We start from the raw sequence: 288,358 nt of genomic DNA, 5'->3' as shown, positions 1-288,358 counted from the left end.
TGGCTTAAGAGACCCTGTTTCCACATTAAAGAAAAAAGTTAAAAAATAGGTCTGGGAGTGTAGCCCGTGGGAGTGTATCCTGGAGGTAGAAGGGCTTCCAGGAACCCCAGTACCACCAAAAAAAAAATTCTGAAAACGAGAATAGATTTTTATCTAAATGATGCAATGTGGAATGGAGGTTCGGTTTTCATTTGGTTAAGTCTGTTAAGGCCATAAAACATTAGGTAATATGAAAAGCTTCCCTGTTCTATTTATATGTACTTTAGAAGGAATTCCAGGTGTTACTGTAAATCCTCAGTGCATTGTGTTTGCAGTACTAATTTAATACCAATATACTCTATCTAGATAAAGTTTCACATTGTTAAGCTATTACTTGTTCTTTTGGAAACTGAACTCTTTTTCCTCTGAGGCTTTGGGTTTGACATTATGTTTGAACTTTGATGTAGTAGTTGACATGTGCCAGGGTGACGATGGATTGAAATCCATCCCCACAACTAAGCACCATAGTGAATGGCGTTGCTTATACAGCCTTACAAAGCCAAACGCTGGGCAAGTCAGTCCCGTCTCTCGTTTCCATTCAACAAGAGCGCCAGATTCATTTAGCTAAACCGATTCCAAAGAGTAGGACTGCATCAACCCCAATTTATTTCAGAATGCTGCTTTTTATTTCTGCATCTGTTTTGAAGGTAAAATCACGAATCTTGAGATTAGAAAGACAAATATATGAAGGAGCCAAAAGTGTAAGTCAAGCATTTGGGAAGTGAAGACTGAAAGCTAACTTGCATTAAATTCACAAAATTTTTATTACTCCTTCTGTAGATACTTTTTTTAAAAAAAGTAAATTTGGATCCGAATAACTACATTTGGAACACTTTTCTGTTATCAGTCAATATTTTTAGGTTGTTAGAACCTGTTCTTGAGCCTAAAAGTGGGCTTGATTCTACGGTAAATCTTTTGCAACTGTCTCGATACACAGAAACCTTTTAAAAATAGACACTTCTGAAAGCTTTTGTTCACCTGGTCACACACTGATGCTTACGTGTTCCAGTATCTAATATGGCCACAGTAGTGTTGATAACCAACATTATGTTATGGAATTGATTTGCATTGGACGCAAACTGTAAATAAAAGGAAATAAGTGGCTGAAAGAGCAAAAATAAAATAAAATAGGGCTGTAAACGTAGTTCAGTGGGAGAAACCATATTGGTTTCAATCCCCATATCCCACCCTCCCAAAAAAGGTCCTATTCATTAAGTCACAACCTAGCTCTCCTTTAGAGGAAATGCCTTCTGTGTCTTCAGCCTCCAATATGGAGCAACAGAGCTGCAGACATATTTAGGGGAACCACTACAACATGAAAATGCAGGGCCCCTGGTTTTAAAAGTAGGAAAAAGAGCTGGGCGTGATGGCACACACCTGCAATCCCAGTACTTGGGAGGCTGAGACAGGAGGATCACAGGTTCATGGCCAGCCTCAGCAACTTAGTGAGACCTTGTTTCAAAATAAAGAATGAAAATAGGGCTGAGGGTATAGCTCAGAGGTAGAATGCCCCTGGGTTCAATCTCCAGTACCACAAAGCAAGTAAATAAAAATAAATAAATAAATAAATGTAAGAAAAAGTTATTAAAATAGTAAAATATGAAACCTTTTGCTTTCTTCCACAGCATCTCTCTTGATTTGTTAGTGTTATTTGCTATTCACTGTCATTCCAAATGAAAATAATTTGTTTTACTTTATAAAAAATTTTTATGTGAATCATATTGAAAATGGGATCCATTCACACAGTGCTTGGTGCCCTCCCCCTCCTCCTCTTTTTCCCCTCCCAACAATGAGAGTCCAGGTTGACCATGCTACATTCACAGTTATACACATATTCAAATGTAGCTCCTCAGTTAATCAACCTCAGCCTTCTTCCTCTCCTACCCTTCCTTTCTAGCTTTGCTGAGGTTTGCTCTTCATTATCTGGAGTCTCTCTGGTATCCCTAATACTTCCTAGTTTGGGCATATTAGAGAAAACATACGTCTCTTCTCTTTCTGTGTTTGGCTGATCTCACTTAACATAATGTTCTCCAGGTCTTTCCATCTTCTTGTGAATGACATGGTTTTGTTCTTCTTTATAGCTGAGTAGAATTCCATTGTATGTATTTCCCATAATTTTGCAATCCATTCATCTGTTGATGGAGACCTGGGTTGGTTCCATATTTTGGCTATTACATTTTGTGCTGCTATGAACATGGATATGCATATGTTACTGTAGTTCTCTGATTTCAACCCCTTAGGAAACATACCCAGGAATGGTATAGCCAGATCATATGGTGGATCCATTCTCAGTTTTCTAAGGAATCTCCACACTGATCTCCATAGCGGCTGAACTAGTTTGCACTCCCACCAACAGTGTAAAAGAGTTCCTCTTTCCCAACATCCTCGCCAGCATTTGTTGTTATTTGATTTCTTTATGCTTGCCACTCTGATTGGAGTTAGATGGAATTTCAGTGTAGTTTTGATTTGCATCTCCCTGATGGTTAATGATGTTGAAAATTTTTTATTTATCTATTGGCCATTTGTATCTCTTCTTTTGTGAAGTGTCTATTCAGTTCAGTTGCCCATTTCTTGAATTGGTTATTTGTTTTGCTAGTGTAGAGTCTTTTGAGCTCTTTGTATATTCTGGATATTAGCCCTCTATCAGAGTGGTGGTTGGTAAACATCTTCTCCCATTCTGTAGGCTTTCTCTTTAGGTTCTTGATGGTTTCCTTTGATGAGAAGAAACTTTCTAGTTTGATGCCATCACACTTGTTAATTCTTGCTTTAATTTCCTATGCTTTGGAGGTCTTGTTGAGAAAGTTATTGCCTGTGCCAATATGTTGGAGTGTTGAGCCTATTCCCTCCTCTAATAACTTCACAGTCTCTGGTCTAATTTCCAAATCTTTGATCCATCTCGAGTTGATTCCTGTGCACGGTGAGAGGTAAAGATTTAGTTCCATCTTTCTAATAGCCAGTTCTCTCAGCACCATTTGTTGAAAAGGCTGTCTTTTCGCCAGAGTGTGAGTTTGGCCAAAAATGAATTTTTAATTATGAGCACAAGTTTTTCTGTTCATCTTTACATGGTGCAATTCCAGTTTTAAATGTGAATCTAAGCCAAGTACAGTGGCACATGCTATAATCCAGTACTTGGGAGACTGAGCCAGTAGGATCACAGGTTGGTGGCCAGCCTCAGCATTTAGTGAGACCCTGTTTCAAAATAAGAATAAAACAGGGAAAGGCGTATAGCTTGGAAGTAGAATACTGCTAGATTCCATCCCCAGTACTACAAAATAAATGTGAATTTAGGCATTTAATTCACATGTAGACTCACCAAAGAGATAAAATTAGTAATGTGTACCTTATATATCCACTTGTGTTTTCTTCTTACCTGAAAAGTGGCAATAGTACACAAAACTAACCTAGCTGTTTTCACTTTATTTACTTACTTACTTATTATTGGTGGTACTAGGGATTGAGCCCAGAAGCATTTTATCCCTGAGATATGCCTCCAGACCTTTTTTTTTTTTTTTTTGAAAAAGTTCTTGTGAGGATGCTGAGAATCTCACTAAGTAGCTGAGGCTGGCTTTGAACATGTGCAATCCACCTGTCTCAGCCTCTCAAGTGCTGGGATTATAAGCTTGCGCCACCACGCCCGGCTAGTTCATTTCTTAATATGTGCACATCTTACCCACACTCACTGTTGACTAAAAATAGAGCAAAAAGCCAAGGAATTCGGGACTTTCTGTCCTGTCTTTCCCATTTCCCCACATTCTCATGTTCAGTTAAGAGGTTGGTTGTACAGGGGAACAACAAGAGTAAGCAAAGAAATGATAATACTTCCTGGCCATTCCTGTATTTTAGAACTCAAGTCATTGCTTGTGGTTTGAAGTTGTGGTATGAACTTGAAAGCATGGCCCCCAGAGTCCGTCAGCGCCCCACCAGCGCCCCCTCAGTCTCACATGTAACACACAGTGGGCGCAGGAGACACTACTCAAAATATGACACCTTGGCCTTTGAGAAAACGGCAAAGTCAGGAAGGGTTCTCTGACCTTCATCCTCACCCTTCCCTGAAAATCTTCATGTGACGGATGCAGGGAGAAAGAACAGATGTCACACAGGGATGCCACCAAGAATCCGAGCAAATGAGCCGGTGAAGTTGCTCCCAGTTTATAACCTTCAGGTCGCACCTTTTGTCCTTCAGTCACATGTCTGCTCAAGTATCCATCAATTATCCATGAAAAGACAGTTTTCTTTGGGTCTTTGGGGCTTCGTTTGTTTTGGTTTTGGTTTTGGGTTTGGTGGTACTGGGGATGGAACCCAGAGGCTTTCTACCTCCAGGGCTATACTCCCAAACCTATTTTATATTTTATTTGGAAACAGGGTCTCACTAAGTTGCTGAGAGCCTCACTCAGTACCTGAGGCTGGCTTTGAACCTGTCCAATCCTCCTGTCTCAACCTCCCAAGTGCTGGGATTACAAGCGTGCGCCACCACGCCCAGCTGGGGCTTAGGTTTTGAAAACACTCATGCCACATAAAACTTTGTTAAATAAACTTGTATGCTTTTCTCTTGTTAATCTATCTTTTGTTATAGGAGGTCTTGACCATGGATCTTATGACAAGCAAGGAAAAGATGCTACTTACTTTTTCTTTCCTACAACTGAGACTCTGTGAAATTAGATGTAAACTTTCAGATAATTGATAAGTTGTGGATACTTTGTCCAGTGGAGGTGCAAATGAAAAGATCTATCCAAACAGTTTCATTTGTCCTGAAGACATTAACTAAATTTCAGTTAAGTCAGCATTTTTTCTTTCTCTGACTATCTGTATGGTATCACATATTCTTCTTTGAAATGACTTTACCAAGCTGGCCATTTCCTCATTAATGAGCTTCATAACCGTTCACTGTATTTTTGTATTTTGTATTTTGTATTTTTTTTGGTACTGGAGATGAAACCCAGAGGCATTCTACCTCCAAGCTACACCCTCAGCCCTGTTTTTATTCTTTATTTTGAAACAGGGTCTCACTGAGTTGCAAAGGACCTCACTAAGTAGCTAAGGCTGTCCAAAACCCACAATCCTCCTGTCTCAGCCTCCCAAGTGCTGGGATTACAAGAGTGAGGCACCACGCCTGGCTCTGCTCACTATAAATATATATGAGAGACATCTTTTAACCTTTTGAAAATTGTACTAAACCCTTCACCCCGCTTTTTTATTTCTTTAAGACCCTTTCATAGACCACTGCATCATTTAAATCCAACCAGAGACAGACCACGGGATGCTGGGCGAGGGCGATGGCGGTGAGTGGAGAGTGTCTGGAGGTCGCCCCCTTTTTCCTGGAGGATAGGCCGTCTTCCCACAGTCATCTCGCAGCAACCCTTTGAAGCTGGAATCTCAGAATCCCACAGGGCTGGGCCCAAGCCTGAGCTCTTCAGCCTCCCTCGCGGGGCCGGCCTCACTGGCCAGCAGAATTATAAATAGGTCGCTTACTCCAGTTTTCTATTTTTACCTCCTTTCTCAAGAGCAAGAGGATGTAAGGAGACATAGGAGAGGAATACACTTCAAATTGGGCAGCCTCTCACCCAAGTTCCATTCCTAAGGGGTAGTTTTCCTTTGGGCAGATTCACCTACACCCAATATAGAATGTGTGTGTGTGTGTGTGTGTGTGTGTGTGTGTGTGTGTGTGTGTGTGTCTGTCTGTCTGTCTGTCTGTCTCTCTTACACACACACACACACACACACACACACACACACACCCAGCTCAGTAGGCCCCAGCTCCAATTTCTCTTCTTTTTCCCCTTCCTCCAAAGGCTCCTCCTCTTTTTCCCCTAAATGGATTATGATATTAATGGCAAGGACCCAAAGCCAATTTGTTTTAATATGCTAATGGTGTGCCTTAATGTATTATTTTGCATACATTGCTTTGAAATGTAAACGATAAGAACTATCCCTAAGCAGCTCTCTAATCTCCTGGGGTTGAAAGACAAAGGGGGAAAATGACTTGAAAACTCATCTGCAGGCTCTCTTCCACAGCAGAGAACCCTGTTCCATGCCCTAGAGCTGTCGTCCAGTTCTACTAAACAGTGTGGCGCCCTGGAGTCCTCTTCCTCTTCACACTAAACTGCACGTGTTACTTTCATAGCCCGTGGCCTTGCACTGTCCCACCTGGGGACAGGTGTGATCACCCAGGATGAAAACACAGTTGCCTTATTTCAGTACTCCTTTCTACAACTGGGATCCACAAAGAGAAGGGATCAAGGAGAATTATCAATTAAAAAAGAAAGAGAGATAGAGAAGCCAGGTATAGTGGCTCACGCTTGATATCCCAGCATTTGGGAGGCTGAGACAGGAGAATCGCGGTTTGCGGCCAGCCTCAGCTACTAGTGAGGCCCTTTGCAACTCAGTGAGACCCTGCTTCAAAAAAAAAAAAAAATAGGCCGGGCATGGTGGCGCATGCTTGTAATCCCCGCTCTTGGGAGGCAGAGACAGGAGGATCGCGCAGAGACCCTGTTTCCTAAAATAAAAATATAAAAGCTAGGTCTTGGAGTGTAGCCCAGAGGTAGAAGGGCTTCCAGGAACCCCAGTACCACCAAAAATAAATAAATAAATAAATAAATAAATAAATATAAAAAAATAGGACTGAGGGTATGGCTCAGAGGTAGAATGTCCCTAGGTTCTATCCACAATATCAAAAAAAAAAAAAAAAAGAAAGAAAGCTTTAACTATTAAACCATACATCTAAGCCAGAAGCGGTGGTACAAACTTGTAATCCCAGTATTTGGGAGGCTGAGATAGGAGGATTATAGGTTCAAGGCCAGCCTCAGCAACTTAGGCCCTCAGCAACTTAGTAAGACTCTGTTTTAAAATAAAAAATTAACTAGGGCTGGGGAAATGCTCAGAGGTAGAAGCCCCCAGGTTCAATCCCCAGTACCACAAAAAAAAAAGAAAAAGCCCCTACATGTACATCTACAAAGTTTATTGGAACTCCTAACTCCTAGCACAGGGTCATTTCTGCCCCAGCGCTTCTGATCATAACCTTGAACTCACTGCCTGGCCCAGACTTGCAGAAGACACTGTGGTCCTGACGTTCCTTCATCCTGTGCCTTCTGAGAAGTCTGGCTCTGGGTTAAAACCCTACGTGTGATTTTTCATTCCTGACCGCAGGCCATTACTTCTCGCCTTTCTTGCTTGTATTCTTGAGAATAGCTGCAGAATGTGCTGGGAATCCAGCGCCCTGCGGTAAGAGGGGAGTTGGCTAGAACAGCTCTGTTCCAGAACCTGCTAGAACAGGATCCCTTGCACACTTTAGCCCTGTATGTACATGGCCCCAGGGAGTGCACTGCAAGGCACCTTCCAGTGTCCCTCGTCTAAGCACAAGCTGTGTACCTGAGAAGAGACTCCATCCACCCGGAGCTTCAGGGGACTAATCCTTGGCCTCTGCTGCCTCTCTGTCAGTTAGAGTCTCTTCATCAGCCGAGTATGTTGGGGCGCGCTGATAGGGATTAAAGTACTGAAACAGGAGGTTCACAGGTTCGAGGCCAGCCTCAGCAATTTAGCAACTTAGCGAGACCCTGTTGCAAAACAGAATCATAAAAAGGGCCGGGAATGTGGCTCAGAGGTAGAATGCCCCCCTGGATTCAATTCACTGCTCCACAAAATAAAACTCTCTGCACACGAGCGTGTTCTCTCCCACTGAATAAAAGTTGCTGGCCCAGAAAGCCTGCTTTGCAGGCATTCTGAGGCTTTGCCAATCTCCGTGGAAAGCTGCCCTGTCCATACAAGGCTTGGGGCCCAGCCCACGTTGCCCACCTCTGAAGGGAGTGGCGGTCATGCGGGCTCTTCTGCATGTCATCCTCTGGTACCTCTGTGAGCTCCTTAAGGAGAACAGGGGCCGGCAAACCTTGCAGACACTTCACTCTAACTCCCTACCCAGGCCACAGGTCTACGGGGATGCCCGTGAACCTCCGCCCACGGCCCAGTATACCAGTGCCAATGGGACAGGGACGCCTTGGCATCTTCCGCACACCTCTGGCTAAGTACAGAGGTAGGGCTTTCTTGTCTCAGTGGGCAATTCCAATACCGGAAAGCTCAGCCCAGCCCTGCTCGCTCTCTCTTCTTCTCCAGCTCACCTGGGCTCCTGACACCTTCTTTTGCAGTTTTATGTCCTTTAGACCAGGATTTATCATTAAAGTCAAAGGATTTTTCCCTGACAGTAATAGGTAACACTTTTCAGCATTTCCTGCCTGCCAAATATGATGCTATGTACTTTTTTTTTTTTTTTTTTTTTTTTTTGCGGGTCTGGGGATGGAACCAAGGGCATTCGACCTCTGAGCTACATCCCCAGCATTATTTTTTAAATTATTCTTTATTTTGAAACAGGGTCTCACTGAGTTGCAGAGAGCCTCACAAAGTAGTTGAGGCTGTCCGCGAACCATGATCCTCCAATCTCAGCCTCTCAGATGCTGGGATTACAAGCGTGTGCCATCACGCCTGGTTGGTGCTATATACTTTTTAAAAATATGTATTTATTTATTTATTTATTTACTTATTTTTGTGGTACTGGTGAGTGAACTCAGGAGCATTCTACCTCCGAGCTACATCCAAGCCCTGTTTTCTATTCTTTGTTTTGAAATAGGGTCTTAATAAGTTTCAGAGGGCCTCACTAGGTAGCTGAGGCTGTCTGCAAACCGGGATCCTCCTTTATCAGCCTCCCAAGTACTGGGATTATAAGCATGTGCCACGTGTCAAGCTACTTTGTATTTGTTTTTGTTTTGTTTTGTTGTTTTTAATTAGCAGAGTGTGGTGGCGCATGCCTGTATATCAGTACGGTTAGAGGTTTGGTATCGCCTGAATCCTAAGTGTCTGATGAAATAAACTCCTTAAAATTTAATGTCTAAACATCTCTTTTAACAACATCGTATACATCATCTTGAATAATAACCACAAAAGTGCCTTTCTTATTGACCATTATGTATCAGGCACACTCCTGGTTGGATCAGGAATTATTGGACAATTAGATCTGAGATTGGAGAGTGACTACTGCCAGTGTGTGTGTGTGTGTGTGTGTGTGTGTGTGTGTGTGTGTGTGTGTTTTACTGGGGATTGAACCCAGGGGCATTCTACCTCTGAGTTATACTTGTAATCCCAGTACTTATTTTGCTTTATATTTTGAAACAAGGTCTCACTAAGTTGTAGAGGGCCTCTTTAAGTTGCTGAGGCTAGTTGAGAACCTGCCATTCTCCTGTCTCCGCCTCTTGAGTGTTGGGATTACAAGTATGCACCACAACACCTGGCTGGAGAGTAACTGCATTAAGATTTCCCCACTTGTTGATGAGGATGGCACACTCCTATAATGCCAACACTCGTAAGACTGAGACAGAAGGATCACATGTTCAAGACCAGCCATAGCAACTTAGCAAGGCCTTCTTTCTAAATAGAAAGATAAAAATGGCTGGGGAGTGTAGCTTGGAGGAAGAATGCCACAGGGTTCAATCCCCAATAACAAAAACAACAAAAAGATCTCTACTTGCCAACCCAGCTACTCTTAGTTCCACTCATCAGTGGGACCCCATCGGCTTTGGAGCCAGTGAGGAGGGAGAGTGAAGGTCTGGAGTAGGGGACCAGAGAAGACAGTGAGTGTACGTCCTCTTCAGGCCCTGACGCTGTCCTCTCCACCAGCCGGCTGTTCTCTGCTCCCATCCTAAGATCAGGGCACACGCATCTTAAAGACCCTATCTGTCAAAGTATATAAAGCCTTTGCAGAATATTGTGAGAATTTACACAGATCTGATTATGCCCACAGTGAATCGAATTATAGTCAATTCTTCCAACAAGATTTACTGAATTTACTGCCAGCAGCCATGGCTGGTCATGGGGGAAGAACAGACTTCTGTCTCTGTCTTCAGCCTTTCCCCCTCCCACACTGAAACTTCTACATCTTCAAGGGACAGAGCCTGAACTTGCGCCTGTCATCCAGCCAGTGATCTGCATCAAGGCCTCATGAGCTCGGTGCTTCCCTCCTGCCGAGTGGTAAACAGCCCTTCAGCACCTCAGCAGCTTTGCCTGCTCCCCGGGCAGCTCCTGCCCACTGGGGAGTAATAATTGAACCAAAAATCGGAGCTGAGAGGAAAGTGATTTTTCCTCCCTGAGACCTGGGCGTGGGCCGGGTGTGAATTGACCAGTGATTGGGCGCAGCCCAGGGAGGTTCTGCCTCTGTCATTATGCAACTCAAATTTAATCAAGATCTAAAGTGAAAGCCATTTCCCCTTAGAGTCTCAGCTTTCTCGTTGGCCTTTGATTTCTAAATCTCTCTTTAATGTGCCAGGAGACGGAGAGCTGTCGTGAGTCCTGTCAGTCCTCCTCACTTCCTCCACCTTACCAATGCTCTACCTCACCTGGCCCTGCGGGCTGGGGTCGTGGACCGCCAGCTCCCTTTTAGAGGAAGTGAGGAGGGAGCTCCAGTGGCACTGAGGCTGGCTGGGACCTGAGAGGACCCCAGGGAGCTCCGCCCTCATGCCCTGGGCAAGGCTGCCTACCCAGAACATCTGTATGCCTGGCAAGCCAGATGTGCCAGAGAGTGAACGCCCCAGAAGCAGCACTCAGCCTCCCATGGCAGGGAATAAATGTGCCCTGCTCTGCCCTCAACGGACTCCACAGCAGGTCCCACGCCATCTCCCAAAGCTGCCCAGCAGCACAGGGCTCCGTGCCCACAGTGGCACCTGGATTGTTAATATCCCTTGATTGGCTTCCTTCCCTCCCTGTCTCTCTTCCCACTCTCGGTGGGTGTTTCCTGGGATCCCCTCCCAAAGACCATGCACTTACATTGGAGTGCCGGGGTCTGTGTCACGGGACCCCAACCCAACCTCTGGGCTACACTCCCAGACCTATTTTATATATATTTTTGGAAACAGGGTCTCTTAAGCCAGCGCGGCTGGCTTCGAACCAGCGCAATCCTCCTGTCTCTGCCTCCCAAGCACAGGGATTACAAGCGTGCGCCACCACGCCCGGCCCAACACAGACATTTTGACTTTGAATGTCCTAACCTCTGGCCTTGCGGTGGCGCAATATCAACAGCAATTGTTGGGCTCCCCTGAAGTGTGGGGAGCCATTAAGAATTTCCCTTTTAAGAATACTTCTGACTGTCCTTTGCCCAGAGCCAATAAGGTTTGGGGTCATGGAAAGTTCTAGGTCTGAGAGAAGCCCAGGTGGAATTGATTGGTGTGACCGTTATGTGCACAGGTGGTGACGTCACGAGGGTTGATTGACCTGGAGCTGTATAAATAGGACGAGAGTGATAAACCCAAGATCGGTCAGTAGAGATATCGACCCAGGAGTGTACTGGTGATCCTTCCATGACAGAATTAAATATTCTATGAATAAAATTCTTAGAATTGAATTATTTTCATCCTCACTCCTCTCTTCAGAACCCATACTTTTGCCGGGCATGGTGGTGCATGCTTGTAATCCCAGCACTTGGGAGGCTGAGACCGGAGGATCGCGGTTCGCTGACAGCCTCAGCTACTTAGTGAAGCCCTCTGCAACTCAGTGAGACCCTGTTTCAAAAAAATAAAAAAATAAAAAGAATAAAAAAAAAAAAAGAACCCGTACTTTTGCCGGCTGGCTCCGGCACTGGAGCACCCCAAAATGGCACAGATGGGGTTTAAAGAAAAACCTGCCCTCACTAGGAGGCCAGATCTAGTCCTGGGCTGGGGCAAGGTTGCAGAGCACGGGTACCCTTTCCCCTGCCCTGCTGAGGGGCTGGAGAAGCCCAGGAGCCCTGCAGGACACTGGGAGGGATTGCTTACTAGGGTCAGAGATCTGACATCTGAAATGCTAAAGGAGCTACCGGGGCCAGTGCACTTCAATAAAGGGGCTGGGGAAACCATTAGCCTTCCAGTGGCAGGCACTTCCATATCGGGCTGGAAAGGACAGGTCCAGGCCGTACTCCCAGCATTTCTATTCTGTCATTCCACTCACAAGAAGGCGATGGGAAGGGATAGCTCTGGAAGCCAGGACACATGGCGGGAGACACTGGACACTCTGTAGGAAAAACCTGCCTTCGTAGTGCATTTATTCAATGCTTTAAAAAATACTTGTGTTTCAGTGTATACTCCAAGCTGCTGAATGACCTTAGGCAAGCCACTTAATTACTCTGGGTAGTTCATTGATTTTTTTTTTTTTTTTGAGGTGCTGGGATTGAACCCAGGGTCTTGAACATGCTAGGCAAGTACTCTGCCACTGAGCTACGCTCCCAGGCCTTATCAGACATTTTTAGAGCCAATGACAGGCAGTGTTAGGTGTACAGATAGAGATGTGAATGACAGTCCCTGCTCTCTAGAGGTTCCAGGTCTAGTGGCCAGACCCAGACTGGATCCATACTAGAAGAGAGGTCCACTCCAGGTGAAAAGGGAGGCCTCTGATCCAGGCTTAGAAAGTCAGGGAATGGTTCCTGGAGAGCTGCCACCTGGGAGGCGTCTTGAAGTCGCAGTTAGCGAAGGAAACAGCGAGGGCAGCAAGGGGACGGGACACAAACAGACAGGGGAGAGGAGAAAGCACGGGGAGACGGCCCTGCGGCAGTTCCTATGTGGGGGGACTCAGAGCACCTCACTGTGCCACAGTGGACCTCATCTTCTCTCTTTACCCGTCTTCTTCAACAATGGTATAAAGTTAAATATGAAAATGAATGTGAAGGCATTAAAAAGTAAATAAGTTCCTTAATTCTTTGGGAAAGATTCCAAGGAGTATAACCAGGTCATATAGTAGTTCTGTTCCTAGTCTTTTTGTTTGCTTTTTGTTTTTGTTTGTTTGTTTTGTGGCACTGGGGATTGAACCCAGGGGCATTCTACATCTAAGCAATAGCCCTAGTCCTATTTTAGAATTATTTGGAAACAGGGTCTTACTAGGTTGATGAGAGTCTTATTACCTGCTGGACTGTCCTCAAACCTGAGATTTTCCTGCCTCGGCCTCCCAAGTACTGGGATTACGGGCATGCACCACCATGCTTGGCTCTGTTCCTAGTCTTTTGAGGAACCTCCATACTGATCCATAGTGGTTGTGCCACTTCACCATCCTTCAGCAGTGTGTAAGGGTTCCTATTTTCCCACATCCTCACCAGCATTTATTATTGTTTTTATTCTTGGTGGCTGATATTCTACCTGGAGTTAGAACCTCACTGTAATTTTGATTTTCATTTTCCTGATTGTTGATGATGTTGAACATTTTTTTCATATATCTTTTGGTCATTTATATTTTTTCTTTTGAGAAATGTCTATGCAGTTCAGTTGTCCATTTTTTAGTCTGGGTTATTTTTTTTTTTTTTTGGTGTTAAGTTTTTGAGTTCTTTGTGTATCCTAGGTATTAGTCCTCTACCAGAGAAGAAGCTAGAAAATATTTTCTCCTACTCTGTTAGACTCTCTCTTCTGACTCCTGATTGTTTATTTTCCGCACAGAAGCTTTTTACTTTGATGTCATCCCATTTATTACTTTTTGGCTTTGTTTTTTTAAGCTTTGAAAATCTTATTGAAGAAGTCTGTAACAATGCATATATGTTGGAGAGTTGATTCTTTTTTTTTTTTTTTTTAGTAATTCCAAAGTTTCTGGGGTTTTTTTTGTTTGTTTGTTTGTTTGTTTGTTTTCTTTGTGGTACTAAGGATTGAACCAGGAGTATTCTACCTGGCTAAATTACTGAGACTGGCCTCAAACCTGTGGTCCTCCTGTCTCAGCCTCCTAAGTACTGTAATTATAGGCATGCGCCATCACACTCGGCTAAAGTTTCAGTTCTTTAGAAACATGAAAGATTGAAGAATGAGCATGACAAAATGTGCCCAACCGCTGTCATTGGTAAAGAAGACGGTAGCAGGGTCACGTTTCCTTGTCCTCCATTGTGTCTGAGGCAGTCAGCGTGGTTGGAGGGATCATATCAGACTGAGCAGCAGTTCACATAATCTGTGTAATGGGACAGGATTGCAAGGCAGCTGACGCAACACTTTTACAATGATTTAGTCCACGTTTTGCGGCACTCTCCTGCATTCCAGGGCCTCTCCCAGGTGCTGAGAACACAACAGTGAACAGGAAAGACAAGTCTGGGAGGGTTTGATGAGGACACAAGCCATGTCCAATGTCACATTTTACCCTCACAACAGCCATGGAAATAGACCAGCCTGAGATTTCACTTCTGGACTCATTGCTTAGGGAACTGAGGCCCAGAGAAACAAGGGCTTGCCCGGAGTCATAGCTAGACCATGGCCGTGCAGGGCCCATGCTAAGTTCCCAACCCAACTCCCATTGTCTTTCCACGGAGACAAATGCAATGCCAACCCCTGGGCTGACCAGGGTTAGAGAAAAGGAAGTCAGCTGCATGTCCAAATCAGAGCTGGTCTTCCTGCATGACAGCAATAGCCCCCAGCAGCAGAGGTAGAAAGATTAGAAAACTGGGTTTGGAAGTCTTTGGCCCTAAATCCAAGAGGAACTTCATTTTCCACATTCAAACCCTTCTACTGCTTTCAGTTCCTCTAGTGAAGCTTGACTCGGGTCCATCAGACACGAATTACTTCACTCCAAATGGAAACTATGCATCCTTGGGTTCCCTTGGTCATCTGGCTCCCTCCATGACGCTCATCCATTTCCTCCATGCCTGCAGACACTGCAGGGAGGCCACTGCTGCTCTGAATATTACTTATTGAAAGCCAGGTGTGCCGGGCGTGGTGGCACACGCTTGTAATCCCCGCGCTTGGGAGGCAGAGACAGGAAGATCGCGCAGATTCCAAGCCAGCCGTGCTGGCTTAAGAGACCCTGTTCCCAATTTTTTTTTTTAAGTGTAAAATAGGTCTGGGAGTGTAGCCTGGAGTTAGAAGGGCTCCCAGGAACCCCAGTACCACCAAAAAGAAAAAAAGAAAGCCAGCTGTGATGGTGCATACCTATACTCCCAGTACTTGGGAGGCTGAGACAAGAGGGTCACAAGTTCAAAGCCAGCCACAGCAACGCAGTAAGGCACACATCAACTTAGCAAGACTGACCCTATTTCCAAATAAAATGTAAAATAAGATTAGGGGTGTAGCTTGGAGGTAGAATGCCCCTGGGTTCAATCCCCAGCATGAAAGAGTGAAAGAGAGGAGAGAGAGAGAGAGAGAAAGAAAGAGAGAGAGAGAGAGAGAGAGAGAGAGAGAAGGAAGAAATTAATAGGAAGGAGAGAGAAAGGAAATAAATCTGCCCTCACATGTGTGTGGCTTTATGATGGGGGAGAAAGGCGGCCAGAGGCTCTGATGAAATTCAAACAGCTGTGGGAAGTGGCTTTCACTGGACGTGCTGAATGGAAGTCAATAATCCAGCATGTGACCAGGCAGAGCCAGATGTTGGGGCCGCAGTGGGGGCGTGTGGGGGAGCAGGATGACAGGAGATTAGCAGCCTCTTGTTCAGGGGTGGGAAGCACAAGTTTCCAGGTACATTGGGAAGAACCCAGGCCAAGGTAAGAGGCGTGGGTGTCCACTCTCCAGATAACAACGGCCCTGAGTTAGAAGCTCAGTGTCCTGCTCATTCATTCACCCAGGGGCCAGTCATGTACTCAGCTGCAGTAAGGGATCAGAGGCCGCAGTCAGTGCTAGGAAACAGGCCATGAGACACGGTGTTTAAAACCCAGAAATTTACAGTGTAGGAGGAGACAGACAGAGTAGAACAGAACATGGTGTGTCTCACTCAAGGCCGTGTAGTGTACGGTGAGACACACACAGGCAGCTCCAGGATGTCTGCAAAGACTTTATGGTAAGAGACCGAGAGCCGGGACGTGGTGGCGCACACTTGTGATCCCAGCATTCGGGAGGCTGAGACCCGAGGATTGTGGTTCACGGACAGCCTCAGCTACTTAGTGAATCCCTCTGCAACTTAGTGAGACCCTGTTTCAAAATAAAGAATAAAAAAATAGGGGAGGGGGTGCAGCTTGAAGGTCGAATGCCCCTGGGTTCCATCCCAAGACCTTAAAAAAAAAGAGGCTTAGTCTTGACAGATGAATAGGGTTTGCTAAGCAAAGAGAGAGAAGAGGCATCCTGTCAATTAACACAACTAACGGTGATACAGGCCGGTCATAGTGGCTGCACCTGTGGTCCCTCCTACTCAGGAGGCTGAGGCAGGGGAAGCACCACCATATTTCTGCTTCCCAAGACCTCGTTGACAATGATATGGAGGTGGAATTGGAAGCAGGAGTCCAGTTACGAGGAAATCTTAGTGGTCCAGGGATAATGAATTATGATGAAATCAGTAACATTAGCAGTAAAGAAGACCTCAACACCAGAAGATAAAGTGGGTCGGGAGAAGGTAAAGAGATTGTGCACACCTGTAATCTCAGTACTTGGGAGCCCAGGACAGGAGGATTGCAGATTTGAGGCCAACCTCAGCAACTTAGCAAGACCCTGTTTCCAAATAAAAAAATAAAATAACAAAGGGCTGGGGTGGTGTGTAGCTGGGTTCAATCTCTAGCACCAAAAAAAAAAAAAAAAAAAAAAGGAGAGGACTAGATATAGAGACAATGTCAAAAGGTGTGGACTGACGGAGGCAGAATGGGATGATGCAGCCACAAACCCAGGAACGCCACGGTCCCAGAGCCCCAGAATCCAGGAAGAGGTGAGAAGGGATTCTTCCCTGGAGCCTTCAGAGAGAGCGTGCCCCTCCCCACAATGGGAGACTTCCAGCCTCCACAACTGGGAAAGAATGAATTTCTGTTGTTTTAAGCCACCTGGTTTGTGGCACTTTGTTATGGTAACCCTGGAAACACAATAGGGAAATACAAATACAGACATTTAATTGCTTGTGCTTTAAGTACTAACTAATGGAAAAAGCAGCGAGCTGTCGGTGGCCTCGGCGAGCCACGCTGGGTGACTGGCTCAGTTCCACAGGAAGCTGCTGGAGATCAGGTCGTCCAGGCATATTCCCAGGGTCCTGACAGGTACACGTGAATACGGAGGAGTAGCCAAATCAGCGGCCCCAGCGTGGAGCTGGCACATCAGCAGGTCCGCTTCATCCCGTTGGCCACAGCTGGGCACGACGTCAGCCCAGGTTCAAGGGTGGTAGAGCTGAGCCAGCTTCCCCAGTGAGGGACTGAAAAAGACACCTGACAGCCGGGCGTGGTGGCACACGCTTGTAATCCTCGCGCTTGGGAGGCTGAGACAGGAGGATCGCACAGGTTCAAAGCCAGCCATGCTGGCTTAAGAGACCCTGTTATATATATTTGGAAATATATATATTTCCAAATATATGTTTCAAAGTGCTGGTATTATAGGCGTGAGCTGCCATTCCTGGCTTATGTCCATGGTGTAGGGTTTTTCTGTTTGTTTTTTCTGATACTGAGGATGAAATCCAAGGGCTTTCTACCTCTGAGGCTGGCCATGAACCTGCAATCTTCCTGTCTCAGGCTCTCAAGTACTGAGATTACAAGTGTATGCCACCCCACCTGGCTATATTGTGTGTGTGTGTGTGTGTGTGTGTGTGTGTGTGTGTGTTTTGCCTTTATATTCATGTTTTAAGATGTAAAATTTTCAGGATAAGAGACAAGACATAAATCAAATAAGATGCAAATACTAAAACCAAGGAAGTAAAATTTTATTTTCTTTTTCCCCTGTCATGTATACTTTTTTTTTTTTTTTTTTGGTAGTACTGGGAACAGAACCTTTCTACCTCCGGGCTACACTCCCAGACCTCTTTTTTTATATTTTATTTGGAAACAGGGTCTCTTAAGCCAGCGCTGCTGGCTTCAAACCTGCAGGATCCTCCTGTCTCCGCCTCCCAAGTGCGGAGATTACAAGCGTGTGCCACCATGCCCGGCCCCCCTCATGTATACTTGATAAGTACTTTACCACTGAGCTACACTCTCAACCATTAAGTGCAAATTCTGTCATACATATTTTTAATTGGAAATAACAGTATGAACTCAGAATATAAATTTTACTAAGAAATGAGTATTTTTCAGCTGGGTGTGGTAATGAGCACCAGTAATCCTAGTACTTGGAGGCTGAGACAGGAAGATCACAGGTTCCCAGCCAGCGTCAGCAACTTAGTTTCAAAATAAAAGTAAAATTAGGCTGGAGGTGTAGCTCAAGGTAGAATGTCCCTGGGTTCAATTCCCAGGGGAGGGGGAAGAAGAGAAAGGGAGAGGGAGAGAGAGGAAGAAGGAAAAGAAATGGAATGTTTTCCAGTCATAGTCCTAAAAACAAAAAGAAACAGGTATTTCTGTTCACATTACTAAGCATGCCATTCTTCACGTCATGTCCCCTAATATTCATGGTTATTTGGAGAAATGGTTAATTCCAAGCTGGAGCTGGAAATAAGAAAAGCTTGGGTCTTCTCGTCTTTCCTGAAATCATGCTCTTGAAGACACTGGAGGTAATTTCAAAAGTACTCAACAGCCAAGAGAGCCAAAAATAAAAATAAAAAGTACCCAACAGTCAATTTGCCTAGATTCCTACAAGCCAAAGCTGGGAAAATATGAGCACCAAATACAGTAATGACAGCCATGGATTATAACATGTCAAAAGCATAAACTAAAATTTATAATAATTTTTAAAACTCAAATTTTTTGCTTTGGGAGGTTGCTAGAATATCACCTCATTTTTCCCCAAAAAAATGATAAATAGAAAAAAAAATCAATGGAGCACATATGCCTTTGTTTCTGATACATTCACTTCCCTGCATTCCTAACTTCCACCGTACAGGTACATGGATGGGTTTCCCCAGAGAGTAAAAAGCCCCTTTGCCCTGAGAGGCCAACCTTTGTTATGTAAGAAAGTACCCAGAAAAGTGGGGCAGCTCAAACAGTGTGTGTGATGTAAATCAGTACTCGAGATCTAATTACTGACTTTCAGTACAGTGAGCATTCAACAATACCACAAGAATACACTTAGGCAAATTCAGGAGGTGAGACATTCTGTAGATATAAAAGACCTAGTTTCTTCCACAAATTCCTTAAAAAAAAAAAGAAGAGTATTATAAATTGCAAGAGATTTAAAAGATATACCAGCCAAGGGCGATGTGTAAACTTTGAATCTTGACTTAAACATAAGAACTGTATTTAAAATAATCAGCAAGAAGGAACATAGATTGTATATTCATGTAGCTATAATAATATGAAGAAATTAATATTCATTTACCTGAGTCTGATTGTGATAATGTGGTATATTACTTTAAAAATCCTTATCTATCAGAAGTTTTATAAATCGATGAAGATAATATGACAAAATATTAACAGTTGTGAAGTTGAGGTGATGGGTATGGGAGACTCCTTGTACTATTCTGCCTATCTTCCTATTTAAAACTTTACAAAAGCTGAGAAAGGAAAAGAAGGGGAGGAGGAAGAAGGGAGGTGGCCCGCCACACAACCTGGGTTTCAATCCTGGCTCTACCGCTTTCTAGCTAAGTAAATGCAAGTTACTAAACCTCTTCATGCCGCAGTTGCTTCTGAAAATTCGTCTAATAGCTGTGCCTAATTCATAAGTGATAAGTTGGGTCCCTCCCCCACGTGATCTCACAGCGGAACAGGAAGCAGAACCCCGGAAGCCAGAAGCGGAGATATCGCGAGACTCCAGGTGCCTCGAGACTCCAAACATCATTATGCTACAGATGCCTATAAAACAGTGGTGCCTCCGATCCGCCACGTGACTCAGCCGGCCGATCAGGACTATGCGCAACTCTCCAGACACGTGGCCCGTCGGTCCCTTCACCCACAGCCCGCTGACTCTCCAGAGGGGCCGGGTCTGAATAAAACAGCAGTCTCTGATAACCCGGTTGGTGTTTTTACCGCCCTCCTAGCCCCCCCCCCCAACTCTATTTTCAACCTAACAATAAGATTGGAATAGTGAGTTATTGAAGAAATGTCAGGAACAGTACTCAGTAAACATTAGCCCTTATTGCTCCACCAGGTGTGAATTCCAATTTATAGCAGGCAGGGAGTGCTGAGCCCGGGACCAAGTGCCTATGGCCGGGAGTGAGGTTAGGTAAGGACCCGTGAATCTCCCTGAAAGCCTGCAGTGGGAGAGAGCAGTTCTCAGGGGAAGGCTGGTCCCAGGAGGAGAGCACTGGACGGCTAGTTTGTTTGGAGAGGGCTTGCAACTTCTTGAGTGTGTTTCATGACCAGAAAAGAGATGGCATTACACCACCAAGAGTGATCCGGACACACGACATTGGGGGTTAATGGAATCCACAAGGTTCAGCAAATGCCAGTCCAGGAGGCCACCGAGGAGAGCAGTGGAAGTGTGGTTGCTGCTGATGCATTCGCTCCTCCTACCTCAAGGGCCCTGAGGCTCTAGAACAAGAAGCATCAGGGGTAGTGCAGACCCACTAATTAATACCCATTAATGGGGCCACAGTGACTGGAGAAGCAAATGTGCATACTGAGGCTGGTCAAGCATCTAATGGCTTTCATTCTAGAAGATGAGTGGTGTGCAATTTCCAAAGAGCTCAAAGGGCCGAAGTTCAACCTCCCCACCTCAGCGTAAACCTCTGAAACCAAAGTAAGCGTTAACGCTCCACCCTGGAAAGGAGGTTTCTGTGCTAATTCCTGTCCAGCAGCCTCGAGACACTTAGCCAAAGTGAGGAAGAACAGTGTTTGCAGAATTACTTTAGAGTGATCTGGGCTCCTCTCCCTCCTCTAAGGCTGCGGCAGGGTACAAATCCCTATGAGTTCAACCCTCTTGAGGCCCGGATGGAGTGTTGGGTTTGCTAGTTTGAGGGAGAAACCTTGCCCACCCTCTCACCAATGGGACCATCTTCTCTAAGTCTAGATTTGAATATTTCTTGGGTGCAGACCAGTGTTGGCACTCATTCCCAGGAGTTTGGGAATGAGAAGGGAAAGTAGCCTGATGCAATGGAAAGAAGTTTTTTTTTGGGGGGGTTGTTTTGTTTTTTATTTTGTTTTGGTGGCACTGGGGGTGGAACCCAGAGGCCTTCTACCTCCGGGCTATACTCCCAGAACTATTTTATATTTTATTTAGAAACAGGGTCTCACTGCCGGGGTCTAGCCCTAGCAAGAGTTGAGGTTCGTGTGTTGGTGAGAGGAGAGTCGAGGTCGAATGAGAGAACATGTTGTCACATTAGACCAGGTTTAAGCTTGCAAAGCATAGCCATGAAAGCAGGAACTCCAAGGACAAGAAAATTTTTTTACAGACTTCAGGTCAGGGTGCCAGACATTTAAATAATCATATAAAGCATGCTTTGTCTCATCACAAGGCCAACTTGAACTTAATCTTCTACATTGGCCCAAACTAAGATTAGTTTGAACTTAATCTTTGGCCCCAAACTTTATCCTTGGGAAAAAAATCTTTGCTGCCTGAGTCTCTCACAAGCCGCTGCCCATCAGTTTTAGTTATAATGCTTATTTATAAAATTCCAATTATACATATTGATCCAAATAATCCTAAAATAATTTTTTGAAGAAGGAAATGCTAAACATACATCATGGGGGATCTACGCCTTTGCGGGTCCCCTGATCGAGCTTTCTCAAGATCTGCATGAGATGCTGTAGCACCTCACTAAGTTGCTGAGAGCCTCACTAAGTAGCTGAGGCCAGCTTCTAACCTGTGCCATCCTGTCTCAGCCTCCCAAGCGTGGGGATTACAAGCCTGTGCCACCACGCCCAGTGTATGGAAAGAAGTTTGAAATTGCAGTTGGAAGAACTGGTTTCAACTTCCAGGTCTGCCACCTGTTTGTTTTATGCTGGACAAATCAGTTAACTTGTCTGAGCCTTTGTTACCTTATTTATAAAATGAGAATAACAACAACAATAAATAATAATAACAATAAAAAAATAATAATAATGTCTTGACTACTTAGGGCTGTTGTGAGATCATGTTGAAATAATGGGAGAAGAGTGCAACCTTTTCCTGAATCCAATTTTATGCAGAACCCCAATAGCTAAAAAAAGTTAAAATGGCATTTTATATGAGTAAATACATTTTATATTAAGAGTTCTAATATTAAAACCTCAAAGTCAGCCGGGAGTGGTGGCGCACACTTGTAATCCAGCATTTGGGAGGCTGAGACCTGGAGGATCACGGTTCGCAGACAGCCTCAGCTACTTAGTGAGGCCCTCTGCAACTCAGTGAGACCCGGTTTCAAAATAAAGAATAAAAAATAGGGTAGGGGGTGTAGTTCGGAGGTCAAATGCCCCTGGGTTCCATCCCCAGACCCACCCCCCAAAAAAAACAAAGTCAATAATTTAAGAAGTTGCTTTGATAAACACACACAAAAATAATTGAGATGTCAAATGGTAGTTGCAATCTCAAGTACCCTATTTATTTATTAACTTTATTTTCGTTACCAGGGCAAAAATCCTGAGTCTACAAATAAATAGTTGTAAATCATAGCATGGTTATAAACCTTGAAATCTTAGAATCCTCTTTTTTATTTATTAGTTTTTTGTGTGTGGTACTGGGGGTGAAATCCAGGGGCTTTTCTACCTTTGGGCTATGCTCCCAGACCTATTTTTTACTTTATTTGGAAACAGGGTCTCACTAAGTTGCTGAGAGCCTCACTAAGTAGCTGAGGCTGGCTTCAAACCTGTGCGAGCCTCCTGTCTCGGCCTCCCACGTGCTGGGATTACAAGCATGAGCCACCATACCCAGCTTAGGATCCTCGTTAACTACCTTAATTCCAGAAGTGTCAGAATAGTATGGATTTTCCCTCTCACATAGGATCAATAACAACTTCCAATAATGAATCAAATTCTTTCTTTTAAGACACAGTATGCTCCATCGGCAGTAAGTCCCAGTTATCTAGAAGACAACAGTTGCCCAGTGCATCAGGTATTAACTTGTCATGATACAGCTAACAGTTATGTCATGAGAAAATGTGCTCCCAATAGCTACACCTCAATCCTTACAGGTACTTACAGGTGAGAATGTTACAAAGCCATCTATGTAGAGCACCTAGTGCCAAACCACAAGAACTGCTAATTATATCTAAGTGTAACATATACAAATACTTCCGAATACAAAAGCCTCCCAAAAGTGATCACAGATGCCGGGAGTGGGGGAAGGAGAAACGTGTAAGGAAATATCTAAGAGGACTAAGTCACTATCTAAAAAATAGCAGGCACCCAGCTGCTGTAGTGTGGAGGTCGAGTGGCCCCCAAAGGCCCATGTGCCCTGAGCTAGGCTGTTTGGACCTTGGATCTCCAAAAATATGAGCTATATAAACCTTAACTTTGTATTAAGATTAATTGCCTTGGGTATTTGTTTAGTGACACAAAGTTGACTAATAACACTAGTCAGTACTAGCCATGACTGTTTTTCTTCCAAGAATTATCCTGCAGGCCCAGAACAGAATAACAGCTTAACAGACCCCCAGAGCTATGCGAAATCACAGATGTTTGTTTTAAGCCATGAAGTTTGGGAACAATCCGTTATGCCGTAAAATGGAATGGACTTCACTCTTGCCTCCCTAGCACCCATTTTCCACTTATGCTTACAGCACCCACTCTTCCTTCATGTGATTGTGGGAAAGCAGGGTCCACCCCAATCCCAGACGTAAGTATGTGAGCCAGGCCCAGCCAGTCAGAGCCCTGTGACTACAGTTGACGTCATCAGTGGGCTAAATCAACTCGCATTCCCATCCCCTTCTCCTTAATGCACTTCATTGGGAAACTCTGCAGGAGCACAGTGTTTTCCCCAGCCTTACTTTCAGGTAGAAGCGACTTTGTGCTCCAGTATGGCCAAAAGATTATAAACAGAAGTCTGCCACATACCTCTGGGAAAGCTGTTATTTTATCTATTTATTTATTGTGTGTGTGTGTGTGTGTGTGTGTGTGTGTGTGTGTGTATGTGTGTGTGTGTGTGTTTTCTCACAAAGAAACAATTGGGCCTCACTTTCTCTTCTTACTGTTTTGAGCCTAGCTGTGATTTTTGGAGCTGCAGCAGTTATTTTGTAACCATGAAGCAAAAGCTAAGAATATTTTTTCTTTCTCTTTTTTTTTTCAGTACTAGGGATAGAACCCAGGGACAGTCTGTCTCTGAGCTCTACCTCCAGTTCTATTTTTTGTTCTTTTTTTTTTTTTTTTTGGTGTGTGTGTGTGTGTGTGTGTGTGTGTGTGGTACTAGGGGGTGGAACCCAGGGACTTCCAACCTCCTGGCTACACCCGCAGGCCTATTTTTTAATATAATTTATTTGGAAACAGGGTCTCACTAAGTTGCTAAGAGCCTCACTAAGTAGCTGAGGCTGGCTTCAAACCTGTGTGATCCTCCTGTCTCAGCCTCCCAAGTGCTGGGATTACAAGCATGTGCCACCACACTGGGCTTGTTCTTTATTTTGAAACAGGGTCTCACTGAGTTGCAAAGGGCCTCATTAAATAGCTGAGGCTGTCTGTGAACCACGATCCTCCTGTCTCAGCCTCTCAAATGCTGGGATTACAAATGTGTGCCACCACACTCGGCCCAAGAACATTTTTAGAATGTTCTTCTGCTTCTAAACTACTAAATCATAAACAGCAACTATCCACTTCCAGTCTACCTGTTATATAAGAAAAATAAATCTCTAGGGTTGTTTTGTGTTTGTTTGTTTGTTTGTTTGTTTGTTTGTTTGTTTGTTTTTGGTGGTTCCTGGAAACCCTTCTACCTCTGGGCTACACTCCCAGACCTATTTTATACTTTTTTTTTGGAAACAGGGTCTCCTAAGCCAGCGCGGCTGGCTTCAAACCTACGCGATCCTGTCTCTGCCTCCCAAGCGCGAGGATTACAAGTGTGTGCCACCACACCAGGCGCTAAATGTCTATTTTTAAAGCACCTTTTATAATTCTGTTGGTATACAAGTTGTCTATTATAGTTGAAAGCATTTTTTCTGTGTGGTACTGGAGATTGAGCCCAGGGGCATTCTACCTCCAAGCTACACCGCCAGCCCTATTACATTTGTGTTTTGAAACATGTTCTCACTAGGTTGATGAAAGTCTCACTACTTGCTAAGGCTGTCCTCAAACCTGCAGTCCTCTTGTCTCAGCCTCCCAAGTACTGGGATTACAAGCATGTTCCAGTTGAAAGCATTTCTAATACAGCATTAATTAATCTTAATTAATCTATCCATAATAATTATTAAAGGCATAAAAACATGAAGGAAATAGAAATCACTACAGATTACAAAATTTATTATTTTAATACTTTGTAACTATGGGTATTTTTAAATGCTTTTTGAATGTGCTTTACTTGGTAATAGGGGAGGAGGAGTGAAGATTAAAACACTTTGATAGCAACAGAGCAAACTCCCAAGACTCTAAAGATGAAGGTGGCTGTGGTTTGAGTAAGTTCCCTTTGCTCAGAGACCAGGTGTCAAAGGCTCGGTCCCCGGTACAGTGTATTCTTTTGGGAGGTGGTGAACCCTTTAGGAGGCAGGCCTAGCAGGAGATTTTTAAGTCATTGGGGGCATACCCTCAAAGGAGAGAGTGGGACCCTGGCCTCTTCTTCTCTCCTTTGTTCCCCAATCATAAGGTGATTCTGCCACAGAATTCTGCCATCATGTGCTGCCTTATCACAGACCCAAGGCCAACAGATCACGGGCTAAAACCTCCAAAACTGTGGGCTAAAATAAAACCTTCTAAGTTGATTATCTCAGGTATTTTGTTACAGTAACAGAAATCTGGTTAGCACAGAAGCAGGCTCATTCACTGTCAGAAGCCAGACCCTGGCATGACTTTATCGCTCAATTCCTCATCTGTAAAGTAGAGGTAGTATTTCTTCCTATGGATGGTGTTAGAATTAAATAAGAGCATATTTAACGTACCTGGTGCTAAATGTTCTTTTTTCTTTTTCTACTTTTATTTATCCTAGGAGTTTGGATATAAGTGGCTAGAGACTAGTACATACAGGGAAGGAAGAGAGATTGGGGGCGAGGGCGGGGAGTCGCCTGAGCTCCTGCCCCACCTCCCAGTGCCTAAGTGTTCTTCCTCCTGTGTGGCCTCTGTCCTCTTTGTGTGAGGACACCCCAGCCCAGGCCGCTTCCTATTCCTCTTTGTAAAGGGTGATCCCCACGCCAGGGCCACCTCCTCCCTCCCTGCTCCTCTCTAGTATCAGATGCTTCTGTCGGTGACCTTTGGTCTCCTTCAACTTCCCAAGCATGTGTATCTTTTACCGGATTCAGAAAGGAACTCCATTTCCCTGGTGTCTCGGCAGCATTTCCCTGGCCTTCTGCTGCTCTGTGTGTTCCTGTCCTCTTCTGTTCTCTCCTCTCTCCACTCTAGAGGTGATTCAGCATTCGCAGGCATGTTCTTCAGGGTCATATCTTGGATGCTGACATATGTGAACGGCAAGTGAGGTTTCCAGTCTGAAGTTGCTGGTTTTTTGTTGTTGTTGTTGTTGTTGTTTTTTGTTTGTTTGTTTGTTTGTTTTGGTGGTACTGGGGTTCCTGGAAGCCCTTCTACCTCTGGGCTACACTCCCAGACCTATTTTTACATTTTTATTTGGAAACAGGGTCTCCTAAGCCAGCACGCATGGCTGGCTTCGAACCTGCGCGATCCTCCTGTCTCTGCCTCCCAAGCGCGAGGATTACAAGCGTGCGCCACCACGCCCGGCAGAAGTTCCTGCTTTGAAGTCTTCTAGTAGGTCACCAGGAATTGGTGGAGACCGTGATGGAGCCCGAGAGCTGTTCTGCTAAAAGGGAAGAGCTACTGTTCCCCTGTGGGTCTCAGAAAAACCCTGAGGAATCTCCTCTGAGATGCCTGTCCATGCCTGTGTGGAGACCTCTACAAGAAGGCTAGAGAATGTAGAGTTAGGCTGTTGCTGCCGCTGCTGTTTTGAGATGGGTTATCACTATTTTGACCGGGCTGGTCTTGAGCTCTTAGGCTCAAGTGATCCTCATGCCTCAGCCTCCAGTGATCCTCATGCCTCAACCTCCCAGGTTGCTAAACCATAGGTGCACACCACCACATCCAGCTGGAGAATGTGCTTCTTAGCCCACAGAGCGACCACGGCACTCCACGTACACACAACCGCATCCACACACTCGCCCTCCCAGCAATTGTCCTTTCCTCACACGCGTACTTGTTCTGTTCCTCACTCATGTATACTTCAGTGCTGAGCCCACAGACCATAGAAACACACCAGTGATAACAATTTACCATGGGCCTACAACGTGTGAAGAAAAACATAGGGAAAAGTATAATTTTTAAAAATTCTCAAGCAAAGTTTCTAGGTCTCTTTTGTCACCGCTCCCTTCACGGTGCTCTCTCTGCCTAGAGAGTAGCTCTGCCGAGGTAGGCCATCTGTCCTTTCCACCCTCCAGGTTCCACCCAGAGTCACTTTGACTTCTCGGGAGAGGAGGCCAGCTGGGGTCTGAGATACCACGCAGGAAGGATGTTGAGTGGGAGACAAGCTATTGCCCAGACTGACCTGCTGAAAGAGCTCAGCCCAGAAGGCCTTGGAAATTGGGGATCAGAGAAAGAGTCACTTGCTTGTTTTAGGGATAGAACCCAGAGGCACTCTACCTCCGAGCTAAACCTAGAGCCCTTTTAAAAAAATTTTTTTTGGAAACATGGTCTTAACTAAATTGCTGAAGGTCTTACTAAATTGCTGAGATTGGCCCCAAACCTGCAATCCTCCTGTCTCGGCCTCCCAAGTACTGGGGTTGCAGGCGTGCGCCACCATGCCCAGCTTGAGTCACTTGCTAAGTAGACATCTTGGATTCCATGATCTGTGGAGACTAAAAGTCCAGGTCTGTGGTTTTCATGGTTTCATGGGTCTGCAGCTAGGTACTGCCAGCTGAGCACCAGGGTCTAGATCAACATAACTTATAGCTATGCATCTTGTGAGCAAATTCTTATCTTTACATGTTATAATAACCTCAGCGGAAATTCTATGCTGACACACTGGCAAATCCCTCTCCTCTTCCCCATTTCTACTGGCCTGTCCGCTAAGACTCGGCAGTTGTCTTCAGTTCACCCCAGTACTAAGCACTCCCCACCTTCTGCCCATCCTCCCTCTCACTGGTTAAAAAGACTAAAGGAATCAATACGTACACAAATGCTGCTAAGAATGTCCAAGTGTTTTGCAGATGTTAAAACACACACCCAGACTTGTGCAAAGCTTTTCTACAAGGAGTGTCAGAAAGTCAGTGAGTTCTCAAGTGTCTGCCTTTCCTGCCAGAGGGGACCGAAGAGCTCTCTGGGGAGGACCTACCTCACCTGCCAACACTTACTCCAGGTTCCACATGTCAGCCATTCAGATAAGGTGCTCTTCATTGACTTGACCTGGATGAGCATGTCCCTGGAAGCCCAGCTTTAAATGGAGCACAGAGATTTCTGCCTCCTCCATAAAGAATTAACTTCTCTGACAATTGCCTTAATGCCAAAAATAAAAGTAACTATCTTCGGACCCTGGGCAAGAGTCAGTGCAGGACCATTGCAAGAAGAATTAGACCTTTTACTAGACCTTTTTTTTTTTTTTTTTTTTTTTTTTTGGTTCTGAGTGCATTCTACCTCTGAGTTATACTCCCTGCCCTATTTACTTTTTATTTTGAAACAGGGTCTCACTAAGTTGCAGAGGGCCTCACTAAGTTGCTGAGGCTGGTCACAAACCTGTGACCCTCCTGTCTTGTCCTCCCAAGTACTGGAATTACAAGTGTGTGCCACCATGCCCACTTGTCTCAATTTTTTGATGTCTGATTGTTGATAACCTTTAAGCCTCATCTATCCAAACAAGCCCAAAGGATGGCTACATGATTCCTTCCTTGGCATCAGCAGTATACTGCTGTAACTCGGTGGTAGACTATTTGCCTAATATTGTGGTTTGGACCTTGAATGTCCTGCAGAAAAGCTCATGTGTTGGCAATGCAGCAATGTTCAGAGGTGAAATAATTAAACCATGCAGGCTCTAACTTCACTGATGAGTAAATCTGTGTGATGGGGTATTTGTTTGAATGGATTTACTGGGCGACAAAAGTATGCAGGTCGGGTATGGCTAGAGGAAGTAGGTCACTGGGGGTGTGGTCTTGGACTATACCTGTCCCTGGTCTATCTGTCTGTCTGTTTCTCTCTTTCTCTCAGCTTCCCCACTGCTACGAGCTGAGCAGCTTTCCTCCCCCACCCTGCCGCCATTACGGTTCTGCCTTGGAAGAAGCTGACCAGGGACTGAGCCCCTGAAACTATGAGCCAAAATAAACTGTTCCTCCTCTATGTTGTTCTTCTCAGGCATTTTGATCACAATGATGCAAAACTAACTAATACACCTAGCACATCACAGGTCCTGAGTTTGATCAACCACCACCAACAACAATAACAACAACAAAAAACACATGGCTTATGTGCAAGAACCCTCCCTCACCCTGGCTGGCTCCAGCCATACCAAAAACCAAAGTCATTCACTCTTCCCTTTGCTCAAGCCATTCCAGACAGCTTTGGTGCCTGCTCTCTTCTCCCCAGGAAGTCTTGTTGTGTATACAAGAAATGTTCTTATACCCTCTGAGTGCATCAGTCTTGACAGCCAACCCAACTTTGGATGGGACTGGATCTGCCCCATGGGGCAACCACAAAACAACAGTGATCCCTGAAGGAAAAGAAACAGATGAGTGAGACTGATGATTGCACTGACATGCTGCCTGGAGAGAGTTTTCAGGCCACGGTGCATGAGGGGAAACCCAAATAGGGCTTAGCAGCCGCACAAAATAAAGAACTCGGAGATCAGAGCTTAGAGATGCGGAGACAGTGAGAAATAGTAAGGAAAACACCCCAGAAACAGGTACAGCACTGAGACCAAGCTCCAGAAATCTACAGCGGAGTTCCTTCAAGCCCTTGGCTAAATACCAGCCTGAATATGATTCAGAGGTGCTGAGAGCCCATGAAGCTGAGTCCGGGCAAGAACAATTCCCAAGGAAGAGCTACCACCTGCCTGGGAGCTGGAAAGCCAGCAATACTGGGAGATGACACAGGGTGGTGTATCACTTAACTTATTTTCAGACAAACTGGAGAGACTTCGGAAAGGCCACATTTTAAACGTGAGGCTAAATAAGTTCTGGAATAGAAGCTACTCTGGAACCACAACAAAACAAGCCTTCAAAGGATGAAACTAATGTAAAGATAACCTAACTACCACCAGTAAAAAAAAAAAAAAGCCCAACAATTTTTAACAATTTGAGTATAGTAAAATTCAGCAAGTCAGCTGGGCATGGTGGCTCCCACTTGTAATCCCAGCGCTTGGGAGGCTGAGACAGAAGGATCTGGGTTCCTAGTCAGCCTCAGCTACTTAGTGAGGCCCTCTGCAACTTAATGAGACCCTGTTTCGAAATAAAGAATAAAAAAAAATTGGGCTGGGGATATAACTCAGTAGGAGAATGCCCCTGGGTTCAATCCCTAGCACCAGAAGGAGAAGGAGAAGGAGGAGGAGGAGGAGGAGGAGGAGGAGGAGGAGGAGGAGGAGGAGGTCAGCAAGCTGTAAAAATCTAGCATTCAACAATATAAAATTAACAATGCCCCGCAATCAAGATTAACAAGGCATGACAAAAAGCAAAGCCATATGACTGAGCTGGAAGATAAAAAATAGACCCCCAGATGACTAAAATGGTGAATTTAGCAGACACAAATATTATAATAGCTATTATAAACATGTTCATTATGCCGAATTAGGCCAAGAATAACATGACAGTGAGAGAAATGGGTGGACATGGTGGTGCACACCTGTAATCCCAGTACTTGGGAAGCTGAGACAGGAATATCCAGGCCAGCCTCAGCAATTTAGGGAGATCCGCAGCAATTTTGTGAGACCTGGTTTCCAAATAAAACAGGCTCGGAATGTAGCTTGGAGGTAGAATGTACCTAGGTGCAACCTCCAGTACAGGAGGAGGAGGAGGACGAGGACGAGGAGGAGGAGGAAGGGGTGAGGAAGGGAGGGAAATTGAAAATATTAGAAACATTTAAGCAGAGCATGATGTGCACACCTATAATCCCAGTGACTCAGGAGGCTGAAGCAGGAGGATAGCAAGTTCAAGTCTAGCCTTGGAACTTAGTGAGACTTAGTCTTAAAATAGAAAAAAGGGCTAGTAATATAGCTCAAAGGAAGAGTGCCTCTGGGTTTAATCCTCAGTACAAAAAAAAATTATTCAAATGAACTTCTAGGGATGAAAATGTAACAGCTAAAGTGACAAGTACATTGGATTAGACACTAAAAAAGAAAAAATCAATACAGAAATTACACAAAATGAAGCAAAGAGAAAAAACTGAAAAACTATATTCCTTCTTTTTTTTTTTTTAGGGTCTGGGAATGGAACCCAGGGGCATTTGACCTCCGAGCTACACCCCCTGCCCTATTTTTTTATTCTTTATTTTGAAACTGGGTCTCACTGAGATGCAGAGGGCCTCAGTAAGTAGCTGAGGCTGTCCACGAACCGCGATCCTCCAGGTCTCAGCCTCCCAAATGCTGGGATTACAAGCGTGCGCCACCACACCCAACTACTATATTCCTTCTTAGTGACCTGTAAAAGAATATCAAATCTTACTTTATGTGTAAAGTATTAGACAATATAGCACACAGGATATACATATGATTGAAGTCCCAAAAGTATAGGGGAGAAAGAAAGAAGAAAATAATAGCTGATCATATTCCAAATTTGACTAAAACTATAACCCTAATGATCCAAGAAGCTCAGAAAACCCTAAGCATGCTAAATGTTACACACACACACACACACACACACACACACACACCCCAACATAAATAATAATCAAATTCTGAAAACTGGGGCTGGGGTGTGGCCCAATGGTGAGACCCTGGGTTTGAGCCCCAGCACTGCAACAAAAAAAATGCTGAAAACTAATAATAAAGAGAAAATCTGAAAAGCAACAAGAGGTAAAAAGATGCTTTCTCTATAGAAGAACTAAATAACATGGATAAGAATAACAGCAAGCTGGGTGTGGTGGTGCATGCTTGTAATCCCAGTACTTGGGAGGCTGAGAAAGGAGGATGGCAGTTCACAGAGACCCTCTGCAACTTAGTAAAACCCTGTTTCAAAATAAGTAATAAAACACAGGGCTAGTGGTATAGCTCAAAGGTAGAATGCCCCTGGGTTCAATCCCTAGTACTAAAAAAAAAAAAAAAAAATAGCAAATTCATCGTCAAAAATTATGCAAGAAGCCAGACGTGGTGGTGCACATTTGTTTTTGTTTTGTTTTGTTTTGTTAATTTATTATTTTTTATTGGTGCACTGTATTCATACATCATAATGGGATAAAATACTTGTGTCTGTCGACATACGTGCATACATCGCCCAGTTAGCCCGTACCCCACACCATTCCCTCCCCCTCCCTCCTTCCCATGCTTGGCTTAGTGGTTGACGTCTAATATTATAGCAATTTATCCAAAATTAACAATGATAATCTCACATAACAGATTCATTTGTCTGATCTCAAACTTTTAATCACTTAGAGATAACATTTCAATATTTCTTTTTGCTTGCTTTCTTACCAGAGGATTTTTTCTTTTTTTTTTTTAAGGTGAAACTATCATACATTTTTTTCCAGAAAAAATCTATCCTAACATGAAATAAGAACTCTAAATACCCAAAACAATCTCGAAAAAGAACAAAGCTAGAAGATGTACATTTTCTGATTTCAAACCTTATAAAGCTACATTAATTGAAACAGTGTAATACTGCTATAAAGGCAGATATATAAACCAGTGGAGTAAAATAAAAAGCCTAGAAATAAATTCTTCCATATATGGTCAAGTTATTTTTGACAAGGTTTCCAAGAACATTTGGTGAAGGAAATAATGATCCTTTCACTAAATGTTGTTTAAAAATAATAATTACATGAAAAAGAATAAAGTTGAACCCTTACCTAACACCATATACAAATATTAACTCAAAATAGATAAAAGACCTAAGTGTAAATCTTAAGACTATAAACTTTTAGAAGAAAACCTGGGCCATAACACTTCAGAACATTGAAATTGGCAGTGATTTCTTGGATATGATTTCAAAGGCACAGGCAACAACAGAATAAACAAACAAACTTCCTAAAAAATAAAAAAAATATTGTACATCCAAAGACAATGTAAATGGAGTTAAAAGTTACTGATAGAATGGGGTAAAATATTTCCAAATGCTGTATCTTAAGGTATATTAATACTCCAAATAGAAATCCTAAAATTTAGCAACAATAAAAGCAAACAATACAATTTAGAAATAGGTAAAAGACTAAAATAAATAATGAATCTCCAAAGATTTTAACCAATAAACACATGAATATATTCTTTTTTCCTTAGTTGTTTGCTGGATAGGAAATCTTGTTTCTCTGGTTCTGGTGTGTATTACCTATTTCTTCTTTGTAGTTAATCTCTTTGAGTATTTTCTCTAGCACTGGCTTTGAAGACATAAATTCCTTGAGTTTCTGTTTGTCGTGGAAGCTTCTTATTTCCCCATCTAATTTGATAGATAGTTGTGCGGGGTAGGAAATTTTTGGCTGGAAGTTGTTTTTTTCAGAGTTTGGAATATGTTACTTCAAGCCCTTCTGGCTTTCATGACTTGGTTTGGGAAGTCTGGAGTGATTTTAATTGTTTTGCCTCTGAATGTCACTTGGCCTTTTGTTTTTGTTGCCTTTAAGATTCTCTGCTTGGCTTCCACATTGGTCATTTTGACAATTATGTGGCGTGGGGAACCTCTTCTCTAAGGTTCTATATGTTTCCTGGACCTGTGTATCAAACTCTTGCTCTATGTTTGAAAATTTTTCTGCTATTATTTCTTTGAAGATATTATTGATCCCTTTGGTTTCACCTTCTTTTCCCTCCTCTATTCCGATTATTCTTAGATTAGCTCTCTTAAAATGGGCCCATATTTCTTCAATGTCAGATTCCTGCTGTCTGATTCTTTTTCTAAGTTATAAATTATGTGTTCATTTTTGGAGTGATCCTCTTCTAGGATCCTCTTCTATTCTCCGTGTGGTCTACTTGATTGTTTATACTTTGAATTGAGGCCTTTACCTCAATGATTGCATCCTTTATGTCTTTTAGACTCTCTCTAAATTCTTTTCAAAGGTTCTGTATTATTTCTACAGTTATATTCCTGATTTGATCTTCTGGAGATCTCTGAATTTCTGTGTTATCAGGTTCTGATAATATGGGGTTGTGGGCATTCATTGCTCTATTGTTGTTCCTCTTTCCCATGATTTCAGAAGTTTGTGCCTTCCCTGGATCACTATGACTTCACTTAGGGTGCTTTGTATCCCAAGTCTGTTGTAATCTCAGCCGCCACTACTCCTTTACTGGGTTGTATCACAAAGTCTCAGACCCAGGAAGTTAATCAAGGCTGCGCAAGACCGTGAGGGGTGCCGGAATGGGCGTTTTCCCGCAGGGAGCTGCGACTAGGGTGTGGTATCTCTGCCACCACTACTCCTTCACTGGGTTGGACTGTAAAATATCAGACCCAGGGAGATTATCAAAGTCCCTGGGCGTGCAGTACAGGGATTTCTCCTTTCAGGGCCGCAATTTCACTCACGGTTATTGTGTGTGTTGATCAGGAGCTGTCGAGGGCATGGTGAACTCACTGTCACTTCGTGGCGCCGCTGCCACGCCCTCGGCCGTGAGGCTGTCACTGCTGGCAATATGGAGCCGCTGTCACGCCCTCGGCTGTGACACTGGCGTATTTCTTTTCTGGTTTTGAGCTCTGTTCTGAGTCCCTGGAAGGCGTGATGAGCTTGACCACTGAGAGTTTTAGACGTTCTTTGCGCTGAAAGAACTGCTGAATTACACCCGAATGATCCACAGCTGCTCACTTCAGCTCCTTGTTTACCATTCCTCTCTGGATCCTGGTGCTGTGAGAGAAGATGGCGCTGGCGCAGCTCTGCTGCTGCATTGCAGGCTTGATTTCTGGTCTCTGATTGTTCTTCTAGTCTTTTTTTTCTCTGTCCCTTGTGTTTACATTTTTTATTTCTCTGCTGATGGTGTTTTCTGGCTATGAAAAGTGCTGATTTTGTGGCAATAGAGATCAAGTTTCAGCAGGGCTCATAAACGCTGCTTTTCTCAGTCGCCATCTTCCCGGAAGTCCATCGGTGGTACACATTTGTAATCCTAGCATTTGGGAGGCTGAAACCACCAGAGGACTGTGGTTTGCGGCTAGCCTCTGCTACTTAGTTGGGCCCTCCGCAACTTAGTGAGATCCTGTGTCAAAATAAAGAGTAAAAAAATAGAGCAGGAGGTGTAGCTCTAAAGTAGAATGTCCCTGGGTTCCATCCCCAGACCCACAAAAGAGAGAGAGAGAGAGAGAGAGAGAGAGAGAGAGAGAGAGAGAGAGAGAAACCATGCAAGATCTACATGCAAGATATTACATCATTCTTTAAATTAGAAGTTATGTTTATAAGGCAATGCCTAAGTGATATTTTTATAAGGCAATGCCTAAGTAATAGCATATGTGTACATATTATCTCATATACTTTTAAGTTTATATCAAAACATAAGAGTAACAAATCCTGGCAATATATGTGTGTATGTGTGTGTGTATATAACAAAAATGTTGGCATACAGATGTTAAAGAATATAATCACAGCCGGGCGTGGTGGCGCACGCTTGTAATCTCCGTGCTTGGGAGGCAGAGACAGGAGGATTGCACAAGTTCTAAGCTAGCCGCGCTGGCTTAAGAGACCCTGTTTCCAAATAAAAAAGTATAAAATAGGTCTGGAAGTGTAGCCTGGAAGTAGAAGGGCTTCCAGAAACCCCAGTACCACCAAAAAAAAAAAAAAAATGAATATAATCACATTATTATCATCCTTATCATTGTAACCAATTATATTGCCTAAGACCCAGTAAATTATTCATAGTAAATAGCCAAAAAATGAAAGGCACAACCACAGATCTATTTTGTTTGGGTTTTTTTTGTTGTTGTTGTTGTTTTTTTCAGGGCTGGGGATGGAACCCAGGGGCATTTGACCTCCAAGCTACACCCCCGCCCTATTTTTTTTTTTTAATTCTTTATTTTGAAACCGGGTCTCACTGAATTGCAGAGGGCCTCACTATGTAGCTGAGGTTGTCTGCGAACCGCGATCCTCCAGGTCTCAGCCTCCCACATGCTAGGATTACAAGCGTGCACCACTACGCCCAGCTTGGTTTTGTTTTTTAACAACACTCAGATAGAGAAAGACAATGTGTAACATTTCAAAAATTATCTTTAGACATAAGCATTATTTCTGATGATTAATTTTTCCTGCTTCCTTTTAAGGTTATTTCTTTCCAGGTTACATCATCATTAAAGTACTGAAAGAAGTAAAACAGAAAACCTGTCAAGAATTCTACACCAGCCGGGCAAAGTGGCGCACGCTTGTAATTCCTGAAGTTGGGAGGCTGAGACAAGAGAATTGCGCAGGTTCGAAACCAGCCTCAACTACTTAGTGAGGCTCTCACAACTTAGTGAGACCCTGTTTCCAAATAAAGTATAAAATAGGTCTGGGAGCATAGCCCGGAGGTAGAAAAGCCCCTGGGTTCCACCCCAGAACCACAAAAAGAAAAAAAAACAGAGAATTCTACACCCAATGAAAATGTTGCTAAGATGAAGGTGAAATAAGGGCTCTTTCAAACAAACAGAAGTTAAGCAAGCTCGTTTGGGGAAGAATATTAAAGAAAATATGTTCGGCAGAGGAGAAACTGTGTTAAAGAAAATCTGGATCTACATAAAGAACACTGTACAGAGTAAACATGTGGTGGAGCACAAAGACTGGAGGGGAGCCAGGAGGACTGCGGGTTCAAAGCCAGCCTCGAGAACTTAGCAAGCCCCTGCTTCCAAATAAAAAATTAAAAATATACAGGACTGAGAGTGTAGCTTGGAGGTAGAATGCCTCTGGGTTCCATCCCCAGAACCACACACACCAAAAAAAAAAAAAAAAAAAAAAAAAGGGAAGGGAGGGGAGAAACTGAACTAAACTTTTCTGTTATTATACTATATATAAAATTCTATCTATTATGAAAAAGCAAACTACAATAATTTAAGAACAGGTAGGGTGGGCTGGGGTTTAGCTCAGTGGTAGAGTGCTTAACCTAGCATACATGAAAATGAATAGGCAAGCCAGAGATGGTAAGAAAGTGTGAAAAACAAATATCACCTGAAGAACTTATATCCTAAACATATAGGAAATATATGCTCTCAATAATGTAAAGCAGCCAGGTGTGGTGGCTCATGCCTGTAATTCCAGCACTTGGGAGGCTGAGATACAAGGATCGCAAGTTCAAGGACAGACTCAGCAAGTAGTGAGACTCTCATCAGCCTAGTGAGACCCTGTTTTTAAATAAAAATAAAATGGAAGCCAGGTGTGGTGGCACACGCTTGTAATCCCAGCAGTTGGGAGGCTGAGACAGGAGGATGGCAGTTCGCGGACATCCTCAGCTACTAGTAAGTGAGGCCCTGTGTCAAAATAAAGAATAAAAATAGGGCTGGGAGTTGTAGCTCAGAGGTAGAATGCTCCTGGGTTCCATCCTCAGTACCAAAAAGAAAAAGGAAAGAAAGAAAGAAAGAGAGAGAAAGAAAGAAAAAGAGAAAAGAGAAAAGAGAAAAGGAAAGAAAAGAAAAGAAAAAGAAAATGGGTCTGGGGTGTAGCTCAGAGATAGAATCCCCATTTGGGGATTCAATCCCCATTACCACATTGACAACAACAACAACAATAATAATGTAAAGCCAATAAAATGATAAAAGCAAATGAAGCCAGGCAAGGTGGCACACACTTGTAATTCCAGTACTTGGGAGGCTGAGACGGGAGGATTGCAGTTCAAAGCAAGCTTCAACAATGTAGGGAGGCTCTCAGAAACATAATGAGACCCTATTTCCAAATAAAGAATAAAACTGGGGCTGTGGGCATAGCTTGGAGGTAGAATGCCTCTGGGTTCAATCCCCAGTACCAAAAACAAAACAAGACAAAACTTAAATGAAATCGAGACACAGTGGCACACACCTGTGGTCCCAGTACTTGGGAGGCAGAGACAAGAGGACCACAGGCTCAACAGCACATAGCAGCTGTTGCAAAATAAAAAATAAAACGGGCTGAGAGTGTAGCTCAGTATCCCTGGGTTCAATCCCCAGCACCACCAAGAAAAAACAGAAAAAATATTTGGACCAATATTGCACTGAAAAGGGGCATACAAGGCCGGGCGTGGTGGCGCACGCTTGTAATCCCTGCGCTTGGGAGGCGGAGACAGGAGGATCGCGCAGGTTCGAAGCCAGCCGCGCTGGCGTAAGAGACCCTGTTTCAAAAATATAAAATAGGTCTGGGAGTGTAGCCTGGAGGTAGAAGGGCTTCCAGGAACCCCAGTACCACCAAAAAAATGGGGGGAATACAAATTATAAACATGAGCACATTAAAAGATACACAACATAACTAGTTGTTATAGCAATGAAAGGTTTAAATATAATAAGATGTCACGGGACACGTACTAGAATAACTGAAGTTAAAAGGATTGGCAATGCCAAGTGTTGGTGAGCACAGAGAGAACTGAAGTGTTCATACACTACTGGAGGACCACGGCTCCAACCACTTCAGGAAAACAGGGTGAGGTGTCATGAAATTGAAAGTGTATCTTCAGATAGAGCCCAGCAATTCCATTTCTAAGTATGTATCCAGGAAAATGAAGCTATGTGCTCACACAGGCTTGATCAAATATTCATAACAGCTTAATTTAAATAGCCCAAACTAGGAAAGAGTCCAAACCTCTAAGGACAATAGGAAGTGTAAGCAAATTGTTACACAACCAGGCAGCACAGTATTAGCCATAAACAGGAGTAAATTAATGGTGCTTCCAACAATATAGATGATCTGGACAACACTAAGCTAAGTAAAAGAAGTCAAGCACAGAACACAAACACATCATCTGTAGTGTCAGAAAGAGCCCAGGTGTGGGAGCTGGGGTGGGGAAAGGAAGGCGGAGGTGGGCGCGGCCTGAGGTGACTTTTTTTTTTTTTTTCTGGATTAGGAGTACAGGTAACTTTGGAGGGGAAGAAAGTGGTCCATGATCTTGATCGTTACGGTGGTGTATAAATGTGTTAGAACTCACCTAAAAATCCACTTAAGTGGATATATGTAAACTGTACTTCAATAAAGTTTGATTGGGAAGAGAGAGAGAGAGAGAGAGAGAGAGAGAGAGAGAGAGAGAGAGAGAGAGAGAGAGAGAGAGAGAAGGCATGGGCCAGGCTGGTGGTCCCTGCCTATAAACCCAGTGCTTGGAAGGCTGAAACAAAAGACAATCGCGGGTTCAAGGCCAGCCTTAGCAACTTACACCCTCAGCAACTTAGCAAGACCTTGTTTCAAACAAAAAATAAAAGGTGCTGGGGGTGTAGCGGCGAAGTAGAACGCCCCTCAGTTCAATCCCCAGCACCAACACACAAACACGTGTGCACATATGCACACACTTGGGAGTGCTTGGTACGGCTTTCCACTGGTCTTATACTCGTACACACGGCATCTACGTCTTTGAATCTCTCCATTTTATCATCGGGGTCCACGGCCGCCACTGAGAGGGACCTCAGGGTAACACCTTCAGCCCTGATTGAGTTGGCGCAGGCGGAGGTAGAGCCAGCTGGGTCACGGGAGCAGCTGGAGAACAGACAGCCGGCATGGACCTCTACCCCGGGGACCCCAGGCCAGTCGGCCCTGAGGGGCCCTGAGGGGCTCCTGCGGGTCCCAAGGCTGCAGACCCCGACGCCTCCTCGAGGGCACGCGAGCGGGATGGACGCAGAGATCATGAACTGTGCGCCCACTCGTGAGGACCCACCCTTGGGTCCCAGAGGCACCAGCCTCGCGGGGCTCCTGGGTCGACCTGGCTGGGGGAGGGAGCGATGTCCCTGTCCCCCGCGGGCCACTGGGCCCAGGAGCAGGCAGGATCCTGGCCGGCCGCAGCACCCTAAGGCTCCAGGTGAAGCCTCCGCTGTAGGGGAACTGGGGAGACTAGCGCCCACCCACCAGACCTGTCCCGCAGGTCTGCGCTGGAGCAGCCTCCTCTGCTGCTGTGGAGTTCTCCTGCCGCTGCGATCTGGAGACGCTGCCCCTCAGCCAAGCCTCCCTTCAGCGCCCCCTCCCTGCTCCCCGCCCACCACGGCCCACCGAGGACCGATGGCAACCCAGAGATTGTCCCCTCCAAATGTCACCCACCCCCAGATCTCCTGCAGGCTCTGGTCTCTGAGGGCCAGACTCTTCCCCAGCCCATCCGCACCCAACAGTCCTGCCTCGGTGCCGCTGGACTGATCAGAGGGAAAGGGTAGAGGCCTGGCCTGCTTCTGAGCAAAGCAGAGGAAGAAGAATCCGGGGAGTAACCGTCCAACCCGAGTGAGGGGCCGTGGTGGGAAGGGTGGAAGCTGTCCTGGGAGAGCATCCCCCCACGCCTTGGCCCAGAAACAACCTCCCTCCCCAAATCTTACACACATCCCTCCACTCCCAGCCCTCCACGCCCCATCTGCGCCTTCCCAGGTCGAGTGGGCCACCTCTCCCCCTCTGACATCTTCTAATTAACATCTAGGATTGCAACCAATTGCTTCTATGTAACTTAATTAAAAGATTCTTTTCTGGAAAGATTATTGATGTGCAATCAGCTTACCAGCAGCTTAATCTTTAACAATCAGCAACTAAAAGCAAGCGATTTAGCATGCCCTGGATGGTGACAGGCCACATCCATGGGGTGTCTGCAGGGCCTGGAGGGCAAGGTGAGCCCTCCTGAGGTGGGAGCCACAGAGTGAACCTCTACCCTCCAGCCTTGAAGATTGTCCCAGGCATCAGTCTCAGGGAGAGTCGCAGGCTGTGGTTAGCTTTGGCTCCATTCTGGGACAGATCTTAGGGACTGTGTGGGTTGGGGGTGGCAGTTGCTCACACTGTTCCTGCTCTTTGGTCCTCAGTTCCAGGGGCTCTGAGGGTCCCGGACAGGCCTTGCAAGTCCAAGAGGGCCACCCTTTCAACATCTGCCTCTCCATCATGTGGACAAACATCAGAGGAGATGCTCCATCATGTGCTCCCTCCAGCTCTGCCCAGGCTGTGGCTGGAGCCACCAAGCTTGGTCTGGGAATCCATGTGCATAAGAAGTTAAATCTGGTGTGGTAGCGTATGCCTGTAATCCCAATACTTGGGAAGCTGAGACAGGAGGATCACAGGTTCACCACCAGCCTCAGCAACTTTAGCGAGGCCCTCAGAAACTTAACGAGACCCTGTATAAAAATAAAGGAAAATAGGGCTAGGTGTGTAGCTCAGAGGTAGAATGCCCCTGGATTCAATCCCCAGCACCACAAGGAGAGAGAGAGAGAGAGAAGAGAGAAGAGAGAGGAGATAAGAGAGAAGAGAGAGAAGAGAGAAGAGAGAGGAGATAAGAGAGAAGAGAGAGAAGAGAGAGGAGAGAAGAGAGAAAGAGAAGAGAGAAGAGAGAAGAGAGAGAGAAGAAAGAGAGAAGACTAGATATGTCAGAATGAAATACCCCAAAATTTCTAGAAGCCAAAGGGCAGGAATTACTTAGATTCAGAGAACCTCTGAGTCTTAGATGCTTGTCTGCAAAATGAGATGAGTTATGGAATTATGCTAAGGATTAAATGAGACAACTTGCATAAAAAAAAAAAGAGTCTGTCCCCCCTTCTCACTTTCCACATGCATTTCCTCGTCCTGGACTCCCACAGTGTGATACATCTTGAAACCCCACAGGCTTTTTTTCCTCTCTGAGCATCTGCATCTGTAAACCAGTGTTAATAACACTTACCTCATAGGTTCTTGTGGGGGGTGAAACGATTCAAGGTATGTATAATCTGTTTGCTGAATTCCAATGACTTGGTAGGACTCAAGCAGGAAACAATTTTATCCTTTATCACACCTTCTTCTTTGTCCCCAATGTGTACGGTCATTTTTGTGGTTCTAGATAAAATCTCAGGAAGCTTCTGGATATTTTTCTGGTTGTTTTCAGGTAATGAATGGCCCTGGTCATGTTCATGAATGGTAAGAAAACATTTTTAATATTTACATTAACATATCAGATTATATTATAATAAAACATTATTATGAATATACTGTAGTATAATATTTATATTAATGTAATGAAATCTTTTTTTACTACTACAGTCCTCATTTCTAGAACCAGTCATGTGGTCCTAGCTGATAATTTTATCTCCAGTCTCTAGTATTCAATCCATAATTTCTTTTCCTTTAACAAAAAATATAATTACAGAAAGATAGCTATATTACACATTTTACTTATATATCATTAGCCTTGGCATTTAAATTTTCTCCTAAAACTGCAGAATCCAGAGAGTTGTGGTGCCAGAATGCAAAAAAATTCCCTAAGCAGATCACTAGGAGTAACAATGGAAAGAACCATTCCCATTCAACTCCTTGATATTTACACTATGACTCCTTAATGATAGAATACTCCTGTGAATGCCCATCTTTTTGGTTTGGCAGCCAAATAATATCCTGCTCATGATAGGCAGCTCAAGTCACATGGTAACTTGATGATCCAGCGTCAACCATTCACTCTCTATTACGGCCCCCAAAAGGCCAGAAGCAATATCTCAAAAGGAAAGTTGGTAGCCAGGCGTGGTGGCTCACACTTGTAATCCCAGTACTTGGGAAGCCGAGACAGGAGGGTCGCAGGTTTATAGCCAGCCTCAACTACTTAGTAATACAGAATAAAAAATAGGGCTGAGGGTGTAGCTCAGAGGTAGAATGCCCCTAGGTTCAATTTCCAGTCCTGAAAAGAAGAAGAAGAAGGAGAAGGGGAAGGGGAAGGAGAAGGGGAAAAAGAGAAAAAAGAAAGAAAGTAGTTATCTGAAGAGAATGTCACAGTTTGATTCAAAATCTCAAAGGTTTGCTTTGTGATTCATCTTTAGAGGCTGCCAAAGATTCAGTACTGTGTGGCTCCAATACGATGCCAGACACTTGAAGCGCCATTGGAACTGACAGTTTGGATGGTCCCAGGGGCAGATAAGTTTGCACAACAGCACATACCTATTACAGAGAGTTCTCTTGTTCTCCTTTTCAGAGCTATTCAGAGCTATCAGATATTTGAGTTATCTAATACGTTAAAGCAACATGCCCAAATAAAGTATATATGTTACTTTCAAAATGCAAAGAGCCAGCTGGACATGGTGGTGCATGCTTGTAATCCCAGCATTCAGGAGGCTGAGACCGGAGGATCGCGGTTCATGGACAGCCTCAGCTATTTAGTGAGGCCCTCTGCAACTCAGTGAGACCCTGTTTCAAAATAAACAATAAAAAATAGGGCTGGGGTGTACCTTGGAGGTCGAATGCCACAGGGTTCCATTCCCAGACCCGCAAAATAAATAAATAAATAAATAAAAGCAAAGCGCTCACTGAGCACGGTACCTCTTTCTTATTAGTAGAGAGCCAGAGGTAGCCACTTGTCTTTCAACTTAGAAGTGATATTTTAAAGTGCCTCAGACCACTGGGCCCCAAGACATTTTACCATGTTGGCAAACTCTTGAGTTTCTATTGGACTTATTTCCCACCATCTTGGAAAATGGGGCTTTTTCCCACCAAAGCATCTTGGGTTCCTGCTTCTTCCGATTTACCTGTACAATAGCATGATCTCATCCCTGTAGTAGAGTCCTTAAAAGGAGAATAAAAGTATATTTCTGGCCCTACCAGTTGAGAGTGGTTGTGTTTAATGATCTTTCCTAATGGGTTTAAAGAATAAATGTAAGCCAGCATGCTGACACATGCCTGCAATCCCAGCACTTGGGAGGCTGAGGCAGGAGAATCACAGGTTCAAGGACAGCCTTGGCAACTTAGTGAGGCTTTCTGCAACTTAGTGAGACCTTGTTTACAAATAAAATAATAAACTAGCGCTTGGAGTTTAGCTCAAAGGCAGAATGCTCCTGGATTCCATACTTAACACCACAAAAATAAAATAAAATAGAGAATAAATGTAGCCAGGTATGGTGGTTCCTTCCTATAACCCTAGTCCTTGGGAGGCTGAGACAAAAAAATTGCAGGTTCAAGACAAGCCTCAGCAACATATTAAGACCCTAAACAATTTAGTAAGACCCTGTTTCAAAATAGAAATTAAGGCTAGGGTTGTAGCTCAGAGGCAGAGTGCCCCAGAGTTCAAATGCCAGTACAAGAAGAAGAAGGAAGAGAAGGAGGAGGAGGAGGAGGAGGAGGAGGAGGAGGAGGAGGAGGAGGAGGAGGAGGAGGACTATGATGAGGGGGGAGGAGAGGAGCAAGGGGGGAGGAAGAAGGGGAGGAGGAGAATGAAGAGGAGGAGGAAGAGGAGGCATTTTCGAGGTCAATAGCTACACACCAGATGCCATAGGATGGTTTTGCTTTGGAGGCTGGGAGTCCAAGCACACAGCACCAGCATCTGCTCAGTTGTGGTGTGGACCTTAAACAAGAAGGGCAAGTGAGTATGTGCAGAAGAGGTGAAACAGGAGAGGCAGCTTCAAAGCCATCTCATGAGAAACGCATGAATCCTTAACCTCTTAAGATCCCACCTCCCAATACTGCTATACTGGCAAATCAAATTACAATGTCAGTTTTGTTGTTCTTTTGTCTTGTTTTGTTTTTGGTGCTAGGAATTGAGCACAGGGGCATTCTACCTCTGAGCTACACCCCTAGCCCTGTTTTATTTTTATTGGAAATAGGGTCTTGCTGAGTTGCCAAGAACCTGGATAAGTTGTTAAGACGGCTTCAAACCTGAGATCCTCTGGTCTCAGCCGCCTAAGTACTAGGATTACAGGCATATACCATCACTCCTAGACACAACATGAGTTTTGAAGGGAATAAATCATATTCAAGCCAAAGCTGTAATTTCTGGTGGCACTGGAGGACTAAGGGTCTGAATAGAAAAGCTGGAGGATCTGAGAAAGTGGGGGAGGTCACCAAGTACTGTGGACTACTTAATGAAGTGAGATTACAATGCACCGATAAAATATTTATAAAAATATTTAGGTGCTATCTTTAACAAGGCAAGGAAATCTTTAACAAGATTAATATGTTTTCACATGCTTAGCTTTAAGGTTGGTGGAAGCCAGAACTCTAGCAAGCTTAGTATACATTCCAAGAAAATTTATTTAGTAGTCACAATAATGCGAGGTCAGATATAGAGGCTGATAGTAAAAGGTTATTAAAAGGAACTAAAGACGGCCCAAGACAACTTGGCTCTTGATCTGCAACATTCCATCTCTCCACAATCGTGATATTTTTGTCAGCCAAGAGCAAATAATCCACAGACTCTTGACCGTAGCTAGGGCTTCATGGAGACCTTCAGTTCACACAGTCAATATATATTACCTATATAAAGAGTCTGGCATGGTCCTTGACACAGGGTAGATTCACTAACAGAAGGGATGGTATATTACCAATCACCCAGCATGTGGGTCAGTCCAACTTTCAAAAATGGACAACTAGTTTCAAAGGTTGGGATTTTCTTCCTCTGACTGAAAGAGAGTTTATGCTTTCATGAATGGTTTCAAAGGCAGTCACCTGGTCCTCTGTATGCCCATTCTGCATGTCTATTTCAAATACATTAACAGCCATCTGGGTTCAGAAGCTGCTCTTTCCTTGCCCACTCCAGACCCACACTCAGTGACAAATCACAAGCCCAAGGTCCTCAGGAACCAGTGTAGCTGCTCACACTGCTGGAAGAGAGAAAGGAGCTTCCCCTGTTCTACAGCCCATCTCAGCCACAGCAGGTGGAGCAGGAATGTGCAGGTATGTGCCGGGCTGTATGCAGCCAGCATACCCTGGCCAGGCCATCTGCCTTGATTAGTCGGTCTCTGTGCTGAACTGGCTTATATGCAATTATACGATGATATTTTAAAAATCGCCCTTTCTTGTAGGGGTGAAGATAATGAAATGCACAGACAGACAGAAACACAAGTGGCACATATGCATGCACAATTACATCTTTACACATAGGTGCACATGCGGCTATCTTACCTAAGTTTAAAAACAAAAGTTCATGTAACTAACATGAACTAATACTGGCTTACATGGAAAACAGACACCAGTGTGGGGAATGACAGCATGGGAGGGGAGCACGTGCTCCGGGTCTTTGCCTCGGCCTCTTCACCTTGAGGTCTCCATTTTATTGGTTGTCAGATATCAAAATTGGCACTGGAATTAATTAAAGAGGACCCAGGCACAGGGTCAACCTAAAAAAGTCCCCAAATGCAGGAATACAACACAGTCCCCACTGCCAGAGTGCAAGGGTGCACATACTGAGAAAGCTTCAGTAAAGACACTAGGGCAGTGACTGACACATTTTTCCCATAAAGGATAAGGTGATTATTTAGGTTTTGTGGGTCATGTGATCTCTTCACCACGACTCAACTCTGAAGCCAGGCGTGGTGGCGCACACTTGTAATCCCAGCATTTGGGAAGCTGAGACGGGAAGATCCAGGTTTTCGAACAGCCTCAGCTACTTAGTGAAGCTCTTTGCAACTCAGTGAAACCCTGTTACTAAATAAAGAATAAAAAATAGGACTGGGGGTGTAGCTTGGAGGTTGAATGCCCCTGGATTCCATCCCCAGTACTGCATTAAAAAAAAAAAAACCTCAACTCTGCTGTGGTAGCTCAAAAGGAGCCATAGGCAATAATAAGCAAATAAGCACATTTATGTTTTAATAAAACTTTATTTACAAGAAAAGGTGGCCCACGGAACTTAATTTGCAGATGCCTGTAGCAGGGTATAAAGAACCCAGAAGCCATCAAGGCTGGCTCCACAGGTGTGCAGGGTTCAAACTGACAGGGCTCCAGTCCGCTTCCCCTGTTGTTTGTGACATGGTGTCCGTTTTGCTCTGTGCTCTGGCATTTTGGTGTTCTGAACAAGCGACATCACTGCCTCCGTTTTTTGCCCCTTCTGTGTGTCTCTCTTTCTGAATGTTTCCCATTCTTCCTCCTTTTGTCCCCTTGTACTCACAGGGTTGGGTGAAACTCTCTCATATATCTTAGTTAACACCCTGTCCTCTTTCTAGTCCATTCATCTGTTTCTGGGGTAAGACGTGATGTGCAGGAGTGGGAAGAACACTCGTCTGAGTGGCTCACCGGGCAGGAATGCCCCCCGCCTGCTATGTGACTTTGGGCAAATTACCTCCCCTCTCTGTGCCACCCTTTCCTCATCTATCAAGTGAGGGAGGTGGCTAGCTGGCCTTTCAACTCCACTTTAGCTGTAAGCTTGGGATTTTAGGAAGCTGCAGCCTCAACTCCGCAACTGTCTGGGGCCAATAATAAGGATGTCACTCACAGACCTTAAAGAAACTGCCAGGCGGCCAACAGATACCAGCCCCACGATCTGTAGTTAGCGCCCTTCCTAAGGCCTTCAAGGCTGAGAGGAGCGAGAGGAGCAGTGAGCCTCAGAGAACCTGAGATCTCAACACACTAAGCAGGGAAGAGGGAAGGAGATAAATGACTCCAGGAACCCTATGCTCCAGGGAAATTGATTTACACGTCTAGGCTGCACGTTCTTGTATAGCTGCAAAAATACACCCAAATACTGGCTTACTTGGAAACAGAACCCTAGGGAGCTTCTGGCAGAAGGTGGGACACGTTCCCTTCTCCATCAGACTCCCTTATGTGGGGCTCTTCTGTTCGCATAAAGGACCAAACAAATATGTGAGTAGGAGGTAGGAGGAATTGAGGTCCTGAGGAGTTAAAAAAAATGAGTTAGCAAATGCCAGCCTGTGTCACTGAAAGAGGTCTCCTCTGTAAGCAGGGATGAGGTTGGGAGGCAGGAGAACCAGGAGGATGCTGAGGCAGGGGCTGGTGGGGGCTGGCAACTCAGAGGAGTTTGCATAGCATCGTTCCCACTCCGTGGCTCACTCCCCAGCTCACAGCCAGTGGCCCTCACCCTCCTGCCTGGACAGTCTCAAGGGTGGAGAGAATAGAGGCCCACACCCTGGCTCCGAGGAGAGAACGCACTTTTATTGTCTGGCTCTGCTAAAGCTGTCTTACTTGTAGTCTAAATAATTTACTCACCCGTCTCTCAAGGAGCATTAGCAGAAAAACAAAACCCATCCCAGCCCTGGCGCTCCGGTTTCCACCACACCGAGGGCCGGCCAGAAGGCGGGGAGGCCGCCCTGAGCTGCAGACGTGGCCAGCCTTCAAAGGTTCACTGGGATTGGCGACCTTCTGGAAAAGGCCCAGTCTGTTTTTGTACAGCCCTTGGGCTGAGACTGTTTTTTTGCATCTTCGAAGGTTTTAAAAACCAAATAAAACAAAACAACAAAAACAAAGAAGAATATGCCACAGAGACTTATGTGGTCTGCAATATTTACTGCTGGGTCCTTTGCAGAAAACCTCTTAATACATCCTCCAGCCTCCATTCCCCAGGCTGGAAGGGGTCAATAGCAGCCGCTGACCTAGCTCTTTGACTACTGTACCAAGCAACCTCACTCTTCACAGTGAGAAGCTGGAGTCATTGTGCAGCCTGTTAACAAAAACAAAATAAAAATACACTGTGGGGGGTGGAGCAGGTGGTTCTCAGTCTTAGTTTTACTGTATGAGGAGGTAGGCAGAGAGGAAGGAACGAAGGCTCAGCCAAGACCATCATCTGCTTTGTCTTCTTGGGGATCATTATTCAGCATTATCCAGGTTAGTCTCTGATGACACCCCACTCCTAAAAGCCCTGGCATCCTGCCATCCCTAAGGCTGTACCCCCGAGCCTTCTAGGGTTCCAACCTGCTTGCACTGACTCTCAATTCTGCACAGAGGCTCCAGCCTGCCACCCCAGCAGAGGCCTTTGAAGGGACAAGGCTCTGACACCCCACCCGGAGCGTGCCCTGGAACTGGAGCCACTGAGAGAGTTACAGCCTAAAGACCCCAAAAGAGAAGGGTCACAGCAGCCTCTCAGCATGCCCAGCTGTGACTGGGCCAAGTGACCTCTGGGATGCCATGAGGCCTGCTTGGAATTTGTGGGTTAAGGGCAGAGTGGAGACCAACTATTTCCAAACCCCGGGTTATTTCAGATAGAACAGTGACCCTGGCCAAAGCCCCTGAACTAGCATCTCCTGAGAAAAATGTTGCGGCTGTCCAGCCAGTACCTTGCAGGGTCCAGCACTTGGGCTAAAATTAACATGGAAGGCCCAGGGTGGAATCCCAACACCCATACTAGTAGGAGGCTGGAGTCCTAGAAATTTGAGGTCCAGGCAGTGAGACCTTGAGCAGATCACTTCGTCACCCCAGGACTCGGTTTCCTTGGGTATTTGTTTGTTGTTGTTGCAGTGCTGGGGATTTAGCTCAGGGCCATGCACATGCTAGGTAAGTGTTCTACCACTGAGCTCTATCTCCAGTCCCTTTTCCCTTTTCTGAGGCAGGATCTCCCTATGTGGCCCAGGCTAGGCTCAAAGTTGTGATCCTTTTCCTTCAGCTTCCCAAGTAGCTGGGCTATCAGATATGTGCCGCCATGCCCAGCTTCCTCTTTTTCTTTTTTTTTTTTTTTCATGTTTGTGGATGGGGGATTAAATCCAGGGGAATTCTACCTCCAAGCTACACCCCTGGCCCTTTTTTTTTTTAGCAGGGTCTCGTTAGGTGGCTGAAAGTCTCACTAAGTTGCTGAAGCTGGTCAAATCTCTGATCCTCCTCTCAGCCTCCCAAGAACTGGGATTACAGATGTGCATCGCCATTCCTGGCTTTTCCTCTTCTTTTAAAACAAGTGAACAAATGAAAACCTCAGATGCTTGGATGGGGTGATTTAAAGGAGCTGTCCACACCCAATGAGCAGCTCAAACCATGCCGTGTTCCTGTAGATGCTTTGCTGGACAATTCTTTGGTCCTTTGCTTTCCTTCCCTAAATCAATCTGGTCTCATTCCAGAGACCGCTGACCTGGCTTATGAGAGAGTGTTTCCTTCAACATGTTGGCAGTGTGCTGGGGACTCAGGACTACTGTGAAGGATGGATGGGCAGATGCTGGCCGTGACCTTTCGTCTTTGTGCCCAGTGGCCAGGCAGTGGCTGAAGAGCTTTGGAGTCTCATCCCTGAACTCCATTGTGTCCACAGCAGGTGGCTCAGAAGCCATGATACCATGCTCTTTAAACTATATAAATTGTCTGTTGTTGATTTCTCATTTTGATTGGATATTCCTCAAGGGCAGAAATTGTGCTTTGGCCGCCTTTTTTGTCTCCAGGAGTGCAGAGACCTCTAGATATTTGGTAGGATATCCATCCACATCTGCTGGGCAGCTTAACTGAAACGCCCCTGAAAAGACTGACGCTGCATTTAGCATGGGACACACGTCCACGTAAGTGAATCCCCATGTTTGCTGCCATTCTTCAGTCCGAGGCTCAGCCAAGCCTGTCTTGTCCAAGCCGTGACCCCAAGAGAGCTATCGTGTGACCTGGAGAGCAAGAGACAGAGGAAGGTTGGAGAAGGCTACATGGATCCATTCTCGCCAAGGACTCCCCAGGGTACACAGCTCACAAAGAGGTCACTGCTGTGGATCCCTTCCTCTTAAAGCAGCCCAGGCTGGGAAAGTGGCCTGGTGGCCCATACACACATAAACCAGGCAAGCCTCGCCAGTGTTCACTCCCAAATCATAAGCACAGTGATCAACCTTATAGGCTCCATACTCAACCCTATACCGTGGTGATAAATGGCACAACTTCCGTGGTGGGTCTCACTCTCTTTTAGTCAGAAATATACTTGCCTTGCCTACAGATAAGATGCTCTACTTTGTGGCCGCCCAATCTTTCTCTTGCTGTATCTCCTTTTACTCTCTGCTCTATGGCAATTGTTGCTTTCTTCTAAACTCTGGAGCCAGGCTTCTAGTGTTTTTGTTTGTTTGTTTGTTTGTTTGTTTGTTTGTTTGCCTGTTGGCTGTACATGGTGGTGGGGAGGAAAAGCTGAAGCCGTGCCTAGGCTTGCCCTGCGGTATCAACCGTCTGCACAAATGCTGAGGACAAAGCGATGCAACTAATTAACCATGACACACGTGGAGCTGCCGACAACTTAGATAAAATTTTAATTACCCCTTGTTTCATGGGGCAGGCAGCAAACCATGAACATAATAATCCTCTTGGGTGCTGCCACTGCAGATGGAGCCATCTGACTAGAGGAAGGTAGGCATGAACTGTAGCAGTTAATAATCATCGGAGTGGAACGGGATGGTGGGGGGCCGGGGGCTGGATTGTGGCAGAGGTGTAGGCAGAGTGACTACTGTACTGGGAATTCAGGCACTTAACTATATCTAATTCAGGCACCTGAATCATCTAGATAATTTCCCTCTTTCTCCACTTTGTCGTTGTTGTTGAGGATTCTTTAGTTTTTGTAGTACTAGGGATTTGAATCCAGGGCCTTGCACGTGGTAGGCAAGTGCTCTACCACTGCACAACATCCCCAGCCCTTTTTATTTTATCATGAGACAGAGTCTTGCTAAGTTTCCTGGGCTGACTTCAAACTTGTGATCTTCCTGCCTCAGCCTCCCAAGCCTCTGAAGTTACAGGTGTGTGTCACTACGCCTGGCTCTCACCTTTGGGTGTGTGTGGTACTGGGGATTGAGCCCAGGGGCATTCCACCTCTGAGCTATACCCCCAGCCCTATTTTATTTATTTTGAGGGGTTGTCTCACTAAGTTGCAGAGGGCCTCCCTAAGTTGCTGAGGCTGGCTGCGAAACTTCGATTTCCCTGTCTCAGCCTCCCAAGTACTGGGATTATAAACATCCAGCCACCACACCCAGCTTCACTTTGTTTTTATAGTCTTGAAATTTTCTGGAGGCAAAGAAAAAACTCTAGTCAAAGAAGAAAAGATCAACGTATATGGAACATCAAGAATTTTCCCAGAAAGACACACTGGATTTCAGATCCAGAGCCCTAACTCCAGTCTGAGTCAGGACTTAGCTGGGAGGCCTGTCTGGGGGTGTATTCTCATGGCTCACAGATCTCACCTTGGAACAATGCCATCCTGAATCCCCAGGGCTCCGGTACCCTTTTTACTGACCCAGGTGAAGTGGGAAGAAGAGGAGTAGAATGAAGTATCCACCGGGATACCTTGGTGGTTTTGACTTTGTGTCCACTGCTGCAGCTCCATCCTGAAAGGTCTGGAAGCACCTTACACTCCTCCCCCGGCAGGCAGGGCTCCATCTGACACCACCACTTCTGCAGGACGATGGAGGCTGTGGGAGACAGGAGGCGAGAGCAGCTTGAAGCTCTCTGCTAGCACAGGGTACAGCCCAGAGGGCTCTGCAAAGAGGTGCATGCTTCCACACGCCCCTGCCTCTGAGATCCGCATTTCTCTTGTCTTCTCCTACTCTGGGCTTCCCAGGCCGTGCTCGGGCTGAGGGCCCGGAATATACCCTACCATCTTTGATTCCCATGGACGCCTGCATCTCACCAAAGACATTGAGGGAGGCCAGACACAGGCTACATGGCCTGAGCAGCCAGCAGCACAGAGGCACAATTCTTAGCTCTTGAACAGTGTGAGCCATGTACAGGGCTCCACAGACCTGGAGCGCACACGCTGGCCGGTATGTGAGCACAGGGGCATGGTTCTACAGATGCCACGTTAGCATGAGAACAGGAGTGTGGACTGGGCGGTGGGAGGCTAGAGGACTAAGTCCGATGTCTGCACAGAACTAGAGCCTTCCTTATCCATGACACGGGAGGGTCACATCTGCCCTCTCAGCCCCAGAGGGTGCCCCATCATTTGAGACTCTGATCACGAGAGCCCTGAGATGAGTATGAAATTGGATCCCTGGCAGATGGCTTGGCCTGAACAGACCTCCTTATCTCTCTGGTAAGGGCCTCCCCTCCCCGGGCCTTGGCCTCTCACTCACCGTCCACGCAGGAGGGCTTTGCCCGCGTAGTGCCGGCCACCTGGCCAGAGAGGCAGGAGCACTTGACAGTCTGGGAGCGCTCCTCGATGCGGTTCCGGTTGCAGCAGCGGTGAGCAGCGATCACCTCGCAGGTGCCCTGCTTTACCAGGACTGGTGAGGCGAGCCACACAAGATCAGGCACCCAGCCCCCACCAGGTCCCCAGCCCCGCTCCCCTCCTCCCCACCCTGCGGCTCCTCCAGCCCCTCCTCCCTGCTTGAGGGAAGGGTATACTTCTGGGGCAATGGTATAGTTCGTGCCTAGCAAGCCAGCACAAGCCCTGGTTCCATCCCAACAACCCTGGGAGGCGCAAGCAATGAGATCTCCCTGTTCCTTCTCAGTGAGGCCACACTCATCACCCTTTGTCCCAGTGTGGCCCGCAGGCAGAAGAAAGCTGGAGTCCCACACCGGCCCCCACCTCTCTACCTTCTCAGGGTGAGGGCAAGGGCCCTGGGGCTTACAATGCGTGGGGAGGATCATCCGCTTACACAGGCTTTAGCCATCCCAGAAGGAAAACCCCAGAATTAGGCCAGAAGGCTAGACATAAGCCCCCGTGCAAGGGCCTCTCTCTACACAGAACGCCTCTGGCCTGCAAGGGATGGACAGCCATGGGTCTGCCCAGGCCTTCTTGGACCAGAATAGAAGAAGAGGGCAGTTGCCTGGGTGATGAAGAGAGAAGGAGATAGAACCCTGCAAGCTATGGGTTTTACTCTGTCTTGGTGATCTGTCTGCTATGTGGAATGGAGTGGGGACTTGTCTAGCACTCTGTGGGTATCCTGAAAACCCTCTTTCCCAGTCCCGGCCATCTCTTCAAACCTGTGGCAGTAGGAGGCTGAAAGGAAGCTGAGGCCAGGCGGGTCCACAGCCAGGCCAGGCACAGAGCCAGCAGCCAGCCGCCCGGGCTCCAGGTCCGCAGGGCCCTCTCACTCATCCTGTGAAGAGAAGCGCATGCCCTGCTGGGCTCGGGCAGGAGCTCCCCGCACCCAGCCCCAGCCGCTCCTCCATACCATGCCCTCCAGGACACAGGGTGGCTAGGATGGACACTGCCTCCCCAGGCAGCTTGGAGCCCAAAGGCACTGTAGGAAGTGATTGTGATCGGTGCTCCCGGAGGACCTGGGAGCAGGAAGGGGGAGCCGGTGGAGGAAAGGAGCCCCTAAGACCTAAAGGGGGGGGGGTCTTAGAGGATGACTAAGGAGCTGTGACGTGGAAGCAGTGATAATGCCAGCTCCCACTTTTTGAGCTCCTGACCCAAGTACTTCACGTGCATGCTCTTAAATCCTTCAGGGCGATTCTGTGAGGTAGGATTGTTATCACCCGTTTTACAAATGAGCAAATCTAAGCTCAAAAAGTCTAAACACAACCCAAACAACCATCAATAACAGACTGGCTGAACCCACTGAAGACAATCTGTACAAATGCAGCCCCTTCCAGCAGCTGTGGAAACACAATGGACTCCAGACAGAGAAATCCCAGTAGAGCGATGGAGGGGTCTAGGGGAGGGAAGTGGGAAGGAGAGTTGAGGAAGGAGACACTTCAACTGACTCCACGTACATGCACGAAATTATCAATGCCAACCTCAGTATGATGTGTGGGGAAGAGGAGGAGTCGCGTGGGATGGGGGACAGCTCACCAGGTGTGGTATGCATATATGTCCAGAGCACTCCAAACTTCATTATGATGTGTGATTATAATAAAAATAAAAATATATTTTTTATTTTTATTAAAAGTATATTTTAAAAATGAAGAAATGGTGAGCCGGGCATTGTGGTGCACACATGTAATTCCCGCATTCAGGAGGCTAAGACCAAAGGATTGTGCTTCACGGACAGCCTCAGCTACTTTGCAACTCAGTGAGACTCTGTTTTTTTTTGTTTGTTTGTTTTGTTTTGTTTTTTGATTTTTGTTTTTGCGGGTCTGGGGATGGAACCCAGAGGCATGTGACCTCCAAGCTACACCCCCTGCCCAATTTTTCATTCTTTATTTTGAAACAGGGTCTCACTGAGTTGCAGAGGGCTTCATTAAGTAGCTGAGGCTGTCCATGAGCCGCAATCCTCCCATCTCAGCCTCCCAAATGCTGGAATTACAAGCGTGCACCACCACGCCTGGCAAGACTCTGTTTTTAAAATAAAAAAAGACTAAAAAATAGGGCTGGGGGTGTAATTCGGAGGTACATTGCCCCTGAGTTTCATCCCCAGTACTGCAAAAAAACAAAAAAGAAGAAATGCTTCACATAATGATCTATACAATGATCTCTAATCATAATCTACTATTAAAGAATAAAGGCAGGATGATGTGTATAAAATGAATAAAAAAGGAGGAATTATCTATGTTGCTTAAATGTACATAAACTAGCTCTGGAAAGTATACACAAAACTAACAATATCATTTGCCATTAAGAAAAGTAACTGGGCCTTACAGGGGCACACACTTGCAATCTCAGCACTTGGGAGGCTGAGACAGAAGGACTGCAAATTAGAGGCCAGCCTCAGCAATTTAGGGAAATTCTGTTTCAAAATAAAAGGATAGAGTTGGGTGTGGTGGTACACACCTATAATCCTAGTATTTGGGAGGCTGAGATAGGAAGATCACAGGTTCGAGGCCAGCCTAAGCTACTTAGTGAGGCCTTCTACAATCTAATGAGACCCTGTTTCAAAATTAAAGAATAAAACAAAGGGCTGAGGATGTACCTCAAAGGTAGAATGCTCCTAGGTTCAATCAATCCCCAGTTCTGCAAAAAAAAAAAAAAAAGAGGATAATACATTTTTAAAAAATAATGAACAGGGCAGAAAGAAAGAAGAGAAAGAAGAAAAAGAAGAGGAGGAGGAAACTGGGCCAGATACAGTGGTGCATTCTTGGGAGGCCAAGGGAGGTGAATCTCATTTGAGGCCAGCCTGGGCAATTTAGTGAGACCCTGTTTCAAAATAAAAAATGAAAAGGGCTGGAAAGCCAGGCGTGGTGGCATATGCTTATACTCCCAGTACCTGAGAGGCTGAGACAGAAGGATCACAGGTTCAAGGACAGCCTCAGCAACTAGTGAAACCTATTTTTGTTCAAAAACAAAAAACAAAAAGGGCTGGGGTGTAATAGCTCAGAGGTAGAAGGCTCCTGGGTTCAATCCCCAGTAGCACAAAAAGGTGGGGGCTGGGGCTATAGCTCAGTAATAGAGAGCCCCTGAGTTCAATTCCCAGGGGCGCAAAAGAAAGAAAAAAAAAGTAAAAATGCTCATTGGCTGGGAAATGGAGGTAGAAGGGAGACTTATTTTTTTCCCCAATTCTGTTTTACTTTTTGAGTTTCCAACCATGAGAAAAAAGAAGTCAGTTAATTTAAACAAAATTTAAAGAGAAAGAGAAAGAAGTGATGCAGGGGCTAACAAAAGTCAGATGATGTGTCCGAGGCCAGGCAGCACCTGGGCGGCAGGGGCCAGAGCCCAGCAGCCTGCCCCATGCCCACTGCCCCCTCTTACTTCTGCTCTTTTTCCTTCTCCTCCTCATTCCTTGATGGTACCAGCTTCTGAATCTAGCCAAGAGGGTGGGCTAGAAACAAAGCATCCCAGAGGAAGCAGGGCACAAAACAGCTGGAGCAAGGGCAGCCCCAGGAGGCACAGGGCCTCGGGCTCAGGGTCTGGCCTCCGCCGCTCTGCCAGCTCCCTCAGTGCCCGGCGCCAGGCTGCTGCCCCGGACAGGAGGCACCATCTCTCCCCTCCCCACCTCCTGTCTCCAGCGCATCCCTCACCTTTTGGAGGCTCTGTGGCTTTGGTTCGTTCATGTGCTGGCCTCAGACTCACTCCACCTGTAGGAAGGATTTGGAGGTACTGTGAAAGACGGCCCCTGTGGAGTCAAGAAAAGCTTGAAAGGGAAGGGAGTGGGCCGGGCACTGAGGCAGGGTCCACTGAAGCTGTTCCAGGGAGGACAGAGCCTCCCTGTGCCCTGGGAATGTGCAGGACCCTGGCAGAGTCTGAGGACATGGGAAGGAGTAAGACCAGGACGAGTAGCTGGGAAGATTCTCTGTTCCTAGAGTGAAGCAGAGGTAGGAGGAGTCTTTAGAATCAGCGCTGCTATCTTTCTGGTCTTGGGACAGAGATTCCCGCTGGGAGAGACCCCTGGGGAAGGTTCTGAGGCCCCAGTCCTCTGCCTCCACCTCCAGCCTCCCTGCCGTGCTGGCTTCCTGGACTCACATGGGCTTGGCTCAGTTCTGCAACTGTCACCAGCACTTCCACTCCACAGGTAGAAGGGGGCCTGCGCCTCAGAGGCCATCAACAGCTTCTCCATCCTTCCTCGGGCCTCTTCCCTCAGCCTCCAAAGGGAGGTGGACTGACACATGGAGGGTGGTGAGGCCCAGGGCAGGACAGAGAACCTGCATCCTAGCACCCAGCAAGGATGGGGCCTAGAGGGGGAAGTGAGGGTGGAGGGGTGAGGTAGTGCTGATGCCCTGGGGATGGGTGAGCCTCACAGCACACAGCCTCCACCCATCTAGGGGTACTTCTTTTCTAAGCAGATCTCTCCTCTCCTAGCAACTCCCCATCAGTAAACCTCACCTTATTTATTATTATTATTATTATTATTATTATTATTATTATTATTTTATTATTGGAGGTTGAATCCATAAGGGCATTCTACCTCGGAGCTACACCTCCAACCCAATTTTATTTTTTTATTTCAAACAGAAATAAAAAGTCTAAGTTGCTGAGGGCCTCGCTGAGCTGCTGAGGCTGGCCTTGAACCTGTAATCCTCCTGTCTCTGTATCTCGAGTACTAGGAGCACAGGCATGTGCCACTGTGGCCAGCTGTAAACCTCACTTTGATTTTACAACAGTAGCTCTACCTTCTCCCAACCAGCCTGTTTCTCTCCCAGCTGCCACACCCACCAAGCCCACTCACCCCTCTCTCCTTTGAACCCCAGAGCCCAAAACCGCACGGGGGAGGGGATCCAAGCCCACAATCTCTGGCATTGTTTCCTCCCTCAAAGGGCAAAGGAGAAAGAGGCTTCTGGGATTTGATTTTGGCTGCCACGTTCTGCCTCAGTTTCCCAGCCTGTCGCCCTCAGTTCCCAACCCAAGCTCTGGTGAGGCTGCGGAACCTCCTGCGTGCCAGCCAGGGGTTCAGGATGAGAAGCTTCAGCCTCTCCCACTCTTCTCTCCCCTTCAGGCGCCCCGTCAGTCCTCCGGATTCTGAGCCTCCGCACCTGGGACCTACCTGCCCGCAGCGGCGCCCACTGGTCCAACCTGCTGGCCTGAGGTCCTCCCTGCCTCTGAGCTCAGGACTCGGCCGGCTCCTGGCGGGCGTGGCCAGCGTGGATGCTGTCTAGTCCGGAGCTCTGTCCCAGTGCGTCGCCAAGTTGCTGGGCTTCCAGACGCGGGGCCCTGGCCAAGCACGGAGGGAGGGGCTCTGGGCACCAGGCACTCTCCGCTCGGCCTCGCCAGCAGCGGGCTCAGACAGGTCCTCCGCAAGGACGACGGACAGCAGGAGCGCGCCGCCTCAGCGCCCGCCGGGGTCCGCCCCAGCTCCTCCAGCTCCCGGCGAGCGCCACCGCCTCTTTCGGGACAAAACAGGGCGCTCGGCGGGGCTGGCGGGCACAGCCAGTAGGCAGCGGCCCCTGGTGGCTCGCGGCAAGAGAAGAGCGCCCCTCGGGCCCCCGCAGGTTCGCTCTGGATGGACAGACGCAGATGCGGCCTAGGACGACAGAAGGAGGTCCTTCAAAACCCTGCAGGTCAAGCCGGGCGTGGTGGCGCACGCTTGTAATCCCAGCACTTGGGAGGCTGAGACAGGAGGATCGCACAGGTTCGAAGCCAGCCTCAGCTACTTAGTGGGGCTTTCAGCAACTTAGTGAGACCCTGTTTCCTTGGGTTCCATCCTCAGGACCAAAAACAAAAAACAAAAAAAACAAAAACAAAAACAAAAAACCCTGCAGGTCAGTGGGGCATGGAGGTGCACGCCTTTATCCCTAGAAACTGAGACAGGAGGATCGAGGATCACAAGATCAAGGCCAGCCTCAGAAACTTAGCGAGACTCTTTCAAAATAAAAGAGCTGGGCCGGGATATAGCTCAGAGGTAGTATGCCGATGTTTTCAATCCCCGGCACCCCTCACCAAACACACACAGACAGAAAAAACACAAACAAAAACCCTGCAGATCTTCTGGCCCCTATTCTCCCTCCTCAGGGAAGGAGGCAGCTGCTAGATGGTGGTGGGAAGGGAGGGCTAAACGGGAGCTAGGAGTGAGGAGTCATTGCCCAGACCTGCCGGGGTTTTGAATTTTGAAGATTCTAGAACTGAATTGTCCAATTCAGTAGCCACTGGCTGCACAATATTTACACTTAAATGTGAACTCAATTAATAAAACAAAATCCAGTTCTTCAGTAGCACTCAGGTGCTATTTAAAGTGCCCAGTAGCCACAGGGAACTAGGGAGGATTTTATTGGACAGCGCAGATATAGATAGAACGTTCCCATGGATGCACAAAGTTCTCTCCACAGTGCTCTCCTAGACTGGTATTTGGAGGAATAGTAAATCTTCCTACCCCAGGGATGGTGCCCTCGGTGCCAGGCGGGAGGCAGCAGGAGGCTGGTGAGTGGTCCCTGTGGATCATGGGTATGAATAGGTATGAATCCCAACTTGGAAACCCAACTCTGAGACCCTGTTTCTTCATTAAAAAATTATAACTTGAGCCAGGTGTGGTGGCGCACACTTGTAATGCCAGGTCTTGGGAGGCTGAGACAGGAGGATCACACAGGTTGGAAGCCAGCCTCAGCTACTTAGTGAGGCTCTCAGCAACTTAGTGAGACCATTTCCAAATAAAGTATAAAACAGGTCTGGGAGTATAGCCCGGAGGTAGAAAAGCCCCTGAGTTCCACCCCCAGTACCACCAAAAAAAAATTTGTACGTAAAAAATATAACTTCATTTGTATAATTCCTTATGTGGTTACATTTAGGTATGAAAGTATTAAACAAATGAGGGGCAGAGGTGTCTTGTGAACTGTCACTTCACAGGGGAACACACCTCTTAGTGTAAAAGGTCACTGAGGCTGGGGTAATGTGGGGGGAAGAGGCAAGGGGAATGGAGTGGTAAGGAAAGGGTCCCAGAGACTCTGAATAGTAAAATCAGCCAGTTGTGGACCAAGAGGCTCCTCGTGGGGCCTGGGATAAGGGACCTGGCTTGAGCTGTCCACTTCTCCCCCTGGCTCCAGCCTTGTGCTCTCCAGCCTGAGCTAGCCACTCCCCAGAGTTTTGTCATCTCTGAGGTGAGAAAAGCATCACATAAGTCTGCGTCTTCCTAACCTGTGAGGGCCCTCCCTCTGCCACTGGGGGGTGGCTAGAGGTGATGACCTCCTCTCCAGGGCTGGGACAGCCTGAGGATGAGTCATGATGGTACCCGGAAGAGCCAAGGGGCCCAGGAAGATGACAGCCCTAGGGCGGGGCTGGGCAGGGTGGAAGGGGCTGTTCTGGTGTCCAAGGAAACTGACGACTTCCCTGATGATCCTCTGGGGCCAGACCCAGGGAGGATCTGGATCCTGGGTGGGTCTGTGACCCACTTTTGAAGCCACACCATGGGTGCTGTGAAGAACATGGCACAGGGATCCAGGTGACGCTGAGAAGTGGTAAGTAAACAGTCCCAGAAACACTGAATAATAAAAATAGCCAGGAGTCATATTTCTTCCGCCTTTGGCTTGCCACTGATGTTAAGCCATTTATCAAATGGCTGGCTCCAGTGTTTCTCCAACAGGAGGGAAACACCTATAGCAGCAGCGGTTCTTGCCCCGTCTGCCTTTGCTGCTGGGCACATCTTTGGGTCTGGTTTTCCCCCTCTTTTGCCTCCGTTTTTCTGGCTCCTTCTGCCCAATGCTCAGGCTTGTTTACATCAAATCTACCCGCCTGAATGATCATTGTGAGCTTATTATTTGGAAGCTGCCAGGAAAGCCACTCCTTCTGGGGGGCAGTATAGCCTGAGGACCAGAGTGGGGAGTAATCAGAAAGCACGCAGTGGACAGAGTCCAAGATGGAGCCCTCACCATGAACTGGATGCCAGTAGTCCCTGAATGGCTACCCCCATGTGCCCTGACCACTTTTGAACTGTGTTTGAGGGGGAATCCTTCTGGAGACCTAGTGATTAACCTCCCTTAACTTTATTTTGGGACAGAACTCTGTCAAATCAGTGACTCCTTTCCCAGAGGGGAGAAGGCAGAACACCGGGTCCAGTCCCAGGCTTCCAGCAAGTGGGATTTTCCTCCGCTTATGGAAGAGCTCAGTCTGGCTCTGTCTCCCCCTGGCGGCATCTGAAGAACTCACTCAGCATCCCGGGACAGCTCCTTCCTAACCCTTTCTTCCTGATCAGAAAAATCAACTTGGTTCTTAAGTCAGAGCTGCATTTGGGTGTCAGGGGGAACTAATATGGGTCTCAATGGCTATGTGACCTCTTGAGGCAAGTCATATAAAATGATAGGGGTATCCAGTCGCACTTCATCTGTAAAATGGGCATGCGTACCCCAACTTGTCGCCGGGCATGGTTGGTGCACCTGTAATCCCAGTACTTGGGAGGCTGAGACAGGAAGATGGAAGGTTTAAGACCAGTTTCAGCAATTTAGAGAGACCCTGTTTAATAATAATAATAATAATAATAATAATAATAATAATAATGCTGGGAGTATAAAATGGGGCCCAGAGGTAGAATGCCCTGTGTTCAATCCCCAGTACCACAATGAATGAATGAATGAATGAATGAATCCCGCCTTGAAGGGTTGCTGTGCAATTAAGTGACCTAAGGTATAGCATGTGCCGTGTAAATGGCCTAATGTTCCGTAAGTCCTCAGTAAATAGTAGTTACTTATTATCTTTACTAACTGATCGGGGAGGTCTAAGTGCGGAGAGGGAGGAAAGTTCCGAGAAAGTGGGAGATGCGCGGCGACCGCTCTCTCGGATGGGGCCCAGCACTGTCCCACGCCCCCTGATCCCGAGGGTGGCTGCGCCCCGCCGGCCCCACCGCCCGCGCCCGGCTCCCCTCTCCCGCTCCCGCCGCGGCAGCCCGCCCGGGGGTCTTCACGCCCAGCGCCCCCGAGCGGCCGCTTCGCCGTCAGCAGCCCCGACCCCGCGCGGAGAGCGCCTCCGCCCACGTCACAAAGGTGGAGTTCCAGCTGAAGTCTAGCCCGGCCGGGCTCAAATACATGCTTTTCTTCTCTCCGCCGCGTTTCCACAACAGACCCTTCTTCCCCCGAGAAACCCGGGCCGGGAGAAGCCGGAAAGCGCGGGGACGAGGCCGGCACGGGCGGGGGGAGCCGCGGCCCCGAGCGAGCTCCGCCCACCGGGCCTGGGGGCGGGGCCTGGCGGGAGGGGCGGGGCCTGGCGGGGGCGGGGCCGCGCCGAGGGCGGGGCGGGGAGCAGCATGCTCAACCGGGTGCGCTCGGCGGTGGCGCACCTGGTGAGCTCCGGGGGCGCTCCGCCGCCGCGCCCCAAATCCCCGGACCTGCCCGACGACACCTCCGCCCCTCCCGCGGCAGCCGCGGAAGCGCCCAAGAGCCCTCCGGCCCGGCCCGGGAGCGCGAGCGGGAGCGGGGCGTCCGCGAAGCCCGGAGAGGCTCGAGCGAGCTTCTCCAGACCGACCTTTCTGCAGCTGAGCCCCGGGGGGCTGCGCCGCGCCGACGACCACGCGGGACGGGCTGTGCAGAGCCCCCCGGACCGGGGCCGCCGCTTGCCCTGGAACACGGGCTATGCCGAGTGAGCGCCCCCCGGGGCACCCAAACCAGAATGGGACTCCCACCCCTCCCCAGCCCCGCATCCCTGCCCTGGGATGCGTCCCCGCGTCGCGCTCGGAGCCAGGAACCCCCTTTTCCTAGGACCTTTGCCATCCTCCGGGCTTTGGGCCGCACCCCCTCCCGGCCCTCTCAGTCGGGTGCAGCCTCAGTCTCCTTCTTCGGGACCTTGCAGTTTGTTGACCACCCTCACCCTCGTCGCCAAAGGGCGACGAGATTCTCCCCCAGAGCCCGGGAAGGTGTGGGGCCCCGCCAAGGATGAGTTGGACCGGTCTGGGTCGCGCCCCGGCAGTTTAAAGGCTAAGGGACGGGAGGTGTTTGAAGAAGGAACGGGGTGCCTCCTAACAGGGAGAAAGAGGTTGGAGACTCACTCACCAGCCTCCCGGCCCCAGCGCCCCAGTTCCCTGTCTCTCTTACCATTCCCCTCCCCCTCCACACCCAGAAATAGCCCGCGACACCAGAAGGCGGCCGGCTTCCCGGGGCGGGGGCGGGGGCCGCCCAAGGCAGTGACAGGGTATCCTTTGGGCGCCCCTCTGACCAGGGACTCACGCTGGCCGGCGAGGAAATAGACCCTCCTCCAGCTCAGGCGGCCAGAGCGCTCCCAGGCTGCGTGTATTTTTAATGCATCTGCCAGGAAAGCCAATCTCTGAGGGAGATGGGGACACCGAGGTCACTGAGGGAGGTGGCTGTGCCTCCTTTAGCTTCTCCTGTGGGAGGAGTCTGTGGTTATGTGGCTCCTGCCCAGTCCAGGTGGGCCTAGTCTCCTACTCTGTTTCAATTCCTCTTTCCACATCTGAGCTGGAGCACTTCCTCCCTGCCAAAGGGGCAGCGACTTTTGCAGGATGGTTTTAGAGTGGGGGCGGGCGGGTGTGGGGTACTGGGGACAAAGTGCTGGGAGAGGTGACTGAGGTTGGAGGTGGGCTATAGCATGTTGGCTAGCAGGAAAGTCCCACTTCTACCCCTACCGGCCCCTCCCCCAGCAGCACCCCTGGGGCTGGGGAAGCCTGCTCTGCCAAGGATGGGGGAACTGAGGCAGGCAGGTGTTGCTGCCCATGAGGGCCTACCACCCAGACAATGTTTCTTGCTGGCCCTCCTTTCTCTCTGGCCTGAATCCCAGGTTGGCTGTGACCTTTCTCAGCTTGACCGGCAGGCAGGGGAGAGTGTGTGTGTGTGTTTGTGTGTGTGTGTGTGTAAGGTGGGGGTTATTCCAGGACCTGGTCTGGTGTCCAGCCTGATGTGCTCACTCTGGCTTGACAGGGTCATCAATGCCGGCAAGAGCCGGCACAATGAGGACCAGGCCTGCTGTGAGGTGGTGTATGTGGAAGGCCGGAGAAGTGGTCCAGGGGCCCTTAGGGAGCTTAGCCATGGCCAGGTAAGCCCTCGCCCCCTTTCCTCTACTCCAGAGACACTGTGACACCGGGCCCTCGGGTTCCAGGCCTCTGGTTTTATATTGGAGACCTAACAGCGGCCTCCTCATTCCTGCCCTTTCTGCCTGTGCCATAGAACTCTCACCCGGCATTGGTACTCATCAGATTCTACCATGTCATATGAATGTGAACTTATGTATGATTTGACCAGAGGTGCTGATTGCTAATTTTTGCATCTTTTATCCTCTGATTTTGGCTTTTTTGAGGCATGCCTTTCTCTTGACACAGTGCAGCTTAGGTGAATAAGTGAATGGATCTAATTTGCCTGTAATACTGAGCTCAGATCTCCCTTCTCTGATGCTTATATGGAGGCCTATAGCCTTGTTCTTCTCCCTGAACACACACACACACACACACACACACACACACACACACACAGTCACTTATCTTCAACTTTTCATCCACCAGGGACTCTGCTTCCACTACTGGGGCCTGTTTGATGGGCATGCCGGGGGTGGAGCTGCCGAAATGGCCTCTCGGCTCCTGCACCGCCATATTCGGGAGCAGCTAAAGGACCTAGTAGAAATACTCCAGGGCCCCTCGCCACCTCCCCTTTGCCTCCCATCCACCCCGGAGAGCCCGGGTTCCTGCGATCCCGCTCACTTGGTCAGTCCTCAGTCCTGCTGGTCTTCACAGAAGGAAGTGACCCATGATGGCCTGGTAGTAGGGGCCATTGAGAATGCCTTCCAGCTCATGGTGAGTGACCTGGGCCAAGGCTTGCGAAGCAACCTGCTCAACACTGTGTGGGAGTCAGGTGGACTGAGGGAGTGACCCTGAGACTGAGCAGAGCTTGGTTCTGAGGGGAGGGGGAAGGAACAGTTACCCTCCTCTCCTCCAATGTGGTCTGGCTGGAGCAGGTGATTTCTGCAGATGGGAATGGGGAGGGTGACTGCCTGAAAGCTTGCCTGCCTGCCTGCCTGCCTTCCTTCTTTCCTTCTTTTTCTTTTTTTGCAGTACTGGGGATGGAACCTATGCCCCAACCCTATTTTTTATTCTTTATTTTGAAACAGGGTCTCACTCACTGAGTTGCAAAGGGCCTCACTAAGTAGTAGCAGAAGCTGTCCTCGAACTGCCATCCTCCTGTCTCAGCCTCCCAAGTGCTGGGATTACAAGCTCTGAAAGCTTTTCTTTTATCCCCTTTGACCCTGGCTCACTTGGCAGGATGAGCAGATGGCTCGGGAGCGGCACGGCCACCACGTGGAAGGGGGCTGCTGTGCGCTGGTTGTTGTCTACCTGCTAGGCAAGGTGTATGTGGCCAATGCAGGTGATAGCAGGTATGGAGGCGGCGGTTTTGAAAGTGGCTACAAGTGGCCACACACAAGGATGGGGGGTGTGGAGGAGAGAGGTGGTGGGGGCTAAAAATCAAAGACTGGAAGAGGTTGGTGAGGGGGATCACAGATATAAGATCTAAAATATCTACTAGGAGATGAAAGCGGGAGCCCTGAATGAGGACTCCTAAGGGTTATTATGGGAAGGGGCTAATCTCTCTGGAACCCTCCATGAAGGGGGCTGAGGTGAGCCAGGCGTTTTCTGCTTCTGGCAGGGCCATCATTGTCCGGAATGGTGAAATCATTCCAATGTCCCGGGAGTTTACCCCGGAGACAGAGCGCCAGCGTCTTCAGCTGCTAGTAAGTAGAAACCAAACTCCCCATCCCTGTTCTTCATTGGTTATTGTGCCTGTCTGAACTCTCTGTCCCTGAGAATTCAACCCCCCCCCCCCAACCACCACCACCACTGCACACAGAAAGCTCGCAATGGAGAGTTCCCTGGGAAGGCAACTGTAGTACCACAGGGCTGAGCTGGGGAGATGCTGGGGCAGGAAGGAGCCTGGGCTGGCCTGGTGTGGGCCCTGTGGCCTCCGCCTAGGAAGAAGTAGACTCAGAGGTGGGGGAAGGGAACAGTAACTACCTGAAGGGCTTAAACACATAGGCTCTGGAGCTGGGTGGCCTAGGATTGAACCTGCTTTGGGTTCTTTGCTAATTGTGTGACACTGACAATTTACTTAACCTGTCTGTGCATCGACAGTTCCGGCCTGGTGGGTTGTTGTGAGGAATAAATGAGTTAATTTATGTGAATGTTAGAAATAATGTGTGGCACATGAGCTGTATTTAAAGGTGTACTCTAGTCTCCATCATGTGTAAATGGTACCAGGTTATGCTGTGAGCATAATGCCCCCTGGCCCTTTGTCTGGCCATTCCCAACCCAGGGCTTCCTGAAACCAGAGCTGCTGGGCAGTGAATTCACTCACCTCGAGTTCCCCCGCAGAGTTCAGCCCAAGGAGCTGGGGCAGAGGATGCTGTACCGGGACCAGAACATGACGGGCTGGTAACACTTCCCTCATGGCAATGCAGCCAGTCCCTCATGGGCAGGAGTTGGGGGATGTGGCCCTTCTTAGGGGTTTGTGTGAGGGTGTGCTCCTCCTAGGGGAGAGGGGCTTTGATCCTGGGTGATGCCCCCTCTACTCCCCCTTTCCCAGGGCCTACAAAAAGATCGAGCTGGAAGATCTCAGGTTTCCTCTGGTCTGTGGGGAGGGCAAAAAGGTAAATTCCATGGTAGAGGTGGGAAAGGGCAGGAGGACCCACCATAACATGTCTAGGGGGGAGGAAGTTCTACCTGAGGGGAGGCAGGGGAGGGCTATATGGCTTCAGAGAGTCTGGAAGAGAAGGAAATAACAGCTCCCTCCTCATTTCCCTCAGGCCCGGGTGATGGCCACCATTGGGGTGACCCGGGGCTTGGGAGACCACAACCTCAAGGTCTGCAGTTCTACCTTGCCCATCAAGCCCTTCCTCTCCTGCTTCCCTGAGGTGAGCTGTATGGGTGGGGGGTTACTAACCCTCCATGCTCTGCATGTCACAGTGGCTTCCACCCAGGGTCCCTTTATCTCCAAGCTTCCTGACCAGCAAACCCACCCCATGTCTCAGTCCTCTCTGCCCTCCTTCCCCACTAGGTACGAGTATATGACCTGACACAGTATGAGCACTGCCCAGATGATGTGCTCGTCCTGGGAACAGATGGTCTGTGGGATGTCACCAGTGACCGCGAGGTAGCTGCCACTGTGGACAGGGTGCTATCAGCCTATGAGCCCAATGACCCCAGCAGGTAGGGGTTACGTAGTGTGGTGAGGGGATGGCACTGTTGAGGGAAGGGCAAAGGGAGTGATGTCAGGGGACCCACACGGGGGCCTGAGTGTCTCTTCCCATACACATGAATGTGCCATGTTCTCCTGGCAGGTATACAGCTCTGGCCCAAGCTCTGGTACTGGGGGCCCGGGGCACCCCCCGGGACCGTGGCTGGCGTCTCCCCAACAACAAGCTGGGTTCCGGGGATGACATCTCAGTCTTCGTCATCCCCCTGGGAGGGCCAGGCAGTTACTCCTGAGGGGCTCAGCTCCGTCCCGCCCACTACCACGCAGCTTCTCCAGCTTACCCCTTTCCCAGCCCCAATTCCAAGTTTGCCTCCTTGATCCTTCTCAGTGACAATTTGACTGGCAAAGGGGTGTCTATTAGACCCAGAATTATAGTAATTGGCAAATAAACCTGATGAATAAAGATGTGTGTCTTTATTTGCTTTGATTAGAAACCAAAAGGTAAGGAAAGGCTCTGTGGGGTGTTGGAAAGGCCACCAGGAATGTCCTAAAGATGTGCTCTCCTCCCAGGTCCCTCTTTTGCCATCCCCTCTTCCCATTCCACAGTCGCCGTGAATGTTCTCATCCACATCCATGGCTTCATCAGCTGCTAATGTCTTCCAAGTTGGTTAATCCAGCCAGACCTTTCCTGAACTTTAGACCACACATCCCAACCATCTCCCAAACATCTCCTAGAAAGCCCACTGGCTCTTTAGCTCATCACACCTCAAACTGAACTCACGATTTCCTCCATAAACATGTTCCTTCTTCTGTTTCATCTTCTCAATGGACACCGGCTCAGCTGCTTACATTTGGAATCTTGGAGCTGGTAACCCCTGGCCTTTATTTCTTCCTCTTCAGTCAATCACTGAGTACCATCATGGGCTACATAATGACAATAAGCTGTCATGTGATGGTATACTTCCTATAGTCAGTTTGTATAGAGACACTCTGCACAACAAAACTGCCTAATGATGTATTTGTCATTAATTCTGTCATTAAGTGATGCATGACTGTATCATCATTATATGTTTTAAAAAATATATTAGTCCAGACCCCTGGAGAAACCGGGCCCAGTAAGATGCTGGGTTCTGGGCGGGGGTCGTGCGCGGGGCACACCAGCTGGGGCCCGGGTCGTGGGACTCTGGGCCCCGGGCCGAACTGTGAGTAGCACGCCAGACCCCTGGAGAAACCGGGCCCAGAACAGAAAAAGATAAAGAAAAATATCGGAGAGGAGGTAAGAAAGCCGTTATGGATGCCAGGACACTGGAGATGCAGACAAAACTTATCTAAATGCACTGGAACTTATGGAAAAATTCGCCGTGAAAGAGGACTGCTATTTCTCTATATTGTTAAGAATCTCAGACATCACCTGCAAGGAGAGAGTTTAGCGGAGACCAAGGAGAAATGCAGTGTTGAAAGAGTTCTCCGCGATGGTGGTGGAGACTTGTATTCAGGAGAAGCAGAAACCGGATCTTACCAACTTTATTTTTTTTGAGAAATTACACCAAATGTCGAATGCTACCATCACGCATGCTTAGGAACACTGGACAACATTCAGAGTGGAAAAAGAGCCTGGGAAGGATTTGAAACGGTGGAGGCAGTGGCAATGCCAGTGGCCAATACTCAGGGGAGGCAGAGATCTGATACATTACACCTGGAACCTTTGAAATAATAACCACAGAGACAGTGATCGGAACCTGCTGAGGGGTTAGGCGGGCGCCGTGGCCAGTGGCCGACATCAGAGCTTGCTGTGAGGCAAGGCCACTACTGAGGGCTCCGTGGCCGGGATTGGAACCTGCCGAGGGGTTAGACTGATGCTGGGGCCAGCAAGGCCGGCATTGGAGCCTGCCATGAGGCAAGGCTTGTGCTGGGGCATCCAAGGTTGGATCCGGAACCTGCTGAGGGGTTAGGCCGGTGCTGGGGCCAGCGAGGCCGGCATCGGAGCCTGCCGTGAGGCAAGGCCAGTACTGGGGCCTCCGAGGCCAGGATAATAGCCTGCCGAGGGGTTAGGCCAGTGCTGGGGCCAGTGAGGCCGGCATCGGAGCCTGCCATGAGGCAAGGCCAGTGCTGGGGCCTCCAAGGATGGGACCGGAGCCTGCTGAGGTGTTAGGCCGGTGCTGGGGCCAGCGAGGCCAGCATCAGAGCCTGCCATGAGACAAGGCCGGTATTGGGGCTTCCGAGGTCAGGATAAGAGCCTGCCGAGGGGTTAGGCCGGTGCTGGGGCCAGCGAGGCCGGCATCGGAGCCTGCCATGAGGTATGACCAGTGCTGGGGCCTCCAAGGCTGGGATCGGAGCCTGCCGAGGGGTTAGGCCGGTGTTGGTGCCAGCGAGGCCGGCATCTGAGCCTGCCGTAAGGGAAGGCCGGTGCTGGGGCCTCCGAGGCCGACATCAGCCTGCCTTGAGGCAAGGCCGGTACTGGGGCCTCCGAGGCCAGGATAAGAGCCTGCCGAGTGGTTAGGCCGGTGCTGGGGCCAGCGAGGCCGGCATCAGAGCCTGCCGTGAGGCGAGGCCAGCATCGGAGCCTGCCGTGAGACATGGCCAGTGCTGGGGCCTCCTAACCCGGGAACGGAACCTGCCGAGGGGTTAGGCCAGTGCTGGGGCCAACGAGGTCGGCATTGGAGCCTGCCGTGAGGCTAGGCTGGAGCTGGGGCCTCCGAGGCCAGGATTGGAATCCTGCCAAGGGGTTAGGCCGGTGCAGGGGCCAATGGCCAGCATCGGAGCCTGGCGTGAGGCAAGTTCACTCCTGCGGCCTCCAAGGTCGGGACCAAAGTCAGCTTAGGGGTTTGACCGGTTCAGGGGCCAGCGAGACCAGAACTGGGTCCTCCCATGAGGCAAGGCCGCTGCGTGAGCCAGCGAGGTCTGGATCAGTCCACTGAGTAGCCAGGCCACTACTGGGACCATCAAGAGTGGGATTGGTACTTGCAACGCAGCATGCACAGAGAAATATCGCAGAAAATATAAATCAGACGCTTCTCTTAATCAGCAATAACTAGGAGGAAAAGGGCAACAGGAAGAGGTTGAGCTATAGAAAGGGCCCTATAGTGAAGCAACTAATGTGACCAATCAGAGGGTATGTAATACTGGAGGATGGAGCCTCTTTAAAACGCAGGAGGTACATAAACAAATGTATCAAAGTAAATCACCAAAGAAGTGTGGGATGGAGGGAGGGGGAGGGAATGGGATGGGGGCTGGAGGAGGGCTAATTGGATGATGTGTGCTTGTATATCCTCTCATGTCTTGTACTCCAATGTGATTGATATATGACTACAATGCACCAATTTAAAAAATAAATTAATAAAAAAATAAAAAATTAAAAAAATTAAAAAATCATGTTAAAATAAAATAAATAAATAAATAAATAAATGAGGTTTAAATAAAAGGTTAAAAAATATATATATTAGTCCAGGTGCACGGTCAGCCTTGGTGACTTAGTGATATCCTGCTTTAAAATAAAAGTAGGGATGGGGGTGTAGTTCTGAGGTAGACTGCCCCTGGGTTCAATCTCTAGTAACACACACACACACACACACACACACACACACACACGTGTGTGTGTGTGTATATTATATGTACATGTATATACTTGATTAATTATCTCTTCCCACCCCATTATCACCACCTTAGTTCTTTATTTTTAAGGCTTCCCAATTTCAGTGGTTCCTTATTGTATCTAGGACAAAAGTGACATTGAGTTCCTGGGCATGATCTTTAAGGACCTTCATGATCTGGCTACTGTCTACTTCTACTTCTTCCCTCCTCTTCCTCCTCCTCCACCTCCTCTTCTTCTTCTCAGTACTGGAGATGAAACCCAGGGGCATTCTACCTCTGAGCTACACCCTCAGCCCTACTTTTTATTCTTTATTTTGAATCAGGGTCTCACTGAGTTGCAAAGGGCCTCACTAAGTAGCTGAGGCTGTCTGTGACCCGTGATCCTCCTGTCTCAGCCTCCCACATTCTAGGGTTACAAGTGTGCGCTACCACGCCTGGCTTACTGTTTTCTTCTTTAGCCTCATCTTCTGTCACCACCACCAACCCCACCCTCTGGGGGTTCCCAGAACTTTGTAGCAGTTCCGACTACACTTCACCTTGAGCACCTACAGTCCATGCATATCCCTTGCTGTGATCACCTCCAGGGTTATAACTGAGGAATTCATAGGGTGTGGCAGTTAAAAGCAGGGTCTCTAGCCAGGCATGGTGGTGCATGCCTGTGATCCCAGTCCTTGGGAGGCTGAGACAGGAGGATCACAGGCTCCAGGACAAGCCACAACAAGTAGTGAGACTCTAATCAACTTAATGCCCAGTGTCAGAATAAAAATAAAACAGGGCTAGGAGTGTAGTTCAGAGGTAGAATGTCTCTCAGTTCCATACACACACACAAAAGGAGCTCTAGAGTTCATGGGTTTGAGTTCTGCTGCAGGACCCAACACCACCTCTGTAGCCTCTCTGAGAAAACAGTACTACCTCCTAAAGTTGTGTAAGGACCAGAGAATTTAGTGTACCTAGGACCTGGTCCTTGCAATAAGGATTCAATAAATGTTAGGTATCTTTAAAATTCCTACATCCTTTCTTTAAGTTATTTGAAGGCAGAAATCAATCTTCAGCACATAGTTCTCACTTTACACTCAAATGTTTGAGTGAATCAAGATGCCAGAGGACCTCAGTTTCCATTTATCATATGAGTTTGTTGTACTTCAGATCGCTAAAGGCTGCATGGCTTCTAGCACTCACTCGTTCAGTAAATATTAGTTGAACGCCTGTTGTTGTGCTAGAGTGGAGAGGGCAATCGGAGGAGCTCAGGAGGCGGCAGGAAGACAGCGCGGGTGTTGGAGTCACACAGGCCCAGCCATGAATTCTTGCTATCACAAATCGCAAGCCTGTACTACTAAGCCGCTTTTCTGAAATTCAGTTTCCTTAAGGTCTGTGGTATTTAAAAGGTTGAGCTCTAAAACTGTTGGTAGACTCCCTCCTTCCTCCAGCTCTTAGCTGCTGTGCAGGGAAGGGGGTTTACACACAGGTAAATGCCCTATGCGACACCTCAATCCTTATGGGAGGACAATAAAATAGGAGTGGGAACTGGATTCCCAGGTGGGGATCCGGGAGCATTTCCAGGAGTGCTCTTGGAGTAGGTGGAATTGGACTCATGAAAATTCCAGGCGGCGGCAGGAAGGGAATTGTGAGGCGCGGGTCAGCACGTCCTGGAGGACCTGCCTGAGGCTAGGGGCGATGCGGGGCTGCACTCGCTCGCAGAGGGTCCTAGGGGCACAGAGCGGGCGTCTCGAGGTCTCCAGGGCGGGCTCGGCGAGGGCTCCGGCTCGGCCACCGGAGGGCAGCAGCGGCCCTTCCCGACGCCGCCCGACGCCTCTCAACTTTCCGGACGCCTGTCCGCCCGAGGGCTGGAAGGTGGGCGGAGGCCGAGTCCGGGGTCCCGCTCGCCCGGCTCATCGCCCACTCCTCCGCGGTTCAGGCGGCTCCCGACGACTCTTCCTTCGGCCCCCGGCCCCGGCCTGCAGCGGAGACAACCCGCGGCCCCCGGCCGGGGCAGGGGCGGGGCGCGCTGAGCCCGGGCTGGGGCTGGGCTGGGGCTGGGGGCGGGGGCGCTGAGCCGGGGCTGGGGCTGGGGGCGGGGGCGCTGAGCCGGGGCTGGGGCTGGGGGCGGGGCTGGGGACGGGGCTGGGGGCGGGGGACCGGGGCTCGCTGAGCCGGGGCTGGGAGCGGGCGGGGCGGGGCCGGGGGCGGGGGCGCTGAGCTGGGGCGGGGCGGGGCGGGGGCCGGGGGCGGGCCGGGTCGCGCGGGTCCGAGCCGGGGCCGCCCTCTCCCCGGGCCCGCCCTCCCGCGCGGCGCTGGAGGAGGGCGGGGCGGCCCGGGTCAGTCTCTGCCTCCGGCAGCGGCCGCGCAGCTGGAGGCGGGCGGCGGAGCGGAAGGTACCGGGGCCGGGCGGGGGGCGGCGGGCGTCCCGGGGACTGGTCCCGGAGAGCGCCTCCCCGCTCCCCCGCCACGGGGGGCTTGGCCCGGGCGCCGGCCGCTGTCCCCGCCGCGGACGGGCCGGGGGTCCGGGGCCCTCCCCGGGCTGCCGCGGGGACCGGGGGCTCTTCCGGGGAGGGGTCTCTGCTCCTGGGGTCCTGACCCGGAGCCTTCCCTTCCCTCCCGGCTCCCGGGACGTCCCCGGGGGGCCAGGGGGCCTTGGGTCCCGGGACTGGCGGGAGCGTCCGGCCCGAGTCCGGCGGGGTGGGACTTCTCCCCGCTCCGGCGGTGGAATGGCGCGAGTAGGGGCGGGGTGTGACCCTCGGGGACTGCCGCTGCTCGGCGGGGTCTGGACCCCGCCCTAGACAGTTCTTGGAGCCTGCCTGGGGAGGGGATTGGGGAGGCGGGGAAGGTTCCAGTTCCTGTGCGTGCCCAGGAGTGAGAGTGTGCGAAAGAATCCCCTCCTTCACACTTCCCGGCCAGGCCAAAGATTGCCTACCTGGGGGGATGGGGCTGGGGGACCCCAGGCGGAGTTCGCTCACGTTGGGCTTTAAAGTTGAGGAAGGGCTGTTTCCCGAGGATTGAGTCCTTTCCCTAGCTTTCTAGCTCACAGGGGAAGTGAACCGGAGTGCAGGGCCCTGCCGCCCATCATCTGGGAAATCAGAATGGTTGAGGTCAGGGCTAGTGTGTCCACAGTGTCTTGTCTCCCGGGAGGCGCCAGAAGTTCCAGGCTCCACTCCAGGCCCGGAGTGGGGTTTGATTGCCCCTCTTAAGGTCAGTGGGGCAGTTCCTCTGGGGCCGCCTCTCACAGGGAGTTGTTGTCCATGTCGTCTTGGCGCTGGGCCTCGTGGCCTGGCCTGGCTTGGCTGCTCTTCTGGCCGGACCAGAGGCTGGAGGGAAAGCCCTCTAACCGAGCCGGGGGCTGCAGGTCACTTGATGCGTGCGGGTCCTGGAGTTCTAACCTTTCCCTCCCACCGCCTGGTTCCAGCTGCTTTGGGGGCACAGCCATGGTGTTCCTGAGTGGCAGTCCAGTAGTGACTGCCCTCCATCAACACAGGCCACCCCAGATGGGGGCTGTGTCAGCCTCTCTCCATACAGCTGGACGACTTGAGCTAATGGGAGTAGGTGGGGGTGTTGGAAGAAGCCTAGTGTTAGTAGCCTGGGTAAGCTTCTCAAGGAGTCTCTTTTGGAGGGGGTCTGCTGGTTAGGTTAGAGCCATCTTGCCTGTCTTGGGGGTGTCAGGGAGAGCCCCTCTACGACTGGGAGAGTGTGGCAGTGTACTCTCGACTTCTGTAAATTCCCTGTGACTCATGTCCTCGTCCCACACATCCAGTTTTGTGAATGTGTGTATGGGGAGGGGAGGAAAGGGCCACCCAGCATCCCACTGTGGAAAAGCAGCAGCCTGGGGCTGAGGTTGGCTTTCATAAAGGCAGACGACCAAGGCTTTGGCGTAGAGAGGCAGTGGTATGCTGGGAGTAGAGTTGAGCTCAGCTAGACAGGATGTGGGACTGAGAGAAAAAGCGAGGTTTGAGGCAGAGATCAGGTTACCTACCAGCCCCTTCTTAAGAGTGCTCACTGCCTAGTTGGTGCTGGGACTGGCCCTCATTTGTCTTTGCTTTTGGGGCTCCTCCCAGCCCAGGCTCCAGCCCCCTCCCCCTTCCCTGCAGCCTTGACTTCATCTCAGCTCCAGAGCCCGCCCTCTCTTCCTCCTGGGCTGCAGGCCTGGGAACCTGGGCAGGCTGGAGGTCAGCTCCCCTCCCCAGGAGGAAGTGAGGGACGCCGGGAAGGTGTGAGGAGCTGCAGGTGCAAGGAGCTGCTTGTCATGTGTTGGGGTGGGGGGCACTAGCAAACCCTGAGGCGCTGACTCCGAGCCCTGAGTCACAGGGAGGGGTGGGCAGGGCCTGGGTGAGCTGGACTGAGGGGGAAGGGGCCGTTCCAGAGAGGGTGGAGGTGATTCCCTAGTGGATTATTCTGTCGTTCTGCTGCAGTGTACATGTGGCTCCCCACAGTGTGGTCATTGTCCCCTGCTGGGGGCTGAGTAACCCAGTGTTGCTTCCAGGCCAGGAGGGAAGGGGGGAGGAAGGCAGGCTGCCCGAATGTGAGCTGTGGGCACTGCTTGGACTGAGCCTCCTTTGTGTGACTCGGGGCTTTGGGGACCCAGTGGGGTGGGCCAGGGAAGCCGGTTGGCTGCCGCCACTGCCCAGTGTCTGGGTTTCCCTGCTTCTGCTCTTCTTCTCGCCTCTGGGGCGGCATGTAGAAGGGGCACAGAGTTGTGCAGCCCCGCTTTGAGCACTGGCTGCCATTCATGTCAGTCTGAATACTGTGTCTGAGCTTCAAGGAGCCTCAGTTTCCTGACTGATCAAAATGGGAAGGGCAGTGCTCCCCTAACAGAGGACTGAGGGAGGTGATTTTTAACTTAATTTTTGTCAAAAACGGCCAGCGTATAGCTGGGCGTGGTGGCGCAGGCTTGTAAATCTAGCATTCAGGAGGCTGAGACAGGAGGATCACAGTTGGCAGACAGCCTCAGCTACTTAATGAGGTCCCTTGCAACTCAGTGAGACCCTATTTCAAAATAAAAAATAGGGCTGGGGTTACAGGTCGGAGGTGGAATGCCTCTGGGTTCCATCCCTGGTACCACACACACAAAATGGCCAATATAGTGTGGGCACCTAGGGGCTCTATGAATATTCCTTCCCTTACCTACCCATTTCCCAGTAGCTGGTTCTGCTAGTCTGTGATCTTGAGAGAGACTCCTTGTTTGTGACTAGGCAGGCATGACTCCAGCTAAGGGACACACCGATTGTGCCATACCAAAATCTTGGTAACACATGAAGTCCAACTTGAGACTCCCAAGTGTAAAGCAGATAAAAAGCTGGCTTTTCTTGGAGGCATCCCCTCAGCACCTTGCTAGGCAGCTTGGGTCCCTCCAGTTGAGTGGATGAAACTGAAGCTCATGTTTTCTGGCTCCTGGTGGGTTCTCCTTTCCCCTCCACCTGTTGCGTTCTAGCCCTGTCCCTGACCCTGTTTCTTGTAGGGTTGGTTCTTGGCAAGAACATGCCTGAGCAAGCCCCTTTTCCCCCCTCCCTTCCTTTTCTGAATGCCTTGATTTGCTGGGAGGTTTGGGGGGGCAGAGAAGTATTTTTGTACTTACTAGCTTTTACCCAAATCCTCACAGCCTCTCTGTTTGCCAGCCCCAGCCATGGCTGCAATCCGAAAGAAGCTGGTGATTGTAGGGGATGGTGCCTGTGGGAAGACCTGCCTCCTCATCGTCTTCAGCAAGGATCAGTTTCCAGAGGTCTACGTGCCAACTGTCTTTGAGAACTACATCGCAGACATTGAGGTGGACGGAAAGCAGGTGAAGGCCAAGAGCCCCTTCGTACTCCGCCTGGGACCCCTGCTCCTGCTCACAGGGACCTAGTATGTCCTTACCACCCACGTACATCATTGCTTCTTTTCCCCTGCTGGAACCAGTAAAAGTTGGGAAGTGAAACCGTGGTCTTAGAAAACCTGGATATAACTGGGAATGATGGTACACATCTGTAATCCCAGCTGCCCAGATCCTCGGCTAAGGCAGGAGGACTGTAAATTTGAGGCCAGCCCATTTCAAAACAAAAAGGGCTGGGATGTGGCTTAGTGGTAGAACACTTGCCTAGCACGCTTGAGACCCTGGATTCAGTCCCCAGTACCGAAAGGGAAACCTGGATATACCTTCGGATTCTGCCACATGCTAGCTTTATAATCTGGGTCAAGTCCCTTTGCTTCTAGCTTAAATTCCCCCCACTACAAAATGGGGATGATGTCAAGACCTCCCCCAAAGGGATGCTGTGACAATGAAATAAAATGGTGACAGTGCCTGAAATGGCAACTTGGATACACAGACCAAATACAACTTAAATTTAAAAACAACTACCAAAAAAAAAAATCCCTTTGTTGTATGACAGCGATTAATAAAATGCCTGGCTCACAGCAGGTGCTCAGTAGACGTTCAGTAAGCCTACAGGAGCAGTGATTTCAGACGCAGGGCAGGGCAGGGCAGGGCAGGGGCCGGCCACTCACAGGCTGTGTGTGTCAGGTGGAGCTGGCTCTGTGGGACACAGCAGGGCAGGAAGACTATGATCGTCTGCGGCCTCTCTCCTACCCGGACACGGACGTCATCCTCATGTGCTTCTCCATTGACAGCCCCGACAGCCTGGGTGAGGGCTCTGAGGGGAGGGCTGGAGACCCCCAGAGGCAGCCATCTTCAGAGGTTGACAGGGTGTGGGGTTGGGGACAGGGAGCTCAGGCCCTGCTGGTCTCCTTTGCTATGGCAACTCTGGCCCTTGGGAGGGCGGGGATGGATGTACTGTAGGGTGGCATGATGAGCTGTGATGGGGAGACAAGGGCCCCTTCCCCCGAGTGGAGGCTCTGATACCTGTTGGGATATGTCTGTGTAGAAAACATTCCGGAGAAGTGGACCCCAGAGGTGAAGCACTTCTGCCCCAACGTGCCCATCATCCTTGTGGGGAATAAGAAGGACCTGAGGCAAGATGAGCATACCAGGAGAGAGCTGGCCAAGATGAAGCAGGTGGGTGGGGCTGCCTGGCTGCAAGGTCTGGGGGAGGAGGCTGGACAGCGGCCGGAAGGGAGTACTCTCCAGCTGATTGCCCCGTGTTCGAGGAGACCGTGAAGTCCACGTTCTACTCTCCCACGTGTCCTGGCAGAGCCTCAGCATCAAGAGTGAAATGACTTTGGACAGGTCACTTGGCCTTTTATTTTCTCCATTTTATTGCCCTGTCTTGGGGGCCAGTAAGATGAAATCCTTGTCCTCAGAGACATAGCTTATGGTTTTTTAAATTTTTTTGGTGGTACTGGGGGTAGTACCCAGAGGCTTTCTACTCTGTGCTATGCTCCCAGACCTATTTTATATTTTATTTGGAAACAGGGTCTCATTAAGTTGCTGATAGCCTAAGTAGCTGAGGCTGGCTTTGAACCTGTGCGATTCTCCTGTCTTAGCCTTCCAAGTGCAGGGATTACAAGCGTGCGCCACCATGCCCAGCTTAGTCTTTTTATTTTTGAAACGGTCGCACTGAGTTGCGAAGGGCCTCACTAAGCAGCTGAAGCTGTCCGCGAACCATGACCCTCCTGCTCAGCCTCCCAAATGCGAATGCTGGGATTACAAACATTACATGCGCCACCATGCCCGGCATTACAGCTTATGTTCTGATTGGAGTACATAGACTGCACTGGCAGCTCACCTCCGAAGGGCAGTGGCTGGGAGAAAGCTGGCTTGTTCAGGGCCTTACTAAGTGGCCGTCTGGCCAGAGGACTGGTTTATTAGAGGAAACTGCCAGGATGGAATAGAGGCCGTCTTGGGAGAATAACTACGGCAAAGTTTTAAACTGGAGATGGAGGTAAGGTCTGTGTTTTAGAAAAAAGTATTTGGTAGAGGATGGATTGGAGGAAAGCGAGGAAGGGGGGTGTGAGTTAGGAGGTGGTAGACGCATATTCAGGCCAGAGAAACAGGTACCACTGGGTATAGGGCGGGATGGGAGAGGAGGGGGTAGCCTGGAGAGAGTTCTGAATGTAAACATGAGTCCGAGATCCCTGCCCAGGATAGCTGGGGTCTGGATACTTTGTGGAATTGGGGGTGGAGGTATTTGTTCTAGTTGCTGTACTTATGGGTGCTGGGAAGAGGTGCACCTAGCCACCAGCCTTTGACTTATCTTCTGTCTCCTCAGGAGCCTGTTCGGTCTGAGGAAGGCCGGGATATGGCGAACCGGATCAGTGCCTTTGGCTACCTTGAATGCTCAGCCAAGACCAAGGAAGGAGTGCGGGAGGTCTTTGAGATGGCCACTCGGGCTGGCCTCCAGGTCCGCAAGAATAAGCGCCGGAGGGGCTGTCCCATTCTCTGAGTTTCCCCCAAGGCCTCCCATCTGTCCCCCCTTCACAGGGGTGTGTGACCCCCCCCCCCAGCCCGCCCTCTTAGGACTCTGTTCTGAAGGCTCCCTCTTTAAGTTTCCTCCTGCCCAGGACTGCATCAAGTTCCCCCAGCCTCTGTCCTCTGGGAACCAGGTCTGTGCGCTGCCCTTCTGGAGCAGAGCCCCTCCTCCTGCTGCCTTGGTCCAAGGTTTGGGGCCCTTACTCCCTTGGCCTTCCCCAGAGGACGGTCACACACCAGCACTTTATACACTTCTGGCTCACAGGAGCACGTCTCGGTTAGAGACTGGAGTTTCTCCTTTGGGCAGGGGCCTTGACTCTGACTGCGCTTGGCGGGGGGCACAAATAAAAGGCCACAGGTTCCAGCATGTGTGTGGCAGCTTTCTGTCTGACTTTCCTGGTCCCTATCTTGGCTACAAGCCTGGAGGCCCATCGCTCTCTTCATTTGCAAGTTGCCTGTCAGACTGGCCCCCTGTCTGCAAAGGCAGGACCATGGTGGCAGGGTGGAGTCTCGCAGCGGAGCTGAGGATGAGGTCATGCCTGGCTCTGAGCCCAGGAGGCGGAAGAGGGGAGTGGTCTGTAGCAGGGGCTAAACTTAGAAACTTGTGGGTGGCTTCCTTGCCCACTGAGTTTCCTCCCCTGGACTTGGGGGCTGTGACCCTGGGTGGGGTGTGACAGCATCACCGTCTCCTGCAAGGTCAGCTTGGGGGCACGGGAAGCTGGGGCCAGGCTGAAGAGACATGAGCAAGAGGCCTTTGCATAGATCAAGAGTTTGTTTTCAGAGCCCCCCTCCCACCTTCCCCTATTAGCAGCTTGATGGGAAGGGGTGGAATGGCTTGGGATGTAAACTCCCTCCCCCAGCCATCCTGTCCCTTGGAGGGGCAGCTCCACTGGGTTCTGGTTGAGAGTGGGGGCCGCGTCGGGTTAAGGCTTGGCTGGTGCAGAAGGCAGGCAACTGCATCCTCAGAGCTCATTCCTCCACTCTGGCTCCACCTGCAGGGACAGGCCCCCTTCACCCTCCCGCTCCTGGGGGAGGCAGTTGTGACCTTGGGACCCTAGAAAGAAAGGAATTGTGCTCTGTGGTCTTATACCTCCTCCACCGCCACCCCCTGCTTGGCCCTGTCATACCTGAGGTAGAAGGACTGAGCTTGCTCAGATCTTGGAGTAGGTTCTGTCCCTGCAGGTCCAGTTTGGCAGGAAAGGGGCATCCGGTGTAACCCCCCTTTTCTTTACAGAATTCCAGGAATCTGGGGGGTACAGGGATGTTGGCACGCACGTCGCTGTGCGGGCCTGGCTGGGGAGTGCCAGCAGAGGCAGGAGGCCAAGCCTCGCTCCGCCACATCCCAGCTTGTCAGCTCACTTACAGATACGAAGGGGTTTGTGAAGATGAACCCATCTGAGGATTAGCTGAGCCATAAGCAGGTGCTTAATGAGAGATAACCTGCCCTAAACTGGGATCTGTGGCTACTGTGAGGGATGGTGGGATGGGACGCTTACACTTTCCAGTCAGGATCATGGCCCAGGAGAACGGGGTTGCCCACTATGATGAGCAAAGCCTTGGCCCGGGTCACAGCCACGTTGAACCTCTGGAAGGAAGAAGCAGCAGTGTCACCGGAGGGAAGGGCCTTGAGGAGGAAGTCCTGCTACCTGCCACCCCTCAGACCTTGGGGTTCTTAAGGAAACCCAGGTTAAAATCCAGGTCCAGCTGCACAAAGCTCTGGCTGCTCCGCACGGTAGAGATGAGGATGACGCTGCGCTCTTGGCCTTGGAATTCTTCCACGGAGCCCACCTAGAGGGAGAGAGGCAGGGCCCGACAGCAAGTGGGTCCAAGGGCCAGTCCAGCCCCAGGGAGCTTAGGCTGCAAGGGATGGAGCCAGTTACGGGGTGAGGCCTAGAAAGTTCCAAGCAAACAGCAGTGCAAAGAATATCGCAACTCCAAGCAGGTTGCTGAAACTTTGCTAAAGGCAGCCAGGAGGTACTCAGAAGAACACACAACCCTTGGCCCTAGCACAGACTTTCTTTTTTTGTGGTGCTGGGGATTGAACCCAGGGGCATTCTACCCCAGCTACACCCCCAATCCTATTTTTAATTCACTTTGAAACAGGGTCTCACTGAGTTACAAAGGGCCTCACTAAGTAGCTGAGGCTGTCCGCAAACTGAGATCCTCCTGTCTCAGCCCCCCAAATTACAAGCATGTGCCACCATGCCCGGCTTATTCTTTATTTCTGAAACAGAGTCTCACTAAGTTGCAGAGAGCCTAAGTAACTGAGGCTGTCCGTGAACTGTGATCCTCCTGTCTCAGCCTCCCAAGTACCAAACAAATACTGGGGTTACAAGTGTGTCACCACACCTGGCTTTTTTTTTTTCTCAGTACTGGGGATTAAATCCAGGGGCATTCTACCTTCGAGCTATACCCCCCAGCCATAGTTTTTATTCTTTACTTGGAAACAGGGTTTCACAAAGTTGAGGAGGGCCTCATGAAGCAACTGAGGCTGGCTATGAACCGCATTCCTCCCATCTCAGCCTCCCAAGTACTGGGATCTAGCTCAGACCTTCTGATCAGAACTTTCCATGGGCCGAGGCTTCTCAATCATAAAGCCACGGGCTTCAGCCCTGGCTGTACATAGGGAATCACCTGAGGGCTGTAAAAATGCCAGTGCCTTGGCTCTTCCCCAGACAGCTGTTAATGGGCTGGGTGGGGCCCTGGTCCTGGCAGTATTAGAAGCTCTCCAGGTGATTTTTATCTGCATCCAGTGTTGCATACCATGTCAGAGAAAGTGGCAGGTCACTGAGGGCAGGGGTGGAGTGACTGTCACATGATTGGTGGGGGTAGCAAAAGCTGTGGCATTTGGACTTCATCCTTAGGGCAGAAGCCTCAAACCTGCCTAATCACAAGAATGACGTGCTCGTTAAGCACACAGGCCTCCTGGGACCTGCAGGAGTGAGAGGCTGGACTGCAGCGACAGTTCAGAAGCTGGGGTCTCCGAAAGCCAGGAAGTATGGATACACAGAAGGCAGGGATTAGATGGGGGACAGTGTGTCACCTTCAAGTCCTTGATGTCATCCAGTCCGCGAAGCTCCTTGTCAAGCCTGGTGATGCAATAACGAATTTTTTCCACCTGGAGGGAAAAGAAAGGTTCCTTTCTCTCGAGCCATCACCCCAGCACAAGGGGGAGCCAGGCAGGAGGCCAGGGAGCTGGGGGCAGAGAGGAGCCTCTGCCTAGCGGCCTTGTTGTCAGGCAGCCATCGCCTGGGAGAGGCCCCACCCTTTCTGGGAACTGAGGGCCTGACCTGCTTCCTATACGGGGAAATGACACCGACACTTCGGGGACTCAGGCGGTCTTTGCCCTTCTTGGATGAAGGCGACAGGAGCAGCTTCAAGTAGAAGGTCACAGTGGCGGCCTCTTCAGGGTTGAAGAAGGATGGGCTATTCCCCTCACGCTCATCTTTGCCCATCACGCCGTGAAAGATGATAGGAAAGCCCTGGACACAGAGGACACCCCTCAGCTGGAACGCCCCCCTCCCCTTCTGGAAACCCTTCCAGGAAGTAAGCCAGGGCCAAGGTGACAAAGGGAGGGACCCGTGTTGGCCACTCGAGCCTCCTGCCCCGCACCTTCAGCAGGAGGGTAGCCTGGGTACAGAAGTGGGGGCCTGGCCCTGCCCCTCCTCACCTGCTTAGGCAGATGCCCCCAGTGGCAGAAGCGCTCTCGATCCATCACATTTGCACAGGCCTGCAGCTCATTATCATAGTAGAGCTGGTTGGGAATGTCCAGGATGGTGGGATGAGACCTGGAAGGCAGGAGGAAAAGACCAAGCCCCTGAGCTGAACGACCTTTCCACCCTGGGGTCCCCTGCTCTCCAGCCCTGGGCCAGCACAACCCTCCTGCTTCCTGCACAGCAGGACACACCCACCCTCCAGGCACTGCAAACCACAGACAGCAGAACCAAATGTAGGTGCACAAAGCACCTAGGCCAGGGGTTCCACTGACCGGCCAAATTTAAAAAAACTGAGAAGTTGGGCTGGGTGTGGTGGTGCACACTTGTAATCCCCGCTCTTGGGAGGCTGAGACAGGAGGATCGCACAGGTTCGAAGCCAGCCTCAGCTACTTAGTGAGGCTCTCAGCAACTTAGTGAGACCCTGTTTCCAAATAAAATAAAAAATAGGTCTGGGAGTATAGCCCGGAGGTAGAAAAGCCCATGGGTTCCACCCCCAGTACAAAAACAAAAACAAAACTGAGAAGTTAATATGAAAACACACCAAGCGATATGTACATGTATGTTTGTATCACCTTTAAAAATTTTTTTTGTGGTAATAGAGATTAAAGCCAGGGGTATTCTACCTCTGAGCTTCACCTCAGCCCTTTGTGTAATTTTGATACAGGGTCTTGCTAAGTTGCTGAGGCTGGCTGTGAACCTGTGATCCTCCTGTCTCAGCCTCCCAAGTACTGGAATTACAGGCACATGTCAACCTAGTCGGCTATTTGTGTCACTTTGAATCTCATAGGATATATAATCACATTGCACTAATGAATGTATAAAAACAAACTAAGAAATTAGATATCCATTCTCAGGTTTCAATATTGCTAAGGAAAGCACAAAAACAATTTATCATCATCTATCACCATTATTAGATGAGATAGTATGTTAAATCCTGATATAAAATAATACAATAACATTTACTGAACTTTTAGTGACAGCATAGTACCCATGGAAGCATTCTTGATGTCTGAACTCATTTACTGAAAGCAGCCTATAAGCCGGGTGTGGTGCTGTGTGCCTTCGGTTCTAGCTACTTGGGAGGAAGCAGGATTGCCTGAGGCCAGCCTGGGCAACAGGGTGAGACCCCATCTCTTAAAAACAAAACAGGAGCCAGGCGTGGTAGTGCCTGCTTGTAATCCAGTACTTGGGGGGCTGAGACAAGAGGATCGTAGGTTCGAGGCCAGCCTCAGCTACTTAGGCACTCTGCAACTTAGTAAGACCCTGTTTCAAAATAAAGAATAAGCTGGGCTGGGCATGCGGTGCACACTTGTAATCCCAGCGTTCGGGAGGCTGAAACTGGAGGATCGCGGTTTGTGGACAGCCTCAGCTACTTAGTGAGTCCCTCCACAACTTAGTGAGACCCTTTTTCAAAATAAAGAATAAAACTGGGCAGGAGATGTGGCTTGGAGGTCAAATGCCCCTGGATTCCATCCCCAGACCCTCAAAAAAAAAAAGAAAAAAGAAAAAAGAATAAGCCGGGTGTGGTGGTGCACACTTGTAATCCCAGTGCTTGGGAGGCTGAGACAGGAGGATCACACAGGTTCGAAGCCAGCTTCAGCTACTTAGTGAGGCTCTCAGCAACTTAGTGAGACCCTGTTTCCAAATAAAATATAAAATAGGTCTGGGAGTATGGCCCAGAGGTAGAAAAACCCCTGGGTTCCACCCCCAGTACAGAAAGAAAGAAAGAAAGAAAGAAAGAAAGAAAGAAATAGGACTAGGGTTGTAGCTAGGAGGTAGAATGCCCCTGGGTTCCAACGCCCCACCAAAAAAACAGGGCTGGGGATGTAGTTCAGTGGTAAAGTGCTTGCCTAATGTGTGAGGCTCTGGGTTCAATCCCAGCTATGCTGGGGATTGAAAAAAGAAAAAAGAAAGAAGTATAGTACTCTTTAATTTGAATAATAGATTTGTGGAAAACTATATTCTCCCCATTTTTCTCATTTTCCTTAGATTGGGTGGAAACATCACCCAAGGCCCACACCAGACACATTCTAGTGTCTGATCACCCCTAATATACTGATAAGCTGAAGAGCCCATGATGAAACCACTTGCTAAGTTGCCGGGAAAGTAGCAGTGATGGGGCTAGAGAACAACCTTCAGTTTATAGTCTTTCTGGATCCCACAGCCTCTGAGCACCAGCACTGCAGGCCGGACCCTCCACCGAGGCTGCTCAGAGAATGTGGAGGTGCGGGGAAGAAGAGAGGCAGGGTTCAGGGTACCGATAGTTGCGGAGCAGCTTGGTTATGTACTGGGAGTCATAGCCATCGGGGTCTTTCTTGTACAAGGCATTGTAGGTGAGCAGCCGCTCCAGCAGCGAGTACCCCAAGCCGTGCTTCTGCGCCAGTGGGGAACGCAGCACAGGCCCCAGCTGTCGAGGGTCTCCTGCCAGCACCAGCTGCCCTCCCGGGTCGCCAGTTTCCTTGACTTTCATCAGTCCTGGGAGGCAGGGGTATTGTAGAGAGAAACATAAGTGGCAGGACCTCCCCACCTGGGCAGGGTGGTGCACCTGCAGCCCACCCTGAGCCCCTCACCTGCTATGGCCACCAGACTCTCGGGCTCCATGCAGTGGCCAGCCTCATCGATGAAGATGTGTGAGAAGTGATCGATGGGAAACTGGGCTGACACCAACCTGGGAGGTGTCAGGCCAGGCAGGGGTCATGCTCAGGTGCCCACCTGCCAAACCTGGATGCTCACCAAGCTGGGCCTTCACCTCGCCCTCAGACACCCCTCTTCCCCAGCTTCCCAGCCCGCTGCCCCTTTCCGCTTACAATACACGCACGCACACACACACACACACACACACACACACACACACACACACACACTCCCCACCTGCTGGCAGTGATGAGGGTGGTAATTAAGACACGATATTCCTGTAGCTGCTTCTTGGCGGGGAACACATACTCCCCCTTTATGGCATCCCAGTTACAGCACGGCTGTGGGGCGTGAAGGGACAAGAAGAGTCAACTTGGCTCCACCCATTCTCGCCCTCACTCTGGCTCTGGGCCACCAAAACAACTTCGGTCACCTCCCTCACTTTTCAGATAAGGAAACTGAGGTCCAGGGAGGGGTCCTGACCCACCCAAGCTCACAGGGCAAGTATACAGGTTTCCCAGCTCCCCAGCCCCAGTCTGCTCTGAAAGCTACCCAACCACCCACCATCCTCGGCCCTCTCCCCTCCCTAGATACCTTGATGTCCTCAGGTACCAGACGGATGTCTCTGCTAGGGGCAAGAAGGCGGTAGATGGAGCTGGGAAGGTGGACCCGGAGCCGCTGACAGAGGAGGTCAGCACCCGAGTTGGACGGAGCGCAGGCCAGGATATGAGCTTGGGGTAAGAGTTTCACCACCTGAGACACAGAGAAACACAGGGTGGGAAGCAGCTTCCTGAGCCTGGTGACTCAGGCAGAGGCAGTGCAGCCTTTACCTCCTACAGCTAGGGAGGTAGTGGCATAAAAAGCAAGTTCTGATACCCAGGCCTCTGCTAGTCCAAAGGGCATGTTGCTGCTGTCTAACTGTTACAGTAAATAGACAAGACTGTGAACACTGAAATGTGAATAGTGACTCCGAGAGCCATGCAATGCCAGCCTCCACAACAATGCTCATCAGCCAGTAGCTGAGGCTGCCCTTGAACCTGCAATCCGCCTATCTTAGCCTTCCAAGTACTGAGATTACAAGCATGCACCACCATGCCCAGCTCCCATCTCCTCTTTTTTTTTTTTTTTCCAGAATTGGGAACTCAGGGGCATTCTACCTCCAAGGGCTACAGCCCTATTTTTTATTCTTTATTTTGAAGCAGGGTCTCACTGACTTGCAAAGGGCCTCACTAAGTAGCTGAGGCTGTCTGCAAACCACGATCCTCCTGTCTCAGCCTCCCAAATACTGGGATTACAAGTGTGCACCACCACACACACCCAGCTCCTACCTCCTGTTCTGATGGCTGCTCAGAAGCAGAACGTTCAGAACATTCTGATAGAAATCAGCAACCAGGGACAGCTGCTTTGTGCTGGGGAAGTTGGAGGCTAAACCCCAGGTTTACACTCAGGCCTCACCTGCTTAATGGCCTCCACTAATGTCACAGTCTTGCCGGTGCCTGGAGGCCCAAAGATGATGTAGGGGGCTGGACGAGTGGTACCCATGACAATGTGCTTCAAGGCCTGCAGCTGCTCTGGGTTTGACTCCAGATTCCGGTCGTACAGCCTGGCAGAGGGGCCGGGAACCAGAACTTCAAGTTATCCAGCCTCTCAGAGTCCTCTGAGACTCCATCCCCTACACCCACACTCCAAGCAGCCCCAAGTGCCCTGCCCACAGTCTCACGTAAGCTTCACATCTGTGGGCAGCAGCGGGACCCCACAAGAGGTAACAGGAAAAAGCATGGGAGACAGCGGGCAGCTCCTGGTCAGCTCCAAGGCCCGGTGCTGGGCCCGCAAGGGCTGGCGGTTGAAGGTGAAGTTCACCTTGAAGGTCATCCCATCCACGAATCGGTTCAGGAGGCTTGGGCAGGGAAGAGGTAGAAAAGCTCTGGTTAGGTGGGCTGGTAATAAAAAGCCAGGTCCCTCTCCCACTCCTACTACCTACTCCCTTTCTGAGACCTCTATGCCAAGTAGGAGAGGAAGCTGCTGAAGCAGTTCAAAGACCCCTGAAAAGAGCCTCCTGCCCTGTGCCTGGGGTCTCACTGATCTCTGGAAGAAATACCCCCTCCCCTCAGAGAGAAGCCTGAAGGCTACTGCAGCAGCTCAGGGTCTCCAACACCCACCTCGGAGAGAAGCTCAACTTGACACGGTCCAGTTCCACCTTGTGCACAAAGCCCTTATAGGTGACAGCGTTCTGCTGGTGTAGCTCAGAGGACAGAAGGGCAAACAGGTGGTCGCCCCGCAGCACTGAAGGGCGGCTCTCGGCCACACCGGGAACCTGTGGAGTGTGAACAGTTTCTTCCTCAGGGATGGCCATCAGTGGGCCCAATCCCAGGCTCTCCAGACTTCTGAGGGACGAGGACCTGAGGCTCCGGCCTTTTCAAAGAACTATATCATCCCCGCACGCCTTTTTTGTCTCCCACTAGACAGGGCAAAAGTCAGGGGAAGAAGAAGGAAAGAAGTATTCCTGAGCTGCTCAGATGTCCCAAGCCTGAGAATCCAGAACCTCCGGGAGGATTTTCAGAACCTGGCAGCCAGCTTCCCAGTCCGTCTAGTGGTCTTCTTGGCCGATTCAGTTCCTTCTTTGCCTTTCTAATCTCGTTCAGCACCCTTTCCCTGATCGTCCTCACTCTCTCCTTTCCCACCTGCACTTGTGGGCAGAAATCCATTTGCATGGGCAATCTGGGGATTATGTGTACACGTTCAGAATCAGAGCTAGAAAGGGCTCTCAGAATTTTCCAGTCCAGCTCTATTCTTTTGCAGAGGAAGCAAGTGTCTCACCCAAAGTCGAACAGCTGGTGGTAGTGAAGTGGGGACCAAAGCCCCATTGCCCTGCTCTGACACCTCTTTTGGGGCACAGGGCGCTCACCCCTTGCTGCACTCTCTGGGATAGGAACCACTTTGTCCTCCTCCTAGGTTTGGCCTGTTCTCAGGAATAGTGTCCAGGCAGGGCCTAGATGGGCTGGCTCCTCCAGCCCTCCCTCTCTCTTTACACCCAATCCCAGCCCCAACCTCCAGTGTGAGCAGCTTCGGGTTCTGGTCTGCGGGGTGCCAGGTCATGGGCACCGACTCCAAGTCATAGTGCCGGATGTCACGCTCCATCTGTAGCTCCTCCAGGTGCAGCAGCAGGTGGAACTTCTCCTCATAGTTCTTCCACTTCAGGGTTGTCGCTAGCTGGGCTCTGGCAGTGATATGTTGGGAGTGGGGCGGGAGGGGCCCAAACAGGACAGGTCAGGCAACCCCCATCCCAGGAGCATTCACCCTCCCCTGTCTGAAGTTCTGCAACTACGACTGCACCAGGAAGCAAGAAAACTGGAAGGGCCGAGAGGGCACTGGGGGTCAGAGGTCCGAGGAAAGGAGGACTGGCTCTTGCTTCCCCGGCTGTGTCTGCCCCGACCTCAGCCCTGACTCACACTGCACTGCAGCAATTGCGGCCAGAACATTCTCCCCTAGATCCTTCCATGACTCACACCCTCACCTCACTCAAATGCCATCCTCTGTTCAAACGTCACTTCCTCTGGGAGGCCAGGACTAAGTGCTCTCTGCAAAACAGCCTCCGCTCGTCCCCTTACCCTGCTTTAGTTTTAGTTTGGCTTTCCATGGAACTCATCACTACACAGTATTCTTTTTTTTTTTTTTTTTTTGCAGCAGGTTTGGGGATGGAACCCAGGGGCATTTGACCTCTGAGTTATACCCCCTGCCCTATTTTTTATTCTTTATTTTTGAAACAGGGTCTCACTAAGTTGCAGGGGGCCTCACTAAGTAGCTGAGGCTGTCCGTGAACTGCGATCCTCCGGTCTCAGCCTCCCGAATGCTGGGATTACTACAAGTGTGCGTCACCACGCCCGGCTCATAACTACACAGTATTCTAAGGTAAATGTGTCTTTAAAAATTCTCACAGTCCTCCTCTAGACCTGGCAGGGCCTCATTGGACTGATCCAGCTTGAAGAGCGCTGTGGAGAGCATGCTCGGAGAGAGATGGGCCTTCGAGGGCGCCTAGGCAGCCGCCCAGCAGCTACAGGGCCCTGGGAGGGAGCCAGCAAGGAAGGGCGGGTGCGGCACTTACTTGATCTCAGCAACCTCCTTTGGGACAGTGATGATACTTGTTTCCTGAAGGATGGGGAGCAACTTCCTGAGGTAGGCGGGTGGGTGGTAGGTCCCCAGTAGCAGACTTAGCTCCAGGTCATACCCCTTAGCACTGGGGAGGGGAGAAAAGCTGTCACCAACATGAAAACCCTTCACATTCAGGGACACACACAGCCCTTCTATAAGACCACTGCTTGTGGTGGGCAGCAGCCTCCGCCCAAGGACGTGGTGCTCATCAGCACATGTGGTGGCTCTCATTTTATATTTTTTTAATTATAATGCTCTCATTTTTTAGAAAGTACAAATACTGGAAAATTTAAAAAATATTGCATAAGCAATGCATGTTTTAATTAGAGAGAAAAATCTGATAAAAGATTATAAATAAATACATAACATTCTTGATTCAGCGTCAGCCAAGATATACTTTGATATACAGCTTTCCAGACCTTTATTTTAAAGTTGTATTATATGTATACATATATATATACATATATTATTATTATTATTATTATTATTATTATTATATTATTTGTTTTTTGCGGGTCTGGGGATAGAACCCAGGGGGCATTCGACCTCTGAGCTATACCCCCTGCCCTATTTTTTATTCTTTATTTTGAAACCAGGTCTCACTGAGTTGGAGAGGGCCTCACTAAGTAGCTGAGGCTGTCTGCGAACCATGATCCTCTGATCTCTGCCTCCCAAATGCTGGGATTACAAGTGTGCATCACCACACCCAGCTTATACGTACATATTGTTAACAACAACAACAACAAAAAAAGCACAATGGTCTGTGATGATCCCATTATATGATTTGCTTTTATTTTATTTTTTGCAGTGCTGGGGATTAAACCCAGGGGCATTCTACCTCTGAGCTATACCCCCAACCCTATTTTTTATTCTTTATCTTCAAATAGGGTCTCACTAATTTGCAGAGGGCCTCACTAAACAGCTGAGGTTAGTCATGAACCTGTGATCCTCCTGTCTCAGCCTCCCAAGTACTGGGATAACAAGTGTGTGCCACCACACCCGGCTTCATGGCTTGCTTCTATAACTCAGTATTTTGTGAGCAACTGGCTATGTCAAAAAGAGATGGCTAGACTGGTGCAGTGGCAGGGGCCTCTAATCCCACCTACTCAAGAGGCTTAGGCCAAGAGGATCAAAAGCTGGAGCCCAACCTAGGCAACTTAGTGAGACTATCGCAAAATAAAAAATAAGCTGGGAGCTGGGCATGGTGATGCATACTTGTAATCCCAGCATTTGGAAGGCTGAAACAGGAGGATCAAGGTTCGCGGACAGCCTCAGCTACTTAGTGAGGTCCTGTTTCAAAATAAGAAATAATAAATCAGGCTGGGGGTATAGCTCGGAGGTAGAATGCCCCTGAGTTCCATCCCCAGTACTGCAAAAATAAATAAATAAATAAATAAATAAATAAATAAATAAATAAATAATCTGGGTGCGGTGGCACATACTTGCAATCCCATTATGTGGGAGGCTGAGACAGGAGGATCTTAGGTTCAAGGCCAGCCTCAGCAACTTTATGAGACCTTATTTCAAAATAAAAAATAAAATAAAAAATAAAAAGGTCCGGGGGTAACTTGGAGGTAGCATCTCTAGTACCAAAAACAAGAGAGAGAGATAGAGAGAGGGAGTTAGTTGTCTGCACGTATGTATGAGTCCATTTACAAAAAGTACGTCTCATAGGGAAATCCAGAGACAGAGCAGATGAGTGGTTGCTAAGGGCAGTGGTTAAGAGGGTGATGGCCTTAGGGTAAAGGATCTCTTTTTTGGGGTAATGAAATGTTCTAAAACTGATCGTGAAGATAATTGCACATATCTGGTAGTACAATAAAAATCACTGAACTGTATGGTATATGAATTATCTCAGTAAAGCCATTTTAAAAAAGAAAGGGTGTTATGTTAAGGAGGCACCTCAGTGGCAGAATATGTGCTTAGCATGCGTGAGGCCTTAGATTTGACGTAGATTTGATCCCCATTACCACCCAAAAATTAGAGAGACAGACAGACATCAGTCTACAATGAGCTGGCTGATAATCCATCACACAGTGAAAATATTTAAAGTGTTGATATACTGTCCTCAGGCCTGCCACTCTCCTGCAACTTGCTTCCTAGATAGAAAAGGTCCTTGAGATTCAGAGGCGGGATAAGAGCAGTTGGAGGGAAGGCTGTGGCTCCAGCTCTGGGTTGCTCCCAAGGCCCACACTGTCATCAGACAGAGCTGAGGGAGGAGTTACCTACCGGTCAGGTCTTTCTCCTTCCTCTATCCGGCTGGTCACTACAGGGTTTCCAGTGATCTGGGTGCGCTTGTAGGGGGTTGTGGGCTTCAATTGTGCAGCCAGGGGGCTGTGGGCGACAGCAGCCAAGAAGCGGGCAATGTAGAAAGTGCCGGCTCCTTCTGAACCGGACTCCCCAGGTCCCAGCAGCTCCCAGAGTACTGTGGCTGGGAAGTAGCCCACAAAGGTGGTCTTACAGTGGACATGGAGCTCATAGCATTCACCTGGAGGAGGAAAGCTGAGTGAGTGGGGTGGTGCAGGGGCACTCCTCCAGACAGCCCCATCCCCAGGCAGGAAGCCCTCTGCACAGAGGCCCTGTCCACCAGAAACTCTTCCCATGGGAAACCCACTCACCAGGGCCCAAAAGGCAAGGCAACTCCTTGTTGTCATTGTTGAAAGCAAACTGTGGCATCCAGCAGAGTGGGAAGAGGTGAGTGAGGGTAACAGGCTTGGTTCCTCCATTCCGAAGGCTCAGGGTCAGCACCTCCTCGTGGTTCAAATCCAGGTGGATAAAGAGCTGCCCATCTCGGTCTTCATGGGGCCCCTGGACTTCCACGTCCACCCCGTGCTTCCCGTGAAGATATTCATCCCTGGGGAGAGTGGGAGTCAAGGGGAGCTGGGGTGGGAGGAGCTGGGGTGGGGGCTGAGGCTCAGCACATAGCAGGCTTAGGAAGCCGGCAAAGGGCCAGCCACCCTGAGCCTCCCCCCATCCCTTAAAGAAGGGGGCAACCCACTCTTTTCCAGGCCCCACACCCCTCCCCCACACCCTGTCCACCCTTCTCACACACACACACACCTGCCATTGAAGATCTTGGCTAGCAGCGACTCGTGTTTGTTGATATCTGACTCCACGCTCATTCTGTTCTCTTCTTGGGCTGGTACATTGACCCAGCGGTCGAGTTTGTAGAATGTGACCTGAGTCTTGGTAACACAGGCCAGATTTGCAATCTTCATTCCATACAGCATGGAGGAGAAGCCAGGGGTGCGGGTCTCCAAGCTGCCGGAAGCAGAGGAGACTGGGAAATGAGGGAAGGCAGGGCCAGTGGGACGCAGGGCGGCTGTGAGGGCAGGGCGTGGGGACTCGGGAAGGGGCTCTGAGGCTCGCAGGGGCTCAGCGACAGAAAGACTCAGGCTGGGGATGGAGGGATTTTTAGTGTCTTAAGGCAGAGCAAGGGGACTTTCCAAGGCAAAATATAATTGGTTTAAAGAGCCAGGTTGTGGATTTTCTTAGGAGAAAAGCCCAGTCGTGGGTTGTTGCTTGGGAAGACTTAAGGAAGAGAGAGAAAGGAACAGGGCTTTTTGTTTGTTTTTATTTTGTGTGTGTTTTTGGGGGGAGGGACTTTGGGACAAAAAAAATTATAAACAATCCAGCAGAAAAAGCTAAGGCCAAGGGGGAGCCAAATAGGTGAACCCAGAGGGAGTATACGGGGCCCCGCCTAGAGGTGAGGCACGAGAGGGGTTCAGAGACAGCAGAGATGTCCAGAGTGTGGGCAGGACGGCTGATCACACAGCGGTTGCCACCCGAAGTCAAAGGGTGCAGGTGGAGCCCAAGCAGGAGGGGAAAGGATCCTTCTCCAGAGATCAAAGAGCCTGGCTTTGTGCCTAGAGAGGTGAAGACAGGGAAAACTGGTCAGCAGGACGATGACCTCAAGGTACAGCGCCTGGAATTCAATTCAGTCAACTCCACAAGCACTTACGGAGGCCTGTTAGGTGCCAGACACTGTGCTATCAGGCGCTGGGGCTTCCAAGATGCAAGTGGCCCAGACCCTGCCCGGAGGAGCTCAACCCACAGTGCCTGTGTGGCAGGCGGGGCGCGGGAGCAGCCTATGGGGAGGCCCAGGCCCAGGTTGGGGGCGGGGGAAGGATACCACCCAGGCATAGGAGGGTGTGCCCAGCGAGCAGAGGGCTGGGCAGGGACAGCGCTCGGCCACTCTACTGGGTCAGCCCCGGTGACTTCACTCTCAGAGCTCCGCCTGCCTCCTCTATAAAGTGGGGCGGCAAGGCTGGCCTTAGGGGGGTTCTGTGAGGCTTACACAAGATAATGACACTTAGCCCAGTGCTTGGCACATAGGAGACCTCAGTAATGTTGAGAGGCGATTAGTGTAAGGTGTGGTTGTTCTAGAGTGAGGAGTGCAGGGAAGGGAGAGGTGGGTAAAAGCAGAAGTTGGCGGGACCAGAGCCTGCACTGGGCCCTGGATGCCAGTAGCCTTCACTCCCCCTTCCCGGGTCCCCAGGAGTCTGAGGACACTCACAGAGGTGGCATACATGATGGCCAGAGTCAAGATCTGGAAGACTGATACCCTTCCTTGATGTTTTGTAGTGAATAAACTCAAATCTTCATTCCTAAGAACTATGGTGATCCCTATTAACGTTTTCTGTTTTTGTTTGGTACTGGAGATTAAACTCAGGGGCATTTTATCTCTGAGTTACACCCCCAGCTCTATTTATTTATTTATTTATTTACTTATTTATGTTTTTTTTTTCTGCAGTACTATGGATGGAACCCAGGAGCATTCTACCTCTGAACTACACCCCCAGCCCTATTTTTCATTCTTTATTTTATTTTATTTATTTTTATTTTTATTATTATTATTTTTTTGGTGGTACTGGGGTTCCTGGAAGCCCTGCTACCTCTGGGCTACACTCCCAGACCTATTTTTACATTTTTATTTGGAAACAGGATCTCTTAAGCCAGTGCGCGCAGCTGGCTTCGAACCTGCGCAATCCTCCTGTCTCTGCCTCCCAAGCGCGGGGATTACAAGTGTGCGCCACCACGCCCGGCTAATTCTTTATTTTGAAACAGGATCTCATTAACTTGTGGAGGGCCTCACTAAGTAGCTGAGGTTGGCCATGAATCTGCAATCCTGTCTCAGCCTCCCAAATACTGGGATTACAAGCATGTGCCACCACACTCGGCTTACTTGTTTATTCTTAGTTTTGAAACAAGGTCTTGCTAAGTGGCTAAGGCTGGTCTCAAACCTGCAATCCTCCTGTCCCAGCCTCCCAAGTACAGGGATTATAGGCATGTGTCACCATGCCCACTCCTTTTAACTCTTAAGGCTAAATTGGCATGATCACTCCATAGGGTCTATGATAAGATCACATATGCTCAGGTACATTTCCCTGGTGCCTCCTGCCTATAACTCTTTTCCTCTCCTTCCCCTAAGTAAACAAGAGTGGCACCATTCAGAAAGCTTTGAATTGGCTAAGATTTGTTTTAAAACAAGATAAGTCATTTAAGAGCATAATGGAAGTGCTCAACAAATGTTAGCTACTATTATTAGTATTTGTATTAGTAGTAGCAGTAGTACTAATAGTGGCAGTAGTAGAGTAATAGTAGTAGTAATAGTAGCAATAGTTAATGACTTACTTCCAGCCCACGTCAGAGGCTACCCTGTGGTTACAGAACCACTGCGGGTGGTAGGTTTTAAGCAGGGGAGTGGCAAGATCATATTTGCTTTTCAGATCACTCTGGCATCAGGATTGAAGGATGGATTTGCTGGAGGCAAGACTGTAGGCAGGAGACCAGTTAGAGGAAGGCCATTGCAATTGTCTGGTTAAAAGACAACAAAGGCCTGGATAAGGCAGCAGTAGAGACAGAAGAAGAGGGGCTGGATCTGCTCAAAATCAGAATGTAAATTAGCAGAATTTGGTGGCTGACAGAAGGGAGAATGGAAGCTGAGAAGGGGGAGGAGTCTGGGGTACCCAAATCAATTGCTCGGCCTGGGGGGACTATCCTTGAGCTGAGAGCCAAAGGTAGGAGGAGAAGGTGGAGGGAGAACCATGACACTTGGATTTGGACGTGCTGGTGTTGAGGCCTGTGCTAAAAAGGCTGTTCTCATTCTGAGTTAGATGCTGAGAACTCAGGCTAAAGTCAAGGTGAGAGCCCAATATTAGGGAGGCTTCAGGTAGTACTTATAACTGAAAAAGTGTCCAGGATCTCCCCAGGGACTGAGCAGACTGAGGACAGTGGAGGCCAGGATAACCCAAGGAGGATGGCAAAACAGAGGAGGGAGGAGAATCCACAAAAGTCCCAGAATTGCATATCAGGATCCAGTGGTACTGAGGGGTCCAGTAATAAAAAGGACTGAAATTAGGAGGTCATCAATGACTGTGAGTCACCAAATCCCATGTGTTGGGGAACAAACTCAAATGGCTATAAAAGCTAGTTCCCACGGGTATCTTGATACCATAGCCCTCTCACACAGGTATTTGGTTTCTTTTTTTCTTTTTCTTGCAGATCTGGAGGTGGAACCCAGGGGCATTTGACCTCTGAGCTACACCCCCTGCCCTATTTTTTATTCTTTATTTTGAAACCGGGTCTCACTGAGTTGCAGAGGGCCTCACTAAGTAGCTGAGGCTGTCCGCGAACCGCGATCCTCCGGTCTCAGGCTCCCGAATGCTGGGATTACAAGCGTGCGCCACCACGCCTGGCTTGGTCTCATTTTTTGAGAGTCATTAGTCTAAGAATGACTATCCTCATAACTGTACTATAAGAAAGCAACAGGGCAGACACACTGAAAAGTGGCTGTGGGATCCCAGCTCAGTGCTAGGAGCCAAAGGGGATTTATGGGATGGAACAGATTGGGGATAGCATAGACTTTACCCCCAGGCACACATGGCCAGCAGAGGATGCAGGCCATCTTCTGGCTTTTGAGAGAAGACAAGACCAAAATTTTATGTGATCTTCTACTTTTGGAAGCTTCATAGGCAAAATGCTCCAATCCTTATATTATCCAGTCACCTAGATTTCTACAGAAAATTTTCTATGCAATACTAAAATATGATGCTAAAAAATAAACATTTTGTTCTACTATTAAAAAATAATTGGTGCTGGGCGTGGTGGCGCACACTTGTAATCCCTGTGCTTGGGAGGCTGAGACAGGAGGATCGCAAGGGTTCGAAGCCAGCCTCAGCTACTTAGTGAGGCTTTCAGCAACTTAGTGAGACCCTGTTTCCAAATAAAATATAAAAAAGGTCTGGGAGTATAGCCTGGAGGTAGAAAGCCTCTGGGTTCCACCCCCAGTGCCACCCCCCAAAAAATAATAATAATAAAAAATAATTTGTAAGGAAAAAGTTAATATAAACAAACTGAACAATTGAACACCAAAAATACTTGAAATGCAAGTGATATAGTCACAGGGTTAATTCTGATAGTAAACACATTTTCTTAAAAATTAACAAGATGAACAATTCTATAGAAAAACTGAATAGTCAATTTGAATAGCAAATCTAGATGACCAAAAGAGTATGAAAATGTCCTAAATGAGCGGGCGTGGTGGCGCACGCTTGTAATCCCTGCACTTGGGAGGCGGAGACAGGAGGATCACACAGGTTAGAAGCCACCCGTGCTGGCTTAACAGACCCAGTTTCCAATATATATATATATATATATGTCTGGGGTCTGGGAGTGTAACACAGAGGTAGAAGGGTTTCCAGGAACCCCAGTACCACACACACACACACACACACACACACACACACACACACACACGTGTCCCAAATGTAGAAAAATGCAAATTGAAATAAAAATAAGGTACCATTTTATTCCCATTAGACGGAAAAAAAAAAAGAAAAATAATTCTAACATGTATTACTTACTGTTACAGATATATGGAAAAACGAACTCTCATACATTGCTGGTAGGAAGGTGAAGTATTACAACCTTTTTGGAAAATATTACAGTATTTTCTACTACAGAAGTTACTAGAGATGAACACTGACGTATAGGTATCCTAGCCTGGCATGGTGGCACATACCTACAGTCCCAGCTACTCCTGAGGCTGAGGTAGGAGACTTGGCCAAAGAGTTTCAGGACAGCCTGGGCAACGTAGCAAGACCCCATAAATAAAGTAAAAAGAAAGTTCCACTGTATGAATGTAGAGTCAATCACAATCACAATTATTTTCACAATTGGAAGTAAAACAAATACCTGTGTTGCAATGATGACTGTCTAACTTGCAAACCTTCACAGCACAGAACGTTATACTGACATTAACATGAATGTGCCACACTCCCTCAGGTGGCTAAAATTTCAAAGGCTGGCAACACGAAACATTGACAAGGCAACTAGAACTCTCACTGCATGGTTGGCTGGGGTGCCATATAGTACCAAAAAATTTGGGGAAAAGATCTCAGTTTCTTGTAAAATTAAACATACTACAATCTATTAATTCTACTCCTGTCCAAGAGAAATGAAAATATATATTCACAAAATAATTTACTTTTACTTGATGTTCATCACAGCTTTATTCATAATAGCCTCAAACTACCCCAATGAAATGAAAGATGACTTCTCATCAGAAAGAATGGCAACCAAGGCCGGACGTGGTGGTGCACGCTTGTAATCCCAGCATTTGGGAGGCAGAGACTGGAGGATCGTGGTTCACGGACAGCCTCAGCTACTTAGCGAGGCCCTCTGCAACTCAGTGAGACCCTGTTTCAAAATAAAGAATAAAAAATTGGGCTGTGTAGCTCAGAGGGTTCCATTTCCAGTACTGGGGGGGGGGGGAAAGAAAAAAAAAAAAGAATGGCAACTAGAAGGCAAGATATTATATACCAAGAGCTGAAAGGAGAGGAATAAAACCTATCCAGAATTTTATATCCAGCAAGACTGTCTTTCAAAAAGAAAAGTGAAATAAAAACATTACTAGTATTTATCCAACTGCTATAAGGAAATAAAGATAACTCAGATGGGTGTGGTGGCTCTTGCTTGTAATCTCAGTATCTGGTAGGCTGAGAAGGGAGGATTGGAGGTTTGCAGTCAGCCTCAGCAACTTAGTGAGGCCTTGTTTCAAAATAAATAATTAAAAATAGGGCTGTGGGTGTACCTCTGAAGTAAAAGGACCCTGGATTCCATGCCCAGTTCCACAAAACAAAAAACAAACAAATAAAAAGAAAAAACCATAAGTCTAACTAAACAATATCAAAGGCCGCCAGGCATGGTGATGCAATCCTATTTGAGAGAGGCAAATCACAGGTTCAAGGCCAGGGTCAGCAACTTTGTGAGATCCTATTTCAAATAAAAAGTATGGCTGGGGTATAGTTCAGAAGTAAAATGCCCTGAGTTCAGCCCCTAGTAACATGACAAAACAACAACAACAACAACAACAACCCCAAAAGTTGAAGACCTTCATTCCTTCATTTCCTATTACTTGTTTAACTGAAATATATGTCAAATAGACTTTATAACTCGGTGTGCTGGTGCACGCCTATAATCCCAGTACCTGGGAGGAGAGTAGGCAGTGGACAGCCTCAGCAAGTAATGAGGCTCTCAGCAACCTAGCAAGATCCTGTTTCAAGACAAAACAAGTAAATAAAAAATTAGGGTAGGGCATGTAGCTTGGGGATAGAATGTCCCTGGGTTCAATTCCCAGTACCATAAAACAAAATAAAAAAACAACTCTCTGTTATTTTTCCTATACATATATAAACATTTTTTACACACACATCAAAATGGGATTACATATATTACACATGATTTTTTATTTTTATTTATTTATTTATTTATTTTTGGTGGTACTGGGCATGGAACCTAGAGGCTTTCTACCTCCTGGGCTATACTCCCAGACCTTTTTTATATTTTATTTGGAAACAGGGTCTCACTAAGTTGCTGAGAGCCTCACTAAGTAGCTGAGGCTGGTTTCGAACCCGTGCAATCCTCCTGTCTCAGCCTCCCAAGCGCAGGGATTACAAGTGTGTGCCACCACGCCCGGCTTTTATTTTTTTATTTTGAAACAGGGTCTTGTTAAGTTGCTGAGGGTCTCACTAAGTTGCTGAGGAGGCCTCGAACCTGTGACGCTCCTGTGTCAGCCTCCCAAGTACTGAAGTTACAGGTGTGCACCACCATGTGCAGCTCTGTACATCCTATTCTGCAACAGCTTTCCCACCACCAAGGGGTCTTCCCATGACAATGTAGTATGGAGCCACCTTGTTCCTTTGCATGGCTGCAAACGACAGCTCCACACCAAGGCTTGTGCTCTGCTCATTTCTCCAGTGACAATCAGACTGCCTATAATTTTTGCCTATTTCAAATGTTACAATAATCATCCTTGCACAAAAAAAAAAACCCTTTTATTTGTATGTAAGTCTAACAGGACAAATTTCTTGAAATAGAACTTCTGGGTCAAAGAGAACAAGCTTTTACAACTTTGATCAATTCAGCCAACTTGCCCTCTAAACAGGCTGTTAGGTGTGACTTTGTTTTCACTAACAAGAGCTTGAGTGTGCCCTTTTCTCAGACCCTAATATCAGAAATTTTCAATCTTTTAAATTTTTTATAAACTAATAACAAAGAATGGTATCTTGTTTAAATTTGCATTTCCCAAACCACTCATATAGTCAAGGCTATCTTTCCTTATTATTAATAATCTATATTTCCTCTACAAACTGCCCAGTCACATTTTTTGCTCATTTTTGAGAGGCCCAATGGACTGTTCTTCCTCTTTCTGGCTTCACATTACCCCCCTGGCCCAACCCCTGAATCAGTAGGATTATCATCAAACACAATCCAATCATGTCCCTCCAGTTAACAGCTCCACAAAATGAAGTCTAACCCTTTGCTACTGCATTCTCAGCTCCTCCATAGCAACAGTGAAGGAGGATGCACACATAATCACATCAGCATTATCAGCAGCAGCAGCAGAGGGCTTCTCAGCGGGCATTTATGGTATGATGTTCTAGGTACCTATGTGCATTACCTCATTTATTCCTCACAACAGCGCTCTGAGGGAACAACTATTATCATCTCAATTTAGAGTAGAAGAAACTGAGGTGCAGACCCTCATCCCACACCAGGCCTCTAGTCAATTCAGCCATTCTCAGCTATCTATACCCCTCTGCAGGCTTTCTTGGCTTTGGGGACATCCTTAGTCTGCACTGCCCTGCCATTGGCCTCTGTCCGTCACTGCATGAATGATAATGGCCAATCTTTTTAGATCCATTTCAGAAAAGGCCAAAAGCTAGAAGAATGGTATTTCAAAATGTAATATCAGATTCGGAGCCGGGATCAGTAGCGCACACCTACAAAACCAGTACTTGGGAAGCTGAGACAGGAGGATAGTGAGTTCAGTGCCAGTGTGTGGTAACTTATTGAGAAAAATCTCAGCAACTTAGCAAGACTCTCTTTCAAAATTTTAAAGAAAGCCGGGCGTGGTGGCGCACGCTTGTAATCCCCGCGCTTGGGAGGCGGAGACAGGAGGATCGCGCAGGTTCGAAGCCAGCCGCGCTGGCGTAAGAGACCCTGTTTCAAAAATATAAAATAGGTCTGGGAGCGTAGCCCGGAGGTAGAAGGGCTTCCAGGAACCCCAGTACCACAAAAAAAAAAAAAAAAAAAAAAAAAAAATTTAAAGAAAGAGAGCTGGGCATAGTGGCACATACTTGTAATCCCAGCACTTGGGAGGCTGAGACAGGAGTATCACAGATTCGCGGCCAGTTTCAGCTACTCAGTGAGGCACTCCACAACTTAGTGAGACCCTGTTTCAAAATAAAGAATAAAAAATAGGGCTGAGGATGTAGCTTGAAGGTAGAATGGCCCTGGGTTCCACCCCTAGTACTGCAAACACATACACACACACACACACACACACACACACACACACACACACACACACACATTTAAAGAAAGGTGAGACTGCCAGTGCAGCTCAGAGGTAGAACACTACTGGGTTCAAGCCTTGGTACCCCCCCCACAGACCCCAAAGAAAAGTAATGACACATTTGGAATTAAAGGGTCATCTAGTTCCATGTTTTGTTTGCACCCTCATTAGTGGGTTAAGAGCAGGACTTTTGTTTTTTTCTGGTACTGTGAGTTGAATCCAGAGGCATTCTACTTCTGAACTACATCCCCAGACCATTTCATTTATTTATATTTCTTAATTTTTATTACCTGTGTTACTAGGGATTGAACCCAGGAACATTTTACTTGTGAGCTGCATATAAATATAAAAAGCAATCCTATTTATTTTGAAACAAAGTCTTGCTAAATTGTGGAGGCTCAAAGACTGTGATCTTCCTATCTCAGCCTCCTAAGTACTGGGGTTACAGGTATGTATCAATATGCCCAGCATACCCTAACCTTTTTTTTGGGGGGGGGGCACGTGTATGGTGCTGGGGATTGAACTCGGGGGCATTCTACCTCTGAGCTATACCCCCAGCTCTATTTTATTCTTTAATTCTCTTTAAGTTGGAGAGGGCCTAAGTTGCTGAGGCTGGCTGTGAACCTGCAATCCTCCTAATCCAGCCTCCCAAATACTGGGATTACAGGCATGTGCCAACATGCTGGGCATACTACAACCTTCTTATTGTTTATTTTGAGACAGGGTCTCACTAAGTTGCCCAGGCTGCTCTTGACTTGCAATCCTCCTGCCTCAGTCTCCTGAGTCTCTGGGATTACAGGTGTGCTCCTCTGAGTTTAGCCAGACCATGATTTTATAAAATAGAATAAAAAATAGAGAAGGCAGCGAGTTTACATATTATTTTGGGGGTAAAGACTGTTTTGTAAAAATAGTGTATAGCAGCTCTAAGGTAAAACGTATTTTTTACCGTGCACAGAGGTCTAAGCACCAACCCACTCTCCATGCCAGAGGCTGGAATGATGTTTCTAAAGCTGTAATTATGTCAATCTCCTACTTTAAAACTTTCTATGTTTTCATATTTGTTAAGATTAAAAACAAAGCCTCACAATGCCTCCCTCTGGCTCACAAGGTCCAGCTGATGCAACTCCCGCCTTCCTCTGGTCTCAAGTTAGCAGGTTCTCCCCAAGCCTTTGAAGGTGCTCCGCCCTCTGCTCTGGAATGTTCTCCCCTTGCCTCTGTATCTAACTTCCTTTAATTCTCCAAGATTCTACTCAAATATCACTTTTTCCCACAAACCTCTGATTCCTAAACTAGGTCAGATCTCCAAGTTATTACACATTCTCAAAGCATACTGCATTGTTTCTTACAAGCACTTATTACAATTGTCAGCAATTAAATGATTCCTTGGTCATTTGGTTAAAGTGTATCACTAGCACCTCATAGTTTTGCTTTGCATATAAGAAGCCCTAGGCCAATATTTGTGGAATAAAAGAATGAGTCTTCTAGGCATGGTGGCTCAAGCCTGTAATCCTAGTACTTGGGAGGCTGAGGTGGTAAGATTGAAGGTTCAAGGCCAGTCTCAGCAACTTAGGAGACCCTGTTTTAAAAGAAAAAATAAAAAGGGCTGGAGATGTAGCTTGGAGGTAGAATGCTCCTGTATTCAATCCCTAGTACCCCCCCAAATTTTTTTTTTAAAAAGAAAAAAAAGAAAGGAATGAGCCCAAAGCAAGAATCATTTTATCTCACAAACCTTTCAAGACACCAACCTTAACTCCACACAATAGACTCTTAATCATCCCTGTCCTAATAATAGTTACCACTTACAAGGCCTGCACAATATACTAGGAATGCAATGCAATGCTTTGCCTATGATGGCTAATTTTGGCTTTAGGCAACCCTGAGAGAAAGGCATTATTGTATATACTCTTACAAGTGGGGAAATAGAACATTTAGACAGGTGTTCAAAATCAAATTCAACCACTAACTGGCAGTGCCAAATTTGAACTCTAGCTACTGAAACGCCATAGTTATACCTGTAGTGCTGTATTATACTTATCTTTTTCCTATTATATCCAAAGTCCCTACTAGATTACATCTTTGGTGCCAGGAACTTTGCACAAACAAACTGTAGAGTGTCAGTAAATACATTTGCCAGCTGAGCACAGTGACACAAGCCTGTAATCCCCAGTACTTCAGAGGTTGAGGCAGGAGGATTGCAACTGATGCCAGCTTGGGCAACTTAGTGAGAGCCTGTCATAAAATAACATTTTTAAAAAGGGAGTAGGGAAGCCGGGCGTGGTGGCGCAGACTTGTAATCCCCATGCTTGGGAGGCTGAGACAGGAGGATCGCACAGGTTCAAAGCCAGCCTCAGCTACTTAGTGAGGCTCTCAGCGACTTAGTGAGACCCTGTTTCCAAATAAAACATAAAATAGGGCTGGGAGTATAGCCCAGAGGTAGAAAAGCCCCTGGGTTCCACCCCCAGTACTACCAAAACAAAACAAACATGTGTGTGTGTGTGTGTGTGTGTGTGTGTGTGTGTGTGTGTAGGGGTGTAGCTCACTGGTAGAGCATCCCTGGGTTCAGTCCCCCGTACTCCCCCACACAACATGTACTAAGTAAATTAGAAAAAAAGGAAAGAATTTGAAAGCACAGCATTGAATAACACCATAAAATAGCCCTACTTGAAAACGTCCCCGCCCTCCTAGTGTAGGAATATCCCTAGAATTCCTGACAAGGTGACTTAGTATACCCCCTTGCTCATCTCTTTTTGGGCCAATTTTATTAATTCAATTGGATTCTGCAAACATTTATTGAAGGATTGAAGATAGATGTAAATAGGCAGAAAATCTGAGAATCTACTTAGGGAAGCAGCTGCACTGTAATTCTAATGAGATTTAGAGCCAAGCTTGGTGGCACACACCTGTAATCCTAGCACCTGGGAAGCTGAGGCAGGATTGGAGGTTAAAGGCCAGCCTCAAACTAGTAGGACCCTCATCAATTTAGCAAGACCCTATTTTGAAATAAAAAATAAAAAGGGCTGGGGGTGTCGCTCAAAGGTAGAATGCCTTTGGGTTCAATCCCTAGTACCGAAAAATAAGAAAGAGAGAAGGAGAGAGAGTGTAATCCAGTTATAACTAGGCTATACTCAGTTCAAAGAATAAGGTCTAAGACCCCAGAGAAGCAATGAATTCCTATTGGGAGGATGAGGGTGGATTTCACAGCATTCCAGCCTGGCTTTAAGAATGCACAGGAACGTTTTCACTAATCAGAACAGAAATTGCATCCTCTAGGTAAGGAAGAAGGGCATGTTGACAAAACCTATTTCTGCCTTCTGGAGTAACAAGGGAATATAATACTCTCCACCAAGGGAGTCTAAATATTCAAGGACAGTAAGTACCTTGCCCTCTCCCTTTTTTCTGTTTTCAAGGCAAACATTTATCAGTTTCTTTGACTGAGTCTCATGATAGGATATGAATCCACAGAGAAGTCTTTCCTGCTCCTCCTCTATGTATTAAAATTTTATCTATCCTTCAAGGCTAAGGTCAACACCACCTTAGTTGCATAAAAACCAAGTGCATACAATATGACCTTCTATAATAGAACACAGGAGGAGGCCCTGTTCTACATCTCCAGCACTAATAAATACATACAATGGCCTATCACCCAGCTCAGGCAGCTAAGTTAAGAGAATTAGCTGAATTTAAAAAATTGAGGCCAACCCGAACAGTGAGAGACCTCATCTCATAGGAAAAGAAAAGCAAAATATTAGTAAAACTTTTTTAAAATAAAAATCTCCAAATTCACTCATAATGCACAGCACACATGGTTTTCTGTATGTAATCCAACATAGCTGGTTTCTCCCAGTACTAAAACATACTGTGTATCTTTGGTCTAAAACAACAAAGACTCTTCATCAAACTATAACCAGAAGCCGGGCGTGGAGGTGCACGCTTGTAATCCCGATGCTTGGGAGCCTGAGCCAGGAGGATTGATTACAGGTTCATGGCCAGTATCAGCAATTTAGAGAGGCTCTCTACAACTTAGTGAGACCCTGTTGCACGCCTGTAATCCCAGTATTTGGGATGCTGAGAGAGATGTATTCCAGGTTTGAGGACAGCCTCAGCAATTTAGTGAGGCTCTCATCAACTTCGTGAGACCCTGTTTCAAAAATAAAAAATAAAATAGGGCTGGGGATGTAGCTCAGAGGTAGAATGTCCCTGGGTTCTATCCTAGAACCCCCCCCCCGCCCCATATACACACGAGAGAGAGAGAGAGAGAGAGAGAGAGAGAGAGAGAGACAGACAGACAGACAGACAGACAGACAGTCTACAGCCAGAGTTTCCTCTGAATATTCTCCTAGACTGGCCTTGACTTGAATGTTCTCTCACTCTCAGTCTTAGGCTGGTCTAGCTTAGTTTTAGCAATAATTCTGCTAAGTCAGTTTAGTGAGACTACCCTCACACTTAATATAAAATCACTCTTATCTGGGCATGGCGGTGCACACTTGTAATCCCAGTATTTGGGAGGCTGAGACAGGAGAATTGTAGGTTCATGGCAAGCCGCAGCAACTTAAGGAAGCTCTCTGAAACTTAGGGAGGACCCTTTTCAAAATAAAAAAAATGGACTGGGGATGTAGCTCAGAGGTATAGTGCCCCTGGGTTCAATCCCAGTTCCACATATTAAAAAAAATTATTCTTGATAGCCAATCAAGTCCCTCCCCACCTTTGATGTGTAAGTCTTTGGTCTGCCTTTACCAAGAATCTTTCCACTCTTGATTTTTTTTGTAGTAAATTCCTATACACTGACTAACTCATTTGCACTTTGGCTATAAATCCCCAGCTGTCTTGGATATACCTGGAATTGGGCTCCATCTTCCTCTCCCCCTTTGTAACTACCCTACTGTCAAAGAAGTGGTTGCCTTGCCTTCAGGGCCATGTTGTGCTTTGTAGACATCAGCAAGGTGTTAATATGATGCGATCAAAAAGGTAATCGCAGTCGGGCATGGTGGCACACGCTTGTAATCCCAGCATTCAGGTGGTGGAGACAGGAGGATCAAGGTTTGCGACAGCCTCAGCTACTTATGGAGGCCCTTTGCAACTCAGTGAGACCCTGTTCCAAAATAAAGGATAAAAAATAGGGCTAGGGATGTAGCTCGGAGGTAGAATGGCCCTTGGTTCCATCCCTAGTACGGCAAAAAAAAAAAAAAAAAAAAAAAAGTAATTGCTGCTGGGCATGGTGGCTCACCATTGTAATCCCAGCGCTTAGGAGGCTGAGGCAGGACCATCACATAGGTTCGAAGCCAGGCTCAGTAACTTAGTGAGGCTCTCAGCAACTTAGTGAGACCCTGTTTCCAAATAAAATATGCAAAAATAGATCTGGGAGTGTAGCCCTGAGGTAGAAAGGCCCTGGGTTCCATTTTTAGTACCACACACACACACACACAAAAAAAAAGGTAATTGCTCTTTCTTTGCTTTCCTCCAGCATTTTCATGACCTCTTCTCTTATTTTATCATGTAGTGTAGTATATTGTACACATATATACCATATGCACATTGCAGCTTTCCCTGTTTCCCTTGGGATTGTGTATTATTCTTTTTTTTTTTTTTTTTTTTTTTTGCAGGTCTGGGGATGGAACCCAGGGGCATTTGACCACTGAGCTACATACACCCCCTGCCTATTTTTTATTCTTTATTCTGAAACAGGGTCTCACTGAGTTGCAGAGGGCCTCACTTAGTAGCTGAGGCTGTCCGCGAACCGCGATCCTCAGGTCTCAGCCTCCGAATGCTGGGATTACAAGGGTGTGCCACCACGCCCGGCTGTGTATTAGTTTTCATCTTGGTAGTCCCTGAAGTGCCCAGCACGGCACAGGGACATGAAACAGGTCCTCATGTCTTTGCCCCTTTTTCGGATGTTGCTCAAGCCTATTCATATCCTCTCAAACGTGGCATCCATTATGAAAACATTATTTCAGATAGGATCTGGTCAACATGGAGAATCCCTACCTCCTCCCTCCCTTTCAGCCATACTTGTATTAATTCAATCTAAAACTTCCACAAAACCACGGCAGCCATATCTCACCACACTGGCCCTTTGGGTTGCTACAAGCAAAAGTCTTTTCTTAGGAGATTTGTTCTTACACACCGACCCCCACTCCCCTATGTATTTGTACAAGTCTTCATACTCATCCCCTTTAAGTTGCTTCTTGGTTTCCCGACCGGAGCAGCAGCCTGTTGATAGAGGTGTTTTGAAGCACAATTCTACGGTGTGGCCGAGGTCTCTGTGATTTCCACTTGGGTGGTAACAGGAAAAGGAGACCGAGCACCTCCAGGGCCGGTGAGCGGGCCTCCCGGAGGCCGCCCGCCCGGGTCTCCGCGGAGAAGCCACAGGTGCTAAGGAGGCTGGGTGCCTTCGGAGTTGGCGCCCGCTTTTCTTTCCAGGGCTCCCCGAGATCCTCCCTCCTACAAGGGGCCTCCGGAGCTCTCCCGAGGGTGGACCCGGGCTGCAGCCCCACGACGCGGCGCCCCTCCCCCACGGCGAGCGCCGTCGCCCCCCCCCCGGGGGGTGCTCGGCGGGCCGGGGGCGGCGGGCAGGGCGGGGGGCTGGCGGGCGTGGGCTCGCAGGGGGGGGCAGCGAGGGCCGCGCCGCCCCAGGACCCCGGAGCCCGGAGCCGCCGGGCCGGGAGGGCGGGGGTCGCGGGCGCGGGGCCGCCTCGGGCCGGGGTGGGCTGCGGGTACCTGGGCTTGAAGTCGCGGTTATAAATGGTCCGCAACTTCTCGCGATCGGTCTCCGTAGCCAGCCCCCGCACGGCGAGGAAACTCACGAAGCTCTGGCCGGCCTCCCGGAGCTGCCGGCAGCTGAACCTGCTGGGCATCGCGGCGGCGGCGGCGGCCCGGGCTGGAGGGTCCGCGGAAATGAAACTGAAAGTCGCCGCGGCCGCTGGAGTTGGCCGGAGCCCAGGGTGCGGCGGGGAGCCCGGCCTCGCCGCGATCGCAGCGCCGCTCCCGGCCGGAGCCCTCCTCCGCCCCTCCTACCTGCGGCCCCCCCTGTCCGTCCCCTCCCCCTCGCGCTGACCCCTCCCTCGGGGCCCTCCCCTTACCCCTAGCTCCCTCCCCTGGCGTCCAGCCAGTGCCCGCGCCGGAGGAGCTCGGCTCGGCTCCGCTGGCCGCGCCCACAACCCCCCACCCACTGCACGGCGAGAGCAAAGGGCGCGGGCTGGATAGGGCTGCGCGGGCCAGGCAGCTCCTCCGCACCTCCCCCAGACCCAGATCGACGGGAACCCAACCGAGATGCCCTCCGCTCGCCGGCTCGCCCTTTCAGATGTGGGGAGGAGGGCGCGAGGGAAGAAGTTTGGGAGGAAGAGCCGAGCGTCCGTGATAAAGGTGTGCAGCGTGGGAGCGAGGGACACGGGTTCCGCCAGGACCAGCAGTTATTACTTTTCTCACCACACAAGCCTCACTATGGGGAAAGGCTGGTGATCCTTGCCCCGGAGCCGTGGGTTTGGACACTTAATTGCACTCCAGTCTGTAGTGCTCTGTGTGTAGCATATAAATAAGGGTTGCCCCGTCATTATAATAAAATTACCTCCCTGGAAGCAAGATACCGTTATGTTAAGCAGTAAATGGTTAACAGCAACAGCATCAGTACCAGGGAAAGACCAGCGTGCTGCTTAAGAGGAGACTGTTTTGATAGACTAAAGGGGTTGGGTCTATCACAAAAACAAATGCCTTGAGTCTTTTGCATCTGTTTAACCTCCAGAAAGAAATAACGAATACATCCCTAAACATGGGATAGACAATAAGTTCACAATGAAATCAAATCTACTAGCTTCGGATGTATCAAAGCTTGTGTCCTGCCAGGTATCTCTTAGTAGGAGGCCACACTCCATCTAACTTAGTGTGAGGATGTCCAGAACCTGAGTCATGCTCCAGCTGGGCCAGCCCTGTACCTTCCTCCCAGGCTGAGGATCAGCAAATGCCGGGAATAACAGGCGTTATTAGTGAGAATCAGAGCTACAGAGATAGGGAAAATAAAGCAAAGGAAAATGTTATGTCACGGAAATTGATTATGCAGAGGGGAAAACTAAGAGTTACCAAAGATTTTACCTTTTCTTCTTCCTCAATTACCTGATGAGGCCCCAGAGGAATAGAGGGTGAACTCACAATTGCTCTCGCTTACCATCTCAAAGTCTGCTGGGTGTGGTGTTACATACCTGCAATCCCAGCTTCTCAAAAGGCTGAGGCAGGAGGTGGAGTTTCAGACTTTGTCTCAAAATAAAAAAGGGCTGGGGTGTTTCCATGGTAGAGCTTGCCTAAAACATGCAGGGTTCATTCCCAGGTACCACAAAACAAAAGCAAGAAACTCCCCAAACCTACCATCTACTATACCCCAAACAAATGTCTCACTCAATCCTGACTAGCAATCTAAGTCCTCATAGCCTCTCTCCTATCTGTGGTCAAAACTATCTCCTGGATGTTCTTAAAACAAACAGCTATATTATAGTTAAAAACTTGAGTGAAAATTTGATGCTATATGGCTGTTACAGTGGAACTTCCTTAAACCAGTTTTGTCTGTAAGTCTACTTCACATGGAATTATAAGTTATTTTCACACATGCAGTTTTAGCATGGTCTTCTTCTCACATGCAGCCTTTTTTTTTTTTTTTTTTTTTGGTGGTACTGGGGGCTATACTCCCAGGCCTATTTTATATTTTATTTGGAATCAGGGTCTCACTAAGTTGCCGAGAGCCTCACTAAGTAGCTGAAGCTGGCTTCGAACCTGCGTGATCCTCCTGTCTCAGCCTTCCAAACACAGGGATTACAAGTGTGGGCCGCCAAACCCGGCTCCTTGGAGCCTTCTTTAAATCTTTCTGTACCTCAAAGTGGTAAGGTTAGCTGTTAAAAGTGGCACACACCTGTAATTCCAATTATTTGGGAGGCTGAGACAGGAGGATCACAGGTTTGAAGCCAGTTAACAGTAACTTAGCAAGAACCTGTTCCAAAATAAAAAAATGGTTGGGGATGTAGCTCAGTGGGAGACTACTGGGTTCATACCCCAGTACCTTCTCCTACCCCCCCAAAGCAGAAAGCTTTGCTTATAGTGAGTCTAAACATCACAGAAGGCATTTTGAAAGTTCTTTAACCAACAGCACCATTAGAATAAATCTATAGCTTCCCAAGAAAACTATTTTGCAGTTTAGACGCTTTGTATTTTCTTAATTCACATTACTCCATAGTTATTATGGTCCTGTAATTGAGCGTTTGGATGTTCTCTAACCCTATATATTCAAACTAGATTGTACTCTATAAAGCAAATAGAAACAGATCTTAAACTGAGGGGGAAAAAAACCTGGTTGATCTACCACAGATCAAAGGAGAGACTCTGGCAGATCCAGTTGATTCTCATTTCAGGATCCTATATTTGCAAATTTATTTCCTTGCTAAAATTTATCTCAACTTCCTGGTATACTTGCAGTGTTTTTGTGGTTGTTCAGACATGTAGTGACAGAAAAAGGAAGTTTCCCAGTGTTCCTAGCTGAGTAAGGACAATGATGCTCTGCCTTCTTGTTTCAGCCCTCACAGTCTATAAGCAAGCAGTTTCCTGGGCTATTTAATACTATGCTTTTTGCTGGTGATCTGGTTGCTCAAAATCACACTCCCAAGGGTAGTACTGAAGTGTAGTCTAGTATTCCTAATCAGGGAAGGATTTAGAGAAAATTAGTTATGCTTTATTCAGACATAAGTTACAATATTCACTAAATCAGTGAGTGTTCACAGTGACTTTACACTGAATGAAAAATACACTGAATGAAAATGTACTGTGTCCATTTTTATGACAGAATGCTTTCTGATACCTGGAGTTTGAAGTGTGAGATTGGTTTCCACCCTCAGAGAGCCTGTATCTCTATTTTGTTTCTATTTACCTATTCTGTCCAAAGGAGACTCTTAAGCTAGCTCAACTTACCCTTTAGGACCATCCAGTTTTGTTTTATATTTACCAAATTTCCTTTCTTTGATTTTCCACATGATAGACGGCTGAACTAGGTGGTCATGAGCATCTGGTTCACTGGGTAGTTCTATATATTATTATAAATTGATAAACTGACATTCAGATACATGTTAGTGTTTTTTTTTTTTTTTTTTGAGGCACTGAGGATTGAACTCAGGAGTATTCTACCTACGAGCTACACCTCCTGCCCAATTTTTATTCTTTATTATGAAACAGGGTCTCACTAAGTAGCTGAGGCTAGCTGTGAACAGTGATCCTCCTGTCTTATCCTCCCAAGCTGAGATTACAAGCATATACCACCACACCTAGCTCATAAATGATTCTTTTTTTTTTTTTTAGTTTGAAGACAGTGTGCCAAGATTTGCCAAGTTCTCATGAACCTAAATGAGTCCAGCATTTGGAACTCGGTTCTAGATTATTTATTTTTGTGGTACTGGGGATTAAACCCAAGGGCATTCTACTTCTGAGCTATACCCCCAGCCCTATTTTATTTTTATTTTGAAACAGGGTCTGTCTGGGTTGATGAGTTTCACTACTTGCTGAGACTGTCCTTGACCTACGATCCTTCCTGTCTCAGCCTCCCAAGTACTGGGATTACAAGTGTGCACCACCATGCCTGGATCTGGTTCTGGATTACAAAACAGAATCAAAACTAGAACTGGGCTACCAACAGAGCAACAACCCCTGAGGCTCAAGTGAAACAAACAGCCTTTAGGAGTGTTGCTTCAAACCCAAACACACGCAGCCTCACAAACTCCTTTCATCTGCCTGAGAAGTCTGTCCTAGGATATTGTCATACCTTAGTATGGTTTTAGCAGTGTGATACATCAGACATAATTTAAACAACTATTTTACCAAGGGAGGTTAAGAAACCAGGGTATCTGCAGGACTTGGCAGGAATCTCCCACATTTATACAAGTAACCAAGGGACTTTAGCCCTGAGATTAACAATTTAGTCTTCTGGAACAAGAAAATCAGTGGGAGAGCTTAATGACAGGCTAATAGAGGTAAGTTAAAATCAAGAATGGTTTGAAACTATTTTTTTCTTTTTTTTTTTTTTAGTGGTACTGAGGGTGGAACCCAGAGGCTTTCTACCTCCGAGCTATACTCCCAGACCTATTTTATATTTTATTTGGAATCAGGGTCTCACTAAGTTGCTGAAAGCCTCACTAAGTAGCTGAAGCTGGCTTTGAACCTGTGTGATCCTCCTGTCTCAGCCTCCCAAGCGTGTGCGCCACCACGCCCCGCAACTATTTATTTTAAAGTAAAGGATACAATAACAGATAAATTTCCCCAAAAGGTGAGAACTGGAACTGACCTTGGATAGAGGGTGCAGCACAGAAACTCCCTCTGGTTCTTTGTTGGGAACCAGGATAAAAGCCTTTCCCACAGGCTATCATAGCTAAGCCAGACTTGGAGGAGAGGAAAGCAGCATTTAGAAGTATGCCAGTATGAAAGAGTATTAAGTTCAAGAACAGGGTTTCTTTCATTTCTACCTTCTATCAAGAGACTGCAACCATACTTAGGCCTTGCTTTCTGAATAATGGGTAGAGAAGATAACAAAAACAACAAAAATTTTTCCCCCAGTACTGGGGATAGAACCAGGGGCATTCTACCTCCAGGCTGCACCATCAGCCCTATTCTTTATTTTGAAACAGGGTCTCACTGAGTTGCAAAGGGTCTCACTAAGTAGCCAAGGCTGTCCAGAAACATGATCCTCCTGTCTCAGCCTCCCGAATGCTGGGATTATAAGGGTGCACCACCATACCCGGCTCAAATTTTTTCTTTTTAACATTAACAGAAATCTCAAACAAATCCTTTGAATCATTGGTAGCTTTTAAGTGAAAAGTAGTATGATCCAAAGACTTTGCTCAAACAAACAAACAAACAAACAAACAGAGTTGTTCTTTGCAAGTCTTTAAATATTTACTGCATCTATCATAACTGAAAGTAGGAACCAATATCAGAAACCCCCAACATTCTCAACAAATAAGATCAAATACAATTGAATATCTTACCTTGACAACAAAGGCTGAAGAAATGGATCAAAAATGAGAGACTCAGACAATTTTAGAACAAAACAGATATATTTCTATACTGGACTACCCGATACAGAAGATAGTGTGGTAGGGATGGATACTATGAATGACAAATAATACAAATATATTTTATTTTGGGAAAAAACCAAAAATGCTCACACAGCTTTACTTGGAAACAAATTCTTGCTTGACTGTATTATTGAGCAAAGACAAAGCTGAAGCACAAACACCCTCTTGTCTGACATGTATTTGGAGACAGGTAGGAAGACACTACTTGGTTTTTAAAAAAATTGACCTTCCTTTAAGGCCTGGTCATAGAAGTGTAAACAATGTAAATGAATCCACCATTACCAGTTGTCTTATCATATCTATGTCACCTGTGTATTCTGAGATCACACACAGACCTGCCAATATACCTGGGAAGGGTTGCTATATCACAGTTACATTTGAGTTCTTGGCAGGCAGGACTGAGAAAGAGCAATTTGGAACAAGGTTTACATCTCATTTAAAAGAAAACCACTAGTATTCCCTAGATAACAGGTTACAATAGAAAGATACTGCCTGGAAATTATCCTTTGCACTTTGGTTCACTTTTAGTTTTTGTGATTTACATAGCTGTTTGATTCATTGTACAATCCTGCCACAAAGTATTAAAGCACAAGATATCTATTATTCCTTCAACATCTGCATTTTTCAAGTTTCATACTCTAATACATCTACTGTATGTCAGCCATTCTTGAATATTAAAAAAAATAAATGAGTAAAACTCTTCTAAAAAATGCAGATGTCTATAACTACAATGTTACTAGATGAGAAAGAGACAAGGAGGGAATGAGAAAAACAAACATGCTCATGTGCAGGGAATGTGGTTCAAGTCTTTGGATTTAAAAACAAGTTCCTCCAGAGAAGCTGGCTATCATGGAATTACCAGGAATTTCCTTTGTCCCCCAAAATGGACCTGAAAAGCATAAATTCAGATTTCGAAAACTACCTGTATGAGATGCTATAAATGACAATCAAAGCAGTTGGAGGGAGAAGGATGGATGTGTCTTCCATTTAGCTACAGTCTGTAGCCCAGCCTCTTTTGCTGTGGGGCTATTGGTGGATCAGTAAAAACAAGTGAAGTACCAGAAATGCCTTGAAGCATAAAGAAGCATAAGAAGTGAAAAATAAGTACTGAACATATTATCTGTTTAAATCAGCATTGAGACTTCATGGCTAGAAAACTGTCTAAACAGTAAAATGACTCCAAGATAGATCTTTCTCTCTCCAACATTAAATGTAGCAGAATTAACAAAAGAAAAGAAAAAAAAGGATTTACAAGTAGATATAGTCGTAACAGAAAATTACAAGGCAGAGAACACAAAAAGATCAAGACAATGCTATAGTTCAACAGTATTCCATGAGGCTAGAAAATCCGTTAACTTTGAAAGCCCTAGCAAAATACCACTCTTGTTTATAAATCACTTATTTATCATATGACCACACGTTGAATCCTTTTCCTTCTACGTACTGAAGGATCCTATAGTCAGCCTTTAAGCATTCTGCATTTCTTTGCCAATCTTGTAGCTGAGTATCTTGTTCCAGTCGATTTTGGTGCGGGTAACTGGAAGCTGTCGGCGCAAGGCCTTGAATGTGGTGTCTGACATTGTTTGATAGTTTTCACTAATTGCTGTCTGCAATAGATAATTGAATGTGAATTACTTGAACAGAAATCAGTTTTGAAAAGTAACCTTGTAGTCAAAGGACATACTACAAAGGACAAATAGGATATATTATATTATTTTAGTGATCTCTTCTCCAATCTCTGAAGTGAGCCAAGAAGCTCACCTGTATTTTTGAAACTAGAGCTATGGTCCCTTCCAATTTTGAAACTTTAAGTAGAATGCCAAACTGCAATCTCTGTAATATCTCCACACTTAATAGCACTGAACAGTATATGCGTTAATGTTAAAGGACACAGAGAGGTCTAAGAAAATATTTTAACACCAAAATATTAAGGTAACATCTAGAAAAATTAGTTCCAAATGTGCTTACCTGATATTCATTTTCTGCATTCTCTATTATTTTAATAAACTCCTTGGCAGTTTGGGCTTCATTCTAATGAAGAAAGAGAGGGAAGAAAGGATTTAAAAAAATAAGTAGCCAGGCATGATGGCTCTCACCTATAATATCATCATACTTGGGAGGCTGAGACAGAAGAATTCCCAAGTTGGAGGCCAAACTCAGCAACTGAGGGTCTCCAGTTAAAAAATAAAATGGCTGGGGGTGCAGTTCATTATTGGAGTGCCCCTGGGTTCCATCCCCAGTACTAAAAAATATAAAAATAAAATCTGTAAGGAGCAAATAAAAAGATACTAAAAAGTCAATCCATATTAACTACCATTTGTATAAATAATCCCTAGTTTACCAAGTGATCCAAGGTATATTACCTCCTTTGATTCTAGATACCTAGGTTATCATGACCTTCATTTTGCAGAAGAGAAAATAGAATTCTCTTAAATGATTTGACCCAAATCATATGACTTTGAATGATAAAGATGGGATCCGAATCTGTCTTCACCAACAAAACAAAACAAAACCCCCAATATTCTTTTTCATTTTACCACAGTATGCCCCAAAGATATCTCTGTGTCTTGAAATCTTGAGGCCTTGAGAATAGTCCAATTTAAGATAAGAAGAATGCCTTCAGGCCCCAGACTCCAGGGCCTTGTGCCTGCCAAGAGAGTACTCAAGACTGCATCACTTGAGGGGCAATGAATAAAGCAGATACAAGAACCCAGCTGGCTTCTATTAAGCCAGACATAATACTATTTATGAAGACACAAATTAATATTATTCTACTAACTTGGAGGGGTGAAAAAATTATTTTTCCCAAAAATATTTCTTATGTTAGTAAGTAATGAGTTAACTGGTGTGTGTGTGTGTGTGTGTGTGTGTGTGTGTGTGTGTGTGTGTGAGAGAGAGAGAGAGAGAGAGAGTGAGAGAGAGAGAGAGAGAGAGAGAGCGCGAGAGCGAGCAAGCGAGCGAGCGCGAGTGCACATTTTCTTTTTTTCTGAGACGAGAGTCTCCTTATGTTGTCCAGGCTGGACTCAAAAATTAGGTTCTCAAGTAATCCTCCTGACTCAGCCTGGAATCAGAGATGTGAGCCACCACAGCCAGTTTGTTATATTTAATAAATATTTTAACATTTCTCAGTTTTTTAAAATTACTGTAAATATTGATAAACACAACACACATAAACAAAAGCTCTTTGGGGGAGGGTACTCAATCACCTCTAATATAAAGAAATAATGATACTATGAAAAAAAAATTTTAAGGACAAATTATGGTGGTGATGCCTGTATTCTGGAGGATGAGACAAGAGGATCACAGGCTCAAAGATAGCCTCAGCAACTTAGCGAGACTCTAAGCAACCTAGTGTGAGACTCTATTTCAAAACCAAAATTAAGGGCTGAGGTGAGCCGGGTGTGGTGACACAAACTTGTTACTTCAGCATTTGGGAGGCTGAGACAGGAGGATCTGGGTTTGCAGATAGCCTAAGCTACTTAGTGAGGCCTTTGCAACTCAGTGAGACCCCCGTTTCAAAAATAAAGAATAAAAAATAGAGCTATGGGTATAGCTCGGAGGTAGAATGCCCCTGGGTTCCATTCCCAGTACAAAAAAAAAAAAAAAAAAGGCTGATGTATAGCTCAAAGGTAGAATGCCCTTGGGTTCAACTGCCAGTGCGCGCGCGCGTGCGCGCGCACACACACACACACACACACACACACACACAAAATGTCCTTTTTTTCAAGGTATAGAACTTAGTATTTTTTTCCTTTTTATTGTAATGAGGATTGAATGCAGGAGTGCTGTACACTGACCTACACCCTAAGCCTTGCTCAGGCTGGCACTGAACTATGAATCTCCTGCCTTGGCCTCCCAAATTACTGGGATTACAGGCATGTACCACAATAAAAATGTTGTTTATTTAACATTATGAATGTAGCCCTATAGAATTTAGTTTGACAAATTTGCTATGCTCCTGGTATTTACTGATTAAAGGTATTGCTGTCCTTGAATATATCTTAAAATTGAGGAGAGAGCAAGAAAAAGTTTTTCTCAAGCCAGAATCACTTTTTTTTTTTTTTTTTTTTGGTGGTACTGGGGTTCCTGGAAGCCCTTCTACCTCCGGGCTACACGCCCAGACCTATTTTTACATTTTTATTTGGAAACAGGGTCTCCTAAGCCAGTGCGTGTGGCTGGCTTCGAACTTGCGTGATCCTCCTGTCTCTGCCTCCCAAGCGCGGGGATTACAAACGTGCACCACCATGCCTGGCCAGAATCACTATTTTGAATGAAAGAGTATAAACTAATACAGTTGGTTGGTAATAAGAGGCATTAATAGAATTTGCTAAAATCAAAGCACTAGCACTCAGAATGAAAACTAGTTTTCTGAAGAAAAATAAGACGTATGTAAGACAGTTATATGTTAAATATCACAGTTTCATATCACATACTCACCGCAACTGTTACTGAATCTTGCACATCTTTATGGCTAACCAATTGAACATTGCCATCTTCATAATAGTGAACCTGTGTGAAATAGTATTTGAGCAAGTTTATGTGTAATTCATACAGAATCCCATAGACTAGGGTACAAATATATGCTTTAAGCTATCCTGAAGTTGGTAAGCACACACTTGTAACCCCAACTCTCAATAATTAATTACTATAACCAATGATAATACACAATGGTTTTAATTAAAATTCAAAGAATATTTAAGTTTAAGGATTCTCTTCTTAGCTGGGCATGCTGGCCCACACTTGTAATCTCAGTACTTAAGAGGCTGAGACCAGAGAATTACAGGATCAAGGATAGCCTCAGCAACTCACCAAGACTGTTTCCAAAGAATAAACTATATGCCTGGGATATAGCTAGAAGCTCAACACCCAGTATCTGTCTCTCTCTCTCTCACATATTAATAATAACAATAATAACAACAATAATAATTCTCTACTTAGCAATGAAAACTGATTACTTACTGAGTATAACTAACATTTATATAATTATGTGCTTACGAAATCCCAGGCACTGTGCTAGATATTGTCAATACAAAGATAAATAAGATTCCCCCCTTAAGAATACTAAAGTAGCGGGGCATGGTGGCGCACACTTGTAATCGCTGCGCTTTGGGAGGCGGAGACAGGAGGATCACGCAGGTTCTAAGCCAGGCTTGCTGGCTTAAGAGACCCTGTTTCCAAATAAAAAATATAAAAGTTCCATCCCAGTACCACCAAAAAAAAAAAAAAAAAAAAGAAGATGATGAAGAAGAATACTAAAATAAAGTTGGTGTGGTGATGCATGCTTGTAATCCCAGCATTTGGGAGGTGGAGACAGGAGGATCACAGTTTGCGAATAGCCTCAGCTACTTAGTGAGGCCCTTTGCAACTCAGTGAGACCCTGTTTCAAAATTAAGGAATAAACAATATGGCTGGGGGTGTAGCTCAGAGGTACAATGCCCCTGGGTTCCATCCCCAGTACCATAAGGGAAAAAAAAAAAACTAAAATATTAAAAGCAGTAAAAATTAGTTTTTCTCTGAAAACTAAGGAAGTTTACTATTTTATTTGTGGTATTGGAGATTGAATCCAGGGATGTTCTACCTCTGAGCTATACCCTCCAGCTCTATTTTTTTTTTTTTTTGAAATAGGATCTTGCTAAGTTATCACATGTGAAAACCAAGAAGTTTTAATAGAGCCTAATATATAGCATGTGTAAAACCTGAGTTCAATCCCCCAGCACTAAAAAACAGGGAAAAACATATGTAAGGTTAAGTGAGGTGCTACAATCATGAAAATGATTAGCAAGGAGTAGTATGTAGAAGACAGACTAGAAAATCAATTACGTACAGGACTTAGAAAATTTTGGCTATTTGTAAGATAGAAAAGGATATCTAGGTGGCAAGAAAGTACGACAGTGAAATATAATTGGTTTAGCTGATGGAAGAATGAAGACTTCACTGCAAATAAATAGATGTAGGAAGGACTGTTCACAATGACACTGCTATAAAGTTGACAGATTAAAGACCAAAGCACTTTATAAACAATATTAGAATTCAACAGGACGTGGTAGCGCACACTTGTAATCCCAGCATTTGGGAAGCAGAGACCAGAGGATCTCAGTTAGTGGACAGCCTAAGCTATTTAGCGTAGCCCTTCGTAACTCAGTGAGACTGTTTCAAAAATAAAAAAAGACTAAAAAATAGGGCTGGGAGTGCATATCAGAGGTAGAATGCCCCTAGGTACCATCCCTGGCACCACAAAAAATAATAATAAAATAAAAAATAAAAAACTTAAGAATTCAGACAGGAGATGGGGAATAGTAGCCCAGGAAATACCATTTCCTTCATCTAGTGCCATGGTTTGAATGATAGTACCTGCCCAAACGCTTAGTTTGGCATCTAATACCCACAGTGAAAGTATCAAAAGGTGAGGCCTTTGGGAAGTGGTTAAGTCATGAAGGCTCCACACTTATAAAAGAAGTTCAAGTGAGCCCTCTTACTCTGCTTCTGCCTAATGTGGCCAGCATGGTCACCTTATTGAAAACCTATCCCAAGCCAGGCGTGGTGGTGCACGCTTGTAATCCCCGCGCTTGGGAGGCTGAGACAGGAGGATTGCACAGGTTCAAAGCCAGCCTCAGCTACTTAGTGAGACCCTGTTTCCAAATAAAATATAAAATAGGTCTGGGAGTATAGCCCGGAGGTAGAAAGGTCTCTGGGTTGTACCCCCAGTACCACCAAAAAAAAAAAAAAAAAAACCTATCCCAAAATAAAAAAGGCTGGAGCCAGGTGTGGTGGCACATGCTTGTAATCCTAGTATTTAGGAAGCTGAACAGGAGGATTTGAGGTTTGCAGCCAGCCTGAGCAATTTAGGGAGACACTGTTTCAAAATAGGGCTGGGGGTATAGCCCAGAGGTAGAATACCCCTGGGTTTAATCCATAGTAGCCACCCCCCACGAGCTGGGGGTGTAGCTCAGTGGTAGGAAGCCCTTGAATTCAATCATCCATAACACACACACACACACACACACACACACACACACACACACACAATCAAAACAAAAAACACCTTCTGTCAATAAAAAAAAAAAAAAATCAAACAACTAAAACACCATTCCTGAGTTTTCCTCAGAGCTAAAAAAAAAAACAAAAAAAAACAACAACAAAAAAAAAAAAACAGTATCTGCTACACAGTAACTTTTTTTATTTTTAATTTTTTTTCCAGTACTGGGGATGGAACTCAGAGGCATTCTACCTCAGCCCTATTTTTTATTCTTTATTTTGAAACAGGGTCTCATTGAGTTGCAAAGAGCCTCACTAGTTGAAGCTGTCCTCAAACCACGATCTTCTGGTCTCAACCTCTTGAATGCTAGGATTACAAGCGTGCACCACCACGCCCCTTATAAATTTTATAAGGACAATAAAATTTAGTTCTTACCTCCACTATCAGGACAAAGACCAACTTGCAGCTTTATTTTATTTTACTTATTTATTTATTTTTTGGGTGGTACTGGGGTTCCTGGAAGCCCTTCTACCTCCGGGCTACACGCCCAGACCTATTTTTACATTTTTATTTGGAAACAGGGTCTCCTAAGCCAGTGTGCACGGCTGGCTTCAAACCTGCGCGATCCTCCTGTCTCCGCCTCCCAAGCGCGGGGATTACAAGCGTGAGCCACCACGCCTGGAAGCAGCTTTATTTTAAAATGTAAAGTTTTAGCTGGGTATGGTGGCACATGCTTGTAATCCCAGCATTTGGGAGGCTGAGACTGAAGGTTCATGGTTTGAGGACAGCCTCAGCTACTTAGTGAGGCCTTCTGCAACTCAGTGAGACCCTGTTTCAAAATAATAAAAAATAGGGGAGGGGGTGTAGCTCGGAGGTCGAATGTCCCTGGGTTCCATCCCCAGACCCACATAAATAAATAAATAAATAAATAAATAAATAAATAAATAAAATGTGAAGTTTTGCCAGGCGTGGTGGCGCATGCTTGTAACCCCCGTTCTTGGGAGATAGAGACAGGAGGATCACATAGGTTCGAAGCCAGCCTTGCTGGCTTAATAGACCCTGTTTCCAAATAAAAATATAAAAAATAGGTGTCTGGGAGTGGAGCCCAGAGGTAGAAGTGTTTCCAGGATCCCCAGTACCACCCTACCCCAAAAAAGTGAAGTTTTAATCTGGACTTGGTGTGCACACTTGTACTCACAGTGCATGGGAGGCTGAGACAGGAGGGTCACAGGTTCAAGGTCAGCCTCAGCTACTTAGACCCTCTGCAACTTATTGAGACCCTATTTCAAAAATAAAGAATAAAAAAATAGGGCTAGGGATGTAGCTGTGAGTTAGAATTCCCCTGGGTTCAATCCCCAGTACCACCAAAGGGAAGGAAAAAAAAGTATAAACACATTGGAATCTTACCTGAATTTTGAGCACTCCAACCACCTGGGCTGTAGGTGGGGTGATGGTGAATTTCCACTCTGATCTCCAACGACCATTCCTATTAAAAAACACATACACAGTGCTGTAGAATTAGCAATAGGCACAAGAAAGAGGTGATATACAACTGAAGCAGAGACTCTGGGGAAAAGTCATTTCCAAATTGACACACCCATGATTCTGTCTACTCAAAAGCTGGGTCTAAGTGGCCTCACCATAATCCTCTTCTAAGTTATTTGGACTTCCATTTTTCCTTTGTTTGCCTTGAAGAATAGCCATGCCTATTCTGTTCATTGGAGACTTCTAAAAACAGAAGGGTAGCTGGGCGTGGTGGCGCACGCTTGTAATCCCAGCATTTGGGAGGCTGAGACTGGAGGATCGCGGTTCGCAGACAGCCTCAGCTACTTAGTGAGGCCCTCCGCAAGTCAGTGAGACCCTGTTTCAAAAATAAGAATAAAAAATTGGGCAGGGGGGTGTAGCTTGGAGGCCAAATGCCCCTGGGTTCCACCTCCAGACCCACAAACAAACAAACAAACAAACAAACAAACAAACGGCTGGGCAGTTGAGTTAGGTAATTAACTCAAGTATTACTAACCCCCACCCAAATAAAATTCACACCTGCAACTGGACATTATTCATCACTTCTTCTCACTCAATGTATTTAAAAATATATATAATTATATAATCTTAGAACTGGAAGAAATTCAAATAATGTCTAAATCCTTCATTCTATAAATGGAGAAGTAAAGTATCTAAGTCAAATAATTTATCTAAGATAGGTAGATGAAAAATGAAACCCGAAGTATTGCTTTCTTCCAATATAAATTAGATACAAATAGAAAATTTATTTCTTACCAGAAGTTTTTAGGCTGAAATTGGTGGCTTTCAATACATGCAATAATAGTCTGCTGCCCATCTATAGTTTTAGCATAAACCTATTATTTGAAAAGAAAATAATTAGACTAAAAAAACACATTTAATCTAAATGACAAACTCTGTACAAAAGCAGCATGCTAAATCCTTAAGAGACCAAAAATCAGGCAGAATAAGTGTTTAACACAATAGCACCCTTGTGTAATCCCAGTGCTTGGGAGGTTGTGACAGGAGGGTCACAGGTTCAAGGTCAGCCTCAGCTACTCAGTGAGGCCCTCTGCAACTTATTGAGACCCTGTTTAAAAATAAAGAATAAAAAATATGAACACAAGCTGGGCGTGGTGGTGCACGCTTGTAATCCCTGCGCTTGGGAGCCTGAGACAGGAGGATCGCAGGTTCATATCAACCCCAGCAACTTAGTGAGGCTCTCAGCAACCTAGTGAGACCCTATTTCCAAATAAGAAATAAAAAATTGGGCAAGGGGTATAGATTGGAAGTAGAATGCCAGCTGGGCATGGTGGCACATACTTGTAATCCCCGCAATGGGGAGGCTGAGACAGGAGGATAGCACAGGTTTGAAGCCAGCCTCAGCTACTGAGTGAGGCTCTCAGCAACTTAGTGAGACCCTGTTTCCAAATAAAATATAAAAAAGGTATGGGAGTATAGCCCAGAGGTAGAAACCCCTGGGTTCTACCCCCAGTACCACCAAAAAAAAAAAAAAAAAGAGAGAGAGAGAGAGAGAGAGAGAGAGAGAGAGAGAGAAAGAGAGAAAGAGAGGGAGGGAGGGGTAGAATGTCTCCGGATTCAATCCCCAGTACCAAAAACAAAAACAAAAATCTAATAAACAAAAACATAGGACTAAGAATGTAGTTCACAGGTAGAATGCCCCTGGGCTCAATCTCTTAGACCCAAAACAAACACACACACACACACACACACACACACACACACACACACACACACACACACACCTGTTGTATAGGTAAAAATGAAAGAAAAGCTAGACGGTGGCTGGGTCACAAAATGAATAATTCAGGCAATAATCTAAGGTAGTATCAATGGAAATGGAAAGGTTACATACAAAATGAAGTACAACTGAAGGGCAAAAGAAAGAAGAAGCCAAAGTATCTGCACACTTGGATGACTAGAAAAGTATATCATTAACAAGTAGGAAAATCCAGAGAGAGATGGCTAGCTAGTAGTTAGGAACATCAACTCTTTCTTGGAGAAGTGAATGGAAATGGTGAAGGGAAATCAAAGAAAACAAATAGTGCAATGTTTTCACATATATCTTTTCAGGGTCAGGGAAATGTTTTCACATATATCTTTTCCTCCAATAAAGATGGTAAAAGCAGTAACAGCAGCAACAACAAAACAACACTATAAGTGATAACAGTGGGTGGGTACTGGATATTGAATCCAATGGCGCTCTACCACTGATTTTAAGAAAAAAGTATTTAGTTCAAATAGTTGTAATTATCCAGTGAAAACATCTAAACTATGTAGAAGTAATTTTGTGTAAAAATGCCTATACCAAAAATTAATAAATATGGGCAACTGTTCTCCCAACATTTATTTAAGGTGGTACTGGAGATTGAAATTGGAGGCACTCTACCTCTGATGTATATACCATGGACCCTACTTTATTTTGAAAAAGGGTCTCACGAAGTTACTACATACTGGCCTCAAACCTGTAATCTTCCTGTCTCAGCCTCCCACATACTGGCATTATAAGTGTGTGCCACCATGCCTAGCTCCAACAGTTTTACTGTTTTTTCCCAAATTTAAGCTAAAGACTGTGTGTGTGTGTGTGTGTGTGTGTGTGTGTGTGTGTGTGTGTGTGTGTTGGATGGAACCCAGGGGCTTTCTACCTCCAGGCTACACTCCCAGACCTATTTTTATGTTTTATTTGGAAACAGGGTCTCACTAGATTGCTGAGAGCCTCACTAAGTAGCTGAGGCTGGCTTTGAACCTTTGCAATCCTGGTCTCAGCCTCCCAAGTGCTGGGATTACAAGTGTGTGCCACCATGCCTGGCTAAATTAAAGACTTTTAAAAACATTTTTGATGAGTTCAAGGTAGTTTTTGTTTTTGTTGGGGTTTTTTTGGTGGTACTGGGGTTCCTGGAAACCCTTCTACCTCCAGACTACACTCACAGACACCTATTTTTATATTTTTACTTGAAAACAGGGTCTCCTAAACCAGTGAGGCTGGCTTCGAACCTGTGCAATCCTACTGTCTCTGCCTCCCAAGCGTGGGGATTACAAGCGTAAACCACTACACCTAGCTCAAGGCAGGTTTTCATGAGTAAATATAAAGTAGAATACATTGATATTTAAAATCATTATGCATTTGTGGTTTTTTTTGTTATTGCTGCGTTTTTTAATTCTTGTTTTGTTTGTGGGGGGTGGCTGGGGATTGAACCCAGGGGCATTCTACTACTAAGCTACTCCCAGTATGTTTTATTTTAAAACAGGGTTTCACTAGGTAGCTGAGGCTGACCTCAAACCTGAGATCCTCCTGTCTCAGATTCTCAAGTACTGCTGCACCTGGCTGCATTGGGATTTTATAAGAGTTATGTACATATTTATACTTCTTCCAAAAAATAATTTAGAGAATAAAATGCAGACAATAGCATAAGTAAGAAGAAGAAGAAGCAGAAATAATGGTGTGTTAGGCCAAAATTTCCAAAGAATAAGGCAAATGTAAAAAACAAAAGACTCTGATAATGAAGCAGGCAGATACTTAACAGTACAGAATCCGTTGGAATAATGATCTTTCACATAGGCTCTTAAAGCACTATCACAGGATTCTCTCCAAGACTTCAAACCTCCATCAACTTCCTCGGGTTGGGGGTCACTTGCTTCTTTCCGTAAGTGATCAAATTTAAAGGAAATTTTGTTTCTTGGATCTAAAAATCTGCTATTACCCAGGTCACCGTGCTCTGTAATTAACACCTTCCAAAGAAGAATTACAAATGTAAGTAATTATAGAAAAGACAGTTCCTATTATATTTTACTAAACAAATAAGTAATACTGATTTTTCAACCAAGCCTAATTTTATTTTTATAAAATATAATTATGTGTAAATCAACTTTATTCTACAAAACTCCCCTTTCCTAACAATACTCATCATTTCTTCATTCCTTGTATGTGTATGTGTGTTCCTGGCATTGAACTCAGGGGCATTCTAACTCCAAACCACACTATCAGCCTGATTTTTTATTCCTTATTTTGAAACAGGGTCTCAATAAGTTGAGAAGGGCCTAAGTAGCTGAGCTGGCCATGACCCTGCAATCCTCCTGTCTCAGCCTCCCAAGTACTAGGATTACCTGGCTCATTTCATTTCTAATATATTATCCACATTATACTTTATACATACCTGTAATAACAACTTTTATGTATTTATGGTATTCTTTTTTCATTCATCTTATGAACCTTTTCCAGAGTCATTTTACTGAGCATTTAAAATAGGCAATACACTTACAAGGCTCAAAAATGAAAAAGTGTAATCTTTTTCTTACTCCTCCCTCCAAACTAGTAAATTTCTAAAGTAATTTAAAGTAGCATAAATTTCAGTAAGGATGCCTTTGTGTTCCGAATAAATATGTATCCTGTTATTCTTACCTAGGAGAATTAAAGACAGCTGAAAAGGCTATAAGACTCTACTCCTATCTTCACTCTTTTTTTTTTTTTTGGTGGTACTGGAGATTGAACCCAGGAGTATTCCACCTCTGAACTACACCTTCGGCCCTATTTTATTTCTTATTTGTGTCATTAAGTTGTTGAGAGCTTTACTTACTAAGTTGCTGAGGCTTGCCCCAAACCTGCAATCCTCCTATCTCAGCCTCCCAAGTAATGGGATTACAAGTGTAGACTACCACACTGTGCATGCTAAAACAACTAGCATTAACAGAAAGAGGAAGAATTTCATGCATTTATTCAGCACCTGAATGATGTATCTGCTTTGGTTTTCATGATCTCTCCTACCTGCTAGACATAGCCTTTTTATAACAGGCAATTATTACCTGATCTTCATATCCTTCTATCTTCACAGGTGTAAACTGATCCATGTTATACTGGGCAAATGCACTGTTTAAAAAAAAAAAAAAAGTAAAAATGCATATAGTATCTCCACTTTACCAGCTACAGAAGTCAAAAACTTAAAAAGCAATCCTTGAGTTGTCTGCTTCCTCTCTAGTCCAAACCACTACCAACTTTCCTCAAACTACTCTAATTAATAGTCTTAAGTATGTTAGCCTCTGCCTTGATAGAGTGACTATAATTACCACAGCCAGTGATCATTCTAAAATTTAAGACTCATCATGTCATTCTCTGTTAAACGCTCTTAATAATGACCTATCTTACTCAGAACACAATTCATTTTTTTTTTTTTGGTGGTACTGGGGGTGGAACCCAGAGGCTTTCTACCTCTGGGCTATACTCCCAGACCTTTTTTTATATTTTATTTGGAAACAGGGTCTCACTAAGTTGCTGAAAGCCTCACTAAGTAGCTGAGGCTGGCGTCGAACCTGTGCGATCTTTCTGTCTCAGCCTCCCAAGCACGGGGGTTACAAGTGTGCGCCACCACGCCTGGCCACAATTCACTTTTTTTTTTTCCTAAATATGGAACGCTTCACGAATTTGCTTGTCACCCTTGTGCAAGGGCCATGCTAATCTTCTCTGTATCGTTCCAATTTTAGGATATGTGCTGCCAAAGCGAGCACCACAATTCACTTTTTAACAAGACTTACAATATCCAAACTATACCAGAAGTGCTGGGAATTATCAGGGAATGGTTCTGGTAATCAGAATCATAGGTAGAAATCCAGGAAAGACGGTAAAATCCTAAGGTATATCAAGCCGCCTTCAATTAATCAATCCATCCATCCACATATAATTTAATGTGTGTACATTGGTGGGGTATTGGGGATGGAACACAGGGGCTTTCTACCTCTAAGCTGTGCACCCAGTCCTATTTTTACTTTTAATTTGGAAACAGGGTCTCACTAAGTTGCTGAGAGCCTCACTAGGTTGCTGAGGCTGTTTTTGAACCTGCAATCCTCCTGTCTCGTCCTCCAAAGTATTGAGATTACCCATGTGCACCACCACACCTGGATTCTCCTTCAACTTATATAAAAGGCAATGGTGATTAATGAAACAATATTTACTGATCGCTATGAGATTGAAGTCAAGAGACTGAAACATTTTATTATAGAAATAAAATCAAACTCTTCATCTCTATAGAAAAATATTTTGGCTCAAGAAAATTCATCTTTTTTTCTTTTTTTGGTGGTACTGGGGATGGAACCCTTCTACTCCGGGCTACACTCAAAGACCTGTTTTATATTTTATTTGGAAACAGGGTCTCTTAAGTCAGTGAGGCGTTGAACCTGCGCGATCCTCCTGTCTCCGCCTCCTAAGCGCGGGGATTACAAGTATGCGCCACCACGCCTGGCCAAGAAAATTATTATTATTTTTTTTTTTTGCCAGTCTGGGGATGGAACCCACGGGCATTCGACCTCTGAGCTACACCTCCTGCCCTATTTTTTTATTCTTTATTTTGAAACCGGGTCTTAGTTACAGAGGGCCTCACTAAGTAGCTGAAGCTGTCCATGAACCGCAATCCTCCAGTCTCAGCCTCCCGAATGCTGGGATTACAAGCATACTCCACCACGCACAGCTAAGAAAATTCATCTTTAACAAGAAATGTTCTGCAAAGCTGGGCACAGTGATACACATCTGTAATCCCAGTACTTTTGGTACCTCTCAAGGACTGATGGGACAGACAAATTGAAGCACTTGCTGTTTGAGATAGGAGTTCCTTAGTACTAGAATCATGCAAATTGGATAACCTTCTGTTCGTGGATATAGGTGAGATTCAGTAAAAGTGCAGAGGAGGATGCCAGGCGTGGTGGCACATGCTTGTAATCCCCGCACTTGGGAGGCAGAGGCAGGAGGATCACGCAGGTTCGAAGCCAGCCGTGTGCGCACTGGCTTAAGAGACCCTGTTTCCAAATAAAAAAGTATAAAAATAGGTCTGGGAGTGTAGCCCAGAGGTAGAAGAGTTTCCAGAAACCCCAGTACCATAAAAAAAAAAAAAAAAAAGTGCAGAGGATGCACAGGCAAATCATGAATGTTTTTTTTTATTATTTACCTCCGGGTTACACTTCCAGATCCATTTTTTATTTATTTATTTTTTTTTGGGTGGTACTTGGGGTGGAACCCAGAGGCTTTCTACCTCTGGGCTATACTCCCAGACCTTTTTTATATTTTATTTGGAAACAGGGTCTCACTAAGTTGCTGAAAGCCTAAGTAGCTGAGGCTGGCTTCGAACCCAAGCGATCCTCCTGTCTCAGCCTCCCAAGCACAGGGATTACAAGCGTGCATCACCATGCCCGGCTCCAGATCTACTTTATACTTTATTTGGAAACAGAGTTTCACTAAATTGCTGAGAGCCTCACTAAGTAGTTGAGGCTGTTTTTGAACCTGTGCGATCCTCCTGCCTCAGCCTCCCAAGTCCTGTGATTATAAGCGTGCGCCACCATGCCCGGCATGAATGTCCTTTTCTATGGCATATTCTATGCCTCTAAGGGAAACCAGCATCAGAGTGTATCTTTGTGTGCCTTACTTTGCCAAATAAATGTTAACTAGTGTCATCATTCATGATGATGATTATAGTGATGGCATGCAAGTCAGATATGAAGAATCTAGTCCCAAAATGAGTTCTAAAAAAGCAGCATAGAGTCGGGCATGGTGGCGCATGCTTGTAATCCCAGTGCTTGGGAGGCTGAGACGGAAGGATCGTACAGGTCTGAAGCCAGCCTCAACTACTGAGTGAGGCTCTCAGCAACTTAGTGAGAGCCTGTTTCCAAATAAAATATAAAATAGGTCTGGGAGTATAGCCCAGAGGTAGAAAAAGCCCCTGGGTTCCATCCTCAGTACCACTTAAAAAAAAAAAAAGGCAGCATAGATAGAGCAGGAGATGATTGTCTCCTGAACAGCAGCTCTTAAAACTTTTCTATAGCCAGAATCTAAACAAGTTACATGTCATACCAAAAACACTTTAGGAGATGATTATTTGTTGCTTTGCATAAAAATGTTTTGGTCCTCCCTATCCCACTCTTCCCAGCCATTATCCAATTCTGTGTCCTCTTCTGTGGACCAGCTGGGTAGACAGCAACTGAAATGGCACTTTTCATTAAGAGTAGAGGAGAACAGTGATAAAGCCAAGTAACAGGAGGCCCTAAAAGCCAAAGAGTATTAAGATTTGATTCTATAAGACTTATAGGACCATACTGCTTATAATGGTTTTGAAGTCAAGGAAAATATAAACATTACATTTTAGGAAGATCAGTTAGCCTTACAGTAATAAGGAGTCAATAACTAGGCTGAATGCTTTTATCCTATGGTTAATTTTAACTTGATGAGTATCTGCTATTATTTGCAAATTTGAGAAATATCAACTCTCATTAGCAGTCTAATTTTTCTCTAATTAGCAGTTTAAAAAAAAATCCAACATGAACTAGAAGAACCACAAAAGAAAACATAAAAGCTAACATAAAATTCTACTTTAATGGGAAAAATCTGGGCAAAACTCATAAACTAGACACTGTAGCATACTCCTCTAACTTCTGTGACTCAGGAAGCTGAAGCAGGAAGATTCCAAGTTTGAGTCCAGTCTTAGCAACTTAATGAGGCCCAGTCTTAAAATAAAAAATAAAAAGGGCTAGTAGAACACCACTAGGCTCAATCTCCAGTGTAGCTAAATAAATAAATAAGTAAATGAATGAATGAAAACAGACTCATAGTAGGGCCTGATGGCACATACTTATAATCTCAGCACTTGGGAGGCTGAGACACTCCAGCCTGATTTTTTAATTCTTCATTTTTTTGAAACAGGGTCTCCCTAAGTTGCTGAGTATCTCACTACTTGCTGAGGCTGTCCGTAGAGCTGCAATCCTCCTATCTCAGCCTCCCCAGTACTGAGATTAGGATTACCAGTGTGTGCCACCATACCTGACTCCCCCCCCCCAAATGGTTTTTACTTCTTCAGAGCTTAGTATATGAGTTTGTTTTTGTGGTGCTGGGAATTGAGCCCAGGGACATTTTACTTCTGAGATAAACCCTCAGTCCTATTTTATTTTTTATTCTGAAACAAAGTCTTGCTAGGTTGTCCTTAAACCTGCAATCTTCCCATCTCAGTCTCACAAGTACTGAGATTTTGGGATTATAGGTGTGTGCCACCATGCCCAGCTTATTTTAAAGTGTTTAAACTTAAGTTTTCAGGGTGCCAGTTCATCAGACCCACAATTTATCCAATGCTAGAATAAAACTGTAAGTTATTTAGATAAGATACTTACTGTGCCGCTCCTTCCCTGAGGAGATTGTCATTATTAAGTAGTAGCCGAACATCTGAGGAGGAAAACATTAAAATACTGAGTACAGGACAAATCTGACAAGTTTTAGATTTCTAGAATAAAATTTTAAAATTCTAGAATAGGCTGTGCACAGTCAGCCTTTAGACATACTACAGGTGGAGAAATTCTAAAAGTACTGGAACACATGCTAATGTTAACAGGTTTGCTTACAATTATTTGCACTACACTAATTCAACAATAATTCTAGTGGAATTTCATAGCAAAAGAAAAACATGGCTTGCAAAAGGCCAGGTTAGGACTATTTGCTTACTTTACTTTTATTTTGTGCAGTGCACAGGGTCTTACATATGCTAGGTAAAGGCTTTACCACCGAGTTATGTCCCCAAGTGGGCTGTTTATTTTACATTTAAGTGAATCCTTTAAAATGAGCCTAGGTTGAGAATTATAGGTCTTTCTACAATACCAGTTAAGGAAAGCTGTTCAAAATTCAACTAGAGGCATTAAAATCTTGAACATATTTTTCTCAAGAATCTAATTTGGAAGTCTACAACATTTCAAAAAGTGTTGTATATCAAAGAGACTAGTTATGTTTCTTTGTTACTAAGAAACTACCAAGCAGTTATTCTAAGAGGAAAGGCTAACTATACAAAGGCTAATGATTTTCAGATCTTCTGAGAGAAGGACCTAGTGGTAGCCAAGATGTGCCAATAAAAATCACCCCCATGCCTAGAGTAGCTTGCCAATTCCTAATCTAATGCTTTGGGGTTGTAATTGTTCTCATGATATTCCTGTAAAGTACATTCAGTTGTCAGATATAAAACACAATTTCTAACTACAAAGGTCATTAATTGTTAGGCCAAGAATTTATCTGAGCTTAAGTTTAAGGAGAACTTTCTAAAAGCTTCATGTTAAAATTTACATTTGGTCAATGTTTAAAAAAAGACTAAGGTAGCTGGGCTGGGTGGCACAAGCCCGCAGTCCCATTACTTGGAAAGCTGAAACAGGAGGACTGCAAGTTCAAGGCCAACCGTAGCAATTCTGCAAGACTTTGTTTTAAAATAAAACAGTAAAAAGGGCTCAGAGTGAAGGTCAGTGGTAGAATGCCCTCTAGATTTTTTCCCTAGTATCAAAAAGAGAGAGAGAGAGAGAAAAAAAAAAAAGACAGTCAAGCTACAGTTTTTTGCTTTTTGTTTTTGGTACTGGAGATGGAACCCAGAGGCACTCTACCTCTGGGCTACACCCCCAGACGTATTTTTTATTCTTTATTTTGAAACAAGATCTCACTGAGTTGCAAAAGACCTTACTAAGTAGCCAAGGCTGTCTGCAAACTGCGATCCTCTGGTCTCAGCCTCCCAAATGCTGGGATTACAAGCGTGCGCCACCATGACCAGCTCAGGTTAGAGTTTAAAAAGCCTACATTTGTTTTCCTTTCAGGGCTCAAAATCCACAAGTGATTTTATCAAGAATACCTACCTATTTTTGTTGTATTTTATATTCCTGTGGTACATGTTTATTGTTTCTCCTAGTTACTTTTTCTCTGCATCATTAATTTTACCAAAGAGATTACTGACTGTTCTAATACGTAGGAAACTCTGGGCCAGGTACAGATGAAAAGTGCATGGTTTTTCTCAAGCAGCCAAGCTTCTAATAGAAAACTATACTTTCAAAAAAAAAAAATGCTTGCTAAAGTGAACCAAGATGCACAGATATTATTTTACTTAAGAGAACTATAAATTACTTTTTTAAAATTTATGATTTATTTATTTATTTTTGGTGGTGCTGGGGGTGGAACCCAGGGGCCTTCTACCTCTGGGCTATACTCCCAGACCTATTTTATATTTTATTTGGAAACAGGGTCTCACTGGGTTGCCGAGAGCCTCACTCGGTAGTTGAGGCTGGCTTCGAACCCATGCGATCCTCCTGTCTCAGCCTCCCAAGCACTGGGATTACAAGCGTGCGCCACCACACTTGGATAAAAATTACTTTGTTATAATGATCATAAAGGTCAAGATACCCCATGGACATTTTCATTTTTCTAATTTGTGCAAAGACGGCAAATAATATAAAAGGTTAAAAATGTACTGAAATAGTTACCAAATTAGCTATGACTCACAATTACCTAGTATAGAGCTTGTTAAAACATAAGATTACTCAATTCCATCCCAGATCTAATGAATGAGAATTTTGAGAGGATGCTTAACCTTGAATCTAAATTTACTAAGCTCCCCAGATGTAGTCAAGTCAACCCTAGTGGTCCTAGAAAATGTATACTATGGTTTTGTTTTTTTTCTGGGGAATGAACTCAAAGACATTCTATCTCCAAGCTACATCCTTAGTCATTTTTATTTTTTATTTTGAAACAAAGCCTCACCAAATTGCTGAGGCTGGCCTCAAAGCCCTATAATCCTCCTATCTCAGTCTTCCAAGCAAGTGATGGTATTATAGGTGTGTGCAACCATGCCCAACTGTATGGGACTTTTTTTTAGTTCTAGAGATCAAACCCAGGGGCATTCTGGCTCCATGGTATTCACTTATATAGGACTACTTGATCAATGATAAAAATTATAAAAGCAATTTATATTATTTATATATTACACAATAATAACATATCTTAAAATCTTTTTGCAATACTGGGATTGGAACACAGGGGCATTCTACCTCCTAGTTACACTCCTAGCCCTATTTTTTTATTCTTTATTTTGAAACAGGGGCTCACTCAGTTGCAAAGGGCCTCACTAAGTAGTAGCTGAGGCTGTCCACGAACGCGATCCTCCTGTCTCAGCCTCCTGAATGCTGGGATTACAAGCATGCATCACCACGCCTGGCTTATCTTAAATCTTTTAATATTAAATTCTTAAATATTTTCACACCTAAGATAGGTATCTTAAGTAATAGGTTAAAAATTTGTTTTTGCCTCAGACCTGGTACTGAATTCTTACTTTGACTCTTAGTAGCTGGGTGACCTTAAACAAGTTATTTCAATCTTGCTGAACCGTTGTTTCCTTGTGACAGCTACAACATGTCATGGATTAAGTGGTAGCAAGTATTCAATAATGACAATAATTAAGTAGAGTTTAAAATAACTAAATAGTAATATTTACTCACCATTGAATACTTCATTAAATTCCCCTGGGGGAGCATGAGTGATAAATTTAGCAGCTATGCGTACCTAAAAAGAAATAAAATTTACATAAGTGCATTGTAAAGAGTAACATATAAAAGAAGGAATTAACAGATTGTGAATTTTTTTTTTTTTTTGAGGTACTGGGGATGGAACCCAGGGGCATTCTACCTCCACGCTACACCCCCAGCCCTTTTTTTATTCTTTATTTTGAAACAGGGTCTCAATGAGTTGCAGAGGGCCTAAGTAGTAGCTGAAGCTGTCTGTGAACCATGATCCTCCTGTCTTAGCCTCCTGAATGCTGGGTTTATAAGAATATGCCACTATGCCCAGCTTTTTGTGTTATTTCTTGAAATAAATTTCCTGTTTATTTTTTATTTTTATGGTACTTGGTATTACACCTAGGGGTATTTTGCCTCTGAACTATACTCCCAGCCCTATTTTTTTTTTTTAATTTTAAAATAGGTTTTCACTAAATTGCAGAGGGCCTCACTAAGTTGCTGAGACTAGCCAAACACCTCATGTCTTAACCTCCCAAGTATAAAATAGGAAGCAATAAAACAGGAAGACAGGGTCTCACGAAGTTGCTGAGACAAAGGGTCAAAATTCTATAGCAACATTCATAATGAGGAAACATAAGTAAGCACTGCCACTATTTTTAAAGGTAGGACAAAGACGATACCTATTACCTCTATTATTCAACACTGTACTTGAGGTCCTGAAAAATACTATGGAAAATGTTTCTGTTATTCAACCTGACCTTCTATTTCTGCCCTTTATTGTCATCCTCCATCTCTGGATCACCTATTATAAATGAATGTTAACTGTTAGGATCGACCAGATGTGGTGATGCGTGCCTGTAATCCCAGCAATGGGGGATGGGGTAGGGTGGGGTGGGGTCTAAGGCAGGAGTATCCAAGCTGGGGACCAGCATGGACAACTTAGCTAGGCTCCATCTCAAAATACTAAAGGGCTGTGTTTGCCTAACATGTACAAGGTCCTGGTTCAATCCTTGGTATAAAAAAGAAAGTTAAGATTTAACTTGTGTATTTACCTTGTCTTTTTATACTTTGGAGAGAATTCTTCAGCTCCATTTTCTAGTTCACTAACAGTTCGTTAGCTGTGCATATTTACTGTTCATATAATTTCACTATTCTATTTTTACATTTATTTATTTATTTATTTGTTGGGTAACTCCTTCCTTTCTTCTTCCTTCCTTAATTTTTTCTTTTTTGCAGTGTTGGAGATCATCAGAACCTTGTGCATGCTGAGCAATCATTCTAACACTGAGCTACCCTCCAGCCCCAGCAACTCTTTTTGTGTATAATACTCTTTATGTAGATTTCAACCATACTGGTTTGGTGTTCCCCTTAGCTTGCCTATTCAGGTTACCTATAGCTAGTCTCTAGTCATTGTAGGGGATGGGAAGGGTAGACTTGCTGCTGTTGCTCAGAGTATATGAACAAAATACCTTCCGAGTGAGCCCAAGGGACATCAACTGCTTGGGACACTGCCCAGCCTCTTTGGTTGTGGTGCTCATTCTCAGCTCTATACTCTGAGAACAAATGCTATTTTTTGTCTGTAGCTTAGCCAAAATAGGTGAAAAGGGTCTATAGTGCTCTAGCTAGCTAGACAGCAATTCCCCAATTAATGTATTGCAAGACTGTTCTCTTAAGTCCTTTCCTTCTTGCCTCCTTAAGTTGATAAAAATTCCCTCCAAAAGTGCTTCTGTTTGCCAATATCTACATATAGGTATGTGATAATATCTCTATATATCTTGTGTAATGATAAGAAATAGGACTAATCTCAAGTAGGTCTTTGAGGACAGTTCTAATACACTATGAGAGAAAAATATCTTGAAAATTCCCTAGTAATTGATGTATTTATAAATATGAAGATGACTCAACTCGCTGATGTGGAGCAGAGGTACATGGTATATCTAAAAAGTAAGCTAAGCCCTACTTCCAGAAAAGCATCCTCTGTTGATTTCTGCATTTCCTTCATATGATCCAAGTTGTTGATGACCATGGCAAATTCAAACCATTCTTTTTTTTTTTTTTTTTTGGTGGTACTGGGGTTCCTGGAAGCCCTTCTACCTCCGGGCTACACTCCCAGACCTATTTTATATTTTTGAAACAGGGTCTCTTACGCCAGCGCAGGCTGGCTTCGAACCTGCGCGATCCTCCTGTCTCCGCCTCCCAAGCGCGGGGATTACAAGCGTGCGCCACCACGCCTGGCTTCAAACCATTCTTAAGTAGAAAAAAAAAGACTTTCAAGAGTCTTTTAGAATAAAGCTGGACAGAGAAGAAAATTTAAAAAAGAATACTTTACAACTTTAGTGTCTCTAGGTTTATAGGAATTATCTGTGACTTTGTTCTTATTCCAAAAAGGAGGGGGGTGCTGGGAATGTAGCTCAGTTGTACAGTAATTGTGTATGCAAGGTTCTATCTTCAGAAGAGGGAAGAAAAGCTGTCCCATAGTCAAACTGACCTTTTTAGTTAAGGAAGGCCTACGGATGGGACAAAGTTCCAAATCTAAATTCTAATATTCTGCCTGTCCATTAGCTAACTAAATTTGTGGCTTTGGAAACATTTCTAACCTTTATTTTTTATTTATTTATTTATTTGTGGTATTGAGCATGGAACCAGGGGCATTCTACCTCTGAGCTATACCCCCTGCCCTATATTTTATTCTTTATTTTGAAACAGGGTCTCATTGAGTTGCAAAGGGCCTCACTAAGTAGCTGAGGCTGGCCGCAAACCGCAGTCCTCCGGTCTCAGCCTCCCAAATGCTGGGATTACAAGCGCGCACCACTATGCCCAGCTCATTTCTAACCTTTTTGACTCTGGTTCCCTCATTGTACCTTAACCCCTAAAGAGTGTGTTAAGAAGATTTGCAAATTTTCTTGTAGCTATACAATCCTACATTGTGTGTGTGTGTGTGTGTGTGTGTGTGTGTGTGTGTGTGTGTGTGTTACTGGGGACTGAACCCAGATGCATTCTACCTTCGAACTATATCCCCAGCCCTATTTTTTATTTTTTTAAATTAAATAATTGCTATTTTTTTCAGTACTGGGGATGGAACTCAGGGGCATTTTACCACCAAGCTATACCCCCAGCCCTATTATTTATTCTTTTTTGATGGAACCGGGGTTGAAACTCAGAGGTTTTCTACCTCCAGGCTATACTCTCAGACCTATTTTATATTTTATTTGGAAACAGGGTCTTACTAAGTTGCTGAGAGCCTAAGTAGCTGAGGCTGGCTTCTAACCCGTGCAATCCTCCGGTGTCAGCCTCCTGAGTTCTGGGATTACAAGAATGCACCACCACGCCCAGCTCCTACATTATTTTTTAAGACTTAGAAGTCAAAATATGGTAATGTGAACTACCTAGCAACAGGCATGAGAAACTCACACCACAAACACATACTTCAGAGTATTACATATATAAAGTCTGAGAACCCTACCATAACGTGGTAATTACAGATAGCATATATTGTGCAACATATAATAAAAATTGGTAAAGATTAAGAGAGGGAATATCTTGTAAGGCCCTTACAGTAATTGTGCAAAATCAATAAAAACTGGGATTCTAGTCATACTATATGAGACTGTGGCAATACAGAGTTCCAACTGTGTTTATTTCCCTTGGCTCCTTATATTCTATAGTTACTGACTGCTGGTGTCAGTCACTTACATTAAGGAACTGGTAAACTTATTTTGAATAATAAACCTGTTTTTTTTTTTTTTTAGTTCAGTTGTGATAAATTCATCCCACTCCTTGTCAAAGTGTGTTCCCCATAATCCTTACATAATTATGAAATTCTTCTCAGCAAAATGTTTATAGCCTAAAAATAAGCATATACATATGTATACACTATCAAAAAAGCAGTTTCTATAAAAGAAATAAAGGTATAGATATATTTTACAGACTCTTATATAACAAAATATTTAAATGTATAGTTGTAAAAGTTAGCAAACTGAAAATTCAAGACTCTAATGCTTCTGAAGTCCTACCAAAATTTTCAAAAGTTACAAAATCTGATGATTGGATAATGAATGGGCTGACACTGCATATAAAAAAGTAACAATCTGCTAGGTACAGTGACCTAATCCTGTAATTCCAGAGACTCCAGAGGCTGAGGCAGGAGGATCACAATTTAAAGCCAGTCTCAACTAGTGAGACCCTGTTTCAAAATAAAAAAGATAAAAAGGAATGGGGATTTAGCTCAGTGATAAAGTGCTCCTGGGTTCAATCCCCAGTACAAAAGAGCAACAACAACAACAAAAATAACAGTTTACTGACTCAGCAAACTAGGAACAAAAGTATAATAAAGAATGAAGACTGAATATGGCATTGTCACAGCCCTCAAAGATCTGACCTAGATAGTAATCTTACCTAGATTCAGCTAGCGTATTAAGTAGAGTAGGCAGAAAGGCAGGTGCAATCAGCTCTACTTATGGACAGGGCGGTCTTCAATGGCAGCGCAGTTTTGTAGGAGGCGAGGAGGAGGTGGGGAGGCAGCTACTGGGGACTGAACATGGGGCATTACACCTCCAAGCTATCTCCTCAGCCCTTTTTATTTTTGGTATTGACACAGGTTAGGTTGCTGAGGATCTCACTAAGTTGCTGAAACTTGCAAACCTCTTGTCTCAGTCTCCCATGTACTGGAGGAATTATAGGTATATGCAACTACACCTGACCTAACTATAGTTCTTCTTCTTCTTCTTCTTTTCTTCTTCTTTTTCTTTTTTTTTTTTTTTTTTTTGTGGTACTGGGGATGGAACCCAGGGGCATTCTACCTCCAGGCTACACCTCAGCCCTATTTTTTATTCTTTCTTTTGAAACAGGGTCTGAGTTGCAAAGGGCCTCACTAAGTAGCTGAGGCTGTCCTCGAACTGCTATCCTCCTATCTCAGCCTCCCAAATGCTGGGAATACAAACCTGTTCCGTTCTACCATGCCTGGCATAACTACAGTTCTTAATATCAAGCAGGTAATTCTAGATGGAAGAGGAAAAATTGGGAAGAATGGAGTTGGGCAGACCTAGTTTTAAATTTCAGTTTTTAAAATTCTTTGAACTACATCCTCTACTCTAAAGTAGGATAGTGTATATTCCTTAGGAATTGTTGTAAGTCAGGCATGGTGGCGCATGCTTCTGATCCCAGCGTTTGGGAGGCTGGGACAGGAGGATCACGGTTTGTGGACAGCCTCAGCTACTTAGTGAGTCCCTTTGCAACTAAGCGAGACCTTGTTTTGAAATAAAGAATAAAAAATAGGGCTGGAGGCAACACTCAGAGGTACAATGCCCCTGGGTTCCATCCCTAGTACCGCAAAAAAAAAAAAAAAAAAAAAAAATTGTTGGGAAGATTAAGTAGATAGTAATATGTCAGATCTTTAGTAGAATACTTAAAATATGAGAGGCTCAATATATATTATTATAAATTATTATTAATATAATTTATTATTATTAATATAAATACTGCTTTAAATTATCAACTAAGCAAATCCTTTCAATTGCTGAGAAACTTAATTCTTTTTATTTTTCAGGTCTTTGCATACTAGTCACCTTAATTTTCTTCATCAGTACCATCAATATGATCTTCAGCAATAACTATAAATAACAGTAACTTTATACTAACCAAAAAAGCTTTTCAAAATGCTTTTTTGTTTCAACTTCCCTTTAAAGTAACAACATATCTTTCAAAATTTTATGTTTTTTTTAAAAAATAGGATATGTACTTTAGGAAATGGCAACAGCAGAAAATTGTATATCTATAAGTATTTATTTTACTTATTTTTATTCTATTCCATTCCCAAAGTATTCAAAGATAAATGATTCTATTTCTTTATCTTAAAGGAATATACTTTGTTCTTATCCTGGTAGGAAAGTAAGTTCCCTTTGTACACAATCAATGCTGTTTCCTAAGGGAGTTTTTCCCATTTGAAGATATTTAGAGCATTTTTTATTAGAATATGCTTGGCTAGGGAGGCAGCTCAGTGGTAAAGCACTTCTCATCATGTTTAAGGCCCTGGTTGCATCCTCAGTACCATAAAGGCATACTTTTTTATTTGCTTGTTTTGTTGTTTTTACAAACTATACCTTGCCTCATTTTGGTTCATTTCTTCATCTGGTTCTAAGGCTTTTAGTATAACAACATAAACTGCCTCAGACAACACATTTAGTAGATGTAAACGCCAAGCTATTATAGACAAATAGGTAGGGATGTCAAGCGAGTTTGTTTTAAGGAAAGCAATTTCATTTTTAAAAATTCTACCACCCGATTGTGGTGGTCCATATCTGTAATCCAGTACTTGAAGGCTGAAGCAGAGGATTATAGTTTCAAGGACAGGATAACCTCAGTAACATAGCAAGACTCTTAGCAACCTAATGAGACTCTGTTTCAAAATAAAAAGGGCTGGGGCGTAGCTCAGAGGTATAAAGCCCCAGGGTTCAATCCTCAATACCAAAAAAACCCCAAAAAACAAAAACCAAAACTAATGATTCTGGAGAATAATTGCTTTTCTGGTATGTCTTAAACACTGATAATGTGCTAAGGTAATTAGATAATGCACACATGTAGTGACAAAGATTCTCCCTTTAACAAACTTTTGTCAGGCTTCTCTGATGCCCCTTCTCAATTAGGCCTTGTCCTCCCACTACTCCCTGTCTTTGGCCTGCCTTGCCCTATTTTAAAAGAATTGGCCCACCTTTGATATTTGATCAAGTTTGCCATCCTCCTACCTTTGCTGTTCAAGTTCTTGACCTGCTTCAGCAAGAATCCCCCTACCTTTGAAGTGTCTTTCCAATTATTTCTCATTCACTGGTACCCCCCCCCTTGGTATCAATGATTCTCTGCTCATTGGCTATAAATCCTCAGTTGTCATTACTGTGTCAGAGGTGAACCTAATCTCTCCTCAATGGCAGTAGTGTGTCTGTGGGGTAGGGTGGGATGGGGTGGTGTTAGTGGAGATTGAATCCAAGGGTATTCTACCTCTTAGCTATATCCCCAACCCCTATTTTATTTTTTAATTTTGAAACAGTCTCACTAAGTTGAGAAGGGCCTCACTCAGTTGTTAAGGTTGACCACAAACCTTCGATCCCCATGTCTCAGCCTCCCAAGTACTGGGATTACATATTCAAGAAGGAACCAAATAACAGCTCCTGTGTATTTTTTAGTTGTCGTTCCCAACCATTCCCTTTAATTTACAACTTCTTGCACCACATTAAAAGGAAATCATTCCTTGCTTCTCATTCTTTAACATAGGAGATCCAGAATATTTGTAATAAGATATCCAAGTATTCAAAGTGTTCATTTAGAAGTTCAAAGTGGCCAGGCGTGGTGGCACACGCTTGTAATCCCCGCGCTTGGGAGGCAGAGACAGGAGGATCGCGCAGGTTCGAAGCCAGCCGTGCTGGCGTAAGAGACCCTGTTTCAAAAATATAAAATAGGTCTGGGAGTGTAGCCCGGAGGAAGGAGGGCTTCCAGGAACCTCAGTACCACCAAAAACCAAAAAAAAAAAAAAAAAAAAAAGAGGTTCAAAGTGGTAATCTTTAACTCATCAATTATTAAACAGAACAAAAATTTAAAGTATTGGTTCATTTTCACTGAAGATTTTAAAAAGTCCTATCATAAATGCAAAATGGCAATACACATATATGTGCATGCACACAGGAGGAAAAGGATCCTATTTAGCTTAAGTAACAGATTTTCCTAAAGGTCTAGATCAAGAATTAGGGAAGTAGAACAGTCTGAGATAAACTGGATGTGGTGGCATGTGTTTATAATTCCAGTCCTTTGGGAGCCTGAGACAGGAGGATCACAAATTTAAAGCCAGCCTTAGGAATTTAGCAATAGCCTGAGCAACTTAGCAAGATCCTATTTCAAAATAAAAAATAGAGCTGGGGGTATAGCTTGAAGGTAGAATGCCTCTGGGTTCAATCCCTAGTTCTGCAAAATTAAATAAATGAATAAATAAATTAAATAAAGTTGGGCATGGTGGCACATACTTTTAATCTCAGTACTTAGGAGGCTGAGATAGGAGATTGCAATGGTTCTCAGTGTGCCTCAGCTACTTATTGAGGGCCTCCACAACTTAGTGAGACCTTGTTTCAAAAAAAAAAAAAAATAGGGCTGGAAGTATAGCTCAGAGGTAGAATGCCCCTGGGCTCTATTCCTAATACTACTAAATAAATAAATAAATGAATAAAGCTGGGAGTGGTGATGCATACTTGTAATCTCAGTATTGGGAGGCTGAGACAAGAGAATTGCAGGCTCAAGACCAGCCTCAGCAAACTAGTGAAACCCTGACTTAAATTAAAAAAAAAAAAAATTGGGCTGGGATTATAAACTAGAGGCAGGACAGTACTGAGTTCAATCCCGAATACTAGAAAGAAAGACAGCAAGCAAGCAAGCAAGCAAGCAAGCAAGCAAGCTAGCTGAAGGTGGCTGAATGTGGTGGCACACATTTGTAATCCTTGGACTTGGGAGGCTGAGACAGAAGGATTGCAGGTTCCAGGCCAGCCTCAGCAATTTATCAAGACCTAGTTTCCAAATAAAAAAATAAAATCGGGCCAGGTGTGGTGTCACATGCTTGTCATTCCAGAGCTGGGGAGGCTGAGACAGGAGGATCGGACAGGTTCAAAGCCAGCTTCAGCTACTTAGTGAGACCCTATTTCCAAATAAATTATAAAAAGGGTCTGGCAGTATAGCCTGGAGGTAGAAAAGCCCCTGGGTTCCACCCCCAGTACCACCAAAAAATAAAAATAAAAACAATAAAATCGGGTTTCCAAAGGATTGCTGAGCATACCTTCTAGACAACACGAGCAAAGCTCATCCTCCAGAGCTGAAATTTTATGGACAAAAAGTTATCATTGAAATTAAATGGTAGCAGATATGTCCAAGGAATATTACGGGGCTTTGATCCCTCTGTGAATCTTGTGATAGATGAATGTGGAGATGGCAACCAGTGGGCAACAGAACAATATTGCAATGGTGCACAGGATGGTGTCCCTATCAAGTAATAAGGCCAAATTTCTTGAAAAAGGGTGAACATAAAGACCTGTGAGAGGTAATACGAGGAAATAATATTATCAAGTTAGAAGCCTTGGAACAGGCCGGGCGTGGTGGCACACACTTGTAATCCCTGCACTTGGGAGGCTGAGACAGGAAGATCGCACATGTTCAAAGCCAGCCTTTGCTTTTAGTGAGGCTCTCAGCAACTTAGTGAAACCCTGTTTCCAAATAAAATAGAAAATAGATCTGAGAGTGTACCCTGAAGGTAGAAAGCCTCTGGATTCCATCACCAGCACTACCACCCAACCCCCCAAAAATAGAAGCCTTGGAAGAGTATAATAATGTCTGTTGAACAGAAATCCACGTCCCCTTTCCAAAGGGCCTGTTTTACTATGACACAAAAACTGGGTTGTGAAGTAAACTTTTACATTAGTAAAAATTTTTTAAATAAAAATGAATAAAATCGGGCTGGAGGCATAGCTTGGAGGTAGAATATCCTAGAGTGCAACCCCTAGTTATAACACACACACACACACACACACACACACACACACACACACACACACACACCTGATATAAAATGTTCCAATGAGCTAGAAAAATATTATTTTTATTTATTTAGTTTTGTGGGTCTGGGGATGGAACCCAGGGGCATTCTACCTCTGAACCACACCCCCTGCCCTATTTTTTATTCTTTATTTTGAAACCGGGTCTCACTGAGTTGCAGAGGGCTTCACTAAGTAGCTGAGGCTGTCCTCGAACCACTATCATCCGATCTCTGCCTCCCGAATGCTAGGATTATAAGCGTGAGCCACCACACCTGGTTCTAGAAAAATATTAAAATGAATGAAAAGATCTCATAAGAATCTGTTGCTTAGGAACATAAATATGTTAAAATACCCTGCTAGATACAATGAGTATTTTTTAGGAAACAGAAGTAGGCTAAAAAATTAGGAAAAATTCACATCAATACCTTGAGACTCAGTACCAGAGAGCAATGCCAACAGCAAGTTCAAAAGGACAGGGTTGGTAGTGAGCTCATGCTGATAAAAGCAGATGTAGTAGGGAACAAGAAGTATTGTTTCCTTAAGATCGGGTGTATACCTGGCATGTCATGGCATCCTAACTTAAAGTTTGTGTGTGTGTGCTATGGAGGATGAAACATAGAGATGTACTTTCAGGATATAGGCCACCAGCCCTACTTTATTTTTAATTTGTTAACTGCGTCCCACTAAGTTACTGAGGCTGGCCATGAACCTGCTATTCTCCTTTCTTGGCTTCCCAAATACTGGGATTACAGGCATGCATGACCACACCAGACATTGAGTATTCTTTTAAAAGTTCAGATTTTTGAGTTTATCAATTTGTTCATTTACTCAAAACAAAAAACAAAGAAAACAAAACAAAACAAAATAAACAGTTAGGTCTCAGGCACTGAGGTACATACTAATAAGGACAAAAAGGAGACTAGTGAAAAAAGCCAACAAATTCCTTTTTGTCTTCCAGCAGTGGTTCTGAAACTTGGCTACATATTAAAACCACCTGGGAAGATTTAACAGACTGATCCCTGGTTCCACCTGCAGAGATTCTGATGCCAAAGATTTTTCCTATTATGGGGGAGGGGGCTGCCCTAAAATTGAGCTACACACTCAATCCTTTTTTTTTTTTTTTTTTGAGACAAGCTGGGCTCAAACTTGTGATTCACCTGTCTCATCCTACCCTAAGTACTGGGATTACAGGAGTGTGCCACTAGGCCCTGCTCTGATGTAATAAATCTCTTAATTTGCAGAAGACTGTTAATAGGGCTTAGATATATCAAGATTTATAAAAGCTGCCTCTGGTGATTGTAATGTGCTGGCAAGGTTGAAAGCCACCATCTTAAACATAACCTGTTGCAAATCATTATGGAGGATACAAATAATGTTAAGACACTTAGTACCTTGGCTTTTCAGTCTTCGTGTACTTCACCATGGTTAGCAAAACAACTTACACAAATAACAACCCTCAATAAGAATGTGTTGACTAGTTAAAAATAACCATGCTGAGTGTGGTGGTGCACACCTATAATCCCAATTCTTGGGAGGCTAAGACAGGAGGATTTCAGGTTCAAGGATAGCCTCAGCAATATTCTTAACAACCTAAAAAGATTGTTTCAAAATAAAGAATAAGAAAACCTCAAAGAAGACAGAATCTAAATTGTACTCTGCAAAGTGTCTTAGATACTTCTGAGGGAGGCATTATAAATGAGGGAATAGTAAAAACAATACATAGAAAAATAGCCTCTAAGAAGATCAGTTTGGTAGGATCAGAGTATTTATTAGGTGGTAATAAAAAAAGGGTAGGGTAGATAGGGCCAACAGATGGCAGTAGTTAGGCTAACACCAAACCTGGTTTTATGTGTAGGTCATAAAGACCTGATGAACCTTTCTAACTACAAAATTCCATTAATAAAAACTAATCTGCCTGTTAAAGTTGAAGCACTGGCATCCTCATTACAGCTTCTCAAAATCAGTCTGCCTTCTGAAAGTTAACAAATGATGCTATTAAAGCAAGATCCATTCACTTATTCATTTACCAAATATCTGAAGGCCCACTATGTTTTAGCAATGCTGATTTATTAGGACATTGTCCTCATGGAGCTTACATGCTACTAGGTAGAGAGACAACAGATAAAAGTAAGTAGCTAGGCATTGTGGTGCACACTTGTAATCCCCGCGCTTGGGAGGCTGAGACAGGAGGATCACACAGGTTCAAAGCCAGCCTCAGCTACTTAGTGAGGCTCTCAGCAACTTAGTGAGACCCTGTTTCAAAATAAAGTATAAAAATAAGCCGGGCGTGGTGGTGCACGCTTGTAATCCCAGCATTCGGGAGGCTGAGAACAGAGGATCGCGGTTTGTGGACAGCCTCAGCTATCTAGTGAGGCCCTCTGCAACTCAGTGAGACCCGGTTTCAAAATAAAGAATAAAATATAGGGCACAGGGTGTAGCTCGGAGGTTGAATGCCCCTGGGTTCCACCCCCCAGACCCTCAAAAAAAAGTATAAAAATAGGTCTGGGACTGGGAGTGTTGCCCAGAGGTAGAAAAGCCATCTCTAGTAAAAAAAAAAAAAAAAAAAAGTTACAAAAATACATAGAAATACATAGTATGTTAGCTAGTGATAAATGCTAAAGATAAAAAAAAATAAGGCAAGTAAATGTTAGGATTTGGAACTGGACAGAATAACCAGAGGTTTTTAAGTATTTTTATTGGTGCATTATACTCTCACAACACAATGTACTCCCTACCTGTTAACATTTACCTTTCCCATACATGGTATTGAGACTAGCATTGGTATTTTTACATGTGTACTTATCAATGGAAGTGATTCTTTCATTACTCCTCCCTCTCCCTACCCTCCTTCATCTAGATTACCTTCCTGGTTCTATTGAAGTCTCTCTAGTATCCTGTTTACTCCCTAGCTTCCATATATGACAGAAAATGTATGATCTTCACTTTCTTTGACTGGATAATCTCACTTAGCATAATATTCTCCAGGTCCATTTTCCTGCAATGACATTATTCTGTTCTTGACTGCTGAGTAGAATTCCATTATGTGTATATAATTTTGTAATCCCTTCATCTATTGATGGACACCTAGTTTCATTCTATAACTTGACTATTGTAAATTGTGCTGCTATAAAGATGGATGTGTGTATGTGTGTGTGTATGTTATTTTCTGATTTCAGTCTCTTTGGAAAGATACTCAGGAGTGATACAACTGGATCATATGGTGGACTCATTACCAATTTTCTGAGGAATCTCCATACCAGCTGTACTATCCTACATGGTTCTTATAGCTGACATTGCTTGGGCTATTCTGGGTCTCTTGTTTCTCCATATGAAATCTAGGACCAGTTTCTCTAGGTCTGTAAAGAATGACACCAGTAATATGAACAGAGATTGCATTGACTCTATAGACCACTTTTGGTAGAATGGCCATTTTGATATTTATTCTGCCTATCAAAGAGCAAGGGAGATCAAGCAGGGTGTGGTGGCGCACGCTTGTAATCCCCGCGCTTGGGAGGCTGAGACAGAAGGATCGCACGGGTTCAAAGCCAGCCTCAGCTACTTAGTTGAGGCTTTCAGCAACTTAGTGAGACCCTGTTTCCAAATAAAATATATATTAAAAAAAGGTCTGGGGGTATAGCCTGGAGGTAGAAAGCTCTGAGTTCCACCCCCAGTACCACCAAAAAGAGCAAGGGAGATCTTTCCATCTTCTAAGATCTTCAATTTCTTTCTTGAGTGTTTTATAATTTTCATTATAGAGGTCTTTTGCCTCCTTGGTTAGTTACTCCTAGATATTTTACTGTTTTAAGGTTATTATGTTTTCTGGATTTCTTAGTGGGTTCATGTTTGGCATACAGAAAAGCTATTTAGATTGATTTTGTATCCTGCTACTTTGCCTAATTTGTTAATCAGCTCTTACAACTTTTGGTTGGGTTTTTTTGGCTTCTCAATATAGGACTATGTTATATAAAATAATTTCAGTTCTTTTCCTATTTGAATTCCTTTGGTGTCCTTCTCTTGCCTTCTTACTTTGGAGTCTTGAGGACTATATTGAAAAGGAGCAGTGAAAATGGGCATGATTATATTGTTGATTTTCAAGAAAATTTCCATAATTTTTCCCTGTTCAATATGATATTGGCATTAGGTTTTCTGTATACTGCCCTAATGATGTTAAGGTCCTTCTATTTCAATTTTCTGCAGGGTTTTTAACATCAGTGTTAGATTTTGTCAAATGCTGTTTCAGCATCTATTGAAATAATTATGTGATTTTTGTCTTCAGTTTTATTTCTGTGGTAACATGTACTGATTTGCATATGTTGTCTCATCTGTAGGATGAAACCATCTTGGTCATGGTGTACAATTTTCTTGATGTGATTTTGAATGTACATTGCTGGTATTTTTTGTGTCTGTATGGCACTGGGGATTGAACCCAGGAGTGTTCTACCTGCGAGCTACATTCTTAAGACTTATCTTTTTATTTTGAAACAGGGTCTCACAGGTTAATGGGTCTATTTGCTGAGGCTGTCCTTAAACCTGCAATTCTCCTATCTCAGCTTCCCAAGTATTGGAATAAAAAGTGTACACTACCACCATGCCCAGCTTAGTATTGTGTTTAGAATTTTTGCATCCATATTCATCAATGATACTGGTCTGTAATTTTTTTTAACTTGAGGGATCTTTATTTGGCTTTTGTATTAAAGTGATACTGGCATCACGGGAGTTTGAAAGGATTCCATCTCTTTTCATTTCACGAAATGGCTTGTGAAATATTAGATTTAGTTCTTCTGTAAAGATTTTGTAGAATTCACCTGGGAATCTGTCTAGACCCGGGCTTGTCTTTGATGGAAGGCTTTTTATTCCTGTCCCTACCTCTTTGCTATTGGCTGTTGGATATCTTTATCTTATTGGTTCACCACAGGTAGGTTGTATGTGTCTAGAAATTTGTCAATTTCTTCTATTATTGGAAAGTAAAATTTCCAAATAGTTTCAGATGATCCTCTGATGGCTCCTTTTTCATTCCTGATCTTAATTTGGGTTGGTTCTTTTTTAGTACGTATGTGGTACTGGGGGTGGAATCCAGGGCATTCTACCACTGCTGAGCTATACTCCTAGTCCTCTTTTTATACTTTACTTTGAAACATGGTCTCACTGAGTCTCACTGAGTTGCAAATGGCCTCACTAAGTAGCTGAGGGCTGTCTGTGAACCTGGATCCTTCTGTATGGGCTTCCCAAATGCTAGGATGACAAACATGCACCACCATGCCCCACTCAGGTTGGTTCTTTTTTTTGGGTTAGGTTGGCTAATGGTTTATCAATCTTGTTAATCTTTTCAAAGAACCAACTTTTTGTTTTGTTGATCTTTTGCATTGTTTTTTCATCCTCTATTTCATTAATTTCTGCTCTGACTTTAGTTACCGCCTGCCTTTTACTGACTTTGTCATTAGACTACTTCCCCTGTTTTTTTTAAGTCCTTTAAGTATGTCATTACGATGTTGATGACTTTCTGGGGTTTTTTTTCTTTCTTTCTTTCTATTTGTGTGTGTGGTACTGGGGATGGAACCCTGGGGCATTCTACCTCCAAACTATACCCTCAGCTCTATTTTTAATTCTTTATTTTGAAACAGGGTCTCCCTGAGTTGCAAAGGTCTTCGCTAAGTTACTGAGGCTGTCCTCGAAGCGAGATCCTCTCTGTGCAACTCAGTGAGACCCTGTTTCAAAATAAAGAATAAAAAATAGGGCTGGGGGCCAGGCGTGGTGGCACACGCTTATAATCCCAGCATTCAGGAGGCAGAGACTGGAGGATCGCGATTCGTGGGCAGCCTCAGCTACTTAGTGAGGCCCCTCGCACTCAGTGAGACCGTTTAAAAAATATAAAGCCAGGGCGTGGTGGCGCATGCTTGTAATCCCCACGGTTGTGAGGCGGAGACAGGAGGATCGTGCAGCACTGGCTTAAGCGACCCTGTATCTAAATAAAAAAGTATAAAAATAGGTCTGGAAGTGTAGCCCGGAGGTAGAAGGGCTTCCAGGAACCCCAGTACCACCAAAAAGAAAAAAATATATATATATAAAGCCTAAATAATAGGACCAGGACGTAGCTCAGAGGTAGAATGCTCCTGAGTTCCATCTCCAGTACTGTAAATAAAAATAAAAAAAAAAAAAGACTAAAAAAAATAGGGCTGGGGGTGTAGTTTGGAAGTACAATGCCCCTGGGTTCTATCCCTAGTACTGGAAAAAAAAAAAAAAAGTCTGCTTTGTTGGAAAGAAGCATTGTTACCTGCTTGTTTTTAGTCATTTGCACCTCATATAATTTTCTAATCTTTCACCTTTAGCATACGGATCCCTTTGGACATGAGTTTCTGGCAAGCATTATACAGTTGAATTATATTCTTTAATCCACATTGCTAGTCTATGCCTTTTAACTGAGGAATTTAGAACTTTTACATTCAGTGTTATTATTAAAAGATGATTTTTGTTTCCTATCATTTTGAGTCATATTTTGTTTGGTATACTGTTATTTCTCCTTCATTTATTGCCCTTCTGGTGGAATTCACCCCTTTACTGGTTCTGGTATTTACTTTTCTTCTTTGTGTTTTATTTCTTTAAGTATTTTCTCTAGTGTTGGCTTAAATTCTTTTAGTTTCTGCTTGTCTTGGAATGTTTTTATTTCTTCATTAATTTTTAATGATATCTTTGCTGGATAGCAGGCTTGGTTGAGAATTGTTTTCTTTCAGGGCCTAGAGTACAACATATGGCTTTCATGATATGGAATGAGAAGTCTAGAGTGAGCGGGCATGGTGGTGCACACTTGTAATCCCAGTATTTGAGAGGCTGAGACAGGAGGATTGTGGTTCACAGACAGCCTCAGCTACTACTTAGTGAGGCCCTTTGCAACTCAGTGAGACCCTGTTTCAAAATAAGAAACCAAAAATAGGGTTGAAGATGTAGCTCAGAAGCCGGACATGGTGGCGCACCCTTGTAATCCCAGCATTTGGGAGGCTGAGACAGGAAGATCATGGTTTGCAGACAGCCTCGCTACTTTGTGAGGCCCTCAACTTAGTGAGACCCTGTTTCAAAATAAAGAATAAAAAATAGGGCAGGGGGTGTAGCTCGGAGGTCCAATGCCCCTGGGTTCCATCTCCAGACCTGCAAAAAAACCCCAAAAATCAAACAAACAAAAAAAAAACACACAAGATGTAGCTTGAAGATAGAATGCCTCCAATACAGAAGAGGAAAAAAAAAGAAGTCTGGAGTGATTCTTAATGTTTTGCCCCTCACTGTTACCCATTCTTTTATTCTCAGTGTTTTTAAGATTCTTTCCTTAGCCTCTGTGTTAGTCATTTTGATTATTGTATTGCGGGTAGAAGTTCTTTGATGGTGTCCTAAATGTTTCCTGTACTTGGCTGTCCAAGTCTTTATTTATTTACACACACACACACATTTCGTGTGTGGGGTGAGGGGGTACTAGGGATCTAGGGATTGAACCTAGGGACATTTTCTTCCAAGCTACACCCCCAACCCTATTTTTTATTACTTTGAAACTGAGTATCACTAAATTGCAGAGGGCCTAACTAAATTGCTGAGGCTAGGCACAAATCTGTGATCATCCTGTCTCAGCCTCTCAAGTACTGGGATTACAAGCAAGCACCTCAACACCTAGTTCATCCAAGCCTTCTATTTTTGGAAAATTCTCTGATATTATATCTCTGAGGTTTCTGATATCCTTGGTTTGTGCTTCTAGACCTTCTTCAATGTTGATTATCCAAAAATTAGGTCATTACATATTATCTCATATTTCTTGGATATTCTAGTTGTATTGTTGTATTGTCTTCTCTATATTATTGACTGTGTGGTCAGTTTTGAACAAGCTGTCTTCCCAAAATGAGACTATTTTCCACGTGGTCTACCTTGCCAGAGGTGGTTTCTACTGAGGTCTTTAATTCATTAATTGATTATTTTCACTCAAAGAATCTTTTTTGTTAGTTGAGGGCTCTAGTTCTTTCCTTCCCTGTATACTTTAACTGATTTCATTTCTGAGGCCTTTGATCATATTGATATCAAAAATTCTCAATTCTCCTGCATTTCCTGCAGCTCAGTATTGATGTTGAGTTGTGGGAGTTTGTTTCTTTTTTTTTTTTTTACCGTACTGGGGATGCAACTCAGGGGCATTCTACCTCCGGGCTACACTCCCAGCCCTATTTCTTATTCTTTATTTTGAAACAGGGCTTCACTGAGTAGCAAAGGGCCTCACTAAGTAGCTGAGGCTGTTTGTGAATCACAATCCTCCTGTCTCAGCCTCTCAAATGCTGAGATTACAAGTGTGCGCCACCACGCCAGGCTCACTGTTCTTCATTCTCATGTTTTCAGAGTTCTCATGTTTGTATTTCTGTTGTCTTGGCATCCTCTTCCTCTTTGTCTGAGGGTCCTGTGTCTATTTGTTATCCCTTTATAATAAGGCCTACTTATGCTGGGATATATATTTGCCTTTACAAATCTGTCTCATATAATTAAACTTTTAAGTTTGTCCCCCAGGATCTCTTTAACAGGGTTTAACAAGATATAGTTCTTAATGCAGGTAATCAGAAATCTGATTGTCTGCAGGTCACTGTGGTCTCCAGGCCCAAACTTTATAGGGCCAGAGACTGTGATGTTCCATTTAGAGCCCGTAGGCTGTTGGTTGGAATTTAATGCTACATAGATCCCACTGCTGCTCTGATGGTTGTGAATCCCTGATTCTGTAGAGTGCTGACCTCTGGCCTCTGTAGACACTGGATAAATTCATCAGGGCCAGAGATTACTGTGTTCCAATCTTGTGGCCTGGTTGGCTGCTGAGCTTTGATAGCTCAGGGATACCACCGCTGATCTGCTGGTTAAGATCATGTGGAGTGCTGTTAGTCACTGGCATGCATGCATGCCAGACCCAAACCCTACAGGTGGAGTCCAGACTATAGCTGTGCTCATATGAGCACCTGCTGACCCCAGCCTCCCTGCTTTCAGGGCTAAAGCTCTGTCAGAGAGAGACTATACAGGTTCCAAGCTTGGGGCTTGAGTGACAGTTATTTAGCTTCAGAAGCACTGCTGCTATTCTGGAGATCTGTGATCATGTAAGACCTGTTGGCTTCTGGACTTGGTTCTTGTACCACCCAAATACTGCTGGACATGAGTTTGTAGCCCCCAGAGTCTGTTTAATCATGTAAGACTGCTTCTTGGCAAGAGAAGAACTCAACAGAAGAAAAACAGTTAAAACAGGGCTGAATTAGACACAGCACAGAGAACAGAGGACTAAAAAGCTCCATGTGTCTCATATGGTGAACGGAAAATAGAGACAGCATCATCCTGGCTATCTCAGTTGGTCTCTGAGATCCACGGGTCCTGTCAGCTACCAGCCAGGGTGCAGACTTGCCAGGATGGTGCTGCCTCTGCCCTGCTCATCAGATGAGACAAACGGAGCTCTTTTCAGTACTCTGCTCTCTGTGCTGTGTCCAATTCCATTGTGTTTCTACTAACTTTCTTCTGTTGAAAACTGACTGCTTTTCTTCTCTTGCCAAGAAGCAGTCATCCAACTTTCAGAGAAACCAAAACATGCTTTCTCTATTCCACCACTTTTAATCTTGAGAAAGTGTGTATGTGTTGCTTAGGACTGAACTCAAGGACATTCTACATCTGAGCTACATCCCCAAGCAATTCTTATTTTTTATTTTGAAACAGGGTCTCCTTAGGTTGCTGATGCTATCTTTGAATCTGCAATCCTCCTGTCTCAGCCTCCCAAGTACTAGGATACAAGGCATGTACCACATGTCCAGCTTCAAATAATTCTTTACTGACTTCTGGCTAAATATCTGAATGAAGTAAGGGATACTGAAAGAAGAAACATCCAGAGTAAATAAAATGCAGAGTAACAAAAACAGAGTAAACAATCTTATTCTGACAAATCCCTACATATTCTGAGATTCCAGCTTCTTCTAGTACTAGAGATTTTGTCATCCTTAGGTGATACTATATAGCTAAAACATAGAGGACTAGGGAAAAAAAAAGGCAGCAGATGAAGTCAGAGAAGTGGCAAAAAAGAAAAAAATCTCAGAACAGCTGGTACAATGGCATATGCCTGTAATTCCAGCTTCTCAGGAGGCTGAAGCAAGAAGATGACAAATTCAAGGCCAACCTAGGCAACTTATCCTGTCTCAGGATAAAATAATAAAAACAGCTAGGGATGTAGCTCAGTAGTAGAACACTTGCATAGCATGTGCAAGGCCCTGCGTTCAATCTGTAGCACTAGAAGAAGCTGGAATCTCAAGAATATGTAGGGATTTGTCAGAATAAGATTGTTTTTTCTTTTGTGATACTGGGGATTGAACCCAGGGGCATTCTTCTGAACTACACCCCTAGTCCTGCTTTATTTGTTCTCCTTTGAAATAGGATCTCACTAAGTTGCTGAGGCTATCCTGGAGCCTGAGATCCTCCTGTCTTAGTCCCCCAAGTACTGGTATTTCAGGTATGCATCACTATGCCTGCCTAGAGTAAAAAATTTTATTCTAAAGAGGGGAGGCCACTGGTGGGTTTTTGTGAATTTTGTGTCAGAAAGTGACATGTTCTGAACTGTATTTTAACCAGATCAGTCTGGATGCTTCCTTGAGGACAGAATGTTGAGTGAGGGGTAAGATAAAAGGGAGTAATAGCAAAAACTGGAGAACCAGAAGCTTTTTAATAATTTTGGTGAGACAAGATAGTGGTTTGAGTGGAGGCAATAAGGGTGTGGTGAAAAAAATAGTCAAATTCTGGGTTTATTTTAAAGGCAGAGCTACAGGATATGCTAATAGACCATATATGCATTGTGAGAGAAACACCAGTCAAAAACAACAATGTTTCTGAACTCAGAAACTATAGAATTGAATCATCATTAAATAAAAAGAGAAGCTACAATATGCAAATTTTTTATATACAAGGTCTTCCTTCCAGCACTCTAAAAACTCCCTCACTGCCAGGTGTGGTGGTGCTTGTTTGTAATCCTGGTACTTGGGAGGCTGAAAGAGGAGGATCGTAGGTTCAAGGCCAACTTCAACAACTCAGTGAGGCCCTCTGCACATCAGTGAGACTTGGTTTCAAAATAAGATAATAGCTGGCCGTGGTAGCGCAGGCTTATAATCCCAGCTCTTGTGAGGCTGAGACAGGACTGCACAGTTTCAAAGCCAGCCTCAGCTACTTACTGATAAGGCTCTCAGCAACTTAGTGAGAAACTATTTCCAAATTTAAAAAAAGTATAAAATAGGTCTGGGAGTATAACCCTGAGGTAGGAAAGCCCCTGGGTTCTACCCCCAGTAACCACTCCCACCCCCCCCCACACAAATAAGATAATAAAACAGGGATGTAGCTCAGAGAAAGATTTCTCCTGAGTTCCATCCCCCAGGATGCACACACACACACACACACACACACACACACACACACCCCAAACTCCCTTGCTAGTAATGTAGTAACATATTAACTTATCTAGGAAAGAAATGTCCACTCACTGTTATTACCCAAAGACCTGAGGTGGTCCTGATGTTGGGCATATATACCTATTATGGAGGGAAATTACATTAAAACTTTTAGATCATGTAGTTAATGTCCATTCCATACTCAAAATATTTAAACTTAAAAAATTACTATTTAAGTTCCCATGTAATAGATCTTTCTAAAAAGAAAAATCTGGGCCTGTCTGTATTAAATTAGTTATTATTTCACTTTTATACATAATATCTACCAGCCTAAGAGATAGGAGTTTATCCCTGAGAGAGATCTAGGTTCAGTATCCTAATGAATCAAGCTACCAGGGAAAGGACTAAGATTTATACAATAGCAAGTTCACTAAAATAATGGTTCTCAAATTGCCTCCAAATTATTGGAAATCTTACTAAAAATTGATTCTTGACCATTAATTCCTCCTAAATTCTAATTCAGTAGGTCTAGGATAGAACCCAGAAATTTGCTTTTGAAAGAAATACACCAGAGATTCTACTTTAGGCAAAAATTTTCTAAGGTATAGTCACAAAAATATTAACAAAGTACGCCAGCCAGTTCCGTTGGCCATGTCATAGGAAGTTTCATTATCTTTAAACTTTTAAAGCCATACTTCTCATTGTGTGCTTCTAATGCATTTTAAATATTTGCAAACAATTTTGGTTGCACACTTAAGAAGCTCAAAAGAACACAAAACTAATTCAGTAATAATCATAATGCAATTATTCCTTTTATAAACCCTTAAGCATTTATAAAAGCATTAGGTCATTATACCATTAACTTGGTTGCTGTTTAGAACTGTCATTCTGTAGAACTGCTATCTTTACTATTATCTACTCAAAAAAATCAAAATGTGTAGGAACATAGACTCTGGAAATAGATTATCAGCATTGTATGTGCTCTACTAATTATTAGTTCTGTACACTGGGTCATTGTTTCAAACCTTAAATGTGCCACAGGTTACTAAACTGTAAAATGGAATATAAGAATCCATCCCATAGGGTTGTTCTGAGATGAATAATGTTAGCTAGGTGCAAAATAGAGAATTTGCAAGGCAGAACTATCTCATATTTCAGTAAACCCACCTTTCTTTAATGAAGTCTAATATTATGCCATCCTCTTGCTTATGTGCTATACCATGACTGACACTACCTTATGTGATCCACTTAACTAAACATTCCATTTCACAGGATACTTACTGCCCTAAAATATGTGTGCAACTGTAGTAGCAAAGATAGATTTTACATACTGCTCAAAATTCAAGAATATAGCTGTAATTTCTTTCTTTCTTCTTCTTTTTTTTTTTTTTTTTTTTTGTGGTACTGGCTCCTGGAAGCCCTTCTACCTCCAGGCTACACTCCCAGACCTATTTTTACATTTTTATTTGGAAACAGGGTCTCCTAAGCCAGCGCGCACGGCTGGCTTCGAACCTGCGCGATCCTCCTGTCTCTGCCTCCCAAGCGCAGGGATTACAAGCGTGCGCCACCACACCCGGCTGTAATTTCTAATAAATTGGCTAGAATGGTAATGGAAGAAGAACTTAGAGGCAGTGAGAACAATTAAGAATGTTGTTAAAAATAATTCAAACATAAAAGGCCCTGAATGAAGAGTGATAAAAGGAATGTTCTAGAAGGTTCTTACATTGTTTGCTTTCCCACATTTACCCTGATAACAAGACTGAGAGTTCCTTGAGGCATGGACTATCTTCTTAACTAGTGCTTAGCAAAACACCAAGAACACAGTGTAGGCTGCAAACAGAGTGTAGGGTACTGACATGACTCTGTATATACTTTCGAGGAGCCTTTTAAAACCCCTAATGAGCCAGGCGTGGTGGCACACGCTTGTAATCCCACACTTGGGAGGCGGAGACAGGAGGTTCGCACAGGTTTGAAGCCAGCTGCGCTGGTTTAAGAGACCCTGTTTCCAAATAAAAATATATAAAAAAATAATAGGTCTGGGAGTATAGTCCAGAGGTAGAAGGGCTCCCATGAACCCCAGTACCACCAAAAATTAAAAATAAAAATAAAAACCCTAATGAAAGTATTTCCTTCTGCTGCTGTAAATCTTCTCCTGGGTTAAATTCCCAGTACCATGCACACAACTTCTCCCGGGAAGGGGGGTGGGGGTGTTGAGATACAGCTCACTGGTAGAGCACTTGCCTAGCCTGTAAAAGGCCTTGGGTTCAAATCCCACCCCTAAAGATAACAACATGAGAGTATTAGTGCTAATCGATGACTTATTAGAAAAGTTATAGCAAGTAAGTTTTAGGGTTCATTCACTGTACAAAGATAACCAACCCAGTAAATTAAGGGGATAATACATAATCAAGGAACACCAGGCCAAAAGGATGAGTATTTTCATGAGCTCATTCGAGGCTGGTTAAGAGACCTCAAATCCCTGCATCTGTTTCCAACATTTTCCATATCTCTACTAAACAATTTTGATAAATCTGGTTTTTTTTAAATGTCTTATAAGCTGGGCGTGGTGGCACATGCTTGTAATCCCAGCGCTTGGGAGGCTGAGACAGGAGGATCGCACAGGTTTGAAGCCAACCTCAGCTACTTAGTGAGGCTCTCAGCAACTTAGTGAGACCCTAAATATAAAATGGGTCTGGGAGTGTAGCCCGGAGATAGCCCCTTCCATCCCCAATGTCACCCAAAAAAAAAAAAAAAAAAAAAATCTTATAAATGATACCATTGCCTAAACTAAAAGCATGTAGATCTACTTCTCAGTTTTGTTTTGTTTTTTTCTTTTGGTGGTACTGGGGTTCCTGTAAACCTTCTACTTTCGGGCTACACTCCCAGACCCATTTTTATATTTTTATTTGGAAAGAGGGTCTCTTAAGGGCTGGCTTCGAACCTGTGCGATCCTGTCTCTACCTTCCAAGCTGGGGATTACAAGCGTGCGCCACCACACCCAGCTCAGTTTTTTTTTTTTTTTGCAGGTCTGAGGATGGAACCCAGGGGGCATTCAACTTCCAAGCTACACCCCCTGCCCTATTTTTTATTCTTTATTTTTAAACAGGGTCTCACTAAATTGCGGAGGGCCTCACTAAGTAGCTGAGGCTGCCTGCAAACCCCGATGTCTCCGCCTCCTGAATGCTGGGATTACAAGTGTGCACCACCACGCCCAGCTCAGTTTTGGTATTTTTGAAGCTATACACAAATATTCTACTAGTTAGACTGAAGGGGAAAACATGATAATCACACTTTTTTTTTTTTTTGGTGGTACTGGGGTTCCTGGAAACCCTTCTACCTCTGGGCTATACTCCCAGACACCTACTTTTTGTATTTTTATTTGGAAACAGGGTCTCTTAAGCCAGAGAGGCTGGCTTTGAACCTGAGCAATCCTCTTGTCTCTGCTTCCCAAGTGCGGGGAGATTACAAGAGTGTGCCACCACACCAGGCGATAATCACACTTTTAACCAGCTTTAAAATTCTCTTTGCATTTGTTTAAAAATGCTGAATCATAAAATTTTCAAAAACACAATGAACTCAAGTAGTTCATCTCATATTTTAAGCTTTCCAATGAGGGTACCTTGGTATTGCTAAGTATTTCGAACTGAATAATGAAGTTTAAATACCCAAAAGAAGCTAGGTGGTGGTATACACTTGTAATCTCACTACTTTGGAGGCTAAGACAGGGGATCACAGATTTGAGGACAGCCTCAGCAATTCGTGAGACTCTTAGCAACCTAGTGAGACCCTGTTTCAAAATAAAAATAAAATAGTGTTGGGGGTATAGCTCAGATTATACTGGGTTCAATCCCCAGTACCAGAAAATAAATAGATATAAATATATACCCAAAAGAACAGAGCTCATGCTCAGAAACTGAACTCCAGGATAAGACTAAAAGCATTTCTTTTTAATATTTCTTTCTTTCTACTTTCTAACATAGATCAATTTAAGAATGTAAGAAATACACATTCAAAGGAGAACCTGGGCCACCTCAAAAGTGAGAGGCCAAAAGCATTTATTTCTGCACATTATACTTTTCACTTCCTGTTTTATTTAGAAAGCTCATCATGACCATTTCCGGTAACATTGCAGGAAAAAAAAAAAAAGAAAAAAAACTTCCGGCAGGCCTAGATGAAAACGATGTTGAGTCCAATTCTGCAGATGAGCCAGGCATAGCTTTATAATCATAGTACTTGGGAAGCTAAAACAGGAAGATTGAAGGTTCTAGGCCAGCGTCAGCATAATGAGATCCTGTTTCAAACTAAAAAATAAAATAGGGCTGGGGGTAAAGCTCAGAAGTAGAATGTGCCTGAGTTTAATTCCCAGTACATGTAAATAAATAAATACATACATATAAAGAAAAATCTGAAGATGAAGCCACACTAGAGAAATTTGAGCTTAATATATAGGAAGATAAAGAGGATGCGACCATTATAAAATAGGGCTGGAGGTGTAGTCCAGAGGTAAAAAGCCCCACATCCCAGTACCACAAAAAAAAAAAAAAAAAAAGAAGAAGAAGAAGAAGAAGAAGAAAAAGAAGAAGGAGGAGGAGGAGGAGGAGGAGGAGGAGGAGGAGGAGGAGGAAGAAGAAAGAAAATCAGTTTAGTTTTCCCAGAAGATGGACCAAAAATGAAATTACCTTCAATATGTGGAAAAAATTTCAGGAATTGCACAAAATGCATTCTGAACAAAACTCTTCAACCTCAAGATTCAGAGGGAATCCAGAAAAGATAAATTGATGTGAACAGTCCTTAAATGAAACCCAGTGGAAGGAGTTTATTTGAAGTCAAGAATAGATTTGAACCCTCAGTTACAAAGAAAAAGGTCAACAAATCAGGCCTTGAAATGATGACAGAACAAGCCAGGCATAGTGGCACATGCTTGTAATCCCAGCATTTGGGAGGCTGAGGCAGGAGGATTGCACAGGTTTGAAGCCAGCCTCAGCTATTTAGTGAGGCCCTTTGCAACTCAATGAGACCCTGTTTCAAAATAAAGAATAAAAAATAGGGCTGAGGATGTAACTAAGTGGTAGAATGCGCCTGGGTTCCATCCTTAGTACTGCTCCCCCCCACAAGAAAAAGAACTCAGTAACCAGTTTGCTACTTGGAAGGCTTGGTAAAAAAATAAAAACTGCCAAAGCAATCACCTGTTTGTAAAAGCCAGAAAGGAGGCTGAAAATGCATAGGTTGCTCAAAAAAAGAAGAAACTTGCACAGGGGTTTGACACAAGAAATGAGAAAGCAAGAGCAACATGAAATATATGTGATTTGGCAGAGGTTTTCAAGACATTTGTAGACTCATGTGCTCAATTTACTGAAAAAAAATCTTCCTGCTTAGGTTGAATATACCAGGAAATTAACAATAGAAAAATAATCTTGGGGATTAATCAACTCTTTTCAGTCTTTTTCTATGGAGTTTATATTCTTGAAATGAATGAAAGAAAGCATTGTTATGTGTGTAAGAAATCTAAGCATATATACAAGCAAAAAGGATAGGACTTCCCTTATTTGTACAGAACAATTACAGTTATAAAATCAATTTTGCTTTTCTTATGCTCAGGCCCCTGGTATAGCCTGTGAGGCTTTTGTACTTTATCTGTTCTCAGCATAACTACACTTCTGGAACTGTGTTTTTAAGATTGCTTTTGCTTATACTGAATTAGTGGGTTTTTAATTTTTTAGGTGGAACTGAGGATTGAACCTAGGGGCACTTTTTCTGAGCTATACCTCTAGCCTATTTTTTATTCTTCATTTTGAAATAGGGTTTCACTCAGTTGTGGAGGGACTCACTTAAGTAGCTGAGGCTGGTGGCGAACCTGCAATCCTCCTGTCTCAGCCTCTGAAATACTGGGATTACAAGTGTGCACCACCATTCCTGTCTATAAATTAGTTTTAAGCACACACACAGACAAAGTCTCAACTAATGCTATCTTTACAAATGACATTACCTTAATTCTATAAAAACATTTATTATTTCTTCAGTGGAGTCACTAAAGTTGGTATTTCATAGTCACATAGTAAAAGCAATTTAATTTTTGTGTACCTTTAGATGAAGTAATTACAATGAAAAGGGACAGAATGTAGTATCTAGAGGATGACTTAAATTCAGCCCAGATTAGAAATGTCTTCCTAAATATCTCTTGGTCATGTCATTCTTTAAATTATGAGATGGTTCTTTAAGAACCATAAAGAAGAAAAATTAAAAGAAAGTAGTATATTAAACAAACAATTATAACTCAAGATAATACAACTTTGAAATATATATGTATGTACTGGTATACATTCATTCAAAAAACTCAAATCAGAGCCGGGGATGGTGGCGCATCCTTTTAATCCCAGCATTTGGGAGGCTGAGTCAGGAGGATCATGGTTCTTGAACAGCCTCAGCTACTACTTAGTGAGGCCCTCTGCAACGCAGTGAGACCCTGTTTCAAAATAAAGAATAAAAAATAGGATTGAGGGTGTAGCTCGGAGGTAGAATGCCCCTGTTTCAATCTCCAGTACTGAAAAAAAAAAAAATACCTCAAACGCAATTGAGTCATTGTTGAAAGAAAATTTTCAGTTTCCTTCAAGAATTCAAAATATAAACTAAAGCTCAATATATCTTTGTGTGTGTGTTGGGGTAATACTGGGGAATGAACCAGAAGTACTCTAGCTCTAAGCTATTCCCTAGCCTGATTTTATGTTTTATTTTGAAATTGAGTCTTGCTAAATTGATGAGATTATTCTTAAACCCGCAATTCTCCTGTTTGAGCCTTCCAAGTACTAGTAGTATAGATGTATACCACCACACCCACCTTCAACATATGTTTATTTTTAAAATTAATTTGTTAAAGGTGCCTTGGTTTATGAACATCTTTTAGGACAAAAGTCTCAAGGTAACTTACCATGTTTGACTCCTAAGACCTTCACATATACAAGTACTGTTGGAAAAATACTTTTTCAATTCTTGAATGCAGTTAAAAGGAATATGAAGTCTAGAGGAGAAGGGGGCAAGGTAGATAAGGAGCTGAAGGAGAACTCAAGTCATCTTAGGAAGCTGGGTGTGGTGGTGCATGCCTGTAATTCCCATACTTTGGAAGACTGAAAGAGGAGGATCAAAAGTTTTCAGTCAGCCTGAGCAACTTAGCAAGGCCCTATTTCAAAAACTAAAATATAAAATACGACCAGGGGTGTAGCTTAGAGGTAGAGCACCCCTGGGTTCACCAGTAACACACAACACACACACACACACACACACACACACACACACACACACACACAATTGAAAGAAACAAATAGAGTTTATTTCTCAGAATAAGAACATAACAAAATTTCAGGAATCTCAAATCACATGGATTTTTACCGTATCAGCTTTAAGTAGCACAATAACTTAATTGTCCACCCTAATGAAAATAATGTCGTTAAGCTAAAAACTACTAAATATGAATGAAATTCATCAGCACTATTGGGAAGATTTATCTTACTAATTATGATTTGCTTGTTCCGTCATTTTTCTGTATGTGTATGTGGCGGGGGTGGGGAGTACTAGGGACTCAACCCAGAGGCTTCCTACCTCAAAGTTATATCCCCAGCCCCGTTTATTTATATATTGTGGTAATGGGGATGAAACTCAGGGGCATTTTGTCTCTTAGCTACACCCTCAGTCTATTTTATTCTTTTATTTTGAAATAGGGCCTCACTACGTTGTGGGGAGGCCTAAGTTGTTGAGGCTGTCTACAAATCTGTGAGCCTCCTGTCTCAGCCTCCAAAGTACTGGAGTTATAGGTATGCCCAGCCATTATGTCATTACTGAAATTAAGCAACTAAAAGTATGCTAGCAGAAACTGATCACAGATCTCTTATAAAGACTATCAATGTTATTGATTAAAATGCCATTGACACCAAAAGACATCTTAATTTACACTTTGACATACTCATATATATTTTCAAATTTAATTAAAAAGGAATTCCAACCCAGTATCAAAAACAAAAAAATACTGGTTATGTATCATTTTAGAATAAACTTGAACATTTACTTAAATTCTTTATGAAATGTTGTTGTAACAGCATTTTTGCTTAAAATAAGTGGGCCATTAGTTGGGCTAACAAATACCTTATGCAGGATTTTCAATGTAATACAAATCTGAATTGTAACTATTTGCCTTAGGATACTTTATTAGTTTTCTTTTTTTTTTCTTTCTTTCTTTCTTTCTTTCTTTCTTTCTTTCTTTCTTTCTTTTTTTTTTTTGCTTACTGGGGATGGAACCCAGGGGCATTCTACCTCCCAGCTACACCCCCAACCCTATTCTTTATTCTTTATTTTGAAATAGGGCCTCACTAAGTAGCAGAGGCTGGCCTCAAAACCGAGATCCTCTTGTCTCTGCCTCCCAAATGCTGGGATTACAAGCGTGCATCACCACGCCCACCTTTTATTACTGTTTTCTTTCCTCCATAAATTCATTTAGAACAAATCCTTTTGCCTAAACCTTTAACATCTGCGAAAACCAGTTTCCAAATAAAAGAAAACCTAGGGCTCAAAGTGTTGTTTGATAGTGTGTTGAGCACATTCTTCAGCATTTCAAAATAGCACCTCATATGTAGGTATATGTCAAAGAATTCTGTAGAGAAGATTCCTGGATCAAAAACAGTCCCCTCTTCTATGCCAAACTCTACTAAAAAAAGAAACCAAGATGGAAGTGATGGTACGCACCTATAGTCCTAGTGTTTGGGATGCTGAGACAAGAGGTTCAGACCAACCTCTAGCAACTTAGTGAGGCCCTCCATAACTTAGGAGACCTTATTTAAAAGAAGGTGGAGGGTGGGAGATGTAACTCAGAGAGGCACAATACCCCTGGGTTCAATCCCCAATACCATTTAAAAAAGTAGTGGGGCAGGACTATAAATCCCAGGAGGATCACAGGTTCAAGGTCAGCCTCAGCAACGTAAAAGACTCTGTTTCAAAATTTAAAAAAATAAAATAAAAAGGGCTTGGGATGTAGCTCAGAGGTAGAATGCCCCTGGTTCACCCATTACCCCCCCCCAAATCCAAACCAACCTATTTAGATTTATAAAACACCCAAGCTCAAGGGTACACACTTTGTATAGTCCCTGGAGGAAACAATAGATATAATTTTTACTGTATATGGAATTATCTGGTAAGAGTACTCTAATTTCTACAGCTACTAAAATGGCATATTTACCGAAAATCCTGACGAACTGTTCAAAAACGGTGTGCATTTATCAGAAGAAATAGCTATTCCACCTCACTTAGAACATGCTCTGATATTTAAGACACTTTAAAATAAGTACACAAACCGCATGCTGACAAATCCAATTATAATCAAAGACACCCCCGAAGGGCATCAAAGAAGGTAGGATGTTCTGTCCAAACTTGGATATGTTAATCTGAGTTTTATGAACTATATGAAACCTTTCTGGAGCTTTAAAAAAAATTCTTCATTTGTTTAACAAGAAGCCAGAAATTATTTTTTTAAAATTATCATCAAGAGGACGGAAGACACGAGGGATGAAGTCACCTCAGGGTCCCTACGTACAAAAACAACAAAGGGGGCATCTGCGGATTCGAGTGGTGTTCAAATTCTGAAGCAGATGCCCAGAGGCTTACTAGTTCAGATCGCAGTACGTAGTGGATGTGTAGTTGAGGTGGACAATACTTGGGGACCTCTCCCGGTGCAGAAGTGACAGCAAAATCACTTCCTGAGGAAGGAGGAGCAAAAGGGAAGTTAAGAGGCCACCCTGACCAGGAAGTGACTCGCCCTAAACTAGCCCCAATCCTGTCTAAAAATGGGGGGATGGGGTGAGCCCCGACAGCCTCAGGCGGTAAAACAGCTGCCGCTTGACACGTCGCGACATCACCATCGCCCTCTGTCTTAATTACAGAAAAGAGTCCACGGTCACGGCTCAACAAGGGAAAAGTCTCTTCTCCGGCAGGAAGGCCACGGGGCTGTGCCTCAGGTCCGGGAGGAAGAGAAGAGTTAAGGAATGGGGAACTGAGGCCACCGTGAGGCAGAGGAAAGCCCCTTCGGCGGCAGCGTCCCGGCTGCGGAGGGCGCAGGCCGGCACGGGACGGGCCCCTTCTTCCTCCCGGGGGCACGGCAGGCTTCCCGCCGCGGCCGAATCGGACCCCCGTCCCCTGTCGGGGGAGGAGGCGAGCGAGAGGCGGGCCCCTTACCTTCTCCTCGTCCGACACCCGATCCTCGAAGTCGGCCATCTTGGCTGCTCTGGCCCAGCCCGCGGCGGCGCGGGGCAGGCCGGGAAGGCGGCTGAGTGATGGGCGCCGCGGGGGCCGTCGGAAGGGCCCGCCCGGAAGCGCCGGCCGCGAGGGCGCCCGCGCAGTGGGGCGCGGGGCTGGGGCGGCGGGCCGCGCTTCCTCACTGGGTCACAGCCCCTTCCCCGCGCCGCCTTCGGGCGCTGGGGGCCCGTCTCCACCGCTCTCCGCGCCTGGCAAGCGCCATCGGGACCCACAGTTGCTCCTCCTCCCACGTTCCCCGGGGCCGCCACGGCCGCCGAGCCCGCGGCGCCGCCCGCCCCGGAACGCCCGGCGGCTTCCGCGACCCCGGGGGTGGGATGGAAGACGGCCCTCGTCTCGTAGGGGAGCCCAAACACTCCGGCGCGGCGTCTTAGTCCAGGTCCTCCCGAACGGGCGCCGCTTTCGGCCCTTCCCTCCGCCCCCCACGGAACAAGCAGCCCGGGGTTCGGCCCCGCCGCCCTCCGACCTCGGCCGGGCCCCCGGGACGCAGCCTCCGCGGAGGCCGCCTCGGGTCCTCCACTATCCCAGGATTCCCGACTCCCGCTTCCTGCCCGCTCCCCTCCCCGCTCCGACGCCTGCGGCAGCGGCAAGATGGCGGACGGCGGCGGCTGGAGCGCGGCCGCGGCCGCGGCGGCGTTTTCCCCGGCCCTGAGCCTCAGCCCGCCGCTGGGCTGGCGCGAGCGGCTGCGGGCCGGGCTGGCGGGGGCCGGGTCCTCGCTGTGGTTCGTGGCGGGGCTGGGGCTGCTGTACGCCCTGAGGGTCCCGCTGAGGCTGTGTGAGAATTTGACAGCGGGTGAGAGGCCGCGCGTCCCGGGCCGGGCGGGCGGGCGGGGGGCGCCGGGGACGGAGCCCGGCGGGGGGCGGCGGCGGCTGGGGGACCCCGGGGCCTCGGGCGCGGCCCCACGGCTGATCGTCAGCGCCGAGCCGCAGCCGCCGACCCCTCCCTAGACCTGAAGGTCCGCCCTCGCCGGTCCTCGTTTGCCCGGGGAGACGGCGCTTGACACGCTGGAAACCTTCAGGTGTCGGACGGAGAGCGCGTTCTCAGACTGGGATACCGAATCTCGATAATACTCTCACCGTTTTTAGGGCTCCCCGAAAATCGTTCCTTTGAGGCTTCTGCTACAGCAAAGAGAAACCCACACCGAGACAACAAAGACAGGCACATTTGTAACACAAAGATCTCAGACAATGCTACCATCTTCGTCTACTTTTCGTGGATTTTTTTTTTTTTTTTTTTTTTGGTCTTGAGTTATTAGGTTTTATCTTGAATAGTAAAATAGATCAGTAAAGGAAGGAGAGCAAGCACACCACAAACAGCAGTGGGTTTGTTTATTGGTTCTTTCAACATTTGTAAAGCTCTTGTTATGTAGTCTGGGCTAAAGATAAAAAGGCTTGTAAGAAGTGTTGATCCCCGTGGCTTTCACAAAATACTATCTTTTTAGGTGTAGACAGGACGAAGTAGATGGAGCGCAGGGCCTCTTACCGTGTTATTACAATATTTCTTTCGCTCACAGGTTCTGAGCATCAAACTCAGAACAAAACAGAAGTATGGCTAAGTGATGACTTTGACACTAAGTACAGTGCTTATTATTATTTTTATTATTTTTTTTTTGTATCCAGAAAAGGTAAATGTCCTGTTTTCTGTTCGGTGAGATGGCAAGAAATTAATGAGATAATGTGCTGAAATATTTTGAATTTTTTAGATCAGTGCAATGTAAATTCAAGTATAATGAACACACTAAAACGAGCTGAAGAACCAAGTTGGTGTCTGTAACAGGTTCATGAAGTGTTTAATGGTAATTTAAATCCTCAGTAAAACGTTATTTGTTGAGTTTATCATTTATTTTTCTGTATGTTAACTAGATACACCATTTAGATAGGAGTAGGTGACTACAAGAGGTTTTTATTTCTTTTAAAACCCAAAATAATGAGGAGGGTGTGGTGGCACACGCTTGTAATCTCAGAATTTGGGAGGCTGAGACAGGAGGATCCGGGTGGCAGCCTCAGCTACTTAGGCCCTTTGCAACTCAGTGAGACCTTGTTTCTAAATAAAGAATAAAAATTGGCCTGGGGGTGTAGCTTAAAGATAGAATGCCCCTGAATTCCATCCCCAGTACCGCAAAAAACAAAACCCAAAGTAAAAACAAAAAAAATTGAAGATTTGATCTACTGCTTCAGTAAATCAGGTGCAGAGCGTTCTCTGTACTTTTGTCTTTGAGCTATTTTGCCTCTGAATTACCTAACACACTGGTTCCTTCTCTCTAATTTTAAACACTAGTTTGTACCTCATGGAAGTAATTAAGGGGTCATTTAGGACATTCTTTATGAAAATATGTTTGTTTATCTTGTTATCCTTATAGATTTGCATAAGTTTTAGTCTATGACTGACGTGTTAGTTTTATGCTCAAAAGCAAGTTAAATTATCTAATTTTTAGTTGTTTTTTTTAAGTGCTGGGGATTGATCCTAGGGCCTTGTATACTCTAAGCCTCATTTTGATTTGCTGCTGCTGCTGCTTTTTTGGGGTGCTACTGGGGTTCCTGGAAACCCTTCTACCTCCGGGCTACACTCCCAGACCTATTTTATATTTGGAAACAGAGTCTCTTAAACCAGCAAGGCTGGCTTCGCACCTGCTGTCTCCACCTCCCAACGGGGAGGGGGGGTTTACAAACATGCGCCACCATGCCCAGCTTTGATTTGTAAACTAATCAACAGTGTACAATCCTACTTTTACATGTGTGAGGGCATTTTTTTAAAAATATGATACAAGGCCGGGATCGGAGCCTGCCGAGGGGTTAGGCCGGTGCTGGGGCCAGCGAGGTGGGGATCGGAGCCTGCCGTGAGGCAAGGCCGGTGCTGGGGCCTCTGAGGCCGGGATCAGAGCCTGCCGAGGGGTTAGGCCGGTGCTGGGGTCATCGGCCGGCGGCCGGCATCGGAGCCTTCTGTGAGGCAAGGCTGTTATTGAGGCCTCCGAGGCTGGGATCAGAGCCTGCGGAGGGGTTAGGCCGACGCCGGGGCCATTGGCTAACATCGGAGCCTGCCGTGAGGAAGGCCGGTGCTGGGGCCTCCGAGGCCGGGATCGGAGCCAGCTGAGGGGTTAGGCCAGTGTCGGGGCCAGCAAGGCCAGAACCGGGGCCTCCCAAGAGGCAAGGCCGCTGCTTGAGCCAGCGAGGTCTGGATCAGTCCACTGGGTAGCCAGGCCACAACTGGGGCCGTCAAGAGTGGGATCAGTATTTGCAACGCGGCATGCACAGAGAAATATCGCAGAAAATTAAAACCAGATGCTTCCCCTAATCAGCAATAACTAGGAGGAAAGGGGCAACAGGAAGAGGTCGAGCTATAGAAAGGGCCCTATAGTGAAGCAATTAAGGTGACCAATCAGAGGGTATGGAATAGGGGAGGATGGAGCCTCTTTAAAAAGCAGGAGGTACATAAATATATGTATCAAAGTTAATCACCAAACAAGCATGGGATTGAGGGAGGGGGAGGGAATGGGATGGGGGCTGGATGAGGGCTAATTGGATGATGTGTGCTTGTATATCCTCTCAAGTCTTGTATTCCAATGTGATGTGTGATTACAATGCACCAATAAAAATAAATTTAAAAAATAATATTTAAGTCAAAGTAAATATATTTGCTGACTGGAAAAAAATATATATGATACAAGCCAATGAGGTGGCACAAACCAAGTAATCCGAGTACTTGGGAAGCTGAGGCAGGCAGACCTCAGGTTTGAGACCAGTTTAGCAACTTAGCTACACTTAAAAAACCTAGAAATATTATTTCAAAACAATACATGAAAAGGGATATGGGTATATCTCAGAGGTAAAATGCCCCTGGGTTCAATCCCCAGTAGAAAAAAAGAAAAAAGGTACAATGGGATTTAAAGTCGCTTTTTAAAAATAACTGCTCTTCAAAATAATTTCCATACTGGATGTCAGTACAGACAGTTCTTGTCTTAGGATGGCTTGATTTGAGATTTTTCACCTTTACAGTGTTGGGAAAGCTATATGCATTCAGTATATTTTTTAATTTTAGTGCCTACCTGGATTACCAAATGCTCTCCTCAGTGCTGACAACAGCAGGGAGCTCCTCTTCTCTCATTTGGGCACTAGATCTAGAGAATAAACAACCAGTACTCTATAGTGTACTGTGTTGCTAACCTTTGATGTTTGGAAGATTAGGGCTATCACATGCATATGGGCTTCTAATATTTTTAACTTATGTTTATGAGGACATAACCTAATTGTAAGTTGAGGAGCATCTGTATTCCTTATGTCCCTCAACTTAAAGATATCTGCATATTTGTAACTTAAATACTTTTAAGTTTGTGTGTTTAACTTTGGTTTTTTTTTTTTTTTAATAGTGACTGGATTTCTAAATTCATTGACACCCAAATTCTATGTGGCACTTACAGGAACATCTTCTTTGATATCAGGACTAATATTTGTAAGTAGTTTCCATTTATTTTGGATTTATGTTTTGATACATATCCAAAGATCTTTTATATGGTTACAATAATTATAAATACATATCAGTATTTTTTTATGTGTGTGTATGGTACTGGGGATTGAACCTAGGGGAGGCTCTACCACTGCCAACACTTTTTACTTTATGGTTAAGACAAGGTCTTCCTAAATCGTGGAGGCTGGCCTTAAACTTGTGATCCTCCTGTCTCCGCCTGTCCTCTGTACTGTGATTACAGTGTGTGACACCACACTGGACTTTACATATTAGGATTTCAAAATGTTTTTGGCATTTGAAGAAAAGTTACCTAGTCAAACAAGATTGCATCTTCCTTTCAACTTTTAGATATTGACAGTATTTATAGCATATTAAAGCCTTCTTTGTAGAGTTGTAATGGATTAGAAATTTAATGTTCAAAGGGCCCAGGTGGGTAACAAAAATGAATGAAACAGGCATGATATAAGAATTAAATTTTATATTAAATTTGAGGACTGAATAATCTAGAAAGTACGCATGCCTTCTAAAAGGGTAAACTAATTGTTGCTATTTAGGCCTGCAACTAATATTACCAAATCTTACAATTTTTGAAGTGATTTTTAAGAAAACCTGTATATTCGGCTTTTATATAAAATCTAATATTTTTAACATTGGCAACCTGGGTAGACTAAAATTTATGCATCTGGACTTGAGCCTATAGTTTTTTTTATAACCCCTAGTTTCTGATCTGTAAATGGGAAAAATAGTAGTTTCTACAGGATAGTGAGAACTAAATGATGTAAGTGTATAAAATTTTATAACAGCTGGTTCAGTGAACATTTAATGAATTTTGGCTATTCTTGGAAATCCCAGGATAAAACTGTTTTAGTTCAACTTCTCCTTGAAAAAATATCACTTTTAATTTTAAAATATGTTTAGATTTTATAATTCTCATTAACATCTCCTGGATCTAGTGTTTCTAGTATACATTTTAGGAAAATACTGCTACAGATAAAAATCAAGTATTGTAACATGCAAAGCCAGTGGATTTTCCTGCTTCTCATCTGTAGGTGGTGCCCTCCAGCTTTAGTAGTATTTATATGACTTTTAAAAAAATAGGTTCCAACACTGATAATTTTGTTAAAGTAAAATGTTAGACAAAAAGATTTTTCTCTTGATTAAAAAAAAACCCACTATTGAAAGATTTAGTAATCCCAGTACTTAGGTGACTAAGACAGGAAGATTGCAGGTTTGAGGCCCTTAGCAGTGATTGAGATGCTGTTTTAATTTTTTTTTTCTTTTTTTTTTTGCGGGTCTGGGGCTGGAACCCAGAGGCATTTGACCTCCGAGCTACACCCTTTGCCCAATTTTTTATTCTTTATTTTGAAACAGGGTCTCACTGAGTTGCGAAGGGCCTCACTAAGTCGCTGAGGCTGTCCGCGAACCACGATCCTCCCGTCTCAGCCTCCTGAATGCTGGGATTACAAGCGTGCGCCACCACGCCCTGCTTCTGTTTTAATTTTTTAAAAATTAAAAAGGCCAGGAGTGATAATGCATGCCTGTAATCCCAGTATTTGGGAGGCTGAAACAGAAGGATTACAGGCTCAAGACCAGCCTTGGCAATTTAGCAAGATTCTCAGTAACCTGGTAAGACCTTGTTTCAAAATTAAAACTGTTTTAAAAGGGGTTGGGTTGTAGCTCAGAGTTAGAAGCCCCCTGGGTTCAAACACCAGTACCACAAATTAAAATTAAAAAGGGGTGGGGGTATAGTTTGGAAGTAGAATGGCTCTGGGTTTAAAACCTTTCCCGTACTCCCAAAATAAATAAGTAAATAAATTAATAAATAAATAAATAGGTAAGAAAAGAAAGAAACCCATTTTTGCTCCTTACCATTGGTGTGAACTAGAGTTGTTTACACTTAGAATATGTATCCTCATCTTTTGTTGCACACACACACGTGTGTGTGTGCACGTGCATGTTACTGGGTACTGAACCTAAGGGTGCTCTACCTCTGAGCTACACACTTAGATCTTTTAAGTTTTTATTTTGAAATAAGATCTTGCTAAGTTACTCTGTGTTGGCCTTGAACTTGGTATCCTTCTGTCTCCGCCTCCCAGGTGTGTGCCACCACTCCTGGTTCCTCATCTCCTGAATCAGTTATTGTGAGGAATAAGCAACACAATGCATGTAAAGGACTTGGCACAATGCTTGTCTCAGAAAGGTTTGATATTGTACACATTAGTTCATTTGAAAATATTGAGTATGTACTGAGTATCATTCTTTCTTGGTACTGGGCCTGCAGCAGTGAATAAAACAAACAATCCTGTCCTCATGGAGCTCACATTGTATTAGGGGATAAATAATAAAAGATGAGTAAGACTGTTAGTGATAAGTGCTAAGTAGATGAAGCAGAAAAGGGCATCTGTAGTGTTGAGATTTGAGTCAGGTTAGTAAGGAAAAGCCTCACTGACCTGGAGATGATGAGGAAGCTTCCTGTATTGCTTCTTCCTTCGCAGGGAGTTTGCTTGAGCCCTGAAGACTAGCAACGATTACTGTAAGTTAATTACTTGCATACTTATAATTCCAGTACTTGGGAGGCCAAAACAGAATTGCAAGTTCAAGGCTAGCCTCAGCAACTTGGTGAGACCCTATTTCAAAATACAAAATAAAGCTAGTGGCACACACTTGTAATCCTAGTACTTTTGAGTCTGAGACCAGAGAATTGCAGGTATAAGTCCAGTCTCAGCAATTTAGTGAGACCCTCAGTAACTTAGAAAGACTCATGTTTCAAAATAAAAAATAAAAATGGCTGGGAGTATAGCCTAGAGTTATAATGCTCCTAGATTCAATTCAACTCCCCAATACCAAAAAAAAAAAAAAATAATAATAATAATAAATTAAAAGGATTGAAGGTGTATCTCAGAAGTAGATAGAGAGTTGAGGAGGTTGGAGTATCCCAAAATGAAAATTTTACTAATTCAGAGAGCCTCTTTCAGTTCCTCTTTTTATGACTGATAACCTATGGAAACCATATTCACAAAGAAGTGAATATGTTGATTTTTAAATAGTTTGGACTGGGAATCAACCTATCTTTACCTAGCTATGGTTAATAAAACTGCCTAATACTAGAGGAGTACTTGTTTCAAAAAGCACTCACTTAAGCCAGGTGTGGTGGCACATGCCTGTAATACCAGTATTTGGGAGGCGAAGACAGGAAGATCACAGGTTTGAGAACAGCAAGCCCCTATTTCAGAAACAAAAGAGGGGGGGGTGCTGGAAGTGTATCTTGGGGGAGGTTTAATCCCAGTACCAAATCAAAATGACCAAAAAAAAAAATAAAACCACTCTTGTATAATGCTTGTTAACCACTTTTAATACATGAGGACATTGAGGTACTGAGATGTCCTTTTTTTTTTTTTGTGGTCCTGGGGATGGAACCCAAGGGCATTCTACCTCCAAGCTACACCCCCAGCCCTATTTTTTTGGGGGGGGTTCTGGGGGTGGAACCCAGGGGCATTCGACCTCCGAGCTACACCCCCTGCCCTATATTTTATTCTTTATTTTGAAATCGGGTCTCACTGAGTTGCAGAGAGCCTCACTAAGTAGCTGAGGTTGTCCACGAACCGCAATTCTCCAGTCTCAGCCTCCCGAATGCTGGGATTACAAGCGTGCGCCACCACGCCCGGCTCTCTATTTTTATTCTTTATTTTGAAACAGGATCTCACTGAGTTGCAAAGGGCCTCATTAAGTAGTAACTGAGGCTGACCGCGAACTGCAATCCCCCTCTCTCAGCCTCCCAAATTCTGGGATTACAAGTGTGCGTCACCGTGCCCGGCTTAAGGGTCTCTTAATGTGACTTTGCCAAAGCACACAGCTAATAAATGGTTGATTTGGGAGTCAAATTTGGGTATTCTGATTCTAGTCCAGTGCTTAATTCACTATGCTATTTTAAAATGCCTTTTAATTATCCTACATATAAACTAAAATGACAATGTTACCTAATAGTTGTAAACACATATTTATTGGTCCTGAGGATTAAACCCAGGGGAGTTCTACCTCCAAGCTGTGCCTTCAGCCCTATTTGTGTTGAAACAGCGTCTCACTAAGTTGCTGAGGCTGGCCTTAAATCTGCAATCCTCCTGTTTTAGCTTCCCAAGCAAGGGATTATAGGTATGTACCACCATGCCCAGCTACTTTTATTGTTTTTAATGCTTTATTACAAATATACAGTTTTTTCTAAGATTGTCTAAATTTCATGATAAAGCTATAAAAAAGGCATTTCACTTTTACCTGTCATTGGGGAATTTTAGGTTTGGTTTTTTGAGGGGAGGAAAGAGAATATATTTAAAATGCTGAATTGAAAGGAATCTCTTCAGAAAATATTTTAATTTGAGTTCATATATTTGCTGATCAGTTCTGTTTTATGTAAACGATGTTTTCTCTTTGTCGTAGATATTTGAATGGTGGTACTTCCATAAGCATGGCACATCTTTTATTGAGCAAGTATCTATAAGCCATTTGCGGCCACTGATGGGAGGAACAGAAAGCAGCATTTCAGAGCCAGGTTCTCCTGCAAGCAATAGAGAATGTGAAACCAGCAGACATAATCTGTCAGGTGACTACTTTTGCAGTGTGTTTTCAGAGCTACATAGTTAAGATTGAATTTGGCTATGGGAAATAGAAAACAAAACAACAGAATGCTGTGGTTTGAATGTTCACATATCCCTACTAAATTTATATGTCAGAACCTAATCATCAACATGATGATGTTAGGAGGTGGCCAGATCACAAGGAAGGGATCCTCGTGAATGGGATTAGTACCCTCATGAAAGGACCCAGAAAGCAGTTTGTCCCTTATGCCCCATGAGGACATAGCAAGAGGATGCTGTTTATAAGCCAGAAAGTGGGTCTTCACTAGACACTAAATCTGCCAGCACCTTGATCATGGATTTCTCAGCCTCTAAATAATCCTAATATATGGTATTTTGTTATAGCAGCCCAAATAAACTAAAACAGAGAAAACTTTATCTTTTATGTAAATATAGGTAATCAGTGGCTGGTATAGAGAACAATGATCAGAAACTAGATCCCTTCTAACTGTTAGCCTGCCAGCTCCAAGTACAGTTTTTACTTTGTGGTCCAAGGTGCTTTTTCTAGCTTTAGCCATCATATTAATACTCCATTTAGCAGAAAGGAGAACAGGCTAGGAGGAGGACTCTTTTCCCCCTATCCAGCCATGCAGCAGGCAAGCATACTTCCCAGAAGCAATATGTACAATTTCAACTAGTGTGTGTGTGTGTGTGTGTGTGTGTGTGTGTGTGTGTGTGTGTGTGTGTGATACTGGGGATGGAACTCAGGGACAATCTACTTCTGAGCTACACCCCCAGCCCTATTTTTTATTCTTAATTTCGAAACAGGGTTTCACTGAGTTGCAAAGGGCCTCACTAAGTAGCTGAGGCTGTCTGTGAACCCCAATCCTCCTGTCTCGGCCTTCCAAATTCTGGAATTACAAGCATACACCATCATGCCCAGCTAATTTCAACTACTTTCTACTTGTCAGACATTTGTCAAATGGCTGCTACTAGCCATAAGAGAGATTAGAAATTGCAATGCTCTTTTTCATTGTAAAAAAGCACAGTACATAATCAGAGGATATTATTACTGTTGAAGAAATCTGGAGCCAGTTGTGGTGGTGCTCACTTGTAATCCCACTATTTGGGGGGCTGAGACAGGAGGATTGCGGTTTGAGGACAACCTCAGCTACTTAGTGAGGCGTGAGGCCTTTTGCAACTCAGTAAGATCCTGTTTCAAAATAAAGAATAAAAAAAGAGGGCTGAGAGTGTCACTCAGAGGTAGAATGCCCGAGTTCCATCCCCAGTACTGCAAAAAAAAAAAAAAAAAAATTGAAATGATTAGCCATCCCTACTAAGAGAGCAAAGTAGGAAAAATACTTTTTAATATACTTACAAAGCCATCCAAATCTTACTTTTTTATTTATGGATATTCCATTGTTATAATTTTAACAGTAGGCTAGTCTTCCTAATCTGGTGATCTAAAACAAATATTATTTTTTGGTTTTGACATATTTTGGGGGGGAGGGAAATGGAGATTGAACCAAAACATTCTACCTCTGACTTATACCCCTAGCTCCTCTTATATATATATTTTGCATCTTTTTTTTTTTTTATATAATGGAACCCAGGGGCATTCTACCTTTGAGCTACACCCCCAGTCCTATTTTTTAGTCTTTTTATTTTTTGAAACAGGGTCTCAACTGAGGCTGAGGCTGTCCACAAGCCATGATCCACCTGTCTCAGCCTGCTGAATGCTGGGATTACCCTGTTGATATTTTATTTTGAAACAAAATATTACTAGGTTGCTAAGGGCCTCAATAAGTTGCTGAGACTAGTCTAGAACCTACAATCTTTCTGACTCAGCCTCCCAAGTACTGGGATTACAGGTATGTATAACCACTACTAGTAGAAAGCAAATATTATTAATGACATGTAATGAGAAAAGTAAAGTTTTCAAAACCAAATAAAAATATTTTTGAGGGGCTCAAAATATAGCTCAGTGGTAGAGCACTTGCCTAGCATGCCTGAGGCCCTGGGTTCAATTCCTGCCACCACATACACACCCACAAAAAATGATATTTTTGAATTATTGCTCTAATTTTGTATAAGTAATAATGATATATCTTTTTTTGTGTGTGTGTGTGGGGGGGGGGGTCTGGGGATGGAATTAGGGGCATTTGACCTCCGAGCTATACACTTTGCCCTATTTTTTTTTTTTTTTTTTTTTTTTTTTTTTTTTTGCAGGTCTGGGGATGAAACCCAGGAGCATTTGACCTCTGAGCTACACCCCCTGCCCAATTTTTTATTCTTTACTTTGAGACAGGGTCTCACTAAGTTGTGGAGGGCCTCACTGAGTAGCTAAGGCTGTCCGCGAACTGCGATCCTTCAATCTCAGCCTCCCAAATGCTGGGATTACAAGTGTGTGCCACCACGCCCGGCTATTTTTTATTCTTTATTTTGAAACAGGGCCTCACTAGGTTGCGGAGGGCTTCACTAATTAGCTAAGGCTATCCGCGAACCATCATCCTCCTGTCTCAGCCTCCCGAATGCTGAGATTGCAAGCATGCATCACCACACCTGGCTATAATATCTTATTTGTGTAATAAACCCAATCACTAGAGTTATGTTAGATTAGTAGAAAAATATTTCCTGAGTTCAGTTGATGGCACTTTTTAGACATGGTCAGGCAAAGTCTCTAAGGAATAATGATAATTTTCTTTCCTGTCTCTTTTCTTTCATAAAATGATTATAAAACTCTTAAGAATGAGACTTAAAAATGGATATGATATAGATGTTTCCCTAAAGCTCAGAGTTTAGTATATAGATAATGATAATAATATTACATTCTATTGTTAGACTGAGTAAGCCAAAAACAAAAAACCAAAAAAAAAAAAAAAATTGTGGAGGCTGCTCTCAAACTTACAGTTCTCCTGTCTCAGCTTCTCAAGTACTGGGAGCGGGGTGTGGTGGTGCATGCTTGTAATTCCCGCACTTGAGAGGCTGAGACAGGAGGATCACACGGGTTTAAAGCCAGCCTCAGCTGCTTAGTGAGGCTCTCAGCAATGTAGTAAGACCCTATTTCCAAATAAAATATAAAAATAGGCCTGGGAGTAGAAAGCCCCTGGGTTCTACACCCAGTACCCCCCCACACACACACACACACAAATAATAATAATGGGATTACAGGCATGGGCCACCATGCCTGGCTTTGTTTCAGTTTGTATCTCTTTTATTTTCCTTTCCTTCTCCAAACAATTGACCCCTAAATTGCATTGATTTGCCCTAAAAAATTATCTTGATCCATCATACCTTCTTTTATTTTAACATTCATTATGCCTTCTTTAGGCCTTTGACATACTTCTAGTATAGCTTCTTCCCTTATTAGTTTAAAACAAATAAAAGTTCTTAGCCAGTCATGGTGGCACACACTTGTAATCCCAGTACTCGGAAGGATGAGACAGGAGGATCACAGGTTCGCGGCCAGTCAGGTACTTAGTAAGGTCCTCCACAACTTAGTGAGACCCTGTTTCAAAATAAAGAATAAAAAATAGAGCCGGGCATGGTGGAGCACGCTTGTAATCCGAGCATTTCAGAGGCTGAGATAGGAGGATCGTGGTTTGAAGACAGCCTCAACTACTACTTAGTGAGGCCCTTTGCAACTCAGTGAGAACCTGTTTCAAAAAATAAAGAATAAGCCGAGCATGGTGGCGCACGCTTGTAATCCCAGCATTTGGGAGGCTGAGACCGGAGGATCGCGGTTTGCAGACAGGTACTTAGTGAGGCCCTCTGCAACTCAGTGAGACCCTGTTTCAAAATAAAGAATAAAAAATTGGGCAGGGGGTGTAGCTTGGAGGTCAAATGCCTCTGGGTTCCATCCCCAGACCTGAAAAAAAAAAAAAGAAAAAGAATAAAAAATAGGGCTGAGGGTGTAGCTCGAAGGTAGAATGCCCCTGGGTTCCATCCCCAGTAATGCAAAAAAAGAAAGAATAAAAAATAGGGCTAAGGGCCGGGCATGGTGGCACATGCTTGTAATCCCTGCGCTTGGGAGGCGGAGACAGGAGGATCACACAGGTTCAAAGCCAGCCTTGCCGGCTTAATAGACCCTGTTTCCAAAAATAAAAATATGTCTGGGAGTGTAGCCCAGAGGTAGAAGGGTTTCCTGGAACCCCAGCACCACCAAAAAAAAAAAAATAGGGCTAAGGGTCTACCCAGTGGTAGAATGCCCCTGGGTTTAATCCCTTGTACTGCCAATAAATGAATAAATAGATAAATAAATAAATAAATAAATAAATAAATAAATAAATAAATGTTCTAGGCCGACCATGGTGGCACACACTTGTAATTTCAGCTTTCAGATGGGTGAGACTGGAGGATCGTGGTTCGCAGACAGCTTCAGCTACTTAGTAAGACCCTTCACAACTCAGACCCTCTAGCCAGGCATGGTGGCGCATGCTTGTAATCCCCGCGCTTGGGAGGCAGAGATAGGAGGATCGAGCAGGTTCGAAGCCAGCCATGCTGGCTTAGAGACCCTGTTTCCAAAAAAAAGAAAGGTCTGTGAGTGTAGCCTGGAGGTAGAGTTTTTAGGAACCCCAATACCACACACACATAAGAAAAAAGGTAAAATATAGGATTGGGGGTGTAGCTCGGAGGTAGAATGCACCTGGGTTCCATCCCTAGTTCCACAAAAAAGAAAAAAAATGGTTCTTAAACTTTTTGGACTTGAGAATTCCTTGCACAAATTATTAAAAATCACAATTAGTCTTTATTTAATATGAATTGTATTCATCTTTTTTTTTTTTTTTTTTTTTAGGTACTGGGGATAGAACCCAGGGGCATTCTACCTCCAAGCTATACCCCCAGCCCTATATTTTATTCTTTATTTTGAAACAGGTCTTACTGAGTTACAAAGGTCCTCAGTAAGTAGTAGCTGAGGCTGTCTTCAAACAGTGATCCTCCTGTCTCAGCCTCCTAAATGCTGGGATTACAAGCATGTGCCACCATGCCCAGCTGTATTCATCATTATTATACTATAAATTAAGCAGAATTTTTAAAAATGACAAAACCGTTACATGTTAACATATTGCTATAGACTATGTGTCCCCCCCACATTCATGTGTTGGAACTCCAACCTTCAATGTAATTGTATTTGGAGGTAGGACTTTTAGGACGTAATTAAATTTAAATGAGGGTTTTTTTTTTTTTTTGTGTGTGTGTGTGTGTGTGTGTGTGTATGTGTGGTACTAGGGATGGAACCCAGGGGCCTTCTACCTCCGGGTTACAGTCCCAGACCTATTTTATATTTTATTTGGAAACAGGGTCTCTTAAGCCAGCGTGGCTGGATTCAAACCTGCGCGTTCAGCTGGGCGTGGTGGCGCACGCTTGTAATCCCTGCGCTTGGGAGGCTGAGACAGGAGGATCACGCAGGTTCGAAGCCAGTCTCAGCTACTTAGTGAGGCTCTTAGCAACTTAATGAGACCTTGTTTCCAAACAAAATATAAAATGGGTCTGGGAGTATAGCCCGGAGGTAGAAAGCCTCTGGGTTCCACCCCCAGTACCACACACACAAAAAAAAAACCTGTCTCAGCCTCCCAAGTGTGGGGGATTATAAGTGTGCGTCACCACACCCAGCGTTGAATGAGTTTTTTTTTTTTTTTTTTTTTTTTGGTGGTACTGGGGTTCCTGGAAGCCCTGCTACCTCTGGGCTACACTCCCAGACCTATTTTTACATTTTTATATGGAAACAGGGTCTCTTAAGCCAGTGCGCCACCACACCCGGCTGAATGAGTTTTTTAAGAGTGAGGTTTTAAACTAGGCGTGGTTGTGCAGGCTTGTAATCCCCGCTCTTGGGAGGCTGAGACAGGAGGATTGCACAGGTTCTAAACCAGCCTCAGCTACTAAGTGAGGCTCTCAGCAACTTAGTGAGACCCTGTTTCCAAATAAAGTATAAAATAGGTCTGGGAGTATAGCCTGGAGGTAGAAAAGCCCCTGGCACCCTCAGTAACATACACACACACAAAAATAGAGTGGGGTTTTATTTTATTTATTTATTTATTTATTTATTTATTTATTTATTTATTTATTTGGTGGTACTGGGGTTCCTGGAAGCTCTTCTGCCTCCGAGCTACACTCCCAGACCTATTTTATCCTTTTTTTTTAAATTTTTGGAAACAGGCTCTCCTAAGCCAGTGCGGCTGGCTTCAAACCTGCGCAATCCTCCTGTCTCTGCCTCCCAAGCGCGGGGATTACAAGTGTGCGCCACCATGCCCGGCTTAGAGTGGGGTTTTAATCTGAAAGGATTGGTGGCCTCAAAGAGGGTGATATTCTTTCTACCATACAAGGATACAGCAAGCCTATATTATAAGCCAGGAAAAAAATCTTTACCAGACCATACTAGCATCCTGCTCTTGAACTGGCACCCTAATCTTGAATTTCCAACCTTCAAATTTTGAGAAAATACTTTTTTTTTTTTTTTTTTTTGGTGGCACTGGAGTTCCTGGAAACCCTTCTACCTCCAGGCTACGCTCCCAGACCTATTTTATACTTTTTTATTTGGAAACAGGGTCTCTTAAGCCAGCGTGTCTGGATTCAAACCTGCACGATCCTCCTGTCTCCGCCTCCCAAGCGCAGGGATTACAAGCATGCGCCACCATGCCCGGCGAGAAAATTTTGTTTAAATCACCCAGGCATGGTGATGCACACTTTAATCCTAGCGCTTGGGAGGCTGAGACAGGAAGATTGCACATGTTCGAGGCCAGCCTTGTTTTGTTTTGTGGTACTGGAGATTGAACCCTGGCAAATTCTACCTCTGAGCTAAACCCCCAGTCCTATTTTATTTTTTCTATTTTTGAAACATCTCACTAAGTTGCAGAGGGCCTCACTAAGTTGCTGAGTGAGTCAGGCCTTGACTCTGATCCTTCTGTCTCAGCCTCCCACACACTGAGACTTTAGGCATACACCACTACACCAGGTTGTATCTTGTATTTTGAATGAATCTTTTTTCATAATTTTATAATATCACATTGGTTATTTGGAAAGTACTTATTGACTGGCTGAGTTGTACTTTTTTTTTTTTTTGGTGGTACTAGGTGTGGAACTCAGAGGCTTTCTACCTCTGGGCTATACTCCCAGACCTATTTTATATTTTATTTGGAAACAGGGTCTCACTAAGTTGCTGAGAGCCTCACTAAGTAGCTGAGGCTGGCTTCGAACCTGTGCAATCCTCCAGTCTCAGCCTCCCAAGCGCGGGGATTACAAGCGTGTGCCACCACGCCCTGCTGAGTTGTACATTTTTAATGCCTAATATAATTTAGTTCTATTTTATGATATAAGAAAAATTACATTCGTTAGTATCACACCACCAAATTGCACAAAGAAAGTCTTTAAGTACATAAAATTACCAACCTTATAGTAGCAGATACAGTTTTTTTTTTCCAGATTTTAAACTTACTTGAAAGCTAAAACTTTATCATTGACAGCAAATACTGTTAGTTTTATTCACTGAGGTTGATAGATTCACTTTTTTGGTTTTAAGAAAATGTCTTCCAGAAGCTGGGCATGGTGTGCACACTTGTAATCCCAGTAGTTGGGAGGCTGAGACAGGAAGATGCAGGTTCATGGCCACCTCAGCAATTTAGTAAGGCCCTCTGAGGCAACTTAGTGAGACACTGTTTCAAAAATAAAGAATAAAAAATAGGGTTAGGCAGGGCGTGGCACATGCTTGTAAACCCCATGCTTGGGAGGGGGAGACAGGAGGATCACGCAGGTTTGAAGCCAGCCTCGCTGGCTTAAGAGACCCTGTTTCCAAATAAAAAAGTATAAAAATAGGTCTGGGAGTGTAGCCTGGAGATAGAAGGGTTCCATTCCCAGTATCACCAAAACAATAAATAAATAAAGGAAGCTTTAGAAGGAAGATGACATTTGAACTGACATTGAAACACTAAAAAATTAGGCAAGGCACTGGTCCACACCTGTAATCCCAGTACTTGGGAGGCTGAAACAGGAGTATCACAGGTAGGAGGCCCTCAGCAACTTAGCAGGACCCTGTTTCAAAATAAAAACAAGCCGCCGAGCCTGGTGGCACAAGCTTGTAATCCCAGCATTTGGGAGGTGGAGACTGGATGGCGGTTCTACCTCTGGATATACCTCCAGATCTTTTTTAAATTTTTTGTTTAGAAACAGGGTCTTGTTAGGTTGCAGAGAGTCTCATACATTGTTGAGGCTGTCCTCAAACCTGCAATCTTTCTGCTTAGACTCCCAAGTCCTGGGATTACAGGCATTTGCCAGCATTCCTGGTTTATTTATTTATGTATTTTGGTGCTGGGGATTGAACCCAGGTGCATTCTCACCTCCATGACACACTCTCAGCCCTATTTTATTTATTTATTTCTTTGTTTGTTTATTCATTTATTTTTGCAGTACTGGGGATGGAACCCAAGGGTATTCTACCTTCAAGCTGCATCCCCCCAGTCCTATTTTTTAGTCTTTTTTATTTTTTTTTCACACAGTAAAATGGTTTTATTTTGTGGTACAGTATCAAGTGGGTGAGTTTTTTGGGATTTTTCATATAGTCCACGATATATGCAGATATACTTTCAAACATATGACGTTTGGGAGTAGCTGCAACATTTAACCATTCTAGATTTTTTTATTATTTAATTTCAGGATAATTTTCCTTTCTTATCCAACCCCACATTAATACATCTTAATACCACAATTCACATTTTATTTTTTAAAATTTTAAATCTTTAATTTTTTTATTTTTATGTGGAACATATTAAAAATGGCATACATTCAGAATGTGCTTGGTGCCCTCTCCCCACCCCCATTTCTCTTTCTCCACTTCCCAACAATGAGTGTCCAGGTTAACCATGTTATATTCATACTTTTACACATATTTAGATGTAGCTCCTTCATTAATCAACCTCAGCCTTCTTCTTCTCCTGTCCTTCCATTCTAGCTTTGCTGAGGTTTCCCTCCATTATCTGGAGTCCCTCTGTTATTCCTAATACTCCCTAGTTTGGGCATATTAGAGAAAACATATGTCCCTTTGCTTTCTGTTATGTGCCTGGCTGATCTCACTTAACATAATGTTCTCCAGGTCTTTCCATCTTTTTGCGAATGACAGATTTTCTTCTTTATAGCTAAGTAGAATTCCATTTTGTGTAACCAGAATCTACCACAGTGATCAGACATACAGATATTATACGGGTCCAGCCCTAAACTCATAAATTAGTTTTTTTAATTTTTTGAAACAGGGACTCACTGAGTTGTGAAGGGCCTCACTAAATAGCTGAGGCTGTCCATGAACTGTGATCCTGTCTCCATCTCTGAAATGCTGGGATTACAAGCATGTGCCACCAGGCTCGGCGGCTTGTTTTTCATTTTGAAACAGGGTCCTTCTAAGTTGCTGAGGGCCTCTTACCTGTGATACTCCTGTTTCAGCCTCCCAAGTACTGGGATTACAGGTGTGGACCAGTGCCTTGCCTACTAATTTTTTATGGTGTTTCAATGTCAGTTCAAATGTCATTTTCCTTCTAAAGCTTCTTTTAATTTCCTCAGAGAAGAAAATTGTTCTTTTTTTTCTTTTTAATAAAATAGATCTCTACTATAATACTTGTCACACACTTTAGTTCATTTTTTACATGATTGACTTTTATAGTGTATGATTAATTCATTTAAACAAGCTCCAGATGCTGTGGTGGGCTCTAGGAATATAAAAGTGAATAAAGTTTTAAGAGATCATATTTGAGAGGGGAAACTGAACAAACACATTGTAAGTGCTGTAATTGAATTATGAGCCAAATGCTGTAGAGACAGAAGTAAAAGAATAACTAGATTTAATTCTGTTTTTTGAGAGCAGGGGTGATTCATGCTTTATTCATCAGTGTATTGTCTGTGGCTTGCACTGTGCTTAGCCTACAGTGTGTAGATGATATATGTTGGTTAATTGAAGATCTAACTGCATTTGACTAAACACTTTTTTTCTCACTTTTCCCCATGTTTTTCAGAATGCAAGGTATGGAGAAACCCTCTAAACCTTTTCAGAGGAGCAGAATATAGGAGGTATTATATTTTGCTTTCAGTATAAATAGGTATTGGTCTTAGAGTAAAAGTATTGTAACAACATTTGTTTTTAGAAATATATCACAGCCTCGCCTAGTTGGAGATGCTGATATATAAAATAAGGTAAAATGATTAGCTCAAGGCAGCATCTTGATTATACATGAGAATTGTTGCTTCAAATCATGTTTGTGTTTGTGATATATAGTAAGTATATGTAAACGTCCTGGTTTACGTTAGAAAGACTTTTTCAAGAAACCCATGAGGTTATAAGGAAACTACAGGGGTCACTGTATTCTTATACAAGTTGTTCAATTTCAAGATTTAAGGATTCATTAGAAAAATCCTGAATATGGCCAGGCGTGGTGGTGCATGCTTGTAATCCCCGCGCTTGGGAGGCGGAGACAGGAGGATCGCACATGTTCGAAGCGAACCTCGCTGGCTTAAAAGACTCTGTTTCCAAATAAAAATATAAAAATGGGTATGGGAGTGTAGCCCAGAAGTAGAAGGGTTTCCAGGAATCCTAGTACCACCAAAAAACAAAAAAAAAAAAGAAAGAAAAAACCTGAATGTGAATATGAAGTTTATATGTACAACAAATAGTACAGGGTGAGTGTGTGTGTGTGTGTGTGTGTGTGTGTGTGTGTGTGTGTGTGTTTTACTGGGGATTGAACTCAGGGTACCTCCAAGTTACAGCCCTATACTGATCTATATTTTTTATTTTGAAACAGGGTTTTGCTAAGTTACTACAGCTGGTCTCAAACCTAAGATCCTCCTGTCTCAGTCTCCCAAGTACTGAGATTTATAAGCGTATGCCCAACTTAGAGGTTTTTTTGTTTTTGTTTTTGTTTGTGTGTGTGTGTGGGTCTGGGGATGGAACCCAGGCGCATTTGACCTCTGAGCTACACCCCCTGCCCTATTTTTTATTCTTTATTTTGAAACCGGGTCTCACTGAGTTGCAGAGGGCCTCACTAAGTAGCTGAGGCTGTCCGTGAACCACAGTCCTCTGGTCTCAGCCTCCCAAATACTGGGATCACAAGCGTGTGCTACCATGCCCAGCTAAACTTAGAGTGTTTTTATATTGATTTTATATTGTCATTTCCTCTCTACATTATTATGTCCATTTCTTTTCCAGATTTTTACTGTAGATGAGAAAACATCTTTTGAAAATTACAACCAAAGATATTTGACTTTCACTTTTATTTTGAGGAGGACTGTGTTTTACCTGGAGATAGACTGGACCATGTTATTTAATCCTTTGGATAACTTTACTCTATATGGGCACTGTGTAAAATGATGGAGATACAAAGATAATTAAGCAATAATTCCTGCACATAGGATTTAGTAGTATACAAAAGTGGCATACTGGGAAATGAAAATTTTTGAGAGATGGCATTAACCTATATTAAGAAATTCTTCAAGAAACAGGTCCTTGAACGTCTTTCTTGTGTATATTAAAAGGTACGTCAGGAGGCTGAGACGGGAGGATCGTGTTAGTGGCCAGCCTCTAACACTACTTAGTGAGGTCCTTTGAAACTCAGTGAGAGCCTGTTTCAAAATAAAGAATAAGAAAAAAAAATAATAAAACTGGGGGTATAGCTCAGAGTTAGAATGCCCTTGGGATCCGTACCCAGTATAGCAAAAAAAAAAAAAAAAATTAGAGCTTGGCGTGGTGGTACACACTGTAATTCTAGTACTTGGAAAGCTGAAACAGGAGGATTGCCGGTTCACAGCTAGCCTCAACAACTTAGTGAGGACCTCTGCAACTTAGTGACTCCTTGTATAAAAATAAAAAATAAAATAGGGCTAGGGTGTAGCTCAGAGGTAAATTCCCCTGAGCTCAAACACCAATAACTAACACACACACACACACGCACACATACAAACACAGACACACAACAGTTATTGAGTGTATTCCTTATTGTATTACCTAGTATCTACTTCATGAAGGCACAAAAGGGAAATTTCTTAGTACCAGAAATATTTATACTTCTTTGGATAATTTTTCTTTAACAAAAAAAAGTCTAAGTTGGTTGATAACCATTGTGTGGTTCTAGAGAGCTTAAAGCCATAGTGTATATATTTTTTGTTATATATTTCATATACCAACTTCATTCCATGCTTCATCTTTGTCCCTATCCTTTACTGAATCTTTTTTATTTCTAATTTAGGCTATTGATAATTGTAGACTGTACAATGTATGTTGTATAATATATAAAGAATATATATGTTCTGGGGGAAGGGTAGTGGGGATTGAGCCCAGAGGTACTCTACCACTGAGCTACACATTCTTTTTTGTAGTTAATATATTTTTGGAACTCATATAATGTCTATTAGGCAGGCATGGTGGTTGCAGACCTGTAATCCCAGTACTTGGGAAGCTAAGACAGAAAGATTGCATGTTTGAGGTTAGCCTCAGCAAATTAGTGAAACTATTTCAAAAATGAAAAGGGTTGGGGCAGTGTAGCTCAGAGGTAGAACACCCCAGGTTCCATCCTCAATAACACACAAGGTTCCATCCTCAATAACACACACACACACACACACACATACACACACACACACACGACTGTTGTAGCAGACAGATGTTGTCTCATGTCTAATTTAAATATTTTCTTGTGTTTTGGTAAAGATACACTTGGGTGACTGGTAGAGAGCCACTTACTTACTACGACATGAACTTGTCAGCACAAGACCATCAGACCTTTTTCACCTGTGATACAGACTTTTTACGTCCTTCAGACACAGGTATGTATCATGTCTGTTGATGGCATAAACAGTGATCATGAAAATAATTTTTAAAGTTTTTAAGAGTTATACAGAGTTACGTGACTTGGAGTTATTTACAATCTTGATAAGAAACTCATTTAAATTAAAATGAATTATTATAAACTAGTTGGTACACTATATTTTTTTCTTATAAGAGTTTAAAATATTATTTGCTTCTTTATTACTTAAAACATCTTTCAGATCAAATACAGCAGAAAATAATATACCTGTTTTGGTCTGGGAAATGAAAATGTGTAATTACAAAAGACCAGGACAAAGTGTAAACATTGTGGACTAGTATGTAGAAAAGCGTGGGATATATTCTTTTCTAATCCTAAATTAAAGATGCATATAAAGCGGTATGTCATGGAAATGTCTATGTATAATTCTCTCTTAAGTTTTTCTCTGTAGAAGTGTGTTGAGGGCTGGAGATGTAGAGTTCTTGCCCAGCATGTACGAAACCCTGGGATTGATCCCCACTACCACAAATAAGAAAAAGAAAAAATATTGAGACTTTTGTGTGTGTGTGTGGTACTGGGGATGGAACCCAGGGGTATTCTACCTCTGAGCTATACCCCTAGCCCTATTTTTTTATTCTTTATTTTGAAACAGGATCTCACTGAAGTAGCTGAGACTCTGTGAACCTATAATCTTCCTGTCTCATCCTCCTTGTGATCTTTGTAACTGGCATCACAAGCATGCACCACCACGCCCAGCTACTTTTTAATCTTTTTATATAAAAATTAACATAACATTCTTTTTTTTTTTTTTTTTTTTTTTTTTTTGGTGGTGGTGGTACTGGGGTTCCTGGAAGCCCTTCTACCTCCAGGCTACACTCCCAGACCTATTTTATATATTTTTTTTATTTGGAAACAGGGTCTCTTAAGCCAGCGAGGCTGGCTCTGAACCAGCGCGATCCTCCTGCCTCCGCCTCCCAAGCATGGGGATTACAAGCGTGTGCCACCACGCCTGGCTAAAGTAACATTCTTTAAGAAGGCTTCTCTGGAATTTCCTGTCAAATATTTTCTTCTGTCATTCTACAGTATTTTGTTCAAACATCTATGAAGTAATTTTAGTTAATTTACTCAACACAGCATTTACTAATGTTATCACATTATTTTTATGTTTTTCCTCCTTAATACAATATGAAACTTTGAAGATAAAGGATCTTATTTTCATATTTGAATTTTTGTTATCTAACCCACTACCTGGCATATTAAAATATTATTTACTCCTTGGTAAAAGAATGAATGCGTGAATGAATGAATGACAGAGATATCACAGATGTCTTACTAGCTAACACTTGTGTATCACGTATGCCAGAAACTGTTCTAAATAATCTGTAGAAATGTATGAATGTGATCTTCCTGATTACTTTATGAGATAGGTACTGGTGTCAACCCCATTTAAAAAAAAAAAATAATAACTAAATCCAAGGAAGATCAAGGAACATGCTGAGTCATACAGCTAGTACATAAGGCTGGGTTTCAAACTCAAATCTGGCTTTGATCTACTATAAAACTTCTGTTTCTACCTACCAGTGATGGATAGTCTGAAAAAGCTAGTTTTTAGCATTGGAGTGAGGTCATTGTGGTATCTTTGCTGGATTAAATATGTTAAAGGCAGATTGTAGGAGTGAATCCAAGGATCTTTGGTATAGTTATATAAGATGATTTAATTGCAGACAGAAGTGAAAAAAAGAATTATATTTGTATGCTTATTTATATTAATAGCTAAAGTATTACCTATTAATATTAAGGATTTGAGGAGACTCTAGAAATTAGGCTTTGCCTTACTCTCATTGTCAGAATTACAAACATCAGCAGACTTTTTTTGGTACTAGGGATGGAACCCAGTGGTATACCTTGGAGATTCACCCTCAGCCCTGTTCTGTTTTTATTTTTTCTAATTTTGAAACAGGATCTCACTAAGTTGTTGAGGATTTCACTAAGTTGCTGAGGCTGGCCTTGAACCTGTGATCCTCCTGCTCAACCTCCCAAGTACTGTAATTATAGGTGTGCACCACAGCACCTGGCTTCAACAGACTTTTTTTTCTTGTTGTTCTTGGGTATTAAACCCATAGCCATGCCACCTTTGAGCTATACCCCCAGCCCTATTTTATTTTATCTTCAAAGTTTCATGTTATATTAAGGAGGACAAAGATGAAAACAATGAATAACATGAGACACTCAAACAGGTTATATATGGAGGACATATTCCAAAGTTTGAAGAGCCAAAGATAAAACTATGACTTTGTGCCAGGTGTGGTGGCGCACGCTTGTAATCCTCGCACTTGGGAGGCGGAGACAGGAGGATCATGCAGGTTCTAAGGCAGCTGCTCTGGTTTAGGAGACCCTGTTTCCAAATAAAAAAGTATAATAGGTCTGGGAGTATAGCCTGGAGGTAGAAGGGCTTCCAGGAACCCCAGTGCCACCAAAACAAAAAAACAAAAAAAACTATGATTTGTGTGGGGAGGTGTTGTGTGTGTGTGTTACTGGGGATTGAACCCAGGAGGATTTTGCCTCTGAGCTACATTCCCAGCGTGATTTTACTCTTTGTTTTGAAGCAGGGTCTCACTAAATTGCAGAGGACCTCACTAAGTAGCTGAGATTGGCCGCAGACATGAGATTATCCTCCTGTCTCAGCCTCCCAAGTACTGGGATTATAAACCAGCACCAGCATGTCCACTGGCACCATTGCTTTTAACCAGTGGTGAAGGCACAGGAGAATCACAGGTTCACAGCCGGCCTCAGCTACTTAGTGAGACCTTCTACAATTTAGTGAGACCCTACTTCAAAATAAAGAATAAAAAATAGGGTTGGGGACATTATTTAATAGCAGTTTGGGAGAGATGCTAATGGAACTAATAAAAAACAACTGTTAGAGCTCCCAACCTACTCCTGAATTCAGAACTTCCAGGTATCAGTATACTCACTATATTGCTGAGGCTGTTCTTGAACCTACAGTCCTCCTATCTCAGCCTCCTATGTACTGGAATTACAGGTGTGCACCATCCCATCACACCTGACTGTGATTGTTTCAGTGTAGTAAATTAGCAAAAATTGATAATACAGCTTGAGTATCCCTTATTTGAAATGCTTAGGATCAGAAATGTTAAGGGATTTTTGTTTTGTTTTTTTTTTTTGGATTTTTGAATATTTGCATATATATAAGCCATCTTGCAAATAGGACCCAAATCTAAACACAAAATCCATTTATGTTTTATATACACCTCATACCCATAGCTTGAAAATAACTTGGTATAATATTTTTAGCATGCCTGTGTTTTGACTGCAACTGATCACATGAGGCCAGGTGTGGAATTTCCCACTTGTAGTTTCATGTTTTGGGCTTGGGGTTCAGGGTTAGAGAAGCCCAACCTATACATATGGATAAGGGAGTTAGGAAACAGTCAATCTCCTACTCCTCCTGAGAGTATAAGTTTATTCAATTTTATTAAGAAGAGTTTGGGAGAAATGTATCCAAAACTTTAAAAGATGCATGGATTTTAACCAACTCTTATTTCTACAAAGGAAATAGTTGATCAGGTATGCAAAAAGACACTTAAAGATTGTTATCACGATGTTTTTATATTTGCAAAGCATTGGGTATAACTTAATTGTCCATCAAAAGGGGATTCGTTAAATAGTTTATGATATATGCTTATATACTAGAATATTAAATAACCATTTAAAATATTGGTAAAGACTCAGCACTAAAATTTGACTTGTAAATATCATATAGAAGAGAGTTTCGTCATTAAAAATAGGTGCATGCTTGTAATCCCAGCATTTGGGAGGATGAGACAGGAGGATCATGGTTCTCCACCAGCCTCAGCTACTTAGGCCCTTTGCAGTTCAGTAAGACCCTGTTTCAAAATAAAGAATAAAAAATAGGACTGCAGATGTAGCTCAGAGGTAGAATGCTCCTAGGTTCCATTCCCAGTACCTCCCCCCCAAAAAATAGCAAGTCTAGTAGTATACTTTTTTCTTTTGTCATGGTGGGGATTGAACACAGGCATGTTCTACCTCTGAGCTACACCCCCCAGCCCTATTTTTTTTTAAACATTTATATTTATACTTTTTTTTTTCAGTACTGGGTATTGAGTCCAGGGATCTACCTCCAACCTGCACACCCAGCCCTATTTTTTTTTTTTCTTCTGTATTTTGAAACAGGGTTCTCACTAAGTTGCAGAGGGCTTCATTAAGTAGCTGAGGCTGGCCACGAACCTCCTGTCTCAGCCTCTCAAGTACTGGGAGTACAAGCATGTGCCACCATGCCCAACACTCCTGTTTTATTTTTTTATTTGGAAGCAAAGTCTTGATAAATTGCTGAGAGCCTCTCTAAGCTGCTGAGGCTGGTCTTGAACCTAGGAGACTCCTGTCTCAGCCTCTAGGAATACAGGTGTGTGTTCCCACACCCTGTTTATGCTCTGTTTTTATGTAATATTTTAGTGTTTCAGCAGAACAATGTTCTTTACCTGGTCATTATCAGAAAGGTGCTGACTTGCATCAGTTTGTCAAGTTCAGGAAGCATTAGCTGTCAGCTAGCTGATGACATGTTTGATATGAAAAAGTATTTTTGTTACACAAGAGAAATATATTGTATCCTTCTGAAAGCCAAGACTAATATTTTGTTTCCAAAAGAAAATTCAAACATTTTCCACATTATTCTTTCTGGACAGTTGTGAGTTTTGTTCCAAAATCAACACTCATAGGTTCTCTGTTTTTCTTATCAAACTTAAAATAGGCCAGATAATTTCATGAACTTACTTTGCTTATTTGTTTAATTTTTAAGAAATGTTATTTAGTGTCATATCATGTTGATAGCAAAACTGATATTATTCCAGAGAATCCTAACTTGTTCTTTTGTTGAATCCTGGTAAAGGTGACATTTTCCAGAGGTATATTTGAAATTTATTCATTCTTCCCTGCTACTTTTCATGTAAAATGCAAATCTACTCATTCTTCCTAGAGTGAATCATTGATTAGACAAAGATTTTGTTTTAAAGTTTGTGTATATTTTTAGCAGTTCCATGGAATTTTTCAGAATGATAAAAATAGAACTGGAATATCTTATATTAATATTTTATATGATATCATTTAAACTGTTTTAACATGTATTTAGATATATAAGTGCTTCTGTATAATAATAATGTAATTAACTTAGTTAAGTACTGTATATGTTGTTATTCAAATAAGTCAAAGAAATAATATTTTTATTATATTTAAAGCTTCCAAATTTAATATCAATTTCTCATAAGATGAATGTGAGTGAGAAAACCAACTTATTTCGTGTGTTTAAGAACATGCTATTTAAAGTTTATGCCTCATTCTTCATACATTTTGTAGAAGATTATGTTTATCATCTCATCTGCTTTTTGAAATATTTTTCCTACAGTTATGCAGAAGGCATGGAGGGAAAGAAATCCTCCAGCTCGAATCAAAGCAGCCTATCAAGCTTTAGAATTAAACAATGAGTAAGTTTGAATTATATGGAAAATATATTTGTTTTAAAGGAATCTCAGGCAAATTGTTTTATATTTCCTTTTGTCTGTCTCTAGGACACTTGGAGTCATTAGCAGTGTCCCCTCTTCCTTTCTGTATATTAGAGATAAAATTTGCAATGTTCATTGATTTCTGTATTTTGCCTCTGGAACTGTAAATTTATATATGCCTTTGAATAGAAATTATATTAGAAATTCTGTACATGAAGAATACCAACAAAGAATGGTGATAATACTGAATAGTTAAAAGGGTACTAAAATATTAATGCCACTGTTTTAATTGTGTTTTTCATTTAAATCATTTGTTTAAAGCATTTGTTCAGTACTTAGAACTTTAGTTGCTAATGGACTTGGAGGCATATGAGGATTCAAAATAAGTAAAACATAACTGGGTAGGGTGTCACATTGCTGTAATCCAGTACTTGGGAGAATGAGCCAGGACAATTGCAGTTTTGAGGCCAGCCTCAGCAACTTAAGGAGACCCTCAACAATCTAGCGAGACCCTGTTTCAAATTTAAAAAATTTTAAAGGCTGGGGTGTAGCTCAGAAATACAATGACTCTGGATTCAATCCCTAGTACCTAAATAAATAAATAAATAAATAAATAAATAAATGTCAACCTAAGTTTTTTTTTTATGACAGTTCTTGTTTTTATAGGCCTCTGTATCAACTTTCTATTTTGAGAAGACAAAAAGGCAAAATCTAGGTCAACTTAATATTTGACTAGGAGAGATAAAAAAATATTAATCTAGCTGGGGGTGGTGACACACGCTTGTCATCTCAGCATTTGGGAGGCTGAGACCAGAGGATCTCAGTTCATGGACAGCTTCAGCTACTTAGCGAGGCCCTTCGCAACTCAGTGAGACCTTGTTTCAGAAAAATAACAAGACTAAGCAATAGAGCTGGGAGTGAAGCTCAGAGGTACAATGCCCCTGGCTTCCATCCCCAGTACCACAAACAAATAAATAAATATTAATATAATACATGCTGTATAAATGCCAAAAATAAAAATATAGTCCCAGTTGTAATCACTCAAGGAATGATTCCTGAATAATGTAAATTTAGGTTTTTCCTCTGAAACCCTCCCACTAGATATATTATCCTTACTAAGAAGACCTTTCCGAGGTGGAGCAAAAATGTGGCTGACTAGCACTCCAAAATCAGTAAGTAACAATATCCATCATGATCAAAATAGTAAAAAGTTAACCAGGTGCAGTGGTGCACACCTGTAAGTCCAGTTACTTGAGAGGCTGAGCCAGAGGATCAAAAGTATGAGGGTCAGCCTCAGCAACTTAATGAGAACCTGTTTCAAAATAAAACAAAAAAGGACTTGGATATGGCTCAGTGGTAGAGTGATCCTGGGTTCAATCCCTATTGCCAGAAAAATTAATAAACAAATAAATTTACAGTAACCTAGTGAATGCGTAATCAGGGAAGGATGTCTAAGTTTTTATGAGGGAATTTTGCCCACCCCCTCACCCCGGACAGACAGACGGACGCACACATGCACACACTCACACCCACACACTCCCTAGCTCAATGGCAGCCTTGAAGACAACAGTGTACATTCCAGGTGCAGGCTCATACTCTATTCTCAAAGAACTGTGATATTCATTTTATCTGTGTGGTGGCTCCTTGAAGGATCGGCTCAAAGGGCTTACCTTTATTTCCTCTAACTTGAACTTCTCTCAGGGCTGAATTAACTAAACTGTTGGACATATGTTAAAAACATTTAAAGGCAATCTGAGACAGGAGGATCCTGGTTCTTGGCCAGCCTCAGCTACTTAGTGAGGCCCTCTGCAACTTAGTGAGACTGTTTCAAAATAAAGACTAAAAAACAGGCCTGGGGAGCCAGGTGTGGTGGTGCACACTTCTAATGCCAGCATTTGGGAGGCAGAGACAGGAGGACCATGGTTCGAGGACAGCCTCAGCTACTTAGCTCTTTGCAACTCAGACCCTGTTTCAGAATAAAAAATAAAAAATAGGGCTGGGAGCCAGGTGTGGTGGTGCACGCTTGTAATCCCCGTGCTTGGGAGGTGGAGACAGGAGGATCACGCAGGTTTGAAGCCAGCCTCGCTGGCTGTTTCCAAATAAAAAAAATAAAATAGGTCTGGGAGTGTAGCCCAGAGGTAGAAGGGTTTCCAGGAACCCCAGTACCACTAAATAAATAAATAAATAAATAAATAAATAAATAAATAAATAAATAAATAAGGCTGGAAGTGTTGCTTAAAGGTAGAATGCCCCTAGGTTCCATCCCTAGTACCGCCAAAAAAAAAAATAGGGCTAGAGATGTAGCTTAAGGTAGAATGCACCTGGGTTCAATCCCTAGTACTGAAAAAAAAATTAAATGCAAATGTATTAGCTAGGCAAACCAGAAAGCTTATGAGGAATGAGATACTTTGAGAAATAAAGACTTTGAAAAGCTCCACATATATACTTGGGAATCTCCAAGGCCCTACACTTTGCCAAAGTTGGGAACAGCCTCAGAAAAGACTTGAAAAGGCCCTAAGCTTTCCTGTCTGGCTAACCTTCAGGCTGTGCACAGGCAGGAAGTGAAGGCTAAGACAGAATTGTAAACTGCCTGACAGAATGTTGGAGGCATGCTCCAGCACCCATCTACTGGGGTGGGTGGGTGTGGGTGTGTGTGCGCGGGTGCGCGTTTTACAGTTCTGGAGATGGAACCCAGGGGCATTCTACCTCCAAGCTATGCCTCCAGCCCTATTTTTCATTATTTTGAAACAGGGTCTCACTGAGTTACAAAGTGCCTAACTAAGTAGCTGAGCCCATCTGTGAACCTCAATCTTCCTGTCTCAGCCTCCCAAATGCTGGGACTAGAAATGTGCACCTTCACACCCAGCTTTTTTTGTTTGTCTTTATTAGAGGCATTTAAGGAACTCTCTATCAAATCATTAACTGAGAACTGAGATTAAAGAGCAAAGACCTCATTGGTACCACATGACCAAGAATGTAAATTTTATAGAATTGGTTAAGGAAGGTCATGTAAACAAATAAACAACTACAACAAGCAACAAAACAAAGAGAGTACAAAAAAATCTGGTTTCTAGAATTGCCAGAATATAATATTCAAAATTTCTACTTATGTCCCATACACAAGAAAATAATACAAACTGCCTCTCAGAAAGCCTAGACTTTAGACTTAGGAAATTTTAAAACAACTATTTAAAATATGTTCAAAAAGCTAAAGAAAACCTTGAGAATAATGTTTTATCATTAGATAATAAAGCAGAAGAAATAATAAAAAAGAACTTTAATAATAAAACTTAATTAGTATGATGCACCACATTAAGAGAATGAAAGAGAGAAACCACATGATCATTTCACATGATACAGAAAAAGTATTTGACAAAATATTTTATGCTAAAAACACAAAAATTAGGAATATAAGGAACCTTTTTCAACCTGAAAAGTAACAGCTGTGAGAAACCCACAGCTAACTACATGTTTAACAGTGAAAGACTGAAATCTTTCTAAGATCAGGAATACAGCCAGGCGTGGTGGTACACGCTTGTAGTCCCAGCATTTGGGAGGCTAAGACAGGAGGATTGGGGTTTGTGGCCAGCCTCAGCTACTTAGTGAGACCCTTCACAACTCGGTGAGACCCTGTTTCAAAATAAAGAATAAGAAATAGAGCTAGGGGTGTAGCTTGGCGGTAGAATGCCTCTGGGTTCCATCCCCAGTACCGCAAAAAAAAATTAAATAATCAGGAATAAGACAAGGATGCTTATCCTCACCCCTTCTGTTTAACATACTAGAGTTTCTAACCAAGAAAGCTGGGTAAGGAAAAGAAAAACAAATGGCATCCTAATTGGAGGAAGAGGTAAAACTATTTTTATCCATAGATGACATGATCTTATATATAGAAATATTCAAAAATTTACACACAAAAACCCTATTAGAAGCTGGACATGGTGGTGTGTACCTGTAATCTACTTAGGAGGCTAAGACAAAAGGATCACAGTTTTGAGAATAGCCTCAGCAACATAGCAAGATTCTCAGCAACCTAGTGAGACTGTGATTAAAAAGAAAAAAGAAATAGAACATATATATGTATGTATATATGTATAATCAGGAATATATGTATACATATATGTATAATCAGGAATATAAAATAGATCTGGGTATGAGTGGTGTGTGTATGTGTGTGTGTGTATATCTGGGTTTAATCCCCAATACCAATAAACCTATTAGAAGCTGGGCATTGTGACACACACCTGTAATGACACAGTATGTAGGAGGCTGAAACAGAAGGATTGCAAGTTTGAGGCCAGCCTCAGCAACTTAGACCCTGTTTCAAAATTTAAAAAAAAAAAAAAACCTGGGGATTTAGTTTGTAGGTATAGTGCCCCTGGTTTGAATCTCCAGTATAAAACAAACAAAAATAAACCTATTAAATAAGAGTTCAGACCCGGGCGTGGTGGCGCACGCTTGTAAATCCCAGCATTTGGGAGGCTGAGACTAGAGGATCGCAGTTTGCAGACAGCCTCAGCTACTTGGTGAGGCCCTGTTTCAAAATAAAGAATAAAAAATAGGACAGGGGGTGTAGCTCAAAGGTCGAAAGTACCCCTGGGTTCCATCCCCAGACCCGCCAAAAAAAAAAAAGTTTAGAAATGTTGCAAGAGACAAGCTCAAAATAAAGTACTAGTTGTATTTCTGTATACTGGCAATGAACAATTTGGAAAGGAAATGAATTTGTTAGCTTATTATAACTGTGACACTGTACTTGAGAAAAACCACTGAAAAGAGGGAAGATTTCTTTTGGTTCATGGTTTGAGAGTTTTTATTACCTGGGTTGACCATCTCCTTACTTTGGCCCTGAGGTGAGTCAGAATATCACTGCAGAAGGATGTGGCAGAAGAAAGCTGCTCACCTTATGGCAGCTAGGAAGCAGAAAAGGTTGAGAGGGGGAGGAAGGGGCTGATGACAAGATGCAATCAGAGCACACCCCAGAGGACCTATTCCCTTCAATGAGGCCCACTTCCTACAGTTTGTATCTCTTCCCAATAGTCCATTCATCTAGGAACCCCTCTGTGGTGAATTCATGGACAAGATAAGAGTTTTCCTGGTATAGGACAGCACTTCCAAAAGCCCCACCTCTGAACACTGGCTGTGCTAGGGACCAAACCTTCAACCTAGGAGCCACTGGGAACATTCTGGTCCAAACCACAGTACATTCTCATTTGCCATAGCATCAAAATTATTTAAGAAGGTGACTCATACACTGAAAACTGAACACATTGTTCATATAGTTAAAGACGTAAATCAACGGAAAAGCATCTAGTATTTATGGATTGGACAACTTAAATATCATTAAGATCTCAGCTCTTGCTGGGCATGGTGGCGCATACTTGTAATCCTAGTACTTGGGAGGCTGAGACTGGAGGATCATGCAGGTTCAAAGCCAGCCGCAGCAGCTTAGTGAGGCTCTCAGAAACTTAGTGAGACCCTGTTTCCAAATAAAATATAAAATAGGTCTGGAGGTGTAGTCCAGAGTTGGAAGGACTCTGGGCTTCATCCCCAGTACCCAAAACAAACAACAACAACAAAAAAAAAAACCTGTCAGCACTCGCTCAAATTGATCTACAGATTCAATGCAATCCATATAAAAACTGCAATTTTTACAGAAATGAACAAGCTGATCCTAAAATCATGTGAAAATTATAAGAGACCCTGAGCAACTAAAGCAATCTCAGAAGAAATGTATAAAATTAGAGGATTCACACTTCCCAAATTTAAAAATTACAGTAATTATAGGGATCAATGGATTTCAATTGAAAATCCAGAAGCTCAGTGCCATGATTATTCAATGGAGGAAACTAGTCTTTTCAATAAATAATGCTGAGCTGGGCCTGGTGGTGCACACTTGTGATCCCAGTATTTGGGAGGATGAAACAGGATGATCGTAAGTTCACAGAGAGCCTCAGCTACTTAGTGAGGCCTTTTGCAATTTAGTGAGACCTTGTTTCAAAATAAAGAATAAAGCTGGGCATGGTGGTACATACTTGTAATTCCAGTACTTGGGATGCTAAGGTAGGAGGATTGCAGGGTTTTGGCCAGCCTCAGCTACTTAATGAGGCCTGCCACAACATAGACCCTGCTTCAAAATAAAGAGTAAAAAAAGGGCTGGGGTATAACTCAAAGGTACAATGCCCTTGAGTTCCATCTTCAATATCGCAAACAAATAATAATGCTAAAACAATCGATGGCCACATCTAAAAGGAAGTTTGACCCTTGCCAGTTAATTCTAAATTAACCAGGGGCTTAAATGTAAGAGCTAAAACTTAAACTCTTGTAAGAAAACATGGAGAAAATCTTCATGACCTTGGATTTTGCAGTGGTTTATTAGATAGACCAAAAGCACAAAGAAAAATAGGAAAATTAGACTTTATCAGAATTCTTTTGTACATCACAGTATATTATCAACAAGCAAAATTTGTCAGGCTTTGAAGCTAAGAGATGCGTATGACTGCTAATGGGTATGTATTTTTGAGGAGAATGTGGGATTTCTTTGGGGGATGATGAAAATGTTTTAGAATTATGTACTGGCGTTGGTTGCCCGACGCTGAAGACTCGCTACACATCTCTAAATTATACACTTTATTTATTTATTGTTGTACTGGGGATGGAACCCAGAGGCATTCTACCTCCGAGCTACACCCCAGACCTATATTTTATTCATTATTTTAAAACAGGGTCTCACTGAGTTGCGAAGGGCCTCAGTAGCTGAGGCTGACCACAAACCCAGATCCTCCTATCTCTGGTTCCCGAACGCTGGGATTACAAGTGTTCGCCACCACGCCCGGCTGAATTACATATTTTAAGAAGTTAATTTTTTTTGTGTGTGTGGTACTGGGGGTGGAACCCAGAGGCTTTCTACCTCCAGGCTATACTCCCAGACCTATTTTTTTATATTTCATTTGGAAACAGGGTCTCATTAAGTTGCTGAGAGCCTCACTAAGTAGCTGAGGCTGGCTTCGAACCTGTGCGATCCTCCTGTCTCAGCCTCCCAAGTATGGGGATTACAAGTGTGCGCCACCACGCTTGGCTAAGAAGTGAATTTTGATATGTGAATTTAATCTCAATTTAAGAAAATGACATCCCCAAAGTGAGATTTTTATTAGATATTCATATAATTAATTATATCAACATCCCCAAGTGCAAGAAAACTTTAAGAGAAGAAAAGCCTATTGTACCATACATCTATAATGCAATTTTAATTATATTTAGGGGCTAGGGATATAGATCAGTGGTAGAATGCTTGCATGTGTGTGTGGTGGTGCAGGGGATTGCACCCCAGGGTATTCTATCTCAGAGCTATATACCCCCAGCCCTTTTTAATTTTTATTGTTGTTGTTATTGTTTGGAAAAAGTCTTGTTAGGTTGCTGCCTGACTGTATTGCTAAGGCTGTCCTTATACCTGTGATCCTCCTCTCAACTTCCCAAGTACAGGGATTATAGGCATGCATCACCATGCCTGGCCATCTAGATCTTTTCAAAGCAACTTTATTATGGATATATAATAACATTTGAAGCAGGGTTCAGTGATTCATGCCTGTAATCACAGTACTTGTGAAGCCGAGACAAGAAAATTGCAAGTTCAAGGATAGCCTGAGCAACATAGTAAGACCCTGTCTCAAAATAAAAAATTGTAAAAACGGGATCAGTGTAGGTCTGTGACAAAACACCTCCGAGTTCTACCTCAGTACCACAAAATAAATAAATAATTAAATAAATAAAACATTCATTTGGTTTTTGAAATGGCAGTGAGGATGCCTAGTGTTTAATGAAGCTTTATATATATATATATATATATATATATATATATATATATAATTTCAGAGAAATTCAGTGTAATTATAGGAAAAATCTGTTAACAATTGTTACATAATTTAGAATACTATTTGAAGTATGCCTGAATATTATGATTGCATTTCCATATCTGAAAGATCCTTTCCGATCCTAATTGATGATAGCTATCTTGTTATCACTTTTGTTTGACAGCTGTTTTTTTGCTTTTACCAATAATTCCTCTCCTCCTGCTTAGATAAGCACTACTCAATTGAAATATAAGGTGAAGCCGGGCGTGGTGGCACAGGCTTGTAGTCCCCAAACTTGCGAGGCAGAGACAGGAGGATTGCACAGGTTCAAAGCCAGCTGTGCTGGCTTCCAAATTTAAAAAGTATAAAAATAGGTCTGGGAATGTATCCCAGAGGTAGAAGGGTTTCCAGGAACCCCAGTACCACCAAAAAAAAAAAAAAAGAAAGAAAAGAAAGAAAGAAAAGAAATATAAGGTGAACTATATATAGAAAGCTTTTATATTTTTAATAGTCACATTAAAAAGTTAACATTTTATTTGAATGTTTAACTATATTCAGAATTAAAATATTGCTTTAGTCAATATTTTAAAAAGTTATTAGTGAGGTATTTTATATTTATAGTCTTCAAAACTCCATGTTCATTTTATACTTAATCCAGACTAGCCATAATTCAACTGCTCAGAAACTACATGTGGTTACTGACCGTACCAGTCAATGCAAGCATAAATAATCAGAACTAAGGAAGAGATATACATTTTATTTCTAGGAATGGAAGGGAAACTTTTTTTTCTCATTTCTAGCCCCAAACCAAGAATGAAAATATGTTATTAACCGGCTCTTAACTTAAAAAATACAAAGAAAATCCCATTTTTTTAGTAGAGTGAAGAAAAAAAAGAAAACCTTGGTTTAAGCATGGGTGGTTTAAGCATGGGGGGGGGGTGCAGGACTGGAAGAGGCCAGGGAAGGTATGCTATGTACTGCTGTGAATAAGGCAAGGGACTGGGCCACAAACAGAGGGAGCACTCAGGCTGTGGGGAAAGGCTGGTTCTGGAGTTTATTTCTGAGTCAGACGTGAAAGGTACCTCCTTAGCCAAGAACTCTTTCCCACTTGACTGTCTGTAGTAGCTGCCCACATGAGAAGGACATGACAGGGTATACAGTGACTAAGAGCATGTCTGACCACTGGAATGTATGAGCCCCAGAACTTTTCATACACCCCTTTATATATCTTTTCTCTCCTCTTCCACACATACACAAAAAATAACACAGGACAAAGGGTCAGAGAATGGAGATTGAAATAAAGAAAGATTGGAAGAGAAAGAAAAAATAGAAAAAAAGTGTGGAATTAGACATAATGAATATACCAATATGCCCCCTAAAAGTTAAAATATTGAATAAATTTTTTTTTAATCTAAGAAGTAGAAAGTATAAGTAGGACTAAAGGAAACATGATGTAGAGCAAAATTTCATAGCCAAGAGATAATACTTACTTTACCATTTTGCTTAAAATTGTTTTTCTTGCTTTCTTCATAGCTGTGCCACTGCATATGTTCTACTGGCTGAGGAAGAAGCAACAACTATTGTAGATGCTGAAAGATTATTTAAACAGGCACTCAAGGCAGGAGAAACAATTTATAGGCGGTCACAGCAGTGCCAGCACCAAAGTCCTCAGCATGAAGCTCAACTGAGTAAGCACATTTCAGTGGATTTCTGCCATCTTTGAGCTCTTATAATTGGCTCTTTTACATTTAAATACAAAATAATTTAAAAAATGTGGAGATTAGCTAATTTTCATACAACTAATCTCTTAATACCTATAAGCCAGCAAGACAGAAATGTATATTAGCTAGAGACTGCTTGTGGAAGGGAATAGATCTACCCTGGTTATTGAAAGAAAATACACTATTCTGAGACTTAACAGTAATTTATGTCATGCAAAAGCTGAGCCGATCATCATAGAAACATAAATATAAAATATTTAGGATCCAGGAAAGCATTCTAGTGATGATAATTAGTACTTAGATTCTATTGCTAGATACAGTCTTTATTGTCACTCTTGTTTAAAGCAATAGTGGAAGCGGGTGTGGTGGCACATGCTTGTAATCACAGTACTTGGGAGGCTGAGACAAGAGAATTATAGGCTCAAAGCCAGCCTTGGCAATTTAATGAGATTCTCAGCAACCTAGTATGATACTGTTTCCTAATAAATAAAAATTGGGGTAGGGGTATAGCTTGGAGGTAGATTGCCTCTGAATTTCATCCCTAGTGCCAAAACAAACACAAAACAGAGCAATGGTAGAGGCATTCTTCCTACTTAGCAGTGCTGATGACTAATCCCAGGGACTTGCACATTTTAGACAAATGCTCTACCCCTGTGTTATATCCCCAGCATGGGCACATATTGGGATCATATGGGTCACAACAACTGACGTGTTTTCTTCACATCATTAGGGATGCTCTCTTGGTTATGATTGAGACACTTAGCTCTATTTTATTTTTTATTTGAAAACAAAGTCTCACTAAGTTGCTGAAGCTGACTTCAAACCTGCAATCCTCCTGTCTCAGCCTCTCAAGTACTGGGATTACAGGATGCCTGGCCATTACACCTACCAAAGATGTTAAAATAAGCAATGCAGCTGCTGCTTGCTTGCTTTTCTTTTCATTTCTTTTCTTCTTGTGGCCAGATGATTTTAGTTTCATGATTTTGGCAGATAGTGAGCAATATGTTTATATAATGCATTATCTGGTAGCAGTTAAGTTCTAAATCTTTTGTTTGTGGAAATTAAAATTTGGATATGTTTTCTAAGTTAATTATTGATGTTTACAGTATGTTTCATTAATGCATGTTGTTATTACACACAACTGTGGGAGTATTTAATCTTGCAGCCTGGAACTAATGGAATAACAGCTCTTTAAAAGTCAGCTTGTAAGATTGAGGCAGGAGGATCCCACATTCAAATCCAGCTGGAGAACTTAGCAAGACCCTATCTCAACAGAAAAAATAAGGTCTGGGGATGTAACTTCATTTTAGAGCTCTTCCCTAGCATGCATGCAGAAACTCTGGATTTAATTTTCAGTACCACACCCCCCCAAAATTATGCCATTTGTCATTGTATAATATCAAATATAGTTTTGTTACAGAATTTTGTTAGCTCTTCCTACACATAGTTTTATAGTTTGTTAGTTTTACTAGCTGTTAAGAAAAGTTTGTATTAGCCACAAAATTTAGTTTTGGACATTTTGAGTTTTTCAGTTAAACAGTAGAGAATCCAAATACTTGAGAGGCTAAGACAGGAGTATCACAAGTTTCAGACCAGCCTAAGCAACTTAGCAGAACCTTGTTTCAAAAAAAAAGAAAAGGCCAAGGGTATAGCTCAGTGGTGGAGGACCCATAGACTTGATCCCTAGTACCACACACACACACACACACATGAACGCACACATGCACACACATACACAAATTATATATTATTTATGCAGAAATTTAAAATAATAGGCTAATGTTGTATCTTCTTATTAATAAATATATTTTCTGTTAATATAAAAATGAACTTGTCAATTGCCCATAAATGAACATATATACTGTACTCACATTACTTACTTAGTATTAGAGGCAAAAGTAATTCAGTATGTATTTTTAAGATTTTAATACAGAAAACTTCAAACATAAAAGTAGAACTCCCATTAATATTCATCACCCAAATCCTTTAAAAAATTTTTTTTATTTAGTAGTACATTGTAATCATACATCATTATGAGGTACCCTTCCCCAATTCCCACCCAGCTTCCTCCTCCTGCCTCCCTCCTTCTGGAGTTAGGTTTAGCATCTGACTTTGATATGTTTGTGAATGTACATTATGTGCATTGGTATGCTTCCCTCTTCTCCCTCCCATCTCCCTCAGTTAGGTCACCTTCTTTACTCATCGAATAGTTCTTCTTTGTCTAGAGTCCCCCCTATGTCCCATTTTTCTCCCTAGCTTCTGCTTATTACATCCAACTTTTTACTTTTTGTGACGGGCTAATCTCACTTAGCATAATGTTCTCCAGTTCCATAGGTTTCCTGCAGATGACATAATTTTGTTCTTCTTAATGGCTGAGTAAAATTCCATTGTGTACATATCCCACAGTTTTGTAATCCATTGGTCTGTTGGTAGACATCTTGGCTGGTTCCATAGTTTGGCAATTGTGAATTGTGCAGCTATAAACATAGATACACATGCATTAGTTTGGAAGTTTTGTTTCCATTCTTTTGGGTAGATACTCAAAAGTAGTATTTCTGGGTCATATGGCAGGTTCATTCCATTCTTCTGATGATCCTCTCCATACAGTAGTCCAAAGTGGTTGCACTAATTTGTAATCCCACTTAGCAGTGTATTAGAATTCCAACTTCTCAACATCCTCGACAACATTTGTTGTTGTTATTGTTTTTTGCAGTACTAGGAACTTCCAAGCTATACCCCCGGCCCTATTTTTTATTTCTCTATTTTGAAACAGGGTCTCACTAAGTTGCGGAGGGCCTCACTAAGTAGTTGAGGCTAGCCATGAGCCTGTGATCCTCCTGTCTTATAGCCTCCCAAGTATTGAGATGACAAGCATGTACTACCACAACCAGCTTGTTGTTTGCATTTGTGTATGTATGTGTGTGTGTGTGTGTGTGTGTGTGTGGTACTGGGGATGGAACCCAGGGGCTTTTCTACCTCTGGGCTATACTCCCAGCCCTATTTTATACTTTATTTGGAAACAGGATCTCACGAAGTTGCTGAGAACCTCATTAAGTAGCTGCGGCTGGCTTTAAACCTTTGCAAGCCTCCTGTCTCAGCCTCCCAAGTGCTGGAATTACAAGCGTGTGCTGTTGTTTGTATTTTTAATGATTGCCTTTTTTTTTTTTCTTGGTGGTACTGGGGAGATGGAACCCCTCTACTTCTAGGCTACACTCCCAGACCTATTTTATTTTATTTTATTTTATTTTTGGAAACAGGGTCTCTTAAACCAGCAAGGCTAGCTTCAAACCTGCGCAATCCTCCTGCGCCCAGCTAATGATTTCCATTCTAATTTGGGTTAGGTGAAATCTCAGGGTAGTTTTTTTTTCTTTTTTCTTTTTTTTTTTTTTTTATTGTAGTACTAGGGGTGGAACCCAGGGGCTTTTCTACCTCCGGGCTATACTCCCAGAACTATTTTATACTTTATGTGGAAACAGGATCTCAATAAGTTGCTGAGAGCCTAAGTAGCTGAGGCTTGCTTCAAACCTGTGCGATCCTCCTGTCTCAGCCTCCCAAACGCTGGGATTACAAGGGTGTGCCACCATGCCTGCTTTCTCAGGGTAGTTTTGATTTGCATCTAATTGCTAATGATGTTGAACATTTTTTCATCCATTTATTGGCCATTTGAATCTCTTTTTTAGTGTCTATTTAGTTCACTTGCCCATTTTTTATGGGGTTGTTTTCTTAGATGTGAATTTCTTGAGTTCTCTGTATATTCTAGATAGTCCTTATCAGAGAAGTAGCTGGCAAAAATCTTCTCCCATTTCTGTTGGCTATCTGTTGAGGTTCTTGATACTTTCCTTTGTTGCACAGAAGTTATACAGTTTAATGCAATCCTATATACTAATCTTCCTTTTAATTTCTTGTGCCTTTGTGATATTGTTGAAATTTTTCCCTGTGCCTTTGTGTTGAAGTGTTGAACCTATGCCCTCTTCAAGTAGCTGCAAAGCCTCTGGTCTAATTTTCAGGTTTTTGATCCATCCTGTATTGACTTTTGTGTAGGGTGAGGAAATGAGGTTTATTTTTACTTTTCTCCATATTGTTAACTAGTTTTGCCAACACCATTGTTGAAGAGACTATCTTTTTTCCAATGAGTGTTTTGGCCCCCTTGTCAAAAATCAAATAGCTCTAAGTGTGTAGACTTGTTTCTGAGTCTTCTATTCTGCTCCATTGGTCTATGTGTCTGTTTTTTTCCCCCCCAATACATGCTTTTTTATTACTGTGGTTTTGTAGCATAATTTGAAATCATGTATTGGGATGCCTCCTGCATGGTTCTTGTTGCTGAAAACTACTTTGGCTTTTCCAGGTTTTTTTGTTGTTCCAAATGAACTTAAGGGCTCATTTTTCTATGTCTGTAAAGAGTGACCTTGGTAATTTAATAGGTATTACATTGAATCTGTAGATCACTTTTAGAAGAATGACCATTGTGATGATATTTATTCTGTCTCTGCAAGAGGATGGAAGGTGTTTGCATCTTCTAAGGTCTTGTTCCTTTGTTGTTGTTGTTGTTGTTGTTGTTGTTGTTGTTTTGTTGTACTGGGGATGGAACCCAGGGGCATTCTACCTCCGAGCTACACCCCTAGCCCTGTTTTTTATTCTTTATTTTGAAACAGAGCCTTCTCACTGATACACAAAGAGCCTCACTTAACTGTCCTTGAACCACGATACTCTAGTGTCAGCCTCCCAAATGCTGGGATTACAAGCATGCACCACCACGCCCGGCTTCAGTTTCTTTTTTCAATATTTTATAATTTTCAATAATAAAGCAAGGAGGTCTTTTACCTTCTTGGTTAGGTTTATTCCTAAGTATTTTGATTTTTTTTTTTTTTTTGGTGGGGATATGGTGAGTGGAAGTGTTTTCTGAATTTCTTTTTCAGTGGATTTATGGTTAGCATACAGGAAAGCTTCTGATTTGATTTTTTATTTTTATTTTTTATTTTTTGCAGGTTTGGGGGTTGGAACCCTGCCCTATTTTTAATTCTTTATTTTGAAACAGAGTCTCACTAAGTTGCAGAGAGCCTCACTGAGTAGCTGCGACTGTCTGCGAACCACGATCCTCCTGTTTTAGCCTCCTGAATGCTGGGATTACTAGGGTGTGCCACCACGCCCGGCTTGATTTGATTTTTTTTAATATTGATTTTTGTATCCAGACACTTTGCTGAATTTGTTGATCAGTTTTGTGAGCCTTTTGGTTAAGTTTGTTGGGTCTTCTAAGTATAATATCATGTCATCTACAAATAGAGATAGTTTTGGTTCTTCTTTTCCTATTTGTACTTCTTTACTTTCCTTCTCTTGCCTTATTGCTCTGGCTAGAGTCTCAAGTACTGTATTGAAAAGGAGTCGTGATAATGGACATTTCTGTCTTGTTTCTGTTTTTAGGGAAAACTCACAGTTTTTCCCCATTTAGCATGATGTTGGGCCGGGCGTGGTCGCACATGCTTGTAATCCCAGCATTTGGGAGGCTGAGACCGGAGGATCCTGGTGTGTGGATAGCCTCGGCTACTTAATGAGGCCCTCTGCAACTTAGTGAGACCCTGTTTCAAAATAAAAAAAATTAAAAAATAGGGCAGGGGATGTAGCTTGGAGGTTGAATCCTCCTGGGTTCTATCCCTATATCCGGAAAAACAAACAAACAAAAAAAAAAACCCATGATGTTGGCTGTGGGCCTATTGTATATTGCCTTTATGATGTTGAGGTATGTTCTTTCTGTTCTGATTCTCTGCAGTGTTTCTAGTGTGATGGGTGTTAGATTTTGTCAAATGCTTTTTCAATATCTATTAAAATGATTGGTTTTTGGTTTTCGTTCTGTTTATGTGGTGAATTACATGGATTGTTTTTTCATATGTTGAACCAACATTGTATCTCTGGACCAACTTGATCATGATGTATAATTTATTAGATGTGGTTTTAAATGTGTGTTGCTAGTATTTTGTTTAGCAGTTTTGCATCTAAGTTCATTAGTTCATCATGAATTGATGAATCAACCTTGGATCCCTGAACCAACCTTGATCATGGTGTATAATTTATTTGATGTGGTTTTAAATGCACATCGCTAGTATTTTGTTTAGCAGTTTTTCATCCAAGTTCATCAGTTCATCACCCAAATTCTGACACAATTTAATTTTAATTATATCTTCCATGATAAGCAAACAAAATTACTAGATAACATGTTAAAGAAACAGCAAGCCATAATAAAGGTGATATCTGTGTCATTTTGTTGTTGTTCTCCTTCTTAAAAGGGAGAGATACCAATGTACTAGTATATATTAAAAGAAGATTGGCAATGTGTGCAAGAAAATTAGGAAGAATAAGAGAAGCAGTGAAAATAATGAGAGATGTAAGTACATTTGATAATTGAACTATTATATGTATTTCTCCAAAAACTTAAAATGTAGTTTAAGTTGCCAGTTGTTAAAATTTTTTATTAACACAGTATTTCTCTTTTTTATTTGATGGGTTTTATAACAAGACCTTTATTTAATAGATACATTTCTTAAGTTGTATCTCCACAGTTTTGTAAAGAAGTAAAAGAATTTCTACTTTGATGAATCTGGATTGGCTCTTATGATTATCTGTTATGATTTTAATCATTTTTCTTTCTCATATATAGTTGATGAAAGAATTTCCTCCTCTTACTATGTTGAACATCCATGAAAATCTCTTAGAATCGCTTTTAGAATTACAGGCCTATGCGGATGTTCAGGCAGTCCTAGCAAAATATGATGGTGAGTTTCATCTGAGTTGATAGTATGGTTAAAACATTTTCTTTTCAATTATATAATTATAAATATGATCCTAAGCCAAGTATGGTGGTGCACGCTTGTAATCCCAGCACTTGGGAGGCTGAGACAGAGGATCACACAGGTTCGAGCCAGCCTCAGGTACTTAGTGAGGCTCTCAGCAACTTAGTGAGACCCTGTTTCCAAATAAAGCATAAAATAGGTCTGGGAATATAGCTCAGAGGTAGAAAAGCCCCTGGATTCCACCCTCAGTACATAAATAAATAAATAAATAAATAAATAAATAAATGCCCCTGGATTCAGTACTACAATAAACAAACAAACAAGATCCTAGTGTTTCTCTAATTTTCTCTGGTGTTTTTTTTTTTTTTTTTTTTTTTTTTTTTTTTTTTTTTTTTTTTGCCAGTCAATATTTAGTATGCATGGGTACCAATTGCTGTTATCTTTTTTTAAATAAATTTTGGAGCAAGTTTTCTTCTGTCATGATTTATTCCTTTGTTTACTGAGAACCTAAGATAAATAACACACTGGAATATAGTGTTGAATAGAAAGACATGGATTTCACCTTCATAGTATGTATAGTTTATAGTTAATGGAATGTAGAAACAAATGAAGAACAGTTATATTGAAGACAGCATGTTAGGTGAGATAATTGGAAAAGTATAGGTGTTACGCACATAGTAGGGTGCCTCATTTGTTTTGGAATATCAGTGAAAGCTAACAGAAATTGCTAAACAGTAATTACAGGAGTAATTAAGATTAACATTTTTGCAATGCTTTTTAGTTACAAAGTCATAAGGTTACTAAAATAGAAAACGACTTTAAGAAGGTTAAGTATAGCCGGGCGTGGTGGCGCACGCTTGTAATCCCAGCATTCGGGAGGCTGAGACCTGGAGGATCGTGGTTCGCGGACAGCCTCAGCTACTTAGTGAGGTCCTCTGCAACTCAGTGAGACCCGGTTTCAAAATAAAGAATAAAAAATAGGGCAGGGGGTGTAGCTCAGAGGTCGAATGCCCCTTAGCCAGTAAGTGACAAGCCTTAATTTAAATCCATTTAGAGCTGGGCATGGTGAAACATGCCTGTAATCCCAGTACTTGGGAGGCTGAGACAGTAGAATTACAGGTTTGAGGCAAGCCTCAGCAACTTAGTGAGGCCCTCAGTAACTTAGCAACACTTAGCTTCAAAATAAAACATAAAATAAGGTGGGAGGGGTAGCTTGGAGGTAGAATGCCCTTGAGTCAGTTCCCAATACCAAAAAAATAAATCCATGTATTTTATTTCATTTTTTTTTGTTCACTAGTCTTTCTATAAATATCATTCAATATTGGCTATTTTTATTATACTCTAACAATGGCAGTTTATCACAGATGAAGTTGGAAGACATACAAGCTTTCTCATTCAGAGTAAGACATCATCTTTTAACTGCAAGCTGAAAATTTACTGACAAGCAGAATGTTTTTGGTCATATCTTTCATTAAAACAGAACATGTATAAGTCACTTATTCATACTTGCCCTGTTGTAGGTTCCTATCCATTAGCTTAGGAATCCCTCTGACTTGGAAAGTTTGAAATGTGTTATACTTGGAAAGGGAAGTTTATTTCTGTTAAACATCTGGAATTCTTAGGCAGTGATTCAGAATAGTTTAGTCTCATGGAGAAATTTGTGAGAAAGTTCATCTCTATATAATATACTGGTTGCAGAGCCTAGTTATAATATCTCTGTTGAGCAAACCTAGGAATTGAATATTTAAAATATCAGAATAGAATGTGATCCTTTAAAAATAAAATCAAATTAATAAAGCATATTTAAATTGATATGCTTTGTGCTTCAGTTTTCATGTGTCTTGTTTTTACTATAGAATTCTGAAGTAATTGAAAGTAGATTTATTTCCTTAGTCTTTCATTCACTAGTATAAAAATAGTAATTTAAGAAAAAATATGAAATACAAAACTTTTTTAGAAAAAAAGATAAAAATTATCCTTGATTGTAACAACCTGGATTTAACTACTGTTAATATTTTAATTTTTTTCAAATCTTGTTTTTTTCCTATGAATAGATGAAATTTTACATAGTTCTAGTTGTACTAGAGGTTTTCCCCTAAATAATTTTCTGTAAGCTGATTATAAACATCTGTTTAGTGCTCATCACTATTGTGCAGAAGTCTTCTGTAGGTATAACCTAATCTCCATTAGAAATTACCATTCTCCATTTTGAGAAGAGAAAACTGAGATCAAAGAAGTTGCTACCAGCTGAAGGATATATATCCAGTGAATAGTAGAATCAAGATTTAAACTCAGGTCTTCCAAATGTCCAGGTGTTTCTACTATCATATTACATCTCTTGAATTTGTACTATGGATTGTTCTTATAAAAAATTGTCTTAAGAAATTTTTTGTGCCAGACATGGTAGCACATGCCTGTAATCCCAGTAGTTGGGAGTTGAAACAGGAGGGTTGCAAGTTCTAGACCTGCCTCAGTAACTTAGTGAAAAACTGTTTCAAAATAAAAAAACAAAAAGGGCTGGGGATTTAGTTTGGAGGTAAAGTGCCCCTGAGTTCAGTCTCCAGTAGAGAAAGAAAAAAAATTTTTTGTAATTCTTACCTGAATTAAAAATTATTATTACAGATATAAGCCTTCCAAAGTCAGCAGCAATCTGTTATACAGCAGCACTCTTGAAAACAAGGACTGTTTCAGATAAGTAAGTTATGAAAACTATGATAATTAAAAAGACTGCTAAACTCAGTATTATGCTCTCTTCTCTGCTTCCTTCTGAATTATCCTTGATTTTCTATGGCTTCTCATTGTGTGAAGTGGAGAGAAGTTTTTAGAGCTGAGAAAGCTGGGACTTAAATTCAAACTCTACTACATACTACCTGTAGGATTTAGGGGAAGTTAATTATTTTGAGCCTCTTTCTCATCCATCAAATGACAATAATATTGGATGGTGGTTGGGCGAGGATTCTGTGTAAATGCCTAAAACAATGTCTAGAAAGGAAGTACACAGTAATAGTGGCTGTGGTGTTGATGGGGCATGTGGTACGGGGACAATAGGTCTCATGTTGTCTTAGATTATGATTGAGTTATTTTGCTTTCCTTGTATTTTTGTTGCTCTTAATAAAATCTCTTTTATGCAGCTAAAATATTCAGAAGTTGACTGGGTACAGTGTCAAGACCCTGTCTAAAAAAAATATGCAAAGCCGGGCTTGGTGGCGCACACTTGTAATCCCAGCATTTGGGAGGCTGAGACCGGAGGATCACGGTTCTCAGACAGCCTCAGCTACTTAGCAAGGCCCTCCACAATTCAGTGAGACCCTGTTTCAAAAATTAAAAGACAAAAAAATGGGACTTGGAGGTAGAATGCCCCTGTACCACAAAAAAAAAAAAGAATATTCAAAAACCAACCAAGTGGTGGACATTTTCTTTCACTTTAGATTACTGTGTCTTGATAATGATTAGAATGAAATATTCAGTCTGCCTCATCTCAGATAAATACTTATTAAGAATATAATTCTATTTCATTAGATTCTCTGGATGGCCCTGTGTAGTAATTCTTACTATATTACCTTTTTCCAAGTGTGTCTTCAGTGGATTTCCTCTGAAGGCTTTCTTTAGTTTGAAGATTTCTATTCCTTATGCTGCATTTTTTTTTATATGTTGAACCAAAAGGTTTTACTTTCATTTTTAATAATTACGTGGCTTTGTCTTTGGCCATTGTCAGAAAACTCTTTGACTTAAGAAATGGCATTATGAACTAAAATCCATGATTTTTTTGTCTCTTTTTGGTATTCATTTGTTTTGTGGGTTGTTTTTTTTTCTTTTACAGATTCTCTCCAGAAACAGCCTCCAGAAGAGGGTTAAGCACAGCTGAAATTAATGCTGTGGAAGCAATTCATAGAGCTGTGGAATTTAATCCTCATGTTCCAAAAGTGAGAAATTTTATGATGGAAATATTTTATATAAATTTATCAAGTTAATGACAGTGTATAGACCAAAGTTTGGGTTGCCATAATTTGAGTCAGAACTGTTTTAAGTCTGCTATATTTTTAAGCTTATTATTCACATTAAAGGGAATATTAAAAGGCATTTAATAGAAGGGTATAGTGGTATATACCTATAATCCCAGTACTTGGGAGGCTAAAACAAGAAGATCAGATGTGAGACTAGCCTCAGCAATTTAGCAAGACTATCTTAGCAACCTAGTGAGACCCTGATTAAAGACAAAGCCAAAAGTGCTGGGGTGTAGCTTAGTGGTAGAATACCTCTGGGATCAATCCCTAACCACCCCTCCACACACACATATACAAAAGGCATTGAGAAGGGTGAGTAGTTGACTATAGGCTTTGTAATTGCTGTCAAAGTGAAATTTGAACTGGATTCACTTAGCAGTATTTTTTTTTTCTGTGATGGATATCAAATTTATATGCTAGGCAAGTGTTGTACTACTGAGCTGTGCCCTCAGCTCCACTTAGCTGTTCTTTTATTTTAAAGAGAAGTAAAAATCATATGCTTTTGTCTCAATTAAAGGTCATTTTAATTTCAGATCACTAAATTAAATTTTCTGTTACTGCTTTTTCTCTGGACAGATGCTTGGGTTTTGAACTAGGAGTGAGTAGTCAAAAACTGAAGACAAATAGATTAAAATGATCAGTAACAGCAAATATACATGAAATTTCCCAGGAAAACTGCTGAGCTGATGTTTATTTGGTTCCAGATGAAACTACCTTATTCATTGTCTTTATATTTTATACCTTGAGTCATATAAATTATTTTTTAATCTTTGCATGTTATCACTTAAATATCTAAACACCTAAAACCCAAGATTAAATTTGAGTTTTACAAGCAGTGCACTCACGTTAGAAGTTATAGAATATTCAAGAATAGATGTCCTTACTTCAAAATGTAATTATAAAACCAGGTGTGGTCGCACACCTGTAATCCCGGTACTTAGGAGGCTGAGACAGGAGGATCATAGGTTCACAGCCAGCCTCAGCAACTCAGTGAGGCCTTTAACAACTTAGTGAGACCCTATTTCAATAAAATAATAAAATGGGGCTAGGGGTATAGCTCAGAGGTAGAATGCTTCTGGGTTCTATCCCTAATACCACACACACACACACACACATAAATAGAGCTACAGGAGAGAGAGAGAATATGAATGAGAATGCGCAAGAGCACATGTGCACCAGGTTTGGTGTTGCACATCTGTAATCCTAGTACTTGGGAGTCTGAGACAGAAGGATTGAATATTCAAGACCAACCTTAGCAACATAATGAGACTCTCAGCAACCTGTTGAGAGACTGTTTCAAAAATATATATATATATATATAAAAAGGGGGCTCAGGGTATAGCTATAAATTGCCATTTGGTTCCATCCCCAATATCAAAAAAAATTAATTTTAGCTATAGATTCCAGTATAGTGTGTGTTAATGGGACTTGAAAGCTAGTAGACAGTAAAGAGATTAAACTCTAAAAGAGAATCTTCAGCAAGAGGAAATTGTAAGCCTCTTAGAGTAAATAAAGGTATGATCAGCAAAAGTACTGAAATATAGGGCTAGGGATGTGGCTCAGTGATAGGGTTTGCCTAGCTTGTCTGAATTCCTGAGTCTGATCCCAGCACTAAAAAAAATTTAAAATTTAAAAAATAATTCTGCAATCCAAGAGTGAGAGTCAACAAATACATGTTTAGACCATTCTCTTACTAAGTAACATTGGTTCCATAAACTTAAGCTTTTGTTACAAATTATAGTATGTATATAGCAAAGCATATAAGCAGATCTGTTCATTGTAATGATTCATTATAAAGTAAATGCTTGGAAACCACCCCTGAGATCAGAAAATAGAGCACTGTAAGCTCCCAGAAGCCCTCTGATGTCCTTACTAACCCCAACATCTGTCCTACTAGGAGATGCCACTGTTCTGACATCAGTTGTTTGCTTCCTCCTTTTCTTTACATTTTTTCATCTATATTTTCCCTTACTACTATTTATTTATTCATTTATTTATTGTGGTACTGGGGATGAAACCTAGGGACATTGTACCTGCAAGTTGCACCCCCAGCTCTATTTTTTATTTTGAAACAGGGTCTCACTGAGTTGCAAAGGACCTCACTAAATAGTAGCTGAGGATGTCCATGAACCACGATCCTCCTGTCTCAGCCTCCCGAATGCTGGGATTACAAGCGTGCGCCACCACACCCAGCTTGCCCTTGCTACTGTTTTTATAAATGAGTTAAAGAGTGTTGGCTTTCTCTTTCTCTCGATAAAATTAGTTATTTCTACCTTAAGTGATTAGTAGACTTTGTTGGTAAAGCCATCTGATTCTGGAGTTTTCTTTCTGAGCAACTTTGAATTATGAATTCATCTCTTTAGTTTAATAATTTAATTAGAAACTTTTTTTTTTTTTTTTGGTGGTACTGGGAATGTAACCCTTCTACCTCCAGGCTACACTCCCAGACCTATCTTATATTTTATTTGGAAACAGGGTCTCTTAAGCCAGTGAGGCTGGCTCCAAACCTTCACGATCCTCCTGTCTCTGCCTCCCAAGCGCGGGGATTACAAACTTGTGCCACCACACCTGGCTAAGGCCTCACTAAGTTTGAACCTGTGATCCTCCTGTCTCAGCCTCCCAAGTACTGGAATTACAAGTGTGCGCCACCATGCCCAATGTCTATCTTCTTAAGCTTTGCAAAGAACTAAACTCTGACTTTTTAAATCCTTTTATGTTGCCAGGCGTGGTGGCACATGCTTGTAATCCCCATGCTTGGGAGGCGGAGACAGGAGGATTGCACAGGTTCGAAGCCAGCCTTGCTGGCTTAAGAGACCCTATTTCCAAATAAAAAAGTATGAAAATAGGTCTGGGCATGTAGCCCAGAGGTAGAAGGGTTTCCAGAAACTCCAGTACCACCAAAAAAAAAAAAAAAAAAAAAAAAAAAACCTTCTACATTCGTTTTTGGTTTATTCATTTCTACTCTTTATTCCCTTTTTTCATTTATCGTGTGTGTGTGTGTGTGTGTGTGTGTGTGTGTATACACACATACATACATACATACATACATACATACATACATACATACTGGGATTAAATCCAGGGGCATCCTACCTCTGCGCACCACCACCAGCCTCATTTCATTTTTTATTTTGAAACAGGGTCTCACCAAGCTGCTGAGGGTCTCCCTATGTTGCTAAGACTGGCCATAAACCTGCAGTCCTCCTGTTTTAGCCTCCCAAATCCTGGGATTACAGGAGTGTGCCACCATGCCCAGCTCTTTCTTTATCTTTGTTTGGGTTTATTATTTTTTATTTTCTATATCTTCTCATATAAATACTTAACTCCTTAGTTTGCAGCCTGCCTGCTTTCTTTCTTTTTTCTAAACAGGATCAACTAAGTTGTGGAGGGCCTCGCTAAATTTCTGAGATTGTCTTTGAACCTGCAACCCTCCTTTCTCAGCCTCACAAGTACTGAGATTACAAGTGTTTAACACCACACCCAGCTGCCTTCTTTCTAATAGTTAAATCCAAAAATGTCTAAGTATAATTTTAACTGCATATAATAGCAATATTTTATAGTTTTTAGTTTAGAATATTTTCTAATTTCTGAGCCGGGCGTGGTGGTGCACGCTTGTAATCCCTGCGCTTGGGAGGCTGAGACAGGAGGATCGCATGGGTTCGAAGCCAGCGTCAGCTACTTAGTGAGGCTTTCAGCAACTTAGTGAGATCCTGTTTCCAAATAAAATGTAAAAAAAAGGTTTGGGAGTATAGCCCGAAGGTAGAAAGCCTCTGGGTTCCACCCCCAGTACCACCAAAAAAAAAAAAAAAAAAGAATATTTTCTAATTTCTGCTGGGACTGTGACTTCTTCCTCATTCCCCCTACAGATCGTGTGTGTGTGTGTATATATGTGTGTGTGTGCACGTGCATGTATCCGTGCAGGGGATTGAACCCTACTACATGCTAAACACTCTATCCCATAGCCTTATTTTTTAAATTTCTTTTCTTTTTCTTTCTTTTTTATTTTTTATTTTTTGTACTGAGGACTGAACCCAGAGGAATTCTACCTCTCAGCTATTTTTTTTGGAGGGGGGCAGGTCTGGGGATGGAGCCCAGAGGCATTTGATCTCTGAGCTACACCCCCTGCCCAATTTTTTATTCATTATTTTGAAACAGGGTCTCACTGAGTTGCGGAGGGCCTCACTTAGTAGCTGAGGTTGTCCACGAACTGCTATCCTCCGGTCTCAGTCTCTCAAATGCTGGGATTACAAACGTGCACCACCACACCCAGCTCTATTTTTTATTTTGAAACATGGTCTCACCAAGTTGTGGAGGTCCTTGCTAAATTGATGAGGCTGTCCTCAAACCTGTGCTCCTCCTGTCTCAGCCTCCTAAGTACTAGGATTGCAGGCATGCACCATCATGCCTGGATATTTTTAAATTTCCAAATATATAAAAATTATATTTTATTAATAATTTCTAGCATAATAGTTTGGTCACAGAATATATTTATACAATTTTTATTCATTTGAAACATTTTTCAGTTCTTTCATATCTGTTTATTTTTCATCTCTTGGGTCATTTGCTTTAAATATAGTCTTTTATCTCTTTAAAAATAGTTTACTATAGTTATCTTAAAGCTTTTCTCTGACAATCCAAGCATATGGAACTTTTGTGGGGGGTTTTTTTTGTTTTGTTTTGTTTTGGTGGTACTGGGGTTCCTGGAAACCCTTCTACCTCCGGGCTACACTCCCAGACCTATTTTTTTATATTTTTATTTGGAAACGGTCTATTAAGCCAGTGCGGCTGGCTTCGAATCTGCACGATCCTCCTGTCTCCGTCTCCCAAGTGTGGGGATAACAAGCGTGTCCCTCCAGCCCGGCCATTGTGTTTTTTATTATATCATATTAATGTCTTATTTTCTATTGTGCTTACTTTTTCTTGACTTTGTGCTAGATATTTTGAAAAATTGTAAAAAAAATAAAACCTGGATAACATTATATTCCTCCAGATAGGATTTTCTTTGCTTTTATATGCCTGAAAGAAGCACTAGAAACCTAGGGTGACCTTAATTACATTAAATTCAAGGAATTAGTATTTTCTGGATCACCCAGATGACTTGAAACTAGGTTTCAGTCAGTGAAAATTGTGTTATATTTCTAGTTCAACCTTAACACTAGGATGCAGATTGAATTTTCTCTATAAAACCTGGAATGTTAATTTTAGGATTTTTTTTTTTTTTTTTTTTTTTTTTTTTTAGTTAAGGCACAAATCCACTTGCACAGAGAAATACTACAAAAAAATTCTGAGAGAGAATAAAGACCCAGATAGAGATATACACGATATCACGATATTTATGGATTTAAAGACTCAATATAGTTAATATTATAGTTCTCCCCCAAATTAATCTATAAATTCAATATAATTTCTATCAGAATTCAGTCAAGCTTGTTTGTAGAAATTGATAACGCTCATCCTAAAGTTTATGTGGAAATGCACAGGACCTAGAATAGCCATAACAATCTTGAGAAGCTGGCAAGGTTGAAGGACTTGCCCTACCCAATGCAAGTATAGTTTACAGCTACATAATTAAGATAATGTAATAGTGGTATAAAGATAGAAATATAGGAAGATGGAAAACAATATAGAGTCTTGAAATTAACTCACATAATTAAACTCGGTTGGTCAAAAAGATTTTTAAGGCATCTCAATGGGGGAAAGGGTAGAACAGTGGGATATATGTATGCCCAGACACCACCACCACAGCCTTGATCCTTCCCTCAGAACAACAGATGAACTGAAAATGGATCATGCACCTGAATGTAAGAAGTAAGAATAGAAAACTTCCAAAAGGAAACATGGAAGATCTCGTGACTTGGGGTTAGGGAAAGATTTCTACAAAAGCATGATCCATAAAGGAAATATTGATAAATTTGGCTTACTCAAGGTTGAAAATTTTTGCTTTTTAAAAAATATAAAGCCAGGCAGGATGGTGCATGTGTAATCCCAGAGACTAAGGCAGGAGAATCACAAGTTTAAAACCAGCCTAGGCAATGTAGCACAACCCTTTCTCAAAAAAAAAAAAAAAATCTGAAAAAGGGACTGAGGTTATAGCTCAGTGGTATTATATTCCTGGTTCAATTCCTAGTACAGGGGCTGGGGGAAGGAGAAGGAAATCATAAGGAAATGAAGAGATACAACACATATAGACTGGGAGAAAACACTTGCTAATCCTACATCTTTTAAGAACTCTTTATATATAAGTAACTCTTACAGAACTAACAACTCAGTAAAAGCATGTATAAAATATTTGGACATTATTTCACCAAAGATGTGTGAATAGCTAATAAGAACATAAAAAGATGCTCAGTGACAGATGTGATGGTATACACCTGTGATCCCAGTACTTGAGACACTGAAACAGGAGAATTACAGGTTCAAGGACAGCCTCAGCAACTTAGTGAGACCTAGTTTCAAAATAAAAAAGGGGTGGGATGTAGCTTAGAGGTAGACTGCCCCTGGGTTCAATCCCCAGTACCACACAAAAGAAAAAGATGATCAACAACATTAGTCTTAGAAAAAAAAATTTTTTTTTCAATACTGAGGGATGGAGCCCAGAGGCATTCTACCTCCAAACTACACCCCCAGCCCTATTTTTTTTATTTATTAATTTGAAACGGGGTCTCATTAAGTTGTAGAGGACCTCACTGAATAGCTGAGGCTGACTGCAAACCTGTGACCCTCCTGTCTCAACCTCCCAAGTACTGGGATTACAAGTATGTGCCACCATGTCTGGCTCTTAGGGGCTTTTAAACTACAATAGGATACTACTTTATGCCAATTAGAAGAGCTTTACTAACTAATACTTGCCGGAGCCTGCCGGCAAGAGTAGGGGTTCTGAAGTGAGGCGTGAGGATGAAGAGTTTTTAACCCTAACGTAGGGGAGCTGCCAGCCTACTATCTCTACTGGTCGACCCCTGTTCGTGGGTCAATATTTCCTACGGGTCGACGACTATGCCTGGGTCAGTATTCTCTATTGCGCGGACACTCCTGGCCAACACAACTTCTGGGTCAATCTCATCTTTATTGCGCCGACCCCGACGCCAACCTTGTTTTTCCAGAGGTATTTATACACAGCTACAGATCAATCAACATTCTCGTGCTACCACCACCAGAATACAATAAAGACCAATACAAAACACATATTACAGACAGGCCTATCAGTACCCTCGTGTCATCACCACCTGATCCTCTCTCAAACCTCTTTGAACTTTCCATAACCCCAAACCTTGTTGACTCTGGGCAAAGGACAGTCAGCTGAGTCAGAGACACCAATCTAGGGAAAGGCCTTAATGGCTCCCAACAAATACTGACAATGTCAAGTATTGACAAGTATGTGAAGAAACTGCATACATTTCTTCTGGGCATGTAATTGGGACAAAGTTTGGGGAGACAGTTTTGCACTTAGTCTATGAGCCATCAGTTTTATCCCAAGAGCAATGAAAACGTGTCTATGTGTTCTGCTAAAAGTGATGAAAACACAAGTCTAAAGATTTTGCATGGAAATGCAGTCTTATTTACAGTAGCCAGAAACTTGAAACAGCTAAGTGAATGAGTGAATTATAGTGTGTCTGTACAACAGAACATTACTTAGCAATGAGAAGAACAATCTTTTTGTACATGGAACATCATGGGTGAGCCTCAATAACTTTATGCCTAAAGAGCCAGTGACAAAAGACAGCATATTGTAGGAAATTTTTATTTTTTTATTTTTAATTTTATTATTTATTTTTACAGTACTGGGTATGGAACTCAGAGGCATTCTACCTCTAAGCTACACCCCCAGTCCTATTTTTTATCCTTTATTTGAAAACAGGGTTTCACTAAGTTGCAGAGGGCCTCACTAAGTAGCTGAGGCTGGCTTTGAACCTGAGATCCTCCTGTTTCAGCCTCCCAAGTACTGGGATTACAAGCATGTGCCACTTTGCCCAGCTCAGAAAGTTTTATATTTTTAACATTTATATGAAACTTCTTAAAAAGGTCAAACTATAGACACAGAAATCAGATCAGTGGTTCTCTGAGGGTGAGGGTAGGAATTGATAGGAAATAGCCAGGGGGACCTTTTTTTTTGTGGTGATGGTTGCATAAGTGTATAAATTTGCTACTAAAAATCCAACATTAAAATGGTGTATACTTAAAATGGTGACTTTTGTCATATGTAAAATATAACTTGTGTATGTATGTCTGTGGGTGGTACTGGGGATTGAACCCAGGGGCCTTTTACCTTCAAGCTGTACCTCCAGCCCTATTTTAATTTAATGTAATTTATTTTTTTTTGGAAACAGAGTCTCACTAAGTTGCTGAGAGCCTTGCTTTGTTGCTCAGGCTGGTTTTGAACCTGCAAAGCCTCTCAAGTACTGGAATTAGAGGAATGCACCAGCAAAATATAGAGTGTGTGTGTGTGTTTTGCTGAGGACTGAACCCAGGGTCCTTCTACCTCTGAGCTACATATCAGCCCTTTTGTATTTTTTATTTTAAAACAGGGTCTCATAGAGTTACTGAGGGTCTCACTAAGTTGCTTAGTCTGGCAACTTGAGAGTCTCTTTTTTCAGCCTCTCAAGTGTTGGGATTACAGGTATATGCCACTGTACCTAGCATTATATGTAAAATATAATTTAACAAAACTTTTATGTAGACATATACTTTAACATTTTAAAAATTTATGGGTAGAAATTTGCATATTTTCACCTCAACTGAATATCAAAGCAGTTAATAATCTAGCTTTATCAAAATATCTAGCTAGGAGCCAGGCATGGTGGCACACACTTTTTTTTTTTTTTTTAATTGATGGTGGTACTGGGGGTGTAACCCAGAGGCTTTCTACCTCTGGGCTATACTCCCAGACCTTTTTTTTAAATATTTTATTTGGAAACAGGGTCTCACTAAGTTTCTGAGAGCCTCACTAAGTAGCTGAGGCTGGCTTCGAACCTGTGCGATCCTCCTGTCTCAGCCTCCCAAGCACGGGGATTACAAGTGTGTGCCACCACTCCCGGCTAGGCACACTCTTTTAATCCCAGCATTTGAGAGGCTGAGACAGGATCACAGTTCATGGACAGCCTCAGTTACTAAGTGACACCCTTTGCAACTCAGTGAGATTCTGTTTCTAAATAAAGAATAAAAAATAGGGCTGGGGGTGTCACTCAGAGGTAGAGTGTCCCTGGGTTCCATCCCTAGTACTGAGGGAAAAAAAAAAAAAAGGAAAGAAAAAGAAAATCTAACCAGGCCAGTCATTGTGGCACATACCTATAATCCCGCGGAGTCTGAGATAGAAGGTTTGAGTACAGCTTCAGCAACTTAATGAGGCTTTCAGCAACTTGGCAATACCTTGTTTCTTTCTCTCTTTTTTGGGAGGTGAGATAGTGGGGTAGAACCCAGGGGCTTTTCTACCTCCAGCCTATACTCCCAGACCTATATTATACTTTATTTAGAAAAGGGTCTCACTGCCGGGCGTAGTGGCACACGCTTGTAATCCCCACGCTTGGCAGGCGGAAACAGGAGGATCAGGCAGGTTTGAAGGCAGCTGCGCTGGTTTCAGAGACCCTGTTTCCAAATAAAAATATAAAATAGGTCTGGGAGTATAGCCCAGAGGTAGAAGGACTTCCAGGAACCCCAGTACCACCAAAAAAAAAAAAAAAAAAAAAAAAAAGAAAGAAAGAGAGAGAAAGGAAGGAAGGAAGAAGGAAGAAAGAAAAGGGTCTCACTAAGTTGCTGAGCCTGGCTTTGAACCTGTGTGATCCTCCTGTCACAGCCTCCCAAGCGCTAGAATTACAAGGGTGCGCCACCATGCCTGGCTTGCAATACCTTGTTTCAAAATAAAAATAAAATAGAACTGGATGTGGAGCTCAGAAGTAGAATGTTCCTGAGTTTTATCCCCAGTATCAGCAAACAAAACAAATATCTTGATAAGTAGAATCGTGCTGTAAACAGACTATTTTTTGTGGGTAGACACTTTATCAAACAGGATAATTATTGAGGTTTTTTTTTTTAAATGTTATGCTCCACCAACTTGAATACTAGCCTACTTGAAATGATATTAATGTTATATGGACTGAGAGAGCTCTGGAATTTGTGGCTGTTTTTGCTAGGGTTTCATAAGTGATGAAATATGGACAGATCTTTCTCTCTTGTTATGATCTCTATTCTTACACAGCTGGTGGCTAGAAAGCATAAAGGGCTTTTGGGGTTTTCTTCCTCAAACTTTAGCTGTGGGTCTTGATGACTTATTTAACATAATGATGATTCATTTCAAAAAATACATATATTTAAATCTTTCATTCCTTACAAATGTATTATGCAAATTTGTCAGATGATTATTTGAGTCTTAGCAGTAAAACCACAAAGGACAAAGCTGTTTTAGCAGGAAATATTTTTGGCAACTTTCCACATAACCACAGCAGAAATGGCTATAGTTCTAGAACTGTGCAATTTGTTAAAAGCTGGAAACTATTAGAAATGCAATAGAGAAAGGGCATATAAATCTCTTCAGTCTGAATTTTCTTATAAATCTTTATATTGACTATTCTACTGAGTGAATTTCAGCATATAGTAACTATGATAGTACTACAATAAAAAAAATAGAACATGTTTTCAGGGGTGTTGACGTGTTCTTCATTACCTAGTTATGACTGGTTCAGTAAACTTTTGTCCAAGTCACTAAGCAAGAAATATTCTGCATCTTTCATCTACTACAGGAACAGTCCACCTTAAAATTTTCAGTAGAAAAGGTTTTATACTACATATTCACAGGATTGTTTCATTCATTTTAGCATTGCATTCTTTATTATCCACCTATCAAGTAATTTTATTCTTTTTATTGAGGTAATTAACATGTTATAAAATTCACTCTTTTTAAAGTATACTATTCAGCCGGGCATGGTGGTGCACGCTTGTAATCCCTGCGCTTGGGAGGCAGAGACAGGAGGATCGCGCAGGTTCGAAGCCAGCCTCAGCTACTTAGTGAGGCTCTCAGCAACTTAGTGAGACTCTGTTTCCAAATAAAATATAAAATGGGTCTGGGAGTATAGCCCAGAGGTAGAAAGTCTCTGGGTTCCACCCCCAGTACCACCAAAAAATAAATAAAAAATATACTATTCAGCTGGGCATGGTGTCGCACGCTTGTAATCCCAGCATTTGGGAGGCTGAGACAGGAGGATCCGGGTTCACGGCCAGCCTCAGCTACTACTCAGTGAAGACTTTTGCAACTCAATGAAACCCTGTTTCAAAATAGATTTAAAAAAAAAAAAAAAAAACATAGGGCTGGGGTATAGCTCAAAGATAGAATGCCTCTGGGTTCCATCCCCAGTATCAATACATAAATAAATAAATAAATAAATAAATAAATAAATAAATAAATAAATAAAGTATGCTGGGCGTGGTGGCTCACGCTTGTAATCCCAGTGCTTGGGAGGCTGAGACAGGAGGATCATACAGATTTGAAGCCAGCCTCAGCTACTTAGTGAGGCTCTCAGCAACTTAGTGAGACCCTGTTTCTAAATAAAGTATAAAATAGGTCTGGGAGTATAGCCCGGAGGTAGAAAAGCTCCTGAGTTCCACCCTCAGTGCCACAAAAAAAAGTATACTATTCAGTGGTTTTAACTATATTCACAAGGTTGTAAAATCATTACCACCATCTAATCTAGAATATTTTCATCTCCCCAGAAAGAAATTTTGTACCTACTAGTAGTCCCTTCCCATCACCCTGCTCCAGGCCCTGGCAGTGACTCATCTACTTTCTGTCTCTATGGCCTTACCTGTTCTGGATTTTTCATACCAGAAATATGTGAGGATTCCAGTTTTTCTACATTTGTGCCAAAAGATTTTGTCTTTTTTATTATAGTTATCTGAGTGGATATAAAGTAGAATCTTACAGTTTATATTTTCATTTACCTAATGACCAATTACACTGACTATATCTTTTAATATGCTTATTGTTCATTTGCATATCTTCTCTAGAGGAATGTCTATTCAAGTTTTTTGGATATTTGAAACTAGTTTCTTGCTTTGTGTACAGTGCTAGGAATCAAAGAGCCTCAGCTCTTGCACATGCTAGCAAGCACTCTACTACTGAGCCATATGCACAGCCCAGTCCCCCCTCCTCCTTTTACTATCATCATTATTATTAAAAGTATTTTATTTTATTTTATTATGGAAGGTATTTTTAACATTATTATAGTTGACTATTGACATTTTATTAATATGCCCCAAACCATTGTGAATCATAGTTTTCTTGTGTTTATACATGGTACTGGGGATTGAAGCTAGGGACATTGTACCTCTGAGCTATACCCCCAGCCCTTTTGTTTTGTTTTGTTTTGAAACAGGCTCTCACTAGGCCACTGAGGGTCTCACTAAGTTGCTGAGGCTTTCCTTGAATCTGTAAGCCTCCTACCTCAGCCTCCCAAGTGCTGAGATTATAGATGCACACCACCACGCCCAGCTTGTGAGTCATATTTTAAAACAACACAGTCACATGTAACGTCACCAATGAAATTTAAACATGAAATTAAGCCATAAAGCCAGGTACAGTGGTGCGTGCCTGTTATCTCAATATTTGGGAGGCTGAGACAAGAGGATTATAGGTTTGAGACCAGCCTCGGCAACTTACTGAGATCCTTCTTCAAAATAAATAAAAAGGGAGAGTGTGAATGCCCCTGGGTTCAATTCCCCATAGCAAAATAAATAAATAAATAAATAAATAAAAGAATAAAAGAATAAGAAAAGAAAAATGATCATCAACTGTGCTGAGATGGAAGTTGACGATTTTGCTAAGTTTATTCATTAGATGAGTTATTCATGTCCATGTTCAAGCTCAGAGCACAGTCCAAATTTGTGCCTTCGAAAAATGATGGCTTGTTATAAAGAATGTTTAGGACTTTCTTAGATTATTAAAATTTTAAATGTTAAATCCATGAATGTCAGTGATCCCAGGGTTGTTCTACCTTTGAGCCAAACCCCCAACCCTTTTTATATTTTGTTTTTAAACAGGGTCTTACAGGGCTGCTGACCGTTTTCCTGAATTGCTGAGGCTAGCCTCAAACCTGAGATTTTCCTGTCTCAGCTTTCATGTACTGGGATTATATATGTGCTCTACCACTCCTGGCCTATAATTGTTTTTATTATGATGCTTTAACACATCAGTAAGAATTGGCAGTACTGGAAATTGAACCCAGGGCCTCATGCATGCTAGGCAAGTGCTTTACCATTGAGCTAAGTCTCACTCAGCTGCACAGACTGTCTTCCAACTTGCAATCTTCTTGCCTTAGCCTCCCATGTAGTTGTCCAGTAAACACATAAAGAAGTGCTTATTTAGTTCCAGAAAGATATAAATTGAGCCTGGTGGTTCATGCTTGTAATCCTAGTACTAGAGAGTCTGAGACAGGAGGATCACAGGTTTGTGGCCAGCTTCAGCGACTCGGTGAGGGCCCCTGTCATTTAATGATACCATTTCAAAATAAACAGTAATGCTGAGCATGGTGGCACATGCTTGTAATCCCAGCATTTGGGAGGCTGAGAGAGGAGTATCGCATTTTGCGGCCAGCCTCAGCTACTTAGTGAGGCCCTTTCCAACTCAGTGAGACCCTGTTTCAAAATAAAGAATAAGCAGGGCTGGGGGTGTGGCTCGGAGGTAGATTGCCCCTGGGTTCCATCCCTAGTACCACACACACACACACACACACACACACACAACAACAACAACAACAACATAAAAAAATAGGGTTGGGGATATAGCCCAATAAAATAGGGCTGATGTAGAATGCCCCTGGATTCAATCCCAGTCCCCTGCCACATACACAAATATATATATTTATGTTTATATGTATGTATATATATATACATATATATAATAAAAATGAGGTACTACTTCACACTTACCAGAATGCCTAAAATTAAAAATCTGATAAAATGTTGGTGAGAATGTAAAAGTTTGCACTTTCATACATCATCGTTAAGACTAAAAAAATGATACAATCAATTTGGAAAACTGGCAATTTTTATTACAGTTAAACATATGCCTCAATGTATAACTTAGCAACTCTACTCCAAATAATATTCCCAGAGATATGAAAACATATATATCCACACAAAGACTTGGAAATGACATAGCAATTTTACTTGTAATAGCCCCAAACTGCAAATAACCAAAATGTTCAGCAATAGGTAAATGGAGACACAGACTGTAGTATATTCAGTGTAATACTACTCCGCAATTGAAAAAGAACTAGTGAGTCAAGCAAAACATTGATGAAATTTAAAATATAACATAAAAATGAATACATATTAATGATTACATAATGTGAAGTTCAAGAAAAGGCAAAAAGTGATGTGTTGGTAGAATTAGAGCAGTGTAAAGCTAGGTGTGGTGGCGCACGCTTGTAATCCCAGTACTTGGGAGGCTGAGACAGGAGGATCGCAGGTTCTTGGCCAGCCTCAACTACTTATTGAGGCCCTTCACAACTTAGTGAGACCCTGTTTTATAATAAAGAATTAAAAAATAGAGCTAGGGATGTAGCTCGGAGGGACAATGCCCATGGATTCAATCTCTAATACTTAAAAAAGAAAAAAGAAAAGAAATTACAACAGTGTGATGGGGTGGGTAATTAACTGGAATGGACAATTGTCTTTCTAGAGTGATGGAAGTACTTTTTGTCTTGATTGGAACATTCCTTGTCTACATTTGTCAAAATTTATTAAACTATATTTATTTATACATGCATACATATATATATATATGAAAGAGAAAGAAAGAAAGAAAGAATGAATGAATGAATGAATGGAGGAAAGAAAACTGAACATTCTACCTTCAAGCTATATACCCAGAACTTTATTTTGAAACAGTATTGCTAAGCTACTGAAGATCTTACTATGTTGCTGAAACTGAGTTTGCTCTTCCTGCCTCAGCCTCTCTAGTACTGGTATTATAGGCATGTGCTACCACATCTAGCTGAACTGAATTTACATATGTATGTATGTATGTATGTATTGTATGTATGGTACTGGAGATTGAACCCAGGGGCTTTCTACTTCCATGCTATGGCCCTGGTCCTATTATTTATTCTTTATTTTGCAACAGGGTCTCACTAAGTTGCAGAGCACCTCAGCCAAGGTTGTCTGCAAACCAGTAGTCCTCCTGTCTCAGCCTCCCAAATTACTGGGATTATAAGCATGTGCTATTACACCCAGCATTGAATTGAATATTTTTTATTTTTATATTTATTTATTTATTTATTTATTTATTTATTTATTTGGTGGTACTGGGGGTGGAGTCCAAGGGGCTTTCTACCTCCGGGCTATACTCCTAGACCTATTTTATACTTTATTTGGAAACAGGGTCTCACTAAGTTGCCTAGAGCCTCACTAAGTAGCTGAGGCTGGCTTTGAACCTGTGCGATCCTCCTGTCTCAGCCTCCAAAGTACAGGGATTATAAGCGTGCGCCACCACACCTGGCTCTGAATTGAATATTTAAAAGCAAACTTTAATAAAAAGAGTACCTCAGCATGGGAAGCATTATAAAAATATCATGCCTTCTGATTAAACTCAATAATATTATACATGTTACTTGCTTTACAACACAGTGTCTGAGTTTCAGGCAACAGTGTAGTTTTCAATGGTGACCATTGCTTTTTTTTTCTTGTAAACAGAATCTGGTCAGGTTGCTGAGGGTCTTGCTAAATTGTTGAGGCTGACTTTGAACCTGTGATCCTCCTGTCTCAGCCTCCCAAATTCTGGGATTAAAGGCATGCACCACCATGCCCAGCATTGCTTTTTAAACTGTTACCATTTTTCATTGTGTTTGAGCTCTTCCAACTTTCTTTGTGAATATTATTTTAGTACTTAAATCATTAGAATGTGTAAGATTTGAGGAGGGTGTGTGTGTGTGTGTGTGTGTGTGTGTGTGTGTGTGTGTGTGTGTTACTGGGGATGAACCTAGGGGCATTCTGCCTTAGATTTACACTCCCACCCCTATATTTTATTCTTTATTTTGAAACAGTGTCTCATTAAGTAGCTGAGGTGGTCACAAGCTTGTGATTCTCCTGTCTCAGTCTCCCAAATACTAGTATTACAAGCATGGGCCACCACATTGGGCTAAGGAATTCTTTTTGGGATGAGGTAAAGGTAAAGATAGGGAGATTGGTTGGAATTAACTAACTTGAATTAGTTAACACTCTGAGAACAATTTATTTATGCCTTATAGAGGAAGCCCTTGGATCAAGAGAAAAAATAGATTAAAAAATAAAATAAAAACATCTGGTAAATCTCTAATTTGAGTACATATTTAGTATTATGATATCCATTGCTTTTTAAAGTTATTATTTCTTATTTTACAATAAAACTGTTTTTAGTATTGAGGGGTTTTTTTGTTTTTTTTGTTTTTTTGTTTTTTTGTGTGTGTGGTACTGGAGTTCCTGGAAGCCCTTCTACCTCCGGGCTAAACTCCCAGACCTATTTTTACATTTTTATTTAGAAACGGTCTCCTAAGCCAGCGTGCACGGCTGGCTTCGAACCTGCGCGATCCTCCTGTCTCTGCCTCCCAAGCGTGGGGATTACAAGCGTGGGCCACCGTGCCTGGCTAGTATTGAGTTTTTAAGAAACATACCTGGAAGATAGGCCAGGCGTGGTGGCGCACGCTTATAATCCCTGCGCTTGGGAGGTGGAGACAGGAGGATCGTGCAGGTTCGAAGTCAGCCTCGGTGGCTTAAGAGACCCTGTTTCCAAATAAAAATAATACAAAGTGGGTCTGGGAGTGTAGCCCGGAGGTAGAAGTGCTTTCAGGAACCCCAATACCACCAAAGGGGGGAAAAAAAAAAAGGATAAGAGAGAATCAAGCACTAAATTAAGATTCTGAGTGACATAGGAGTCACTCAGTGAAATAGGGCTGGAGTGGCTTTAATAGGAGTAAAAGGGAGAAAGGGGAAAGTGATGTTAAAGTCTATAATCCAAGCAGAGTAAGACTTTTGGCTTTTTTTTATGTTTTACTGTAGCTTAAGTTGAAAGATGAAATGCTTATCTGTTGACATATGGCTCTGTAGGATGATGTAGAGATGCCCCCTCTAACCATCCTACCTTTTCCCTTCCATGTAAGGTCACTTTCCCTTTGCTTCTGAGGTAGAATTATGTTTTCTTTATTGTATTCGCATAGCAATTATTTGCTTTCTATCTGGAAACTGTCTTTAAGTCTCCCTTAATAGATATCCACACAAACTCTATATTCAGCTTGCCTGTCTGATCTCATAGAATGTGCACTGAGTACACTAATTGCAGAGATAAATTGGTTCTTTGTGTGCATGACTGATCAAGAGCAAAGTGCCTTAATTTCAGATGTCTTCAGAGAGATTTTTCTTTAACCTCTGCCTTTAAGAGGAAGATTATAAAGCATTATCATTACTTAAGGTCAGAATTATATTGCTTTTGGTCAAAAGCTGTTGTAAGATTTACAAAGTAATAGAAGTAATCTAAAGATAAATTATAAAGATCAAAGCAGTTCAAAATTAAAGTGAATTTGAGTGTAAGCATAGGTGTATGGCTTTAGAGTCATAAAAGAAATCATCCATGCACAAGCCCCTGGGTTCAATCCCCACCACACAAAAGAAACCATTTGATCATACATTATATATTTATTATAGTTTCTAGAGTGGCTTTAATTTATATATTTCTAGTGAAGAGTAAGGGACTAAAATAGTTATTTGAATATAATATGTTGAAAACTAATTTTGTCCTAGGCAATTTCTGATTTATTACAGATATTAGCATTAGGGTGATTCAGAGGTAGTATGGAGGATCCTGCAGCACATACTAGATACTAGCTTTGGTTTATGTCCTCAGCTGGATTTTATTTGCTAATAATTTCCAAATTGGTGTATTTTAACTCTGGCTTCCTTCTTCTCTATAGACTTTTGTTTTTCCATCTAGTGATGGAAATCTTTACTTACCTCAAGTACTTTAGATATTTTATTGTCTTAACCTGAACTTTAAAATTTTACTTTTAAGTGTTTTCTCCAAACTGCCTCTCCATCCTTATTTCTATATTTAGTTTTATAGCTTCATTTTCTTCTTCACTAACCTTCTGCCCTTTCCAAATTACCAAGTCATATTGTAACCTTTGAAATGTATTTTAGGTCTAGCCATTCCTACTCCCACTGACCATCATGCATTTTCACTATCTGTACTTTTGTAAAAATGTTGTTGCTGTTGTTATAAAATAGTGGGGCTTTTTTTTTTTTAAATTACAGACACTTCATAATTTTATAAAGTAAAAACTCTCCAGTTTTCTAATTCCCAATTCTACTTCTCTGAAGAAACCACCATTTCTTCACCGAGGGGTAGGCGGGTTGTGGGTATGTGTGTGTGTGTTTATATTGCCAGACATTTTCTATGCATTTCTAAACATACAGACATAGACATCAAGCCAGGCACAGTGGTGCAGCTCTGTTATTCTAGCACTTGGGAGGCTGAGAGATAATCACAGGTTTGAAGTCAGCCTGGGCAACTCAGTGAGACTGTTTCAAAATAAAAAATAAAATAGGGCTGGAGTAGTTAAAAAAATAGAATCCTCATGGGTTCAATCCCCAATGCCTTCCCACACATACACAAAATAGAAATCATCTCGAATACCATACTGTCCTTTGTGTGGACGTATAAAATAAATTCCTCATTGCTCTCCCTGCCATCAGCCCCTCTCCACTCTAGCTGTTACTAGAGTTGTCTACCTAAATAGCAAAATTTTGTCTTGCTCAAAGACTTCAACTGATTGCCTGTTGCTTGTAGGACAAGGACCGTGAGAGCCCTCCACTGCCTGGCCACCCTGTCTGTCGCCAGCTCCCCTCTGTGCCAGTTCTGCCTTTCTGCTTATCTGCAGGCTCACTGTTTTCTGGACTGGTCATGTCTCATCATGTCCCACCACCATTGTGTAAATACATGCTCAGTCTTTTCTCCTTCTAACTTCTTCTCCAAACCCTGCTCACCTTGTCTCCTTTTGGAGTCTGTCCCAGTTTTCTCCAGCAGAGATAACGGTTCTCTCTTCTATGTTCCTTTAGTGTCTCAGTTTGTTTGGTTCGCTTTAGACTTGTCTGTATGTCTCTCCCTATTCCCTGTAAAGAGTAGGCCTCTTATTATTTTATGTCCAATACTATGCCTAGCATATAATAAGCGTGCAGTATATATCAGTTGGTTTTGTTTGTTTGTTTGTTTGTTTGTTGTTGTTTTTTTTGGTGGTGGTACTGGAGTAAATCATTGTGTCTTTAGTTTAAAAGCCTATCTTAAAGAGAATAAAATTTTATACCCATATTTTCTTGAAAATTTTAAGACATTTTATTCAACTTTTACAAATTTAGTTAATGCTGCTATTTTTTAAGGATGGTGGTATAATTCCAGCATGATTTTATTTCTTATATCATGAAATAACTCAGATTTTTTTTCAACAATCAACAGCATTGATTGAACCCAGAGGCACTCTACCACTGAGCTATATCCCTAGACCTTTTACATTTCTTTTATTTACTTACTTACTTATTTGTTTGTTTGTTTGTGGTACTGGGGATAAAACCCAGGGGCTTTCTACCTTTGGTCTGTGCTCCAAATCTATTTTATATTTTATTTGGAAACAGGATCTCAAATACGTTGCTGAGAGCTTCCATTACTAAGTAGCTGAGACTGGCTTCAAACCTGCATGATCCTCCTATCTCAGCCTACCAAGTACTAAGATTACAAGTGTGCGCCACCATGTCCAGCTCTTGTTTACTTATTTATTTTGAGACAGTCTCACTAAATTGCCAGAGCTGGCCTCAAACTCTTAATCTTCCGCTTCAGCTTCCCAAGTAGATAGGAGTATAGGCATGTGCCATTGCACCTGATATTACTCAGCTTCTAATGAACTCCTCTGTAATTATATGAAGTGTTAGATCTATACAGATATAAAAAGATATATAAAATTTATTATATGAAGTAAAAGTGAGTTGCATTAGCAATTTGATTTTATTTTTTGAGAAAAGTAGAGTCAGTGTATTATGCATAGAGACTGAGGGTTTAGTTAAGTGTAGAACATTTGCCTAGCCTGTGCAAAAGGCCCTAGGTTCAGTCTCTAGCAACACACACACACACACACATACACACACACACACTATGATATGCATTAAAATAAATTTAGACAAATATGAATTATATTATCTTTATTTTCTTTATTCTCTATACATGTATATTATTCCCTTCCTCCCTTCCTTCATGTGACTGGGAATTGAATCCAGGGGCATTCTACCTTCAAGCAATATCTCCAGCACTTTTAGTTTAGTTTTTAATTTGGAAATGGGGTCTTGCTAAGTTGCTAAAAGCCTCACTAGGTTGTTGAAGCTGAACTCAAACCTGTGATCCTCTTGTTTCAGCCTCCCAAGTACTGGGATTACAGGTACACACCACCATGCCCAGCTAGTATATTATTTTCTACTGCCTAGCACTGTTATATTTTTTTTATTTGTGCACTGAACATATACTTTTCTAGGTAGAAAAAAAAAGACTAAACCTTTTTTCAATTTTTAACCTTTCATATTCTCAGAAAAGGAAAGTCTAGGTAGCAGGATATTTTTCTGAGTGTATTTGTGTGTAGTGGGGATTGAACCTAGAGTCATTCTAACACTGAGCTATACTTCCTGTCTCTGCCTCCCAAGTGCGGGGATTACAAGCATGCGCCACCACGCCCGGCTTTTTTTTTTTTTTTTTTTTTTTGGTGGGTCTGGGGGTGGAACCAGGGGCATTCAACCTCTGAGCTACACCCCCTGCCCTATTTTTATTATTCTTTATTTTGAAACAAGGTCTCACTGAGTTATGGAGGGCCTCACTAAGTAGCTGAGGCTGTCCATAGTCCTCTGGTCTCAGCCTCCTGAATGCTGGGACTACAAGTGTGCACCACCACACCCAGCTCTTCCAGCGCTTTTTAATTTAATTTTTATTTTGAAAGAGGAACTTGCTAAGTTGCTGAAGGTCTCACTATGTCACTGAAGTCAACTCAAACCTTTGATCCTCCTGTCTCAGCCTCCCAAATACTGGGATTACAGGCATGTTACCACACTTAGCATAGCAGGGTTTTTGTTTTATTTTCATTTTAGTTTCCCAGAGAGTTAGAAAATACCTTTAAGTACAAACTGAAATAAGGAAATATGAATTTGAAGACAGTTTAGCTGAATATACCAGAATAACTCAGTTAATACATTTTAGTACATACTTTGGATAGTGTAACATGCTGTGTACTGAAGTAGAATATGAAGGATATAGCTTCTGTGTGTAGAAACTTATGACTTGTATTGGGTAGTATAAATCCTGAACAGCAGTTTATGAAGGAGGTAATTGTGTGTGTGTGTGTGTGTGTGTGTGTGTGTGTGTGTACTCAGGTTCTTGTGCATGCTTAATACAGACTCATGAGCTATATCTCAGTCTATTAAATATATTTTTTACATTAAATTTTTTTTACATTTTGGAGGCAGATTTTATTTTATTGTCAAATTGGAAACTGAAAAATATTTTTGGCTGGATGTCATGGCACATGCCTATAATTCCAGTACTTGGAAGACTAAGGAGGACTATAGGTTTGAGATCAGCCTCAGCAACCTAGTGAGGCCTTAGAGCAACTTAGACCCTGTTTCAAAATAAAAAATAATATAGGTAATGATAGATACATAGGTTCAATCCCTAGTAACACACACAGACACACACTGCTTTGCTTTAAAGTCAAATTGAAAAGGACATTTGCTGGTAGGTGATATGATAAATAAGGTAGTGTAAGGAAGATTTTAAAAAATAGTTAAGTAGTAAAATATTTTAAAACATAAAATCCTGAATTATAATTTTCTAATTAATGTACCATAGGCATATATTTGAACACATTTTGCTATTCAAAAAATTGTCTTGAGCCGGGCCTGGTGGCACACACTTATAATTCAGGAGGTGGAGACTGGAGGATCATGGTTTGCGGACAGCCTCAGCTGCTTAGCAAGGCGCTTCGCAACTCAGTGAGAGCCTGTTTCAAAAATAAAAGGACTGAAAAAATAGGGCTGAGGGTGTAGCTCGGAAGTAGAATGCCCCTGGATTCCATCCCCAGTACCGCAAAAAAAAAAAAAAAATGTCTTGACAAATCAAATTGGTATTTCTATAATAAAAGTTTTACCGAATAACTTTGCTTACATTTGCTACATGGTTACCAATGTATTAAATACTTAGCATATTGAAGTTCCATTTAAGGCTTCTAGGTCCTAAACTCATTGAAAATGACTTGAAATATTTTTTCTTTCTCTATCCATAAAATAAAGCAGAATTTTAATAGAAAAGACCTGGTTTAAAAATTAAACAGTTTTCTTCTGAAAATGAGACACACTTTTTATGATGGTGATTCCACAGTGATGAGTACATCATCTTTGCTTTCTACTGAAGAAGCCCTTAGCGCACTTGCAAAGAGCATGAGGAGTCATGTCAGAGGTCACCTATTTGAGTCCGTTTTCCCACAGCTGCCTGGTGTGAGTAATCTTTTACTGTGTTTCAAAAGAATGGGCAAGGATTAGAGAGGATTAGAAAAAATATTACCTCCTGAGTACAGACCCAACACACTAGGGAAAGAAAACCCAACCAGGCAGCAAATGGGCTTTGCTTGACTAGGACACAACCTCTGCTGCATTCCTTTAAGAAACTGAATGGGAAATGTTAAGTCCCCAAACTGGATTAGTAAATAATCTCATAGTTTGTGACATCTGCTAAAATAAATTGATGAGCAAACTACATTTTTATACTTTGAGGACAGAGCCAGAGAGAGAGACATCAAGAGTACAAGTTATTAAAGATGGGAATTAAACTCAGTAATGGCTAAAGAGGCACATTTCTGTAATAAAGGAGAAAGTTTATTTTAGATGTATTAATATGATGAGTACAAACATTAATGAGTAACTTAAAGTTTAACTTTTGAAAGCCCCACAGCTTTTTATTTTTAAGATTCTCCCTAAAGTCTTAATGCTTATAGCAGTCTTTAAAAATGTTTCACAAATTCAGCTCTTTAATTTATGTTGTCTCAGTTTATGTAACAACCTGAGGTACTGGAATTTGAACTATATCTCTTTTGAGAATTTGAGAATATCTCTTTTGATATACCTGTGGAATATTTCTCTCTTTATATTTAATAATATAAGTTAATATGGTTGGACTTTGACACATAATTAGTAGCAAATTGTTCAGAGCCTATTGTTTCAAACCTATTATTGAAGAGAAGTAAATTTTTTTGCCTCAGTTTTTGAAGGAAGTATTTACCTAACTAGATATTTTTAAAAGGTTTTAAGTTGAGCACCTAAAATTGTAAAGGTGTTGTTGTAGTTAATTTTGTATCTTCATGTAATTAGCATACTTTATTAGCATAGTAACTGATTATACTGCTTTTGTTACGGATTATATCAGAATGAGTATTTCTTTCAAGAGTATGAGAGAGAACATAGTTTCAATTGATTTCCGGGAAGATGGCGACCAAGAAAAGCGGGGCTTAAGAGTCCCGCTAACAACCAATCTCCATTACCACAAAAAGAGCGCCTTTCATAGCCAGAAAACACCATCACCAGAAAAACAAAAAAAACCACCAGGCTCCAGAGAGAAAGCGGACTGAGAACAGAGCTCAGGGCCACAGAGGAGACACACAAGCCCGAGGACGCGGCAGCAGCGCCATACTGCCGGCGGCAGCGGCGAACTCAACAGAGGCTACAGCAAGTCAGGTGAGCCACTGCGGAACAGCCAGGCGGGATCTTTCGGCGCAGACAGCATTTAAAGCTCCCAGTGGCTGAGCTCAGCACACGCTGCAAGGATTCAGAGTGGAAATCAAAACCAGAGAAGAAAAAATACGCCAGCCTCATGGCCGAGGGCGTGGCAGAGGCGCCATATTGCCACCGGCGGCGGCAGCAGCAGTGAATTCACCGAGTCCAGTACAGCTACATCTGCGTACTCAAGAACAGTGAGTCAAATTGCGGGCCACAGAGGAGAAATCGCAGTATTGGGCCTCCTGGGACTTGACCCAGTGAGGGAGTGGTGGTGGCAGAGATATCACACCATAGGAGAACGTGCAACCTGGCACCCCCCATAGTTTAAAGCAGCCTCTATCGACTCCCTGGGTCGGAGACTCTGTGATACAACCCAGTAAAGGAGTAGTGGGGTCTGAGATAATACAGACTCGAGATCCAGAGCACCTTAAGTGAAGCCATAGTGACCCAAGGGAAGAACCCAGAGAAGGCACAAACCTCCGAAATCATGGGAAAGAGGAATAACACTGGAGTAATGAATGTGCACAACCCCACAACATCAGAACCTGATAAAACAGAAAATCAGAGATTTCTAGAAGATCAAATCAGGAAAATAACTGTAGAAATAATAGAGGTGCTTCGAAAAGAACTCAGAGAGAGCCAAAAAGAGATAAAGGATGCAATTAATGAAGTAAAGGCCTCAATTCAAAGCACAAGCAACCGATTAGACCACATGGAGAACAGAATCTCGCTCTTAGAAGATGAGCAATCCAAAAATGAATGCATAGTTTCTAATCTAGAAAAAAATATCCAACAGCAGGAATCTGACATTGAAGAAATATGGGCCCATCTTAAGAGAGCTAACCTAAGAATAATTGGAATAGAGGAGGGAAAAGAAAGTGATACCAAAGGGATCAACAATCTCTTCAAGGAAGTAATAGCAGAAAATTTTCCAAATATAGAGCAAGAGGTTGATACACAGATCCAGGAAACTTATAGAACTCCCTTTAGACAGGATCGGAGAAGAGGATCCCCACGCCATATAATTGTCAAAATGACCAATGTGGAAGCCAAGCAGAGAATCTTAAAGGCAACAAAAACAAAGGGCCAAGTGACATTCAGAGGCAAACCAATTAGAATCACTCCAGACTTCCCAAACCAAGTCATGAGAGCCAGAAGGGCTTGGAGTAACATATTCCAAACTCTGAAAGAAAACAACTTCCAGCCAAAAATTTCCTATCCAGCAAAACTTTCTATCAAATTAGATGGAGAAATAAGAAGCTTCCATGACAAACAGAAACTGAAGGAATTTATGTCTTCAAAACCAGCGCTAGAGAAAATACTCAAAGAGATTAACTACAAAGAAGAAATAGGTAACACTCACCAGAACCAGAGAAACAAGACTTTCCATCCAACAGACAACTAAGATTGGTTATCTGTGGAGATTCATTATTTATGTTAGTCTTTTACCTATCTCTAAGTTGTATTGTTTGCCTTTATTGTTGTTAATTTTTAGGATTTCTAGTTGGAATATTAATATACCTTCAGATATAGCATTTGGAAATATTTTATCCAATTCTATTAGTAACTTTTAACTCTGTTTACATTGTCTTTGGATATACAATATTTTCTTTTATTTTTTAGGGAGTTTGTATATTCTTCTGTTGCCTGTGCCATTGAAATCATATCCAAGAAATCACTGCCAATTTCAATGTTGTGAGGTTTTATGACCCAGATTTTCTCCTAAAAGTTTATAGTCTTAAGATTTATATTTAGGTCTTTTATCTATTTTGAGTTAATACTTGTATATGGGATTAGGTAAAGGTCCAATTTTATTCTTTTCCATGTAATTATTATTTTTCAACAATATTTAGTTAAAAGATTATTATTTCCACCACCAAATGTTCGTGGAAACCTTGTCAAAAATAACTTGACAATATAGGGAAGAATTTAGCTCTAGGCTTGTATTTAACTCCAGTGGTCTATATATCTGCCTTTAGAACAGTACTACACTGTTTCAATTATTGTAGCTTTATATGGTTTGAAATCAGAAAATATATATCTGCTAGCTTTGTTCTTTTTCAAGATCGTTTTGGGTATCTAGAATTCATATTCCATATTAGGATAGATTTTTTTCTGAAAAATAAATATATAAATATATGATAGTTTCACCTAAAAAAACAGAAAAAAATATGCTCTAGTAAGAAAGAAAGCAAAAAGAAATATTGAAATGCTATCTTTAAATCATCAAACACTTGGTATCAGACAAATGAAACTGTTATGTGAGATTATCATTTTTAATTTTGGATAAATTGCTATAATACTAGATGTCAACCACTAAGCCAAGCATGGGAAGGAGGGATGGGGAGAGAATGGGGTGGGGATCGGGTGGGGGCTGACTGGGCGATGTGTGCATGTATGTCTACAAAAGTTTGTATCCCACTATGATGTATGAATACAGTGCACCAATAAAATAAAATTTAAAAAAAAAAAAAAAGAACATAGTTTCATATGTAAAGAACTGATAGATTATAACAGGCATATTCACCAATACCTTCAATGAGTTTTACCCCACACCCTCCTGGTTCAGTGCCTGTGTTCAAGGTAGACATGTTTTGAATATGTACTCCTGTTCTTCTCCCCACTCCCTACTCCAAGTCTGCTCATCCATAGTCCACCCACCTTTAAGTATCAGCTCAAATCATATCAAGTGGTTTATTTCTAGCCCCTAAATCATAATACCTCCTAAATGTAGAGTTAACATACAACCTAGCAATCTGACTCCAAGTTATTTCCACAAGAGAAGTGAAAACATATATTGACACCAGAACTTTTACACAAATGTTTCTAACAAGATTATTCATAATAGCTAAAAGGTAAAAACCAAATGTCTGTCAACTATTGAATGGATTAAACAACACACAGTATAACCATAGGATGGAATATTGTTTGACCACCACAAGGAATGAGGTACCAGTGTGTGCTAAGATTGAGATTAACCTTGAAAACATTACGCCAAATGAAAGATAACAGTCATTAAAGACCACATGGTATATGATTTCATTTGTATTAAATGTTCAGAATAGGCAAATTTATAGAGACAGAAAATAGCTTAGTGCTTGCTTAGCGGGTTTGGGAAAATGAAGGAGTAGAGAATAATAACTAAAAGAGTTCAGGCTTTCCTTTTAAAGTGATTAAAGGGTTCTCAAATTGAAGGTGATGAAAGTAACAAGTCAGGTGTGGTGGCGCATGCTTGTAATCCCAGCATTTGGGAGGCTGACACAGGAAGATTGTGGTTCACAGACAGCCTCCGCTACTACTTCAAGAGGCACTTTGCAACTCAGTGAGACCCTGTTTCAAAATAAAGAAGAAAATAGGGCTGGGGGTGTAGCTCAGAGGTAGAATGCCCCTGGGTTCCATTCCCAGTACTGCAAAAAAACAAACAAAAAAAAAGAAATAACACATATTTGTTGAATACAATAAAAATCATTGAATTATATAATTTAAATGGGTGGTTTTTAAGGCATATGAATTATATCTCAATACATCTATTTTGTAAAAAAAAAATAAAAATATTTTCTAACCTTGTATTCATGTACATTGTTTACACCTCTAATAGAACACTGACAGTAGTCTGCATATATATATATATATATATATATATATATATTTTTTTTTTTTTTTTTTTTTTTTTGCAGTACTGGGGATAGAGCCCAGGGGCATTCTACCTCTGAGCTACACCCCCAGCCCTATTTTTATTCTTTATTTATTTATTTATTTTTGGTACTGGGGGTGGAACCCAGAGGTTTTCTACCTTCAGGCTATACTCCCAGGCCTATTTTTTGATATCTTATTTGGAAACAGGGTCTCACTAAGTTGCTGAGAGCCTCACTCAGTAGCTGAGGCTGGCTTCGAACCTGTGCAATCCTCCTGTCTCAGCCTCCCAAGCACGGGGATTACAAGCGTGCACCATCATGCCCGGCATTATTCTTTATTTTGAAACAGGTCTCACTAAGTTGCAGAGGGCCTCACTAAGTAGCTGATGCTGTCTGCGAACTGCAGTCCTCCTGTCTAAGCCTTCTAAGTACTGGGATTACAAGAGTGCGCCATCACGCCTGGCTTGGTTATAATTATTTACCTAAGAAATCTGTCCTATTATATTATGAAGCTCTTGAGAGAACAGGTAGGATGTTTTCTGATATTCCCTAATAAGCATAGTGCTTTTCAACTCAGCAAATATTAATTTAATTGAAATTTTCCACAATTATGGAAAATTGAATAAAAGGGAAAATTGAATCTTATCGCAAAATATTGTTCCAAAATTATTTTATAATTTTCTGTTTAATTATTATTCAGAAAATATTTTCTCTCACAATGTCAGTTTGAGTCTTTTATTTTGTATTTAGTGAGGTCATATATACCTATAGGAATATTCTGATTTTTAGAATTTGCATATATAAGCATGTTATACATAAATAGGACATTTATGTCATTTCAACTAGGTTAATGCATGTATATGTTTTAATGAGTTTGAGCCAGACATGCTGGTACATGCTTGAGATAGGAGAATTGGTGGGAGACTGAAATAGGAGAATTACAGGTTTGCAGCCAGCCTTAGCAACCTAGGCCCTACACATCTTAGTGAGGCCCTGTCTCAAAATAAAAAATAAAATAGGGTTTGGGGTGTAGATAAAAGGTAGAATGTCCCTGAGTTCAGCCCTGAGTTCAATCTCGTACCACAAGAAAAAAGTAATGAATTTGACTTTATAACATTTTGAATGTTTTTATAGATGTTACAGTTTAACACAATTTAATGTTTCTTTTTTCTGTTGTTTGTATATGTGTGTGTGCTATTCTTACAGTATTTACTAGAGATGAAAAGTTTAATTTTACCTCCAGAACACATTCTGAAACGAGGTGATAGTGAAGCAATCGCCTATGCTTTCTTTCATCTTCAGCACTGGAAGCGCATAGAAGGCGCTCTGAATCTGTTGCAGTGTACATGGGAAGGCAGTAAGTATTCCTTTCAAAAGGTAACGCTAATCTCTCGGACTGGTCATTACATTCATGGCAGTCTTTTTAAATGAGAGTGTCTGAGTTTCTATGAGGATTTGTTTTTAGATTGGTTTCAGAGTAAATTCAGTGGCATTATATTTGACTTACTGATATAAGAAATCATGTATTTACATTAATGCCACATTTAAGAAAAGTTTTTATGGCATTCTATTTTTTAAGTTAAATATATATAAGGAAATAAAATGAAAATGTATGCCTATTAGCTTATAAGCATTATTAATTAATATGGTTGAGCTTTTTAATATGGTCCTAATTGTGTGTATGTGTGTGTGTGTGTGTGTGTGTGTGTGTGTGAATGAATGAATGAATTCAAGGCCTGATGCATGCTAAGACATATTCTACCATTGAGTTACTTCTCTCTCAGCCCTATTTTGTTATTTTATTCTGTTTGTTTGTTTGTTTGTTTGTTTGTTTGTTTGTTGTTGGCAGTACTGGGGTTGGAACCCAGGGGTATTCTAACTCCGAGCTATGTCCCAGCCTTATGTTTTTTTTATTCTTTATTTTGAAACAGGGTCTCACTGAATTGCAAAGGGCCTCACTAAGTAGCTTAGGCTGTCCATGAACCTGGATCCTCCTGTTTCAGCCTCCCAAGTACGGGGATTACAAGCGTGCACCACCATGCGCAGCTATATTTTATTCTTTGTGTGTGTATCAGGGAGGGGGAGGTTTACTTGCTAAGTAGTGAAGCTGGCCTTGAACTTGAAATCCTCCTGTTTCAGCTTCCCAAGTACTGGCATTACAAGTACCACTGCACCCAGCTCTAATATTTTAAAAACTGGTCTGGTTTTGTTTTGTTTTCATATGTGTACAACATGAGACTATTTTCCTCATGACTACTATCAGCACTATTCTTTTTTAAATTGTGGTAAAATATTCATAACAGACTTTCATTTTAACCATTTTGTGTCTAGTTCAGTGTGTCATACATTCACATTGTTTTGCAACCATCATCAATGTCCATCTCCAGAACTTCTGCATCTTTCCAAATCTTACCTTCCTCCAGCTCCTGGAAACCACCATTCTACCTTCTGTTTGTTGAGTTTGAGTGCCCTGGGTAACTAATATAATGGAATCATACGATTTTTGTCCTTTTGTGTCTGGCTTATTTCAATGAGCAGAATATTTTCAAGGCTCATTCATGTTTTAGTATATGTCAGAATCATTCCTTTTTAAGGCTGCGTATTTCATTGTATGTATATACCACATTTTGTGTATCCATCTGTGAATGGACATTGGGTTATTTTGTACCTTTTAACTATTGTGAGTAATGATGCCATAAACATTGGTGATAAATGTCTGTATGAATTCCTCTTTTCAATTCTTTCTAGTATATACTCAGAAGTGGAATTTCTGAATCATAGAATTCTGTGTTTAATAGTGTGTGTGTGTGTGTGTGTGTGTGTGTGTTTATGTGTGTGTGTTACTGTGGATTGAACTCAGAGGCATTCTACCTCCAAGTTGTAACACCAACCCAATTTTTATTTCTTATTTAGAAACAGGGTCTCACTAAATTGCCAAGGCTGGCTTTGAACCTGCAATCCTCCTATGTCAGCCTCCCAGCATGTGCCACCATGCCCAGCTTCTATGTTTAATTTTTCAAGCAACAACTATGCTCTTACCAGCAGTGCACAAGAGTTCCAATTTCTTGACTTCTAATTTTACATCCTTATTCACATTTGTTAATTTGTTCTGTTTTATAATAGCCACCTTAATGGGTATGAAGTAAATTCTCATTTCGAATGAATCTCATTGTGGGCTCTCCATTTCCTTATTGATTAGTGATGTTGAACATGTTTTCATGTGTTTAGTGGCCATTTATAAATGTTGGAGAGTAAGTTAGACTGTTCTTACCTAACGTTTAGTTCTCTTACTTGTAGCTTCATAACAACCACCAAGCAAGTGAAGTCTTAATCAAAATATTTTACCAGTTGAGCCTTATAATTGTCTTGGAAAGTACACCACAACTATCACTTAAAGTTCAAAGATAAATTCATTGTTCATTCACCAAAATTGGTTAATCCCTTCATTTCCCACTTTTTGCACTGAAGCATCTTGGAACATTCCAACAATTCTAAAGTCTTGTAGAATATTTTATTTATTTTATTTTATTTTATTTTGGGTACTGAGGATTGAGCCCAGGGGCACTCTATCTCTGAGCTACACCCCCAGCTCTATTTTGTATTCTTATTTTTTGAAACAGGGTCATACTAAGTTGCAGAGTGCCTCACTGAGTAGTTGAGGCTGGCTGCGAGCCCATGGTCCTCCTGTCTCAGCCTCCCAAGTACTGGGATTACAAGCATGTGCCACCACATCTGGCTGAATATCTTAAATTTTTAATGGAAACACAGTAATATTCATCATCTGTCAGATACTTCTCAAACTGTTAGCTCCAGATAATTTATTTTTAATTATTAGGTCATTCTCCCTTTCTTTCAATGCCTTCATATATTTACAAAGCTGAATTTTTTCAGTTGTTGTGATTTCTCAAAGCACCATACAAAAATCAATGTGGAGCCGGGCATGGTGGCGCACACTTGTAATCCCCGTGCTTGGGAGGCTAAGACAGGAGGATCACACAGGTTCAAAGCCAGCCTCAGCTACTTAGTGAGGCTCTCAACAACTTAGTGAGACCCTGTTTTCAAATAAAATAGAAAATAGGTCTGGGAGTACAGCCTGGAGGTAGAAAGCCTCTGCATTCCACCCCCAGTACCAAAAAAAAAAAAAAAAAAAAATCAATGGGTATAGGAAATGAAGATGGTGGTGTCCAATTATTCCAGAGTTTTAAAACTTGCACAGTGTCTGAAAGACTCATCTCACTTGTAAGAAATCATGGTTTTTGTTTTGTTTTGTTTTGTTTTGTTTAGATGGGTCTTGCTATGTTGCCTTGAATTCCTGGATTCAAGTAATTTCCCCATCTGAGCTTTCTTTGTTGGGACTATAGGCCTGTGTCATTGTGCCTTACTAAAATGATGCTTATTTGAAATGAATTTAAAAGATTTTAGTCGGGTCTAATGGTGTACGCTTGGGACTAATCCCATACTTGGGAGGTCAATACAGGAAGATTGTAGGTTCTTGGCCAGTCTCAAAAACTTAGGCACTCCACAACTTAGTGAGAGTCTCTCCCCAAATAAAATAATAAAACAGGGCTGGAGATCTACTTCAGAGGTAGAATGCCGCTGGGTTCCATCCCCAGTACCACAGTTTAAAAAAAAAAAAAAAGAAGAAATTTAAATTTGTGTGTATTTTTCAAATTGTTAAGTGTTAAAACGTAAACTTTTAAAATTGTTTAGACTCCCTAATTATTAAGTAGATTTTTTTTTTTTTTAGCGTATGGCACTGTAAATAATTACTGAAGCTGGTGGTATTGCTCAGTGATAGAGTTTGAGCTTAGCATGTAAATGGCCCTGGATTCAAACCCCAGAAACCTCCCCCCACATCAAGTAAGACATGAAGGCCACTGTGTGTCCGTGAACCAAGAAAATTTGAGAACCTCTGCATTAACCATTTGCTAATTGTCATGCACTGTTCTTGACATTGACAATAAAAAGATTAATAAAACTGAAATTATGTACTTGAAGAGCTGACTATCTTTGATTAATCAGAATTTCTCCACTAGTCTATAGGTGTCTCAAAACCAGTTACTCTATCTCATTCATTTTGTATGTGTCTTCGCTGCCTAACATTCTACCTAGCATATATGAGGTTTTCAGTAAGTGTATGACTTATACCATATTTCAGGCATCTCCATGGGTGCTTTCCTCATATTATTACTGATTTGCTGAGTCTTGTAGCAAATAACTACTTTTATTGTGCCCAAACAAAATCTGTATTTTGACACAAGTTTATAGAACCAGTCACTAAAAAGAAAACGTGTGTGTGTGTGTGTGTGTGTGTGTGTGTGTGTGTGTGTTGTACTGGGAATTGAACTCGGGCATTCTATCTCCAAGCCACTCCCCTAGCCCTATTTTTAATTTTTATTTTGAAACAGGGTCTCTAAAGATTAATGAGATTCTGCCGGGCGTGGTGGCGCACGCTTGTAATCCCCGCGCTTGGGAGGCAGAGACAGGATCATGCAGGTTCGAAGTCAGCCGTGCGCGCTGGCTTAGGAGACCCTGTTTCCAAATAAAAATGTAAAAATAGGTCTGGGACTGGGAGTGTAGCCCGGAGGTAAAAGGGCTACCTGGAACCCCAGTACCACCAAAAAAAAAAAAAAAGATTAATGAGATTCTCACTACTTGCTGAGACTGTTCTCGAACCTGCAATCTTCCTATCTCAGGCTCCCAAGTACTGGCATTACATGCATGTGCCACCATACGCAGCTCTTTATCACAATTTTGATGAATATTTAGTGGATGAGATCAATAGAATTTTTTCTTTGGTGACTACAAAAATTGGTGATTATATAAGTCAGGGGTGAGCAAAGTTTTTCTTGTAAATGGCTAAGTAGTAAATATTTCCGGTCTTATAGGCTGTACAGTCTATTACACCTGCTCAATTCTTGTAACAAAATCAACCTTACATACACTATGTAAGTTAACAGCATGGCTGAGATTCAATAGAATATCATTTACAAAAACAGGTAGTGCAAAGCCAGTTGTACTGGTGCACACTGTAATTCCAGCTACCTGGGAGGCTAAAGAAGGAGGATTGCAAGTTTGAGGTTGGCCTGTACAAATTAGAAACACCCTGTCTCAAAAAGAAAAAAACAGATAATATGAGCTTGGGATGTAGCTCTTCAGTGATAGACCATTTGCCTAGTATGAACAGGTTCCTAGGTGTGATTTCAGTTCCTTAAAATAATACATACAAACAAAAATCACAGATAGTGGTCCAATCTGGACCAAGAGCTGAACTTTGGTGATCACTGAGTTAGATTGAAAACTTTTGTGATGCTCAGAGATGAAGTTAGGAACCATTGAGAACTCTCTTGGATAGCCAACAGGGCCACAACAGTTAAATGTATTATAACTCTATGAAGACTTGTCAGAAACAGAATTTATACTTGTGGTGATAAGTTTATGGTTGTAATGAAGAAATTGAGATAAAAAAGGACCCAGTCAGCTTTATCATTCATTATGACCTTTAATTTCACTTTAGCCAGTCTAGACCATTTGTTATTCTCTAAATAAATCATATTCATTGCCATTCATTCTTTTGCTTACTTTATTTCATCTAAAATGTCTAAGTGAAGCTGGGCGTGGTGGCGCACGCTTGTAATCCCCGCGCTTGGGAGGCAGGGACAGGAGGATTGCGCAGGTTCGAAGCCAGCCGCTCTGGCATAAGAGACCCTGTTTCAAAAAATACAAAATAGGTCTGGGAGTGTAGCCCAGAGGTAAAAGGGCTTCCAGGAACCCCAGTACCACTAAAAATAAAAAATAATAAAATAAAATGTCTAAGAGAGAAAATACTATGTGAAAAAATTATAAAATTATGTCTTCAAAAGAGTTTTGATCTAGAGCAAAGGATAACTATCAACATTGTATTTTTTTTCCTCAGCTTTTAGGATGATTCCATACCCATTAGAAAAAGGACATCTATTTTACCCTTACCCTAGCTGCACAGAGACTGCTGATAGAGAACTATTGCCTAGTAAGTAAATGTTTCCGTTTTCTTAAACTTACAAGTAATTGTTTAGATTACTTTTAGGTTTTCTATATTAGTCATCTTTTTATCACTACATCAAAATACCTGATATAGGTTACTTATGAAGAGAGGTTTATTTACCTTGCAGTTTGGAGGTTTAAAGTCCAAATGGTGCAGGGCGTGGTGGCGCATGCTTGTAATCCCAGCATTCAGGAGGCTGAGACCGGAGGATCGCGGGTCGCGGACAGCCTCAGCTACTTAGTGAGGCTCTCTGCAACTCAGTGAAACCCGGTTTCAAAATAAAGAATAAAAAATAGGGCAGGAGGTGTAGCTCGGAGGTCGAATGCCCCTGGGTTCCACCCCCAAACCTGCAAAAAAAAAAATTCCAAATGGTATAGCCCAGACTCTGACGAGGGCTGCCCCTTGACATATCACCTCGGAAAGCAGAGAACAATGACAGGAACATGTGTGGGAATGATTACATCTTGAAAGAGAGGGGGAAGAAGGAGGGGGAGGAATGGGAGAAGGAGGAAGAGGACGACGATGACGAAGAGGAGGAGGAGAACTGGCCTTCCATAGTTCCTCCCTGTCTACCACTTAAAGTTTCCATCTCCCAGGATTGCACCTGGGAACCAAGTTCTCAACATGTAAACCTCTGGGAGGGGCACACAAACTATAATCAAACCACAGCATTTCCCATAGTATTCTTCATTGTAAAAGTCCTTTATAACCCAGGCATAGTGGCACAAACTTGTAATCCCAGCACTTGGGACAAAATTCTAAACCGGGTGTGGTGGTGCACGCTTGTAATCCCAGTACTTGGGAGGCTGAGACAGGAGGATCATGCAGGTTCAAAGACAGCCTCAGCAACTTAGTGAGGCTCTCGGCAACTTAGTGAGACCTGTTTCCAAATAAATTATAATAATAGGGCTGAAGGTGTAGCCCAGAGGTAGAAAGCCCTTGGGTTCCATCCCCAGTACCACACACACACACACAAAAAAAAAAAAAACTAAGAAATTCATTTAAAAAAACCTATTAGAACTAATAAATGAGTTCAAGTAGGTTGTAGGATATAAGGCCCCCATTCAGAAATTATCTAGCATACATGACACCCTGGGTTTGATCTCCAGCATTGTAAAAAAAATTCAGTTCTATATCTGTGTACTAACAATAAACAATACAAAAATGAAATTTAGAAAAATTTCAATCATAGTAGCATCAAAGAGAATAAACTACTTAAGAATACTTTCAACAAAAGTATAGATATACTAAAAATGATAAAGTATTGTTGACAAATTAAAATCTATATACATGGTGAGGAATTTCATGTTCATTTATTGGAAAACTCAATGTTATATAGGTGGCTGATCTCCCCAAATTAATCATTAGATTCAGTATGAGCTATTCAAATCCCAGGAGGAATTTTACAAAAGTTAATTAGATGATCCTAAAATTTACATGGAAAACTAAAAGATCCAGCCAGAAAGATGGCGATGGATAAAAGCAAGGCTTATGAGCCCTGCTAACAACCACTCTCTATTAGCACAAAATCAGTGCCTTTCATAGCCAGAAAACACCATCAGCAGAGAAACAAAAAATGTAAAGACAAGGGACAGAGAAAAAGAGGGCTGGAAAAACGAGACACCAGAAAGAAACCAGACTGCAGTACTGCAGCCGGAGCCACGGAGCGGCGCGGGCGCCATCTCCCCTTGCAGCACCAGGCTCCAGAGAGGAAGGGAACTCAGAACGGAGCTCAGAGCCACAGAGGAGATACGCCGGCCTCACGCCCGAGGAAGCGGCAGCAGCGCCTTACTGCCAGCGGCAGTGGCAAATTCACCGGATGGCCCCGGACCAATGCACTCAGCAGCCCACCAGGCTCCAGAGAGGAGCGGCAGACAGCGAGCCGAGGTGAGCCATTGCGGATCAGCCGGGCAGAATTCGGCAGATTTTTCAGCACAGGGAGCATCTAAAGCTTCCAGGGGCTGGGCTCAGCACACCCTGCAGGGACTCAGAGCAGAGCTCAAAACCAGAGAAGAAATACACCAGCCTCACGGCCGAGGGCATATCAGCGGCGCCATATTGCCACCAACGGCAGGAGCAGCGAATTCACCAAGTCCACTACAGCTCCATCAGCATACTCAACAACAGTGAGTCAAATTGTGGCCCCCTAGAGGAGAAATCCCAGTACTGCACTCCCAGGGACTTGACCCAATGGGGGAGTGGCGGTGGCAGAGATATCACACCATAGGAGAACGCCCAACCTGGCACCCCCCATGGTCTAAAGCAGCCTCGATTGACTCCCTGGATCTGAGACTCTGCGATACAATCCAGTAAAGGAGTAGTGGGAACTGAGATACCACAGACTCGAGATCCAGAGAACCTTAAGTGAAGTTGTAGTGACCCAAGGGAAGAACCCAGAGAAGGCACAAACTTCCGAAATCATGGGAAAGAGGAATAACAATGGAGCAATGAATGCCCACAACCCCACAACATCAGAACCCGATAAAACAGAAATTCAGGGATTTCTAGAAGATCAAATCAGGAAAATAACTGTAGAAATAATAGAGGTGTTTCGAAAAGAATTCAGAGAGAGCCAAAGAGAGATAAAGGATGCAATCAATGAAGTAAAGGCCTCAATTCAAAGTACAAACAACCGATTAGACCACATGGAGAATAGAATCTCGCTCCTAGAAGATGATCACTCCAAGAATGAACGCATAGTTTCTAATTTAGAAAAAAAAATCCAACAGCAGGAATCTGACATTGAAGAAATATGGGCCCATTTTAAGAGAGCTAACCTAAGAATAATTGGAATAGAGGAGGGAAAAGAAAGTAAAACCAAAGGGATCAACAATCTCTTTAAGGAAGTAATAGCAGAAAATTTTCCAAACGTAGAGCAAGAGGTTGATACACAGGTCCAGGAAACTTATAGAACTCCCTTTAGACAGGATCGGAGAAGAGGATCCCCATGCCACTTAATTGTCAAAATGACCAATGTGGAAGCCAAGCAGAGAATCTTAAAGGCAACAAAAGCAAAGGGCCAAGTGACATTCAGAGGCAAACCAATTAGAATCACTCCAGACTTCCCAAACCAAGTCATGAGAGCCAGAAGGGCTTGGAGTAACATATTCCAAACTCTGAAAGAAAACAACTTCCAACCAAAAAATTTCCTACCCAGCAAAACTTTCTATCAAATTAGATGGGGAAATAAGAAGCTTTCATGACAAACAGAAACTGAAGGAATGTATGTCTTCAAAACCAGCGCTAGAGAAAATACTCAAAGAGATTAACTACAAAGAAGAAATAGGTAACACACACCAGAACCAGAGAAACAAGATTTTCCATCCAACAGACAACTAAGATTGGTTATCTTTGGAGATTCATTATTTATGTTAGTCTTTTACCTATTTCTAAATTGTATTGCTTGCTTTTATTGTTGCTCATTTTTAGGATTTCTAGTTGGAATATTAATATACCTTCAGATATAGCATTTGGAAATATTTTATCCCATTCTATCAGTAACTTTTAACTCTGTTTACATTGTCTTTGGATATACAATATTTTTTTATTTTTAGGGAGTTTATTTACCCTTCTGTTGCCTGTACCATTGCAATCATATTCAAGAAATCACTGCCAATTTCATGTTGTGAGGTTTTATGACCCAGATTTTCTTCTAAATGTTTATAGTCTTAAGATTTATATTTAGGTCTTTTATCTATTTTGAGTTAATGTTTGTATATGGTGTTAGGTATGGGTCCAATTTTATTCTTTTTCATGTAATTATTATTTTTCAACAATATTTAGTTAAAAGATTATTATTTCCTCCATCAAATGTTCGTGGAAACCTTGTCAAAAATAACTTCACAATATATGGAAGAATTTATCTCTAGGCTTTTATTTAACTCCAATGGTCTATATATCTGCCTTTAGAACAGTACTACACTGTTTCAATTATTGTAACGTTATAAGGTTTGAAATCAGAAAATATACATCTTCTAGCTTTGTTCTTTTTCGAGATCGTTATGGGTATCTAGAGTCCATATTCCATATTAGGATAGATTTTTTCTGAAAAATAAATAAATGTATGCTAGTTTCACCTAAAAAAAAAAATAAAGGAACATTTTTTGTATACCTAAAAAAAAAAAGAAAGAAAGAAAAGGAAAGAAAACTAAAAGATCCAAAACAGCCAAAATAGTCTTTGTTTATTTGTTTGCAGTAATGGGAATTGAGCCCAGAACCTTGTGCATTCTAGATATCCACTGAGCTACATTCCCAGCCCCAGAACAATCTTTACAAAACACAATTTAGTAGGGGCTACACTTCCCTATTTGAAGAACAGTTAAAGAGTTAGGAAAAGAACCAGAAATGTGTAGGTCTATGATTGCTCAATGTTTCAGTCTGGTCTCTGCCTTCAGGAATATAGAACTTTCAAAAGAATAGTCTAAATTTTTGTCTTAAGTTACCTTATCTATTCATTCCTTTTTTTCTGTGAACCACTAAATTTCTGTTTAACTTTTCCTTTTTCCTTTTTTTTTTTTTTTTTGCAGTGGTACTGGCAGTTGAACTTGGGATATTCTTATTACTGAGCTATACCCCCAGCCCTTTATTTTTATTTTTATTTTTTTGGGGGGGGGACAGGGTCTTGCTAAATTGCACAGGCTGGCCTCAAATTTGCAATCCTCCTGATTCAGCCTGCCAAGTCTCTAGGATTATAAGGTGTGCCATCTCATCTGGCTTGTTTAACTTTTCTATGATTTAACTGATAAGTAAGCATGCTGAAGGTTGAACACTACCACCATGTTTCCTTATATGATGTAAACCTGTGCCACAGATTTTATAATATTAAGCTGTTAGAACTGAAGTCTCGGAAGTAAAGTTGTAGTTTTTCAGTCAGCAAATTTAACAAGTTAAAAGTTCAGACAGATGAAAATTCTAGAAGAAAGGTTATGGCAAATAAAATATGCTGTTATTTCTCTCCTGGGGTTATATATTTCCCATCATCTGCTGAGATGAATTTCTTTTTTCATAGAACTCTCAAATTGCATAGTACAATTCTTAATCTCCCCTTTTAGAATATATGCTCTTTGAAGGCCAGGATTCTCTTTACTGTCCCTGTATCTCTGTAATGTTCACCATAAGAACTCATGTTGAATAAATATTGCTTGAGCTGGGTGAGTTGGCACATGACCATAATTCCAGTGTTTGGGAGGCTGAGTCAGGAGGTTCAAGGCCAACCTCAGCAATTTAGCAAGGTCCTCAGCATCTTAACAAGACTGTGCTTTCAAATTAAAATAAGGCTAGGGTGTAGCTCAGAGGTAGAATACCCCTGTGTTCAGTCCCACAAAAATAAAAATAAACATAAATAAATAAATAGAGTCGGTTGTAGTGGCACATGTTTGTAATCCCAGCATTTGGGAGGCTGGGATAGGAGAATTTCAGATTTCAGACACCCTCAGCTACTTAGTGAGGCTCTTTGCAACTCAGTAAGACTCTGTTTCAAAATAAAGAATGAAAAACAGGGCTGGGGTGTAGCTCAGAGGTAGAATGCCCCTGGTTCCATCCCCAGTACTACAAAATAGATAGATAGATAGATAGATAGATAGATAGATAGATAGATAGATATTGCTTGAATTAGTCATTCATTTAACTTCTTATTTATAAGAATTCCTGGCAAGTACCAAACAAAAATGTTACATACTAGTACCTTTTCTTCCTTGCCCTATTCTGACCTTCTAGACTGCTCTGTTAATAGGAAGACTGATAGACAGTGTGTGAATTGCTATGTGTACTACAATGAACCAATAAAAAATTTTTTTTAAATTGCTATGTGTATAGAATAGATTGTAAGGAAACTCAAGAAGGGAGAGCCTCTCTCCAGGAGGATGAGTCTTAATTTTCTGACTTGAATGACTTGGAGAATAGCAAGTCTGTTCTATATAGCAGGCAAGCAGGTATGGGAATAGAGGTGAGGAAAACAACTTGAAGCTTTGACTTTATTGTTTGTATAATCTCTCATTTATTTATATACACATACATATATATTTAAATATTTTATTATATAATCAATTTAACACATGCATAATTATTTTTGTATCTAATTGATATATGGGTCTGAAAAATACTTATAAATACAATTTGTACGTGATAAAGGACATTTATATAATATGTACATAATGAATGATGGAAGCATGCTTTGTTTATAAGTAATAGAGAGCCATTTTAAACTAACTTTAGCAAAACGGGAATTTGTTGAAAGAACACCAGGTTTTCAAAGAACCCAAAAGCAAACAATTATATTTGAACCCAGTAAAAGATGATGACCAGGAACTAGATGGCCATTAGGATTTATCAAAGTCTCTCCCCTTTCTTTTTTGTATTTCCCCCCCCCCCCCCCCCGGTGGTACTGGGGATTGAGCCCAGGGGCATTCTGTCTTTATTGTGAAATGGTCTCACTAAATTGCAGAGTGCCTCACAAGTTGCTGAGGCTGGCCTCAAACCTGCAGTGCTCCCATCTCAGCCTCCAAAGTACTGGGATTACAAGTGTGCACTACCACACATGGCTTGCATGATTTTCATTTCTGCTTCTCTCAATATGTCTGCTTTATTCTTGTGTCCCTTTTTTTTTTTTTTTTAATTTCAGTTTGGCTTTTCCTTCATAGACATTCAGGTGGCTTACTTGATGCCCCAATAACTCTGTGTTTACATGTCATCAGTTCAGGCAAACAATGCAGAATGAGTAATATTTCAATCCTACTTCTAAAACTTCTAGGAGAGAGAATCAGATTTGTCTAAGTGTTCATTTCTGGTCCAATTAGCTATGATTGTGTAAATAAAATTGTCAGGGGTTCTGATACTGCTTTCTCACTATATCTCACAAAGGAAACTAAGGAGTTGTTCTTTTCTAGGTAGAAAAATAAGTCATAGGCACAAACAGGATCACGAAAGGAAACTGGAATGTGAGAAGTGAACCAAGGGCAGGGTAGAAAATGTCTAAGGAATCAATGGCAGCAAAATAGTTGAAGATGAATAAAGGAGCAGTCAGAGGAAGAGAACAAGAGTCAGGACAAGATGTCCTAGAGACCAGAAGCAGAAAGAACTTTCTAAATGAGGAGAAGTAGCTGAGACACTAGGTTAGGCGATTACTAAGAACTATTGGCTTTTGGCAATTAGGAGGTCATTAGTGAAAGCAATTTCATCTTCCTTCCTAGGATGGGGGTAGTAATATTTGGTTTTGTTTTGTTCCATTTTATTTATTTTTTTTGTGTGTGTGGTACTGGGGTTCCTGGAAGCCCTTCTACCTCCGGGCTACTATTTTTACATTTTTATTTGGAAACAGGGTCTCCTAAGCTAGTGCGCGTGGCTGGCTTCGAACCTGCGCGATCCTCCTGTCTCTGCCTCCCAAGCGCGGGGATTACAAGCGTGCGCCACCACGCCCGGTGTTTTGTTCCATTTTAAAAGGAACAAGGAATAGATCTTTATGAAATAATATATAAGGGTATATTACATTAGACTAATACATGTAGACTAATAACTCCCTTATAAGTTATTACAAGGTCTGTTTAATAGAAGGCCAACTTTACACATTAATGTGAAAAAATGAGGTTTTTGTTTGTTTGTTTGTTTTTGTTTGTTTGTTTGTTTTGTGGTCCTGGAAATGGAACCCAGAGGCTTTCTACCTCCGGGCTATACTCCCAGACCTATTTTATATTTTATTTGGAAACAGGGTCTCACTAAGTTGCTGAGAGCCTCACTAAGTAGCTGAGGCTGGCTTCAAACCCATGCAATCCTCCAGTCTCAGCCTCCCAAGAGCTGGGATTACAAGTGTGCACCCCCACACCCGGCTGAAAAAATGAGTTATTTTCATGTTGAATCATAAACGACAAAACGAGACAGTGTATTTTTTTGACAAGCCTTCATTCTAATTCCACATAGGGCGCAAACTGCAAGAGATTAGGAGTAGAGAGCTGTGCTGGAGGATGTTTGATTATAGTATACATTCTTAGAGTCCTTTTTTTTTTACTGTCTTCATGGTAGCATGAACAAATTTTTAATAATGTAGAGTTCTAATACTCAGGAGTGTTTAATGTTTTTGTTAATTCTCCTTCGATCCTGGTATGACTTATAGCATTCTGGAATTTGCCTATGGACCTCATAATTTCAGACTTGAACTCTTCCCCTAGTTCACATAGCTATTTAGTTGTCTTTTATGCTTTCTGATAAATTTTTCTCTGCGAGCCAGTGATGAAATTTGAACTTTAGTTCCAAGGGAGTGTTTCTGTACTAGTCAGTCATCCATTATATTGATATATTAGCCAAACATTGACTGACAAATGAATCTCCAGAAAGTAATCCAAAAAGAAATAATTAGATTTCTCCTACAATATAAAAATCTCATATTTTGGGAAATTTTCCTACTAAAGCTATGCAGTTTTCTGCCTTAGAAAATGGGAATAAGACTGTCTCTTATGGTAATTGAAAAAAAATCAAATGAGCACATACAAACCATATAATGCTGTACAATTTAGGTAATATCATTAACTTTGCTGTCTTATTTCCTGCCTCTGAAATACCAGGCTTGTTTCTCTTGATTTGTTGGAAGAAGTTGGTTTCTCCTGGTTGAGGGATAGGGCAAAAGGAATTGCTGCTACTTTGGGTGCTGAAAGCACAATGTTGTCTACAGTTTTCTACAGTTCTAACTTTTAAAAAATTTACGCCCATTGTGATTTTACTTTAAACATAGCTCTGGATTTTTTAAATGAGTCTGGATTTTGATATAGACTTTCTAAATATAAGATACATAAAAGTATTGTACCTACTGAAGGAAACTTAGGTGTAATCTTCTCTCTGTTAATCATTTTGTTTAAAAAGTGAAATTTATAGCTGACCTTGGTTTAGCACTGAATTAGTCATCCTTTACTAATGCAGGATATTATATCAGGAATTCCTGGGTTAGTGTCGAGGCCTCAGCAGTTAACTTCCTGGGCTAATGAAGTCCCAGGATATCTGTCAGCTTAACAGAAATTGACTGAGCACCACAGGCACTATTATTATCTAGTATCTTCACATTTTAAATTTAAAAAATACTTAAATATAATTGGTAGTGATATTTACAATCACTAGAAAAATACTTGAGCATGTAAGTGTGGCAAGGAATTCATTTATGACCATAATCCTAAGACTTTGGCTGTGTTTGTGTGTGTGTGTGTGTGTGTGTGTGTGTGTGTGTGTGTGTGTGTTTTATACTGGGGATTGAGGAATCTCAATTTTTATTGATTGATTGATTGATTCAAGGGATAGAACCCAGGGCATTGTACCTCCGAGCTACACCCCCAGCCCTAATTTTTAGTCCTTTTTTTCTTTTTTTTTTTTTTCTTCTTTTTTTTTTTTTTTTTTTTTCAGGTCTGGGGATGGAACCCAGAGGCACTTGACCTCTGAGCTACACCCCCTGCCCTATTTCTTATTCTTTATTTTGAAACCGGGTCTCACTGAGTTGCAGAGGGCCTCACTAAGTAGCTGAGGCTGTCCACGAACTGCGATCCTCCAGGTCTCAGCCTCTCGAATGCTGGGATTACAAGCATGCGCCACCACGCCTGGCTCTATTTTTATTTTTGAAACATGGTCTCTGTTGAGAAGGGCCTTGCTAAGTAGCTGAGGCTGTCCGTGAACTGGGATCCTCCGGTCTCTGCCTCCCGAATGCTGGGATTACAAGCGTGTGCCACCATGCCCAACCTCTATACTGGGGATTGAACCCAGGAGGTTCTACCACTGTGGTACACTCCAACCCCTTTTATTATTTTTTACTTTTTATTTTTTATTTTTTATTTTTAAACAGAGTCTCACTAAATTATTGCACACTGGACTCAAACTTGCAATCTTGTTTCAGCCTCCCAATTACTGGGATTATAGGTGTGTACCACCATGCCTGGCTTTCTTATTCAATTTTTACAGTGCTCAGCGAATTGTCATATATAGAATGTATTAATAGCTAGGTAAAATTATTAACCAGTGGTTCTGGTAAATCTCCCATGACATGTCTGTCTATTTATCTCTATACTAGTCTTTTAGAGAAACAAGCTTTTAGAGAAACAAGAATGAATAACAACTCACATTTATTAAGTACTTAATGGTGTTCATCATAACATCTCCATAGCAACTTATACAGGATTTAGCAACTCATTCAATATTACAGCTAATAAGTGACAAAGCTCTTTTTCAAAACCACCTCAGCATGACTTTGTAATCAATGATCTTTCCCACTATACCATCCTGTTCCCAAACCCCAGTACAGTCATCTGGCTATGTGCATATGCTGTTCATACTAGAATAAATAATGGGTAAATTTCTTCTACCTTGCTTGGACAGAGGCTTCTTATTTTTGTTTTTCTTAATGTTTCCTTTAGTTTTTAAATTTTTAGGTTTAATTTGAAAATATTAAGACTAGTTTATACAGTATTCTGAAATAAAATTAATTTCTGTTTTTTTCTCACTTACAGCCTTTCATCACGTTTCTGTCTATCCAAAGAAGGAGCTTCCTTTTTTCATCCATTTTACAGCAGGACTATGTTCTTCTACAGCAATGATAGCCCTTCTCACACACCAATTTCCTGAAATCATGGGTGTTTTTGCTAAAGCTGTAAGTATGATCTCAAGGACTTGTGTAGAGTATTTGTAAAACACACAAGAAACCATCTCTGGTCTGTTTGTACTAACCCAGATGAGTGGTGGAAGATATTTGTTACAGTAAATGACAGGAATTGATTTGTAATGTTACTTCCATAAATATGTCAAATATAAGTTTCTGGTGATGAGAGCTGTTCTTGTGCTGCTTAAAACTTCAAAGAATACAATGTTATAACATTATAAAACTGGTCATTGTAAATAACTTTTGGGGAAAACAGCATTCATTACTAACTAAAGAATAATCCAACTATTTTTGATCATTAGTGCATCTTCTTTGGCATTTAAATTTTTTTCCTGTGTGTGTGTGTGTGTGTGTGTGTGTGTGTGTGTTTGAGATACTAGGGATTAAACCCTAGGGTCTTCTACCTCTAAGCCACACCTCCAGTCTTGTTTTATTTTTTATTTTATTTTTTTGAAACAGGGTCTCACTAAGTTGCCGAGACTGTCCCTGAACCTGCAATCCTCCTGTCTCAGCTTCCCAAGTACTAAGATTATAGGTGTATGCCATCACACCTGGCTTAAATTTTCCTATTTTGTAAACAAGCCTTTTGATTTTTCAATTCAAACGAAAATATTAGTTGTAAGCATTTTCTGAACTTTAAGAGTGCAGCTAGGATGGAATATAAGTAGGTGAGTGTGACTTTTGCCCTGGGGACAGAATGTACATCTGTACTCTAAGGTTCTCCCAGGTTTTGTGTCTGCATGTTCTTACTGACCTGCCCCAGTCCTGGGTATAGAACCATGTATAGGCTTTTATTTTCATTAATACCCTTTAGTTCATTTAGTTTAGTTTATTTCATTTTTACCCTCTAGTTTTGAACTACTTCCCCATTCCCTGACCCAGGATGTACTTGAAGACTGATATATATTAAAGAAGGTATCCCATGACTATTTATTCTTCTGCATAAATTTGCTGATTAATGTCACTGGCTCAAAGTAAAATTTCCAAAAATATTTCCCTTTAAATCTGTAAATTTTTTAAAATATGGATCTTTCTTGTACATCTTTGCATTTTTACTAGTTAGTGGTTCATTATGTTCCAAATATAAGCGCACTTAGAACTATAGAAAAACTAGTCCTTACTTGGTAATATAATGTTATTTTTTTGCTTTTGTTGTTTTGTGGTGCTGAGGTTTGAACCCAGGGGCATTCTGTTTCCGAGTTACACCCCTAGCCCAATTTTTTATCTTTTTTTTTTTTTCTTTTTGCAGTACTGGGAATCTAGGGGCATTATATCTCCGAGCTATACCCCCCAGCCTGATTTTTTATTCTCTATTTTGAAATAGGATCTCACTGAGTTGCAATGGGCCCACTAAGTAGTGGCTGCGCCTGTCCTCAAACCACGATCCTCCTGTCTCAGCCTCCCAAATGCTGGGATTATAAGCGTGCGCCACCACGCCCAAATTTTATTCTTCATTTTGAAACAGGGTCTCACTAAATTGCAAGAGGCCTCACTGGATCCTCACTAAGTAGCTGAGGCTGGCTACAAACCTGGATCTTTCTGTCTCAACCTTCCAATTACTGGGATTACAAGTGTGTACCACCACGCCTGGCTTTCCTTTTCTTTTCCTCATTTTTTTTTTTTTTCTGCAATACTGGAGATTGAATCTAGAGTTTTTTTTATTTTTCCAGGCATGGTGGTGCACGCTTGTAATCCCCATGCTTGGGAGGCTGAGACAAGAGAATCGCACAGGTTCGAAGCCAGCCTCAGCTACTTAGTGAGGCTCTCAGCAACTTAGTGAGACCCTGTTTCCAAATAAAATATAAAATAGGGCTGGGGTATAGCCCAGAGGTGGAAAGCCCCTGGGTTCCACCCCAGTACCACACACAATTTTTTGTTTTATTTTAAGACAGGATCTCACTAAATTGCCAAGCATTCACTTAGCATCCCAAGTAGCTGGGATTACAGGTATGCAGTATATTTTTGCTCTGTGCTCCTTTCTAACTTCCTGTTTCCTCAGTTTCTTTTCTTGCCATAAAAGTAGTTTGTTTTGTGCGTTGGAGATCAGTTGACTTTCTCTGGCACCAGTGGTGAGAGCACTGGTTTCCCTCCTTCCCTGAAGGTCAACTGCAGAATGTGTTAAGTTGCCACTGGCTGTAGGCCTAGGAATCTGAGTATGCATTTGACTCTGGGTGGAGCTCAAGAAGAATGGCTTTCCACTGTTGTTCAGGGAGTATAGATATTTCATTTGGAAACCGACTGTTCTGTTTCCTTGTAGTGTAAAAAGGAAGATTAGTGATTGATTACACTCTTAACTCTCTTGTTTGCAGTCATGCTGACTGGGGAAAGTGTGTATCTCAAACTGAAATGACCTTACCATGAAATCTATCATGGGGGGAAAAAAGGACTAGAAAAGGAATCCGATCCACTTAACAGCTAGAGGAAAAAAAAGTGCAACTTTGTTTTTAAAAGAGACAAGCAGTAGGAAAGACAGGTTGGAGTTTCCAGCAGGGTAGTTGAGTGGAAGAAGAAAAATAGAGTGCAGAAGGAGTCTAGAATCTGAAATAGATGCATAGCAACTGTTAATGTATTTCTATGAGGTACTGGCTAAAATTGATGTGGAGTGTACACGTCGTATGCTCTATCCATCACTGTGAGTGCACAGTGACTGCCTCTACTAAGAGGTCACCAGTAGCACCAGAAGAGCTTTAAGATCACAAAGCATGAGTTCCTTAGCACTCCTCTAGCAGATTCTGAGAATTGAGAATTACACATTTGAAAATAGAAGCTTCTTTTTTTAGGCCAAAAATTATTAATATACTGTGATTCTAGTTAATGAACAATAAACAAGCAATTAGTCACTATATTTGTGTGGTTGGTGAACTTTTACAGCCACATTTTATCCCCATGGCCTTTACATATACATTTTAAATTCCTAAAAGCTAAGCATTTACTGATATTACCTACATACCAATATTTGGCATGCACAGTTCCAAAGATAACTATTGAAGTGTTAATAGAAAATGATTCCAGTATGGGCAGTCTCCAGGTTCTGAACATAGCATATAAATTCCTTGATAGACAACTAGGGAACTAAAGGCTCAAATTCTACTTCTTCATCATTTCATAAAATGCGGTCTGTGTACTAGAAGCACCTAGGAGTTTGTTAAAAACCCAGTGCCAGCCGGGCGTGGCGGCGCACACTTGTATTCCCAGCATTCGGGAGGCTGAGACCAGAGGATTGCAGTTCGTGGACAGCCTCAGCTACTTAGTGAGGCCCTCTGCAACTCAGTGTTCAAAATAAAGAATAAAAAATAGGGCAGGGGGTGTAGCTCGAAGGTTAAATGCCCCCGGGTTCCATTCCCAGTACTGGGGGAAAAAAGTCCAGTGCCCTAAGCAGAACTTCAGGCATCATAGCAGACCTCCTGAATCAGTCTGCATTCAACAAGATCCCAGGTTTTCCCTTATGGACAGTTAAAAGGTTGAGAAGCCTTCCCCAATTCTGCCCACAATCTGAGGAATTCAGAACACTTAGATAGTGCCAGCTTATCAGAGAAGGGGCAGCACTGCAGAGTGCTTCTGAACTGAGGCTCTGGAGCTACACGACTTGGCTTTAAATTCCAGCAGTGATACATACTGGCTCTGTACACACAGGTAAGTTACTTAACATTTTCTACCCTTAATTGCAGCATGACTTTTGGTAAGGGTTAAATGAGCTTAAACTATACCATGTATTTAAACTCTGCCCACAGTACTTACTAGGTGAGTGTTAGCTGTTGTTTCCTATAGCATTACCATGATGGTCACTAAAAGTGGCTATAGTGGGAAACCCTATTCCATCTTGTTGGAAGGAGTTATGTCCTAATATTAAGCTCAGAATGCACTTTCCATAGGAACTAAAGTATAAATGCTAGTTGAGTATCATTGGAGGGGAAACCTCAGCAAAGCTAGAATGGAAGAGTAGGAGGGGAAGAAGGCTGAGGTTGATTAACGGAGAAACTACATTCAAGTATGTGTAAAAGTATGAATGTAGCATGGTCAACCTGGGCACTCATTGTTGAGAAGGGGTAGAGGAAGTGGGAGGAGGAGAGGGCACCAAGCACAGTCTGAATGTATGCCATTTTCAATGTGATCCACATAAAAATAAATTAAATAAAAAATAATACCAAACCAGGCATGGTGGTGCATACCTGTAATCCCAGTACTTGGGAGGCTAAAACAGGAGGACTGTAGATTTGAGGCCAGTCTCAGGAATTTAGCAAGACCCTGTTTCAAAATAAGAAGCCCAATATGATAGCACATTTCTATAATCTCAGTACTTGAGAGGCTGAAACAGGAGGATCACAGGTTCATGACCAGCCTCCGCAGCCTCATGAGATTCTCATCAACTTAATGAGACCCTGTTTCAAAATAAAAAATAAAATAGGGCTGAGGGTATAGCCTCAATATATGGACTTGAAGTGGAGCTTGGAGGCAGAATGCCCCTAGGTTCATACCCCAGTATAAAAAAAAATCCTACAGTACTATTAGTTCTATACCTCTAGTACATTATCTGTATATGAATCACAGAAAGAGGAGAAATATTTCATGCTCCTGGCACTGGCATATGGCCTTGTAGATAGAACCTATTGGTAAATTGCTAGTTGCCTAAGTATTTTGAATGAACTCATATTGTGTGTGTGTTTATGTGTATGAGTGGTATGAGTGGTTAAACTTAAGGCAATTCTACCACCAAGCTACATATCAAACACTTTCATTTTTTATTTTGAGACAGGGTCTTGCTAAGTTTGTGAGGCTGGCCTTAAACTTGTGATCTTGTCTCAGCCTCCCAAGTTCTAGGATTATAAACACATACCACCATGCCCAGTTAAGTCAGATATTTGATGACTAAATAAACTAGTATATTTGATTTTTTACTGTTGTGTTTTCTGGTACTGGAGATTGAACCCCAAGGGGTGTTCTACCACTGACCTACACTCCTAAATGTTGTTGTTTTTTTTTTTTTAAGCAAGATCTCCTTAAGTTACCATGTGCTAGCCTCAAACCTACAGTCCTCCCATCTCAGCCTCCCAATTACTGGAATTACAGGTTTGCACCGTTGCCACTGTGTCCATTTCTATCCTTTTTTATTTTGAGGCTAAGTCTCACTCACTTGCCCAGGCTGGCCTCAAAGTTGGTGTTCTTCCTGCCTCAACTTCCCAAGTTCCTGAGATTACAGGCATGCACCACTTGACAGGCTAACAAAGTATATTTGAAATATACTCATTCTCTTACTTGGTAAGGCAAAGCCATTTAAGAAAATTTTCAAAATTTTCCAGATTTTTTCACTGTTACCATTGCCTCTTCCTCATCCAGTGTCTTTTGTATTAGTTTACATGATAGAGAAAATTCAATTTTCATTTCTTAAAACATATTTGTTTTAAAACTTGCTTTTTTCTGGGCATTAATAATTTTTAATAATTTTCACTACATCATATTTAGATCAGTGAAAGGAAATGAACTAGAAAGCTAGTGGTTTTATTGCCTTTTCTTTTTTGTGATATAAACCTATGTAGAATAAGAAATTCATTTTTAGCAAGTTAGGGTGTTTTTTTCCCCCTGATCTTTCTCTTGGCTGAGATGAGAACCTGGTCTGACATTGGACATAGAGCAACGATAAAGTAGCCTAAATCCCTGGAGATGTGGAATGTGCTGATATCAGAGCTAATACTTTTCAAGGCCAGAATTCCTGAAAAAGGAAAAATTGCTTTTAAGTGGTAGGTCATTTTCTTACCTGCTTTGAAGCCTGCTGGGTTAAATATGAGAGTTCAAAGTAAGGGTAGCCAGCAAACCAACTGAACTGGAATCTGAAAGGAGCTTCTTTATGTAAGAATAGTACTGCCCACTCTTTAGCAAACCAGTCTTCATCCACTCAGTTCCCTTTTATTTCTCTCTTGCAGAAAAGTTTTCTTCTTAGTAAGGCTTGGGAGAGTGTTATTTTTATAAAAGTAAAAACAATTAAAGATTGTCTTTGGGGATTTCACTAATTTAATGATGAATTCAGGCATTTGAATTGAGAAGTGTGTTTGAATGTGAAATTCCTAGTTGGATTTTAACTAAATAGGGCAGTCTTTGCAATGTTGGCAGAAAAGGTGTTAAGGTAAAGACAAAAATAAAAAAGGAATCCCATATAAATTATCTCTTTTACCAAGGCAAGACCTTGTTGAGTTTCACTGAGCACATGTAGCTACGCTGGGGTGGGAATGGGCCTTGTTTCCACATATTTCTACTAATCTTTATGTGGGAAAATGTGGTTGGACATGCCAATGATGAATTTCTAAGCAACTCATAATTGGCTGGCTTCACTGTAACTAAGGCCTTAGAGTCTGCTTGATTAATTCTTTAAGGACTACATTAGCCAAGTTGCATGATTTCCAAAGATATAGAAGGTCAGATGTTACACTAACAAAGGAACTCTCCACAGAATGTCTCACTGGGGTTTCTTCAGTCCCTTCCTAAAAATAATTAAATTTTTTTCCAAATTACATTTTTCAAAATAAGCAGATAGAAATGCTAAAGGTCTTTTACTGAATTGTTAGTAAAATTTGGGGGAAAGGTTTGTCTACTATTCTCATCTTTTTTCCAGGGCAAAGATCATCCTAGAGGCTCAGTGGCATACTCTGTAATTGCAGTACTTGGGAAGCTAAGACAGTAAGATCACAGGTAAAGGCCAGTCTCAGCAACTTGGGAGACCCTATTTCAAAATAAAAACCAAAAGGGCTGGAGTTGTAGCCTGAAGGTATAATGTGCCTGAGTTCAATCCTTAGTATCAAAAAACAAAAACAAAAATTCCAACCAGGAGAGTTGATATACAATTATAACTATATGTTCATATATAACCATGGGGCAAAATGTGATATTTTTTTAATTCTTAGTTTTTTTTAATCACCATAACCAGTAATATAAAAGTTATTATAGGTGAAAGACCTTTTTTATATTCTCCATCTGACTTTAATCTATTTATTTATTTATTTTTAGATGGTACTAGGGATTGAACCCAGGAGCATTCTACCTGTGAGCTATACCCCCAGTCCTATTTTATTTCTTATTTTGAAACAGGGTCTCACTAAGTTGCAGAGGGCCTCACAAAGCTGCTGCAGTTGGCTGCAAACCCATAATTCTCCTGTCTCAGCCTCCCAAATACTAGGATAACAGGCCTGTGCCACCATGCCTGGATCTCCATCTGAATTTACTAATGCTATGTAATTGTTGCCTGCCTCTGCTTACTATATAGGGCCATATTCAGAAATTAAATTGACAAGTTTCTTAAGTTTGCCTGAAAATAGATTGGGGGGGGGCTGTGGTACTGGGGTTCCTGGAAACCCTTCTACCTCCGGGCTGCACTCCCAGACCTATTTATACTTTTTATTTGTAAACAGGGCCTCTTAAGCCAGCAAGGCTGGCTTTGAACCTGCTGGATCCTCCTGTTTCATCCTCCTGTTTCCACCTCCCAAGCGCAGGGATTACAAGCATGCAGGCTAGGACTGATACAGTTTTAAAAACATTTTGAATTGTAACTAAGCTTATATTTCCATAAAATCTTGTCTGTAGCAATACTCTTTCCACAGTAATACATCTGATGTATTTCCGAGAGGCTAGACAGATCATAAAATGAGCCTATTGTTTGACAGGTCAAAAACTTTAAAGTTTACATTTTTTGTTCCATTGTTAGTGCCTCTAAAGTCTTTATTTGGGCAGTCTGGCATATCCAATTTTTCTTTATTTTTTTATCAACTGGGCTATTTGTAGAAAGAGAAAAGATGTTCTTTACTTCCTATAAGCTATTTATCTCATTTCATTCTCTTTATTCTCTCTCAGATCCAGACTGAAAAATTCATGAAATTGCTAATATTCTTTATTCAAAGTTTTTAAGTACTTAACTCCTTGTTTTTGTTTGTTTGTTTGTTTGTTTGTTTTTGTGGTACTGAGGATGGAACCCTTCTACCTCCAGGCTACACTCCCAGACCTATTTTATATTTTTATTTGGAAACAGGGTCTCTTAAACCCACAAGACTGGCTTCGAAGCTGCGTGATCCGCCTGTCTCCACCTCCCAAGCATGGGGATTACAAGCGTGCACCACCACGCCCAGGTGGACTCTTCTTTTTTTTTTTGGTGGTGGTACTGGGGGTGGAACCCAGAGGCTTTCTACTTCCGGGCTATACTCCCAGACCCATTTTATATTTTATTTGGAAACAAGGTCTCACTAAGTTGCTTAGAGCCTCACTAAGTAGCTGAGACTGGCTTTGAACCCGTGCGATCCTCCTGTCTCAGCCTCCCAAGCGCGGGGATTACAAGCGTGCGCCACCACGCCCAGCTGGACTCTTCTTTTTAAAAGAGGGAAAGTAAGAATAAAAGTTAGAACAATGTACTTTCTTGGGGAGTGGTACTGGGGATTGGAATTCAGGACCTCATGCATGCTAGGCAAGTGCTCTACCTCTGAGCTAAGTCTCCAGCTCTTTTTATTTTTTATTTTGAGACAGTATCTCTAAGTTGACAGACTGGCCTCAAACTTGATATTCTTCTGCCTCATTCTAAAGAGGCAGTGGCTGGGATTGTAGACATGCATTATCACGCCCAGCAGGACAGTGTATTCTTTATTGTATGCCTTTTTCTTTTTCTTGGAATTTAATTTGAGGTTTGTAGAAGGCACCATTTTTCTCTATTAAGATATGCCTTTCACCGGGTATGGTGGCGCACGCTTGTAATCCCTGTGCTTGGGAGGCTGAGACAGGAGGATCACACAGGTTTTGAAGCCAGCCTTAGCTACTTAGTGAAGCTCTCAGCAACTTACTGAGACCCTGTTTCCAAATAAAATATAAAAATAGGTCTGGGAGTATAGCCCAGAAGGTAGAAAGCCCCTGGTTCCACCCCCAGTACCACCAAAAAAAAAAAAAAAAAGATATCCCTTTCAAACATGAAGTTCACAAAAGCTTTCCCTGGATTCATTTGGCAGAATATTTAATCTTTTACCCTTCAAGGCTAAAGTCTCAGTGACAAAGTTTAGACAGACCTATATTAAATATATATTTATTGCTTAATCATTAGCATCTAGGATATATGGACTGCTCAGCAGTCTTTAAAAGAGCTGTGCTTAGATATTGGTGTAAACTGCTCATTCCAAACCTATTACACTACTGATAATAGAATTTACTTTAGGAAACCTATTGATCTTTGTTTTAGGAAACATCTTTCTTCTTTTCAGATCCAACATAGTTCTCTAAGTGGAGAGAATAATAGGATACCAAAAAAAAATTGTGATCTTGAATCATTTTTAGCTTTTTTTCATAAGTAGAATTTTGCATCCTTCCCCAATCAAATTTCTTTGCTTAAAATAACTTAATCATTAAAACTTACTATATTAAAATCTAAACCAAGAGTAACTTGGATTTCAGTTAGTTCTTATTTTAAAAGGGTTTATATTTAGCCAGGCATGGTGGCGCACACTTGTGATCCCAGCATTTGGGAGACTGAGACAGGAGGATCACAGTTTGAAGACAGCCTCAACTACTACTTAGTGAGACCCTTTGCAACTCAGAGACCCTGTTTCAAAAAAAAGAAGAATAAAAAATAGGACTTGGTGGGGGTAGCTCAGAGGTAGGATGCCCCTGGTTTCCATCCCCAGTACTGCCAAAAAAAGTTTTTTTTTAAGAGTTTATTTTCATATTATCATTTATTCTTAGAGGACAGATTAAATCTTCCAATGATACAGATGGGAAGTGACCTAAAATTACATAATAGCTTGTTACTTTTAATCATGATATATATTATTAAGTCATGATATATATTTTTAGTTTTAATAATATATCACTCCACAGCTTATATCAAAACAAGAACAAAAGAATAAATTTCCCTACCATGCATGAGGCCCTAGAATGCATGAGGTACGTCCAGCACCACAAAAAAAAAGGAATAAATTTCAAACCAGATATGGTAATGCCACAGGGATATTTAATAATGGAGTGGTGATGGTCCAGTGGTTTTTCCAGCAACGTCTTCCTGGAGAATTTAATTAGGAGAAGAGTTTTAAATGAAAAGGATGATATGGATTGCCAGAAGAACCCTTCACAGTATATAAGTTCATTTGATGAAATCTGGTGCTTCAAATAAAGAATGCATATTTGCTTTTCTGTCTCTCAAACAAGTTCACTCTAATTGTGTTACTTTTCTTATTAATTAGCCACTTAAGAAAAAATGCTATTTTATCATTTAGATCACATAACTTTATAAAGGACTTCAGCCTCTAACTGCTTGAAGTGTACAATAATACACAAGAAACAGTAAACCTTGGTTTGTAATGATTCAAAAGAACTTCGACCAACTCACTGAAACAACTTTTTTAAAGTTTTAATATGAAGTATTTATATATATCTTGTGTTTCACATCAGTCTTCTTTCAAAATCAAACAAAAAGTTTGTGAAGGATTATAGGGGAAAGTAATGGAAGAAGCTGGGTGTGGTGGTGCATGCTTATAATTCCAGTACTTGGGAGGCTGAGACAGGAGGATCAAGGTTCGCAGATAGCCTCAGCTATTTATTGAGGCCCTCTGCAACTTAGTGAGACCTTGTTTCAACATAAAGAATAAAAAATAGGAGCTCAGAGGTAGAATGCCCAGTACTGAAGAAAAAAAAAAAAAGGTAGTGAAAGAGAATAAACTTTAGTAGACACTGGTCAAAAATATAATTTGTGGGAGGAGCTTTTAAAGTGAGAATTTTAGGCAGCAGTTATACTCTTAGTAGTTATCAAAAGGTACAAACCTTAGGCAATGTTCCTTAATACTGATGAGAGCTGAGGGGATAGTTATCTCTCTTTGTCTGTAGTAACATTAAAATTGTCTTAGGTCCATCTTGACAGAGCCAACTTCAAGAAAATAAATTATTTGGGCTTCAGGTGATGCTCAACAAAATTAAGAAAGTGAATATTCAGAGAATGCAGGCTGAATTCTTCTGACTTCATCCTATAATTTCATGCATTCTGGAACTGTGTATATACTTTTTAAAGTGTAGAAAAGAGCTGTGTTCCCTTTTCTCTGAGCACTCCTGCCTGTAGCCAGAAAGCCATACAGGGAGAAGCAGTTTGGGAGAAGATTTAAGGAGCACACTCACACGCTTTTTGTTAGAAGCAGGCCAGCTCTTGTTCTCATCTGTTCAGTATGCTGAAGTCCCAGCTTTTTTCTGAAGCCAAAGTGCAAGCTTTGACTTCAGGTAGCAGCAGCTTTACAATTAAATTTTAATCCCTTAGTGTTCTTATAGAGTGTAGCCACAGCTGTTCTTGGCAGGCAAATACATTGCTGCTTTTGCTTCAGTCACAGTGAAATAGAAATATGTTCTCTATCTGGGGTGTGGATGAAGGCACTTTGCTAATCTTTTACATAATTTATCCTTGGTTGCTGGGGTACTCAAAGTTCAAACTTTGCCCTCTGATAAAATTCAGCTGGATTTTTAATTTACTTGACTCTGATCTCTTTGGGAGTTTAGCCCTTAGTGGGAGCCCAGGGATTCTAATTCAGCTAAGCCCTGGCTATGAAGACTTATTGTTAATTTATTATTGGTCTATTTGAGCAATTGTAGTAACACCTTTAAAAACAAAACAGAACAAAAACTGTACTTGAACATGCAGTTCAACATCCTGAGTACCCTGATACCTAAGAGTCTTCTTTCATTGCCGGTTTATATACTGGAAGGACTCTAGTGAATGCTTGTGTGTGTATGTGCGCGCATGTGTGTGTGCGTGTGCGTGCATGCGTGCGTGTGTGTGTGTGTGTGTGTGTGTGTGTGTGTGTGTGTGTGTGTTAGTTACTGGGGGTTGAATCCAAGGGCATTCTTCCTCTCTGAGGTGTTCTATGTTATTTTTGTTTTGAAAGGGTCTTGCTAGCTTACTGAAAGTCTTGCTACTTTGTTGAGATTGTCCACAAATCTGAGATCCTCTTGTTTCAGCCTCCCAAGTACTGGAATTAAAGCATATGCCACCATGCTCAGCCATCCAGTAGGCTTATTTTAATTTATCAAAATTTAGGTTTTTAAAGAACCTCAGATTTATATTTTAAAATATGGTAGGTAACTAGCCGGGCGTGGTGGCACACACTTATAATCTCAACATTTAGGAGGCTGAGATAGAAGTATCGCGCAGGTTCGAAGCCAGCCTCTGCTGCTTAGTGAAGCCCTTTGCAATTCAGTGAGACCCTGTTTCAAAATAAAGAATAAAAAATTGGGCTGGGGATGTAGCTCAAAGGTAGACTGTGTCTGCGTTCCATCCCCAGTACTGCAAACACACACACACACACATAAAACATATATATATATATATATATATATATATATATATATATATATATATATATTATATATTTATATATAAACTATTCTACAATGTACTATAAAATGTTAATTGTTAAACTACAGGTCTGAGCTTTGAATTGATTGCATTAAGTAAGGTATTACTACTAATAGATTTATTTGTTCATTCAGTCAATGAACAAATATTTATTAGTTACCTTTATGAAGTATAAAATACAATTCTTGTTCACAAGTAGCATGTTGTCTAGTGGTAGGGGGTTTGAGAAGAACATGAAAATGTATTAGTAAGGTAGAGGCTACTGCCACAGAAGATTAGCTCATTGTTTCTTATTCACTCATTTGACTAAAGTGACTGATGAGTTAGTTATTTTAAGTGTTTCCCATAAAAGCACTTCAAAAAGTCATTCTAAAGCTGGGCGTGGTAGCGTGCACTTGTAATCCCAGCATTCAGGAGGCTGAGACCAGAGGATCAAGGTTTGCGGACAGCCTCAGCTACCTTGTGAGGCTCTTTGCAACTCAGTGAGACCCTGTTTCAAAATAAAGAATAAAGAATAGGGCTGGGGGTGTAGCTCGGAGGTCAAATGTCCCTGGGTTCTATCCCTAGACACGCAAAAAAAAAAAAAAAAAAAAAAAATCAACCTAGATTCATAGAGGCCCCTTCCTTTAAGAAGAACGTATTTGGTGAATTTCCCAGAACTCATTTGTTAATATCAAAGCTGTATCCTAGCAGGGTATGGTGGCACATGCTTGAGGAGACAGGAAAATTGCAGGTTTGCAGCCAGCGTTGGCTACTTAGTGACACTCTCTGCAACTTAGTGAGACCCTGTTTCAAAATAAAGTATTAAAAAATAGGGCCGGAGCTAGGAGTGGTGGCCATGCTTGTAATCCCGGCATTTGGGAGGCTGAGACCAGAGGATTGCAGTTTGCGGACAGCCTCAGCTACTTAGTGAGGCCCTCTGCAACTCAGACCCGGTTTCAAAATAAAGAATAAAAAATAGGGCAGGGGGGTGTAGCTCAGAGGTCGAATGCCCCTGGGTTTCATCCCCAGACCTGCAAAATAATAATAATAATAATAATAATAATAATAATAATAATAGGGCCGGGGATGTAGCTCAGAGGTAGAATGCCCCCTGGGTCCGATCCCCAGTACCAAAAAAAGTGTATTCTGTAGTCACTAATTCTGAAAGTAAGCACATGTCATAATTAGAAAAACTAAATAAAAGAATATTGGGGTACGGCACTAAAGGTTTTTTACTCTTTTAACTTGAATTTCCTAATTCATTCTGTATCCTTGACAACTCTACCTCTTCACATGGCTAAACCATCAAGATGTTTCCTCTCTTAGGTAACTAGAAAAATATGTCCTATCTTTATTGGCCTGTCTCAGTCAAGAAATATATACTAATTGGATCATCGGGGTTATGATCCTGTAATACATATTTTTAAATAGACACAGAACCCTGTCCTTGAGTATGTACAAATTAGACATGTAATCAGTAACTGGAAAATGATGAAAGTAAATGGAGTAGAAGAGTAGGCCCAACGTTGTACTAAAAGATTGAAGAATATACTAATTTTATCCAATGTGAGACCATTTGAACAATGACTTAGAAGCAGAAAACTGAGAATCAGGCTTTGCCATTCACTGATGACCACTACCTCTCTAGCAATTCATCTGACCTTGCCAAACCTACTGTAACAAGCAGAAATTACTATTATTTGGATAGGTTAATAGAATGTAAATCTCCAGAGAGTAAGTTGGAGGCATGATTGCATCTTCTGATTCAGAAGTCTGATTTCTAACATTTTGGTGAGGAGGCATATTTATATTCCTGGGTGGTGGATCTCATTCATTTACCTGTGTTCCTGTTTATACTAGTGGCTGTGTCTGCTAACACTAGATCTCCACAAAGACTTAAGGAAACCCTAACCCCTTGAGTTCTCAAGAAGCTACTGCCTGTTCCCACAGAATGAAGATAAGGAACACGGTTATTTAACATTTAGGAGAAAAAAAAACTACCTTTCAGATGGTATTGAGAATAACTATATCTCTGGTTTAGCCTCAGATTCCATATTGATTTTTTAATTGGTTTTTGAGCAATAACTTTTTCCTGGTTGCTTAACCAGTCATACAAGTTGAGACTTCTGTCTCTAGAGCTATTTTATAATAGCTGCTTTGGGAGAACAGATGAGAAATAGTAAGTCAGCTAGATATTTTATGAGTATTGAAATCCCTTCCATTCAGAAATGCAAATAAAATAACCAGCATGAGCAATCAGCTTATGTCAGATTCCATGGGTTTATATTACATAGGGAAATTATAGTGCAACCTGAAACATGCTTCTCAACGAATCCATCATGGTATCACAGTTGAATGTAAACCCTTGAGCTTTTCTTCTGTGAAAGGTTTCAGAAATCACCTTTTATAAACTGCCTAGGGGATAGGGGAAACTAAGATGATACTAACAAATGCTATCACTGTTAGTGGCTGCCTTCCAACACCAAACCATACCAATTAAATAAAGCAGAAACCTAGGATACTGCTCACCTTTGGCTTACTCTGTGTACATAACAATTATATACTCACTGCCACTCTGGGTCAGACCCATAATTCAAGATACATTCTGTCTCTGAAAATGGTACCAGGAAACTGCTATGGAAGAACAGGGTTGCTCTGGTGTTTTTTATCCTTATAAGTTAGGGCAGTTCAGCCAAAAAGTGCAACAGAAGCTAGATAGGTAACTGTTTTTAACCAGATTCAAGAAACCAAAGTTCTAATTAGAGAACATAAAATCAGAATTCTCCCATCTTTGGCTGCTGCTCCAGTGTCTCATAGTATTCTAGGACTATCTCCTCATTTAATAATGAACTGGCCTTGCGATCTCTAAAGCTTTTCTTTCTTTCTTTCTTTTTATAATTTTATTTATTTATTTATTTATTTTTATTTATTTAATTTTTTTTTTTTTTTTTTTTTTTTGGTGGTACTAGGAGTAGAACCTAGGGTTTTTCTACCTCCGGGCTATCCTTCCAGACCTATTTTATATTTTATTTGGAAACAGGGTCTCACTAAGTTGTTGAGAGCCTCACTAAGTAGCTGAGGCTGGCTTCGAACCTGTGCAATCCTCCTGTCTCAGCCTCCCAAGTGCGGGAATTACAAGCGTGTGCCACCATGCCCGGCTCTCTCTAAAGCTTTTTGTGGCTCCCCTCTGTTTACTCTATTCACTATGGTTTCAGATATGAAAAATCTGCTGGCCACAAAAATCCAGTATACTGATTGAATATAGGGAATCAATCAAATTTTAAGTTGACAATGAGCGAAAGAAACATATTTTCTGTTTTAAATCATTCCATTTGCACATTCTAATTTCTTAAAAGTTTGGCTTGATGGATGCTATATCCTGTGCCTGTAAGTCTACATTGATATATCGCAGGTCTGGATAGAATATGTAATATCTCCTACTTATATTATCCTAGACTCTCATATGATAAGGATCTGTATCTAATGATACATAGAATTTTGTTAAGCTTTACAGTATAGATCTCTTTTACTCCCTGTATATGTATCAAATGAACTCATCCTTGTGTTTTCTCATAAGGGCCCTGGTGTTTACTGACATATATCAAGACGCTGTGTGGCTCTATAGGGGACTAAACCATTTGACAATTTGTGTACATAGTCATCTTACATTATTTAAGCCCTGATCTCAGCATTCTAATTTCTCTGTATTCCCCAAAGTGTATAATGTGGACGTGCTTGAAATTGCTTATAGATTGCTTGCACATTCTTGTTTCTAAGTTTTAGCACAGACCAGTTCCTTCTCTTTAGAATGCCTTCCCCTGACTTCCCTCAAGCAGTTCATACCTTATCTTGTAACGTTCCAAATCTAAAGTCACATCCTGTAGAAATCTGTCTCTGATTAATCTCATTCATCTGATTCCTTTATTCTAATACTTCTGTTTCCCAGTCTATTAAACTGTTTTGTTTCTTTGTAGTTATTATTTCTGTACATTGTCAGTCAAAATACATAGTGATTCTAGGAATGAACTTCCTCCATCCCTTTTTTTTTTTTTTTTTTTTTTTTTTTTTTTTTTTTTTTGCAGGTCTGGGGGTGGAACCCAGAGGCATTTGACCTCCAAGCTACACCCCCTGCCCTATTTTTAATTATTTATTTATTTATTTATTTATTTTTGGTGGTACTGGGGTGGAACCCAGAGGCTTTCTACCTCCGGGCTATACTCCCAGACCCATTTATATTTCATTTTGGAAACAGGGTCTCCCTAAGTTGCTGAGAGCCTCACTAAGTAGTTAATTCTTTATTTTGAAACAGGATCTCACTGAGTTGCGGAGGGCCTCACTAAATAGCTGAGGCTGTCCTCGAACTGTGATCCTCCGGTCTCAGCCTCCCGAATGCTGGGATTACAAGCGTGCGCCACCACACCCGGCTTGTTTATTCTACTCAAACATTTTTGAAGGCCTGCTAACAACCTTTCAGTTTCCTCAGAATTCCAGTCTACCTTTCATACCCTTTCCTTTTACTTTATAGTTATATTCCTAAGAAACAAGGCATGTATTCCAGGCTTGGCTTCCACCTCAGCATGTGTAGGGCACATGCTGAATAGGTCCCTACAGTTGGAAAGGACTTACTTTGGTTTGACAATCTCTGTATTCTACTCAGACGCCTTATCACGTCTACTTAAGAAGTAGATTTGAGACCAGGAGTAGATCTGGAGATGGGAGTGAAGAAATGTCTACTGAAAGCCAAGTTAATGTTCTTCCTTTTTATACAAAACCTATTTCGTTAGCAGATCACCCGACACTCTCCTGCTCTGCCTCTTTTCTAAGAGTCAGGGTTAGTTTAAGAAAAAGCCTCTTGCTAGAAGCCATGACCTAGCACTTTTATCCCCTCCATCTGGTGTGCGGCCTCATGGGGCTATGCTGCTATGCAGGAGGTGAGCAGTGGAATTCTTTAGATGATGACTTCTGAGCCCACATGCGGAGGCAGTGGGGGTGGGAAGCAGGGAGAGCAGTGAGAGCCAAGATCAATGGACCAAAGAGTAAGGTTTACTGGGAGAGAAATCCTTACTAGGTAGACTCTTCCTGAAGTCTTCTTCCCCAGCTCAAGTAGAGCCCAGGTCAGGGAGCTGAGCCTCCCAGGTCTGTAATTAATGAACACCTCAGCCTACAACTTCCCATTCAGCCTTCACAGTTGGGTGCCTCAGTGGGATAGGTAGGGGTTCTAGGGCTTGTTCTCTAATAGAATCATTTCAGAATTGAACAGGGTTTCCCTTGTGCATTCTCATTCTTTCTCCCTCTCTCTCTCTCTCTCTTTTAATGGGGGTGGAACCCAGGAGCTTTCTACCTCCAGGCTATACTCCCAGACCTATTTTATACTTTATTTGGAAACAGGGTCTCACTAAGTTGCTGAGAGCCTCACTAAGTAGCTGAGGCTGGCTTCGAACATGTGCGATCCTCCTGTCTCAACCTTTCAAGCACTGGGATTATAAGCATGCGCCACCACGCCCGGCTCATACCCTCTCTTGAAGATGCTTTTTCACTGCCTTGCACCTAAACAGAGGTCCAGATTTTGAATGAAGGTGGGAGGAGGGGTTGGAAGCAGCAAAAGATTTTGATCAAGTGAAAATCTGTTGTCTGCTTCATCTCACTATGTAGGTAAATGCCCCTTCTTGATGGAGATGAATTGCTCGTCTCAGCTAGAGGACCCAGGATCTTTACTAGGTCATGAGTAGATATGTGGCTTAGGATAAGGTGGTTTCTTAGCACCCTTATTCCTTGTTCTTTTCTAACCCAGGGATTGATATCATTTCAAAAAAGAATGAAGTCTTGAGCCTGGTGTGGTGGCACATGCTTATAATCTCAGCATTCCAGAGGCGGAGACTGGAGGATCACTGTTCACGGACAGCCTCAGCTACTTAGTAAAGCCCTTCACAACTCAATGAGGCCATTTAAAAAAATAGAGAATAAAAGCCGGGCGTGGTGGCGCATGCTTATAATCCCAGCATTCGGGAGGCTGAAACCAGAGGATCACGGTTCACGGACAGCCTCAGCCTCTTAGGCCCTCTGCAACTCAGTGAGACCCGGTTTCAAAATAAGGAATTAAAAATAGGGCAGGGGGTGTAGCTCGGAGGTCAAATGCCCCTGAGTTCCATTCCTGATACCACACCAAAAAAAAAAAAAAAGTCTCAAGAAAACTCTAATATGTACCTTATAAGCTCAAAGTCTGTGTGGTGTTTGGTGGTGATGTGTGTGTGTTTCTGGGACTTGAACCCAGTGGGCATTCTACCTCCAAGGTATACCTCCAGATCAATTTTACTTTTTATTTGGAAATTGGACCTTGCTAAGTTGCTGAAAGTCTCACTGCTTACTGAGACTGGCTTTGAACCTGTGATCCTCCTGTCTCAGCCTCCCAAGGGATTACAAGCATGCGCCACCATGCCCAGCTCAACAAAGTTTGTTTATTGGTACTGGGGATTGAACCCAGAAACATTCAACTTGTAAGCTACACTCCCAGCCCTATTTTTTATTCTTTATTTTGAAACAAGGTCTTACTAAGTTGTGGAGGGCCTAAGTAGCTGAGGCTACCTGTGAACTGTGAACTGCGATCCTCCTGTTTCAGCCTCCCAAATACTGGGACTATAAGCGTGTGCCACCATGCCTGGCTTTATTTTGAAACAGGGTCTCACTAGGTTGATGAAAGTCTCACTTCTTGCTGAGGCTGTCCTTTAACTTGGGATTCTCTTATCTCAGCCTCTCAAGTACTGGAATTATAGGCATGCACCACCATACCCAGCTCAAAGTCTTAATAATTCCCTCTCATGGCTTCTCACAAATATTTCTATTCTATCTATACATTTGGTATCACTTGAAAAGAACTAGATATATTAAAACAAAAATTTTAATGTTAATCTGAAGAGGCAAAAAGAACCACAGAGAACTAGGAGTAGAGCTGTCTGCATACAGGCCACTCTGCGGAACACACATAAGCAGTGGCAGGAAGGGCATTAGATGAGGAGGCTCAGCTGTTCCTTTGTAACCTCTGCTCACATGCTATCCTGGAACCTCTGTAGGGCTGAGTGTGCTGTAGCAGTTTCTGTTTTATTCTTGTTGCCTAAAAACAAGGCATCATCAGGCTTTGAAGAAAGCAGACAGGATTTGACGTCAAAGACATAGATTTGAGTTCTGGCTCAGCCATTTCTATCCATGTGATCTTGGACAAATCACTGAGCTTCTCTGAATGGCATCCTTAAAATGTACTCGACCCCTACAGAGTTGTTGTGAGAATGATGTATATGTTCAAGCATTTGTGCACAAAAATTCTAGGGGGAAGCCTACTTTGGGAGTTATCAAAGAATGAAATTATCTTCCTGTTGTCTTCACTTAGCATAGCCTATTCAGTCAGGGTGATAACAGGCTGGTGGTGTTGACATAAAATCACCAGATTTTGGCTCCTTTGGTAAAAAAGAGAGCTCCCATGTCCATCTACTCCAGCCAGACCCATGGACAAATGGAAATGAGCAAAGCAAAATTGTAAACCAAAGTAGTTCAGAGTTAGGGTGCAAAGAGAGAAATGCATATCTTGTATTCTCAAATGCTGGGTAACTAAAACATCTTAGGTAAATGAGGAAGAGCCACAAAGATGCTCAGCGATAATTTAGGCCATGATTGGGAAGTGGGTAAATGAGCTTATAAATTCTTTCTTCCCCTTTACCTTTTAAGGCTAGGTAGCTAGGTATATTAATGATACTCCACTGGCTATTGCCTAAAACTTGTCAATTAACCTAAAAAGAAAAAACAGCTCCAGGAAAGCTTAGTTCAAGTCACTGCTTGGTCTCTTCCAATGCCTCTCTTACAGAGATCACCCCTGGAATCCTAAGCTATCCTCTTTACTAAGCCAAGTGTTTAAAACAACAGGTCATGAGTAGCAGGCTCAGCAATTCCATATCCCCCAATCAGTTGTAGAAAACTGCCATCAATCAGAGCACGTGGGATGTACAGCTCATCCTGTCCACTGTGAGCCAGCCTTGAGACCTGCAGTTTTAGCCACACTGCCAGGTGGCCATCCTCCACCCTCAGTCTCTTTTCCCCATGCCCTTTCCATCCATCCCCAGTCACCTCCCAGGAGATACCAGTTCTCAAACCAAACAGTTGTCTCTGTGTTGATAATGCAACCTTTGTAATTTTCCTTAGATATGGCTGGACTTTTTGAAAAATTTGTTGGCATCTGGGTTGCTTTTATTATTATTGTTGGATAGAGGCGATGACTATATAACTCTTAGGCAACCTGAAAGGTTACGTTTATGTCATATATGTTTACCTCCTGTATGTGTGAATAGGCACATGCATTACATGTCCTCATGGTTGTGCTCAGACTAATGGAGAGGGCAAAGAGTATAAAGAAAGCATCTCTTTTTTTATTTTACATTGCTTCAAAGATGCCCAACCCCCCTAGCAGTAGGCAGTTTCCCAAGTGGAGGTGGGGGCAGAGGCCTCCACCAAGGCCATCAATAACCAGGTGTGAGCTACAGGTCTCTGTGTAATGCGAAGCTCTCCCGTATTTCATGTCTGCGCCCAGGGGCAGCTCTGCAGGATTGCTCTCGGAGCGCTCTGTGTCTGGCACCTCTCTCCACAAGGCCGAGCGCCCAGGGTCCCACGACCTGCCCAGGAATGCATCGCATTGTTCTCTGGTGCTGTAACTTGGCTGCAAGAGTTAGGCTGAATGCTTTCCTGGGATGAGAAACATACTCTCCCTGGCGTCTTCCCTTTTTCCCAGCTAGCTTGGGCTTCTGCCCTATGACCACTGAAAGCACGTAAATAAAAACCTCAGAAAGGCTAAAGAAAAATAATTCTGATTATCTGTCTTCTGTTAAGCATGTAAAAACTCATGTCTTGAGTGGTCTGAGAATCTGGCAAAGGGCATAGCGGTTGGTGCTTTTGATAAGAGATGTGAAAGGAGGAGACTGCCACGGGGAGGAAGAGAGCACGGTCGTGGGCATTCCTGCATTAGCGCCACAAAATGTCTGCAAATAGACCCTCAGGACAGTGTTGGGTTAATTAATCCCCGATTTCATTTTTCTAACATTAAGAGTGTGGATGTGGATTAGTGCCATTATTTGGGCTAATAACAGCTTTCATCTGCAGAGCTAGGTTAAAGCTAACAGTCTCACTTTTCCTTAAGAGAAATGGGCTACAGGGTATGTAGCTGAGGTACTTCAGTCATGTGGTTGCCTAAATCAATCCTTAAAGGATAGAGATAGTATCCTGTCCATTAACTTAATATCCAGATAGCACTTACCACAATGCATTATACCTAAATATTTATCAAAAGTTAAAAGAAATGAGGAACAACAAGGAGTGGAAGAGAGGAAAGAGGTTACAACACCGCTGACAGGAGGGACAGACTGCTATCAAATAGAGGAGGGATGGCAGAGGGGGTGATTAGGGGTAGGGGGAAGAGAGCAGCAAAAATGGAGCCCTAACTACACATAATAAAGTTCTCATTTTGTTGGTTGGTCCAAATATACTAGTTTCTGTTTGTATAGTGCAGAGTGAATGCCAGTTGTCCGAAGCCAACTGGAATGCAGGGACATGCTAAGGACTGAGAGGAAAAACTAATTGCTTAGCCATCATTCTTGGGGTCACACAGCTTCTGTACTGGGGCTCAGACATCTCTGCCCTCACTTACCCACCTCCCTTTTCAAACTTCTTACTCTAGACAGCTAACTCTTCTCTTAGCCAATTACTATAGGAAACTACAAAAATCCACATCCTTATGAATTAGAATTTGGAGCCCAGGAAAAAGCATGGAGTAGTAAAAGATGACAGAAGAGGTTAGCCCACTTCCACAAGGAGAGAGCCAAAAGTCAGAGGTTAGGTAATAGGGCACAGGGAGACTGAGCTCAGACCAACTTCCCACAGAAGGCTGAGACCATTGTTGATGTGGTAGCCTGGATATTCATGTAGAATATTCTTGACTGGGACTTGAGGCTCTTGCAAACAGTCTGGTATATAAGCAGTCTTTATAATTCACTCAACACTGGTTTTTATTTTTTTGTGTCTGTGGTACTGGGGATTGAACCCAGGGACAATCTACTCTATACCCCTGGCCCTATTTTGTTTTTTTTTTTTGAAACTGCTCGGGAGGCCAATACAGGGAGATAATGAGGTTGAGGCCAGCCTAAGCAACATACTAAGACCCTGTCTCAAAAAACAAAAACTTAAGGCCGGGCGTGGTAGCACATGCTTGTAATCCCTGCGCTTGGGAGGCTGAGACAGGAGGATCACACAGGTTCGAAGCCAGCCTCAGCTACTTAGTGAGGCTTTCAGCAACTTAGTGAGACCCTGTTTCCAAATTTAAAAAAAAAAAAACCTTTCAGTATACAGTGATGGCCTCATGTCGCCTTTGAGATCAGGCCCACTTACCCTCTCCCACCCTCTATGAGTTACCTATCTTTTACTTAGTGTTTCCCAAATCTAGCTACCCATCAGAATAATGCATGGGGGGGGGGATCCCAAGCCTAGTCAGACTTACTATATTACTTTTTCAGTGCTGCTCTATGGTGTTCTATGGTCTCTCAGGCATGGGAACCACTGCATGGCACCTCTGGGTGAATAGGCAGCAAGTGAGCAGAGAAGTGCCATCTGATGTAGGTAGGAAAGAAAATATGTGTTTGTATAGTTATGTGATTTCCCCTCTTTAACACAGTAGTTTATAAACATGTGAGCATGTGAATGGAACCTTATTCACTATGGTTAATTCTGTCTAGCAATCTTAGGCTCTTGATAGTAGAATGCCATAGCCTAAGAATGTCTCCTGAGGCAGCAGAAAATCTGATCAAGCTGTCCAAGAAAGGGACATGCAGTATCAGCTCTGTCCTATCCACCCTCAACAGGGTAGGATCAAAGAAAGCTGTCTCCAGATACCTTCCTCTTATACACCTAAGAAGTATTGGGGACCAGCGCAAGGGAGAGGAAAAGGAGCCTTTACCAGGTACTTTAGTGCAGCTGAAAACCCATCTTTTCTACTCTCCCTTCAAACCTCCAGAGGGGAAACTGGGGAGCCACTTGGTTTCTTATATCCCCTATCAACTCAGTCCCAGGGCTAAGGAATCAGCCAGGACACCATGCTCCCTCTGGGTTACTCTCCAAGTCCTTAAATAGAAGCTGTAGCAGCCCAGTGTTGAAGGTGGAGGAAGGCGTGCATGCAAGGATCTTGTGCTTTTGAGTTGGGAGGCTTGAAGTAGAGGGATGAGTGAGGTATCTATGTGCTCAGGTCTGGTCCAGCCATTCTGCCTTCTTGGGGGCCTTGCAAGTATGGACGTCCACGGTGTTTCTGCATTCCTTGCACCTCACAGCACAGCACCAGTGGAATTTGCACTCACACTGGGTAACACGGGTGACTCGAGTTGTGTCGTACCCTCGGCCACAGCACATAATTTCACAGCCATCTGTTCCTTTAGATGTCTTGCTGCAGACCCGGCCTGCAGTGCCTAGGGAACCTGGGTTGGGGAAGAGAGGGAGTAAGAACAAAGTTACCTCTTATTCCAGCCGCTCTAGACACCCTTACCCACATCTCAGAAGGAGACAGTAAAAATCTCCTGTTCTGAAGATACATCAATAGCCAGAATGATCATTTCTTCATTGCCTTCTGCACCAGACTTATTTCTTCCTACCAGCAAGGCTCCATAAAAGCCATAACTTCACCTGTAATACTCTCCCTACCAATACATATTTCTAAAACCTCTGAAAATCTAACCCTGAAATGTTCATAATTGTTAAAGCTGGATGAGGGTTTTCTACTTTATGTTCAAATTTTTCCATAATAAAAAGTGGTATTTGGAAGGCTGAGGCAGGAGGACTGTTAGCTTGCAAGTTCACAGCCAGCCCAGGCAGTTTAGCAAGACCCTGTCTCAAAATAAAAAATAAAAGTTGGGTGTGGTGGCACTCACTTGTAATCCCAGTTCTTGGAGGCTGAGATGGAAGGATCATAGGTTTGTGGATAGTCTCAGCTGCTTAGTGAGGCCCTCTGCAACTTATTGAGACCTTTTTTCAAAATAAAGAAAGAAACCAAAATTGGGCTGGAGGTGGAGCTTGGAGGTAGAATGCCCCTGGGTTCCATCCCAGTATTGCAATAAAAAAAATAAAAATGACTGGGGATGTAGCTCAGTGGTAAAGTATCCCTGGGTTCCATCCCTAGTACCAAAAAAAAAAAAAAAAAAAAGTAAAACAACAGTAAAAACTTAGCCTATGAGTTATCTCTTCTGAGAAGTCTTAACACAATTCTAATCCAACTACAACTTGTTAGTACTTTGATCCTTAGTTTATATTTTATTTAAGTTGTACTATACAGAGAAGTATGTCCACTAAAAATATGGGCCTTGACATCAGATTGTCTGAGTTCAACTCCCAGTACTGCCACTTCTTAGCTGTGTGATTTAGCAAGTCAGTTAATGTCTCATATGAAAATGGACATAATAATCACATCTTGGTGGACTGTTATAAATTATCTCTGTCCAGTGGGAGTAGTGAACTGATTAGCAAGACTGGCTGGAGGGATATCCCAAAGGAGTTCCTAAGAAATGTCCCTTGCGTGATCCCCCTATAATACAGGGACTCTTAAAGGGTAGGTCTGATGTTTTCACCCTGAATAGGGAATGTTCAGTACCTTATTCTGACAGATTTAAAAAACAGAGATCCTATCAACAGATAAAAAATCAGAATTTTAGATGGGTTGGAACATAAAAAACCCATTCCAACCTTTTCCTTTATTAAAAAATACCCAAAGAAGGGAAAGTGACTAGCCTAGAAATTCAAGAAAGAGTAGATTAACTAATTTCAATAGCACTAGTCTGCAAAGTTCACTACAACATAGGGGGGAAATGCTAGAACTTCTATATTTGTCTTTCAGTTTAAAATACCTCTTTTAGCCAGGCATGGTGCCACACACTTGTAATCTCAGTACTTAGGAGGCTGAGACAGGAGGATCATAGGTTTGTGGCCAGCCCCAGTTACTTAGTGAGGCCTCTGCAACTCAGTGAGACCCTGTTTCACAATAAAGAATAAAAAGTAGGGCTGGGGGTGCAGCTCAGAGGTAGAATGCCCCTGGGTTCCATCCCTAGTACCACAAGAAAAAAAGAATAAAATACCTATTTGAGGGCTTCTTATATACATACATATAGTATAGTTAAAACAATATATATAAATAAATATACATATAGTAGAGGTACATGCTCAATTTTTTTTTTTTTTTTGCAGTACTGGGGGTGGAACCCAGGGGCACTCTACCTCCAAGCTACACCCCCAGCCCTATTTTTTATTCTTCATTTTGAAACAGGGTCTCACTGAGTTGCAAAGGGCCTCACTAAGTAGTAGCTGAGGCTGTCCATGAACCACAATCTTCCTTTCTCAGCCTGCTCAATTTCTTTTTAACAATAGGAGTATACAATTTAAAATGTTAGGGAACACTGCTCTAGGTCATATATAAAAATGTTATTTTATATGCACATACACACACGCTATTCTTTTTATGTATGTGTGGTACTGGGGATTGAACCCAGGGGCATTCTGCCTCCAAGCTATACCCCCAGCTTTATTTTTATTCTCTGATATTTTGTTTTGTTTTGGTTTGGTTTGGGTTTTTTGGGGGGTGGTACTGGGGGTGGAACCCCAGAGGCTTTCTACCTCCGGGCTATAATCCCAGATGTATTTTTTATATTTTATTTGGAAACAGGGTCTCACTAAGTTGCTGAGAGCCTCACTAAGTAGCTGAGGCTGGCTTCGAAACCATGTGAGCCTCCTATCTCAGCCTCCCAATTACTGGGATTACAAGCACGCACCACCATGCTGGGCATATTATTCTCTATATATGTGTTATTCCCATAACTCCTAGGGCTAGGTCTTTTTTTTTCTCTTTTCTTTTCTTTTCTTTTCTTTTCTTTTTTGGTACCAGGGATGGAACCTAAGATGTGCTCACTGCAAGCCAAGTACTTTTTGCAAGTACTTTGCCACTGATATACATCCAGCCCATAGCTGAGTCTTAAGTCCTTTTCTTGGGCACCAAAAACATGTACACTCTGGAGTTGTACTGTCCCATGTAGTATCTACCAGCTAGCTACACGTGGTCTTTCAGTTTTCTATTAAGACTGATCTAAAAATTTAATTTCTTAGTCACATTAGAGATATAGTAGTCCCCATTATCTGTGGTTTTACTTACTGTGGTTTCAGCTACTCTTGGTCAGTTGTAGTCGAAAAAATATTAAATGAAAAATTCCAGAAATAAGTAACTCATAAGTTTTAAGATTTTATTACAGTATACGATTAAGATTGTTCTAGCCGGGTATGGTGGTGCACACTTGTAATCCCAGCATTTGGGAGGCTGAGACAGGAGGATCGTGGTTCGAGAACAGCCTCGGCTACTTAGTGAGACCCTTTGCAACTCAGTGAGACCCTGTTTCAAAAATAAAGGATTAAAAAATAGGGCTGGGGGTGTAGCTCGGAGGTAGAATGCCCCAGGGTTCCATCCTCAGTACTGCAAAAAAAAAAAAGATTGTTCTATTTGGGCTGAGGGTATACAGTAGTAGTGACTGTCTATTATGTGCAACACCCTGTGCTTGATCTCCAGTACCACACAAAAAAAAAAATTCCATTTTATTAGTAGTTATTGTTAAGCTCTTACTGTGCCTAATTTAAAAATTAAGCTTTATCATAGGTGTGTTTATATGAGAAAACATAGTATATATGGGATTTGCTACTATCTGCAGTTTCAGACCCTCACTAGAGATGTTGGAATATATCATTTACTGATGGGGGAACTGCTATATTTCAAGTAGTCAAAAATCACACATGGCTAGTTGCTACTGTACTGAAAAACACAGCTATGAGAATACTATGTCATCACAGAAAGTTCAGTGGGACAATACTGCTGTGGAGGGAATACCTGGCTCCATACTCCTGGCATGATTTGTACCCTTTGAATTCCAGGACCCACTTTGGGGCTTATGAAACCTAATTTTATGCCTCTGATAAAAATTAACACATATATGACTCATCCTCCCTCCTAACTCCAAAGATCCTTCCTCAAAGGTATATTTAGCCAGGCATGGTGGCACGGGACACGCCTGTAATCCCAGTACTGGGGAGGCTGAGACAGGAGGATTACAGGTTTGCAGAAAGCCTCAGCTACTTAGGCCCTCCAAAACTTAGTGAGACCCTGTTTCAAAATAAAGAATAAAAAACAGGGATATGGATATAGCTCAGAGGTATAACTCCCCTGGTTTCAACTCTCAATTCCAAAAAAAATATAAACCACAAAGATATGTTTTAGGCATGGTAAATATGCTTACACCTGGGAAGCTGAGGCAGGAGCAGTGTATGTTTAATATCAGCCTAGGCAACTTGGTGAGACCCTTTCTCAAAATAAAAAGGAGCCGGGCGTGGTGGTGCACGCTTGTAATCTCAGCATTTGGGAGGCTGAGACAGGAGGATCACCATTCGCAGACAGCCTCAGCTACTTAGTGAGGCCCTTTGCAACTCAGTGAGACCCTGTTTCAAAATGAAGAATAAAATATAGGGCTGCAGGTGTAGCTCATAGGTAGAATGCCCCTGGGTTCCATAAATAAATAAATAGATAGGGATAGGGATATAGCTCAGTGGTAGAGTACTTTTATGTTCAGTCCCTGGTACTAAGGGGGAAAAAAAAGCGTACACCTTGGATGTTATGGATTTATTTCCAGACATCCAGAGCCTAATCCTCTGAATTAGGCTATGTGGGAAACATCACACCTAGTGACAGAAAATAGTCAGCAGGGCCCCCCAACCTCCTTTCTTCTAGCACTCTAAAAAGTACACATACTTTCTCTGATACTTGAGTAAAAGCTCTATCTTCCTCTGTACAGTTTTGCTCTAAGCCACTTGACTTTCTAGGAATGACAGTGATGAATGAAAATAGCCGAGGTTTTGGCTCCGACTTACTGAAGTCCTGAGTGTTAATGCAAGAGCCTGAGAGCCTCATGACAGTAACCACAAAAGAAGCAGCTCTATTGAACTGTGTGTTGCTACTAGTTTAACCTCTCTGAACCAGAAATTTTGAGCCAGGATGATAACTTCCACTCTCTTGGGGAATACCCTAGCCCTTCCAGCATTCCCAAGAATTCCACTACAAAGCCTGGCATTGTGGGGCTTGCCTGTAATCCCAGTACTTAGGAGGCTGAAACAGGAGGATCACAGGTTTGATACCAGCCTCAGTAACATAGCAAGACTCAGAAACCTAGTGAGACCCTGATTGAAAACAAAAAATAAGGGCTGGAGGTGGGTTCAGAGGTAGAATGCCTCTGATTCAGTCCTCAGTACCACAGCGCGTGCACGCACACACACACACACACACACATACACACACACACACACACACACACACACACCACCAACACCACCAACACCACCACCTGGAACAAATAAAAAAACAACTATTTTCTTCTTGCTACTAACCATTTGCTGCTTTGTGAGACACTGTCTTTGGTAGGGATCTCCTTTTCCTTGTTTTCCCTGACTCCATTTTAACATCTTAAATGGATAGATAGAGCTTTTCAAGATAATTCATGGTCTGATCCTGGTCTATCTAACTCGAGTCTCCCTTGCCAGAAACCTCTACTCAGACTGATCTGCTCTGTCCCTTAAGCAGGGCATGTGCTCCCACTGACTACTCTGCTTGTGTTTAAAACATACCTTTAACTATTATTTTGTTCTTTGTTGCTATCCAGATAATCTTCAACCTTTAAGGGGCAGCTTAAATTTCACATTTTCAAATAAACTTTTTTTTATTTTTTTTATTTTACCTAGTCATCTTTCTTTGTTGTTGCATTTGTTTACCCATTACCTCTTGTTTTCTTGTTTGTTTTCGTCAGTGCTGGACATAGAACCCAGGACATTATGTATGGTAGGCAAGCACTCTACCTCTAAGCCACATCCCTAAACCAATCTCACTTTTTTCTTTCTTTTTTATTTGTTGTGGTACTGGGGGTGGAACCAGGGGCTTTTCTACCTCTGGGCTATACTCCCAGACCTATTTTATAATTTATTGAGAAACAGGGTCTTACTAAGTTGTTGAGAGCCTCACTAAGTAGCTGAGGCTGGCTTCGAACCTGTGCAATCCTCCTGTCTCAGCCTCCCAAGCACTGGGATTACAAGCATGCGCCACCACGCCCAGTTCCCAATCTCATTCTTTTATCTAGACTGTTAACAGGCAAAGCCTTAGTGCTATAGTTTATATTTGTTTAGCCCATACGTTGCCTAGAATTGAAAACAGGTGACTTCATTTAAACATCCTCTTGAGTTGTGCCTATGGTATCCTAGGTGCTGGGAATGTAAGACAGTGATTCATGACCTCAAGCAGCTGTGTGACCTCCTCTCCACTTGGGGCATGGGGCTGGGTGGACTGCGGCACCAATCTATGACCATGTTCTAATGTGGGGAGGGGACTGACTCCTCCCGTGAACCCCTCTCCTAGCTCCTGCGACTGGACACAATGTGAGTAACCAGAGGTGCCTGCACTGAGAACTGGGGTTCCATGTCTCCGCTCACTCCCATACTCACCTGCAGCCTTGTCCAGAACACAGTAATCTGGGGAGTTGTCAAAGTAGACAAGATCAGTCCGGGTGGCTCGGCGATAACCTTGGCGGGCTGCTGTGAAGTTGGCACCATCCTGGGTGGCTGTCACCTGCACGGCTCCATCATAGCGTCGCCGCAGGTAATCACCTGTGCGGCGGAAGTCTGAGAGTGCACGCCAGCAGGTGCGCAGAGTACAGGAGCCACTCACGCCATGGCACTTACACTCCAGCTTCAGAAATCGCCGCACAGCCTGCAGAAGCGAGGGAGGAAGAGGC

At 42.7% G+C, this 288,358-nt stretch overlaps 6 protein-coding genes and 1 pseudogene across 10 annotated transcripts in view; 4 read left to right on the top strand and 3 right to left on the bottom strand.

The window, feature by feature from the left end:
- Nucleotides 1–50,235: 50,235 nt before the first annotated feature.
- TAFA3 (TAFA chemokine like family member 3) lies at nt 50,236–53,648 on the bottom strand (the record flags this gene model as incomplete). The annotated part of the gene is made up of 4 exons (XM_080691502.1): nt 50,236–50,247; nt 51,833–52,020; nt 52,681–52,830; nt 53,534–53,648. The coding sequence occupies 4 exons, from the start codon at nt 53,646–53,648 to the stop codon at nt 50,236–50,238; spliced, it is 465 nt and encodes a 154-aa protein (XP_080547628.1).
- An 8,440-nt stretch (nt 53,649–62,088) lies between these two features.
- On the top strand, nt 62,089–67,260 carry PPM1J (protein phosphatase, Mg2+/Mn2+ dependent 1J; the record flags this gene model as incomplete). Its single annotated transcript, XM_080691799.1, has 10 exons — nt 62,089–62,420; nt 63,713–63,827; nt 64,291–64,578; nt 65,044–65,156; nt 65,426–65,510; nt 66,089–66,207; nt 66,359–66,422; nt 66,579–66,686; nt 66,830–66,981; nt 67,113–67,260. 10 exons carry the CDS (start codon nt 62,089–62,091, stop codon nt 67,258–67,260), a joined length of 1,524 nt encoding a protein of 507 aa, XP_080547925.1.
- An 8,906-nt stretch (nt 67,261–76,166) lies between these two features.
- Nucleotides 76,167–79,209, top strand: RHOC (ras homolog family member C; the record flags this gene model as incomplete). 3 transcript variants are annotated; one of them, XM_080693087.1, is made up of 4 exons in its annotated part: nt 76,167–76,325; nt 77,043–77,163; nt 77,404–77,534; nt 78,688–79,209. In XM_080693087.1, the coding sequence occupies 4 exons, from the start codon at nt 76,170–76,172 to the stop codon at nt 78,859–78,861; spliced, it is 582 nt and encodes a 193-aa protein (XP_080549213.1). In that variant the 3' UTR covers nt 78,862–79,209. The 3 variants fall into 3 exon arrangements, with proteins under 3 accessions (XP_080549213.1, XP_080549211.1, XP_080549212.1); XM_080693085.1 differs by having other exon boundaries at nt 76,170–76,298; nt 77,076–77,163; XM_080693086.1 differs by lacking the exons at nt 77,043–77,163; nt 77,404–77,534 and having other exon boundaries at nt 76,170–76,325.
- Nucleotides 79,210–114,804: 35,595 nt separating this feature from the next.
- On the bottom strand, nt 114,805–165,393 carry CAPZA1 (capping actin protein of muscle Z-line subunit alpha 1; the record flags this gene model as incomplete). Of its 2 annotated transcripts, XM_080693378.1 has the most annotated exons (10): nt 114,805–114,945; nt 115,307–115,369; nt 117,776–117,847; nt 121,722–121,800; nt 122,595–122,674; nt 125,361–125,567; nt 126,639–126,702; nt 130,974–131,025; nt 134,097–134,160; nt 165,298–165,393. In XM_080693378.1, 10 exons carry the CDS (start codon nt 165,334–165,336, stop codon nt 114,805–114,807), a joined length of 861 nt encoding a protein of 286 aa, XP_080549504.1. The 2 variants fall into 2 exon arrangements, with proteins under 2 accessions (XP_080549504.1, XP_080549503.1); XM_080693377.1 differs by lacking the exon at nt 125,361–125,567 and having other exon boundaries at nt 165,298–165,336.
- Nucleotides 136,010–165,104, top strand: LOC308261018 (small nuclear ribonucleoprotein G-like; annotated as a pseudogene). The gene is made up of 4 exons: nt 136,010–136,058; nt 142,928–143,105; nt 143,182–143,226; nt 165,006–165,104. The product of its transcript is annotated as a small nuclear ribonucleoprotein G-like (transcript).
- Nucleotides 165,394–165,966: 573 nt separating the features above from the next.
- Nucleotides 165,967–258,184, top strand: ST7L (suppression of tumorigenicity 7 like; the record flags this gene model as incomplete). The annotated part of the gene is made up of 14 exons (XM_080692577.1): nt 165,967–166,168; nt 169,740–169,822; nt 174,269–174,431; nt 184,398–184,452; nt 187,082–187,197; nt 192,619–192,697; nt 202,093–202,247; nt 208,559–208,656; nt 208,930–209,044; nt 211,685–211,757; nt 212,883–212,985; nt 241,716–241,866; nt 247,426–247,518; nt 258,006–258,184. 14 exons carry the CDS (start codon nt 165,967–165,969, stop codon nt 258,182–258,184), a joined length of 1,665 nt encoding a protein of 554 aa, XP_080548703.1.
- A 23,566-nt stretch (nt 258,185–281,750) lies between these two features.
- The window catches only part of WNT2B (Wnt family member 2B), a gene marked incomplete at both ends in the record, with an annotated part of 17,917 nt that continues 11,309 nt past the window's right edge, over nt 281,751–288,358 (bottom strand). Inside the window, 2 exons of the mRNA XM_080692578.1 lie at nt 281,751–281,980; nt 288,069–288,333. Coding sequence (XP_080548704.1) covers nt 281,751–281,980; nt 288,069–288,333 — 495 coding nt within the window. The remainder of the gene's footprint in view (nt 281,981–288,068; nt 288,334–288,358) is intronic.

The sequence above is a fragment of the Muscardinus avellanarius genome, assembly GCF_963383645.1.
Source record: "Muscardinus avellanarius genome assembly, chromosome: 3".
In the NCBI taxonomy this organism is placed as follows: domain Eukaryota; kingdom Metazoa; phylum Chordata; class Mammalia; order Rodentia; family Gliridae; genus Muscardinus; species Muscardinus avellanarius.
This window is presented reverse-complemented; position numbering and strand designations above follow the sequence as displayed.